The following is a 284,610-nucleotide window of genomic DNA, read 5'->3' as shown; positions in this document are numbered from 1 at the left end:
GTGGGAGAATAGGCTTTGTAATGAGGGGATAGGCAACCTCAATTAAATAGGAAGAACACCATGGCCAGCATCCAAACCCATCTCATCTATAAACGGAAAATTTACCCATCCCAGACCTACATTCCTGTCCAGTTCTGTTGGTAGGCATGGTTATCACAGGAATGGGATTTTCCTTTCTCCTATATGCAGACTGTAGGTTTTCCAAAGCTCATCACTTTAGAGAACAGTTGACTACTTCTCTTGCCAAGTAGAGGCTCTTGTTCTCATGGAAAAATATTTTCATGCTTTCTTTCAAGTTTCAGCAGTGAGCCATGTCTGGTTTTGACAAGGAAAAGGATGCTTTGAATGTCCTAAGAGTGGAGGAAGAGACATGTTTTCCATTTGAAAAAACACAAAAGTTTTGAAAAGTGTTGGAAATATTTTCCTCATGTTTGAAAAACAAAACGAAGCACGCAGTAAAACCAATGAGTTCATCTTGATTAGGAACAACATGAAAAAATACCAGTGTGGGATCTGTACAGTTAGAGCTGAATAGAAATTGCTTTATAACCTGAACTCATACACAACAGGGGAGCCAGATGGTTTTAGCTGACTGAGTTACTCAGGTTTTGTAAATACGAGAGCAGAACCTCATGTGGTGTTTCTCCCGTCACATGGCAGGACCCGTGGGCAATCTGAACATTTAGTGGGGATGTGAAAGGTCCAGTGATTGCCACAGAAGTTGGGCTCATTGTCCTTCACTAATCCATGGCTGTGCAGTTACTGCACTCTGTGCTCCAGGTCTGCTCTAGGGTTGGTCAGATGGGCTCCTGCACTCTCAGCATCTGTCATTTCCAGAAGGAATTCAGGATGCGCAGAGAGGTTGTATTTGGGTTGCGCCCAGACGTAGGAAGGAATGATGAATCTGACTCCATGTTCTCAGAAGGCTAATTTATTGTTTTATGGTACTATGTTATATTAAAGAATACTAAACTATACTAAAGGATACAGAAAGGATATTTAGAGAAGGTTAAAAAGATAATAATGAAAACTTGTCACTCTCTCCAGAGTCCTGACACAGCTTGGCACTGATTGGCCATTGAGTCAAAACAACTCACACCAGAATCCAATGAAACAATCACCTGTGGTTAAACAATCTCCAAACACATTCCACGTGTGAGCACAATACAGGAGAAGCAAATGAGATTAGGAATTTGTTTTCCTTTTTCTCCAAGGCTTCTCAGCTTCCCAGGAGGAAAATCTTGGGCCAAGGGATTTTTCAGAAAATGTGAATGTGACAGGGAGGAGGCCATGGCTGAACATTGTTCTAGCATGAGGCTTCCAGCAATGGTCTTGGCTGGGGATTCTGCTTGTCCTGCAAGCAGGACTTGTGTGGAGCCCCAGGGGCTGGGAAGGGATGGTGGCCATGTGTGGGCTGCTGCAGAAGCCAGGAAAATCAGGAGAATTGGTTTGGCCTGTGTGTACTCCCAGCTGTCCCCCCCAAATTACGTGCAACCATAAGAGCAGATAAAGTGGCTTATTCATCTCTACAGTTTCTGTATTTTGAGAAGGGCAAGAAGTCTTGGTCCAACAGCATGGGCCTCATTTGTGGTGTCTTTTAGAGACATTGTACCCTTCCCCAAAAAGAACACAGGTTGTTGCCAGATGTATTCTACTTCTGCAAATTCCTTCTTAAGAAGGGCAGGACCGTAGTGCCCATTTTGTCCCTCACACATCCCTCGTATTGACCTTGGCTCAGTCCCTTGTTTGACACATTACAGGTGCAGACTTGTACAGAGAAGAATAAGGACAGCAAAACTGAATGTTTAAACAAGTATACTTGACCCATCCAAAATATTGAATGTTGGATAGTGCTGAAGCAGAAAAGTCTCTTTCTTTGTAAGATAAAAAGGAGATACTGAATTACAGGCAAAATATTTTTTTCCTGGCCCTTCCATGGATAGCTGATGACAATATAGAGGAATAGACTAATTCTGATGACAAAATAGAGGAATAGACTAATTCTGTTAGAAAAAGAGTGGAAGTCAGGCACAAAATTGTTTGGGTGAATGGTTCTCCATGTAAGTAAAACAGATGAAAATTAGAATTGAAAAACTCTGGGAAGTTGGATATTCTGACTCCCCATCATGCATGATTTATTAGTCCTGTCTGACTTTCCACTCATGCTCCTTTTTTGTTAAAGAAATGAGGTGGGGTGGGGGGGGGGGGAGGAAGCATGAATTAACTTGTGATACACAGCTATTTATTTAGCAACATAACTCCTAAAGTTTCCTGGGAAACAATCCCGTAAAAGAGAGGCCTGATTTTGTTGCTTTTTATGGTCAGGAGCAGCCCCAGTGAATTCTGAGGAGTTACAGTAAAAGTAGAAGAACAATGTGACTCAATCCTTCTCTTGATATTGTCTAACCATGACACATAGGACAGACTTATGTAGGAAGCTCATTTTTGTGCTCCATTCAAAACCAAACTGAGCTTCAGCCAGTCTTGTTTTGTAAACTGCTGTGATGCAAGACAGCCACATACCATGAACAGAAACATAACAAGCACCAGAAAGGTCTTAATGGTTTGTAGAGAGTTTGTGAGAAAAGAAACATCATAAATACAGACAGAGATAACTCTACAGACACATCAGAAGCTGAGGTTCATTGTAACATGGAAGTAAAAGACTTTAGAACAATTTTTTTGAGGTGAACCATTCATTTTTCACAGCAAGACATTAATACACATGAACTTGAGTATGTGTGGTGTGTGTTTGTTGTTCTCACCATTCTCTGCAATGACACTGAAGTTCCCATTTTACCCTTTTTGGTTGTATTTGCCCAGATTGTTATGTGCTGTCATCATGCTCTAGTATCAGCACTATCCAGTCTGTTTTCAAAATAACTTATCACGACTAGACACCACCCTGCTGCTTTCTTTTTTTCAAAGCCCTTTAAAATTATCTCTTCCCAGACAGTTCCTTACTGACGTCTGGTGTCTGGAGCACTTTGTTTATCATGGGGGGAAAAAAAAGCAGATTAATCACAGGATTTTCTTTGCTTTTGATGCTGCTACAAGAAGTTAATTTGTACAATACTGTGACTAAAAACTAGTGAAATGCTCCAACCCAAAATCTGAAATGTAAACTCTCCCAACCCACAAAGTTTAAAAGTGAACCTTGTAAACCTTCAAATTGTGTCTCTGGCTCTAGAAATAGGAAAACTTTTGATTGTGAGAAAAATTTTTGTTTTCCCAGCCATTGATACCTTGTAAAACTTTTTTTAGAGGCATTTTTTGAAGACTAGAACTATATTCATGAGGATTTCTTCAGAACACTGTGTTCCACACACTTTATTGTATGTTTTAGGCACCTGCTGTGCTGAGGTGTTTATTTGAAGATGACAATATAATGGTTTTAAGGGCATAGAGAATATAAGCTTTTTTCCCATGCATATGTTCTCAGCTTGGGATATGCAGAAATAAAATAATTTTTTTTGCGTTAGTATTTCAGAAGAACAGACAGAATTCACCTTTTTTACTTCAGAATAACATTACCAGTACCTAGCCATTGGGATTACATAAAAAATTCAGTTCCCACTTCAGGTTTAGAATATGATGCCTCCCAAAGCAGTTTCCCTCCATCTGTTTTGCATATAATGAGGGCTTTTATGTATTTTCTTCCTCCTTCTCAGTAATTCTTTTGGTATTAATGATTCAGAAAAACTTCTGCACTTACTTAAAGACTAAAGCTCTGATTCTGGTGACAAATGCAGAGTGCTTACACTCATCTTTTTTTTTTTTTAAGATTTTCCCTCCAAGTAATGCAGTTAGAGAGAGAGAGAGAGAGAGAAAAGGGAAAAAAGGTAGAATACTTCATTTTCTCTTCACATGGACTTTACACTTCTGGTTTTGACATAAAGAGAATCTACTGAAGTTGTGTATTGCCTCCATACCCAAACAGGATGAAAGCCCCACTGTGTTAAAACACTAAAGCAGCATTGTATTAATATTAAGCAGGTGTCAAACACTGCCTAAACTAGTAAAACAAAAGGTGCAAAAGGGCCTTTGCTAAGGAGCTTAAATTGCAATTAGGGGCTACCTGGTGTGCAAGGTGTGCCTCTGGGCTCTGGTAGGTGCACCCCCAAGTTTGAGGTAATCCTAGGCTGGGTTTAAGATGTGGTGGTGTGATGTGTTGACAAATAGGGGGAGGTGTGTGATGAAAAATTCCCCACGCACAGGTGAGCTCGAGCCAAGGAAATGCTGAGAAAGAACCACGTGTGTGGGTACTGCAAGAGGGGTGAGTGGCTCCAGCAGAGAGAGGGGAGCCTGGCACGTCCTTGCCAGGAAAAGGGTTCATTTTCCTTGTGTTACAGGCTGAGGTCTGGTGTGTGGAGAGATGGATTTAGGCAGGGTCATTTTACAGTGTTGTAATTCTGAATGCTCAGGAGGCAGTAAGGATGATTTTGTCTTTGTAGTGTGTTAGACTCCCAGAACTTCCTCCATACCAATTTGTCTGTGGGTGGAAGTGGGCCATCCTCAATTGTGGTGTTGTGAGGTGCCCAGGATGAGGTGAGAGATGAGAATTTGACTCCATGTTCTCAGAAAGCATATGATATGATATTCTAAAACTATACTAAAGAAAGATAAAGAATAAATTAGAAGGCTTTACAAGAATGATAATGAAAGCTCGTGACTGACTCAGAGTCTGATACAGCTGATGGTGATTGGTCATTAATTAAAAACAATTCACATGGAACCAATCAAAGGTTTACCTGTTGGTTTACCTGTTGGTAAACCATGGTTTACCATCTGGTTGGTACCAGATGGTTTACCTGTTGGTAAACCATCACCAGACCACATTCCCAAGAAATCAGATAATTATTGTTTTCATTCTTTTCTGAGGCCTCTCAGATTCCCAAGAGAAAATCCTGGGCAAAGAGGATTTTTCAGAAATTATCATGGTGACAATCAATAGAATAGGAATGTGAGACAATAGCATGGATAGCAGACAGTATCTAGGTCTTCTGTAGGGGAAAAAATGTCAAGTGTTGGAAATGAATGGGCCTGCACCCCAGAAAAAGGTGAGGGAGGATTCCCTGGGCACACATATGGGTGGCAGAGAGAATGGGAATAGGGAGGGTCTAGAAAAGGAGACAAATTCGTGCGGTAGGAAAACACACAGGAGAGCTTTCAGGGAGAGGGTTTCAGGGTTACTACAGAGTGCAAGGACTTGATTATAGAACTTTATTTTGAGCATGAAATTATTAATGAAGACAGATCGTGCATCAAATAGTTGTAAACAAAGAGCTCAGGGTTTTCTGGAAATTAAAATGGGTATGTCTGCAATGCTCTGTGGCAAACCCTGGATCTGGCTTTGAACAAAGTAACTATTCTGTGAGAGACTACCAAGGGCATAATCAGTGAAGAACGCTCCTGTTTGTCACTGTTTTAATCAATCATTAATCAGCCTTTCTTCTTCCCAGTTCTGTTTTCTTCTGCTTCTGCCTTGCTCAGCTCCAAGCCTTTATTGAGAGCGGCGCAGTTGCACTGGTGCCCTGGCAGAAGTTTGTGCATTGAGGAAAGGAGTTTCCTGGACTCATTCTGCCACAAACATTCCAGCTAAATGCAACAGCCTGGAAGGGCTCCAGAGCAGAGACCCTGAAAAACACAACCCAGCTGGTGTGAGAGATAATAGCTGCCAAGTGAGGGTAGCTGTCTGCAAGAAGTCACGCACAGGGATGTGGCTTGGACTCTACTGTCCTTGGATTTTTTGAAATGTGAATCAAAGTCATTAGGCTGCTTTTGCCATGCTAATGAAATGGTCTTGCCTAAGACTGAAGGAGACAAAAATCTGTATTTAATGGCCATAGAGGTCCTGGATTGTGGCATGGGTTACTGTCTACTCACTCACAACTGCATATTGGCATGGAATGTTTCTTTCTGTTAATTGTATTCTTACAGTGCTGATATTCAAGAAAAGACATTTTTCCCTTCTATCTCTAGGAACTTTGCCTCTTTCCTTACAAAGTCAATAGACCAGTTTGCCTGAAGGCATGGTGACTGCAGGTGTGTGGTTGGGCGCACCTGGATGTGGATATGGAACCATTTCTCTTCACCAGCTTGAGCTGATGTGTGGCAAATCAAACTCTTCCACACTGTGAACTTGAGCATTGCTTCAATTACATAGGCTGGACTGGGTTAATGCTCTAAGTTCTGGCTTAGACAAACCTGACAGAAATGAAAGGTAGCTGTTAATATTCAAGTTGGTGGATGAGGTGAAAAGGATTTTATGTGTAACTGTTAAGAAAAATGCACATCCAGTAGAAATATTCTGCAGAAGCAGCAGGTTTTGTTGTGGTTCTGTGGTGAAGTCAGGAACAGCTCTATCAGGAAAGGCATTGAAAGTATTTTCCCTGAGATGCAGAATGCTTTCTGGAGCTTCCCAAATAAATGAGGAACAAAGTGCAGCAGCCACCAAAGAGATGCAGATGCTGCTCACCAGCAGCCTGGCCACTCTTAGCTCAGTGCTGTGAGCCCAGCAAAGCAGGTTTCATCTGGATTAGCCTTCTTTCCCACTGACATCTTAGCATCTAGATAGCCCTATAAATCTAAAATTAGACAGCATTTCTCCTCACAGCACACTAGAGACATTATTTTAACACCTCTGCCCCAAATTTTCTTAAATTTACTCCTGTCACTTTTTCCTATCAGAATCTGAACCCCTCATCTTTTATTTTCATGCACTATCTTTTTAACTTATTAAAAAGGGAAGATCACCTCTGTTGCCTGTAGGGAAGGATGACAGAGCACATTTGGTGTACACCCAGTTTGTGGCCCTCTGAGCTTTACCTTACGTCTGTTCAGGGGTAAGCATTTAGAGAAGAAAATGTGACTGATGTGGTATGAAAGATGTGCCCTGTTTATTTTTAGAAATAAAATCAGACCTATGGCAATAGAAGGACACTGCCTTCCTACACTACTTCCCTCTTGTTTTGAACCAGAGCTACTCCATCTACTTGTTTTTATTTACTTCAGATTAGGATTACAGTCTACGGGAATGAGGGAGCTGCATGATCCTTACGAAAACATGTCTGGTTTTTTTTTTTTTTTTTGGGTTTTTTTTTTTTTTTTTTTTTGCTACTGATTTCATTATGAGTAATTAGAATTTGGCCCCTTGCTTTTCTCCAAAACATGAAGGTCCTAGAGTGGTTTCGGGAGGTTTGGACACCTCCCGTCGTGCTCTGCGTGCCCGGACGGGCGGGGGTACCCAGCATCTCTGCGGGAATCCTTGGCACAAGGACCCGCTCCGGGGGCCGGGCTCGGCGGGGCGCGATGGCCGCGGCGTCCCGGAGCCCCGCCGGGCACGGCAGCACTGGCCTCGGCCCGCCCCGGGGCACGCGTCACTGCCCCGCGCCGCGCCCATTGGCTGAGCCGGCTGCCCGTCCGCCCGACCGGCCAATCAGCGCGCGCCGCTCTCGCGGGCGCGGAGGCGCCGCGGCCGCAATAAGACGCGCGGCCCGCCCCTGGCCCTGCCCGGCCGCGGCTCCGGCGCTCCCCGTGAGGCGGCGCGGCGTCAGCCCGGTAATTCCCGGGGGCTCGGGGTCGGGCAGGGGAGCGGCCCTGGGTTCAGGGGGGGTTTCCTCGGCGGGGCTGTTCCGGCCCTCCAGGGAGGGATGGTGGTGCTGTCCCCCGGGCGAGGGGACGGTGGCCGTGGGGTACCGTGGCCGCGTGTGTCCGTGGCCGCGTCCCTGGGAGCCCGTGGTCGGGTCTGTGTTTGTGTGCCCGTGGCCGTGTCTGTGTTTGTTTGCGCGGGTCCCGGAGGTGCTGTCCTGCTTGTGGCCGAGCCCCCGTGCTCGGGGAGGGCTGGGCCACGCAGGTGCTCCGCTCAGGGACGCCTTAGGAAAGGGATGAGCTCGTCCCGGCTGGAGCAGGAGCCCTGGAAGTGGCCGCCTCTGGTGTTAGACCTTAAAGCTGTGCTTGGCCCAGAGATTCGCCGGTGTGAGATGTTATCCTGGGCACTGTGCGCTGCTCTGCTGAGCTGAGCTGGGGCTCTGGGTTTCTGTTCTCTCGTAGAGTAAGCCATAGAAGGGTTTGGGTTGGAAGGGTCCTTAAAGGCCATCTAGTTCCACCCCCGTGCCATGGGCAGGGACACCTTCCACTAGACCATGTTGCTCAAGACTCCAACCAGCCTGGCCTTGAACACCTTTAGCGATGGGGCACCCACAGCTTCTCTGGACAACCTGTTCAGTGCCTCTGTGCTGCCTCCAGGTCTGCTGTCGGTATCCTCCGTGGTCCCCCAGAGCTTTTGGTAGATTTCTGCACACTAAACCTATGGTAATTGCAGTCTAAACAAATCTTAGGGAGCAAATGATGTCCCCGGGCATGTGGGAGAGCAGAAATTTTCCCTTGATGGAAATACAGGAGTTGTGCGTTGGCATCTTTTTGGGAGAAGGCATTTGGTAGCTTTCCCAGCCCATACAAGCGGTGTGTGCTCTATTTTTTTAACAGCTTTGAGAGCAAACGGTGGCTGGCATGGCCATTTGCACTTGTGGGCTCTTTCTGTGAGCACTGGTGTTTATTCTTTCCCTGCAGGTAACCAGCCAGGAGTGTGTGCTGGCCTCTGTATAAAGCAGCTCTTGAGCCTGTGCTGGGATTTGTGTAGGTTGTTGCTTTGCTGTAGGAAAGGTGAGTAGGATTATTTCCATGTGTTGCTCTAAGGCTTTCTAGTTTAAATGCTTCCAGAAGTGGACCGATATTCAAACAACACTGTGACTTGCTAGTTCTTTCTAAATTTGAGAATTGTGCTTCTGCCTAATGTTTTATATAAGTGAACTGGAATTTATGACACCCAGGTACTATTTGGTCACTGTGTAAGTGTATCTCTTATAGTAACTAAATTTTCTATTGCTTTTGGTTAAAATGCCAACTAAACTTTGGCAAAGAGGTGCATCACCCCTATTGTTGGGTCTTAATTTGGTTTTGTAGATTATGTAATCTATTCCTGTGGACAACAGAATCAATTAATCTGAATAAAGAAGTATTTGCAGAGATAGAGCTTTCTTTGCAGCTATTTTATGTGTAGTAGCTCATGCTGTGAACACGCTGCAATTTTTTAATTGTATCTGTGGTATATTGAGTAAGGATCAGTTGCTTTAGGTGGAAATGCTGTCAAATAGTTGTTTTTGTTATAAGCCTAGGATCTTACAGGGTGCAGCTTAGTGTGGGATCTGATGTGACACCTGAATCCTAATAATAACTGATTTCTTTGCTTAAAGTGCAGCTGATTATGGGGAGTGGAAAAAATGGACCATGCAGGGGATTTTGTCTGAGACGTTTCTTGTCCTACACAAATCTCAGCCTGCCTTTGCATGAAATGAGACTTTCTTTTGTATTTTTCAGCTGTCTGTTGGGTTTCAAACAATACCTCCTGATATTCTGTAAGAATCTCAGTCCTCAAGGGCTTTTTAATCCTGAGCTGTGCCATTAGGCAGAAATCAGCACTGGGGGGGGGGTTTGCAGAGTGCCCTTGTGTGATGTAGACTCTGTCTTAATGTAAGATTAGAGGAGAACTAAGCTGCTGTTATAAGCAAGATCAGATTCCTGAGTCTGTTAATGAATTCAACTTTTCTAGATACTTTTTTTTGAAAGCTTGTTAAAATGAATGCTGGTATTGTGCTGGGTGTTTCCCAAAACCCAGAATGCATGGGCCTACCCCATCCTGCTGACCTAATTCAGGGTCACATTCAGAGCGCCTGAATTTGAGATTCTTGGAGTGTGACTGAAGCAGCTCCAACTGATTTGAGATGAGGGGAGCTCCTTCAGTGTGTCATGGAAATCCAGCCCCAGGTTGGGAGTGCAGAAATCAAAGCTCAGTCTCCCACTGCCCATGGTTTTGAGAGCACTTAATATTCATCTGAGGTACAGCAGTCCCCCAGTGCAGAGAATTGTATTTTTATATTTTTTCCCCTGCTCTGTCCGTTGCTATCCAGCCTTGTCTCAGGTCAGAGGGATCAGGGGGGATTTTCAGAGTTGCAGTCCTGTGTTAGATGGGCCTTTCAGGCATCCCATTGTCTGCTAGCAGATCTTGGCCCACCTTGGCAGACCCTTGGGTGTGTGGTCAAAAGGTATCTACCATTGAAGACAATCCAGAGGTGGTGTTGCTTGAAAGAAAAAAGAGAAAGGTGCTGTTTGACCTTATGAATGTGTGGCTGTCTGACTTAATGAGGACAGCAAACAGGCTTTTTGTGCTCACTCCAAAAGTAAAAACATTAATCCTGCTGCCTAAGAATCTGGCATTGTAATTCACAGACAGCAGAGGAGAAATAGACTTGAAAGTCAGGAAGAGGATGGGATAATCTGTGAGGTCACTTGGGGATTCAGTGAAATGAGGACTCACTGGCTGTACATTGCATCCCAGAGTATCTGTGTTGTCACACTTGAGCGTGGAGGAATGATGGAGGAGGTGGCCTGGGGAAAAAATTCAAGCATAGACTGGCATAATTAACAGGACAGGATGGGGGATATGAGGAAATTATGCAGAGTGTGACTGTGTTGACACCTCCTTTGAGAAAAGCTGATAAGGTTTTGTGTGTTGCCAGTTGCAGTGCTCTGGTCCCACTCTGCAGTTCCTCTGGCTGAGGGCCACAGCTGCTCTCCGTGCCTGCATTCCCTTGGAGCAGAGAGGATCTGGACAGGCCTGGTGGGCTCCAGCTGCATGGGGCACCTCAGAGTTCCCCAGTGAGGGAGATCTGCTGCTCTGTGAGCCTGGGATACTGAGTGAGGCTCTGTTTAAGCACTTGAGGGAAACTGTAGGCTGGAACAGCTTGTACAAATCTGCTCCTAATCAATGGTTTTAGTGGGCTAGTTGCAACAAGCTGGGTGAAGGGTGGCACTTTCCTTCCCACATGAGGTCTCCTGGTTTGGAATTCCTCCCACTCTCAATTGTAAAATCACACTCAGCAGACACTTGTTGCTTTGCTTGTTTTGATTCTGATAGTTGTTTACTTTTCACTGCCTTATTGCTACTTGTACTGCATTATGTGTGGGATGTTTGATGTGTCTGTCTCGTGTCTCTGTCCAGATGTGTCGCTGTTAGATGCCAGACCAGCTGCCCTCTGTGCCAAGCTGCAGCCAAAATGGCAAAGTACAGGCTTGTTCTCCTGAGACATGGGGAAGGAGCCTGGACCAAGGAGAATCGCTTCTGCAGCTGGGTGGACCAGAAGCTGAGCACTGATGGCATAAAGGAGGCTCAGAACTGTGGCAAGCACCTCAAAGCCCTGGGCTTCGAGTTCGACCTCGTCTTCACCTCTGTGCTGAGCCGCTCCATCCAGACTGCCTGGCTGATCCTGCAGGAGATGGGCCAGGAGTGGGTCCCCATCCAGAGCTCCTGGAGGCTGAACGAGCGTCACTATGGAGCCCTGATTGGGCTCAACAGGGCAGAGATGGCTCTGAACCACGGCGAGGAGCAAGTGAAGATCTGGAGGAGGAGCTACGATGTCACCCCACCCCCCATCTCTGAATCTCACCCCTACTACGCCGAGATCTACAATGACCGTCGCTACAAATGCAGTGATGTCTCTCAGGAGAACCTCCCAAAGGCTGAAAGTCTCAAAGATGTGCTTGATAGACTCCTTCCCTACTGGAACGAAAAGATAGTGCCAGAACTGAAAAGTGGCAAAATGATTCTTATCTCTGCTCATGGCAACAGCAGCAGGGCGTTGCTGAAGCATGTGGAAGGTAAGGGCCTTTGTTTTAGTCTTCCCCTCTCCTCCTTGCTCAATGCCTTGGAGCTTTGTGTGTTGTTCTGTAGTGTATATTACTTACCTGGGCAAGGTAAGAGTGTCTGTGGTCTCCAAGGAGGAGGTAGAAAGTTGGTCAAGGAAGCAAACTGGGAGATGTGGAAAGGGGAGAGTATAGTGATCCCCCAGTCAGGGAATAATGTGCTCTGACTCCATAATTCAGGAGGCTGAACAATTGCTTCATTAAGCTATACTATATCACACTAATACTATACCAAAGAGACACTGTACTAAAGAAAAACCCATGACTGTCTGAGACAGGACACAGCTCTGACCCAACTGAAGCAAAACAACCTTCACCAGTGTCCAGTACCCAAATCACTTTGGGTAAACAATCTCCGTAACACATTCCACACGTGCAAAACAACAGGAGCAGCAAGTAGAGATAAGAATGGTTTTCTCTTCTTCTCTGAGCTTCTCACTGCCTTCCCCAGGAAAAGTCCTGGGAGAGAGTTGTGCCTGCTGCTCTCTGTGGAGAGAATTCCTTAGGTTAATGTAGTTAAGGAAAGGGCCAGATGCTTTCATTTTATTTCTCATTGTTCATTTAAAACTACTGTATTCAAACAAAATTTTTGATTGGTTTAGATAGACAAAAACTCTGCAGGCTCACATTATTCTTGGGTTTTTTTCAGCTGCTTTGTCAGGTTTGTGATAATCATCTCTTAATTAAAAAAGCATTGCTGTAACACAGCAGAATAAAAGTGCCTGGCTTGGGTTGTAGTCCTGGCTGGACTGGAATGTTTCCAGGAGTGGGATATCTGCTGCCTCTTTGGGCAGCACGTTCCAGTGTTTTACCAGCTTCATCATAGAAACTTTCTTCCGTATATCTAGTCTGAAAGGATCTTCTTTTGGTTTAAAACCATCATCCCTTGTCCTATTGCAACAGGCCCTGCTAAAAAGTCTGTTTCCATCTTTCTTAGAGGTGTTTCTGGAACCTTCTCTTCTCCAAGCTGAACAGTCCCAGCTCAGTCTTTCCTCAGAGGAGACGTGCTCCATCCCTCTGCTCATTTTTGTGGCCCTCTTCTGGTCCTACTCCAACAAGTCTTACCTGGGCTTAAAATCCCAGAACTGGTCTTGAAAATGATTCATTTTTGGCTTTATGATAAAAACCATCCTTTTCATTGTTAGAGTCTTACCTCCCTTCCTCTTTCATCTCCTGACTTCTAGACTCTCCTAAACTATATTAATTAATTATTAATCATCCTTGAACTATATTAATTTCTTTGTGGGTAGAGCAGAATTCAGTGGTTACATATGTGTGAATGCAGCCTGGTACAGTTGTAGTTACAAATATGCACACACTGACTGTGTCCACTCAGGTGTTTTTTTTTTTTTTAGTTTTAAAATCCTGTGTTTTGTGGCTCTGCCTGCTGATTACTTTTTGCATTTGGCCATGCTGGAACAGTCAGGACATCAGGAGTCTGAAGGCTGTGAAATGAGCAGGTGCAAATGGCTTCTGAGACTGGAGAGGCTGAGAATCCTGGGGTGCACATCATGGATGAAGGAGGAAGGGCTGGTTCAGTCAGTTCCATGATGTGGTCAGAGTGGTTGTCCACACTGTGTGAAATGATAAAGGAAGAAGGGGAAAGGGGATCTGGGGACTTCCCTGGCTCCCAAGAACTGAACCAGCTCCATGAAACCACGCTGGCCAAGCCCTCTGGGGGTGAAATGGTGACAGCTGAGTGTAGGTTCCAGCAGAGATCCTGGGCCACCTTCTGTGCCCAGAAGGTGAGGCTGCAACAGGGGCTGGCAGCCCCAGGGAGTGGGGAGGGTTGCTTTGGAGTTAGCATGGCTCACTTGGATTTCTTGCTGCGCTGAGATCAGGGAGGAGCAGTGCTGCAGAACCTTGGGACAATTGCCTACTCTGTGTAACTCTTTCAGGACTGCCCATACTCAAGGTGTAATAGAGTTGTCCTTTGTCTTGCAGTATACTTTCACCCTCCCAGCACGTGCTTACAAAGGGAAATGTGAACTTACAAAGGGAAATGTGAACTTACAAAGGGAAATGTGAGCAGTCCTTGGCAGAGGATCTGGTGAGCTACCCCAGCTCCCACACAGGAACTACTGGCAGGTACCTGCTTGGCTCTCCTGCCCTTTAGGTAGTGGAGAATGGATTTCTGAAGAGCTGGCCTGAAGGGTAGCATGGACAGAGCTTTGAGACCCCCGGTATTACAATCTACCTTTGTTGTTTTATTTTCCCTTTTTTTTTTTTTTTTTTCCCTTGGCCTAAATCTAGTTTGATCTAAGAGATTCCTTGTCTGCATTGCTGACTGTCTCCATTTCTCTGCTGGAAGGTTGTGAGTTGCTCTGGAACCCTGCTAGAGTGGGACCTCATTCAGCAGTGCTTAAACTTTGCCAGTCTACTGTATTTATAGCACCCACTGTGAGATGGGCTGTGTTTTTGTGGATTTTTCTTTTTTATAAGATTAGTGTGTCCTGCACTTCAGTGGAGTTTTCTAAGCCTCTCCAGCTTAGCTGGAACTATTTTTCTTCCTTTTTTTTTTTTTTTTTCTTCTTTTTTTTGGCATTTTGATAACTAGGTTCCAAATGCCTCAAGCAGCAATCTTGTATGGCTGCTTGGATGTCTTACTCATGGTGTTAACTTGATCTTGGAAGATGTAGATCAAACTTTAAATGGCAGAAAATAGGAATGTTTTCATTCAGTTGGATCTGATGAAACAATTATAATTGTTTTAGTGTCAATTTGATTTTTTTTTTTCCGAAAAGACTACAGAGTATCCCTTGAAGTTACTATTTCAAGGAGGTATTTTCTTGAAGCAGGATTGCAATTCTCTGAATCTGTGTTTTCCTTGTTCTGAGTAATTGGTAAAGAGCTGGAACTGTAGTTCTGCTTTCTACTTGCATGGAGCAACAGTATCATGCTCAAAAGGCTTTGATTGTGGGTTTGGATTTTGTTCTTGTTTTCTCATTGCACAGAGTGGGCCTCATTAAGATGTATGAAATGTCTGTAGAATATGTCATGCTAAATGAGCGTTCTGGATGCACAGGATCTATTTGCAGGTGTTTTTTCTCAATTCTTTGGGGGAGGATAGTTTTCTCTTTATCTAATAACCAGTGCTTCATATTAAACCCTTTTGACAGTGTTTCTTTATGAAGATATTAATGTAATACTTGTGACCACCTTGCCCAAGTGCTGACTGGAGACCAAGTCCAATGGACTGATTTACCAGGAAGGATTGGTGGGCTGTCTCAACATTTCTTTCTTCCCAGCCATTTAACCCTGGGCACTGGTATCAGGTACCTCAAAACAAGGTTTGTGGAATGCCTGATTCTAGAATTTCCAGTAGTATTCCAATAATTTACATGCTGGAGCTGGTGTGGATTGTGTTGAGGGCTTCTTAATAAGATTATTTCACTGATTTTGCTGCTTATCCTTCTTCAGGAAATACTGCTTATGTGAGTGTGGTGTTGTGAGTGCAGGTGCAGGGAACAGCTTGAGATCTAAAACTCAGTGGTCTTGAAATGAGATGGTCTGGCTCTCCCTGTCATTTCCCCCAGTCTTTGATCAGTGCTTCTGCTGCTTATTTCTTGTGAGCTTGCTGGGCCTCTTTACAAATGACCTTGGCCTGTGTTTTGGCCACTGCTGCTCCCACAGCATCAGGAATGTCTCTCCAACATTATCCCCAACAGGGCTGGGGTTGGGCAAGCTCTTGGGAGGGGACATAGCCAGGAGAGCTGACCCAAACTGACCAGAGGGATATTCCTTAGCCTTTATGATGTCTGCTCAGCAGGGAAAGCTAAGAGAAAGTGAGGGAAGGGCATTTGTGATGGCATTGAAGCAATAGCTCTGCACACTGAAGCTCTGATTAGTGGCAAGTGATTGGATTGCCTGCTGATGGGAAGCAGAGAATAAATCCTTTGTTTTCCTTTGCTTCAGTGCTTGGCCTCTACTTGTGTTTTAGTGAACTGTCTTTATCTTGACCCACAAGTTATTTTTGCATCTTTTCTCCCCTCCCATTGAGCTGAGGATGGGAGTGATAGAGCAGCTTGGTGAGCACCTGGTGTCCAGCCACACCACCAACCCACCACAGTTCTTTTTTGGTGCCCCACTGTGGTCCCCTGCCACTAAAGCTTGGCTGTGGAAACCTAATACAGACAGAAAGTCTTGGCAGACATGAGTGGAACAAATGTAAATTATATACCACAGCCATGGTTGTAGCCCACCCTTCTTTCTTTCCTTAAAATTTGCACAGCAAGGTAACAATCTGTCAAGATCAAAAGCCAGATTCTAACACTGTGCTTGTTTCCCTCCTCTGCCCTGTTGAAGTTAGATCTTCTGTCAGCCTGCAGGGAGGGCAGAAAGTGGCTCTGAATATTTACATTACTAGGCTAAAAGTTTGGTGTTTTCATTAAGCATATGGGATGCTATGACCTGATTTAGAACTCAATTAAAAAGCACTAGTATTAAACAAACTTTTGTGGCTCAATTGATGCATTTGATCTTGTGTATGATCTTTTATTGGATGAATCATCTGGGCATGCAGAGAGGAGGGTGTTGTTATTCTCAACAGCTCTTGTGGGTTTTGGGTTCCTCTGACCATAAGAATAGGAGGGAGGAACTTGGTAAGAACAGGTGAGAGGGAAGGGGAAGCTGAACCAGCCCCTCTGAAAGTGCTGTAGTGCTCAAAATCAGTGGGGTTTGTCTCTGTAGGACTTTGCAAGGTCCAAATATTTGAAAACACCCCATGGGCTACCACATGAAGGTGATTTCTTAGGCTTGCCTGGAGATATTTCCAATTTGTGTGTTTGGTTACCCAGTTTGGTTAAATGGAGGATAAGTGAGCTGGGCAGGAATTCTGAATGTGATTTTGGAAGGTCTCTTTTATAAAAGGTGCTGTACCAAGTTACTGTAGTGCTCCTGTGCCTGACTGCTCCCTGCTGTACAGGTGAGGAGCAGTGTAGGTGTCAGGTCACTCAGGTGTCCCAGGAACAGAGCAGGGCAGATGGCCACTTGAGGAGTGCAGCTGCCTAGGCAGCATTTCATCTGGACTCCTCAGGAAGTCATCCCGAGTACTTCAGTAATGTCTGTGGGTTCTCACAACTATAAATATGTAGGACCTGGTTTTTAAACCTCCTTGGGTAAAAACTGCTTCCAGCAGCTCAGTATTTCAGCAGTGCTGAGACCCAGGCTTTGGCTTTAAACTGAAGGGAAGCATGTTGCTTCTTCCATGGTCTTATTTACCATTGCACCTTGGAGTCAGCAGTTGAGGTCTTGCCCTGATTTCACCCTTCTTCCCTGTGCCATGGGCTGGGTTGTGACTCAGGCCGGCTCAGATGGAGCTCAGGAAAAGGTCAGCTGGTTCTGGTTACAGCACATGGAGTAACTGGATAGCAGTCAGCTCACACTGCAGCCATTGCTGCTGCAAGGTGTGATCCCTTTGCTGTCCAAGGTGTGTCCTTTGCTGGCCTGCTGGCTGGGGAATGTTCTGGTGAGCTCTCCTGCAACCAAAGAGCTTGTGTGACCAGCCTGCTCAGCTTCTTGCTTCCTGAAAAACAGAAATGCTACACACAGCAACAGGCACTGTTGTTTCTTTAGGGTTTTCATCTGACTTCAGCTTGTGTTTCCAGACTTCTGCTGTGGGGCTGCACTTGTCTATGAGGAAGAGTCCTGAGGAGAAAACCATCATGTTTGCTGCTCTGTGTTTATCCTAGGCTGCACTGTTTTGCTTTGTAAATCAATACTAGTTGACATTGTGGTCACTCCATGTTCTGTAAAAACAGTAAAATCCATTTCTGAATCCATGTAGCTACAGCTAGTTTTGTTTAATCCATCTCCAGAGGAAACTTTTAAATATCATGTCTCCTGACCACATTATGTGGTTAGCCTAAACTCTCCTGCATGACTTCATCTACTGTGTATGTATTTGAATGGTTTAGTCTGGGAGACTGAACTTAGGAGGTGGTCAGAACACTTCCTAGGCATGGATTCTCTGGGAATACACATGGAGATGTGGGTGTTGTTAAAATCTAATGCTTCAGAATCCTTGGAATAAGAGCTCAGGCAGCTTGGCTGCTTCTTTTGCAAACCAAGTCCTTGAGAACAGTGCTTGTGCCTGGTGAATGGATGCAGTATTTTTCCCATCTATTCCTGCACCATTTTTAAATTCTAGGTATTCTTTGAGTTTTTTTCCCTGTAGGTCTGATTCTGTGGCCTACACCAGGTGAATTACTTGTCCCTTGTATGCAAGAAGTGCTTGAGCTGTCTGAGTGTGACTTGTTTCAATGGACTGATGCTCAATATGTAGCAAGGTGTAAGTTCTTTGCCAAGGTTTCTTTCTGGTGCTCCATGCCCTTCTGGAAGTTGGGGCTCACCCAAGTGCTGAGCATAAAGCAAGAATAGGGCACTGCAAAAGTTGGGTGCTGGTGCAGTCTCTGGGCAGGGGCACCTGATCCTCACCTCATGAACAATTCTGGTTTTTCTGGCCTGTTGTCACCCCACTGCTGCTGAGTTGTTTGACTCGTGTGTTTTCCTGTTAATGTGATGGCTCTGCTTTTCTACTTAATGTGCAAATCTCTGGTAAATTTACACCCCTGTGTTCTGAGGACCATCTGTTTTGTCAGCTGCTCCAGGAGGATGTTTGCTTGGTGCACCTTGGTCTGGTTCATATGGTGTCATCACTTCAGAAGCTCGTGGTGTGCATTTTCTGAGTGAATTACTCAAATCTGCCCTGCTTCACAACAGCAGGCTGCTGCTGGGACCTCAGTGCTTCCAAAAAGGGGGGGGAAAAGGAAATCTTGACATTCCCAATGACACCAGCTTTCTTTTGCCTGATTTTTTTTTGAGGGATAGTATCTTTGCAGTCGCTGCTTTTAATGCAATTATTTAGACTTCGTGTGGAAACTTTACTAGGATGTTTGGTCTTGAAACTCACTTGGAGGCTTTGGATGTGTGTTTGATATAAAAATAACCAGCAATTTCATTGAGATGAGAGCCCAGAGTATTTTAATTACATGTCTGCATAACATAAATATTATTTTCCAGGTACACATTCCTTTAGTGAAGTGGGGAAAAAAGAGGAATGCTCCAAGTACAAGTTGACTTTCTGCTTCCTTTTTCTTCCCCTCATTTGAAAATGGAAATGAATATCTTGTATGTAAGAATTCTGAGAACAGTACTGTGGACTTGGTTGTGAGAAATCGGATGTGGGCAAAGAGTGATTCTCACACGAGTAGAATTAAATACTGATTTTTGTGACAGTTTGTGTGATAGGAGTTGCCCAGAAAATTTAAGAGAAAAGCTAAACTTGTTACCCTGCCTCTTTAAGAGTCTATATAGGCTGTGCAACAGAGGTTGTTTCATGTTGGAATAGCACATGTGGGATCCCATCTTTTGTGATTTGTGAGTTGGGAAATGATGGAGGGGAACCTATTGTACTCCATGTCCTGAATTAAAGGAACAGGGTAGTCTCCTGGGCAATCTCTTCCTGTTTATTTCACATGTGTAGGCTTAACAAGTGAAGAAATTTCTTCACCTTGATGGGAATTCTCTCCTTCAGCTGTTCCTAAAAGACTAGCTGGGAATTGACCCTTGAATGGCTGGTGGTGTCCATGGAGGCTGGAAGGTGTCCTTGGCTGTTTTGAGACTGGGTAACCTCAGAAATAAGGCAGGAGGCAGTGAGGAAGCTGGAGGTGTAACTCTTGTTTTGTTTTTCTTTGGCAGGCATCTCCGACGAGGACATCATCAACGTCACCCTCCCCACTGGTGTGCCCATACTTCTTGAACTTGATGAGAATTTGCACCCTCTGGGCCCTCACCAGTTTCTGGGTGATCAAGAAGCTATCCAAGCTGCCATCAAAAAAGTGGAAGATCAAGGGAAAGTGAAATCTGCTGAGAAGTTAAATCCCACTGTCTAACACAGCTGTGTTCAGTGTGGTAGTGAGTGATGATGTACGTATGACTGCTAGGTTGCACTGTGTGAATGTCTCAATTTCAAGCACTAAATAATTGGAAGGGACAATTGTTGAGTCTCAGGTTGGTAGTTTACCCCTCTGCCTTTTCAAAAACTGGAATTTAGATTGCAGTGTGGTTTTTGATACTGGAAAAGGAGGAGATGATTCAGGTAAAGGAAACTGGCAGGGCAGCCTGCCCCAGATCCACCACTGAGGATGGCCCAGTGGAGAAATAAAGGGATGTGATATTGGTGTCAACAACAATCAGTCCTGATCTGTTAAGGAGAAAAGCACCAGCTTACTGGACTAATTTAGTCCAGGATGTTATAGGCATTAAAACTGTCACTGATAAAAATGTCACTGTTACCAACTAGGATTTTTCTGTGTCACAGTAGCTGTGTCAATTTGTTCTCAGTGGATTTCCACCTTCAGCTGGACAACTCTCTGCCTTTGTTATTTTGAGTCTTCTGTGGCCAATTCATGGTCCAGAGAATTTTGTAGAGATGTTGTGACTACTAGAGTTATCATAGTTATCTTTTTTTACACTCTATTTGGTTTTTAAGGAATGCAGATGGAATCCCTTTGCCTCCACCATCTTTGCAAAGCCTAGCATCACTGCATTTTGCTGGCTTGCAGTAATAGGATTTAAGTCAGACTTTAGTCCACAAAAGAAGCACAAAGGTTTTCTTCTGCTCAATTTTTAAATTATGTAGCTCCTAGTGAGGGACCTGAATACTTTTGAAACACTTTGGTAAGGTGTACCAGAGGTTTCATCACCCCTTAGTCAGTTGATAAATAATTCCTGCTCACCTCAGCAAAAGTGACATAGGAAAAACCCCTCTAAGCTTTCCTGAGTTGCAAAGGTATCTTGATAAATGTGTTCCACAGTAACATTAATGTGGCATTATCTGTATCCAGTTCTCTGAAGGGCTGGGAGAGATGCACGCAGCATGTCACAAGTGCTGCTGCATGCAGCTCCTTCAGCCATCCTGCTGGTAAGGAAAGCTATTCTGCCATGCCTGAAAGAGTTCTCCTGTGAGCCTCTCCTCACAATCTCAGCTTCATTCCTGTTGGGTGTTTGGCACTGGATCTGACCAGTTCACCCTGTGGCTGGATGCAGTGTAGCAGCTGTGGCAGCCTGGTGTCCTCTTCATGTACACAAGCACCAGGGTAATTCCACTTCTGAAGACTTGCTCTTAATCTTACCTGCAGATATGACACTGATAAAAAGTTTACATCTGACCCAATGTGCCAACACCTGAGCATCTCAGTCTGACCTTGGATATCAACATGGGGGACACCTGTGTGTGTGCTGCTTGAGCTGAATATGTTCTCAGCATGGCCCAGCTACAAATCTCAATATTGATGGGAATTTCCTTGGTATGAGGATAAAGTTGTGAAATCCTGGAGGAGCTGCAAGCTCTGTAGCTTGCTTTGTAAGTGTGAGAGGATGATTTTTTCCTTTTGAAGAGAGCAGTGTGACAGTGTGGTGTGCCTCTGACAGTCTTGCTGACGTGTGGAGCTTTGCAGGTCTGATGCCAGCTCACATTAGAGTAGCACATACTCCGTAAAAGACTTCTTGCTAGAAGGTAGTTTCTCATGCATGAGTGGTGCTTGGGCTTCTCTTTGGTTTTATTTTTGTAGCCCTTGCAGTAGAAACAAAGTTACATATTTCTCTTTTTAAACATAAAGCTGGTAGGTTTCATCTTTCTTTGTACAAGAGACATATTTCAGTGTTTTTTGGTTGTTTTGGTTTTTTCCCTCTGAAATGCTACTAGCAGCTTCTCTGCTACTTGATTCGATACTGGCGTAGTTTCTGGGGTTTTAGTTTCTGTGCTTAGAGTAACTCTGACTCTTAGTTGATAGTTTCCAAGTGAGTGTTACAGTGTTAGCATGCTGATCAGCAAAAGTTCATCTGTGAAAGAAACCCTGGGAAGGGTCACTGGCACTCAAGTGAGTAAATTCTTCCCCAAACATTAAATAATGTGTGAAGCTTAATATCAAGTAAATGTTACTGTAGGCTTGTAAACAGGGCCACCTGTTGCCAGTGGGAGCTGGGTGCATCCAGGTGTGTGAGCACACAGGCCACGTCCACATCCCTTTGGCACTGTGGAATTGGAATGTAGAATGCTTCAGGATGTGACATGCAGCTCCAATATCCTTGGAAATGAACCCAGCTGGGTTGGGAGACAGGCTCTCTCCTCCCCTTAGAATCCATCATCTCTTCTGTGGTTGGAGAGGGGAATGGAAAGGTGGATGAGGGAGTTTAGGGAGCATTAATTGCAGCTGAAATCACCCTTTGAGTCGTGGCCAGGAAGAAGAGAACAGCAGTGTGATGTTTGCAGGAGGTGCTGTTTCTGCAGTGCTGCTTGAGATGTGAACAGTGACAGTGCTCTGGGAAGCTTGACTTGGTTTGCTTGGATTGTGGCTCCACAGTGATGACAGGATTTTATGTGCACATCTGGCAGCAATAACACCTTGCAAAAGTATCAAATGGAACCAACTGGGGATTTCATTCTGCTCTTTAGGATTATTTTAATGCCTTGCAATTCCAAGTAACCTTTTATTTAAAATCCTGATTCATAAGCCATGTCTACTGAACAGACACCAAGTTCCAAGGTGTCAGACACCAAGATCTTCAGGCATAGCTACATCAGAGGGAGAAATGAGAATCTTGCTGTAGAGATCAGTGGTTGGGAAGCAGTTTTTCCCCTATGTTTGAGTGTGCCTCAAAGTCCTATAAGGTAAATGATGTTTTTAACATAATGGATGTGGTTGATTTGGTTTGTTTATGCATTTTTAATGTGTGGTTCAGTAGCAGTAATAGCTCTAGATCCTCTTGAAAACCTTTGTAAATATGGTGGAGCTGTCAGTTTCTTTTTAACTCAATAAATTCACCTCAAATAGAATTTAATTTGGCTTCAGTCTTTTTTTTTCCTTCTACTCCTATCCCCTTTGTTTCCTTTTCAGGGCTGATAAGTAAATAAAACTGACCTTCAGGATTCCAAAACTTCTCAAACAGTTGTTTATCACAGATCATGCAGTAAATTGGGTTAAAATAGTGCTGGAGCCAACACTTCCTTGTGTTTACATGTCAAGAAGCTCTGCTGGAGGGAATACATACCCCTCCAAAACCGTGGGGGCATTTCCTTAGGGACTGTACTTCCAGAACAGTGCATCTAAACAAATGCTTACTGATTCCCATGCTTGCTTTTCCTTTTAGTGAGAAGCGTTACTGTTCGATGTGTGTTTAAAGCTGTGGCTTCTGGAGACAAAGCCAACCCCTTCACTCTTCAAAGCACTCTGGTGCCAAGCAGAGTTGGAACTCCAAGGACAAGCACATGGAGCTGCAGGCCTGCTTCTTACTGCTGACCTTCACACAGAAAGCCTTGGATGCTGGGATAATGGGAGGCTGTATAAAAGTCCTAACAAAAGTTAGACATGCAGATAGAAGTGGGGAACACCCAGCTGTGGGGCTTTAAAAGCATACTGAAGAAACAGACTTTTTAAAACTTGGTCTTGTGGTTGTGTTGAGTGGGGAATGGAACAGATCTGTCTGAGCCATTTGTGTACTGATGCTTATAATTTTGCTTATAATAATGTGGCACTGCTGCCAACCAATTGAAAATTTTATTGGTATTTTATAGTGTATTCTCTCCCTTTCCCTGTCACTTTTTGTACTTTGCTCTGATAGCACCTCACATTGTTCCAGAGCCATCTCCACTGTTTCTTGTGTTGGGAAGAGACCATCTGAAGAGCAGCTTGGTTTCAGTCTGCCATTCTTTTGTGCCAGGGACTTTGCTATGAGCCTGCTCTGCACAGCCTGAGGAGAGACTGACTCTACTTAGTCACATTTTCAAAATTTCAACTTTGCTTTTATTATTTTTCTTACTTTTTTTTTTTTTTTTTTTTTTTTTTTAGTTTTGGTTAGTGGAGAGTGCTCATTCTCAAAGTTCACAATAAATGACATTTGCCTTATCTGTTTTCTCTGCAGCTCCTCAGCCTTGCATTCCCATGGGCAGGAGAGGAAGTTGACATGACAACCCTGCTGTTCAAGGAAGCTCAGAGCTGTGGTGGGAACTCTCTAATGATTCAAATAGAGGGTGCAGAAGGGTTTGGACTCTCCCTTTGACAGCTGTGCTGAGCAGGTGTTGCTGCCTCTTCTTGTGTTAGGTGGCCAGAGGCTCTGGGTGTGGGTGATAGAAGAGGCAAGTGCAGTTTAGCCCAGAGAGCAGGATGGCTGTGCCATGGCACTCCTCAGCCCTTGTTACCCAGCAGCTGTTCCAGCCTTGGGGCTGTTCCAGCAGAATTGAGCAGCCAGGTTTTGTCCCCACAATGCAGAAAAAAAGGGAGCAGGGGAGGAGGCTCCCTGTCCTTGCTGTTCCCATTCTGCTGGCAGAGCAGGGGAGGGCAGCAGACACCAGACTAAGGCTGTGCTGTGCTGTCCCTCCCAGGGCAATGAAGTGGCCTGGAGATGTCTTCTGCTGGCTCTTCTGAAAGGAGGGGCATTGACCCACAGCTCAGTTGGAGGTGGCAATGTAGATGATCCTTGTAGGTGCCTCCCAGCTCAGATTATTCTGTGCTTGTTGCTGTGGTGCTGCAATTACTCCTGTCAGGCTCCAGAAAGCAGTTGTGGCCCTAGTGGGACCCCAGCACTACAAATGCTGTCTGCAAGCATTATTGCCTCGTTAACAGAGCCATGTTCCTCCTCAGGTCTGTCCCAGCTCCCCCTCAGCACAGCACCTGAGTATTTCCTCATCTTTGCTCTGGAACTTTCAAGAAATTTTGGAAAAGGAATTCTCACTCCCAGGAAAGCAGTGTGAATCCAGAGGCAGCAAATACTGTCAAATTGGGCTGCTCTTGGCCTCAGAGGAGCCAGGCACTAGTTTGCTGCCATCTTCCAGCTTGGTCATACCTGCCCATGAGGAGCAAATGGCACAACTGAACACACTCTTCAGTGGAACTGTTTCTTGCAGTAAAAGCCTTTTTTTTTCTCCTTGTTCCCGGTGATAATCTAGCAGAGGAGCTGGAAAGTAGGAATATGCATGTGCTATTAATCCCTCAACCTAGGCTGGGGATGCCTTGCTGTTAATTAACTCCCAGTGCATCCTGCTTTCCTGACAGGCACGTGCCAGGCTCTCAGTAACTCCTGTGATTAAAGCTGAGCTAGACCTCTAAGAGCTGTGGTTCTTCAGCTGTTCCTGAACTGTTTTTTTCCAGAATCTCTATGGAAGGCAGTGATCCTGTCTGTGCTAGGGGTGAGAAAGCAGGCATAAAGATCCCTGAGCATCCCTGAAGGCAAAGCAACTGCAGAAATTGCAGCTGCCGATGGACTTGTAGAAAAGCAAGTGGACAACAGGTGGAGCAAGTGCATTGTGGTGAAGGATGCACAGGAAAAGGGGTGGGTTTTACACTCCTGTGCCCACATGGGGACAGCGAGGTGTCATCAACCTCTCCTGAGAGGCAGCACATTTTATCTCACAGCCAGAAATGCCCTGTGGTGGGACAAGTGGTATGAGGGTGAGTTTGTTCTGCTGGGGATTAAATTGCAGTCATCATCTGGGCTCGCTTGTGCAGATTAGTCCTACTTTAGTCCAACATCAGCAGCTCCACCAGACCAGTCAGTGCTGCGTGAAAAAAGGTGCTCAGCAATGAGCAAATGCCAAATCAAAAAGAACAGGAATTGGAAGGTGCCTTGGATTTCAGGGGTCTGATTTCAGATACTCTTGTACTAATTTTCTCCAAGGGCTCTTGTATTCTTCTCTCTCCCTGTCAGAATTTGTGGAAATTTTATAAGCGTTTTGCATTCATGCTGTCAAATTGAGCTTTGAGAAAGACAGCTCAGACCTCCCTCACACCTTGCCATATCTTGAAATGTGTGGACTGATGTGAATTGCCCAAGTAGAGAGAGTCTGATGTAGCTGATAGGAAAAGACTCCTGCAAAGTAAATTCTCATTCTTGTTCTGCAACCTTCCCTAACACATTAGTGTGAAAAGTGCTCGTTAGTGATGCAGAACTCATGAGCTTTGTGTTTGCACTTGGTGTATATTTCAACCCATATCTCTAAAGGAATTTTCTCAGTTACGTACACATTTCAGTTTCATGAGATGGTGTGGGAATAGATACGTAATTTTTGTTGGACAACAGCAAAACAGAATAAACTTTCCCAGACCTCATTTTCTCAGGTGAAAGCTTTAGGAGGCCCTACAGAAATTAAAAGTACTTTGTTTCAGTCCTGGAAATCTTATATTCTGTGCTTTCCCTTCTGTGTGGTTGGCTTGAGTGTTTTCCAGGGCCAGAATTACCTCCTTTTAACTAGCACTAGTACTTTGTATCCTATTGTCCTCTAGTTCCTTATTTAACTTCTCTGCCCTTCCCTTCTGATACCTTAGAACTCAAGTTCCACAGGAGCTTGGATTTTGGTCCTTTTTACTTAGCTTGGAAAGCATGAGTCAGATTTGGTCAGAATCCACCAGAAATACTGACATCTTTGTTCAGAACAATGAAAAAAAAAAGAACACTGGCAAGTGCCAGAATGTTTTCCATAGAAAGCTGTTGTCTGCACAATGAGGAAACAAATTCCAGTTGGCTGAAAACTCACGTGGTCCTTCACGTTTGTTTGGGGGCAAGAGTTATCACTTGGCTCTAGGTGATGCTTTTGGCTACTGTGTTTCTCACATTTTGTGTTTTTTCCCTGTCCCCTGCTGTGGCCCTGCCCTGAACTTCTCCATCCAACCACAAAATACCCTCCAGGTGCTCCCACACACCTTCTTCCATGACACCTTCCTGCACGGGGTGTCCTGCCAGCTTCAGGCTGCTTATCTGAGGTGCTGAGATGGGGGGAGACAGGGTCAACTGTGGAAAAGGTTCGAGAGGGAGATACATCTGAAAAAGCCTGAGAACTGCTGTGCTGAGGTATGGATTTCCAGCTGGATCACATTTTGTATTTTACAGTCCTGTCTGCATTCCAACGATGCACAGGGGAAAACGAGGATTTTTATATTTGAGCTGGAAAAAGCCACCCACGTGAGAGAAGCACTGAGTGACCTGTTTTCCTCTGAACAGTTTTTATCTGCTTGTTCTGTTCTCTCTGTTCCTCCAGTGGAGCTCTCTCCCACCATGATGCCCAGGGGCTCTTGCAGTGTGTCTCTGTTGTGCCTGGGCTCAGTGGTGCTGCATGACAAATGACTTTTTATGGACTTTTTACACACTGCCAAGGACCAGTGTGTGCCTCCACCACTGCTGCTGAGATCTGTGGTTGTTCATCACCTCATGGATCAGGTCTTTTGTTAATGATACCCCTCCAAAAAAGCATTGTACTCAACAGGCACTGCTTGATGTTAATTCCTTCAGTGTCCAAGGGTGGCGTGCCAGGAATGAGGAATTGGTTGAGTTAATGAATGGAAAAATCAATTACAGAAATATTAGGGGTGCTGTATTAGATATGCCTGTACTCCCCAAAGGATCATCTAAAGGCTGTCAAAACACTGGGCAATCTATTTTCCAGTTTTATGTGGCTTTGACTTGGTTTTCATGGAGATGAGAAAAAAGGCTCCACAAACCCTGGTTATTTGGTCTTGGTTCAGAAGGTGCTTAATAGCTTTGCCTCTCACGTCCCTGTTTTTGAGTGTTAATGCACAATAATTTCCACTGAACTCAGCATTTCTGTAACAGCAGGTCACTTGAAGAGCTGTCTCAACTGGATGCAGAGAGTGTGAATGTGTGATGGTGTCCAGCTCTGACACAGCCCAGGGAAAGGAGAAGGAGCCTTTGGCATGCAGGACCAGCTGCTGGACAAGTGTTCAGCCCTCCTGTGTTCGACATGTCCACTGGTGACCACAGAACTCCTGACTGGAAACACAATACTGAATTCAGCTCTTTACACTCTCCTTTTGTATGTATGGTCTTCCAGGAAATACCTTTTATCTCCACCTATTCATATTTTGCCTTATTTTATGTGGAAAATGGGGTTGTTGGTTGTGCAGTTTGCCCCTGTCCCTGATATATTTTGAAGCCCCCTATGTTCCTGCATGTGTCCATTCCAAGTTGCTCCTAATTATCCTAATTAACCTCTGACTTTGAACAAAGCAGCTCCCAAGCATAAATCATAGAATCACAGAATGGTTGGGCTTGGAAGTTTAGGGAAAACAAAGCCTCTTGTCCTGGGCTCCCAGCCAGAGCTCAGCCTACAGCAGCTGCAGCCCCTGCCCTGAACGTGGTCCTCAGCAGGAGGAACCTTCCAGAACATCCAGTTCCAGCCCCTGCCATGGTCAGAGCCACCTTCCTCTACACCAGGGTGCTCAAAGCCCCATCCAGCCTGCCCAGGGCATCCACAGCTTCCCTGGGCAACCTCTCCCAGGGCCTCACCACCCTCACAGCAAAGAATTCCTTCCAGATATCCAACCTGAAGCTGCTCTCTTTCAGCTTGCAGCCATTCCCCCTTGTCCTGTCGCTACCTGCCCTTGGAGTCCCTCTCCATTTTTCTTTTAGGCTCCCAGCAGATATTGCAAAGCTATATCTGTGAAAAGCTGTATGCTGTGTTCACCTTGATTCTTATAACCTGGGATCCTGATCCTTGTTTCCCTTGCAGTAAATTCTGGAGGTCCAGCTCTGCAGAGGGAGAGGGCCAGACTCCCCATGAGCTCTTTTTTCCCCCTGGATGCAGAAATAAAGAGCAGGCTTTGAAATGCAAACTTTGTATCTTGTCAGAGTATTTCTTGTAGGATTCCTGGGAGGGCCCTTAATGACAGCAGCCTCCATGGACAGGCAGGAAGAGGGCTAGACATTGCAAAGCATGAATAATCCTGAATTCTAGCCTGGTCATCAACCTAACGGAGCTCTGAGTAATAAAATGAGGTTTCTGGGAAAGCTTGAGATTTCTACCTGACCTTCTATTTACAACAGCTTTGTGCATTTTATCTTTGCAGTGTGCTTAAAAGATCCATTTGATTTTAAAATGGAGCTTCCCTGCCTCTTCACTCATGCTACAAGAACTGTAATAAGCATTTATTCTGTAAAAATTGTAGAGAGACTAGAGCTCAGAAGTCTTCAGTGGCAATTTTCATTCCTTTGGTAGAAGCATGGCATGGGTGTCTCTGCAAGAGTTCATTCATGCATGTAAATCAATGTCCAAAAACAGCCTGGCCCCTGCCAGCTCTGCAAAAAGGCATGAAGATCCTTCTCACAAGTCCTTGTAATGCTGCTGCAAATGGCCAGGAAGTTTTCCAAGTTCAATTTAAACATCCATGATGCCAAGTTGGAAGTAGAGGAAGAGTTCCTGCCTCTGTTGATGAAGCACTTTCAAGGCTTGTCCCTGAGAACAGTGTTTTCTTTACCAAGGGGGACTGATGGGACAGGCTTTAGCTCACCTCCTTGGACATGTCTGCAGTATGAATATCCCCACTTGAGCAAGGCTCTCCCTTGGCTCCTTCCATTGATAAGAAGGACCAGCAGTCCTTTTTAGGATGTGAATCATCAGACCTGTTTTAGACATTTCATTTAGGTGAGATTAATAGTGGCCTCCCACTATTTTCTTCTCTCCAGTGACTCAGGGAGCTCCAGTGTGCCTAGATCTGATTCAGGATGTGTTTTACAGAAGCTTCTATCTGCACAGAGGCACCACCATGCCTGATTAGATTGGTTTCTGAGCTGCAGAGTTGATTTTGGTAGGTGATACACATAGCATGCAAACAAAACCATGGATTTATACATTTATACCCTTTTAAATAATTTGTCCCAAAGCTGGATTTTGCTGTCCATAAAGGTGACTCAGCAAACCTGGTGTTCTGCATGACTTCAGCTCCTTTTCCACCCCATTTAGGGCCAGCATTGGCTTTTCCAGCATGCCTTGCAGTGTCCTGTGCTGCCCAAAACCACCCTGAGAGGATGTCTGCAGACTGATGTCTTTGCTCCTCAGCTGCAGCACAGGCAAATCCAGTGTCCAAAGCCATCCTGGGGAGGTGACCCTGCTCCTGGTTCTGGGCTGTGATTGCACAAGCCAGGAGGATTTCATCAGATTCAGGAGAGAAACACATCCCCATCTTTTCTTAGAAAGCCAAATGCTTCACAGATCTTTGCTTTTCATTTTCTCTAGGCTCCAGCAGGTCCTGCTGGGGAGACGGGTCAAGGTGGAGGGAGCTCTTTTCTCTCATTATTGGAGTGTTAAATCTTTTCTGGTGTTGAAAGCTGCAATCTGAACAGTTGAGAGAAAGTTCAGACCTGCGTACTTAGCTTCCAGAAAATGCCCACGTGGATTTCTCTGATTGAAGTGCAGCAACCACAAGGGAAATTCTCAGGACAGACAATTTCAAATTCTAAATAGAAATGTAACAGGAAATTAAAATAAAAAAGAAAGACCTATGACCAATATCCATAAAGAACCATTTGACCAGTGTCTAGATTTCAGCTTTGTAACAAATCTAGGCAAACCACCAAGAAATATGCATTTGTTATGCTTTCCCAGTTATGTTTCTCCAGCTCAAACCACTTGAAGTAAATAAAACAGCCTCAGGAAATTAGTGTATTACAGTTCTCATTGATGCAATTGCAACTGTAAAACACATTTTACAGTATTAATGTCAGCATCCAGTCATTACTTTGCAGTCAGTTTAATTGGAAGCATCTGATAATTGAGAGCTCAACCCTGACCCCAGTGATCCTTTGAGGACTTCTTCCTTTGCACAGCTGAGTCTGTGTTTGCTGTGTATAACCAACAGGTAGGAGAGATTTCAAATAATGGAGCTCCAGTCTCCCTGACAGCAATTCTCAGTTGGCTCTCTGTTTTTGGGAGACAGTGGAGACAGCTCAGGAAGGACCTGAACCTGTTGGAGCAAGCCCAGAGGAGGCCACCAAGATGATCAGAGGGATGGAGCACCTCTCCTATGGGGAAAGGCTGAGACAAAATTGGGATTGTGCAGCTTGGAGAAGAGAAGGATCCAGGGTTACCTCACTGTAGCTTTTCAACATCTGCTGGGAGCCTAAAAGAAAAATGGAGAGGGACTCCAAGGGCAGGTAGCGACAGGACAAGGGGGAATGGCTGCAAGCTGAAAGAGAGCAGCTTCAGGTTGGATATCTGGAAGGAATTCTTTGCTGTGAGGGTGGTGAGGCCCTGGGAGAGTTGCCCAGGGAAGCAGTGGATGCCCTGGGCAGGCTGGATGGGGCTTTGAGCATGCTGGTGTAGAAGAAGGTGGCTCTGACCATGGCAGGGGTTGGAACTGGATGTTCTGGAAGGTTCCTCCTGCTGAGGACCACGTTCAGGGCAGGGGCTGCAGCTGCTGTAGGCTGAGCTCTGGCTGGGAGCCCAGGACAAGAGGCTTTGTTTTCCCTAAACTTCCAAGCCCAACCATTCTGTGATTCTATGATTTATGCTTGGGAGCTGCTTTGTTCAAAGTCAGAGGTTAATTAGGGTAATTATGAGCAACTTGGAATGGACACATGCAGGAATGGAGGGGACTTCAAAATATATCAGGGACAGGGGCAAACTGCACAACCAACAACCCCATTTTCCACATAAAATAAGGCAAAATATGAATAGGTGGAGATAAAAGATATCCTGGAAGACCATACATAAGATAATGGATATATGTACCTCCTCCTCATGTAGGACCATAAAGGCAGCACAAAATTTGACGGTGAGAACCCAAGCAAACCTGAGTCAGAGACCTCAGTCTGACTGTGTGCACAGGCATTTATTGGCATGAAAGAGATCATGCAGCAGTTTGAGGTGTGCAAGCTGCCCTCTGCTGCAGAAATCCTCCTGTGTGACCTGGGAGTCTTCATCTAATCCTGCAGCAAGGTGTGCCTATCTCTATATGATAGAATGCAGAAACAAGCATGTGCTGCTATTGTGATGAGCTGGTTATGGTTTTGTTTTCCTCCTTAGAGTATTTCAGAAGACAAAAGAGGTTTTTTCCTTTTTTTTTCCATGGATTTAAAAAAATGAAATGAGAAACCACAACTTTTGGGTATAAATATTTTGTTTATAAAAACTGGAAATTATTTTGGGAAGGTTTTCTTTTTCAGAATTCTTTTTTAATAGAAAATCATCTATGAAAACAAGAAAAAACTCCGTTTTAAGTCTGTACTTCTTTGTCCAACAGGAAAATATTTTGTGAGGACACAAAGAAGGAGGGGAAAAAAAGCCATTGTCATCTGCTACAAAAATACTTGGCATTTTAAGGGCATTTTTATGCCTTTGTTTGCATCTTGCTCTGCCTCTTATTTGTTGTAATTTAGCCTTCTCAAGATGCAATATTATTTACCCAGGCATTCTGTGAAATACGTCACGCTCTGAAAGGAAGGTGGCAAAGAGGACAGTTCCTTACCAAGACAGCATTCCTGGGGGAAAATCACTGTGCTGCAGCTCTCTGGAAGGCAGAGAAATATGTCACAGAGGAATTTCATCCCACTAAGAATGTTTGCTGTGAGCTGTTGTTTCCTCAGAAGTACAGCACGTACGTCATCTCGCCAAATGATTGTTCTCACATCAATAATGAAATTATTATTATAATTCCCATGCTGGGAAACTGCAAATCTCTGTGTAAAACTGCAGCTCCCTAAAGGCTGAAAGTTCAGGGTGGGACTGGGTTATGGGGTGGATTAAGCTGGGGAGAAAGGGGATTTTTTTCTCCTCATATTGCACCAAAGTCTTGTTCTAATCCTCAGTTATCAAACACTGGGGAGAAATGATCCTTCTTGTGGGATTTGTTGTTAACATGAGACAGTTTCTCTAGCACTTTGTAACTTTCTGTGCCTGGATTTCTTTTGTCCTGTCATTTCCTCTGGTGGCAACAGGGCTGATAATTAATGTTGCCAAACATTAAAAAAAAAATCCTTAGACTTGTCTACATCCTATTTTATTTTGTTAATATTTTTGTTGAACTTCAGCCCTAGAGAATGGTGGTGTTATTGTCCACACCAGAAGCTTTTCTCAGAGTAGAATATCAAATGCCACGTCACAAAGGGCTTGCTGACTCTCCAGTCAGGAAATAATCAGGTTTTCCACTGTAAGGTATCAGGAAGGAGGAGGAGAGGATGCAGTTTGCCTCAAAAGTGCAGGGGCTGGCAGGGAGCTGGGGGTTAAACTGTGACACTTTGCCACAGATCTAAGGATGTGGGAGAACAGGAATAACTCCAGGGGTGGATTTAACAAGAGCTGCCAGACAACCTGCAGAAAATATCACTCCATCAATCAGCACAGCCAGCAGCTCCCACCCCAAGGGCCCCTGCAGCCCTCCAGGTATTTCTGAACTGGTGGGACTCTGTGCTAGACCCTCTGTGCTGGTAATACCCAGGAGGAGTTTTACCAGGGACTGAAAATTGCATTTATTTCAGCAAGGGAGAACCAACAGTGGCTACAAGAATCAAATCAGCTTCCTGCCATGGGTTTGCAGTAGCTGAGGTGTCCCTGCACTGTTGTATTTGTGGGGTGCTCTTGTGGCAGGAAGGAATGATGAATCTGACTCCATGTTCTCAGAAGGCTAATTTATTACTTTATTATACTGTATTATATTAAAGAATGCTATACTAAACTATACTAAAGAATACAGAAAGGATACAGACAGAAGGCTAAAAAGATAATAATGAAAACTCATGACTCTTTCCAGAGCCCTGACACAGCTTGGCCCCAATTGGCCAAAGAGTGAAAACAACTCACACCAAAAACCAATGCAACAATCACCTGTGGGTAAACAATCTCCAAACACATTCCACACAAACACAACACAGGAGAAGCAATGAGATAATTATTGTTTTCTATTTTCTCTGAGGTTTCTCAGCTTCCCAGGAGAAAAATCCCAGGTGAAGGGATTTTTCCAGAAAATGTGAATGCCACACTCGCACCAGTGGTAACTCAAACCTTCCCATGGGGGCTGAGATGGACAAGAGAAACCAGCACTGAAAATTCCTGTTCCTCCAGGAACAAAGCCAGCAGGAGCATGGTTTGTGTAGGTCTGTCAGCCACAGCATTGCTGAGGCTGGGAACCAGGGTGGCAAGAACCCTTCTCTGAAGACATTTACCATATCAGGGAATTCCCCCTGATTTTGGAGTATTGCTCAGCCACTGAAGCAGAGCACTGACATTGCTGGAATAAAAGACAGGAGCTCTGTGGTTTTCCGAGGCCTCTAAATGAAATTGGGCTGTCCCAGTTCTGAGAGTCCCATTACAGAACTTTGGCATACCTTCTACTATCTAGATGCTCTTGCTCCATCTAGTGAGGAAATTTATTGCTCATCCTGGCTTAGTGTTGGCTGTGGAGGAGGCCTGGGGGAAAGTAACATAATGTATGCATTTGACCTATGCAAAGATGGGAATTACCCAGGAAGATTCTAATTTTGATTTTGTTAGAAGAGTGAGAATGACAATGATTTTAGCTTACAGCTGCTCATTGACATATCTATTAAATTATTTAGAAAAAGACTTGAGGGTTTTTTTTAATGAACTTTCCCACGAAAATCTATTTATGTTTATGTTCAGTGGGTGGATTTGCTTGTTATGTGAATTGAATGGGGGGCAGGGCAAAGAGATAAAATGAAAAAAGTTGGTTTATGGGGTTTAACTGTATCTGTTACAACCCATCTTTACTGCTCTTGTTCAGCAGCCAAAACACATTCCTCTTTCATAAAAGAAGGAGCACAAGGGCACCAGCTCACAGATTTTTGGTGCAACAAAGTTGTCTCTGAAGCCTGTGTGAGGGGCTGTATCCTGCTGGGCATGAAGAGGGATGAGCAGGGGCAGGGTGAAGAGCACAGAGGCGCTCAGGACCCTCTCTGGTGCCTGCCAAACCCTGGGTGAGCTCAGAGGGGTCAGGATTTGCCCATTCCTTCTTCTACCCTGCCTTGCCAGACACATTTCATGTCCTATTCCCCCTTTCCTTTGCCATTTCTCTTCCCAAAAGACATTCATTCAAAGCACGAGTGGAAAGCAGAAAGAACAAGTGAAAAAAGCAGACAAAGAAATGACAATTCTTGCTGGGACTTGCACTTTTGGGTACACAGTAAGTGCCATTTTCTTTGGGTAGGAATTTCCTAATTTTATTTGAAAACTCCTGTTATTACTTCTGAGTTTGTTTAGGCTCATGCAATAGATGCCATATATCTATTGTGTGTGTGTGTATATATATATATACACACACCATATATACCATATATACACCATATATCAAAAAGTATGTGTATATTCTGCAAACATCCAAGCTGAAGACACAGGGCTGCCATGTCGAAAAGGGATTTTTGGCTTTTTAAGTGAAAATAGTTTTTAGTTTTAAAAAAAGATTTAATAGAGAATGTTCCCTTCCTCCACCAAAAAAAAACCAAACAACCAACCTGAAACCCAACCAAAAGAACCCCACCAAACCAAAAAACCAACAAAACTAAACATGAAAAGATATTATCTTCAGAGATAAGATATTAACTACAGAGGGCCTGATGCACTGGCTCCCTCTGTACAGTGCTCTGTTGTTAAATGGCTCTGCTATAATTCTTTTTGCATGGTATGATTTTCATGTCTTCTGGCTGTCATCTTCAATGCTATCATCAAAAATTCACATCTGACCCAATGAGCAGAATAACGTTTGCAGGTAAAGTAACAACAAAAGTCAAAAACTGGCCTAGGGGAAATCAGAATCTGCTTTCCTGAGTTAAGGAACACATACAGAAAGGCAGAGGGAAAGGATGTAGAAGCGGAAAAGTTCTGGATTGGTTAGAAATTGTAAAAATCTGACAAACCAGTATTATTTTCCTCTAGGGCAATGCTAAATGCATTTGAAGGGCAAAAAGACAGCATAAAACAAAGCTGATTTTTTGATACCATGGAAGAGGAATGGATGCACTGTGGTGAAAAAGCAGCAAAGAGAAGATTTGAAGCCAAATCTTGACCTTGGAGCCTTCTGATGAAGTTCAGGAGGTGTTGGGTGCCCTGTGGAAGATCTGTGCTGGTCTCAACCACTGCTGCCCCTGGTAGGGTCCTGAAATATTGCCATGGGGTTTAGACAAAGGTAAATTCACTCTGTATTAGGGAAATGGGACAGCAGGACTGAGAGCTGCTTTTTAAAGACCAAAAACTGCCCTGGAAGTTTTGTATTTAATGAATCAGTTTACCTAACAGATAACCAGGCATTTCCTGCCATGAACACAAGCAAAGGCTTTTAGCTGTGCCTGGGAAAATGGGGCTGAATTCAAGAAGCTCAAGTGATTCCTTGACAGAAGTAAGGAGGAAGATGGATGACAGGGAAAGGACAGTGAATTTAGGGAGTTCCTGTGGAGTAGAAAGCAAGATGTTACAGTGGGGTGGCAGCTGCTGAGCAGACCTTTGGGGTGGCTAATGTATGTAATTTATCAAAGGCAAAAGAGACTGTCGAGCTTTTTAAAACATGCCACAGTTTCCTGAGTACAAATGAAGCAGCCCTCTGATGAGTTTTTCAGATCTCTGGTCCTTTGGAAGTTTCATGTTGGAGGACATTCACTTCCCTAGAGCTGGTTTGTGTGTGCTGCCATGGGGGAATGGGAATAGGGACAGGGACAAAGGCTCCTCTGGTGACAAAATGCCTGAGGGCAGCTTTTCATGGAGCACAGTTCCACCTTCAATCTCTTGTGAGAGACCCAGTCTCTTAGCTATGGGAAGCTCTTGATCTGCTTTGTCTGGGGGATCACTGCCATGGAGTCTGCCAAGACTTGTGTTTCTTCTGGGAGACTCCCAGCAGGGCTGTGGAAAGGAAATTTCAAGGAAAGGAAAGGAAAGGGAAGGGAAAAGGGAAAGCTGTGCTGCTTTCCTTGAAAGGAAAGGAAAAGGCTGGTCTTTTCCCAAGGTTTTCCAGCCCAACCTCACAATTCCTGCAGGATGTGGAAAGCTCCAAGGTGGGATTTGCCCTTTTTAGGGTCTTTCCCCAAGGTTTTCCAGCCTGCCCTCTGGATGAAGGAAAGCTCTGAGGTGGGATTTGCCCTTTTCAGGATCTTTTCCCAAGGTTTTCCATGACTGATTTGATGGAATCACAGTCCAGATTGCCCAGAGCAAATTGATTGTTGGCAGAACCCAGCTTAGTTCAGACTCTGCTTTAAACAAAAAAAACCAATCCGAACCCCCAGATACTTTGCTTTTCTTTCTCAGCACCCTTGACATCTATCCTAGAAAAAGAAAATAAAAAATAAATGTATATTAAAAAGACATTTCCACAAAAATTCAAAGGCACTTTATGGAGTTTAATACACTCTGTAGTTGAAAGGCCAAAAAGTGCTTTAAATTAAAATGGTGTATTTTATGTGGGGTATGAGTTGGCACCTGAGATCATCCCCTTGCACCCTTTGCTTGTGGGCTCAGCCTGAGCACCAGGTCTTGTCTGAGCCTGATCCATGCAGGTCTTCATCCCTGTCTCAAGTCACAGCTGGGGCTTGGCTTTCAGAGCACACAAGGGATGGGCTGATGTCTCTGTGCTGTTCCTAAAGTCCTAAACTTGGTTATGCATTTTTATTCAAATGTTCCTCTTTCAAAGAGTGAAGAGTGCAATTCCACACAGTGTCTTTGGATGCACTACAGAAGTACAAATGATATTGGCAGCTCACTGCTGTTATTTTTGCAGTTTATTTTAATTAGTAATCAAATATAATTTTTCAACTCCGTGTTTTTTTATTCCATGTCTTTAATGTCTTCCAGATCCACTCCAGGTTCACTAGACTGGGTGGTAACAAAATTTCAATTTTGATCCAGAGGAAACCGCCATGCCCATTTTGAGCATTCCTTATTTGCTTACTTTTGCTCTTTTATTTTTAGCTGTATTTTCTACTGCCTTTCTTTCTCTCTCTCTGTATTTAAAAATTATTTTAGACTTTTCATTATTATGTGGCATCGATTCTTGGCACTGAGGTGCGAGTCTGGAACTGAGCAAACCATGAAATTACTGCCTCAGCACAACCACTTGAAAGTCTCTGTCATGTACTTGGCACTGTGTTTGTCAAAGCTCTGCTCACCCTTTGTGTAGCATCCTACAAAATGTATTCCTCATCCTACAAAATGTATTCCTCAGCCTGGGAAGAGGGAGGAAAAGAGAGGGTTGAGAACACCAGTCACTCATCATTTACCTGCTCCAGGATTTGCCTGCTGAGACCTGAGATGAAAAGCGTTCAAAGCTTGTCCTTGGAAGTGAAACACTGCAAGCAAAACCCTCTTCTTTTTTGTATGTTTTGTATGCATCAACCAGTGCCCCAGCAAGAAATTTGCTTTACCAGGAGGAAATGCAGCAGTAATGGCTGCTGATGTTTTTTTCAGCAATGCCCAGGATGGACAAAGTTCTGGGCTGGTGACTGATATTCCATGCATGGAAACACCGTGACTTTGTAATCCCATTCTCTGCATTTTTGAGAAGCTGGAAAAAAGGAGAGAAAGTCCCTTTGCATAGGAGAGAGAGTTCTTCAGTTTCCTGGTCACATTCTGTGCTTCAGGAGAACAGTCAAACAAAGCTGTGATATTCCTGCTCGGCAGAGGTGTGACAGAGAACTTGGAAAAGGCTCTTAAAATCATCAAATCCAACTGTAAATCCAGCACTGCCAAGCCCACCACTAAACCACATCCATGAGTGCCACATCTACACACCCACTAAATCCCTCCAGGGATGGGCGTTGAACCACTTCCCTGCTCAGGCTGTTCCAGAGCTTGCCAAGCCTTTCAGTGGGGGAATTTCCCCCAAAATGCCACAAGCAGAGGTGTTTCAGCACAGCATTTTTGCCATTCCCACTTTGCCATTCCTTCACAGCCCTGGCAGTGCCTGTGGAGCAGCCAAGGGGCTCTGGGTGCCAGGGTGGAAAACTCAAGGGGTAACACCATGTGCTGAGGCAACAGGGACCATTTCTAACCCTGAAAATCTCCATGAGTGTCATGGAACTGTGGCTTCATTCCTCCCCTGGCAGCCCGGTGGTGTCCCCAGTGAAGCACTTTGGTTTCTTTCACTGTCATATTTTCTGAAAAATCCTCTTTACCCAGGATTCTTCTCCTGGGAAGCTGAGAAGTCTCAGAGGAAAAAAAGGAAAACAACAATTATTTCATTTGCTTCTCCTGTGTTTTGCTGCTTTGGAATGCGGTTTGGACATTGTTTATCCAACAGGTGGTTGTTTGATTGGTTTCATGTGAATTGTTTTAACTTAGTGACCAGTCATGGTCAGGCTGTGTCAGACTCTGGAAGTAGTCACGAGTTTTCATTATTATTCTTTGTAGCCTTCGGTCTGTATCCTTTCTATAGAATAGAATAGAATATAATAAATATAATATATATAATATAATATAATATAATATAATATAATATAATATAATATAATATAAGCCTTCTAAGAACTGGATTCAGATTTAATCATCTCTCCCCTCATTGGGGTTGCCTGCAAATTCAAGTTTCTCCCTTCTCAAGGGCTGGTGGCCCAGCAGACCCCAGCCCCAGCCCCTCCTCTGGAAGTGCTCTTGGCCAGGGGCAGAGCCAGGAGGGGGAGAAGCCAGGCTGGCACAGCAGGCAGCTGGCAGCAAGGAGGCCTCATGTTCCCAGAGAATTGCATTTTTCTTGATGTTAAATTAATATACAATGGGGTGTTATGGATGTTCCTTCTACATCTTAGCCACAGTTAGTTGTTAATGCCAAGTGTAATAAAAATGTTTTCTAATCTTGATGGAGTTCTCCCTGACATCTTATGTTTCACTGTCTTTTTTGACTTCCAGCACTTCTCTTTCTATCAAGATTCTTGTGTGTCTTGGCTTTCATAGTCTCTATTCCTTTTTAGGGCTTTCTTTAGTTGGTTTCAAAGTGCATTTTGACTTTTTGCTCTTACTTTGCTAACATGTTTGTTTGTCTACAGATAAACAGTGAGGGAGTGCTTGGGGAGGATCTCTGCTTCTTCCGTTTGCTTTAATTTTCTGTCCATCATTTTGTATCACTTCCCCCCTTCTGTGTTGTGGAAACCTGTCAGAATCTCTGGACTGATGACAGCACTGCCTCACTCATGCCAGGTTCCCCTGTCCTGTGTCCTTTCCCTCTGATTCTTTACAAAACAGAATATCTTGAGCCTTGCAGGTTACTGGATGTGCAAGGTCCTAAAAAGCAGCAGGTGAATCCATGCAAAGTAGAGATATTTCCCTAAAATCCAAGCCACAGCTGGGTAGATGCTTCTGCCAAAAGCACCAAAGCAGCAAAGTCAGAGAATCATAAAGGGGACAGCAGTAAAATGTGGGTTCTCCACATCTTTGTGGAGAGTAATGAGAGAGGGAAGTTTGAAAAAATATTGTGATTAAAAATAGCTTATAAAAATTCCTTGTCCTGTTATAGACCCAAATTGGTCCAAATCCTTGTGTTTTCTCACTATTTTCTCCTCTAGTGCACAAGCTGAGGGAGGTTTCAAATAGTTCAAATACTTCCAAAAGACTGGAAAGCCAGGAAATGTTTTTCCCGAACTTTTCATGTGAAAAGTTTCTGGTGTTTTTTCCTTTTCACTGCTGCTGACTAGAGAAGCTTTACCATGGAATAATGACATGTGCCTTGCCTTGTGCAAGCTCCTGAGTCACTTCTGAGCCCATATATAGGGATCATTCCCTTTCCTCTGGACAGGAGGCAGTGCCACTTGGACTTCTCTGCAGAGGGGAAGTGAAGAGGCATTTTTGCTCTGGAGTGACAGTGGAAAGTCTGACGTGGGCAGCAACGTGATTACCTCAGCCATCATTTACAGGAGCACCCAGGGCTCCCTCTCAGAAAACAAATGTGTTTAATGAGCAGAGATGTTCAGAATGTCTGTGAAACACGTGGGCTGTAGGATAAGTCTCCTCTTTCCCTGAGAAGTTGATTTAAAGTGGCAATAAGCATATTGAGAGGCAATAGGAAGATTAAAGGATGCTAAATATTGCAGCTGTTTTCCAAAGTATTTTGCTCAAAATGTCTGATATAATACCTGATATCTGATCCTCTGCTTGATGGAGCTGATGGCCACATAAAATGCTGCTCCATGGGTCACTGGGGCCAGGATGCTGGAGGTACCTTTGGTATTAGTCTTTCTTCCTAAGCATCTGGCTGCCATCATCAATAACCCTCCCAATCTTTTACCATCCAGGTTCTTGCTTGATCTCTGACCAAAATTGATTGTTTGAAATGGTAAAGTCATTCATCAGCCTTCCTAAAGCCAGATTTGGGGGAGAGGAAAGGAAATTTCAAGGAAATTTCAAGGAAAGGAAAGTTCAAGGAAATTGAAAGGAAAAGGAAAGGAAAGGAAAGGAAAGGAAAGGAAAGGAAAGGAAAGGAAAGGAAAGGAAAGGAAAGGAAAGGAAAGGAAAGGAAAGGAAAGGAAAGGAAAGGAAAGGAAAGGAAAGGAAAGGAAAGGAAAGGAAAGGAAAGGAAAGGGTTTAATGGTTTTCTTTGTAAGAAAGAGGCTGCTGAGACAGCAGAGGCTGCCTGAGAGTGTCCAGGGCCAGCTAACACTGCTTTAGTATGTGTCTGAATATAAAAATGGGCTCTGGCAAGAACAAAGAACAAGGAAGAAGGAGCATATCTAAAGCTGGTTCACCTCAACCTCTGCCTGTTTCTTTAGTCACCTTTCTTTCCTCAGACCAGGAGCACTGCTCACTCCTTCCCTCTCCAGCTGTGATTCTGGTCCTTACCATGGGGATATCACCTGTCCCCAGCCCAGCTAACACTGCTGTGGCAAAACATCTTCAGGGCAGAGAGGGACCACCTCAATGTCTGCTTTATGTGAAGGGTTTTTATGAGCAGTGCTTCCCCTTTGGACAAGAGGATGGCATTTTTGGCTGCAATCCAGAAGCACTCAGATACTCAAAGGTGAGACAAGCTCCCCGTCAATAGGAGCATCACACAAGTCTGAGTGAGAAGGGGACAAGAAAGGAGACTGGGAGGTGGGGATTTGTGCCATTCACATTCTCTCTCTCAGGGTTTTTCCCTAGGGAAGCACAAAGAGAAGAAAGAGAGAACAATTCTTATCTCTACTTGCTACTCCTGTTGTTTTTACACATGTAGAAAGTGTTAAGAAGATGGTTTATCTGAAGTGATTTGTCAATTAAATCCTGCTAAATATTGTTTTGTTTCCTTAGCAAAACACTCAAAGCTGTGTCCTGGCTGTCTGGAGACAGCCACCAGTTTTCTTTAGTATTCTTTGTAGTATTTAATTTAGTATAGTATAGTATCTTTTTAATATAGTACAGTATAATGTAACATAATATAGTTTAATAAAGCAATTGTTCAGCATTCTGATGCCAGTCATTCCCTGCATCAGGGGTACCCTGTTTTTGACAGGGTTTGTGGGGTAAGAGGCTTGTGAAAAACGCTAATCACTTGTTCTTAAAATTTTAAAAGTTTAATAGTAATAAAATGGTTATAAAAATAGTAATACAATTAGAGTAATAATAAATTGGACAATTTTAATTAGGACAATATGAGACAACAAATACAAAGAGTTACGGACATCCGGGTACCTTTTTCTGGGCAGCACCAGCCTGAAAAAGGACCCACGTTAACAGAGGATTAACCCTTAAAAGCAATAGCCTGTTGCATATTCATACACCTCATACATGATGCATAAATTCCATTCAAACACAGGATTCTGTCTGGTCAGTGTCAGCTTCTTCCTCCAAATCCTAACAGCGCCTTCAAGGCGGGAAGAAGTTAGTTTCTTCTGATAAGAGAGCAATCCATTCTTTTTCTCTGAAAGATTTAGGTGTCCTGTGGCTGCTATCTCTCTGTGAGTCCTTTCTTTAAAAAAGTATCCTACATAGCACAGCTTCTATTTTAACAATTTTTATAACCTAAGACTATATTTAACACAGTACTTAAGAGAATTAATACAGCATTACTTTCTAACATAACACATACAATATTCATTTAATATTTACGAAAAGCCAATCATAAAATACCTGCATTTTTCACAGGCTGTAAGCAGTGAAATGAGGACAGGACATGGAGAAGCGGCACGCTTCTGGTTTGGTTTCTGTTGTCTGCTTTGGTCAGGAAAAGAGTTCTGTGTTTGGAAGATAAAGCAAGCCCCGAGGAGAAGGAGCTGATCCAGGCTCCATGGGTGGTGTCAGCCCTTGCCTGGCTGCAGAGCTGGGCCAGCCCTGTACAATGGAGAGCATTTCTGTGTGTGTTTGGGCTGTAAACCTTGCCATGCGCTTTGCCCCAAGGGATTAATGCTGGTTGCACTGCAGTGCTCAGCTCTCAGAGCAGCAAGCCAGCCACCAGTGAGCCCCTGTGTGAAATGCACTGCTCAGCTCTGGCCTTGCCATGCCCAGCAGGGTGAGAGAGTTCAGCTCCTTGCTGTAAATGCAGGACTCCTGGGAGGGGAACACTTGGGCTGTTCAGATGCAGCTCATGAGTTTGCCAGCCCTGGTGGAATGCATCCCTGGATAATTTTTTTTGTTTTTTGTTTATGTGTTTGTTTTTTAGCTTCAGCTGGCAGGGTGGTAACTAGCTACTTCAAGTCAGTAGACTCAGGGGGTACACACAGCCTGGATTTCTCCAAGTTTCTTTTGCATAGTTGTATGAAACTGTACTTTCAAAATACCTACTGCTCTGCACTCCTCTCTGGCAGCAACTTCTGCTATTCCAGGCTTTGTAGTGTGCGTGCTGTAGCCACATTTAACTAATAACTTAATTTAAAAGCTGATGAGCAATTTATTTCACCCTCTGTAGCCAGGAAATAATGATGATCAGCAGTTTTATTGAAAGGATGGCTTGGACTCTGACTCCTTTTGCTGCAGGTTGTAGACTTGCCAGCCCAGTTACTTTCTGCAAATAGCTGATTGTTTTTCTTGGCAGTTCAGTGGCCCAGTCAGTTCTAGACATCTGGCTGCTGCATAATTCCAGATCAATTGGTGCACCTGTAATAGCTCAGCTTTGAAAAGTGGCTGCTGCACATTCCTGGGGATGCCAGGGTGGGTGTTTTGGTTTGCTGTGTGTGATCAGGCTGGTCCTGCCTGCTGGTAGCTGACCTGGATGCTCTCAGGCCTGAACTGGGTGAATGCTGTGTGGCAAAACTGCTCAGGATTCCAGCTGATGGAGCAGGAATCCAAAATATTCCATCAGGACAGGCTCAATCAGGAATACACAGACAATTCTGCTATTGCAGTTCAGCTCTGGCTTTGTGGGTAGGTGAAAAGTGATCCAGAACTTGCTAATCCTCCATGAGCACTGAGTGAAAGTTGTCCTTCATTAGAATGTCAGATGTGTGTCCTAATGAGATCTTGCAAAATGAACACTCATTTTGCATGTAAGTGACACAGCCAAGAGATATGAATCTTTTCATGCCTGTACAGCTCAAGCTCAAAAGCAAATTCCAGTCCCCAGAATGTGATGTGCTGCAATCTCAAAGCTGTGATTTCACATTTCCATTCACTGTGTTGAAAACCTGTTGCACTGTGGGACAAAAAACACAGCTCAGAAGGAAGAACAATGCTTGAACAAAGACTTTTTTCCCCTGCTGTCCTTAAGTAAGCCAAACCCCCATCCAGGACACATTTAAGAGCTCCAGCTGAACAGAGAGCAGTAACTGGTGTTATTGTTGTGTTCTGTCTCTCTGAAATGCCTGATAGCCCTGGCACTCTTATTTAAGGTCGTGGCACTGGGGAGAAGCTGACATGCAAGTAGGGAGGACCCAGTGTGAGGTGGTGCAGGATGGAAAAAGCAAAAAATAAAAATCACCATTTCCCCTGTAGCAGTCCTGTTTATGGAGCTGGCAGAGGAACAGGCTCTCCAGGAGCAGCAGCTAAAGAGAGCAGTGCTGCTGTGGGAATTTCTCTCTTCTTTTATATTCCCCAAATCCACTTTTGGCACCTCTGGAGTTGAAGGCACAAAGGCAGCTCATTTGGGGCCTTATCCAAACCCTGTGGATGTCACTGGGAGCTTGTGCCAGCAATGGGACTTGGTTGAGTTTAGTTATGAACCTTTATCTTCTCTCCATGGATAACTTGTTTCTAGCATATAGCAGTTTTGGTTTTTTTTACTCCTTAATGCATGACTTTGTATTCTGTCCTTTTATCTTCTACTTAGGTCCCAGAAGACTTTCAGTTCTTCTTTTGTGATATTCCAGCTTTTCTCTGTATTGACATTTTCTCCCAACCAGTGCTGTCAGGGAATTTCATTAGCACATTTCTCATGTCAAAATAATGAATGATTTTTTCTTAAATGCTGCTAGGGCTTATACCTGTCCCTTCTCTTCAGCATGATCACTTATTATTTCTTCATTAGCCAGTTCTAATTATTGGGGAACCAAATTCTTTAGCCTATATGGTTTGACTATACCAGTGTGGTCCAATAAGTACAGGTCTCTCATATGGTGCATTTTAAAAGCAAATGCATTTATATTTACACAAAGCAATTGTATTAGGTAAGACAACAATAAAACAATGAGACAAACTAGTGGACTTTATAGGCAGTGGAGGAGGAGTGCTTGGAGCTGGCATTGGGTGAGGAGTGAAGGGCTGCTGGTCCCTTGGGAGTGTCTAAGGCTAAAATTATTAAACAAGATTGCAAATCAGTCAATCTCCGTATGTGTGGAGGTCTGGGATGAAACTGCAGGTGAGTCCAGGTGAGTCTCACCACCTGCTCCTTCTCTATGGGGTGGCTGCCGGGCTCAAAATTGTGAATTGAACCTCCCCCTCTCTCATAAAGGCTCATCCTTTTTTTCCCTCTGCATCCATTAGCCAAAAAGACATTATCTCAAGTGAAAACACATTCCATTATTGTAGTTCTGCTCCTTGGAATGTTATGACACATCCCTCAAATATCAGCTTTCTTAACTGTCAACAAATTAGTGTCCTCTCACTCCCAGCATGTGCACTCATGGGTCCTCTTGGCTCCTGCCCTTACAGAGAGCAGGACCAAGGCTGCAGTCCAGGGAACGCTCCCTCTCCTGACCTTCTGCCCCAAAATTCACCTTCTTGCCAGCTGAACTGTGGGACAGCATCCCATCAGCTAGGGAAGCTTCCTCTCCTTCTCCAGCATCAGGAGAAAATGGCTGGCACTCAATTTATTCACTGTTGAACTTGAGGCTAAAGCTGCTGGGCCCAGTCCTGAACCAGCCTGGTTGTCCCTCCCATCCAGATTTGTTTCATATCCTCATTAAAGCAAATAAGGGCCTTGAACAAAACCACTTGGATGGTTCTTGCAGCAAAAAGCTTCTCTGGGTGCCTGACCCAGCAGAGAAACTGGTGCTGATGGGGGAAACCACAGACTTAAAGGCAGGGCAAGGCAAACAAACCCCCAGCTTATCTCTAATCCCATGTTCATCTCTGTTTAATCTCTTATCTCATGTTCATTTTATCTCCAACCTCACTTGGACAACAGGAGCAGAGAGTTTTCCACAGCAACCCTGGTGAGTTTTCTGCACCATCCTGCTGAGTTGTGGCTGGACAAAGGGCTGAGCCTGTTTTGCCTCAGCAGATGAGCCACAGGACCACCTTTTCCCCCTCTCAGTGGCCCAGAGGCTCCCCTTGGAATCCTGGTGCCATCCAGGCAGAGCAGCTGAGCTGGGAAAGGGCTGAGGGTGGCTCTGCTCCCTGCACTGCAGCTCCCAGCCAGAGCTGGGGCTGATCTCAGGCTTTAAATCAGAGTCAGAGATCCCAGGATGTGGGGCTGGCAATTCTAAACCAGGCATTTCAAGCACATGCTTAGAATTTAGGTAAACACTCAGGGAGTAACCAAGGCACAGGTCCCAGCTGCAGTGTCAGAGACACCATTTAAGGGAAATGAGAGGGAAACAGCTTTGCTCCAGCCCAAGGCTTGTCCTAAAGGTGTCCCAGCCCTCAGCTCCAGGCACTGGCAGGAGGAAGCTCAGCCTTGCAGGCTGCTTCACTCCATTCTGCCTGCAAAATGAAGGTGCAGCTTCACTGCTGCCCCAGGCTGTCTCAGGCAGCTGAAGGAGCTCCTGTGTAGGCCCAAGGTCAATAAATTAACTGAATTCATGTTAATGAATAAATAATAAGTTAACTAAATTCATATTACCTGTGCAATGGTTCTGTACTTTCTGCTTGCTCCTGAAGATGGTAAGCAGCTGAACCAGACTTAAAAAAAAAAACCAAAAAAACCCCCAAAACCCCCAAAAAACAAAAGTAAAAAAACCCCAAACAAACAAACAAAAAAAACTCAACCAAAAAAAAAAAGAACCAAACCAAAACAAACCCAAAAAACCAAAGCAAAACACCACCACCAACAAAAAAACACACTCCCCACCAAAAAAAAAAAAAAAACAACAAAACAACCCAGGAAAAAAACCCCTCTGAATGTTCTTGCTTAGAGATCTGAATTTTAGAAGCAGATGTACCATTTCTGAATTTCTGGGGGGCCTCCAAGCATTCAGACTGACCATAACAGTTCATCAGACCAAATGAAGGGGAATTGGGCATGCTTATTAGTCAGCTCTGCTTTTTCACCCTCACTCTGATTGTCCATCCTGCCTTTTCTCCTCTTTTGAAAGACAAAAGGTAAATTTAGGGTGAATTAAAACACAGAGGAGAAGTTTTTGGATTGTGGGTTTTTTTTTTTAATTTTAATTTTTTTAATTTTAATGTCAGTCTTGCTTTTAAAGTATAGAAAATGCTGCATGGTCTCCTGTGAAGTCAGTTTACACTAAAGTCAAAGCCTTGCAAATATTCAATTAGGAGACCAGTCAAGTATGTGGGATTAAGTTGTTTATATAAATGTTTGCAGAAGCAGAGTGTGAGTTCACAGGCAGGCATGGGAGCTTTGCTTTCCCAGCTGATCCATAAAAAGGGTCAAACACAGTATACTGATAAATGTAGCACACGTACAAAAAAAGCCAGCCAGCCCCAATCCAGTCCTGACTGGAGCTCCCAGTACCAATTCCCAGCTGTTTATCAAAGTTAAGTTGGAGGCTGATGAGTTTGCAGGATGTGTAATTTAAAAACAATTTCAGAGCCTTCCCTGGGCAGCACTGCACATCTCCACGCTGCCATTTGCAGTTGGGAGCTAAAAGCAGATTCTGCTTTAAGTAAACAAAGAGCTCCCACTGATTGCCCAGAAGCAGCTCTGGTGTGAGCAGGAGTGGAAGAGGCCCCATGGAATGAGGTCTGAAGATCCAGGGTAGCATCATTCCTTGGAATTTTCCGCATTTCCTCCTCTTTGTTTCTGCTTCTGGCACCAAATTCCTGAGAGAAGCTAGAGAAGAGTCCTGGTGTTCAAACCCGTGGCTAGAATGGGGAGGTGAAAAAAATACTTATTATGAGGCTCTCAGAACAAAAAACATGGCTAAAATGTGGAAGATAGAGGAGAAAATTAACTCCTCTTATGAGGAGAAGCAAAAGATTTCTCAGCTCCAGACAGAATTTTGGTGAGCCCTGGTGGGACTGGTGGAGTGTACAGTGGGAGAGAAAACTGGGCAAAAGAGTAAAAGGTGAAAAGAGGAGAATTTAATACAATTATATTTCTAAACTTTAATTTGGGAGTGGTGTCTTTTTTGCAATAAATTTCTCCAGTCTCTCAGGAAATAGAGAGAAAGCAAGGAGTGCAATGCTCTGAAGGTGCTTGGTGCCTGCTTCCCTGATCTGCTTTCTGTGCTGGTCAGGACAGGGACACAAGAAGCCATCAGCAGTCAGGAATTTACCCAATCCCAGTGGGCCAGAAGGAGGAGTGCCTGCATTATGACTATTTTTTCCCCTCTGATTACCTGGCATGAAGTCAGGAAGTCCCCTACACCCTTGTATTTTTTTGGGGTGGTTTCTTGAGCCAGGTCATGCTGTTGAGAGTGTGCACCTGGTCTCTTTTGGGATGAAAGGTGCTGTGTCAGTGCAATATGTTGCTTTTTTCCTTGAATTTAAGCACTGATATCTGTACTGGAGTTATTAATAGACTGAATTGTCCAAACAGGGATTCTTCACCACTCCTGCTGCAGAATACAGACTGTATTCCTGTTGCTGCAGCATATACTGCTAAGTTACAGCTAGTACAGTCTGTTTTTCACTAAGTGCATCAGTGAACAGTTTAAACAAAGTTAAAAAAAAAAAAAGTACTGGCAACAAAGAGATGACTTATCATTTGCAACTTTAAAAAGGAGCCTGCAGCTATAAGAATCTGGAAATAATATAAACTTAACCCACAGGACTGTTGCATTGGTTTTAGAAGAGCTTACTTTAAAGCTGGTATGTGGGCTCACTAAGAGACTGAGTGGTTGGCAAGGATGCTAACAATTTATGGAATGTGTCTTTGGAAAGGATTAAAGCAAAAAACATGTTGCTTCTTACCAGCTCTGAGCTGGGAGTATAGCTCTAAGGGGCGAGTGTTACATTTTAAGCATCCAGTATGTAAAGCTTTTAGAGAATAAACTTTTTTCTTTCCTTGCCCTGCTGCTTGGGATCAAATTGAGTCCAGACTGGATAGACCAAAAATCATTCCCATCTGACGTCCAGGAAAAGGTCAGGAGTTGCAGCAGAGCTGGCAGTGCTGGAGCAGTTCCCAGCTTGCGTAAGGGCTGTTTGTGAGCTGCCCAAGATAACAGTCAGCATTTTAGCTCTGAGTGTTCCAAGCCTCATAGAGCTCTGCCTGTTCAGTTTGTGCCTCTAAGCTGCTTTTTGTACCCAAGTAAAAGCACAATTAAAACTGGAGCCTGAGAGCCCAGTCAAAATGCAAAATCCCTATGACTAGGTTGGGAAATCTTTCATTTTCTAGTTTCATTGGACTGTTATGACTCTTTCTCTGCCTTAAATACTCATGGTCCAGCCCCTCACTGTGTTGTCTTCCTGTGGCACTCCCTGTCCCAGGCTGTGCTGGAAAAGCCAGTGAGGAATGTCTCTGAGTGGCACCATTTCCTTCTGACAGAAATTCCCTGCTCCTGATGAACCCACTCCACTTTTCCCCCCTGTTTGTGGGTGGATGTGGTGCTGCATCTGCAAAAAACACTGCGAGAGGACTTGCTGCCAAACCCAGTTTTGTCCCCAGCGTGGAGGAGAAGAGAAGCATGGTGCTGTTCCCAGCTCTGACATCTATCAGCAAGAGCAAAGATCTCCTCTCAAGAGTCTGTCTGTCCAGCTGCTGCCTCTGGCAATGCAGTGGCCATGGTTACTGGGCACCTCAGAGTCCAAAATGTTTGCAAGGTTACAGCCACTCCCACAAGGTGAGGGCAGCTGCAGTTGGGAACAGGACATAGATGCCTTAAAGGTGTTGGAGATAACTTCCAAGGGGGACAGTGTCTCTTTTGCAAGCATGTCTGTCACCCCCTCCATCTGCTCTTTCTCCACGTGCTCACATGGCTGTGCAGGGACAGCCCTGCTGTGGTGGAGTTTGAGGGTCCCCAGGACGAGGGAAGAGATGAGAATCTTGACTCCATGTCTCAGAAGACTGATTTATTATTTTATGATATAAATTATGTTAAAAGAAAATAATATATTAAACTATGTTAAAGAAAGAGAAAGGAGACATCAGAAGACCGGCAAAGAAAGGAATGGATGAATAATAAAATCTTGTGACTGCTCAGAGTCCTGACACAGCTGGACCTGTGATTGGTCATTAATTAAAAACAACTCACATGGATCAATCAAAGATGTACCTGCCACATTCCATAGCAGCAGATAATTATTGTTTCCATTTAATTTCTGAAGTCTCTCAGCTTCTCAGGAGAAAAATCCTAAGGAAAGGACTTTTCAGAAAATGTGTCTGTGACAGCCCTGGTTGATGGGGCAGTGCAGGGTGATGCCAGGGTGTGTGGCATCTGTGTTATCTGCTACTGGTCAACACCCTGGGGGTGAAACCATGGGTGAGTCTGACCCTCAGCTGCAGAGCTGGGGGCTCTGGATGTGGAAGATCACATCAGGGGGTCACAGACATTTTGGAGAGCTTCCACTGACTGTGGGAATTTCTTAACAGGATTCTTCCCCTAAGAGATTTTTGGTTTTCTTTTTCTCCAACCATTCATGAAACCCAGAATCCAGCCCTGTACCATGAGGATGTGAGACAGGATGGGCTCAGTTTAGGAACGATCCATGTCACTCCTAAATGTCATTTTAGTTCAGGAGTGATCCATGTCACTTTGGTGCCTTCCTCTAGATTTGCACCAAATGGCTGGAATGTCTGTAGTCTCACTGTGAAATCTTTGATGTCTTACTACAGAAAGTGACTGTGACGGGGTTTGTGGATGACTCAGTTTTATCTGTTCAGTCTGGCATGTTTTATTTGACAATGAAAGTGTACATCAGTGCCATAAAAGCATGCTATCACCTACTTATTATGAGGCTCTCAGAAAAAAAAAACAAACATGGCTAAAATGGGGAAGTGGGCACCTCTTTCTTCTTTAAAGCAAAAACTCTAAAATTCTCCTGTTGAGAATAAGAGAATTTCCTTCCAAATGAATTGCATTCTATTGAATGCTCACCTTTTTTCCCCCCCATATTGCTTATGCTGATGAAGTGGCAGAAAAGGTCACATCAGCTGTTCATTGTGAGGCCCTAATTGGCTCTGATGGCCCTGATCAGCTTCACCTGAGCCCTGCCTCCACTCCCCTGGGCACAGGAGCCCTATTTAAGCTCAGCTCCAGCAAGGAACTGTTGGTTGCCAGCCTTGTGCTTGATTTTTTTCTCCTGAGCTGCTGTTGGCTGTGTGGTTTTAGTGGCTGTTTTCTGCATAGAGTTCTCCAGAGTGAACTGTACATTTCCAGCTCTCTGACTCTGTCCTCTGCTGCTCTTGAGAGGCTTCCTGGATGGGCCTTGGGCTTGCTGGCTCTGGGCAGCATCCCTGGAGCTGCCTGGTCTGTGTCCTGCCTCCGCTGTTTTGTCTTCAGCATTTGGGAAATTTTGTGTTCAACTGTTTCACAAAGGTAAGAGGAAAATGAATAGCTTGGAATTAATCTGGTGGTGATAGAATTTGCAAAGCCTGGTTGTATTTTTGTCCTCCTCCCCTATAATTCAATGATTGTGCTGTTTTGAAGCTGTTTCCCATTTCCTTCTCCCACACAGAAGATCTGTACCCTTGCCTTTGTGTGCCCCTCAGTTACTGAAAGGCATTAATAATAATAATATGTAAGGCAATAATAATAATATGAAAGGCAACAATAATAACAATATGTCTAGTTTTAAATTGCATGTGTACTCTAGCTACCTGAAAAAGGTCAAGCAGCACCAGATAACCTGTGCTACAGTCTTGCTCTTGGGATGGGTGCAGGTAACTTGCAGAAATCATCATAATTGTGGTTGCAAGGGTGTTAGGATAAAAAAATGAAGGTTTGGATGAAGTTCTTCCAAGAAGGCTTGCTCCAGAAGGGCTTTAAGAGCTCAGTGAGATGAGTAGCTGCAATCTCATCTCTATGGCCCTGGGCAGACCCTTTGGAGAAGGGCAGTGCAGGAAGGCTGAGCTGGTTCATGTGGTGTTCTGGGTTCAAGGACCAAGCTGTTCCTCCAATTTTTCTTCTTCTGTGGCTTTACTGCTCTTATGACCCCTAGTAAACTTTCTGGAAAAGAACCTGAAGCTAATTAAGAGGGTCATTTTTGTGGCATTGGCTAAATGGGATATGGAATTTCTCCGCATTTACATAAACAGAGATCTGGCAGCAGTTGGAGCCCACTGCTGGAAAATCAAGGGGGAGAGGTCTGAAATGGGTTTCAGAAGGAACAGATTTGTTTAAAATGAGGGTTTACAGATCTGTGTGCCTAGATAAGAAATATGTGCCTTCATGTATCCTGTTCTGGCCCTTAGTTGTGAGGTAGGTCTTTAGGCATCTGACCCTGTGGGGGATTTTCAAAGCTGTGTAAAGACACTTAGTATTTAATGCCCCAATACTCTGCCTCTCCTATTGCTGCACAACTAATAACGTGAACCCAAATTGATTGGATGCCATCATTGCCTCAGGAAGGGGATTCTTAGGTTGCCTTTTGTGTTATGATGTAACCATAGGCCTTCTGGTTTATTTTGGCAATGGTTTGGACTTGAAGCAAGCCTGGTTAATTTGAAATTAAAACAATTGGGTCCTTTATGCTATTTATAATTGGTTTTGCAGTAGTTGCTTACTTATAAAGGTGATTTCATTGTCCATTGGGGGTGGTTCATAACTGCCTGGTTGATATGATTAAATTTGATCATTGATGGATTTCTGGGTTCTAAATCCAGATCTGTACTTAATTCTGTTGTCCAGACTGAGATATGGAAAGGTGTGACAATGGGTTTATTCAATATTGACAACACTGAACATTCCAGTATCATGAGTCAGACTCCTCCCAAATTCTGTGCTTTAAGTTAATGAGACTTAGAAAAATATTGAGTTATCCATTTTTTCCCCTCTGCAATAGTATGGCCATCATTTCCAATGAAACTTGTAATTCTCCCATGAGCTTTTGTCTCCAGGTGCTCTAAAATATTGCCAATTATTGAAAAACTTGAAGTAAAATGTTATTAGTCCTTCTGTTTTTAAGCTAGAACAATGGACCTGTTAAAATATTTATGGTTAATGTTAGGGCAGCCTGTGGGAACTGGGTTTTAGAGTTTCATTCAGACTTGTTCATTTCATACATATATTTATGTTCTTACTGAGTAAGCAGTGGTTGCTGCAGAGCTGGGAGATGAGTTTGGTCTGATACCTCTGCATTTTCTTGTCTTAATTGTGAGCTGTGGCTTTGGACAGAAAAGAATATTTCAATTTTTTGTTTAGCACAGTGTACATCTGATGGTCTGGGAAATGTTTCTCTGCTGGTTTCTCCAGGCAGTGTTTATGCCATGGTACTTTCTGCACTCCTGCTGCCCCTGTCCTGAAAGCATCACCAGTTCCCCATTTTTTAGTGCTGAGATGCTGATTTCTTTTCATTTAAAGAGAACCTAGAAGCCTCAGATGGGCCAGGATGCTTGCCCAGATCAGGCAGTAAGGTGATTTTTTTTTTTTTAATGGAAGTGTAAATTGTGGGAATCCTGACTTGCAAGGTTCATTTACACTGGGAGCATTTTCCCACCTTGTTGAAATACCACAGAAATTGGTGAAGGCTTCCCTCAGCTGTTTGTATCTTAGAAGATGAATTTTTTCCTAAGCACACACTGGACTCACTCAAGAATTAGCAAAAATTAGGCAGGAGCTAACCAGATAATAAGTAATTCTACCTGAACCAACTGTAACTTCTGTGAAACCATGCTAAAAAAACCCCAGTTTTCTGTTTCTCCTTCTCTACAGCAGAATGTGTCCTCGCAGGAAGAGGACACTGCTGTTTTCAGTGAGTGTGTTCAGCTGCTGGTATTTTTTTTTTTTACATGTGAATTTTATTTCAGAGGACTCTGCTAATTCTTTAGTCTCTTTCTTTTCAGACCAGACAAACGCATGTAATCAATCTCAGATTCAGTGTTCTGCTTACCTGCTGTTGCCCAAACCCATAGACTCTGTTTGCCCTCAAGCTTTTTTGTCTTTTGGCAGCTGCTCTCATTCCAATTACAAAACATCCTTGGAAATTCAATACCTCATTTTTCTATTATTTAAATTATGGCTCACATTGTAGTTCCATGAATTCAATTAAAGCATTTCCTTACACACGTGGTGTCCATGTGGATAGGGAATAAGAACTTTTAATCCTTTTAATCCTAAAACTGGGCATGTGTAATAGTTACAGCACAAGAGATCATTCCTCCTTACTGCATCCTTCAGGCAAGGTGAATGTTGATGTTGCCTGGAGGAAGACATAATATGTAGGAGCTGGCTTTAAATCCTTAGGTACCAGAGGGAATGACCTCTTTTAAATGGCCATGTTGGAAGAGGTGACCCAGATCTTCGTGGGATACTGGTGGGGTGGGCCAGGACCTGCAGATCTGGGGGCTCCCCAGTGGAGTTTTGGCTGTTGCTGCCTCAGCCCTGGCGAGGGGGCTGAGTTATTGGCTGCTGGAGGGGGGTTGTGAGCAAAAAGTCTCACTTCTCATCACAGTGAAGGTTTGCAGATCTGAGTGTTAATTTTGTGGGAGTTTGTCTTCAGAATATCCAAAGCTGGCTTGTAAAGTTTCTTTTTGAAATTATTTTTGCTAAATTCAATTTCTGATGCACTGAGGAGGATGCTCAGCTGATATCAATCCTTCTCCACCATCCTGCAAGCCTGTTGGGTTAAATTTGATTAAACTTCTGACCTTTGGCCAGCTTTAGTATCCCTTTATTTATTTTTTTTAAGGTGCAATTCCAAGAGAAACCCAGCATTTGTGTGTGAGACAAATGCAGGCAATGCATGCAGCATGGACCTGATATGAGTTTGGTTTGTCCCAGCAGCTGAATGGTCCCTGTGGTTCCCCCATTGGATTCTGTGCCTTGGCTGCTTGGTGGCCCCTTCTCAGGAGGTGAAAGGGCTGAAATGTTTGTTCCCAGTGTGAGGAGAAATGAATTTGCTAGGAGTGAAGAAGCTGTCAGTATTTTGTGCTGCTGGGAAGTGAAGCTGAAGGATGTGGGCTGTAAACCATAAATAGTGGCCTTCAGTAGTGCTTTTGCTTTTGTTATGACTTGTTCTGCTTCTACTGGAGTGGAGGAATTGTCATTATGGGCCAAGCCAGTAGTCTGCTAGTCTGTTAACATCACTGAATGGGCAGTATCAGAAGCATCCAGGGAAAACTGTAGCTGGCAGCTGTTGAAAAACTCCTTTGGACCAAGCATCTGCTGCAAACCCATCTTCCTTTCCCATCCTTGGGCACCACTTTGTTTATTGCTGCTTCCTTCAGGAGCAGCAGGCACTGCTGTCAGGGCTGTGTGAGCACTGATGCTGATATTGTGACTCTACAGTGGGGTCTCTTTGCTCTCTTGTCGAGTCTGGGGTGATGAACTCTTCTTCCTTTGCTCACCATTCCATGTGTTTTCCTAGAAAAATGACAAAGTAAATGCAAACCCAGCTACTGCATGTTTAAGATAACACAAGTAAACACATGCAACAAATTAATTGGTAGTTGTATTTGGTATACAGTCAAGTCTCGTAAGGGCAGAAAACTTGAAAATTGTGAAATATGCAATTTCACCAATTTCCAAACCATGTATTTACTGGCTTTTGATGCTTTTGCAAAGAGGTTTTCTCAATCCCTATCTGAATGTCAGTAATTCTATTTCACCATGGTCATGCTGCTATATGGAGTTGACCTAACAATTTAGCATTCTAGTGAGATGATTAATTCCAAATGTAACCAAGTGCTTGTGTAAAAAACCCCTTTAATTTACCAGGCTCTTCCCTTGGTCATAGCTCCCAGTGTGGGTATGGAGACTGCTTACCTCTTCTACTTTAAAAACAGGCAGCTGGTTTGCACAACTTGGAGAGTAGGTCAGCAGCTTCTTTTTGGGCAGGTGTTGAAATAAGAAAATATTTTCCCTCATTTAGCAAGTTCTCAGTAATAGTGGCAATTCTGGTATGCTGCTGGTCACTCTCTTGGGTGCAGAGTAGGAAGAGGCATCTTCAGGATGCAAATTGTGTCAAGCATGTTCTTAAACAAGAGAAGTGCTGTGCAGTAAATAAGATTATAACACCTTCAAGGCAGGGTAGTCTGACTCCATGGTGCCATCTGCACTTGACAGCTTGTGATAACACTGAGTTAAACCACTGCTGTGGCTGTACAAACCAAGGAAAAGTAGTTTTTAATGATAAACTAATTATGTACAAAACTACAGGACCTCTGAACCTTATAACCTCTGACTTATAAGAGTCAATTATAACATTTTTCTTTGCTGAAATATCCTAACAAGGAAGCTAATTTAAGCTAAAAGTAATCCATGGGTAGCTTATAGCTGACTGCTTGTTTTCACAAAGCATCAGTTTTTGTAGTTCTTCCTTCCAAAATGATTTTAAAACATGTCTCAATATAGTAACTGTGTTTTCAGCTACCAAGGTGCTGTCATTGCTGAATGAAGTGTGGTGCCAGTGTGACTTTGCCATGTTTTAATTTCTCCTTTGCCTTTCCATGATATCAGTGAGAACAAATGTGTTACCAGCTGCACTGAGCACAAATAGATTCTGCTTGCATCTGGCAAGAATTTGGGGGAAATCTACTTGGAAGAACTTGTTCTGCTTTAATAGCAAGGAACTTCCAAAACAGGGGTTTCCTGAACCCTTTGGATGTGAAAAACCATCACAAATGAGTGATTTTCAGTCAGCCTGCCTTTCTTTGGAGAAGATCCTAAGCAATGAGAGCATGTGCAGGGAGCTCTATTTATAACTCAGCAGACACAGCTAGGACCAGTGTCTTTGGCCACTTTTATTGTGTTTGCAGAGCAGTTACTAAGATTCTCTGTTTTGGAAGGGCACAAGAAGCTGTGCAATCTCCTCCCAAGCTCCTGAATTTCAGCGGCTAAATGCTGAGAGGATGTTTTGCCTGTCTCTGCAAGTCTGGGATAAGCACAGTGCAGGGTTTAGTGTTTCTCTGCTGAGCTGACTGTGCTGCTGATGGATCAGTAGGATTAATTACTTGGGTTTTAGTCTGTAGATGAATGAGCTCTGTCACCTCCCTGCTGAGGGGTGAGACCATTTCTCAGCTTGCTGCAGCACTTGTGGCACGTTACACCTGCAGAGCAATTAGTTGTGCCACGCTGTTAATGGCTGGTGGGGATTAGCAGAGGGCACCACGCTCCTGTTGTGTCCTCTGCCAGTGCTGCCTGCTGTGCTTGGGCTCTCATGGACCACCTGGCTTGGAGGAAACTGTGTGGAAAATATCACTGCTGCTCAGCTGGCTCATTGCAAGGAGAAAGCAGATCCCAGGAAGAGTTTCCTTCCACTCCCCTTACATGGAAGGAATGGCTTGGGAAGCTTGGGATGGTCTCTTGATTGTCAAGGAATGCATGGCAAGCAGCCAGAGGAAACCCCAAATCCTTTAAGTTGCTTGTTAGTATACGGAATGCCAAAATTGGCTTTTTTTTCTTTGTCTGCTCAGGGCTGGTAAACTCCATAATTGCCTTTGCCAGTCTCATGTGTGTATGGCAAGAGAGGATGAATTTTGCCTTAAAATTCAATTTCTGATGCACTGAGGAGGATGCTCAGCTGATATCAATCCTTCTCCACCATCCTGCAAGACACTTAAAATTAAGTGTCTCACATGTGGGAACACTTGTTCTGTGCAGTTTGAGATTCTCAGTGACAAGGAAGGTTAGGAAAGATGCATGAATGAAACTTCAATGTAAATACAAATCACAGAGGGACACCATGTATGGTTTAAATCCACTGTGTTTTAAAATCAGTCCAGTATCTCATATTTCTGATTTTAGTCAGAGTGAAAGGCTTTTTTAAAACCCCCAATTAAATCACTCAGTATAGAGGGATTACCTCATGCTACTTTTACCATGCCTAAATACCCAGATTGAGGCATGACACAGACACAACAAAAAAAAGATAATAACTTCTCATTTTTCTGTGGTTTTGCCACAGTTAGTTCCTTGTACTTTTGTTGGGGAATTGGAAATCAGAAAACTGCTCACCGTAGTCCAGAAGAGAATGTGGGCATGTGAATTAATGCTGGCAAATGTTTTGTTGAGTTTAAGGGCAAGTATCTGAGTTAACTCCTTTGATTTCATGGAGCCTTGCATGGGCTTTGGACATGTGCAAGTTGGCACACAAGATAAAGAGCCACAGAAATGGAGACCCTTTGGCAAGGATTGGATTAGTCTTGGGGAGATCCTCTGAAGGCATTTATGGTCACACCCATGTTGCTGTGGCAGTCTGAAATCCTTGCAGCGTTGTACAGCAGGACTGCCCCTAAATCAAGCAAGGGGGCAGATCCTCCGTGTGCAAACTTCCTTCCTCTTTTTGGTCACCCCTTTGAAGCTGTTTGCTCTTGACACAGAGGAGTCATCAGGTTCCAATTTGAGTGCTTGAGTCTTTTAAATGGCAATTCTTTTCATCAGTGGCTCTAACAGTACAAATAAGCTGCTTTACTGAGCTTAGGCACCAAACATTTAATTTGGAAACCAAATGATGCCTTTTTTTTGTTTGTTTGTTTTGTGGATCTGCAGCAATAAACATTTGGCAGCACATTTTAATTAAAACTATCTTTTCTTATGATGCCATATGTTTCTTTCCTCCCTGTGTCCCTGATTGGTTCCAGCAAGAAATGTGGGCATTGCCCATAGTTGTCTGTAAGGGGATACAGTATGGGTAAGTGAAGGTGGTGTAGAAGGCAATCTTATCCCCTAAAGAGTTGCAGCTGAGCCAATTACTAAAGATTAGGAGCAGGCCTGATGTTAACAGGCCACACCTGCAGCCAATAAGAAGAGTGTTATAAAAGTGTGGAATGGTGGGAACTGGAGTCAGTTGGCTGCTGTGAGGACAAGGAAGAGTCCGTGCCCAGAGGAGCTGCCTACAAGAAACATCAAGGAGGTATGAAACTCTAGCAGTATGGAACCCTTGCAATGTAATGACAATTGAACTCTTGCACTACAGTGGCAACAGTTGTCTGTTTTGGAATTCAGGCTATTAGTGATGTACTACCTTTTTGTAGGTATGAGATTTAATTTTTTTAGGTTCTATATCCATCACCTTTGAATAACAATTCCTGCTGTTCCAGGTTATTTGTTCCCAGCTTTGTAATGACAAGGTTTTATGGAGAGTTATTCAAACATCTTGAAGAAAAGCAGTACAATCAAATTCTGGGCTGATCCCCATATTCTGGATTTTAGCATAATTATAAAGCATTCAATCTGCATTTGATATTCATTTTGGGTATGATTTTAGCTTGGGAACTATATTCAAGTTGCTATAAAGTAATGGCTTATATTGGAGAGCAGAGCTCTACTGAGATTTCTCATCTAAAGTTCTTTGCCCCTCTTAGAGTCCAAATGAGTTTATTAGAGACAATGCTCACAGTTATTTAGTGTTTATTTCCATAAACTTGTTCAGAGCTGTGGCTGCATGAGGCATGGGTTTGGTGGATGAGCTGCTCAGTGAGTGAGGAATTGCCTGGGTGCTCACACTCAGGGTTGTGGTTGATCATTTGGTGAGCAAGTGGAGAGCAGAGATGAGTGTTGTTCCACAGGGTTCAGGATTTACAACTAAAGAGGGCCTGCAACAAAGCTGGAGAGGGACTTTTGCAAGGACATGCAGTGCTAAGACAAGATGGAATGGTCCTAAACTGAAAGAGGGAAGGTTTAGATTTGATATCAAGAGGAAATTCCTCAGTTGAGTTGTGGAAATGCGTTGTCCAGAGAAGCTGTGGGTGCCCCATCTCTGGAAGTGCTCAAGGCCAGGCTGGATGGGGCATTGAGCAACCTGGTCTGGTGGAAGGTGTCCCTGCCCATGGCAGGGGGTGGAATGTATGGTTTAGGTTGAAAAGAACATTAAAAATCCTATCTATGATTCGATGTACATGGGTAGTTTTTGTTAGCATTGCCTGGTAACTCTGAGAATTATTAACCTGTCAAGACATCTTTAAGGTTGCTGATCCTGTGGAATTTGCTGGATGGTTTGTGACTGCTGTATCCTTAGGAGACCAAACATAGTTGGAGGCATCTGGTACTTGAGATAGTATGAACCAAATGTTCCCCCCTTATCCTGAAGCTGCTGCATTGCACAAGCTGCCAGGTCCCAAAAGGAGAATTTGACCTGTGCTTTGTGTGTGTGTGCTGAGCCACAGTTACTGAGCAAACTGGGGAGACCCAACTCTGCTGGCTATCACCCTGGTGTCTTTAGGGGGGTTATGCAATATCCTGAGCTCAAAGGGACCCACAGACATTGTAGAAGTTCAGCTGGTCCTGTACAGGACAACCCCAAGGATGTCATGTGTGCTGCTTGAGAGCATGGCCCAAATGCTTTTTGCTCTGCCAGCCTTGATGCCAGGACCATTCCCCTGGGGAGCCTTTTCTGGTGCCTGACTGCACCTTGGGGGAAGAACCTTTCCCCAATATCCAACCTAAACTTGCTCTGCCATAGCTTTGTGGGGTTTCCTTGAGTCCTGCCTCTGCTTTATGAGATCAGGGCCTGCCCATCCTGAGCCAGTTGTAACTGCAGTGAGGTCTCCCCTCAATTTCCTCCTCTCTGGACTGAACAGACCAAGTGACCTCAGCTGTTCCTTCCCACCCAGACACTTCACCACCTTTGTTTCCCTCCTTTGGACACTCTCTAATGACCCAATGTCTTTCTTACTTAGTGGCACTCCAAACTGCACACAATATTCAAGGTGAGGCTGCCCCAGCCCTGGGCAGAGTGGAACAATGCCTCCCCTGCCTGGCTGATGCTGTTCCTGATGTCCCCAGCACAGGGCTGGCCCTCCTGGCTGCAGGGCACTGCTCCCTCGTGTCCAGCTTGTCATGAAAGGGCACCAGACCTGAAATGGAGCCCTGCAGATCCCCACTGGGGACTGCTTGCTGGGATGTGATGGTGATTCCCAGGGGGACTGGCATGGCTGAGCTCTCATGGTCTTTCTCATGATTTGCTCTAAGGAATCATTTCCCACTTTTGTAAGGGTGTTTTGTCTCTAAAAATTGATGATTTGTGAATACTTGCCATTAGAATGAAAATTTTTTTAAGCTTTCAAGGAGAAGATATTAGGTTCATTGCTCACCAAGCATAGGGATGAGATGGGCTTTAGGCAGTCATAGGTAGGGACCTTGGGTGGCAAGTAAAACTGGTTCAGCTGGCCCAAGGTTAATGAAAGATGAAATAATATTTGCAGATTCCTGAAGTCAGTATTGAAAATTGTCCTGGTGTTCTGAGGTGTGGACCCCAAGTTCAGTGCTCCCTATCTTTCAGATTCAGGTCTCACAGGTGCATACAACTTTTTCTAAGTTAGTGGAAGCTGTATTTCTATTTTGTTGGATCCTTCCCAGAGTGAGTAGATTACTGGGGATGTACATGATCACCCTAAAGGACCAGAGCTGCATGAAATGCTCCTATATATCTTATGTAACCCATTCAGGATTTCAATTACCTTAAAGCTATTTAATAATTTTTTTTTTCAACTTGGCACCTCAGAAATGAATGTGATTTATTTGTGGACGGAGGAAAGCATGAAATCTGCTATCAGAAGCCTGGCTCTTTCAGTAGTGGTGAGAAATGGCACGAAATAAACATGGCCACTTTGTCATTAATGCAATTACCATAGCCCATCAAATATGTGCTGATAAATTTGGGAGGCTTGTACTATTCATTAGGCAAATACATTCATTAGAGTAGCCATCATAAAATAATGAGGGGAGTGTCCAGCTTGGGGAAAAATTCAGAGGACAAGAGCTCACATTATACAGAGCTATGATGATAAATGTCTCCTGTGGCACAGTTTTAACTCTTACCATCTGTTATTCCCTGTTGCCATAGAAACTTAAAATAAATATCAAAAATAGTCTGAAACCAGGAAAAGCACAGCAGGGAATGTCTGTCCTGAAAGAAAACAAACCCTCAATGTTACCAGGAAATAGCAGGGAAAAGGACTGATGAGAACTTCAGGAGATTTAGCTGGGAGAGTTTTCAATATGCAGGGGTGGATGAGAGAAGGATCCCAACCCAGTGTTTATAAGCAGCTGTAGCTGGGCTACCAAAGCACCCTCAGATGCTCAGTGCTGTATTTGCCATCTGTTTGCAGCTTTGAGCTTGAGAAATAATTTTACTTTAACTGTTAGAAGATTTGTGCACATATGCATAAATATGGTTTTACATTTTTGAGAGTTTTTAAAAAAGCTGTGAGCATTGTACTGGTGTTGATCAAATAATGCCATTCAAATATTATTAGAACTGAGTGTTTAGGCCAAAGGCAAGGCTTAAAAGGAGAGCTTCACTTTCATGCCAGGCCAGCACAGGAGCTGTTTCCAGAGGCTTCTTTCTGGAAAATACAAGAGCAGGAAAAGCTGAGCTGGGAAAGAGAGGCTGAGAGAGTGCGTTTGGTATCAGGGCCATGAAGAGTTGTTTAAATGATTGCAAGTGCTGTGAAACAACAGCAGGTCAAGAACCTAGGAACTTTACTCTTTTTGGGAGCAGTAAATTATTTGGGGATGCCCTATCTAAAGGAATCCTTGGTTGAGAGATACTCTGCATGGGAAGAGCAGCCCTGCCTGGGGGAATTGCTAACTGTTCTGGGTGGGTCCTTGCTTTAGTCTAATTATAATGAGGATTTGTTTAGCTTCCTTGGGGAGTGCTCCTGTATGTTTTTTAGCATTCTCTTTCATTTGTTTGGCAGTCACTTCAAGAGCGACTTATGATAAGAGAGGAGAAAACAAACTGAGATTTGATGTTAGGCAGTAGCCTAACAGGGAACTCGGAAGGAATCAGTGCTGCATAACATCCTGTGCAGTGCTGTGAGCAGTGTGTGCACCACAGTGCACTCCAGGCACAGGATCTCATCGGAGCTCACCAACCAGGACAGGCTGGATGTACAAAACAGCCTGGGCATGCAGGTTGCATATACAGAAGAGCCTGGGCATGTGCAAATTAAGGGTCTGTGCATGGGACCCGAGGAACACAAATCAGGAATTTTATTTGGTCCTGATGCCCTGACAGGCAGCTTTTTATCTGCAGCCCTGTGGTTTGCTCTGTGACAATAACAAATGCACATTCTAAAAGGCAGCCAAATGTAGAGGCTTTGATTTGCAGGGAAGCTCTGACCCACCAGAACTGTGACTTGGAGTGATAAAAGTCACTTGAGCTCCAGTTACAGCCACTGTATGTCTGAATTTTCCTAGACATGCCTTTTCCTCCCCTCTTCTGCGCTCTGCCACCTCAGAACCCTCGGTGTAATCTGAGAGTTTTCTATATTTGGCCAGAGCAGCAGATGAGGGCTGCCGTCAGCCTGCTCTGTGTCTGGGAGCTGTGGACACTTCCATGGCACAGCAGCAGGATGCTCAGCTTCTGTGCACTGAGCCAGGAGCTCTGGGAGCTGTGTTCACAACAGCTGCTGGAGGCATTTCAGAAGCCTGATGCACCTCAAAAGCCTTAGGTTCACCTCCAAACCAACTTAAGGGAGGCCCAAGGTTTCTCACAAGGCTTCATATTGCTCCTGATCAGTTAATAATGCCAGAAATGAGGCATTGCCTGTGGGGATATGATCTGGTACAGTCTTTCCTGGTCTTGCTGTGATTTGGGAGAGACCTGGAGCACTTTGCTCTCACTGACACAGCTTTTCCCAGGCTTGCTGTCCTAGTCTGAGGTGAGGTGTGGAGAGTTCCAGAAGGCTTTCTCTGAGACCTGTTTTAAGTGGTGATAAGGGAGCCAATGCTGTTGGGATATGACATAAGGTAGTGTCAGTCTTTGTTGGCGCTCCTCTTTGTCCATGGTGGACTCTCCTGCCCATGACCAACTGAAAATTCCCCAAATCCCATCTGAATCTCCTTCACCTGATCAAATAGTTCAATAGATAAAGCTCTACTCGCTTCATCTGTGCTTCAAGTATTAATTCCGCAAAAGGGTTTCTGTGGAGCCTTTGGAAAAATAGTATGCAGTCTTCTGAACTTTAGTCTTAATTTTTTTTCATTCTTGTACTCTGTTGTGTTTGCTTATTTTTGTGGGGAATCCATGCTCATGCTGAAGTGCTTTCTGGCATGCTGCAGGAGGGGAAGGGTTTCCCAGGAATTCTGGGAAAAATCTAATGGCTTGGAAGTCCTGCTGGAAACACTGCTTGCAAGATGCATAGAAAATAATAAACCTTTCCTGCTTGCTGCTCAAAATAGGCTATTATTTAATAGCATATCTAGTTAGATATGGTGGAGGGGGGGGTGTGTGTGTGCTCTGACTGTGCTCAGTGTGTATGTTACTTAACACAGGTCTTGTGCTTGGCAGTCTCTTCTTACTACTGAAGATAAAATATTTCCTGCTTTGAGGAATTTACAGCTTGGATGAACACTCCAGGAAGACTGGAAATCCAACAGCAGCTCAAGATGGAATAGTTCATTTTTGGAAGTTTATCTCTATTTCATGATGGTGATGACATAATTTTTACTTGGAGGAGTAGGATTTATGCTGATGGACTTTCAGCTTCTATGCCAATCTCCTTATGTATTGCATTAGACAGACCCTGCTGCAAAGGTTTGAAATATCAGTTAGATTAAGGTATCTGATCTCTGCTTCCCAAAAATTCCACTGTGTTGTCAAGTGGAAGCAGAAAGCTGATGGAAGACATAAAGTGTGCAGAAGGCCTGCCATATTTCACTGGGATTTACTCTGACATCTGTGTGTAGCTCGTTGATTTTTTCCTTTGACCCGAATAGTGGTGTGAGTTCAGCAGTGTGCATTCTTTAATGCATCCAGAGAATTCAAATTATTGTTTTATGGGCCAAGTGATAGCCATGCAATTAGGATTTCCCTCTACTTTGGAATTAGGATTTCCCTCTACTTTGCTACAAACATGTAGCATGAAATCAGCTTATTACAGCTGTGGGAGGAGAGCTAAGGTTGAACTTCCCTGTTTACAGTTTTGCTGTAGAATTTCACTTTTTAAGGAAACTTTGCAGATGTTTTCATATAGCTGCTTCCAGAAGTTATGCCTTGCCTTTAATCAGAACTGAATGCTTAGATGGCCCAGAAGTTCCCTGACTCCCTATTTGCACAGAAGCCTTGCTGCAGTTAGCTCTGGACTTGTGCTGTCCCCTTAATGAAAAACCTTTCCTGTGTCCTCTTGTATCCCCCTCTTTTACAGCATAGATTATCTACATTTCCAAGCAATCCTGGCCTTGTTTTCCAAGAACTGCAGTTTAGTTTGGACCCAGTTAAAACCTCTATGCTGTTTTGCATTTATAAGGGATATGTGGGCTTGTATTTGTTAGAGAAACTTGTTCAAAGTTTAGGGCTGGATTTTTTTGACTGAATGCTATTTTGCAATTATTAGCCATGTTATGCTGTCTGTTTTCTGAGCTGGAGATGGATCATCAATTGTAAATAGCTTCCAAGTTGCAAAAGGCATTTCCTTCCTTATTCCATCCCCTTAGCTTTCTTTTTTTGTGCGGGCAGCAATAGTTTCCACACTCACTGTTCAAGATCCCATGGATCTGGAGAACTCATGGTGACTATCATTTTATTCTGCTGAGTACTTTAAAAGCTGTAATGAGACTGTGTGGTAAAGTTAATAGAGCCTCCTGGTTATTCTCACAGTGCTTGTAAAAAATTACTTGGTGTCATGACTTCATATCCAGATGACTGTATAAAATTAAGAGTACTCTTAACGCTTGTTCTCCGAGATATATATGTAACTTTAATTTATTGGTGCCATGAAAATGCAATCATTTTATCAGGGAGATAACTTGGAACTTTCCAAATGCTGATGGATAGCATGCCAAATCTTTTCAGTGTTCAACAATAAAGTTCAAGGCATAACACATTGGACACATGGGAAAGTTCCCTTTTGCAGGTGATTGATCTGCCAACCTTTCCTTCTGCTTCCAGTGTGCTTGTGCTTTGAGAGGTAGATTTTTTTTTTTAGGTTACAGGTATTTCAGATTTTTTTTCTTATTTATACTGTTTAGGAACTTAATGTTTTAACCATTAAGTTGAATGAAAATTGTTCCATGTTGCCCCTTGCAGGATAGTGTTTAGGGCTTTGTGGAGTAAATGATTGTGCTCAGAAAGTGTCATCCACTCAGCTCATTACCTTGTGATCTGTAATAATTAGATTTGTGTGTAGGTAGCTTTCCTGTGGCATTGTATTTTTTATTAATCAAGTGAGAGGTGGAAATAAAATGCTAGCATGGTTTTCATCAAGAATGGTCTTTATTCTTACAGGTATTTATTGCTTTCAGAACTTTATACCATTATACAGCTTTGTCAGCCCATTTCAGGAAACTTGTTATGGCTAAAAAAATGATGGGCAAGGCACTCATTTAGATTTATTGAAGTGTGCACCCATAAAAAATGGTCCCTTCCTTGTTTGTAATCTTTCCTGTTCTTTTCCTTGTTTGTAGCTTTTCCTTTGTCATTAGCCTTCTTTTTTCTTTTTTCCCCTGAGAAACTAAAATGGAAAAAACTGCGTTGAGTGTTAATTCTGTGCTGAAATGACCATGCTGCAAAAATCAACCTTTGCCTGCAGCTGGCTTTAATAGTCCCACACTGAGGATAACACAGTCTGTCCTTACAGAGCAACAGTCACTGGGATATTCTTGTATGCCAGCAGGGGAAGAGATGGTTCTGGTACCCGATGTCCAGGAGGTTTGGATGTAGCCCTTCAGACACAGATTTTATGGAGTCTGACAATGATTTGTTGGGTAATGCTGGAAAAACAGTTTTTCTTTTGCCATGGCACATATGAACTCCTGTGACAAATGAGAGGACTGATTCTTTCAAATGCTGGGGTGCTGCTGGTGAAATGTGTGGCACAAAAACCAGGTACCAAGTGTGTCTTAGGATGCTGAATGCAGGGCTTTGTGGAGATGTTGAATGTCTGGGGTTGAGCAGTTTGGGTGATAAGTTCCAGAAAATGTGGGTGCTTTAACAAATAGACAAACAGACTTACTGGACTGGGTGTTCTGTGATTTCAAAGTCTATTGCTGGAATCAAAACAAGTATAATGCACAAAATTATGGATGTTGTTCTGAGGTTAGCTCAGCTGATTAGAGCATGGTGATGATAATGAATTCCAAGGTCAAGGATTTGATTCCCCACATGGGCCATTCACTTGAGAGTTGAACTTGATAATCCTTGTGGGTGCCTTCCAGCCTGGAATACTCTGTAATGCCTCATTAGCTAAAGCACAGGGAACACATGCATGATATGAGATCATCAGCAAGTGTAATATATGCTTTGAATAATGTCATAAGAGGCTACTGAAGCTGATGGGAATTTTTTGCAAATTTGGGGCTCTTCCCAGGGTAGCTCTTTGGCCCTGTGGCATTATTGGAGGCCTCCTGGCAAGTGTTTATGTTTAGGAGTAACATCCTGGTGTTCATTCCTCATGAAGGATACATGGCTTCAAGGGAAGGGTCTGTACCTGTGCAGGGTGGGCTCCTTCCAGAATGGAGGATCCCCAGTAGGTGCCTGCTGGGAATGTGGTTGCCAGCATCAGGAGCAGACATAAAGGGACTGAGTGTCCATCCACATACCTACAAGGGGTGGCATTTTGTCACACATGCCACCAAGCACAGTAAATCAGTATAAGAACAAGAGCTCATCCCTCCCAAAGTAGAGATACCAGTCACTGACAATTCTGACTTGGTTTTGCTGTGAACATCAGGAAGTGGTGGGGTTTTTGGATGGGAATTCCCTGTCCCTTAAGGATATTTTTTTACCTGTTGGTGTCTCTCCATGGCTGGGTTGCCATAATGGCCCAAAGGAAGCTGGTACAGTGTTGGCAATGTCTGCATGAGCTCTTTCAGGGGGAGGTGGTGCATGCTCTGGCCATAATAACAACTGTGAGTTACTTGGTACCCTGACTACCTAGAAAAGCCAGGGTGCTTGTTTTTTCCCCCAACAGGAATAATTTTGCAGTAAATGGGATAGGCTCAGCATTTCTACAATTTATTAATTGCCATATTAATAAGCTCTAAAAGAACAAGTCTACATTTTTAGATGTTAGCCACATGCGATTGTGTAACTGAGGCCAAGTAGTTTTGTAAAAGGTCACAAGAATGATCCCCTAGAACCTAGTAGTCACATTTCACTATAATCTTTGCCTGATATTGATGATGCCAAAGAATTACTGAAGATAAATAAATGCCTGGGGAAAAATCCTTAAGGCAAAGGGTACAAATGGCACCTACAAATGTCTGATATTTCTTTATCTGAGAATCTAGACTGTGTACTCAATCAAATGTTCTCTTTTAAAGATGCAAAACCATGTAGCTTCTGGCTCATCTGCCTAAAATACAGGGTTGAGAGCTATTTTGCAAGGGCCGTGTTTCTGCTAATTGTTAATTTGGCAAGCTGGAGATGATTATCAGCAGCATGAGAAGGGTCATCTTTGGCCCACACAGCTGCCTAGACTCAAGAATTCTGCAAGTACTCTGAAGCTGCTCCCTCAAAACACCTCCCTCTATTAATTTGTGTTTTAATTCAACCCTCAAAGGTATGTGAGAGCTGCGGAGTATTGTACTCCTGATATGATGTGCCTGCCAGTTGTATTCTGTGCCAAATTAAGCAGCAATACCTCTGTATGGCATATCTGTAATTAAACATGGAGCCCAAGCCTAGTGTCTGACCTTGGGGAATTTAGTGCAGTTGATTGTAATGTTGGTGGGATAATGAATTCCATACTTGAGGCTGAGATCTGATGTCCCCCGTGGTATTTGAGTATTCAAATACAAAGTTTTGGGGGAAGTCCATTTCTAATATTCATGCTAATTTATCATTTTAACTGGCATATTTGGATTCCAGAACAATTGCAGGTTAAACAAAAGGAAAACAGGATATTAAAGGATCTGATGGGTCCCACCCAAGTTTTGTGTGAGTCTCTCTCTACTGGCTTTAATGGAATGTGGCCCATTTCTATAGAAATAGTTCTTGAATTCCTTTCACTGGAAACACTGATAAAAATTAATATGGCCCTAAAGTGAAAGAGACCTGGGAAACACAGTAAAACTTAGCTCTTGGAATTGTCCAAACCAGAGGAAGTGCAGAAGTGAAACAAATACCATGAGAATGCAAGAGAAAATTTATTCTTTCAGTTTTAATATTTAAAGCATGAATAACAGAGATAAGGTAATGGTGGTCTATCTGCTAATTAGAATAGTGCTGTAGATATGGTGAAAATGGAAATTTTAAATGTTCAGAGCCTTCCTGGAATAGAGACAGTGGGTACTTCAAAGACATTTTTAGGATGGTGCTGAAATGATGTGTATCTTATTGACATAAGTCTTAAATAAGCAAAAGTGTACAAATTTGAATATGAAGCAGTTTTTTGAAATCTCAATACACCACCTTTCATTGGGAAGAAAGGGTTCCTTAGTGAGTGGCATTTTCCTTTGTTATTTCAATTAGCATGTAATTGTTTCCACTGTGCCTGTAGTGTGATGGGACTATTTTTGTAGTGATGGTTTTGTCTTGGCCGTGTCATGCAAATGGTAATTGTCAGGATATAAAAACTGGAAGTCATACCAAAAAGAATAATGAAAAATATTTTGTCTTTTTTCTATGCATTGACTGCAACGAATCAGATTATGCAGGATCCCTTTGTGGTTGGTGGTTTTTTACCTTTTTCATTTTTTTGAGTTGAAATTATTCTGTGTAGAGTGCCACTGTGGGAAGTCCCTATTCTCCAAGCTGAGAGTAGTTTTACTGTGACTTAAATGGTGCCAGTCAATTTATCTTTAAATGCAGTGGGTTTTAATCCTGCAGGAAGGCATTTCTTTGCATGAGAGGACATGAAAGTTCAGTTGTTCTGTGGGGAAAAAATACTAGGAGGCTGTAAAAGCATTGAAATAAGTATCAGAAGAATACATTTATCTATTTGGGGAGCAAATAGGTTCTAGAAACCTCCTTTTCAGAATGCAGTAAGGGACATGTACAGATTTTTATAAATCTAATCCTTGCAATGGGTTGTTTCAAGTTTATTGTTTCAAGTTGGTTGGGATTTTTTTACTTGAATTTTGGCCTCTGGTTTCCAACTATGAGCAAAGCGTGTTTGCTCTGAATTCTCTTCAGCCGTGGTTTGCAGCATGAGGTACAAAGCCCAGAACTCTGCCCAGGTGGAAGCTTGTGTGCCTGCTCAGCACTGGTGACTGATGAGCACCCAGACCTCGCAGCCCTTGGTGCCACTGGAGTTGTGCTCTAAATAATGTCTGGACAAACACCAAAAATCCTGAGGGCTTAAGTCAAGGAAAATCCCTCTAACCTTGCAAACAACTTGCAGGGGTAAGTGCAGAGTGCAATCTGCATGAGATCACTCATTGCAGCACACCCTGGTTAGAAGAGCAGCATGTGATCTGCTCCTGCACTGTAAACCCTAGAGGAAAATCTATTTGTTGAGTTTATTTATAGGCACTTGTGTGGTGCTCACCACTGCAACATCATTTAATTACTCTTAGGGTGTTCATGCCTTTAATGGAAAAGGACAAATATTTTTTCTCTTCAGAGTTTTGCGAGTGAGGGCTCATCAGTGAGCTTAATCTCAGGCCTAAATTGTTAATATAACTAAAATAATGGGGTTTTCTTCTGAAGAAGGCTACTGTTTTGCAGCAGTTCTTGGCAGGTTTCTTAGCAGAAAAGAAATAATGAATGTACTCTTCATGTTTCCTTAAATGCCTTGTGTAGTAAATGGGAAATTAAATTTTAAAAATTCTACTATGCATAATTTTTCTGACTTGCAGCCATGTTTATCTAGAAATTTGCTTTTTCTGGTAGAGGGAGTACAGCTGCTTGGAAAATATTAATCCCTTTAGTGGCCTCCTTCTGTCTCAATCCCCCAAATTCTGATGAAAATGAAAAGAATTTCACTCTTAACAAGAAAATTCTATTGAAAGTTTTATTTGGGGGAAATGAAAGAAACTTAACCATAATTTTTCTAAGTGAAATAAAAACATTGTGTTGAGTGATGGTCTCAAAATTTTGCTGCTGCCCTCTGCAGTCCTTCACAACCCAGGGCATAATTCAGATTTTTTTTATGAGTTGGGCCACCTTGAACAACATCAGGAGAAGCCAGAGTCAGCTGAGACTAGGTCTCAAAAAAATGATGCTTAGAGGCATTGGTTCTAGAAGTCTTGCTTAAGAGGCTGTGTCCCAGCATTTCTCAAGTTAAGGACTATTTTTAGATGAAACAAAAGTCTATTTTATATTTGAGATTGGTTTGATCCAAAAATTTAGCAGTTCTCAAAGGAAAATATTATTTTTATGGGGAGGAAAAATGTCTGGCAAAATACTTGGTATTTTATATCAATTTTTTGGACTGGGATTTTTTTATCCTAAAAAGAAAATAAAGCAGCTTGAAATCTTAATCCTACTTCTGCTGCCGATGTAAATCCTCAAAATCAATTTATTTCTTCTGATTTTTGAATACTAATATGAAGCCACTGACTGGAGGAAAAAGTGCTATAAAGATTTAACTTTGATGGACCTTTGCACACCTGAAACAGAGTAAATAAGTTTTAATATTCTCTGCTATTATTTTGGGCCAAAATTCCCTTTGCAGTGTGATCCAAAAATGAGAACAGAAAGATAATTTAGGAAAAAATGCTGTAACTGTCAATCCTTTAATCTACATTATTAGTACACCATGTGTGGTTTCCCTGAAAACCAAAAGCAAGCTGAAGGTTTTGACTCTCACAACTCTTATGCACAATGAGTTTGTTTTCTGGTGTATGTTTTGTAAAGTTTTTGCCAGTTCTGAAAATGTTGAAACTTGTACAGGAGCCTGAGGCTAGAAAAAGAGTTTTCTAAGTAAAGAATAAATGGAAATTCAGAAGAAGAGAAGTAACCCTGGAGAGCTTTCTGGTAATGCAGAAAGTCTGAGGAGGAAGAGGTGTATGCCTCTTCAAAGCCATAGTTGTTGGAAATGAACTATTCAAAGTGAAATTACAATGAGCAAAAAGAACAGGAGAACTGATGTAAGGGAAGAAAAGGATTTTTTCTTTTTTTGGTCAGTGTCTGGAGGGACAAGAACTTGTGCTGGTCCTGCAGATCCTATTGTGGAGATACTTCCTGTGATCAAGGAGGTGAAAAAGTTGCAGGGATAGGTGGTTCTCCAAGAGCAAGGAATGGGAGGTCCTCATCAGTGTAATGTGCACACCAGGAACAAACTTTTTGTCCCTGTTGAAAATACTGTTTTTAAGGCTGGGTGACTAAATGCCAGCAGCTGCCACTTATCCTGGGCTTTGGGATTTTGATGTATTGAAATACAAAATGGGGCTCACAGATGTAGTGGAAGATTATCTTCCCTTCCACATGATATGGGGGACAAACTCATTTTAAAGGCAGCAGGGTTTCTGTCCAGAAGTTATGAGGAGTTGTTTTAGGAGTTTTAGTTACAGAGAAAAAAATGGCTCATTGATAATATAAGCCAAATCTGTGTCAGCAGTGTTGCAAGCACAGCAGACAACTATGTTAGAATTACAAAGCTCTTTGTAAAAATCATAATATTGGTTGTAAAGCTCAGATTTCAGAGCAACATGTCCCTGGAGTTCAGTCACTCCAGTTGGGTGGGTGACTCTAAATCTCGACTCTGAACTCAAGGAACTTCAGTGGAGCAAAAGTTCCTTACTGTTTAAAATGAGAGACTTCCTTGGCAACCTAAGAACGGCTTCATTTCTGTCCTGTGGGATGCTCCACACACAGAAAAACCTACTGCCTGACCCTGTTCTTTCTGTATGGAAACAGCAGAGTAGGAGTGTGCTCATGGCTGCAAGGACGGGCCCTGATTACAGCAGATTTCCATGTGCTCACCTGCTGACCTGTGAGATGATGTCACAATTCTCAGGTCTTCAGAAAGTCACCAGGAGTTCCCTCTCTGAAGCTGCATGGGTGTGAGACACCACAGAGACTGGAAGTGCTCTGGGCCAGCAGGTGCTGCACTGGTTTCCAATACAGAACACAATGTGGTGTTGGGGGACAGACCAAATCAGACCTGGTACTGTAGGAGAACATCTGTGGGTTGAGTTTTAACGCTGAGCTTATACACATTTTTATCTGGCATGCTGGTGGAATGACTTGATGAAGAGAGAGAACTTTAATTCACTGACTTATGTTCTATCTAGCCAAAAATTGCTCCTGCATTTTCCTCCTCCCTCTGCTTGTTGGACCCTATTTTTTGGTGCTTTCTTGCTGAACAATTCCTTTCTTTTGCTCTGAGTTTTGTTTCATTGGTTACTGATCCAATTCTTCTGTTTCTCTCAAAAACCTTGAATCTCCCTACAGTGAGAGCTAATATATGATACAAGATATGTTTAGGTGTGTTTGTGTATTCCCAGCTCAACAGGTAACTTCTCCACTGCAAAAATGCCATCAATTCAGGCTCCTACACTGTTCAGATTTGGACAGCTGGTTTTGTTCCTTGCCACCCCAAAAACCCTTTTATGTACCTTACACTTACATGTCAGTGATTATTTCCTTTTGGATTATTTTCAGTGGCCTCAAACAAGAAAAATCAACTGTACTGCAGACATGTGCCTAGCAGGAGTTTTTCTGAGACCACCAGCTCATTTCACATAGGTCATCAAATGGTTTTCCAAGCATGTGCTGGCTTGGACTGGTTTTGAACCATTGACTGAGAGTGGAAATATTTCATATTCCTTGCTAATCTCCTGAGCCTGCTGGCCTCCCACCCCTGTGGCCATTATTTTTAAGGAGAATCAATTAAGTGCAGAAGTTCAGCTTTGTGTTCTTTCACTTAGGTCTCCAGCATTCTGTGCTATGTCAGGGAACTTTTATGAAGTCTGGGGAAAAAAAAAAAGTAAAATCAGGTGATTGCAAAGGAGTGAAGCTTGCTTTTCTTTCTAAATAGTAACAAAAAATATACTTAACTATAAAAAGATGTCAAATAACTTTGCGTGCTAATTACAGATTTCTCAGCACAGTTTGAATCCTGGTGCTCCTCTTTGGTCAAGCTGGGTTACTTGATTTCAAGAGGTTTTATGATTTTGGTTTTTCATTCTTTGCAGAGACGAGATGATCTGATAATGTATACATGTGTATCTTGAGTCTAAGTGCTTTTTCTGCATTTTATTCCCTATAAAGATTGTGAAACTGGCATTTCTAGTCACGACAGTATTTCAGGGAGCTACATCCTTGAATATGAAAGTAGAGGAGGAGCTGCAAAAGTGTGTAGAACAAAATTATGGGAACTTGACATACTGTCTGGAAAATACGTCTGGAAAGCTGTGGGTTTCCTTTTTACTCCTATGCCTCTAAGTGGATTTGCTTTATTGCAATGCCAATAAATAATTTAAGCCATTTATTTGACAGCTTGTGATCCTGTCCATTAGGCTAGTGTGTTTTTGCTATGAGGGTAGAAATTTCCTTGTTTTTTTTTTTTCTGCTGGTTCTGTCATGGATAGCATGGATAGGTCTAGTGCTTTTTTTAAGCCTTAATTGCATGGGTGTCTCTTGCCTTACCAATGCTATTGTAACCTCTGCTGAGCAGAGCACTGAGAAATGTCTGTTCCCATCTGAAAAGAAATGATGAATAAGAAAAAGAGCTGAATTAGCTCAGTGTTGTGCTACACAAGTTGGGAAAGTGACAGCTGCTTTCCAGTTCAGGAGTCATCTTTAAGCTCTTTAAGGATCTGAAGCTCTTGAACTGCAAAAGGGATGTGGGATCTTGGCTTTCTAGAAAGTTTAGGAAACCTTTCCAGAGAGAGGTTAGGAAACTCTTCAAGAATGCTTGCTCTGGGAGTTCCTCATTGTGAAATAAGATTTTTTAAATTGTTATTGCTAGATATTGACCTGCCCACATTGGTGTGTTTGGATGCATTTTTTACCTTTTTTCTCCACTTGGTAAGTTCGCTGGGATCAAGTGTTAACAGTATCATCCATGGTGTCTAATTTTTTTGGTAGTTCTGTTTGATGCCAGTTCCAAACCAGTATTTTCCCTGCCACCATCCTTCTTCAGCAGTGGCTGGTGGCTCTACCTATTTCTAAATGTAGCATAAAAACCTAAGCAAGACTTGTGGTGAGCTAATTAAAGGAAGTATGGCAGAAAGTGCTAAAAACATGCCAGTCCTAAGGGAGGAAAGTTTTCAGTACTTGCAGGACTCCTTGCTGCTCCTTTTTGCCTGGCAATTCTTAATGACTGTAGTTAGGGAATTGTTTGAATTCTGAAGATTTGCCTTGGGGCCTGACATCTCAGTGAGCTTGGTGTTAGGGGATAGGTCCTGCTACTTCATGGAACTCCTCTGAAGTCCAAAGGCTCAGCCACATCCCAAAATAACCAATTTGCTGCCAGTTCAACATTTCTCTTAGTTCAGAAGTTCTGAAGGGCCATTTCTCTGCTATCCTGATGTGAAAGCGGTGTGGTGATTGTTGCTGTCTTACAGAATCTTGCTTTGTCTGTTTTACCTTCCAGATGAGATCCAAATGTGATTTTCCTTCCAGTAAACTCCTGTTGGGAGTGCTTTCTTTCTTTCTTTGTGTTTTAGTTGTCTTTGACTTTCAGCTGAGCAGGAGAGCAGCAAAAGTGTGATCAGATCTCTGACTTGGTGAGTTCGGTGTGCTGCTGTGCATTTGAGTTTGAAGGGAGGGATATGAACACTGCTGTGGTCCCACAGACTTTGTTCCAAAGCTCAGTGAAGATAAAGATTCTGGATATTTAGTCAGCTTCTGCCAAGATCAACGAGAAAAAAAATTAAATCTACTTTCTCCTGTAAGAGCAAGACCTTTTTTGTAAAGACTGTATTTCTAAGTTTTTTCCTGATTTTTGTGGCTAAATGCACTAAGAGACCCTGAAGGTGGATATATCAATATATCCAGTCTCTATTTGGCAACATGCAACTCAAAGAATAAGTGCTAGGAAGGAAAGGTTCTTCATCTGTATACAGCAGCTTTGTGTCTCATTTCCATGGAAAAATCCTCCTTTGTGGAGTTTCAAGTTTTTCTCACATGCACTCAGAGTAAGATCAAATCCCTTCCAGCTATCTCTGCTGCAAGTAGGCAGTGGGAAAAGCTCCAGCTAGCCCCAAGAAAGCATTTTGTAGATGTGTCAGTTGTCAGCAGCTTCCTTGCCTCTGACGCTACCCCTCACTCCTAGAAAGCCCTTTCCTGGGGAAGTGGCAGTGTCTGCTCTCAAAGCAACTCCACCTCAGAAGCCCTGGAAGGGAGATGATCCTGCCTGTTTTCCTGATGGGCTGTTGGGACAAGTGGAAGGAGCTCCTTTGGAGTCACTGTGGCTTTGCTGATTTACATGCAAATGATTTGTTGACATATTTTTATAAACTATTTCCATCTTGTCTGGAAATGAGAAGGATTAGTGTGTGTCATACTTGCTGACTTGACCTCTTCTGTCCCACTTAAGCTCATCTTCTCCCTGCAAAACTAACTTATGATAAGAATTTCTCTTCCCTTGTCTGAGTTTAAATGATCCTTTACAGTAAGGGCACTAACTTTCTATTAGTCCTAACAAATATTTTACCCTGTGTATTTTATCTTCCTTCCAGAAGCTGCTGATTTGTATTCTTACCCTGTTGTCTCTTCCCCTCTTGGTTTTATGCCTGCTCAGTCCCACTTTACACTGCTGTCATGGAACATTGGAACTTCTCCCTGTTCTCAAAATCATCACTGTTGTCCTCTTTCATGGCATCCTCCAGAACACTGTAACAAAAAGTGAAAATTTGTCAGCTGATGTTTCACCTCCCTCAGTAGCCATTCTGATGTTCTTCTTGCTGAACTTTTGGAGCCCAAATAAATTCCTAGGCTGACTTTCCTACTCCAGCCCTCCTCTGCAGAGGGAGTTATCACAAAGTAGGATTAATAATCAACAGGAGGTGTCTATCTTAAACTAAAATCTAGGACTAAGATCTTGGGAGAGAGGTGAGGTAAGTGCCATATCTGGGATTTCACTGCGCAGGAAAATCTGGTGGCAGCTGTTGCCATAAGAAGTGGGTGGAAGGCCATAGTGTGGATGAGGGTTCGCAGATAATTTCAGCCACTTTTCCAGCATTGAGACACTTGGGAAAGGTGCTTTCCTTGAGTATGAGAGGTTTATACTGCTCTGCATGAAGCCTTGCCCATAATAAATATAAAAATGCAGGGAGGAATCACTGGTTGTGTACTCGGGAGTTGTAAGTGCTGAGCTCTTGGGTCTCTTTGCTCCCTGTGGCATGGAAGCACTGGTGGCCACAGGGTGTTACTGGGTTTGAGCAGTGTGAATAATGGTGGGAAATGAGGAACAAAGAGCATTTGAACTTCTGATCAGCAGTTCAGCTATGCACCAAAATGTAAACATTTGGCAAAACTGTCTGGCACACATGTTTTGTATTTCAAAAGATGAGTTAAAAATTTCTGGAAGCTTTAAGGGCTTTGATGTTCTCCAGTTCTTTCAAAATGAATTCCTCCTAAATGAATCTGTGAGGAATAGATTCTCTTGTCTAAGAATTTATGAAATGTCTTGGAGTTTTTACTTTTGCCTTTACTAAAGGGAAGCATGGGGATGCATGAAATGAAAAAATGGAAATACAGAGACAGTACCTAGGTTAAGGCTTACCAAAAGTTCCAGAGTTCTTGGCTGAGGACAAATTCTGCACAACAAAAAGACATTAAAATTTAAAGTAAGAATATTAACTCTCCAGGATCACTGTCCTTGTTCAAGTAAAACCACGTGTACAACAATTCTGCTGAATGAGCTATGCATGCATCAAGCCCTACAGAGAAAGGCCTACCCAATGCTCATGAGGAAAAATAATCCCAAAAATATTTCATATTGGTATTTTTGCCATTTTGGGGAAGAACTTTGACTAAAACCAATGTCTAACTAATGTTGACCAGTTGGGAAAGGCCTTGTGTCCAGGAGAAGCATGGCATGTCCAAGTGCCAGCAGCACAAGAGATCTGTCCCTTTGCATGGGACACTCACACTCAGTGACCTCAGCCTGGGCCCCTTCCTCTGCCTTCCCATTTGAACCTCAAGATGACAAAACACTGGGAAGGAAATTTTCAGTTCAATCTTGTAGTGCTGATTCTTCCCTCCAATGAACTTCCAAATGATTAGGGAAATCAGGATGTTGGGCCTGGGATACCAATGTTTTTCCCCAAGTCCCCAAAGCTGAATAAATGCAGAGTAAAATCTACATGTGGAAAATCTTCTGCCACTTTTTTTTTTTTTTGGTGCAGGTTGTGCTATGAAATTAAGAGTAAATCTATCATTGATGTATTCCAGAAACAGGCAGTAAAGACATGTGGCACCCTTATATTTTACCACCAATCTGCAGATGTCACAGTATCAGACAAAAGCTCAGGGGGCTGCAGCCTGAATTTTGAGTGCAGGCAAGCTGGGTGACAGAGGTGGAAAAGACCAAGCATGCTTGAAATTTGCAGCTCAACTAAGATGTGTCTCTTCCTTTGGCAGAAACTTTGGATTCTCTTGTGCCTAAAGATCAGATCCTCTGCTGCAGACTTTACCTGTTCTAGTGCTAATAATCACTACTTATAATAATAATGATCTAATAATAAATTTTAATCACTACTAAATAACTAACTGACAAGAAAAGGTGCTCAGCCTACTTCTGTAGTTTGGAAATGATGCTGGTTCTGTGTGCAGGGGCAGGATTGCCATGGAGAGGAGTCACAAAGGAATGAGTGTTCAGGGAGTATTGCCCAGGACAGAGTAGCAGATGTCCTCTCCCTTTTCTCTTGAAAATGTCAGAGGTCATTTAAACATCACAAGAACCCCAAACCAGCAGATTCCATTCTGTTTGTTGAGAACTGTGGTTTGGGATCAAAATGGATTTTTAACTTTTTCACTGGTGCTGAAGTCTATGAAGGATCTGCCCAGAGTAAAGGAGATGTGGAACAGGATATCCACAAGTAAGTCCAGAAGTTAAAAATGCTGGAGTTTTTTTCCCCTAATAGGCATGGGGTTTTAATTTTTGCTCTAGATTTGGTTTTATAGGTAGGGGAAATGTAGAAGAAAAGTATACAGCTGCTCTTGTACAGGTCCTTATGTCCAAAAAATTACCTCCTCTAATTTAGATAGCTCTTTTGCTTGGGCAGTAAGTATTTGTGAGCACAACACCCAATATTTAGTCAGTCTCAACTCATCAGCTCAGCACCAGCATCCTCTGACTGCAGCCTGGGCTCACTCTGCAGGCCTGGCTGCAGAAGCAGATTCCAGAAAATTAGTTTAGCATGTCAGTCCAGCCCAGAGCCCCAGGCTTTGGGAGGGAGGGATGAATGGAGGCACAGTTCTTGTGCAGACCACATGGGCTGGAGGCTGCCCTCTGATTTACACACATGCTGGGCTGGGGGGAGTGCACAGGTGTATGTGGAGGCAGAAAAAGGCACATTTGTGTTTGTTTTTTTATTAAAAAAAAGCTGTGCAGTCAGATCTGTCCCAGTCTGGCACATGCTTTGTGCCCATCCAGTAGCTAACTTCATACCTGAGGCTAGATTACAGAATCTCCTGTTGGTTCAGAGTGACTTTGTACTGCTGCCAAACAAGGAACAGGCTCATTGCTTCTTCTCCCAATCAGAAATACATGGTAAAAAGCAGCAGAACCCAGAATTAGGCTTGCATGGTTTAAACATTAAACAGCCAGCAGAACCAAAGGGAAAGATTTGTGTCTGCATCAGCCCCAAGCCAGGCTATTGCTGTTGCTGTTTTGCCAGCTAGACGTGCAGCTTGTGTGAGCAGTGCTCGCTCTTGATGAAAGCAGTGACATTTTTGTGGTGTGGGAGGCAAATGGAGCCTCTAAATGGGCTGGTGTGAAGAGGTGCCAACTGTGCTGTAAACCTCCCCAGTGCATCTGGGCTGCTTTTCAGCCTGAACTGACCTTAAACCTTTTCACAGGATGAGGGATGTCTTGGGATGGTGTTTGTATGGCTGGACACAGAGGCCATGGCCTGGCTTCCTCAGGTAGATAATTGTAATATCTGGTGAATTGGGCCCAAAGGATGTGAGCAGGTGTGTGCTGCAAGCTGCAGAAACATTTTCCCCTGCTTAAACAATTTGGAGATATTGAAACACACTAAGTATTTTGAGTGCTTTATCTTCCTCCCACCCCTACTCCTGTGTTGTAGCAAAGCTGGGTCTGGCAAGAAGGTTGAGTCTATCAAAACCAAGCTGGTAGCAGGAGTTAAAAATGGACTGATCTGCTTGGTCACCCAAGGAAGATCAAAACTGCGCTCCAGGGCCTTTAGTGAACTGAGTTGTTCTTCCATGTGTTAACACAGCTTGGGACCCTGACAGTTCTGGAGTATTTCAGGTTTTTATCGGGGAGTAGCCAGCCTTGCCCATGAGCTGTTTACCATGCTTCTGAGACATGTGGGCTGTAAATTGGTTTAAGAAGCTTGAGGCACAGATTGTTGATATCTCTCTCCCCAGCCACGGTAAATGCTTGTGGAAGTATGCAATGTATGGATTTGCAGCTGGAACAGTTGTGAAGGCTGGGCACAAGAAAAGCACAAGCCTCTGTTTGGCAAACAGAGCCTAAGGTTCCACTCCACTGTTATTTGCACATCTTATTCCAGGTTCAGGCTCAATGGGTTTGACAAACTCATAGTTTAAGATTCCTGATTAATGGCCCAAGAAATAAAGCTTGTGTGTTTGGTTTTTTTTTCTGTGTTCTGTTCCATACTCCAAATTTTCATTTGCAGCAGATATTTTTCTCTTGGGAGGGGTAGGGAGGGCAGAGAAGTCCCTGTTCAAGTGATGGCTGCTGAAGTTTGAGTGCTTGTTCATGGATATAGGGTTTGATACTGCAGAACTCCAGTGTGGAGAATGTAAATCCCTCCAGGAAGCCAGCAGACAGTGTTGGGTTGATGCAGAGGCTGTCTTTCTATCAAATCTGAACTTCTGTGCTCCAAAACCTGGAAGTTATCTGTGAAACAGCTATAAGAACGTTTTTCACATGGTCCAAAATTTTACTTTCACTTCTGTAAACACCCAGAAAAAATCCCCAACCCTTAACAGGCCCCCCCAGACTGTCATCAGGTAACACGGCACAAATGCAGAGCGTGGAAACTTCTATTCAAACATTTAATACTGAGCAAAGTTATAAGCTACTGCAAAGGGGGTGTCCTGTAATGGAAAATCTTATGCAAGATGAGCTAGAGGAGAAGCTGCCACTGGTATGTGAGGCTGCAAGAGCCATGGGTGGCTTGTTTTCCTTCTGCCTCTACACCTAAGTTGTATAAGCAGCATCTGCCACCAAGGTTATTTTTCCATTAAATAACAAACTTGAGGTAGAATTTACGAGCTAGTTTATGGTTGTGTTAGAACTTTTTTTTTAAGTTATAAATATACATGCTTTCAAGTAGGATCTTTCAAATTTAATGCTGGCGGAATCATTCATACTCAGATTCTGAAAAAAATAAGTTTTTTTTTTTTCCTCTGAACCAGTATGTAAAATGTCAGCTGCTTTTCTCTGCTGCTTTTCTCCCTCTCTCCACCCCAAAAGATGACATAATTTCTCTCCAAAATGCCACAGTGGCCATTTTTCCAGCCCAGCTCCTTCTGGGAATTTTTAAGTCCTCGTTTGAAGACTCATAAAGGTTCCATTACTCTTCTAATTAGGAAATAAAGGAGGCTCATTATTTTGTGAGGGGCAAAGGACTTAAACCTTTAAAGCAATTATTTCCATGGTGAAATCCTACCCATAATTGTGAAATCAAAATGGAAGCCAAAGAGATTAAGATCCCAACAACTCATTTGGCATGGGAAGGAAGGGGGAAAAGCCCCCAAGATTTGATTGCCCCTTTTTGTAGTAATCCTTCTTGCCAGAATGCAAAAAAAGCTCCAAAACATCTGGCAGAGTTGGGTTAGCAAGAGTGAATGAAAGAATGGAGACACACACGAAGGGTTACAGCAGCAAGCTAGAAGATGATTTGTAGAAACTGGATGTGCAAAATCCCCTGTGCCTACAAACTGGGAAGGAGAGGAGGAAGAAAACAATGACCCAGTTTTGCCAAAATCTTCACATTTTAGGAGTCGAGGAGTACAGATCTTGCTTAATATCCAAGGTTTCCCAGTTGATTTCTACCACTGCAGTAGGTAAGGCTGGCTGTCTCTTGCTGAAGCTGAGCCCATTGAGTTACTTGTGCAGAATTATAGTGATCCTTCCTTATTTGAAGGGCACAGGAGAAAATAGGAAGGGGTACAAAATCTGAAGGATGTCTCCAAGCCTAGCTGTCAGCTTGCTTCTTGATTTTATTATTTTCTTCTAGGTAAAAAATGAACAAATTTAAAATTAGGGCAGTAAGCTGGTATGTCACTGACAGTCTGTTTCAAGAAGTCTTCTCAGTTTCCTATCTAAGAAATATGAATTTGGGGGTGAAAATGTTTGGTTTTTTTTTGGCCAGCCACTTCACAGTGCAAGCTACACAAAAAGCCTGTGCAGAAACTGCTGCACACCAAAATCTGTAGCTCTTTAGTCAAGGAAAGGCTTGCACTTGTCTCTGGACAAGAAAATCCTGTGAAATCCTAGCTCTGTGTAGCTCCAGCCCCCTCCCTGCACTCTGGGGTCTGCACTGAAGGCAAACAGGTCAGGGTGTGACAGAGGAGCAGCCAGCAGAGTGAGGATGAGGATGGTGGATGTGACACAATAAAAACTGGAGATTTTAGGGGGCTGATCTATGCCTGGCAGGATGCACCTTTTTGATAAGAGCTGAATGAGGTTTCAGTGTTGTTGTCTTGATTGAAGGCACCTGAAAAGCTCTATAAATCACAGCTGCTCATCAAGGTGAGTTTTAAAGTACATCACCTTCAGGAGCTGGATTTGCTGTTGATTTAATAGAAGGAGGATACTGTACATAGAGAATTTGAATTAGGTTATGTTTGTGTGAGTGTTTTATAAGGAGGGAGGTATAGCTGAAAATATTCTCAGAAGACTCCATGCACAGGGGTGGGAGAGGATAAAAATCTAGCTTTCCATTTTCTTTGGAATATTCTGCATATTCAGAAGAGGGAATGTGTCTTAAAACAACAGGGAGAGTTCACTTCCTCAGAGTTTTAAAATCCTTCATCACTCACTACTGTCCCACTTGATTTATGCTGCCTAAGGTGGGCCAGCCACACTTTGAGCACTACAATAGCCAAATACATAATAAAAAGCTAAAAAAGTCATAAAAGTTTTACACAGAGGATGTGACCAGCATAAACAGCTCACAACATATGTCTAATGCACAGAATAGGTGTCTGTGGAGCAAGAAAACAGTCATTGTTTAAAACAAAAAAAGAAACCTTGTGTTACACTAGACAGTCTAAATTCATAATAGCTCTGACCCTGGTGCCTCCCTCTGCTCATGTGCTGAGATCTAGCAGAACAAAACAATTTTGCACCAAAATCTTGGAATGTTTCCATTTTGGCAAAAAGTGCTGTTTGGGGCAGACAAGCAGTGCTGCTAAGGTACAGGGATGTGGGAGAGACTGATCCAAGTCTTTGCTTCCTTCCTTCCTTCAGGTCCCAGTTTTCCATCCCAGATTTCTCCTGGCTAATCAGGGCAGGGGCTGGAGTAAACTTCAGGCCAGGGTCAGTGGTTTACTTCTGCTGCAGAACAGAGAAAACCCAACAATATTAAATGGAAATCAAAATGCAAGCTTCAGTGAATGAAGTGATAATTCATCTGAGAATTGCCCTTTTGTGCTCATTCCCACTGAAAATTTATTTTACCATCATGCCTTCACCCCTTCCTTTCAACACCTCTTGTTGAAGATGAACTTGCTGTTTGTGTGTCTGGGCAGCACAGAAGCCTTTATAGGGGAATGCCCCCCACTCTCCTGTGTTATCTCTTTACTCATCTGAGCAAAGCCTGCTGGCTTGTGGGATCTGCTGTTGCTCTCTAGGAAATATTGATTGGCTGGGCTTGGTTTTTGAGCAAGTTGGCTTTGGTGAGGTGAGCAATCCTGAGCCTGTGCCTCTTCATTTCAAGCAGAGAGTGGGAAAATTGCATTGAAAAGAAATGTTATCTCTAAATCCAGAATATGTGCAAACTGAGGCTTTACCCAACCTACAGAAATATTGCTTGTGTGGACAACTCCTGAGGAGTTTGCACAAAGCCAAAGTCCTGCCACAGACTGAATTCTAAATCCTCCCTTTCAGCTGAATTTCAGTGTTCTGTTCAACACTGTCCTTGTGTTTGCCAGACTTTGCTGGAAGAGACACAGATGTTCACTCAGGTTTGAGAACTCAGAGCACAGATTGGAGTGCTTGACACCTCATTCAGGCTGCAGTGATGTGAGGCACGGGGCTTTCTGTGTGTCTGTGCTGACAGTGCTGTACACAGAATATCCTCAGAATATCCCCAGCCTGCTCTGGGCTGCAGGGCTCCCTGTGGAAAAGGAGATGCAGGGGCTGAGCACTGATGACAGCAGGAATAAAGTACTGGGGTTTTTCCTACACTTTATAAAGTAAAGCTTGGCTATAAAAAAGGGAAGGGTTTGGAAATTGCCTGGCTTGACTGATTTATTCTTGTTGTGTATGAGGCCTTAAGGCTGTGGCTGTAAACACTGTCTTGTATCCATCAGGGATGCTGCCACCACCACCCCATGTACCTAATTAGTTCCCAGTAATGGACCTGCAGCCTTACGCATCCAGCTGCCACCTTGAACTTCACCACTGACCTTTAAGCTACTCATTTCTGGGTGATCTTCAGATTTCTTGGGTCATGTGCTGCCTTTCAGCAAATTTCTGGGGTTCAGGGTGTGTCTCCAGTTCCTTTTGGGGGAGCTATGGCTCTGATGTGGAGTTTCCCCCCATTTTGTACAGACTTGTCTCTCTTTGCGCTATTTCCAGATCTCTACTCTTGTTCTCTGGGCTGCTGTTTTGTCCTGTTGGGGCTCTATGATGAATGGTGAAAGCAACAAACATGGATATTTTAAAGGCACTTTCAAACCTCCTGCACGCTGCACTCACAGGCACAGCATGTGATGGATGCACAACTACAGAAAAAAGCAAACACTGCTTTGAAAGCCTGGGCTCATTTTCCTCCTGCCACTTGTAAGGCTCCTCCAGGGAGTGTATCCACCTCCTTTCTCTTCCCTCTTTATCCTGGTTTCTGGTGGAGGTTTCTCTTTTAACAGCTCTGAGGCCTTTTCTCCTCATCTCTTTTGAGGGTTGATCAATGCTCCTGCTCCATTTCCCCAGAGTTTTGCCAGTGCTGAGTGGAGGGCTGCAGGCCAGGAGATTCCTTTGGGGCAGAGACAGGAGGGCAGAAGCTTTTGGCAGCTGCTGTTGCTGTCTGAAGGCCCAATGCCTGGGCCATCTGCACCTGCTGTGCACCTTTCCCCAAATCCTGGGGCCTGGATGAATTCCTGTGCTGCTCACTCCATGGCAGCAGAGTAATAGACAGGAGGACATTTAATATCAACAGTCCAGGAGATGCCTTCTGCAGATTTAGTAGCTGTTAAGGTTTTGTAAATGTCTTTTTCTACCCATGCTCTCCTGATTGTGTTGTTACATATGAATTTAGTACCCTTAATTGCCAAATAAGCTAAAAAAAATTAGGAGTTGTCCATGTTGGTGGGAACCCTAAAGATCCTGTCTGGATTTGAGTGTGGTGGGAAAAGATACCCAGCTTTAAACAGGTGTGATCCATGGGAGCCCATAAAATACAGCTAAAATGAGCAGCCCTGTAATAACAAAAACTTCAATGTACCGGGATAGTAAAACAAAGGATGCAGGAAAATTTTAAGATGGCTTGATGACTGAACTATTTAATACTTGGACTAGTGGAGCAAACTATTTACTTCTTGTGTTTGTGCACTCCCTCAAGTGATATTTATATCTCAAAGAAAAACAGGCAGTGTCTGGAGAGAGATCTTGCAAGGTTGGGTTTGTTTGGGGCTGGGTTTTGAGAATTCCACAACATTAACATAAGTCTGCTTACAGGAAATGGAAGGAAAGCATGATTTTTGGGACAGGAATTAAAAAATACCTGACCTTTTCAAAATGGAAATGCTTCTGTGTGAGTCAAGCCCTCTCTGATGGCATTGCCTTGCAGCTGAGGGAAGCACAACCATCTGGGTTGTTTTTGTTTTGTTTGTCAAACCAGTCTCTCATGTGATACTTTCTGAAAGCTGCCAAATCCTCCTAAATCTTGGGTGGCCTGGGCCTGAAACAATAAGTGGTCCAATTTCCCATACTTTTGCAGTATGTAACCACCAATATATTTTTATTCCTGATTAAATTTGGACAGGGTTTATAGAAAATGCCCTTCCCCTTGGAGACAATGAATCAAAATGCCTTTTACTAATCCCTTTGAGCATATGAAGTTGAAGTTCATAAGGCAGAGCTTGTACTGTAGGAATCTCCTAATCAATCACAACTAATCTGGAAGATAAGATGAAAAAGCAAATAGGGAAATTGGTCACTGTGTCAAAAAGCTTAAGCTACATTTTTCTGGATGTTTCTCTGTGCTTCTTCACACATCCCTAACAGCTGCCAAGAAATCATAATAGAAAACAATGAATGAACAATATCATTTCAGGAGCTGAAATTAGTTCTGTTGGAGTCTTTATTTATAGATTTGCTGAATATCACTGGACTGTATTTCAGAAGAGTTATGTTTTTGTTGCTTTCTTTGTTAAATGTTATTGAAGGGGTTCTGAGAGCAGTTGTTGCACATTATTGGAGCGTTCATTCCTATTTCTGGGAATACTTAATGACCAAGTATTTATTATAAAAATCATTTATTATAAAGTTCAGTGGAGAATTAGAAAGGATGTCATTTGACATTATGAAGAGGAGATATACATCAAACTTAACTGGAATTTTTTTCCTTTTAATTAAATAACAAGCTCTAGGAGAGTTCTGAAATGTTGGAATCCCCCACGAGACATCTGGGACTCTGACCACCCCAGTGAAGGGCTTGAGTAGAACTTTGCCTGTTCATAGCATTGTGAAAATTCTGTTTAGTGCTCAGTGTGCCTCTGGCACAGGTGGGGATGGAGCTGTGGGAGGGAGAGGGAGACTTCCCTTGCATTTTCCTTGCATTTCCCAACAGCTCCTGGTGGCTCCAGGCAGATGCTGGGGGCTGGTGGGATTCCTCTGCTGAGCACAGTGCAAACTGAGGAGTAATTCCTGCTCATGTGGGCTGAGGGGAACCAGCAAATCCTCTCTCTGTGGTTTTATGAGCTCCTGACATGCACTGGGGGCGGGATGACAATGGTTTGAAATATGGAGCTGTACATTGCAGCTGCCCCACTGCCTGCTCCTGCAGCCAGCAGCTCAGTGGTTTTATGGTGTGGCTCAGGGGCTGTCAGAAATGGGGCTGGTGTCTCCCTGAAGGATGGGGAATTTATCCATGATCCAATCAGAAGTGGGGAGTGTTGCCAGGAGGGCCATGCAGGGACTTCAGCTGTTTCTGTGGTATTTGATTTGCATGCCTCTGTGTAAGAAAACTCTGTGATTTTGAGGGAGCATTCAGTTGTGTTTAACTGCTCAGAAGCCAAATTCAATAGCCTGAGTGGCATTTTAAAAAAACAAATATGGAATAGTTAAGGCTTTTTTTTGGCACTAAAAGTTGGCAACTAAACACCAGGGAGGTGGGGGTGTTTGGCCTGGAGAAAAGGAGATTCAGAGGTGACCTTATCACTCTCTACAGCTCCCTGAAAGGTGCCTGTGCTCAGGTGGGGTTGGGCTCTTTCTCCAGGAACCGACAGAACCAGAGGATGCAGTCTTAAGCTGCACCAAGGGAAGTACAGGTTGAATATTAGGGAAATATTTTTTACGGAGAGGGTGATAAAGTTCTGGAATGGTCTTCCTGCCTAGTCACCATCCCTGGGTGTGTTTAACAAAGCCTGGATGTGGCACTGGGTGCCAGGGTTTAGTTTGGGGTGTTGGGGCTGGGTTGGACTCGATCCTTTGAGGTCTCTTCCAACATAGGAAAAAAAAAAAGGTAGGAGTGTTTCTGAACCCATTATCATTTTAAAGCCTCTTTGAAAGCTAAGGACACTTCTTAGAAAACATATCAAATGTTACTTTGTTTTTCTTCTTTGCTATGTGGTGTCATAGTGTGCTAAATTCTAGAAAAAGTTAAAATTGTGATATTTCTTCTAATGAATCCAAACAATGGCTGCTAGCTAGGAGTTCAACACAGATTCTAACACTCAGAAGCAGCTCTGACTTGAGGCATGTGCATGTTTACCCTGATGGTTATAATATCATATGTGGTAGATGCTGGCAAGGACATCCCTCCCCTTTACCCAGAAGCATTTAGCAGTGGTGAAAAGACTTTTGTCAAGGCAGGCATAATTCTTTCCATATTTGTGCTTTAGAAAAAAGGTTCACTGATTATTTTTTATTTATGAATGTTGTCTCTGTGGCTGAAAATAATAAAGATGTTAACCATGAGCCACTGGTGACTGGTTTATATCATCAGTATCTAAACTTGCAGCCCTGGGAATTGCTCCTGATGACTTGTGAGGCTGAGTGCTGGAAGTGAGATGAGTGTGGTAGTGGGGCTACCTTAGTAAAGGGTAGCATATGATAATCTAGAGAGTTTCATGAAAGAAGAGTTTATTTTCTTTATAGGAAAAAATTAATGAATCTTCAACCAAATGGTCTTAAAGATGTCTTTTCAATGTTTCATGGGGAAAAGGCTGCTGCTGCTGTTTTTGAGCTTTGTATCCTGAGATTCTTATCAAGCCAGCTCTGAGGTCTGTTTTGTGAGGGATACTATGAACATCTGTTGCAGACACATAGCCATGTTCATTTTTGTGCTAACTCATGAATCAGGAACCCAAAGCCAATGAACACCCATAGAAAACTGTGAGCTGTTTGCATTGCTGAGTTCCCCCTGATATTGCCAAAGCAGATAAGCAGTGATTCCTTACAGACATTATTTAAGGTATCTGGAAGCATTTCTTGTATCCATCGTTAGCAATGCAAAAAGATTCAGGAGCCTTTCCTGATGATAAATGGCTTCTCTGAGGGAGTGGCATCTGAGGAGATACCTTTGTCTTACAAAAGGAGAATTCCAGACAGCCAGTTGAGAGTTGAGTATTGCCTTTCCATTCCTCTAGAAACAGAATTGCAGCAAGGGCACAAAAATGCCTTAAAAAAGCATTTCAAATATAAATTCCAAGGACTGAGTGCCAAAGGCATGGAATTATTTCCCCAGCATTGTGTGTTGTTAATTGATGTCAGTGTGCTTTGTGCAGCTGGCACTTGGTGCTCAATTGCTGTGAAATATTCTTGGAGGGACAAGAGAAAGTTTGATTTTGTGACGTTCATCTGTGTCAAAGAACAGGAAAAAGAGAGGCTATTTGCACTCTGTCTGTAAATATCAGTACACTGAAGGTCACACTGAACTCCAGGGCTGAAGAGCTTGGCACAGAAGGGGAACTTGTGTCATTTTGGTAAAGAAAGGGACACATAGAGGTTGGAGCCATTCAGATGAGATATTTAATGAGTATTTGATGAGCACTGATCATGGGAGAGCCAAAAGATCATAAACTGTTTCTTTGAGTAAGTGCGATCCCTGCGTAGAGAATTTAATTCTAATACTTTCAATTTCACTGTCTGACCAAAGGGCAGGCCAAAGTAAGTTTGATATAAAGTGCAAAAACTCTGTTCTACATAAACCTCAAATTAGCCATAAACTGTGGCTTCAACATAGTTAACATCCCTTGCACAGCAAAGCACAGGGATGGAATCTCTTGGAAGCAAAGTAATTTAGAAGTGTAGAGGATCTGTAGGCTGGAACAGTGAGAAACAGATGAGCTGTTACTCCTGTTTTCTGTGTACTTCTGTTACCTCAGCACATATTATGCCAGGGATGTAGTTTATGTAGAGAAATAACAGAGCTGTCTGCACTTCACACCCCCAGCTGCCCCCTGAGAAATTCTGCCATGCTGCTTCATCAATGCTAAGGATTGAGATGGTCTGGGGATATCAGTGGGTAGCACAGGATGAAATGTAATGTAGAACTGTACAGCATGGAGGCTTCTGTCCTGGTTCTTTTTTTTTTTAAATTAATACTTATTTTTTTGTATTTAATAAAGCTGTTGCAGGAAATTGCCAGTGAGGGGACATAACCCAGAGCACTTGACAGAAAGCTGGGTGTATCTAGATTTGAAGAGGATGAACTGAGCAGCTGGCAAAACCCCACAATTTCCATGTGAGAGGGGACAAGGAAAGACATTCCACCATGTCCACAATTGCACCAAATGCTGCATCTTTAGAGCAACTCCCCTGGGGGTTCATACTTTCCTAGGGTTGCTGGCATGGAGTCCTGCCTGTGCACAAAGGATTTGGCACATGGAGATCCCACCAGTGCAAGTGCCTTCCACATCCTGCTGCTGGCATCTAAGCAGAGGGACCACCTCATGGGAGCTTGAATCCCAGCTGACAGGATTTGGTGATGTTGCAATAGGGATAATTGTGTTTCAGTGGGGGCCCTCAGCTCTGGAACAAGATGCCTTGGCAGGAAGTGCTGCTAGATGGATGTTGGGGACTTGGTGCACTCCCATACCCAGTTCCCAAATTTGGTCTGTGGGATTACAGAAGCCATATTGCTAATATTTCTTCATTTGTTTCCTCCTCTGATTCTAATGATTTCTTTTGAGGCAGATATTGCAGTTCCTCTTCTCTCCATTGGGTAAACCCAAGGGCAGACAGAGGTTTGGGCTTAGCAAAATCCTGGGACTGCTGTCGTGGTTCTGTCTGCCGTGCCTGCTCCTCTTCCCTATAAATTTGTTATCTTTGGCAAAACCAGAAATTTGCCTCTTCCAAGGACGTGACAAAGGCTTGCCCTGTGCAGAGGGGACTGCAAGGCTGGCAGATTGAGGGAGGGGTGTGCTCTGATGTGTAGCTTTCCCCCAAAATTCCCTGTGTGACTTTGGCACAGGCTGCTCTAGCTGGCTTCCAGGTGTGGCTCTGCCCTTGCATCCCTCAAGCGGAGAGGGTGAGATGCAGGGCACTGCAGAGCCTCTTCTGGAAATGTTCTTTCCCGGGGCAGGTAGCACTTGCCCAGCGCTCAGACGTGAGTGCTCAGAGTGGCACAGAGCTGCAGTTTGCTCTGAGCTGGGCAAACACAGCTCTGCCCTCTGTGTGTGGGAGCAGAGACTGGGTGCTTTCAGCTCTTCCCCTCTTCACTGTCTTGTTCTCCCCAGTGCTGTCTCTGCTGGGATGGATCTTACTGATACCCAGGGTGAGCTGAATGTCTGAACAGTGTGGATCTAAGCTGGATCTGCATGGATCCAGCTTTTCAGTCCCTTGTTTTCAGCCTTTAAAAAGGGAGCAGCATTACCCTTGGCTTCCTGTTCTGTATTTTACCTGTAGGGCATGGAAATGCAGCACTGTACAGAAAGAATTTAAGTTCTCTATAGGTATGTAGTGTGACTTTGGCTGGTTAAAGTTTCTTGAATCTGGGAGAGATGCAAGGAAATATATGACAATAAAATAAAGTGTGAGCTGGCTGTAAAATGGTGACTGTATTCACACTGCTCCCTTTAGGCAGTTGGTAAAGTGTGGACAGTAATAAATCCACTGTTTGAGGCAAATACTGGCAGAATCAGGTATTTCTGCCAGCAGCTACCTCTGCTTCATTTTTGTTGAATAAATTTGGTTGCTTGAGGTGCCTTTCTCTCTCCATGGCTTGCCACCCTTAGGGATGTGGCCACTGAGAAGCAGCTGCAGGTGTTGAATTCTCTTACAGCAGGCAGAGCTGCACAGGAGACCTAAATGAAGATCACAAGTGTTGTTTGCAAACATGGGCATGTGTGGGACTTAAATGGGCCTTGCCCATGGAAGCTGTGCTTTTCATTTGAGTCCAAGTTAATGACCCTGCCCCAACCTCTGCTCCCTGCCTGAGCCAAGCTGCTGAAGCTGAATGGTTCATTAGCATCAGAGCACAAAGGGGGCTGGTTCTCACATTGCTGCAGCAATAGGAGATGTCAGAGAATATTGATTTGATTAGGCTGGTACTTGGTGTAGGCTGCTCTAAGGGAGGGGACAATCAAGGCCAAGGGAACATGCCTCACCCTCCAAATGCCTGTACCAGCAGCTGTGTAATTTGTAAGCTGGTTGCAAAAGCAGATGATGGCACCATCTCTTCTGCCTGGAAAACAATACTCTAATTAAAGCCAAATTTGCAAGAAGGAGTGTGTACTGTGCAATTGTTTGGGGCAAAGGCACTGATTTTTATCAAAATAAGGCACATAGAGACAGTGTGTAAATTGTTGAGCACTGCTGCTTGCACTGTGTGTCACTTTTCCATGACTGGCAGTGGAAAATTGAGGTGTTTGGAAAATGATACACATCTGCTGTCCACAGTTTGTACTGTGTGTAAGAAGTGGGCATGTTCTTTAAAACAGGCATTCCTGAGAGCAGGAATCCCTTAGCCTGTGTCCACCTGCAGAAAAAGTGTGTAAAATCCCCACTTTTGGGAGCATTGCAGAAGAGCTCTTTTTTTTTTTTTTACTTTTCTGCAAGTGAGGGAAGGTGCTGTGAAGTCTCTGTTCTTTGGGGGGCACTGTGTACTAATAGCTAGGCTTAGTTTTGTAGTGGAAAAGTGCAGGTATTCTGTTTTCTTTGGAATATGGGCCACTATGTTGTTTATTTTGCTTTTAGTAAGGTAAAGTCACTGTGACCATGATTAATTCTTTCTTGTTGTGGGCAAAATATATTTTTCCAGTAGGTCTTTTTGGATGTGTTTTTAGTTTTGATCTTTTTTAGTGTATAAATGTGCTTTGCACGTATTTAGTTGCCTTAACTCAGAGAAATAAAATACTTCACTTACAATATCTGTATATTACTGGATATACACATACCACACCAAACTGAATGGCAAAGGGCTATAATTATAAGCCAAACTTTTAATTACTTTAATCCAAGGTGAGGAAGTGCTGCTCATGGAAACACGTGACTAAATCCGACTCTAGGGTGCTTAGTCCATTCCCTGTAGCCTGGGGGCTTTTCTTTCCCAATACCCTTAGGAAAGCTGAAAACTGGTACCATCTATTCCTTGCTTGGTTTTCATGACCTGCTTTTTGATTCCTGCACCTTCAACACCATCCAGTGTTTATTCACTGACTGCTTTCCTTAGCACTCTGAAGAATTGTGCTGCTCTCAGGTAGAAGCAGAGCGCAGTCCTTGCCATTCATGGGGGGTTTGGGGCACTTAGAGTGAGAGGCTTTGTGCCCTGGGTATGGGCTAAAAATCCATGATGGGAATAGCCCCTTGCAGGGCTCTGGCTCTTCCACTGGATATGAATGAGTCCTAGGCAGACTGAGGCTGGAATTTGGGTTAGGAAGTGCCCCCTTCTCAGTCCTTACATTCTAGTCCTGTGTCTAAGCAGCATTATTTATTTTTGTAACTTTTAGCTGACTGACACTGTACTGCACACAGCCCTGTGTTTGAAGAGATGCTCGAATTCCCCTGCTCTCTTTTGTGGTAGTTTTTACCTCCTCTTTGAGCATGCTGGTGGCTTTGAAGTCCTATGGATTGTGCTGTTTCAGGCCAAAAGATATTGCCTGAAGCAGCATGTGTAAAACTTTCCTAAAAAGTTACCTCTTGCCTGTCTAACATAGAAGCAGCTTGTCTGTGCCCAGGAGGTAATTATGGGGATGATCAAACCTGCTCATGGTGTGTGGGCTTCTCCCTTCTGCCCTCAGCAGCAATCCCCCAGCCAGAGCTGCCAGCTGGGTGGCTTGCTCACAAATCTCAGCTCCCTCACCTTCATGTCAGAGGGCCACAGCTGTGAGCTCCAGCACCTGGGAGATGTGTGAGATGAGCTGTGGAAATGGCACAGCCATAGCATCATTCAGAAACGTCTGCTGGGGTGGGGGAAACCCACACTGGGCTCTCTTGATGCTGTCAGGAGGTTTGGGAAAATATGCAGAGCCAAACCACTCTCTCTGGGTTGGCCTGGAGGGAGAGAGGAGCTGTGAGCAGGGCTGGGGTGCACAGCACATCTCCTGCCTGCTGCTCCTCGAAGGAGGGAAAAGCCAAGTGTGAGCTGGTGAACATCTCCTGGAGTGCTCCTGCTGCTGACTTTGCTCTGGGTGTGCTGCTCACCAACCCAGTTCCTGAGCTGATTGTGTCCCCTGAGGGCCAGGGGAGCTTTGGTCCTCCTTCCTTCCCTCCAAGCAAGAGACACAGGTACCACCTACCCTGGTACAGGCAACAAGGCCTCCTGCAAGATGTGGTTAGGCCTGGGCATCTTGTGTAAGCTCAAAAAAGGCCCCTCATCTTTGATGGTGGAGTTCCACTAAGCACTTGTATTCCAGAGGGGCTGAATGTGAAGGATGGTGCAGTTGTGCCTGCTTTTTAAGGGGCTGAGTACTCCAACAGGTAGTGAGGAGCAAGAGGACTTTGTTTCATGTTGCCAGGGAAGGCAATCCTATCTCTCCTCTCAAGACCTCTTTTAGCTCCCTAGGGAGTTCACAGGGTAGGACCAAGCTCTGCCCCTGCCACGTGACCCTCCAGGCATGAATTTTCTCATTGGGAATGTTAAGACTCCTTTCCATCCCTGTTGTGCTCAGAGACAAAGGATGGCAGAGTTTCACAGTGAAATCTTGCACTGCAGAGGTGTGAAGGGAACCCAAACCTGTCAAGTGATGGCACTTTCTATAGATTTGTGTGTTTTTGCTGTAAGCATTAGGACAGTTTGACCTACTGTTGTGAAGACAACAAAAAATGACAATTTGGGTGTGAGAGGCAAGAAGTTTGGTACAGATGGGAAGAATGGGCTTCCCTGTGGTCTATTTGATGCTCTATGTGCATCTTGCTATATTGTGGGGATGTGCAGGTCTGGAGGGGTTCAGGATGTGTCTCTGGAATGGCAGCTGAAGAATTGCAGTGACAGTGGCGGGACAGTGCTGCTCAGTAGGGAATCACCTGCCCCAAGTCAAATAAAAAGAGAAATAATTTTGGGCAGCTCAATAATAGCAGTGACTTCATTTTGAAAAGCAAAATATTATCCCTCCATTACCTCTGAAGTTTTTCCAGGCAGGGATCACAGCTGCTTTGGGAAAAAGCCACTCTGGGGCTGGACCAGCAATGATCCAGATGGACCCTCTGGCCACCACTGTCTGCTGAGCCTCAAGGGCTTTGTGGTGCCAGAATGCAAAGGGCTCAGAGTGTCTGTACAACCAGAGCTGCCCCCCAGGGGGATGATATTCACTGGATTTCTAGACCACAGATTTACCTCAGCTTTAAACTGTAAATTTAGCAGGAAAATTTGATAAACCTGTGAGAGCCCCAGTCTTGACAGAGATTTCCAGGTACTTCTAACATGGTTCTTCTGGGGGAGAGACTGTATAACAACCCAAAATGTAGAAGCGCTTTGACTCTTATCACAAGCAGTCCCACCCTTGCCCTGTGTTATCAAACTTTGGAGCTTAGCAATAAGCACTTGCAGGGTCCTTCTTGACTGTGATAAGGCGTTGATATCAAAATTGTACTTGATTTAGGGGTTTAATTTCTGCATAAACTATTTTTCCCCTATGTCTTATATCTGCAGCTTAAAAACCAGGATTTGGGTTATTCCAGAATAATCCCAGAAATATTTTTAGGTCTGGGCTGTGGCACTGTTAAAGCAAAGGGGAGGGTGTGGCTAGACTGGCAGTCCTGGTGGTTGAGGGCAAGGACTACCATGGGACTTCCCTAAATTGTTACAGCTGTTGATTTAGGCAGGTTATAGCTGTATTTACAGGTGGCTCCTGTCATAGATGCAGAGGGGCACCCACCAGAATTGAACTCTGCATTCTTCAAAGCTCAGCTTTCCAGTAGTATCTCCAGGAAAACTCTGGGATCTGGGACATTTTGTTGGCTTCAAAGCTTCAAGTCATGGAATTCAAAAGTTCCTCTCAGTGAAATTCAACTGAGCAAGAAGGATGCAAACTTTACTTTTTGTGATGTAATTGCCCCAAAGCAAAACTGTTTTTTTTGGTGGAATTTTGATGGGAAGGTGACTTGGAACACAGAGTTTGGAATTAGCAAACTTGTTAATATATTCTTTTCTTACCATGACTTAGCAGGGGAATATCAAAGTCATAGTAAGGGGGAAAAAAAGCTAAAATACCACAAAAACCCTCCGTTGCTTTCAGCTTTAGGTAGTGCATCCCTTCTGGCTCCCTGTCGCAATGGACACTGAGGTTGTAGGGGTTTATGGCTGTGCTGTAATGAGAACCTGTGGGTACTCCTAACCTTCAGTTTTCTCTTTTGAGAGCCCACATCCCTTAACCCTGCTTTTTTCTTAGCCTGGATTCTTCCATGTTTTCCACCCTAAAAATGTGGGGGATGCTACAATCCAGTAGAGATTTGTAATTCCTTCCTGAATAATGTCATTACCTCTTTTTATTTGGTTATGGATACATAGGCTAGTAATTTCTGTAGTTAATGGAATGGCTGAGAACAAGGATTTTGTTCTCTCTTGTCTAGTAAATCCCACCAAACGAAGTCATATATATGCTGTAGCTATTACTTGTAATATTTAAAACTGTTGTAGCCACATCATGGGAGCTGTGTGGCATTAGAAGAATTTTCCAAAGGGTTGTTAAAATGAAGGAAAAAAGTGCCTTCAAAAAACGAACACCACTTTTTGCTTCATATAATAAGGCAGTGAAATTTAAAATGGCACTAGAATAATTATGATTTCTTGCTGTAAATCTGCATAGATTTGGCTCTCTTTTTTTTATGCTATAAGGAATAGTTTACTGTCTGTGGACTGGATCCTTCTTGCATTACACATGTGACTAAATCTGTGGGGCCCAATGGCCAGAAAGAAGGATCCAGAAAGGCATTAAAATAGTTTTGCCCATTCAGCTGCAAAGTCATCTTACACATAGTTTCCCTCTAACTGATTTTGTGTATGTTATTGTCAAATATGAATCTGCAGAACATCTCCTGGTCTGGAATCTCATTCCTTAGAGCAGTCAGCTGCCCTGCAGCCTTCCTTAGTGGCTGGTACATGTTGGGATCTCTGTACTGTGCTGTTTTCTAGGCAATCATTTTCATCTTTATTCTCACTCTTAGTTGATGTATTTTGTATGTTTCCATGACCAGTCTTGATCTGTTTGTCCATTTTTAAGATAGCTGCATAATTTGCCAAGTTAGCAGCAGTGTGCGATCACCAAAGCAAAACAAAGATAAAAATTAATCCAAGTTTGCTTTATTGATGATATTCAAAGACTGTGCAAGTATTGATCATATTAAGGAGATGTAGGGCTATTCTCGTAGTAAATGAGCCAGGCTTAATTCTACAGGAATAGTTGTGGAGCTACAAACTAAATCTGCACACCCAAATAGTCCAGCTTGCCAAGGATCACCATCAAAGTTTTGAATCTCTTTAAAAGTTATTTTTCAGAACATGGCTATTCTATCTGTAACTTCTATTGTACTGTTTGAAATGGAATCAGGCTGTGAAGGCTGCCAACTCATCTTTCATGTGCCTTTCCCACTGGTGTCTCTCTCTGCAAAATCAAGCCTGCACAGCAGAGTGTTTCTGTTGCCTTTTACATGTGGTCCTCGTTAAAAAAAAATACAATGTAGTTTAGCTGTGGTGAAATTATTCGATTAAAAAAAACCCAACAACTACAAGAAAAAAAAATGGTGCAAAAAGTAAATATGTTTACTGTATCCCTATCCATTCAGAGCATTTCCTTTTTTTAAGCTCTGTTTGTGTCCAACAAGACAGCCTCTTTCTCCAAGATTAACATTTCTTATGATTGTTCCTGACAGAGGATTTACTTTCAGAGGCCCTGCTAAGGATAACCAAAAAAGGGCATGTAGCAAGACACTTTTGGCAGCTCGCACGAATTTTCGGAGCTTTTTAGGTCTTGGTTTTCTGATGAGTGGCTTCCTGAGCATGCCTGGGGAATGACAGGCATCTCTGCAGGCAGGCTGAGCCCACCTTGGCTTGCTCACAGCCATTGGCTGCCCATCGGAATAAATTGAGGACAATGCATTCCGCCGCCTGCCAATTGTAAACATAAGGGATATGTATTCACTTAGCGCTGACTTTTGGGAGGGGCCAAGGAAAAGCTGCACTTTTATTGAATAGGGCTGTGTGTGTGTGTGTGTGTGTGAGGCTGCTGCTGTGCCTCTCTCGCTGTGCTCCTGCCCAAGCAGCCAGTTATTCGTTTCCTTCCTACTAGAGTTGAGAACTTTGCAGCCAGAGGTAAGGAAGGGCTTGCGGGACTGGTTTGCCTGGGCTTTGCCTTGCAGACGGAGCAGCTCTGGCTCTGAACGGGCTGTGGGAGGCTGGTTCTGCTCTGCTGCTCTTTCTCTGTGTGTCCCCCCCTTTCCAGATGTTCGTGGTGAACTGAGGGAGATCTGGGGTGGAGGGGGGATGCATGTCTGCTCATCCTGCTGGACCTCAGTAAGGAGGTGCAGGGCAGGATCTGTGCTGGTCCCACCACTCCATTCTTCATCCTTTGCTGGGCTCGTTAGTAGCAATAACCCATTCTAATAACCCTTCTTTTCTTTATTTTCTAATTCTCCCCCTCCTATTTTTAATTTTTTTTTAATGGAGGCATTACAATGAGAAACCTCTTAGTGTGTTAAGGTCTGCTGAATTGCTTTTAATTTTGCAACTTAATACGTGGGCTTCCACACTGCAAGGACAGTCTTGGGGTGTAACTGATACAGACACAGAGAAACTCTGCTTAATGTAAGTGATCTGATACTCGCTGAAGCAGATGTCCCTCATGGCAGCCTTTCACAGGAGGATTGTTGACAATAGATGGCATCAGTTTTTGTTTTCAGCCTCCAACATGCTCAGCAGCGCGTTGCCAGAATGTTTCTTGTGAAGTTGTCTTTCCTGTTAAAAGGGGGGGATTAAAGAATGTGCTTGGGTGGGACTGGAGCTCTCTTGGAAGTCTGGCTCTGTGTTTGTCAGAGTGCTGCTGGGGAGAGCTGGCTAGCAGGCTCCCCTTCCCAGCTCCTTTGACGTGTTGGGACAGTTGGAAAGCATTGTGCAAGGCTGGCTGCTGATAGCATGATATTCTTGCATAGCAGGGAATTTCTCAGGGAAAAGGCTGGGAAAATGAAGGGAGGGAGGAAGTTAGCTGCAGATGAATGCTTGGTAGCTGCAGACACTGACCAAGCTGCTAATCTCTGGCCAGACCTGCAGGGATGGAACAGATTGGTCTCATATGTCAAGTGTTGTTTGGAAGAATGAAAACATAACTGTTTTAAAATGGCTTTTTTATGGAGTACTTGTTTACAGAGGAGAATTTCTTTTCAGAGTATACGGTTTTTGTACAACTCTGCCTGAGAAGGCTTCCCCTGCTAAAAGGCGGACAGGAGAATAATTTGGGAAAATAACACATTCCCTCCTTGGCAGCAGCTCAAAGAAAATAAGGAGGCAGAGTGGGATTTTTTGTAAGAACCATGTATTTATTATAATTTGTCTATTTTAGATACCATGCTGTGAATGATTGTGTTTGTATGATTTGCCATTGGAGAACCCTCAGACTCTGCCCCTCTTCTCTTTCTGTCTCATTAAATGTAGCAGTAAGTCCTCATCTGCAGCAAGTCTCATCTTTCTCTCCTGCCATTTATACAGGATGGGACCCTAAAACTGCACACACCAAAATCAACAGAACAGACAACATAGATTACAAATGGAGCAAAGATTTTAGCTATTTGCTTTATTAAATTGGTAATGAAGTAAAGGTAATTGATAAGTTCTGCCCTGCTTTACCTTATTTTCTCAATATTTTTGAAGAAATGATAGGTCTGCCTTTCCTGGAGAAATGGCTTTGATAGGCAATCTTAAAAAAACCTGCATATATTAACATAGACTCTTAAGTCATGATGGGAGGGAAGAAATACCAGATGACATGACTGTGAACAAGAGACTCAATTGAAATAATTTGTTTTTCCTGAAAACTCCTCTTTGTTGCCACTTGCAATGACAAGAGGATCAATTCCACAGCCTTCATTCACAGGATTAGTCCTGGTGAAATCAATACCATCATTAATGGACTTAGAGGTCCTGTGTACTTTGAATACACTTTGACAGTGAGTGATGTAAGCACTTTTTAGGAGAATGAGGGATTTTCTACAACTGCTTCTTCCTATACTCACAGCATTATTCTGGCATGGAGCAGAGAAAGGAGTCACTTCCCTTGTGCTTTTATTTCTTGTCCAACACTGATATGCACAATGCAATAATGACACTGAAAGATTTGAAAGGAAAGTGGGGAAGGGTGTAAGTTCCTCTGGCTGGCATTAGAGGGAAAATTCAAGTGCATTTAGATGGGAAGGTTTTTTATTGATCTCATTCATGGGGGCCACATGTAGCACAGAGCATCTGCTCAGTCCCATCCAGGATTAGGGAGCAGTGCTGATTATTCCAGGTGGGGAGACCACAAAGGTGTAGGGCAAGGCTTTTCTCATGGCTGCCTGCTAGGCCATGGCTTCTGTGTGATGAAGATGCCAGGGAGGCTCCACCAGGAGCATGACTGGAAGTCCTCCTTGTTTAACACTTTGCACAGCTGGAGCAGCCCTGCCTGTGGGGGTGATCTTTTCACTGCAGAAAAGTGAGAGCCTGCAGGACAAATAGGGCTTGAATGTCCTGGGACTGTGGAGAATACTCTGATTTCTCAGTAGCTGCTTACATGAGACCTATTTGTGTGGGCTGACTGGGTTTTACTTTGTATTAAAGATCAGTGGAGTTCTTAACCCTTATCTGCCAAGGGTGCACCTTGGAACATTTGATCCCAGTGTGTGAGCACAGAGGGACAGGAAACCATATATGCCTAGGAAAGAGAGGGCCAAGAGAGCATAACTGTCCATCTGCAGGGCTTGTCTGGACTCTCCTGGGTGTGGGAGAAAGCACCAAAAAAGGCAACAGGGCAGAAGGGGAAGTGCAGTCCTGAGAGCATTTCATTGCCTTTGAGAGGAGCTTTATGGGGAGTGTGCAGGATTGGGCTCCAGGTGCACAAAGCCTGAGGCACACAGGCCTGTGAGTGCAGGGAGTGGGAGCCTGCATTCAAAGCAAGCTTTCATTCTTTAAGAATTGTCTCCTTTTAGCAACTCCCCCCGGCAGCTTGCAGGGAGAAAGCTGCTGCCTTACTGCTTTGGGAAAGGTGTGTGTGCAGGGGATGGTTTGCTGGCTTTGTGCAGAGCTGCTGAGGGGTTAAAAGGGTGGGAATGGATTTGGGGGCAATGCACTGGAAGGAAATCACCTACCCTCCGTGCAGGCACCTCCTCTTAGGGTGCTGCTGCTGCTTGGAAGGTGTAGCTGCTGCTTGTCCAGGGTTTGGCTGAGGCTGAAATTTGACTCAGAGGTATTTGAAGGTCATATTAGATCTGACCTCTCTGGATGAAACACCAAGGTCACAGGACTGTTGAACTATAGAACATTTTTTTTTCCCTCTTTCCTGATGCTTTTGTGCATTCAACTGGCCCAGCAGGGAAGGAGGCTCAGCACTCTCTAATTTGGGATCCCTCCCACCCCCGGGGGAACTTGCTCCTATGTTTCATGAAACAAATTGGATCAACCAAAAAGGTTAGGGAATGTAACACTGTTACTCAGCTGGTGTTGTTAGCTGTGTGCTTTACATCCTGCTTTAAGGAAGTGCTCCTTTCCATGCATTTTTCATTTGGAACCTCCACCACAAACTGATGTCTCTTTCCTTGTTCCTGCCCCTCAAGAGGGGAAAACTCTGTCCATGAAGCATAGGGGCACCTCCTGATCAGAAAATCTTCAGTGTTGAAACCAGAAGAATTGCTTGTGGGGACTGTCCTGCTGGCTTGCAGCGAGGGCAGGACCAAATAGCTGAGGAAGCAGGTGAAAGAAAGGGGAAAAAAGCAGCAACCTCTTAAGCCACTGGAGTAATTTCTCCTCTGAATTTTTTCCTGTGGTCATAAATACCTGGTGAGTCACTTAATGGCTGTGTGTCTGTGTCTCTATCTCCAAGTCAAGGATAAGCTGTACCTTTCTGTATTTAGCCCATGGCTCTGCTGGGGCTTAATTCATTAGTGTTTATAAAGAATTAGCAATACCAAAATGACAAGTTTAGGCACTGCCTAAAACCTTATTTTTGACTGGTTTCCCAGATCATCTTAGACTTTTTTTCCTTGGTGTGTTCACACAGATATGTATTAGATTTCTAGATTAAGGGTATGAAACCACTGAAGCCCAGGGAATGAGGTGAAGGCAGACCAGGCTCAGTGGTGACTGTGCTGTCATGTCTAGAGGGCATTTCCTGTGTGCTTGAAGATGGAATTGTTTGTGCTGCATCTGGACCAGTCTGCCTGTGAAGCTGTCATGTGTGCTCCAAAAATGCACAAAGGCAGCTTTTGCTTACAGATCCACCATAGTGTCATAAGCTTGGAAGCAAAACTACTCAGCAAGCTGCTGGACCTTATCTGCTTGTTCAGTCTCATGTTGATGAGAGCAGTTGAAATTGTAACCCCTGGGGCCAGGCCAAGCTGCAATGGGGAAAATATTAGGGAAGGATTTCAGGCAATGGGAACATTACATGTTTCCACACCCTCTTGTGTACAGAATACAAATAAAGAGCATTTTCCCTCAAGAGTTGCTGTGGAGGGTGTGAAGCAAAGTGGAACCCACCCGTTTGCACATTTTCTGGTTTATGTCCTTAAATGGCAAAGAAAAAAAAAATCTGTGGAATTTAGCTCATAGGAGGGTTATAAATAGATTTGTGGAGATAAAGTTTTGCTGTAAATGCCCTGGTTTGGGATCTATTCAGAAGAGTAGGACAACAGATATGAAGAGGAAAGGTATTGCTAAATGCAGAAGGACAGTGTCACTGCACACACATGTATGTGTGACCTTCCCAATCTTGCCCCAAAATTGTGGGGACCTCAGGGGCATGGAAATCACTGTGCCCCTTCTAAAAGTGAAATGCCTTGGTGTGAGGAAGAACTAGTGTTGATGATGTTCAATGGCTAGGGCAGCCTGAACCTGTGACAGCAATGCAAACCAGGGCCCTGAGATGGGCTGGCAGCTCGTTTTGTGTCCTTGTGCAAAGGAGCTGGCTCTGCCTAGGGAGGAGCAGAGCAGGGCTGGACAAACCCTCACCCAGCAGCAGCTCCTGGGCTCCTTCAGAAGTCAAGGTTGGATTCTGCAGGCTGGTGCCCCTTGGATTCCAGTCATCTTCAAAGGCAGCTCTGCCCAAATGAAGCAGTCTGTGATCAGGCCATTGTTTGTTTCTTATTTGCAAGGCTTTGATGTTCTCTCTTGCCTTTCTCACTGCCACAGGGCATGTTACTACCCTTTTCCCACTTCATTCTTTTCTTTGACACTGAACTCTCTAATGGTGAAATGGCTCTCACTTAGTTTCTTTTTTTCCCCCCCCTTGAGCCACAGCGTTCATCCTGGTAAAATCTTTCATCCCAGAAGCACAAAGGCATGACCTTTTATGATTCCTCTCAATTTCAGAGGACCTAGCAGTGCTAGTGTGATGGCCCAGACCATTGCTTTCTAATATCAGCTGTACTGAGGACAATTTCTTCTCAGTCTGAGTAGGTTCAGCTGCAGAGGGAGGAGGCAAGGGATTTTATCTGCACCTTCCTAATGACCTCATGATAACCTCATTGCTCTCAGCAATTTCAACAGTCATTGAGCTGGGGAGAATTTGGCTTTGCTCTGGTCTAGTTAAAACTCGTAGGTTTGGAAAAGAAATTCCAGGAGCTTGGCTAAAATGTGTGGAAATAGGAGTGGGTTGGAGAAGTGTTTGGTCAGCTCTCATTTACCTGCACAGCTTAACCTGCTCTGGTGCTGCAGGATGCCTCCAGTCAGCGCCACTTTGGAGGGCTGCAGCCCTGGCTCTGCAGAGAGGAGAGAGGTTTTGCTGCTTTGTTTGGCTTTGGGAACAGCACATCCCCATGTGCAGAGCCACACCCCTCCTATGAAAATGAGGAGTTTCATTCAGATGTCTGATAAGCCACAGCTGTTGCTTTGCCACTTCAAACAGAGCTTGGATTATAAAGACTGAACTGCAGCATTTTAATTGCTGTAAATATGAACGAGAGGGTTTAGGCAATCCAGATGATCCAGAGCCAAGCATTTCTGTGGCCAATGTATATTATACTGACAAAAGCAGGCCAGCTGAGAATTTCCCTACTGCTGTCCCAGTAATTTAAAACACCACTAATCTCTTTTTCTGCTGCATTGGGGAAAATGAGAGAGAACCTGGGCATTAGCTGGCCTGAATCTGAACTTCATTTCAGTGGCTGTACTGGGATATGTTAGTGATGTAAATGATACTGAGGGTTTTTTAAAAATATACATTGCATCTAGTTTGATTTCCTTGAGTTAGAGGAATTCAGAATTCCCTGTGAGCTGCTTGCTATCAAGAAGCTGGCCCTTTTTGTTTGATTTTCTACACATCCCCTGAAGGACAATGACAGCAGGAAATTGGGTCAAAATCCCAGTAACAAGCACTCACTGGGAAATGATATTTTGTACAAGAGAGGGCACTGCAAACCCAGAAAACCAGGAAAATTCCATTGCTCCTCACTCCCTGGTGATTAAAAGGCCCTGCCATATATGGGAAAGGTCTGAACTTCATTCACTCCAACCACAATAGTAAATGGCTTATTCAGTGGACACAGTATGCAATCAAGGAGCAGATTGACAATAAAGAGGAAAACCAGAAACTTTTCTATGTAGTCTGCTTTCTCTGCTGTGTTATTAGAAGCTTTGTGAGCAGTTTTTTTCCTTGTTCCTTTATTTAGATCCCTGTAAACTTCAGTCAGTTTTGTTTGCCACTTAACCCTCCTTCTAAAACCAGACACGCCAGCCTATTTCCTCTCCTCCCCCCCTATATAACCCAAACAAGAAAAGAACATTTCCTTTACCAGTGCATATAAAAACATGGTTCCTTGCTCTTCAGTGCACCTAGTGTGCATTTATATGACTAAAAACTGGGATTAGTGGATTCTCATTCTCACCAGGTATAAAGCCCTAACTTTAAGGGAAGCAATGATGAAATGCCAGTGTTCCAGGGTCAGGGATGGGACCACAGCAGTGAAGCAAATACCTGTGTGTGTGTAAATAGGGATGAGTTTTAGGGGGAGGAAGGGAGCAATGTGTTTTGGATGGGAGCTGCAGAAGGGCTCCCCAGTGCTCCACAGAGCTCTCAGGGGTTTCCTTTCCACCACATCAGTTTCCAGGTAGTGAAACCCTACACAGACAGCACTGAGATGCAAAGTCACTGGAGCCACAGTTGTGTTTACATTCTTGCTTTTCAGCTCATTTTGTTTGGTACTGTCTGCCATCAAAATCATGGGGATAAAGTAGTTGGTGTAGCTGGATTTCATTTCACATGGAGAAAGGCAGATTAAGTGCAATAATGTGCTTTAAGGCAAGATGAGATGTGCTTTGCTTGATGGAGATTTTCTGGAGTTTTCATTGTTTGTTTTGCATTGACCATCTTAGAAATACGTTGTTTGTGTCATATTGGTTTAGAGAGATTCTCTGACATCTCCTATATAATTTTGCTGAAAACCCACATCTTTGTGGCCAGGAGGGCTGATGGATCAATTGGATTTCCCAGACTACACCTCAGTCCACGCTCATATTTCATGGCCGTGTTGGACATGGGTGTTACAGTCAGCCACAGGACAGGGTGCCTGCATTTGAGAACAGCAAATACTTTTCATCTCTGACCAGCAGTGTTCTGAGGAGGTGGCATTTGGCCATTATCTCAAAGTCATGCTAAGACCTGCCCACTGAGGAGCTCTCCTGTGGCCAAAAGAAGCACGGTCAAGTTGTGGCTCTTGGGCAGTGCAATAGTAGCACATGAACAATTCTGTTTTCCAGCTCTTAGAAGGATCAGGGGTAGCCAATTTGGAGACCAAAATAACTACTTATCTAATCTCATTCATGTTTTTTCATTCAGGATTTGGATTGGGAGAAACTCTGCATTATATCAGCTTTTTAAATGGCATCTGCAGCCTTTGGAAAAGGTCCTTGAGCAATAATCACATTGAATGCAATAAGTATTATTGCATGGTCAAAAATGCTTTTCATTTCTTTTATTTTTACTATCTTCATGATTCCAAAGGGAGAGGGGAGACTGCTTTGTTTTTCTTTTACCTCTTAAAAGAGGGAAGAGTAAACAAAGCATGTTTTGGAGTAATTTTTCCTTTGGTTTTTCTCTCCCCTAACTGATTTGTGACCCAGCTCAGTGTTTGTGCAATCTCCTTCTGGCTACTTGTAGAGAAGCTTTGCAGCAGTCTTTAACTCTGCTGCTCTGCACTGTACCCATGGTCAGTGAAGATGTTTGTTTCACCTGTCAAACCAAAAACTACTTTGTCATTCTTGTGACATAACTGCTTTTCTGAGCAGGTTTGGTTTGGTTTTTTCCCCCCTTCTGCTCACTATCATCTGTAAATAGATGAGAGGTCCTTTCTTGGAGTCAATATATAGCAAACTTACTATTAACAAGTGGAGAGGGAGTAATGGTGTGCTTGCCTTCTGTGTCAGAGTATCTGATAAAGATCAGTTCATCTTAGTGAAAAATGAAAGGAATTTACTGTATGTGTAGGAAATATGTTTTGTTATAAATGAACAGATTGAAGTGGTGACAGGCTATGAGTCTGACTTACATGATAAAATACAGTTATACACTTCTGAAAGCCTGGAGTCTGGTGTGATGAACTGGAAAAAACATTATAATCTGAGCAGGTTATTTCTGTCTCTCCTGTGACCCTTCAAGGCAATGGAAAGTCGCTGATGGAAAGGCTGTTGGCATTAGCAGGCACAGAGCTGGTTTCATTGGTCCTGGTTCCATGCTTGCAGATCTGAGGCTGAATTTAAATAGGCACACTCAGTGTTTCCCAATTTAGAATTAAATACCAGAAGCTATGGGTGTAAAAAACCCCCATAACCAACACCAATCTCCCTCCACAAAACCAAAAAGCTGGGAAAGCCATATATAGGTCATCTTGTCCCTATTCTGTAGGCAGTGTAGGATAATTCCCAAAAGTACATTCACACATGTTTTGTCCATAAACACCTCTGTTTATTAACAAAATACAATCAATCTTTTTTTTTTTTTTCCAGTGAGGACTGGTATAGTTTGCTGCACTTTCTAGATTTTAGCAAGGGGAAATAGCTATCATTCTAAAATGTATTTCTTGGCCCATGGATATTGCTCATGTGAATTCAAGCAAAAAAACCCCAAAACCCTAATGAATGGAAACTTGCAGAAGAGTTACCAGCAGCTGCTTTTATTATGGACCATGGCTCTGACATGATCTCACACACGTTTAAGACAAGTGTTACCTCACTGGCTTCAATGGAAATGCTTTTCATTTGCAAGGGAGTAAATGAAGCCAGAATCAGACAGAGACCTAGGGAAACTCTCTGGGAGAGGGTTTTAGTCTGGGAAATGTGCTTTACATGCATATAAAATATATGGGCATATCTGCATGCTGCAGTAAATGTGTCAGGCCACCTGAGAGAAAGAGGCCAAGTTCTGCTTTGAGTAGCACCTGTGTAAATTCAAAATGGTATATTCAATTCAAATGCAGGGAAAATGTGCCAGGGAGGACCAAAGGAGTATCTAATTTTCTTTGAGTGCTAGAGTGCATTTTTCTTACTGGATTTCTCAGGTTTCCTTGATTAGATGGCTAGAAAATACAGCAAAATTAGGCTGTTCTCAGGGAGCTTCATGTTTTTAGCTCCTTATTTTCAACCATATCAAAAAAGTTGTGTTGATTGTGAAACCAGTTGAGACAAAAGTAGCACATTATTCTGCCTTGAAGATACAGGAGGAATCAGTGGAATAAGAACTGTATATTTCTTGAGTCAACTCTTCAAAATTGGGCAATACTGCATCTTCTTTCAAGCTCAGCTAAATCTTGCAAGATTGGAGGAAGGAGGCTGTGCTCTACTGAAAATGTAGCTATGGTCTCAAAAAGGCAGAAGAACCTTAAAACTTGTTCAGCTCCAGCAGAGGTGTTAGTTAGGAGGAATATTTTGGTGCTGCAGTGCCAGCCTGCAGCTGTGGCACTGGCTTTGCTGTTTTTCTGGGTGTGAGGAAATGCAGTTGAAGATGTGACAGGCATTGGTTAAGAGTGAGTAAAGGACACAAGAGAGGGATTTTCTGTCCTGGTTTGTTGCTCCCCTTATGTTTTGGTATCCCTGCTTGCTGCTCTCCTGTACAGCAGCACCTGAGGTCAGGCACACCTGGAACCAGGGCCTGCAGCCTCTCTCTTGGGTGAGAGCTTTGAGATGTTGTGCTTTAGGTGCAGAGTTGATTTTAGCAGGATTTCCCACCCCTGTAAACACTGGTTTCAGATGCTTTTTGCTTTGCTCACTGTTTGAGGCAGTGATATTTTCAGGTGTGTGGTGTAGAGTTTCACTGTAATGTGGTTTGCAACTGATGCTGTGCACTCCCTGTGATGGAGGGAAAATGTTTTAAGACCATGGAATTCAGTAGTGTAAACGTTCATTTTTACTTTCCTTGAGGACTTGAAGGAAAGCAGAATGATGGTAATTAAGCTTGATCTGTAGCCCAAAATTGAGGGGGGGGGAAGGCAATAAAGTGTAGGGAATGTTTTAAATGGCCCTATCTACTTATTTAAAGGGAGCTCTTAGGGAGTGGGGTTACAAGCCTCTTCTCAGCCTATTACAGGTTTCTAAGTGTTCAGTGTCTGAGCCAAAGCTAATTATATTGTCCACAGAAAAAGCACAGCAGAAGCTGGTGGTCCCTGTGGTTCATACAACTGCTAATTATTTCCAGTGGTGATGCTGAAATGCGTTCTTACATAATTGGTGTGAGATCACCAACTTGTTTCACGTAGATGCAGTTCTGCACCAGACAGGAATGAGTCCTGCCAGCTTCACAGTGGTAGCACAAAGTAGAGAGCCTCTTGCTGGAAGCATTTGAGATGAGATTTTTTAGCTCTCCCTAGATCTTTCCCCTGAGGAAATTCAATGCTGCTGGGAGAGAAACTCCAGTGGGAGAGCTCATGTTTGAATACAGCACAGAAATCCTTTTCTTCTGCTTGCTTCCAGCATTCTTCTGTCTTATAAACCACCCCATATTTCTATTTTAATATTGTCTTTAGTTGAACAGCACTTAGCAAATTGAAGTTCTGCCTTGTACGTGCTAAACAACACTGTGCATGTTGTAGGTCCTTTAACTGAGACAAAAACAGCCAAGGTTGTGTGGAAAGTTAGTGAGAGAAGAGAGGGGCAGAGGTTGGGACTTGTGTCTCCTACAGCAAGGTCTAAAATATGCTGTCACAACAGGGAATAATACCCATAGGTGTCCAAGTTTTGGCCAAGATAGGATTAATTTTCTGCAGTAATTTGGGAGTGGGTGCTGGTGGAGGAGAGGCTGGACATGACCTGGCAGTGTGAACTTGCAGCCCTGAAAGCCAGAGATGTCCTGGGCAGCAGGGGAGGGATTCAGTTCTGCCACTGAGCTCTTGGGAGACCCCGCCTGTGAGTGCTGCATCCTGCTCTGGGGTCCCCAACACTAAAAGGACGTGGGGCTGTTGGAGGGAATCCAGAGGAAGTCACCATGTGGATTAGAGGGCTGGAGCAGCTCTCCTATGGCAAAAGGCTGAGAGAGAGAGTTGGGTTTGTTCAGCCTGGAGAAGAGATGGCCAGAGATTAAGCTGGGCTTCAGTGCTGGAATGCAGTGTAGGATCAGACTGCACCCATTTCTGCCATGCCCAAAAGCGATGCGAGAGTGGAAACAAGTGTGTCAGAAATGAGCAACCAGAATTGTGGAAACCCAGGGCACTGGGAATATTTCTCTGTCTGCTCTGGGGTGCCCTGACCCCCAGGGCAGCACTGACTCTGACCCTCATTCATGGAGAAAGTTTCCCAGACTTCAAGATAGACTGGAATCCACAAAAGTGTGAAATAGATTATAGAGAGCAGTGTAGGTGTGTCACTGGGTGAGAAATTTAGGTTTTGGGATTTTTAGTGGGTTGTGGATGGAAGCAAGATGGAGGGCACAGGGTGTTGTCCTGGGTTTCTTCTTCATGCTTCTTCCTTCTCCATGGGTTTGGGTGGCATTTTGTAATTGGGCAAACAAGTCCCCATTGTGGGCTCTTTGGGATGAGTTATTGGGTTAAAAGGGAAAATAATCCAGGTGCCTGTTCTTAATTGGATAGTTTAGTCTTAAAATACCTTGGAACAAGAGACTGTTGGCCATTTTGTGCCTTGCTGCAGAACTCACAGCAGTGAGAGTGAAAAGAAATAATGAACACCTGAGTCCAAACATGAATTAGTATCCCAAGTGCCTTTAACCCAGACCCAGAGAAACCAATGACTGGGACCCCCACACAGAATTTTCTGCTGGAACACCTCTATGGCAGAAAGACAGGAGGGTACCTAGGAGCAGCTGTTTCTCATCCAGCTTTGGTGCTGCCTGATGCACAGAGGAGCACACAAGTATCTCTGAAGTACCAGAAAGAAAAGTCTTTATGTACTGCATGTGACTTTGCATTTATACAGGTGCAATTGGCTTCAACTGAAGGGCCATTTTGATGAGACAGAATGTCTCATTTATATCTTAGATATAAATTACATTTTTGACGTTTCTATGAGTAGTAGAAAACAAACACACTCTACTTATGTTGGTGCTCCTGTGTGCATGAAAGATGACCTGTCCTCTTTCCCCACATGCATTTTCTGTATGGACATAATGCCCCTATTCAGCATTCATAAAAACACCAGTGGCTACCCAACTTGGCTGCTTGATGAGGAGAGGCATTTGGAGAATTCCACCCAGCTGAAATCACTGATTCTGCAAGTGGAATTTGTTTATACATTTTTTTTTCTTAAAAAAAATGCAATTAGTGGTTTACAATGTTTATATGGATAGCACCAGCTGAATCTTGTTCCAGTCCATTTTAATGTGACCTACAATAAGCATTGTACAAAAAAATTCTGACTGGGATGGCCAATTTTAAGTTCAAATTCCCAGTGTCAGTAAGAAGCATTGTCAAGTTTAATTAATCTCCTTAGGTGATATTGGGAACTTTTTTTTTTTGGTTTTGGTTTTGTTTTTTTTTTTTTTTTTTGGTTTCAGGGATAGAAACAAAGGACACCAAATAGAAGTAGGCTGTGATCCTGCAAATTTAAGGGATTGGATCTTGAACTGAAGATCCTGAAGTGTGAAGTCAATTCACCACCCAATATTCACCTTTTCCATTCAGCAATCCCTAAAATTTCTTTTGGGGAGCCAGCTGGCTCTCTATTTCCTATCAGGGCAAGGGTGCCAGTTCAAAACTTTGGGAGGCGCCAGCCATGCTGGCATAAGAGGCAATATACTGCTTATTTCATTGAAACCCAAGCCATCTATGTCCAGGTTTACCTCTGGTGAAGTTAATTTCTAACCACTTGTCATTCTATGGAATAGATCTGAAAGTGGTGCAAAAAAAGCAATGGTTTCCTCTCTCCCTTAAGACTGAAAAAAGCTTCTGTGTTCACTAGATTACTAAATAAAGAGTTTTAGAGAAAAATGTCTGATTTGGAAACCCTCAGCCCAATATTCAGAGGTGACCCTTACAGGCAGTGCAATAGCTTTAGAGGAGCTCCACATCAGAAGTTTCAGGCACTTTCCTGTTTGTACTCTGTGGAATGGTATTTCCAGCAGCTTTGAATGAAATATAAATGTCAATTTCCAGAATGAAAGTTATCATTACTCTTCTGGGTTGTCCCATGGCACATGCACAATATAATCTGGATTTCCCCAAAACAGTGCTCTTAATTGTCATCATTTGGACTGGGAGTTACTCTCCTAAAGAGCAGCCCTGGCTGTTGTGGGGATTTTTGTCCATTTTTCCTGTTCAATATTATTTTAGCATTTTTTCTCCTGCTAACAGCTGATGCAGACTGCCCAAAGAAATGTGTGCTTGCTCTTGACTTTGACCCATCTGAATCCATTCAGTGGCTTCACGTTTCCTAGATTCTAGTTGTGCTCACTGGGGGGACCTGAAATGTTATTTTTGAATGCTGTTCTGTCTTCAAACATCTCAGTCACTGCTCCATGGCCAGAAGTACCTGATTTTGTTAGGAACTTCAGCTGTTGACATCAGCCTCAGAATAACATCATTTCTTGTGCATATGTTTATGTAGATTGAGAAAGGCTTCAATTGGCAGAGACCAAAGATTTAAACATTTAGGTAATTGCTGTCTAATTATCATAGCCTTGGTAATGTGACAAGGAAAAAGAGAAAAGGATATAAGTTACTTTCAGCCATCAGATAAGAAATATAGATCCTGTAGTACATGCTAGCTGCAGTATTCCAGTTCCTAAAATGTGCGTATGGTTAGCAGCTTTAGGCACTTGGTGCTGTCTTTGATTAGAACAGTGCTGAACTTTAGCTGCAGAATTGCAAGTTCTGATTTTCTAGTACATCAGTGAGTGAAACCTAAACCCATGTAATCTGTAAAAATAAATGTAATTACTTTAGCAAATGTGTTACAGCTGGCCAGGTTTGACATTAAGGTACCTGTTTCTTATAGCTGCCCAGTGTCAGAAGACAGAGGTGATGGCTTGAGCTCTGCTTTGCAGGCAGAACGGAGCAGAAAAATTATTGCTTTGCATTCTTCTGTGTGTACATTAAAGTGAACTAAACAGACTTGCAGATCTGACCTCTGGCACTTCTTCCCACTATTTTCTTCTGTTTAAAGCATCTTGCTGAGAGTATTTTTTTTTTCAAATTTCAAAATCTCTGGTAAAACTGTAGTTAAGTGGGCAGCTTCAAAATTGAACACTTGATAAAATCTAGAAGAACACCTGAGCATCTGAAGCTGTGACTGATCTCTTTCAAGGTGGCAGTTTGCTAGAGCAGGAGGTGGGACTCATCACTGCTGCTGCTTTGGTTTTGCTTTAGCAGAATTTTTGCCCTTTTTTCCTTATTTACTTATCTAGCAAACATATTTGAGATTTCTGCAGTAGCAGAGAGATGAAGGGCTGACTGCAGCAAAGCTTTTCAGCTTTGGCCAGAGATTTCTATGGTAAGAATAAGATCATGAAAGGCTGTGCAAGATCTCTCTCTGGTCAGGGCACTGGCACAAAGCACTGCTTGCACTGGTGTGAGTTTCTTCATTATTCTCCAGACTTTGGTTTCACTTCCTCTTGTGGACAGAACCTTATTAATCTGCCACAAGAGCACTCTTGTTTCCTGACCTTTCAACAACTATTTTTCACAGGAATGCTGTGGCTTGAGGCTTAATTAGGGCCCAGGAAGTATTTAGAGGTCTTTAATGAAAGGTGCCCTGGAAGTGACAAGTGCACTGTGATGTTATTAACTCAAGTGGTGCCTACCAAGAACTAGAGGTAGATAAGGCTATCATCAACTGCTAAGCTTTTCTCTTCCTGCTCTTTGATCTTGCAGGTTTCTAGCTCTTCCACTTCAGCAGTTTTAAATTCCTCCTCACAAAGAACACCTATTGAAGTAATGTGGAACAACTGATTTTTGGATCACTAATTCAAACAACTGGAGCAAATTATTAGGTTTACGGTTTCAGGCTCAATTTAGAGCATTGGGGCTTTTAGGATTGCTTTCTGGGAGGCTTAACATTTAGGAACAACTGTCTTGAGTAGCCAGGGTATGTTACTGGACAAGAGTACCTGTGAGATCTTCCTGAGAGGTGGCCTCATTCTTGTTCTCACATATTCTGGTCTTTCCAAGAGTCATTTTTCTCCTGTGAGATGTTACTGGGAGTGTTTTTTGTGGCATCATTAACAACTCCGTTAAGATCTTGATCTTAACCATCCTGGACTTCATGCAGCATCTGGAAATAAAAGCTGCAGTGAAAGCCTAAACTTTGTGGGGTTTTTTGTTTTGCTTTGGGTTGCCCTTTTTTTTTAAAGAAGCCAAGCTGTAGTTTCTGAATGACCTGCAGCTATTATGTGGGCAAAATTCCTGCTCTGAATGGTTCCCAGGATAACTCTGCATTGTGTATGTCCCAAGCAACTTGTAGCTGGGATTTGGTTTGTTTGCTTGAAAAAGAAAATTAATATATCATGATGGGCAATGCACGGCACATAAGTCAAATTACACAAACAACTGAGGATTTTTGTGTTCTTATATCTGTCCATGGGTAATATTTAGAAAACAAAGTCATTTAAAAACCTTAAAGAATTTTGGCTGCCTTTCAGAAATGGTGGAGTTAAGTCAATAAAATGCTCAGTAGAGATTGTATGTCCCCAAACATATTTTATCTTGACAGGTTATATACCATTGAGAGCTGCAGCCATGACTTGAAGCCAAGTTGGGAAAAGAACAGTTGTGTTACAGGGCTGCATTTGATGGGAATCTGAGGAGGGGAAGGGAGAGAATTGTGTGTGCTCTGAGAGTGCCAAATGCAGAAAGCCTCGCTAAGCTGAGCTCCTGGGCTCTATAAATCACTGTAACATCAGTAGGTCTTTACTGATTTACATCTCTTGGGCATCTGTTTTGGTTTTTATTTTACACAAACCTAATTTCTCTGGATGCATGAAAGCATGGGGTTTGAATAGGAGTTATATTGATGGGCAGTAGCTTGGAGTCTCTGTATGAGAGTTTGTAGTTGGTATCATTGACTTAAAAAAATAAAATGAACAAGTGTGGCAATATCTAGCCTCCATGACCTGGATCAAATCAATGCATGATTTCTCTGCATTGATGTGGGTCCATTGAAGTTTGCTTATCACACATCTTGCTTCTATGCCAGTGTGTGACTGGAGAGAATAGATTTTCTGGGTAGGAGACTGGAAATGAGTTAAGTGACATTAGAACAGATGCTTTATTGCCCTTTGCGTTCTCCCATCTGAAAAGAATGTGAAAAATGCATTCGAACAGCAAGGAGGATAAACTCTGTGCTATCTGTTGAAGGAAGCTCAGTAGATCTAGTCCCACTATTGCAGGATTAAAAGTGGTGCTGTGGAGCAGTAAAGTGCCTTCTCTCTGTTTTAGTTAGCCTGCATGTGAGCCATGTGCAGCCCTGCTCTTGTGGAAACCCAGGGCAGTGGGAATATTTCTATGTCTGCTGAGACTGTTTTACTGATAAGAAATAATCAACACCTGAGTCTGAACATGAATTAGTGTCTCAAGTGTCTTCAATCCAGACTCAGAGAAACCCACAACTGGTATCCCCACATGCTCTATTATCCCAGTGAGAGGCTCCATGTAAAGGTCGTGGTCTGACACAGGTGTTTGTTCATCCCCTTTTTTGGGATACCTTTTGCAGGTACTAAAGGAAACGTATGTGCAGGCAGTGCAGAATGGACATGGGCTGCAAGGGCTTCACTGGAGGCAGGGAAGAGTAAACTTTGAAGTGAATTTGAAAGGTATTTTGGCCTACTTAATTAGCAGAAGTTGGAATGGTTTGGGGTTCAAGTTGTGAAAGAATTATAGAGGATTTAAGTTTACTTCTCAGCAAGTTTAAGTTTACTTGTCTCCTATACGAGCATTGGCAAGGCTTTGAAGAAGGGAGATGAGAAAGTCTCATTTTGAGAGGCTGTTCTCCTGAAACCTTGGATTTGGGCAATCTTTAGTATCATGTAGATCCTGTAAGAGGACATTATTGTTGGTTGGTGAACTCCCCTTTTGCCTGTCCCCTCGGAAAACTGACTCCTAAAAGACCCCAAACACTCTTAAAGTAAGGAGGAGCTACAATAAGAATGTTTGTCAGGCTGAGTGTCTTAAAAATAAGTATGACCATAAGTCACACAGCAGTATGCACTGCCTAATAGGGTGATGTGGTGTATTAAAAAGTTAAACAGATGATATTTAGACTTGTAGGTTTTTAATTGTTTTTCCTTCATAGAAATATCTTGAAGATATTTTGCTTTGTTGTTACTATTAAAATAGATATTTTGGACTGTTATGGTTCAATTGATTTTAAAAAACCCCAACAACTTGGAGGAACATTTTTCCTCCTTAGATGTTCTGTCCTTGAGTCAATGAACAGTGGCTCGAAGCTGATAAGGGATGCAGTTCAAAATGCTTCACTGCAGTGTGGAGGCAGCTGTTGGCAATTAAAAGCCTCAGAGGACCACCCTTCCCCACCATGGCTGTGTGTGTTGGCCTGAGAGGCTTCATCTGCCCCTGGAAGTCTTTCTTGATCCACTTAGGTGTTGTCAGATAATTATGTTGGGGAGGCTGGGGTGGTGCTGGTTGCACACAGAGTGAGATTGACCACTGTGGAATAATTTCTCTTATGAGAGAAGAGAAATAGAAATATTTCCCATATTTTCCTATGGAAAATAGATTTGAATTAAACACCACGTATTTACCCTTTCGTTACCTCAGGGGTGGGAGGCATGGAAAGCCAGCGGTGAAATGAATTTAACAGGGAATTAACAGGGTCTCAGGGGTGGCTTTCTCCAGGCTCCCTGAGCTCAACCAGTGCTGCTTGGCATGGTGTGCCCATCTCTGCCATGAGACAAGTACCAAACAACATTTCCTTTCTCCTTTTGCACGGTGAGGGTGAAACTGGACTGCTCTGGGGCCATTTCACAAGGACATGGGCAATTGTTTGCACTGTATTGTGTTGACTTCAACTAAAGCAGGAGCAAATCCTTAAGGTGCAGGAGTAGCAATAGGGAAGTGTAGCACATCCAATAATGTGGAAGCTGTGTCTTTTTTTTTTTTTTTTCTTCATGGAGAGGTCCTACATTTGAATTGAGAGCTCTCACTAGCCAAAGAATCTCTTGAATTTTTTTGTCTTCTGATGACTCTTGATCTTCAAAAAGGTCAAGACTTGGGTTAAATAAAAATTATTAAAACATACCAGGAGCTTAGATACTTAATTAGATACTCAGTTTGACTTGGGTTTCTACCTTTACTTTGACTCATTTTCAGAGAGATACCTGCTAAATGAGACTACATGACTTGAAGTTCTGGGCACTGAAAGGCACAGTGTGATGCAGAATTGTAAGGTCAGATCCAGCTGAAGTCAGAAATTACTGAGAGTTGTTGCTGTCTGACAGCTTCACAGTGATTTAAGGCACACAAAGCAATGTATTCCAGAAGTGTCCAGGAAATGCTCTTCAGCTCAGAGCTGAAGACATATTTTTCCACTACACCTGTGTACAGTCATTCTAATTTTTAGTGGATTGCTCCTCAGGACTTAGTGGTGTCTTTAGGGAAGCATAATGAAATCTATGTTGCTTAGTGTCTGCTGTAACTTTTTCGAAATAGAGGATTTCATAGCCAGCATCTTTCACCAGCCCTGGATTCCCTCAGTTTAAGCTGCAGTCACCTCTCACAGTCACCTTCACTGGGGGTGTTTGCAACGTTCTGCTGAAAGAGTGAAGCCTTTAGTGCTGTGAAACAGTGACATAAACTCAAGAGGTCCCCCAGAGAGAAAAGAGTTTATTATAATACATATACTTAGACATGGCTGTGGTTGTATGGGACATCTGGCTTCTTTACTTTTGAAGCAACTTACTGCTTCTTGTTTTCATGGAATAATTGGAATAATTCCTCTAAATGCTGAATCTGCCATTGTTGGACAAATTTTGCATTTGGCTAAACATATTCAAATATTATCGGAGACTTTCATTCCTTCACTTATTTCTTCTGCCTAGGTGTTGAGAAATTGCACAATGGTGGCTAGCAGGGCAAAGAAAATCTAAAGCAAAAAGGCTGCAGTGAATGATTGACAGGTGATTGGTACAGATTTTTAAATGTGAAAGTGTCAATGTGAGCCAGCTGAAGGTAATACTGTTATTCCTGGAAGCACCACTAAAAGCATGAACCAGTTAAAGTGAAGTGGCATTTTGGAAGTGAAGTCAGGGTATTTCAGAGATCACACTTCAGACAAGCAGACATTCTTTTTTTAGCTTTCACTGGTAGAAATCCAGATGCATGCTTTAAAACAGTTTACTCTGGCTGCAGTGAAATAAGTAGAGACAGAATATTGGTCCAGATGGGGATGCTTAAATCACTAACCCATGTCTTAATTTCTCTTCTTTTCCTTCAGTTTATCCTCCCTTTGAAATCTGGTCACCTAAGAATTTTCCTGAATGCTGTGATCTGTGTATTTATATGCATATTTATATGCTTAAAATAGCATCCTCTGAATTATTTTAGATTGCTGATTTACTGCTGTCCTTCCTACGTCTTTTTAGTTTTTTAATTCTTTCTGCAATGATTCTCCTTTACTGTCAAGTCTAGGGCAGTAATAAAAATAAGTCTCTACTTGTACTAAAGAAGCTTTTATTTTATTCAGTTCCTGATTGTCCCATGTCCTCTGATTTCTATCATGACAAAACATGCTAATGGTGAGCTACCCCAGTACCTGGCATGATCTTTCATGTTCTGTTTCTTGAAAAATATAATTTATTGGAAGCTGGCTTGTTAGAAGTACTGGATGAGCGGTGTTGAAATGAATTTGCTTTCTAGAAGAAATAGCCCAAACAGAAGCTTTTATCAGACTTGTCTCCTGCCCTGAGAGAGCCCAGCTGTTAGGAAGTGGGAAGGGATGTGTGCAGGGTTCATACTCACACAATGGTTGGCCTTTTTTTATGCAGGCTGTTGGAAGGGCTGCTCATTTATAACAACTGTTTGTGTGATCAAGTGAAAAACTGTCAGGGTCCTGTCTAAGGAAATTGTGTTCCATTGGTGCAAAGCCTCATCAGGTGTCATGAGGTAGATTAGTAAAAATAAATTTGCAAATTTTTCCAGCCATACAGCCCTGGACTGTTATTGTAAAATGAGTAAAGATACTCAAAATACACATTCATTTGGGTTTTCTTTCCAAATCTGTAAAAACAAATAGTCTATCTAAAGCCTCTTTAATGGAAAATGATTCCCAAGGGGCTAGAGAGCTTCTGGTTTTTTTTTCCAGTAATGAAAAAGTTAGCACTGGAACAGGAAGTGCATATAAACATCTACTCAGCAAGCCCATGACACATTTATATAGTGGAGAGCTTAGAGGTTAAGAGTGTCCAGTTGGTACTGGGAATGCTCCAAGTTCTCCAGGCTTCCAGTTTCATTGTTGTGTTTGAAACCTTAGGGAAAAATACAAGTACTTATCAAATATTTGCATTTATCCACATTCTTGAAAATGACATGCAGGAATGATATTTTAAAGATTCCTTGAACTTACTCAGTGGCTGTGGAAATTCTGTGGTCTGCCCTGTCCCATTCCTAAAAATGTTGCTGTTTGGCTAGCTGTCAGTTTTCAAATTTCCAAAACAATTAATCAGAAAAATAAGAAAAATTAACACACTGTAACAAGGAGAGAAAAAAAATTTCCTTACCCATGTAAGGGATAGGTTTCTCCAGTGTGGGGGTGGTGGGAGAAGCAGGGCCTGCAAGCTTTGTCCATAAAATCAATGGTGGGATAATTTCCAAGGTCAACAGAGTATACTGTGGCTGTACTCCTGTAATGTGTAACTCCCATAAACACTCCTTTGCAACATGAAAATACCCCAGCTCCTCTGGGATTATCCCTGAGGCATGGGTCAGCAGGGGAGGCCTGGCCCTCTCTGTCAGTGTTTCTGTCTGGTGATCCTTGGGCAGATGGTCCCTGTGGAATTCCAACGTGATCTTGGGAAATGTGTGTCAGGCACGCTGGTCTCTTTGAACAGTTGTTATTACAGAGCTCCAAAACTGGAAAACTCGGGGAAAAAATATGAAGTGAGGAGCAGAAGTGAAGGAGAGTCACTGGGTGATATTACAGCTGCTACTACTTAGAATTCAGATAAAAAGCACAGAGGATACCAGGATCAGGAGGGTGGGGGGATAGTGAGCAGTGATGAAGATAAGACAGCTGTAGAGTGCAATCTGTAGCATTCTATAAAGTGACTCTGTTCAGATAAATTGTTGTAATGCAGCCAAAACCAAAATCAATATATTAAGGAACAAGAAAAATGGAAGGAGGGCCTGGGTCTTCTGTGTATGAACAATATAGAAGACTCTAATAAAAATCAAATCTTGGTACCTCCTTGGGGACAAATATTGGCTACTAACTGGCTCTGTGATTCTAGCAGAGAAAATCCTGTGCAATAGCTGGAATCTGAAACCAGACAAGTAAATTAGACACACATTTTTGTGCTCAGGGTGATGAACCACTGGAAGAACAATGTTTGGTCGATTCTTCTCTTGGTGGTGGTAAGAAAATGTGACATCTGCCTTATGTCACAGAGCCCACAGTTGGGGTTGTTTTTTTTAAACATTTTGTTGTTGTTCAGAAGTCCTGCTGAGTTCTATCTATAAACTGATTTGGGGACTATTTGTGCACAGAGTCATAGGTTCCAACTTTGTCTAGCAGCACTTTTCTGACCACCCCTGATGTGCAAATCTATTGTAGCAGCATTATTGAGCTTGGTTAATGAAAACTCCAACAGGAATAACTTAGTTACAATGGTCAATAAACTGTGCTATGGAGCCTGTCTGGAGTTGTCACAGAAAAGTGATCAGAGATGTCTGCAAAGACAAGAAACACAAAATAAAATGTGTGGAAAATGAGCTCCTACACACCAAACATGAAGGCTGTTGTTGGACTATTGCAAAATGGCTTTTGAGGTCCCCTTAAGGAAGCAGAAACTGGGGGTAACCAGCAAGGCACACACTCTAGTGGCTTCTCTGGATGGGCTCTTTCATGGGTTCTTTCCTTTAATGCGTTCTTTCTTTTCTGAATTCCAGTTCTTTCAGGCTGGAATTTATTGTAGATTTAATGTCACATCCACTGGATGCCTCACATCCACTGGAGAAAAATGAGATAAGTGAGATGCACTGCTCTGCTGCATCTCCAGGAGGAGAGCAAACTGTTTTGATAACTAATCATGCTATAGGTATTAAATGTGTTCTTGGGTCACTCAATGTGTCAGTAGACAGTAGGCACCTCAGTGACATAACAAGAAAATGTTATTTAATGCTTGCTTTATGTATAACTAATGCAGGGTGGAATTAATTTACTTTGAGCTATCTGTGTCTTCCATGTTAGGTTTGTTTTTAGAGTTTTAGAAGAAAGAAATGCTATCTTCCACTAGGCATTTATCAAGAGATCAAATTAGTGACAGCTGACCAACAGTTTTATAAGACACTGGGGACCTGAGTTAGAAACCAAGCCCCATTCCTTTTAGAATGTTTACATGCTTACTTTTGTGCAGAAGCCAAGGTGGATGAGTTTTTTGGAATTTTTTTTTCAAGTGTGATATGATGAGAAAATGGGTGTAGGTGAAAGACTTTTTCTTCTGTGGCTTTTATACACCCAAGTAACTGGGAAGGTTGCAAAGTAAAGCAGGTATTAGGAAGAATCAGAAAATTTTATGAGTTCTGTGGTTTAGGGTCTTTTTATTGTTGTTGTGGTGGTGTTTTTTTTTCCTCCCGTGTTTGCATTAATATTCCTGAGGAGGGCTAAGAGAAAAGAGTTATGAGAAATGACAGAATTTAGCAAGAGACTTGAAATTGGGAGGAAATGTGAAGGAAAGAAATGAAGATGGCATTGGATCTGAAAGTTTGAGATGAGAGAGAGGAAGGAGGGCAGAGCTGTCAGAAGGGATAGAGGGGACAGACAGAAACAAGGAAGATGGGTGCAGGCTTTTGAAGAACCAGTCTGAAATAATGCTGTGAAAAAGGGTAAGAAGGGATGAACAGAAGACTTAGAAGTGATTGGAATGATGCAGTCATGGAACTGGAATCAGAAATACCAGCTCTGGGCACTGCTGGAGGTGACAAACTGTTTAACACAGGTTTTGAAGGCTGTTTTATTTCCATTTAGGGGTGATGTTATTCAGTATATTTTAGACTAGTAGCAGCAATTTTGTTAATTGTGGCACTGCTCCATCTGGTGGAAAATAATTTTTTCCTGTTTTGCATGGACACTTCACATATCTGATGGTAAAAAGTGATTGAAAAATCCACCCCCACCCCCTTCCCCATGTATTTCAATACTCCAAAAGCAAATAACTACACTTTAAAGTCCTGAGGGGAAAAAAATAGTGCAAGTGCAAAATATACATACAACATGTGATGTTACATGTATATTTATGTATAATTCTCTGCTCTCCAGAAGTTTTTGATGGCTATCCACACTATCTTCCTGCTCACCATCAGTGTTTTGGTAACAAAGGTTTGTCTTGTATTTCTCTGTAAGCTGTATGTAGGCAGTATTGACTTGCAGTCTTCTGTGACAGGTCTGGTTGCAGTTCCACCTTTTTTAAAAATTTTTTTGGTAGGCACAAACAATAAAAAATGTTGATAACATTGTTTTTGTGCCCTTTAGGAGCATGGTGCCTTTTTTTTTTTTTTTAGTTGAAAAGCATTAAAATGTGTAGAGGGTAAAATGTTGAATGTAATGCTATGACTCTGGCCCCGGGTCAGTGTTCCAGAGTTGATGTCCTGGGTAGGACACAGCATGGCAGAGTGTCAGACTTCTGCTCTGACTGTGATCCACTGGCTCACTGTGAACCTCGTGGAAGATGACAGAAGGTGCATCTGCCATCACATGAGCCTTTAGAAGGAAATTTTCACCTGAATAACTGGGTTGGTTTGAGACAGACCTGGGTTTAATGTAGAATTCTTCATGTTTTTTGGGTATTCAGTGCTTTTGCTTCCATTTCCTCTGCTCATGAGTTTGAGTCTTGACTTCTCAGTAGGATTCCAGGACACATTTCTAACTTGCTCTTTTGTGACTCGAAGTTACACTTCCAAATGAGTGCTTGCATAGGCTTCTCTGCTGCATCTTTCATCACCATTTTCAGATGTCTCCCTGTAAATGTCAGGCACTTCAGCACCTCCATGACTTCATGTACCTTCATGCAGGGCTGGTGGCCTGGGATATCCTACAAGTGTGTTTGTCTTGTCATCACCACTTGTGCTTTGGACTGGACCTGCTCCAGGGAGTAGGTCCAGTGCAGGGAGATGGCTGAGTGATTGCAGCCCTTGCTCTGTGCTATCCCACTGCCTAAACTTGCCCTCTTTGCCTGCTTTTGGATCTGGCTGAATCCCAGGATCAAGGACAAGGGGAATATTATCTCCCCATGGCTGTGAGCTGGAGAATGTGTTGCCAAAAAAGTTCCTGGCTGCGTGCAGTGTGATAGCATCTCAGCATTTTAGCAGGATCTGTCACACAGCTGGAACTGCAGCATGCTCTTGTGTCTGTTTGGTCAGCATGCTGTAAACTGTTTATGAGGATTTTTATCAGGATGATCCATCTTGAATCCAGTGTGTGTCATCCTCTTTGTGGTTTCAGTAGGGCATTGCACAATGATTGGCAGGGCTGCCTGATTGCCAAGTCTGATAAGATCCATCTGATCAGCATGACTCAGGTTTGTGTGGTCACTCTCAGCTTTGATGTCTGTGTGCTCTGTTTGAGTCTCAGGTAGCTGCATGGCTTTAACCACTTATTACCCAGTTGTACTCTTAAATTCTCCTTCTTCTCCTTGCCAAGCAATACATGCAATTTTATTGCCACCTTCCATTTTATGTAATATGTCTGGGTCTTTGTATTATATTGCATTGTAGTATATATTATTACACGTATATATACACGCACACATCTTTCCAGGCTTTGTAGTCTGGCCAAAACAATATTGCAACATGGATTGGTTGTTGGCTTTGTTGGGTTGGAAGCAGTGAATTGAAATGGACCACGTGAAGCAGGGTTCTTCCCTGTACATTCAGTGCTGTCTCAAGTTGAACTAGCAGGCAGGTATTTACTGGACTTGGAGTCACTTACTCCAAGTGACTGACACAGTGCTATCTGTCATTTTTAATGAGCATTTCACTGACAGGTGTGAAATGGAGAAAGTAGTGAGTGTAAAAGATATGATTTCCCTCTGCTGCAGTGGTTTGCAGTCCATGTACCAGTAGTTGTACCAGTCCATGTACCAGTACCCCATGCATGAAAAAAATAATAGACAAATTCCTTCATGATAGCTGATTTTTTTCAGAAATGCCTTTTGGTTGAAGTACTGTATGCATTTTACAAAGTTCATGTACCTCTGCAGTTTATTTTAAGAGATCTGAATTTATTTGGTGTAGATTTATTTCAATTATCTAATCAGAAGCAGACACATAACTTCTTAGGCTGTCAAAGGTATTCAGGAATGTATGACAAACTTCAAAGGAATGTATAAGATCTTGCTACACATCTTACTATGCATTTTTATAGACAAGAGTTAATTAAATTTTCCCTTTCTGCCCAGAAATTACTTTTAGGCTAAATTAAGTACGTGAGGTTGTAAGGCTTTTCAATTTTCTCTCTTTCTGCTTTAGCTTTGTGACTGATTAAACAACCAAATGCTTATCTGGATCAAAGAAATAATAAGCAGAGGGGGCATCCTTAGGCCAGTTATCAGTTGAAAACAATTTAGCTGTCAGGTATCCAAGTTCAAGGCACAGAGCCCACCAGAGGGATTAAGCAACAGGGACTGTGTACAACAATGTTTACTTGCAAAGAGGAAACTTTGCAGGGGGAAAGAGGGGGAAAGCAGCTCAGTTTCCCAGCTCGTGTTTCTGCAGGCAGGGGTTTGCTGGGGAATAAAAGGACTGTGCCACCCTTGGGAGTCCTGCCTGGTGTGGGATGTGGTCCATGAGTTACCTGGGTACAGGACAGCATCCTTGCCTGCCTCCAAATTGGGAAAGCAGCTTGGGTTAACTCCTGTGGAGATTTAATTTATGCTCACTTGCTGGGAGGGAAGGGGAGAAGGAAAAAAAAGCTCTGGTTATCTGAATATACACCATTCAAGTATGTTTGCAGGGACAATATTTCAAGTTATTAGTCTCAGCAATTTAGATAAGAGCATGTACGTTCCTACAAAAGACAAGGCACAATGTCTTAATATTAATACCTGACAGAGAGTAACCCTGTGTGATAAAGTACATAGATAGCACAACAAGGGGTGAATTAGAAATGCCTGGGAAGATATATGATGCCATTAGTAAAACATGGAGATTTATGTGTGACATTGACATCTCTAAGATAGCAGAGGCAGAATTGTACCACTAAAGCTGCCGAAAAGTTTTTTTTCTTTCCCCCAGATGCAATAACAAAGAGATCTGAGAGAAAGGGTTATCTAATGAGTAAAGTACTGCCTACAATTTGGCAGACTCGCCATTCCCTGCAAATTTTCCTCTGTATCTTCTGGCAAATGACTAGGACTCAAATGTTTGAAATCTGTGGCTGGTGGCTGTAATGATGATGTTTTGGGTGTGACTGAACACAAGAGTTGGGTTGCCCTTCCTTGGCATTGAGGTACCTTGCTACCTGCTGGGAATGGCCCTGGAGGAGCAGGACTGGCCAGCAGCAGGCACCAAGCAGAGAGGTCTCTTGGGGCCCACTGTTTGAGCTCTGACACCAGGAAACAGGTGAATTTTAAGTCTGCTGGCCAGTTTGTGTGCCATATTTCATCTGCCAGGGCTGCAGGGTCAGGGGAGTGAGAGAGTGGCTTCATCCTCTCTGAGTGTGCCCTTTGCTGTTTTACCCTGTGAATTCCTGGTGCTGTTTCTGTCATGCCCAGTTAGGTGCTGTTTTCCGTGCATGTAGAGCAGTGATGAATCCTCCTTCAGCCATGGGGCAGTCCTGTCCTTCCTGCCAAGGGGGTGATTTTATTGTCTTGGGTTCATTATAACACACAGAGATGGAGCCACAATTACAACCCTGGAATGGTTATAATGGTTATAACCATTTTGTGGCCCTGGAATTTGAAAATGCTCTATTGCCTGTTGGGAGTTTCTTGCTGTACAAAGTAAATTCAGTTAAGCAAGAACTCATTTTTTCAAGAGAGACCTTTTCTTACAGTGCAGGAAGTTCTCACTTGTGGAGAGCCAGAATGAATTGTCTTAAAAACAGAGAAGAAAGAAAAACTGTCATAGTACCCGGAGGATGGAATTTTTAAGGGATAGCTCAGTGTACAAGTAGAGAATGAAAGTTTCTCTTGAGCAGACCATCACTGTAGTAAACTGAGGTATAGTTTTCTGTTGAAATTGTGCTTTCCTTCCCTTTGAACTGTTAGCATTTATACATAAATAGAAATTCTGCTGGTTTGGAGGTAAGGCAGTTCAATATTGACAAGTGTTTTTGGTAATTTAGGGAAAGTTGTCTGGTGCCATGGTGGGTGTGCAACGTAATGGAGAGTTTTGTTGGGCCACTTGGTAAATATCCTCAGAAATTTGGGAATCAGAAGTTAAAGATGATCCCACCCTCTCAAGTACATGGTTAGTTTGCTGATTGGAAAAACAAGTCACTTATAAGTAAAAATAATTGCATGTTCAAATGAGATTTTACATTTGGTGACGTGTCCTTAATAATTAATCATGTGTGAAAGCACTTCATCTGAAAGGTCTCCAAGATCTTTCCAAAGTGAATTTTGTGCTAAGGCTCATTGAAAGTATCACTTGGGTTACCAAGACTGAAGCACAGCGAGCATGAAGATTTAGTTTTAATTTACTCTTGAAATAGGAGAGGGCAAATTAGAAACCTGATTCATGACTAGTGGGCTAGTTACCTGACAAGATTTTGGGGTCTTTTGGAAAGAAAACACTGGGAAACAACACTGACATATCCAACTGCTGCTTCAGAAAGGGTACAGAGACATTTACAAATATCAGAGATGCTGACTTTGTACTTTTTGATGCCTTTTTCATTTTTATGAGAGAAGTTGACCAGAAACAGCTCAATAGTGCACAACCCTTTCTTGTTTAGGGGTTTGTAAATTCCATTTTATTTTTCATGGTGTAATTTTTTTTAATCTCATAGTCTAAAATGAAACAAACCCTCACTTTTATGATGTGCAAGCATATATATTTTACACTTATTTTCATAACTTCCAATGGAAAGCAGTCCTCCAAGGAGCTGTTGTCAGGTTAAGAAAGCTGGAGTCTGAGGCTCCACAGAGCAGGGAAGTCCTTGAGCTTCATTCCATGACATGGATGGTTCTGGATGCTTTACAGAAACAAAGATGACAGGGTGTCATTGAGCAGCACTTGTTTTCAGTAGCCACACAATGAGGAGCCTGATGGCAAGTCTTCAGTGAGTTTTGGATCAGATCATGAAACAGTTTGCCTATGAAACACCACAGAAGTTAGATTTAATAATAGATTTTATTGGAGACCAGGCTCTTTATATATGTATAAAAAGACTTTAAAAATATGGTTGGAATAAGTGTTTGTGATTCCTTTAAATCAATAAATGAAGCCATTCTGGTGATTTCTAAGAAAAGTGAAAGTTAGCATGTAAGAAACAGATGCTGATTTTTTGGCCTTGCTGAAACTGATGATGAAGCTTCTCTCCTATCCAGTTGTAGCCCTCAGATCTGGCAGGTTCTCTGGTTTTCTGTCTGTTGACGGTTTTTAGCAATAACTTCTGGCCATAATACACCAGCTTGCTGGATGTCCAGTACCTTGGCTAGTTCATGTCTGTGAATCCTGTGTGAATGTTTAGGACACAAATGCAGAGCATTTTCATTCCACATGTTGGTATGCCTGATGCTTTGGATTGATTCCAGTTGAATGCTGTGTCAATCAGTGCAGCAAAAAGTAATTCTAATAGAGAAATATTTCAGACCTACTTATTTTGACTTGTCACTGTTGGCAGGGGGGAGAACTCTGCACAGAAACTGGTGAGTTTTCATGTAACGCCTGCATTCTTCTAGAGTAAAATGGACCAGCTGAACAAAAAAAAAACTCGTAAAAATGTTTATATGCACCAGAATGAGTGTGCATGCATAACAGAGAGCTCCCAGCCAGTCTTGTTAAGTCCATGTTTTACACTGTCACACAGTCATGGAATGCATAACAATAGTCTGGCTATAGGTCAAGGGCCTGTTTGTTCTTTCATATTTCTCCTTAAGTTGGCAAGTGGACACACTCTCTGTCAAAGAGAAGATGCCAAAGAAAGGGCAGGGTTTTTTCCAAGTTATTTTTGAAAGGCCTTGATTCTTGGATGTCTGATTAGGATATTTTAGACCTGGCTGTCATTACCCTGGAAATCAAATGTTGCAGCAGCTCAATACAGGCAGCCAAAGTCATTAAAAGCGTTCCAAAAAAATTCATCAAAAGATACAGTTTTGTTCAGCTGCACAAAACAGCACGGCACTAATTGTAAGCTTAGCAGGGGATTCATATCTTCTGTCTTAGATCAGTTTTTAACACTGAGTGTCTCCTTTGAAGAGCAAAAGATGGCGTCTGCTGTGTTCTCCTTTCTGTTCTCGTGCACATCCACACACGTTTCTGTAGCAGAAGTTTGTTTCTGTGCTTGGGGTTCCTTCTCTTTTATGTATACATGAAATTGAGTTCTGAGCTGGGTTCTGTGGGAGCCTGAGCTGCAGCATCCAGGTTGGGTGTGTGCCTTCCCTGTCTCCCAGAGGTGAGGAGCAGCTCCACTGGGTGGAAGCACCTTCTTGGGTGTGAATTTCATTTCCCATCTCCTGAAGGGAGAGGCTGCTGTGAGCCCAGGTCTGTCTGATACCTGGGGCATGGATCATTGGGTGACCCACAGGTGACATCCTTGTGTTCAAAGCAGGAGAATTTCAACTGCTCATCTGTTTCTTTTGTTTTATTCTCTTCCTCAAATAGCCTGGGATTATTCATGGCTTGTTCCAATCTGATACAGTTCTGTCCTGCGTTTTCGAAGGTGATTCTTCAAATGCATTGTTCCAAAGTTTTCTTTTAAACTTGTTTTTTCTGCAGTGTTTTGCTTTCTTTATCTGCTTCTGGCATAAAAAAATGAAACTGAACAGCTCTAATCAGAATTATTTCTTGGGCAGCTATGAAAGCAGCAGTTGGAGATATTATATCAAACTCTCTTTTAGTCCCAAAGCAAGTGTTGTTGCAGTGAATACCTTGGAGTTTGTAAGATTTCCTGTACAAAGACTGCCTGTTTATGTGGTATTGGACTCCAACTTGATCTGGGATCTCCAAATTGTTCTGGGAGATCATCTCTCCCAGCCTCAGGTTATCTACCTGCAGAAAATAGGTGATGATTCTGAATTACTTTCAACCCTGTGTTAGCTGCAAGGTGTCAGGTGGCTTTCTTGATATTTATTTTTAAAGAAATCTTTAAAAGATACTTTCTTTCTGTAGTGTAAAATGGTTTTATGATCAAGCTGCCAGGCCCTGCTTTTTCTGTGTCTATCTCAAAGTTCTTTACAGAGGAGTTTGGCAGAATTTTCCCTTTTGTCTCTCTGACAAAATGAAGCACAAAAAAAGAAAAATTATTCCTGTGACAGCACCAAACTGGATGTGATGCCAGCCAAGTGCTTTGTTCACTGAGTCATGCTGTGCTTTGAAGGGCACTAATCTCCCAGTCCAAATAACATGCAACATCTTACTAAAACCATCAGAATATTATTCCTCAAGGAGATAGATGGGATATGAAAACAGGGAATATACTTTTTAAAACAGCTGACAGTATCATAGAGCTGGAGCAAATGACAAATCTTTTGAGAAATCCAGCAAAGGCTAGAATTAGATTAACTTCTTAAGAGAGATTCAAGAAATGGCATAACTTGTGCTCTGCACCTGACATTTTAGCATGCACAGATGAGCCAGACAACTCTGTTGTTTTAACCCATACTCAATATTCCTATCAATAAATCTGCTCAAAGAAAGCAGCATATCCATATTTTGGGCGGTACTATCATTAAATCTTTTTTTGCTACTCCCTGGAATTTCATTATGAACAATCACTGATGTAACACCAAACCTATGGAATCTTAAACACGTCTCAAAATCTGTGGAATGAAGTGGACTCCTAACAAATAAAAAAGATGCAGTATTTTTTGTTGGTACTGTGGTTTTTTCAAGTGGCTCATTCCAAAATTTTCCCAAACATATTTCAACTAAAAATATCTCAAAAGAAACTTGTTACAGTTTTTGGATTTGGGGTTAGGGTTTTGTTAATTAACGTTGTTTCTGTTTTCCTCTCTCCCATGTTTCTGGCACACAGTTTTTGGTTGTGTGCTGCCTTATCTTGGATTTTATGTCTAAATGTGTGGCTTTGACAGCTCTGTGATTGTGTTGTGCCTTCATATTGCCACACAACCTTCAGTCCTGTCCAACTTTCAGCGTGTCACAAAACTGTGCTGGGTGCGTGCTGTCAACACAGCATTTGTCAAAATTCAGTATTTGATGCTCAGTACATTTTCCACTTAGAGAACTCTAATTGTCCTCCTGATGCTGGTCGGAAAACCTTCATTTCAAAACTTTTTTTTTTTTAAAGGGTCAATTTCAGCCTTGTAGCCAAGTCTCAGTCCAGGCAGTGTTGTTTGGCTTGTGTTTTATTCCTTGTATCCACACACACTGAAACTGAAGAGAACTCAGTTAAGGAAATGGGTGGTGGGGTAAAAATTATATTGCTTATAATTTAGGCTACCAATAGTTTCAAGGGAGCACTCAGTAGGTCTGGTGGTGTGTCCCAAAGCTGGAGTTTATCACCTCAGGGACTGGGGTGTAGGTGAGTGCTCAGCATGGTACCGGAGACTCTTCAGAGCAAATGAGGCTTTAAATTCTACTTTTCTTTATGACAAACTTGTCTAAAGAGTTTTGCAGGTCTAAGGAAAACAAACAAACAAAACCTCTGTCCCACAAACCTCTGTCTCTTCAGAGTTCTCTCTGAGCTATAAATTCACTGCTGATATTGGCTGAGGAAATGGCTGTCTGCCCAATGTAGTTGTCCCACAAAAATGTACAGAATCTCTATCTTTTGGTCTCCTGTAAAGAAAAACACGAAGCAAAAATGTTGGGGGAAAAAATAAGTAAAACAGGACATGACCTTCTTTGGACTATATATATGGAGGAATTAAATGGTCCTCGAAAATGGTATTCTTTTTTCTAAAATGCCATGGTTTATGATTGTTTGATTCCAGAATTGATTAGAGGCAGAAGGATAGACAGATGGGTGGTGGAAATATTAACCAAAAATGTCTCAACCAAGTTTTTAAAAGAGGGTTCTGTCTGCACATGCAGCATTCACATGTATGCTGTGGTTTTGGATGCTGACAAAGAAACAACATAACCTGCCTTTTTATCTTGTTACCTAATGGAATATCACACATTGGGCTGTCATCAAATTGTTGTTAAACACAAATTGTCAAATTCAGCTTCATATTTGAGTCATCAAGGGGACTAAAGCTGTACTTTGAGCAAGGCTTGTGCCTGTGTTTTTTCTCAGCTGTGGTGAAAAGTATTGTGAAAAAACAACTGCTGCCCTAGTTCAAGTAATAGACAAAACTGCTTGAGGTCTTTTTTTAAGTGCTGTTAGAGGAGAAACTCAGGGACTTATTTTTATAGGTAAAATGAAAGTGTAAAAGAACTTAGCTTGCTAAAACACCAGAATTTCCTTTCTATGTCCTATGAAAACAGACATCCTAAGGGAGATTTTCAAGAGCACATAAGAAGTCTGTGGCTCCTTTCTGTCACATGTCAGTCCTCAGCCTGGTCAGCTGGGAGAGCTGGGAATTTGAATCAGAGGATGATCCTACAGAGCATTTCAAATGTACTTTTGTAAATGTATGGGTTGCTTGCTGTAAGACACCAAGGAGCTGCTGCTGTCTAGGATTGGTGGTTTTTATGTTGTCTCTACAGGTGATTGTAAATGGAAGATGCTGTTTCTGGTTGCACAGAAAGATATATTTTTTTTTTCTATTCGCCTCCTTTAAAATGCCTGCAGCCCAGATCTGCTTGGGTTGTAATGTCTTGATCCTAAGGGCTGGATAAAACCAGACCAAGTAATCCCTGGGAAATTTTGCTACCAGAATTGCTAGGAAGCAGGGAAATTCAGCACATCTGATGCTTTCCTCTGAATCAGTGCCATACTTGAGATGGTTTCAATGGGTGTTTTGGCTGCTTTTCCTGCCTCCTGCTTTAATAGCCCTGAGCCAGGGCTCCAAACATGTTCAGAAATCCAGGTTTGGTTTCTGTGGGTTTTTAAATGTTTGTGCCATAATGGGGAGAGTTGTCCTCAGCACTTTGGTCAAACAAAACTTCACAGGCTTTGCCATTTCCAGGGTGTTGCAATGAAAGAAGGCACTTTGTTTCTTTGTTTAGGTTATGGAAAGGAGGATCTAGCTTTCTCCAGTAGATTGGAAATAGGTAGCCCTCAGTGCTGTTGGTTTTGCTTGTTAATGCAGGCTTTACCATCTAAGTGTTCCCATACTTAATCCCATGGGCCCTGAGGATTGCCCTCTGTGAGAAACATTTCTGGAAATGATCATTTCCCCTTGCTACAGAGAGTAGAGTTTCCCATTGTAAAAGAACAATGGAAAAACATAATTTATTTTGATTATAAAATGCTTAATGGTCTATTGCTCTGTTTAGAAGTAGCTATCTCTAGTTATAATGAAAGCAAGACAGTACTGACTCCTTGAAGAGAAAGTGTTTATTTCCACAACTGTTTGTGTTTGTTACTCAAATCTCAATTTCTCCCACCTGGTAATTAGTTGATCAGTATGTAAATAAATAGAGGGATGAGATGATTTATAGGAGGTTGAAGAAATAATGAGGTAAATAAAGTAAATTGTGTTGCACTTAGTACTCCTTTTAAGAAGAAAGTGCAAGATAATTGTCTCAGCTTTCCTTTGTGTGTGTCAGCCGGAGATTTCTTGAGTATGAACCAAATAAATTATTTTTATAGAAGCTTTTTAGTTATTGGTGCCCCTTGACTTTGATATTTTGCAGGCTCTGTGGTATGAAATGTTATAAAATTATATCAGCAAGTAGATTAAAAAATTCCTCTGGCTCAATGTTGTCAGCATTTGCTCATTCATGGTATTTCACTTGATAGATCACAGAATCATAGAATGGTGTGAGCTGGAAAAGGTCTGAAGTATATTTGTGAGTTTTGTTTCAATAAGGAATTCCTAAAGATATTTGGCAAAATGCATTTCTTTTTTTTTTTTTAATTTTTTTTTTTTTTTTAGTACTGTGCTTAGGACTACAGAGTAAAAACAGCCCAAGAAAGAAAAACATGTCCTTGGTCAGGATTATGTCAGGAATGTGTGTGTGTGTTTTGGCTCTGCCTTGGCAAACCTGAGCCTAACTTAAAGAAGGTGAGTGATCTTGTTTGGTTGGTGAGGAGAACACTTAAGTACCTTGTGAATGAGAGCACTCAGGGAAGGACTTGGTGTTAAGGTATCACAGGAAACAAGGCTCAGTGAAAGCCTTAGGAAGAAAACAAGATGTTCTTCTGATTAACACTGATGTCCACCTTCAGGGCTTTGTCTGCAAAACATCTCAGCAGTCAGGAGGTTACACAACTTCAAGGTGTTTCTCTGTACTGTGTTGTACCTTTGAATTTGTATTTTCTTCTTTGGATGTAAATGATGAGGCATTTTTTCTCACAGCTACAGTAAATTAAGCAGAGTTTCTGCTTAAAAGACCTGGATGACTTCATGTAGCTCCATGAATCCTGAAGGACATTGGATTTTATTAGTGATTGGAGTAGTTTGGCATTTTATTGATGGAAGGATAGATCTGGGTTTTCTCTGGGTTAGAACATACAACTGCAACTGACTTTAATGGGGGTTTTATTAAGGCTGAGATAGTCCTGTAACCTGGATTTATGCATTGCACAAAGAGGACCTGCATTCCTTTCACCAGGTCTGCTGGATCTGGGAAAACGTGCATTTTTCAGTTTTTAGTGTGATACAGCCCTGGGAAGTTCAGAATGGGGTTTCCTGGAGGAGCTGCCATCTTATCTGGTCACAGCTGTGATTTTCTGCCTTGGCAGCTCCGGGGGCCAGCCAAGGTGTTTGTTGTTTTTGTAAAACAACAGGGTACCCCTTGTGTTTAGCCATGGTGGAGCACAGTGCTGCATGTGTGGAGGAGATTTTGACTCCCTCCCCATTTCATCACACACTACCTTCAAAAACCCCCTTTGGCAGGCAGTATGACATTGAAACATACACCTCAAAATTCTCTAAGATAAGCAAATCCTGCCCCTGACACTACTGCTTTATGGATTTAGGAGAAATCCTGTAAGATTGCACTGCCACTTGCTAAAGAAAGATGTATTTTTTCAGGGCTTATTCACATCTCTTGCTTAACACAGTGAGTCTAATGAGTGCTCTTTAAACCCACCTGCTGATTGTCTTGATTAGGTGGGAAGGTAAACTCATTTGCCTAATCAAATGCTGATTGTGAAGCAAGCTTGTTTTTGGTATCTTTCTTCACCTGGTTTAACAGATAAAAGAAAATTTCTCTGCACCTTGTAATTCCAGCCTTTTGTCTTCTGAGTATACGAACATTTGAAAGTTTTGTGTTTTACTGCCTCTGTACATGGAAGGGGATGCGAGTCACCAGGGCCCCTGAGCAGCTTTCCCAGCTGGCTGAGGTTATCCAAATTGGAGATCTGAGTCTGTTCTCCCAAGAGCTGCCCCCAGCTCTCCCCCTGAGGCATGGCTCAGAGGCCATTTTTTCTCACCACATGCTAAGTTATCATTTGTCCCAGCCATTGCTTGAAGGTGGCTGTTCTACCACTGTTGCAGTCAAATTACATGCACAGCAGACAAACAACCTGTCACTGAAACCTATGGAAATGCAATCCAGCAGCTATGCACAAACAGCCAGAAGTTTTTTGCATCTTGGACTGGAGGCAGCCAGCAATCAAGAAACTGTGCTGGTCTACAGCCAAAAGAAATAGGGAATTCCCTCAGTTATTTTTTTTTCTTCTCTGAAGTGATTAATGAGGGCATAATCAGGTTTGGCTCCATATTAATCGGCGCAGTTTGGATATTAAAGTTGTCAGTTCTGTGGCTGGTGCTTCCCAGGGTGTTTTGAGGATTGCATGGGTCTGTGGTTGGGTTGCAGTCATGGCAGCAGGAGCAGGTGACTGAATGGAGCAGTTTTCCTTGCAAGTGGAAGCCACTCTTTTCCCCTAATGGGGGCTCAGGTGCACAAAGTAGTTTGTCTTTGCTTGCTGGTGAGTTTCTTCCCACAGAGGAGTCCCTGGAAAAAGAAAAGGAGCAGCAAATCAGTTTAGTCGGTGGTAAAATTGTGTCTAGCAACTGCTGCAAGGATCAAGATCTGTTTTGCTTTCTAGATCATTGTAATTGTCAAGTTTTTTCTGCCTTTGGTGCCTTCTTCAGCCCCCCATGTAAACACTTCTGTCTTTGCAGTGCCTGTGGTAACCATTGGCTTACTCAAAGAATCCCTTGGGAGCTGAAGTGGCAGCATCTTCCAGGCTCAGGGACATCATATCTGGTGAGACAGATGCTTTTTATGCCTTTGTTTATTGTTTTGTTTAGGGTTTTTTTTTCATGGAGCTATTGTTCAGTTGAGACAATTTCTATCATGAGCTGCACTTCAGTGTTAGCTTAGTTTCCTTTGAAACCTAAAGTCTGGTATGGAAAAAGGTTGTTTGGGGTTAGTGATCAGCCTGATTTGGAAGACAACTTGTGATAGCCCTTGATCAAACTGACTGCCAGAAATTACTTGTATTTTTGGGAATTTTCCACCCCAATTCTTCCCTTTTTTTTTTTTTGTACTGTTTTGCATGCTAAGGATTATAGCTAAATATGTGCATGGTAATTTAGCTCTCTAAAACAGTGAGAAATTTTTCCATGTTGTGGCTCCATATTAATCTCCTGCTTCCTGGAAATTACCTGAATGGGAAGGAGGTGTTTTTCCCCTGGGAAGGTTGAACTCTTGTCTTTCTCATTAACCCTACATGTGGCCATCTTTGCACACACAGGCTGCACACTGAGGTAATGAAGTCAGGCCCAACAGCCACTCTGGGCTTGCCCTTGGTGAAAGGTTATGAATATGGAGACCATTATGTGTCATTAAGATAATAATGTTGCTGAATATGTCATCCAAGTCAATGGCTCTCTGTTCCCCAGGTGTTCTGGTTTTGGTTTGATAGGGACATGTAACAAAAATTAGAAAAAATTCTGCTTGCCAGGTGGGAGAAAATTTGCCTTTCAAAAGATTCAGCACTTGATAGGAGTCCTGCTAAGTAATGATGGTAATAATAATAAATGTTCCTAGCCTGCACTTGGTTTATAATTGCTGTTTAGCCCAAATTGCTCTGAGTGAGGACACTCCATCATTCACAGGTGGAGGTTATGATGTCATGTGTAGCAAATTCACTGATGCAAAAGGATGGAACTTTTACATAAAATAGTAATGTGATGTAGTAGTGGAAACTAAGGAAAGTTAGTTCAGTTTCAGTAGTGGAAACTAAGGAAAACAAGGAGGATTCAAAATTTAAGTGAAGCAGCCAACCTTGATGAGGAGGTGAGGAAAGGGCTTGCCTTGAAGGGTTTCTCTGCTTGTTGAGCACCAGTCTGGAGGGGCTGTGTTTGCATGGTCTGATCCTGACTTGTCCTGTAAGGGCAAGGTTTGTAAGGAATTATCCTTACAGAGGATAATCCCAAGGAATTATGGCCACGCCTGTGGTAGAGCTGACAGTTTTTGTCTGCATACACTTTTAGGGAGTTTCTACCTCTTGAGTTATCTTTCCCCAGTATCTTTTTTCTCATTTCTGATGTTCACAGGCAGGTTCAAGTGGCCAAGCAGAGCAAAGTCTTGAGCACAGAGTTCCTGAGGTCACCCTGCCTGCTCTTCTGGTCCCTGGTTATCACAGATTGTGTCAGCAGATGAGGGAAAGAAGAGGCAGGGTGAGCTGGGCTGAAGCCAGGAGGATAGAAACCTAAAAGTGAATTTGTTGGGCAATAGTGGCTCCCAAACACGTTTTTTTTATTTGCATGTGGATCTATAAAGGCTCCAGTTTCAGTCCTTGGGGATAATTAAACCTTAAGCAGTGATAAACAGTGCAATATTCAATTAGTGAGCTGCCCTGACAAAGGCATGTCAAAGTAAATTGGGGTTTTTTTGAGGCTGTTAACTGTGCTGACAGAGAGTTGGTTAATTCTTGAAGGATAATGTTTTGGGCAAATTCCCAGCCTCCAAATGCCTGCAGGCAGACTTGTCCATATTTGTGGTATATTTGAGGTCTACTGTTCCTCCTTTGGGCCATATATTTTAAGAGGGAATTTTAATGGAAGGAAACATTGCTGCAGAGCAACAGCCTTCTCTGAAACACTTTCCAAAAGTATGTTAAGGCCAAAGGTCTTGTTTTTTCTGGGCAAAAGAAGTGAATCCTCTAATATTTACTCAGTTATAAATAGTGATGGGCAAGGCTCTAAGGATGGATTCCTGGAAGATTGTATCAGGGATAGTTATTCCCCAAACTAAGCAAAGGCAGTGGTTATCGTTTAATTGTTTCATCTTCTTTGGCACAGAGAACACCATTACTAAACAGCAAATAATTGCAATAAATTTGAGGTTTTCACTCCTCTCTTATTTCTCTCCAGTCCCAATAGAAATCAAAATGTTTCTTATTTCCAGTAAGAGATGGAAGTTTAGTGCTGGGGGGAATGTTCATGGTGAATGTTTTGGCTCTCCAGCCATGGCATCAGAGAGGTGGCAGGAGAAGGTGCAAACCTATGGGGCAGGAACTTGCCTGGGGTGCAGGAGGTGCTGCTCTTGACCAGCTGGGCTTGGACAGGGAGCTACATTTCATTTATGCACTCCTCTCTTCCCCTGTCTGTAAATAGGATGGGAGATTATACCTTGCTTAGGGAGAAGCTGTTTGAAAATGTTGTTGCTTTCCACTGAAAGCTAAATCTGCTTGGTGTCACTGCTAATAAATAGGTGAGTGTTACCTAATTCTATTAGCAGGTTAGTTTGCCTCCCACAGTGAAACTCAGTCTCTCACAGTGTAGGTCTTGTAAAGTTCAGCATGCAATTTCTGCATCACCAAAGAGTTAACATGAAACCCAAATGAGACACAAGCCTTGCTGAGGAGCCTGGAGGCCTGAGCCTCCAGAAGTGCTGTGACACTTCCAAACAGGAGCACAGCATCTGAGGTGTCTTTGCAGGCTCATGAGTCTGCTGGACCCATAAATTCTGAAAAATAGGAACATGTACACCACTATTTCTTGGAAAAGGAATGCAGTTTCTCATTTGCTTTCTAATTTTCTGTATCAAGATTAAATGTACAGTAACTGAACTGACGGGAAAATCTATTTTAGTAAATACTAAATAACAAATGTTTGGTAGTAGCTGAGACCTCAAACAGCAAGAAAAAATATTTTTCAGACACTGATGTGCTTTTGTGCAGATGTGGCTTTTTTGCTAGCACTTACTAGAAGAGAAAAAATAAAACTGATTACTGATAGCTATTAGGTATCATTCCAAAATCTTGCAGTTGAACATTTATTTCTACTGATGTAAGACAGGTATTTAACTCTGTAAAAAGTTGTATCTGTGCTCTGTAGGATACTTGAAACTTTTGAGAACTGAAGACATTTCCCACTGTAACCTGTTGTAAGCTAGCGCTACCCCAAAAAATCAAAATTAATTCCAGGTACTCAAAAAAAAAAAAGAAAAGGAAAAAGACACAGGGATTAAATGACAGAATTGCTGCTTTTTTTGGTGGCTGTTGGTACTATCATATATGCTGAAGCATTCCAACCACGGGCATGTGGCTACAATGGAATTTGATGTACAGTCAGTTTTAGGGAACATCCTGTGCCTTGTTAATATCATCCATAAAAGGCTTTCAAACTTCCTGAAACCAGTCCCTTCTGTTTCCAAGTCTGCATATGATCTCATAGGAAATGATCTGGGAGAGGCCAGCTAACCCTTTTGCATAATCAAGGTAGCATTGTTCTTTTAATGCCTAAAGTGAGTTGTTTCACTGATATAAACTCAATAATCCCCTCTTCTTCTGTCAACAAATCTATACTATCAGGCTCTGCAATGATTTTGGTGGCATTACAAAGGAGAATAAGTGGCAAGACTGAAGTGTGATTTGAAGTCTGACCTCAGTAATGTCATTCATTTACTTTGTCACTCTCTGTCTCAGCTATTTCAAAAATCCTAAACCCAGTGAAACTGGAAGACTGAAATGCAAACACACAACACAAGTGAGCAAGGTTTATTTTGCAGAGGGCTCAGAGGCAGGTGAGCAGCCTGCACCCTGCCATGTTTCATAAAGGGCAGTAGTAGCAAAACTGCAAGGAAGAACCTACCCTTTATATAGGCTTGATATTGTAAAACCTCTCATGTGTACATTAGCAGTAGAAAAAGTGAAGAAAGTGAAAGAAAAAGAAGTCTTCTTGTATTGGAGCCCTTGAAAACCTTGCTCTGTACACAAACCCAGAGTGCCTCTTGCAGTCCATGTTCTTTTATATCCTTGGGATACCCAGGATTTCCTCAATATATTTAGCCCAAGAAGGGAAACACTCCAATGAGCTGCTGTCCCTGAAAGCCTTGTAGGGCAGCGAGCCTGAACCTTCCCTGCCAGGGCAGGGAGAACAAAGGCTCTGGGCTCTGTGACTGTGCACAAGTACAATTATGGTCTAGTCCATGTCAGTAGGCTGAACCAGCTGCCCAACTAACTGGCTGGAGTTGGAGTGAGCCTAAGCAGAGGGCTCTGTGGCACCCTGCTCGCTGCAGAGCTGTTAAATTTGGCACTCTGCTCTGGGCTCCACTCAAACATTTTCTTAACCATATTAGGCTATGTGGAAATTGGCCAGCCTTGGATGGACTTGCTGCTTGTGCTCATATTTTATAAAGTAGGCAGCCACTGCTTTGCTTAAGAACTAGCAGGTTTGATAGAATAACGCAACACAAATGGACAACTAGCAGGTTTGATAGAATAACACAAATGGAAGAAGAAGTAAGCCTATCTTTTATTTAGGCATGTTGATATCAGCACAAAATGAATACAATATCATAAAATTGTAGCAGAGCTAGGAGTAATTTGTAATTGTTGTAGTAATTGTGTTTGTAATTGTAATAGTAATTGTAGCAGGGCATGGAGAGAATAAAAGATTATTTTTACATATACTCTGAACTCATGTAAATTAAGGCACATCAAAAAATTATTCTTCTGAATCTAGGTTGGTAAATCCCCTCTCTGGCACAGCATATGGACTTACCAGGTTTAAAACCACTGAACCTGCATTCAGTTGATGTTAATTTGTGAGGACCAGGGCTTTTTTAGTGATACATACATGATGAGGGGGTCTGAGTATTGTAACACATCTGAAATCCAGGCTCACTCATGGGCAGTCCTCTTAACCAGGTCCAGTACTACCTCTGTGAGCTGAGAAATTTGCAGTGATGGTCCCTGAGGTTTACAAAGCCATGCCCCATTGACAGTTTTAATAAGCTAAATTTATATTTGGAAGTGAATACTCAGAGGTGGCTGAGGATAAGCTGTAGAAAAAAAAGAATCTTTCTTAGTGGTAGTTCAATTTTCCACTGCATTGTAGAATTTGGTTTTTGGAAGGTTACAGAACCACTTGTGTGAAAGTTACTGCCCAGGTGAAGGCTTCTCTGGAGCCTTGGATGAGGACTGAAAGGTTCATGAAATATTTAATAATTGTAAGGAGGGTATGCAAAGGTGCATGAGCTCTTGGAGTAGGAGGGAAGGGATTTTGCATTGCTTTTTCATGCCCAAACCACACAAACAAAATAAATAAAAATGCAGCCTCAATACTGAATCCACTTAAGGGAAATGAAGAAGGAAACGTTTCTGTTGCTTTCCATTTTAGATCCATTACAAAAAGGACTGCTGTAGGGCTGTAATTCAATGTAGGAAGCCTTTCTATGGAATTTTGGCATTAGGTGGACTTCCCAAGAACAGCTACTGTCCAAAAGATATTCCAGCTAAAAATCTTCTGAGAGCAGTTTGAAATGTTGGCACTGTTTCATCTGAGGTCTGATCCAGCTTGAGCTAGGAGAGGAACAGAGGAGGCTCTGATTTGGATCTAAATGGCTCCTCTCTGCACTGTCCAACTTGCACATAAAATCTTCAAACAGAAGAACACCCCAACCAAGCAACCCCCCAAATGACCCCTTATAAAGAACATGAAAGAGAAAAGGTTGTACAGAACTTGTGTTTGACTAGACTAAGATATATTTTGAACCACAGGCAGGAGCAGAGGGCAGTGAGAGGGGTGATTGTGGCAGGGGAACGTGGCACAGAAGCAAATGTGACCCACACTGCTCCTGTGGGAAGTACAGCCTGGTTTGAATGGCTTTGAGCAGCCTCAGCAGAAATCCTTTCTGCCACAGCTAATTCACTTATTACTGAATTACTTAGCATCTGCATGTGGACCTTTCCCAGATTTAATCCTAAACCACCAGGACTGGGTTGAGGTCTGTGGGCAGATACAGGAATATTCAGCAAGATGCTTTGGTTTTTTTTGTACCTCAGTTTTCCCATCTGGAACAAGCTGACCTGAGAGAACCTGATTAGGTTCTGTTATGCATTTGGTTATTTGAGGTGCATTTGGATGTCAGAAAGACGTCCAAGTGATCAATATTTAATTAAATGCAATTCCTGCCCAAGGGAGTGTTTCCAACTGACCCAAAAATAGGCCTGTGCAGTGAGGGAGCAGAAACGTGGACTGCCTTGTCTAGAGGTCTTAAATTCTCTTTAAGGGAGATGGTTAGGGTTAAGGAGCCTGGTCTCCAGAAAATACTTCCAGTGGCTGACTCTCTAAATCCTGCTGTGGTCTAAGTATTAATGGCATTCCTGCAGGCATTAGAGTTTTGATTTGAGCTGAGGATCTCAGACCCTTGTTAGGTGGTGGCTTTGAAGGCCAGGTGACTTTGCTGAAGGATTCACCTGTATGAGTATGAATGTGGTTGTGACAGCAGGAAGGATGGTGTGGCTGGGCTCACAGGGAGCCCAAACTCAGGGAATCCAAGCACAAGTGTGGGTGAGATTGCCACAGCTTGAACCCAAACTTCAAAGCCTTCAGTGAAATTCTGAATGACCCAATAGGAGATTTTTGGGTTTGATTTGTTTTCTTAGACGTGAAGAACACATCTGGGTGTGCTCTAGATCTTGCCTCCTATTTTATGTGCATAAATGGCAGTTATTTTGAAGCACTGCTAAATTATTGTCCACCTTTGCTGCCCTTGGGACAGAATAATGGTGTTGCTTTGGATGTCTTTTTTTTTCCTATGCGCCTCCTGCCATATGCCTGTGGCATGTAGCAGAGGGAGTTCAAGAGTTACTGCTACATTTACTTGTGTTTTGAGGAAAAAAGTCCTCCTTATTGCTATTTTTCCTCCCCTATTCCCCACTCCCTATCCTTTCTATTTCAAAACTTTAATCACCTTGCCAAGAATTTGATTGAGTAGCTTGGATATAAAAAAAGCTTGTTTTATGACTCTTAATAATATGTGTAGATGTGCATGTGAAGTTAAAAGTGCATCTCATGCTCCAGACTGTAAGCTGAATGCTAAGGGATGCAGCAAAAGAATTTATCCTGTTTTATCCTGTTTTTAATTGCATGATTTGATAGGTAAATTGTGGATTTGTTTCATCTCTTTACAAATACCTATAGTCATTTTTGGAGACGGAATGCTGATAGAGCAGCAGCTGTAGCTGATACCAACTCATGTTATGTTTGTGATCCAAACAAGTGTAACAGATCAGAGCTCTGTAATAATAGGAAAAGGAATTTCATAAACAAGTTAAACAGGTGGGGAAATTCAAGTGAAAGCAGTAGTGGTTAAGGGGAGAATTTCAAGGACAGGGAATAGGTACTCAGTGAAAGTCAAAGCTGGTATCTGTCCATTGTATTTCTTTAAATGTTCAGGTTATTTTACTTTAAGGAAAAGGAATTGAATTAATGGACTTTGAAACCATATGCTTGGCAAAAAAATAATCTGCATCTTGAGTTCATCACACTTAGGCATCCCAATCTGGCTTTAGATTGGAGTTTTGTATGGTGGGTCGATTGTTATCTGTGGTTAACAATGTCCACAGTCCAAGTGTCTTGGTTTTGTTACATCTGTCCTCGATTTTTGATACCTTCTGGCTCTTGAGGATTTGCTGTCTTGCCAGTTGAATCCTTAGGAACCTTTGCAGGTGTCTCTGTGGAGAAGGTGATGACCATGCACTTCCTCTGTGCTGTGCTCTTGTGAGGAGCTGCAGCTTCCTGCTGTTCCTGTGAACACACATAGGCAGCACTTGGGCTGAAAATGGCAGGTAGTATTAAAAGATATATTAAATAATATAGAAATATTAATAATATAGAGTGGAAAAAAAAGTTGGTGTCTAATCCAGTTCATTATATTGGCCCAGAGCAGAGTTGACTATTTTAAGTGATTTTTGAGTGGTGTATTTTGTTCTGGAAGTGTCCCGTGCAGAGCTTTGCAGTTTGCCTCCCTTGACCTGTTACAGTGCTTAATTATCCTTTCCTTTACACAGTTTTCCCAAGGTTCTTAATGGGTAGGGAAATGGTTAAGGGACAAAATCTCTGTTGCTCCATTTTAAGCACATTGCATCTACTCCTGCTTTCAGGGAATGTGAAAGGTTTATCATTCTCTAATGTATGTGTGAAAATCACTGGTTTTTAGGCTTGGCAAGCCTGACCCTTCCAAATTCTCCACAGACACCATGTTTCCTGGAGCTCTGGAAACTTTGCTTGTTCTCTTCCAATAGTTCCCCTATTTCCTGAAGCAATGTGTACCTGTGGATATATTCAGGTTTCCAGCCAGGAACTGAGCAGTACCCAGGAGGGAAGGAGTGCTGTTTGTAGCTGCCGTGTTTCCAAACATATGACATGAGTGTGATTTGCCACCAGCCCTGGGTTAGAGTTTTTTGACTTCTTTTTCTTATTTTATCTGTCAATTACTGCCTCAGTAAAACATTACCTAGTGTTTGTGAAAGCAATTACCAAGCCACTATTATATTTTTTGGAGACATTTTACCCACAAATTGAGAATGCTCCAAGCTGAAAATGGCCTAATTTTGCATGTTCTGGCTACTTGTCTCTTCACTTGTAATTCTTAACTTTAATGAGGTTTTTTTAAGCTATTAATAGCAAAATTTGTGTCAAGGAATATTTTCAGTGATCTCTCTGGCCAATGGCTTGGGCTGCCTGATATAATCAGCCACATTCAGACTTCACAGAATAGGTCAGGCTGAAACACAAAATAGACTGGAATAGGGAGGCAAGCCCAAGAGAAAGGAGGGGAATGAAAACGCATGCATGAAATGCTTCAGTGAGGTTTCTAGTGCTTAGAAAAGCAATTAGAGAAACACTTTGGGAGAGCAGGATGTGTCTGGAGCCAAGTTTCTTCAACACCTATGGGTGTGCTTCACATTAATTTTTAGTATCTGCTTTTAGAAATCTTGAGAAAGAAGAGGTAATGCCATGACAGAAGAACAAACATATTTTGCTGAAAGTGGAGTGAGTCCTGGGGAAGATACCAGGTTATTAAAATGGAAGCCACATCTTTCCATGTAAGAGGGACAGCTTAAAGCAAGGTGCTTGCTCCTCTAATCCCTCTTGCAACACCATGACTTAAAGACTTTGTAGTCTTTGAAGTAAATTTCCCAAAGCAGTGGGGGAATCATCCTGATCTCCTCCAGCCTGGTGTCCTAAATGCTCAGATGGTTGTTAATGAAGAGAACAGGTCTTATAAATTCCCTGAGGAAGTAAATTGAGAAAACCTACATTGGTGTACCATGAGATTGTCAGTTCCTAGCACCTGATTGCCAGGGTTTGAGCCTGCTGAATTCACAGCAGCACATTTGGAGGGAAGGGTTCATCACTGTCCTGTAATGCCAAGCTGTTCTTTCAGTCCAAGCCAGCTTTTTCCACTGAGAGGGGGAATGAAAAAGAGTGCCTGTCAGTGGAAATATGCAGTACAGAAAACAGCTTTGGAAATACAAGGCCTAGGAAATATAAAATTGGACTCATTACTGTCATGAAGCATAATGGTGATAATTCACAATGGATCTGTCACTATAATGGAGAGGAAAAGCTCTAATCCCCTGAGGAATACAAGGGGTGTTTTATATTATTTGTCCAGGTATGGGTGTGATGAATGGGGCCAGATATCAGTGGTGTAAATCTATGGGTTCAATGTGGGCAAAGCTGAATCTGGCCAAGATTCTCAGAAGAGACTTGCTAAAGGGATGAGCTTTATTGTGTTGGTGACTTCCCAGCCACAGCACTCACCTTCAGAAATATCCAAGCTAATCTCTGAGGGTGATAACTGATACACTGTGCATTTTCACAGGGCTAGGAAAAGGAAATACCTGCTGTTTCAAACTTTCCCATGCACTCTGTGGATAAGGACATATGTTTTTAAACTCACCACCTTGTCTTCCTTTTGAAACTGCTGGAAATTTTCTATCTGAACCTTAGGAATATTTTGTGCATGGCACTGTGGTGAATATGTAGACCTTAGGTGGCTGCTAGTTATTGTTTATAAAATTCTGTTTGTGCATTTACAAAATGGTAATTGAAGTCCATGGAAACATGAAATAGACTTTCAAGTATGTTTTGAGGCAGGATCTGCATTACAATAAACACATTGATAAGTCACTTGTGCAAAGGTAGATATTTGTTTTCCTCGTCACAGTGAAACAGAAATATAAACTGAGCATTTACTTAGTAATGTAATACCTTATTTTTGTAGTTTTGTGGAAAAAAAAAATCAAGTGCTTTCCTTTTCCCTCCCCACCCTTTCCTCTGGGGCATTGTTAGAGTCTGTCTGATCCATAGAGACCTGATCCTAGGGAGCTGAATTTTTTTCTGGTTAAAAAAAAAAAAAAAAAAAAAAACAACAAAAAAACCCAACAAAACCTGGGTTTGGTAATTTCCCCAAGGCTCAGGAATGCTAGTGAGTGATGTCACTTTTCTTTCCTCAGAGCTGCCCTTAGGAGTTCATCCCTGTTACAAAGGCCATAATGGATATTCAAGAAACATTTCACTAAAACTGTGGCAGCTGAAGTCTCCATCTCATCAGTAGGTGATGGTTCAGCGACAAATTGTCCATGAAGGCTCATAGTTGGTTATCCTTAAAATTACAAGTGAAGTAGTGCTCTTGCAAGAAAGAGGGTGCGAATGAAGAAAATTAAGTGCTTGCAGTTCCCATGTGGCATGGAAGCCATTCCATCTCTGCCCTGAAATCTCTGTAAACACCCATTGAAGTCTTGTATGGCATCAATTGTGTATTTCTTGTGTTTTGATTCCATAACATATACCTACTCTTGAAAGCTGATTTAGATGACTAAAACACCAATGCAAAAATGGAAAAAGGGAGAATATTTTTGCATACCTTATGAGTGATAACAATGAGACCTCAGATATTGTTGTCCCTGTTTTGTAGCTTTTACTACCTTGAAGTTTCTAGGTGGATCTGTTAGATCAGTGTTAACGGAAGGGATTCCTTTCATCCTGCTGGAGAGGTGTCAGCGTTGTGCTGCAATGATGCTGCTAGGGAAAACAAGTTGAGTTGTTTAATGAGATTTAGGTAAGGCTGGCATTAGGCTTGAATGTCATGGCTCCTGTGGATGTGCCAGAGGATTTTCCTGCCCCTAAATACAACCAAAGTAAAGGCTAAGACACGTGGCCACTTGAAAAACCTCCACAATGGTGAACACTTGGCAAATAGCTGGATTTGATCTTTGAGGATTGAAGTTATCTTCTCACTATTCTATAGCTTTTCCACCTCTCATATGGGAGCTAGAAAATATGTGAATTCCCTGGGATTTGATGTGTCTCAGAGGGAGGAAGCATGAAGTAGATTTTTCAGCATGTCGCTGACTCTCTCAGTTTCAGGTGGGTTGTGCAGTGCTGGCATGATTGACCCTGGAGTTTCTCAGGCAACCTTTTGGTTCCTCTCTTGGATCCTGCATATTTCATGGTTGATTTAGCTGGGTTCACAGAGCTTTCTGTAAACCATGGAGTTCTAGGGAGAAATTTATGGGTTTGAAAGAATAACCAGCTTCGTAGGGCAAATGGCACTGTCTCTGATTACTGTATGGAAGGAAGTTTTGGGTTTACCACTAATTGCAGATAAAAATTAATATTTGTGAAGGAGACACATATGATTTATTTATAAGTGTTTTCTGTTTCCATAATGAAATTTCCTTTGGGTTTAAGTACAGTCATTTGGAGGAAAAAGCAGAGGTCTGTGGCTCATTAGTTTCTGGTGGTTGTCAGAAGCCATTAATCAATTGCCCCTTTTACCAACATAGGTCTTAATTCAGCAAAGCATTTAGGCACAGGCTTAACTATAAGCATATGTTTCAGAGCACTTTGCTAAATCAGGGCTTTAATGTGATTCAAGCTTGCTGCATTTTTTTCCCAAGTCTAAGCTTACCCCAAAATGACAGGAGTCACTAATACATCAGCTGAAGTGTCATGTACCTTCCTCACCTGTCTTTCTTAAATAGCCATATGCAAGGGGGGGAAAATGGGTCAATTTTCCCCTCATCTTTTTCAAATCCTTCCTCAAATTGAGGCTACTGTCCTGAATAGTAGGGCATGTGAAATAGCAGCAGGCCAGGAGCAAGAGGACTGAAATGTGGGGAAAGCAGATTGTTTTTTTTCTCTCCAATCTGTTTTTGCTAAAGGCTGCTTGGTTGTGAGGAGGAAAGAGGAAGGCAGCAGATCCATGTTTTGATACAGCCAGATGAATCCTGCTCTGCAGGATCTAATAAATCTAGGTAGAGTATGCATGTATCTTAATCTACAGAGGGGACAAATGCAAGTTCCCCTCACTCTATAATTCTCCCAAGTGCTTCTACTACTCTTGTGAAAATTACAGTGTGACTTTCAGCAGTGACTAAAGGTCAAGAGTGAGGGTTATGTGCTCAGTCCAAGTCTTGTCCTCTTTGGCACCTGGAAAAAAGATGCAGTCCAACCACAGGTATCCTGCAGAGAAATGCCCTGGAAGGAGCAGCACCTCAAGTGCTGCTATAATAATGGCAGCATGACTGCCCCCTCCCACCATGTCCACCCTTCTCATTTTTTATTCCAGTAAGAGGATCAAAGGGACCTGGGCTTTTTCTTTATTCATGTATGATTCATAATTCAGTAGAGATGATTGAGAGCTCTCAGAAATTACAGCAGTTACTAGACCAATACAATTTTTTATGGTTCAGCAGAAAGTTGCATATCTTGAGAGTAAAGGTAACCAGCCTTATAATCCATTCAGGAGTTGTTTGGCATAGAAGAGAGTATAGCTTTTGGGCAATTTTCCCCCAATCTGTGAAAGCCAAAGTGACATCCACGTGTAACACACAGTCTTGATTAGTTTCAGACTTTGCAGTAAGGATGCTGCCTGTTGAATCAGCAGAAGCACTTTTTGAAAAATATAGGTTTCCTTTGGATTTTCTCCTCTCAAATGTTGCTGTCATTCCAACTGGCTTGGCTTGTGAAGCCTGACATCATCTCAGCCTGAGGTTGTATATGGGAAGGAAAATGGCTTCATTGCTTCATGTTTCCATTTTCTTCCCTTTCTGCATTTGACAGCAACAGGAGCACATGATGGAACGGTGCACAGAAACCTGTGCTGTGCACATTGCACAGATGGAAATGACGACTGAGCTTTGGCTCTCAGGCTGAAGCAAGACCCACATTGCTCCTAATGGACCTTGACTCTGCAGCATGCAGTCAATAGAATAGTGTGGAAAATTTTGCGTGCTTCCTTTGACTTTCTATTGGTATTCTTTCTATCCCTGGGAGAAGAAACCAAAACACTTTCTATTTTCTGTATTAATAGTTTTATACCACACTTAGGGGGAGCTTAAGCACTGTTTATGTTGAAAAGCATTCCAAGGCCTCAAAGACTTAAAATCTGATCAGATGGGAATCAAAGGGCAGCAGGGGAAGAAGCAGCATTGAGCTAACCCCTGTCCCCAGTCTCACCCCAGAATCATGTGACAGAGTTAGGCAGAGAAGTCTCATCTTGAGTCCTCGGTCACAACTTTTTCTTGCTGGTAAAAGGATGTTTTTAAATAGGCTTTGACTGATATTTGTGGCATGCTTTATCTCTGGAACACTGACAAAATTTGTCACCCTCACCAGTTGTGGAATCTTTTTGATAAAGAGTGTCTTGCCACTCTAGAATGAGTTACCAAGACAGGTAAAAGCATAGGCTTTCCATGGTATGGTTTTTTTTATTATTTTTTCAGTTTGGAGCATGCCCATCTCTGAGTGATTTTGGTTTCAGAAAGGTAAAGCGGCACTTATGGAAGTTTTAAGATAGCTCTCTTTTTTTCTTCATGCTTTGATCATGCCGTTACTTAGAATCCCTCATTGTCTTGTGCTTTTTTAATGTGCAAGAAGTTTAGGGGGCTTCACATCTCTTATCTCTATGACTTGCTAAGCACTGTGTGTTTGAGAATTGCAGCTTCATCAGGAGCAAAAACTGTGGGCTCTGTGCAAAACTCTCCTTACAGATGCTGAGCAAGTATAGGTGGTCTTTTGAATCCTTAGCCATCCATAGAGGGCACTTGACAACAGCAGAGATTAGATCTTGAACAATTAAATAAAATATCTGTGTTTTTTCCCCAGTCTATGAAGTTTAACAAAGGGAAAGGATGGTCAGGCAAGAAAGGGAGAAATGGTGGGATATGTGTGATTAATTCAGTTTTAACTTTGCTGTCTGTGATGACACTATGCAGTGATGAAGTGGATGCATTCTGTGATTTATTTTCTTCTACTTTAAAGTAGTGGAGATCTAAAAATGACTAATGAACCTCCTTTCAAGGTTCATATCTATGACCTAATTCATGTGTGCAGGAATCTTGTCTTCCTCTTAACTGCTGCATAAAGTTGAGGGTTGCTCATCTACAGAGCATTAGAGGCCAAAGCAGAGACCCTGGACAAGTTCCAGCACTAATAGCTGCATTCCAGTGGAAACAGGAATCAGATGTACAGTGCACATCATAGGCTAATTGGCAGATGCTATTTACCATATGTTAATTGCAAGTTGTATTAGAAGCTATGATGTTGATTAAGGCAGCAATTAGAGCAGTTCTTGGTAAGATGCTGAGTTTTTAAAGATAATTGTTCCAGTAGATGCATTTTTATCAGTGTGCCATTGAAGCTTATTCTTTTGAGCAAAGCCTTATTAATGTGTGTTTTCCCTAACCTCCCTAACCTTACAGCAAAACCTTATTAATGTCTATTTTTCCTAACCTCAGTCTTGCTTTAGAGCAAAACCTTATTAATGTGTATTTTTCTAGTTTCTACAGAAAAGTTTCTACTGTTCTGCTGTATTTTATTTAGACTATGGAAGATAGTATGGGGTCTATGTTTGCATACTATTTTTGTGCTACATCTGTTCCAAGATATTGTTCCATCATATGTGTATATAAAAGTCTATTTGATCTGTAGGCCCAAACAGGGATTTTTCTCTCGAGTTATTAGAGGTGAATATGATAATTCATGGAGAACCAATACCCCCAGTGGGGATGCTGCTATATAAATTAAATTCAGCTTATGTCTTGTGGACAAATTATAGTCTGGAGGCTGGGAATCAGTCTTTGGATTGTGCAAAGCTTGTGAAAAGCCTCATGTTGCATTGTCTGTGTGGTGTTTGGTATTTCAGTAGAAGAAAGAGCAAGGGAAAACTGTTGCAAGAACAAGATCCAGGAGGTGTTCTCACCCTTCAGACCAGCTGGACAGGCATAATCCTGTAGTTCCTCTCTGGTACAGAGTGACCCCAGGATTTTTGCTGCACAGCCATGGTAGTTTGTATTGTTAAGCCTGAGCAGCTCTCCAGCTGAATCTCACTGCTCACTTTCTTGAAAAGACTTCTGTTCTGGTAACTGAGCTGGCTACCTTCACATGGGACATCTAAAGACATCCCAAAGGAATCAGAGCTAATGATCTGATTGCCCTAATGCTCCTGGTGTGGAGGTGGGAGAAGTGGCAGAACCAGAAATTCACCATGGATCCTATAGCCTGTAGTGCTCAAAAATGTACAGAAACCCCCCTTGGCACAAGCTTTTGACTACAAGAGGACTTGTCCTGTGTCACCACACCTCCCTCATGCCATGGTACTGAGATTTCCCTCTGCATTTAAGTTGGAGAAAAGCTGATTTTCTGTCATTGTTCTACAGCCAAAATAGTCACCAGCACCATGTCATTGTCACAAGATTTTAAGCTGTACAAGCAAACATGAGGAAGAAAGCTCATTTTTCTCTTCTTGAAAAAAGAACTTCACATAATCCATAGTGAACAGTGTGTATGGCTTTGAGAGAACAGTTTATATCCATTCTCTCAAAATGGAAGGGACTCCAAGCAGGGAAAATCACCATGTTGAAGGAGAGGCTACTTTGATTTATGTCATCTTCAAAGTGTTTGGACTTCCAGTCACACTCCAAGCTCACAAACTGAAATAACTTTATCTGCCCAGGGATTTGTCAGGGCTCAGCTGCATCTGTTCAGCATTGTACTTCTCATTGAAGTAGTGCAACTTTTTCTTCCTAGGAGAAGCTGTTTGTCTATTAGCCAAAAGACTGCAGTTGTAAAGGCAGGATTGAACTGGTGAAATGATATGTGTGAGGTTTGTGGTTTAGGGTTTTTTGTTTATTTTGTTTATTTTCTTTTTTCCCCCTTTTTCTGCCCCAAAGTTTACGTTGATGGTGTGATCCATTATTGTTTCACTGTGGACATGTCACCAAGGTGTGCAGGCTACCAAAGAGAGCAAACCAGCCCACCACTGTTATGTCTGCCTTTGTATTGAGGCAGGTATTTACAAATGGAGACAAATCTGTCACATAACTAGAAGTTTATGATAGACAGCTCTCTCACGAATGTCTGTCTGAAATTGTGTTAGATCTGGCTTGAAGGTGGAAGAATGCCAAACTCTTTGGGGGCTGAGAAATCCCTGTGTCTGCACTAACTCCATGGAGATGTTCATGTGTTACCTTCAGAGATGTTTGGTCAAGCACAGGAGATCTTGTTGCAGTTCTAGAGGGACACCAAAGACATTCCTGCTGTTTTGTAGGCTTAGAACATGACAATACTTGGGACTTGTCTGAAGCTTCCTCTGTTTTCTATATCCTCCTCTTTCCTCCATTATTTTAAATGATTTAGTTGTCATTTATGTCTGTATAAAGAGGCCCTTCAGCCTGTGTAAAATGTGTGCTTTGGTTCTGGCTCAAGCAAGGAAGCTGACACCCATGGATTTGCTGTTTCTGGAGAAGGCAGCAGTTCATCATCTTCTGCCACATTTGTCACTGCCCTCTCTCCCTTTTCAGAGCATACCATTGAAAGAATTTGACAGAAACCAGTTTTGTGTTTCTAGGAAATGAATAATTTGTTTCTTTCAGAGAAAGTGGCCTTTTTTTTTTCCTGTAAAGAAAACCAAATAATACTACTAAAAAAGCTGTTTCACTGTTTGACACACTGGGAGGCCCCCATGTAAGCTTTTCATTCACAGAACATATCTGTGGCTGTAGAAGTTATTTTCTTTCTTTTTATAATGAGCCCTTTGTAAAATGAGAACAGAAATCATTCCTTGTTTCACAGGTTTATTGTGAGAGTGAAAACTTTGAATCACTCATGATTGCAGTGGGAATCCTATGCATACCACAGACAGAAACAAAAACTGCAATGTGGTTGAATGTTTTCTAGAAGCGAGGAGAAATATATTTGTGATTGTGTAATGCAAGGAACCATGGAAATTGAGCCAGGTGAAGAGCTAATAAAGTATTACCTGAAGCCTTCTCTGTGTGGAGTTTCAGCTGTGTTTTCTTCATGCTGGAATGCAGCTCTTTTCATTTCCCACAAATACGCACAGAGCAAAGCCATGAGTGGGACTGGGGATTTGCTACTAGAAGGATCACTAGAACTACTGTCCAGTTCTGGCACCCTGGATGGAAAATTCAGAATATTCAGACATGAACTGGAGGTCACCCTGTGCCTAAGTGGGCTGCCAGAGCTGCCACTGCTCTGAGCAGTGCTCTGCCCAATTCCTGCAGCACAGAGCTGCCATTCCAGGCATTGCTCTGCAGCACTGAGCTTGATGGGAAAGAGTCAAGGAGCACTGTCTGGAGGAATGGTGGAGGCCAGTCCAAATTCCACTGGAGGAATCCCTAGATGATAATTTTTTTTAGAAGGTTTCTGATCTGTGGTGGGTAGTAGTCAAAATTAGAAAAATATCTGAGATGATGAATGGCCCAGAGGAGAACAATCTAATTGTTCTGGTGAAATCTGTTTGGTAGACTAAACTCAGAGCTACAGCACCAGCCATTTAACTTCTCAAACCCTCATGCTTCTTCTTCCCCCCCCTCTTTGATTACCTGTTTTTAATCTCCTATTTTTGGACACACAGGTAGAATGAACCCTGTTGCAAGAAGTATTTGTTACCATAAGGCTTTTTGTGCACTCCTCCTATCTGACAGTTCATCAACAGAGATCCTTCTCTGCTGGTGTGTGGGCCTCTTTAGAAGCCACAAAATCATGCAGTGCAGATGATCTGCCTTTTTGGTGCCTGAAGAGGGGATGAGCACCACTGAGGATCCTGTATGTACTAAATATATATTCTAAATATAAAAGAATAATGTCATAATGCCTTGAAGTGACACCATGAAGTTGGAGGTGCTGTAAGAGCTGCTCTGGGACTTGGTGCAATGGACTTATCCAAGTGTATTGCTAAATCTGTCTCATTCCCTTTGTGCCAATCATTCTGCCCATCTTTTTCACCTTCTTTGATGCCTGGGTATCACTGCTTCTCTTTTGGTTTTAACATCTTTCCATTGCTTTAATTTTCCAGGTTCTCTTTCATCCTTGTGTTGTGTGTTCTGGGTGTGTTTTTATCTGAAGCACAGTGCAGATTTTATTCCTCCTGTCAGCTTTTTTTCACTGATCTACAGGTGGAAATGTTATTTTAAGTATTCATAAAGGAGATTTAAGCTGTGATAGGTGGTGAGACCTAATAAATTTAAAAGCATTGGGGTCTGCAGAGACCAGAGATCCTTTCTGTGACTTACACCAAAAGAAATGAACCTAAACTGGTGGTACCTTCATGTCCTTGTCACAATGGGGCAGTTCTGATGGAGCAGGGCTCTGCCATTCCAGATAAAGTTGTCCTGCTCTCAGATGGGAGAAGTGTTAACTTGGCTCCCACAGTGTGGATGAATACAGGCAGCATTTCTTCTTCATTCACAGATTTTCAACAGGGCTGGGAAAGGAAGATGGAGAATATTCAAATAGAAATGTGCTTTGAACTGTGGTTTTGTGTATTGCAGAATAGGAGAAATTAGTGGAGTGGGTGGCTGCTCAGTTTTGTGTATTTCAACAGTTTAAAGATCAAGGAAATCCTGATTTGTCTGACCAAGAGGGTTCTGTTTTTAAATAAGAAATACATAAAATTTACGTATCAGTCTTCTTGAATACCACTTGGTGAATGAGTTCTGGTGTCCATATGATACTTTTGCTGTTTATCAATCTAATGTGACCCTTATTGAAGGGTTGCTTTATAGACAAATGGCATCAAGACACAAAATTAATAACCTCTATGGGAGTGTTGCTAACAATGAGAGCTGGCAGTAGACAATATCAACTAGTTTCCCATGAGAAACAAAGAAATATCAAAGGGCTGTAAATAGCATTTTCTGTTTGCCAGATGAAGAGGGGACATGTGGATGCTTCTGAATGTTTTGCCCATTTTGGCACATGCTTGCATTTTCAGTGGCTTTAGCTGCTTGGTCTGAGATGTAAAAGACAAAGTAGTGCTGTTACATGGTGAGAGAAGCCTCCCAGTCTTTTAAAACAGCAACATCACTGTTATTCTTGCTGCTGTGGCTGTTCTTCTGAATAAAAAGATGGCATTTCTTAGTTTATTACAACTCTTTCCCTCTAGACAGGATATTCTGCCTTCCCCTTGCACTTTTGAGGCTTATTTTGGTTCCCCTGTCCTGCTCAGAGTTCATCATTGTACCCTCCCTCCTGTTTGAGAGGGGATGGAAGGAACCTCCCAAAGCTTTTGCTTGAGTTTGGTTTTGTAGACTGAGCTGTTGGAAGCCTTGAAGAAAAACAAAAACACTGTGAGAGTGATAATAGAATCCTCCTCAGTAGGAAGAATTAGGAAGTTTCTAATTTGGCAAAGAGTCACCCTACCTAGAAAAGAAAGTTTAACTGAGAAGCCTCTCTGACTTCTCCATGTTTCATGTAACCCTTAGACTTTGGCAGCAAGTGACCATCTGAGAGATAAAACCATCCCTCCAATCATGTGTAATTCAACTAAAAATCTATTCTTGAAGGAAATTGGTGTAAAACTCAAGGAGGCTGAAGCTTAGCATGGGTAGGGTCTGCCAGTGCCAACTCATTTATCTCACTGAGTTTCTCTTATTTTCTAATCCCATTTTTTGTTGCCACATAGGAGTTCATGTTCATAGAATGTTTCAGAGTCATGCTTTGATGCTTGGATAACTAGAATTCATTCTGTTGTGTACTGGTGTACTGCTGGTCACTAAACTGTTGAGTTATTTATGTTTTGTTGGGATATGAGGAATAACATTTCATTTCCAAAGGCCTTGTCTTTTTCTTTTTTTCTTTTCTTTTATAGTTTGGGCACCAATGACTTGAACTCTGACTAGTTGCAGTAATGTTTATTTGTGAGCCAATGTCCTTGAGACAAAACAAACACATTGCTTTGCCTAATGTGGTTATCTTTCCTATTCCAAAAAATATGCAAAGCATAAAGAAAAAGGTTTTGCAAGCTCGTATCCTCTTTCTCCTGTGTTTAGTGTTGCATGGCAAATAATATGCATTATGGTATTTAGTTAGCTAAGCTTTTGCTCTGTGGTCAACCACAAATTTTCTTTGGAGTCAATGGAAGATTCAAATACTGGAGGAATCTGGATGTGAGTCAGCACATACTGACCAGAGCTGGGTGAAAAATTATTTCTGTCTTTATATTTTCATTAGTTCAAAATCTTTCTGAAAATTCATTGGGATGCATAGAAGGGGAGTGTTAAATAGAAAAGCAGAAAGAGACACACATCCAGTCTAATATATTTTCAGATCTCCTTGCAAGATTGAAGGTTGAAATGCCCCTCTGTGCAGCTGGGAGTGAATATTGAGCCTTTCTCTTGTGAATATGTGAGTGCATTTGCTATCCTGTACTCTGCTGCTGCTGGTCATGACTCTTTTTATAGTTGTTCTGCACCTAATGAATAATTAAATAATAATTTTCCCTTTTTCTTGTAATGGAAGCTGGAGTGATTCTAGACAGTCCAGGCAGGAAACAATCCCACTCCTGAGCACCCTTTATGTTGATGATGTGATGGTATTTACCTGAGATTCAGGATGTACATGCACTTATTTTTACTTCCACCTTAATTCTCTTTTCTCACCCTTTAGCTTAGTGCCTAATTATTAGATAGCTCTTTCTTTGATTCAACTAGAACTGATATATTTGCTCAGCTGAAGATGGATATTTCTACAGAAAACATGCATTGCATTGATCTGGTTTGGGGAGGTTTGCCCCCTCAACTCCTATGTGTTTTATCAGAACAATTGCAACTGCCTCTGGATATGTATTTCACATGAGTAATGGCCTAAAACATCTTAAATAAAATGTGTAACTAGCAAAGCAGATGGTGAATGAGAAAATAGGAGTTGGTTGTGCCTGATAAGATTCTGAAATGTGATGTGGAAGCTGTGTAGAGAAGAGCTTGGTAGCAGAAACCTTCTCTGAGGTCAGGCATAATAAAAGCACACAAGAAATGTGAAAGATGAATGAATGAAAAGTTGTGGGTAAAGAGGCTAATGAGGTAGCCAGCCTTTAAAAATAGTTAACCTTTGAGTCCTTGGAATGTGTGAAAATCCTCAACTGAGTCTTTGGATGCTTTGGTTTTTCTCCACTAAGTGACTCCACACTTCTGTTGTGAAGTGAGGGCTGCAAAGAAAAAATGTAAGATCTTCGTTGGTCTTGGACACAAATTTCATAAAAAGTAGCACAAACCCTTAACCAGATGTGAGCAAAAGCTGCTTTAGTGTTAAAGAGAAGCAAGGCTGAACTTGAAAGGATGAACATGGCTGTGCTGAAACCTCCATTAGAAGCGCTGTCCAGACAGGGTTTTTACCCTTCACACTTTAGTGCACTTTAGTCATGCATATTTGTACAGCTAACATGGACCTCAGCAGCAGAGGACAAAATAATTAACAAAATTAAATTGTAGTCTGACTGTTTTTAATCCAAGGGGCATTGCTGTGAGAGAAAGAGAATGCCTTACAAATAGGTGGTTCTGTGTGGTGCTGCAGATTCAGCTAAACTTTATGACCGTGTTCTTTTTTGCAAAATCTATAAATACTTTTTTGGAGGGAGGAGGAGGGGACAGGGAGGGGAGGAAGGTTATGAGGGGAATGAGAATGAAGTAAAATAAAATTCCTTTTTTTTTAATGGAATGCTAACCAATCCCTTGGCAACAAAGGCTATGTTTATTTTTAATTAAAAAATAACATAGCTGGGTTGACTTCAGTTTTCCCAGCTGCTATTCTTCCATCACAACAGCTCTCTGGCCTCTTTTCCCTTGCTGATTTCTTTCATCATTTGCACTTAGCTTGTATGTGTTACATGGATTTTATGTAATATTTCCTACCACTGAAAGCAAGACTAACAGTCTAAACAAGTAGCTGGGGCTCAGTCATCTTGATTTTCATCTGCAGTACCTGAGCTTGCCCTTCCTTTTGGAAAAGTTATAGGTGTGACCAGTATAACTTTTTTTCCATGAGCACATTCCTTGCTGTTTATATGAGGAGAGATTCAAAACTGCATTTTGAAGTTATGACTTGTAGTTCATTAAAATAAATGGAGTGGGTTTGGCAAAGCTCAGGTATCACTGAGCACACAGGTAGTGTTTGAAGGCTGACAGGCAGCCTTGGTGGTTTTCCTCTAGATGATGGATTGCAAACTGCCAGGTTTTGTTTGCACAAGGAGTGAAAAGTTAGAAAATGGACAGTGCTTGCCATGCCTTCTCCTGCAGCTTCATTTCCCCCATTCACGGGGCAGAACAGGAAGAAGTCAGGGTGATGATCCATTTTTCAGCACATGGTGACAAAGCTGGTTCCTTATGGTGCCCATCTGTAACAATCAGTCTGCTCTCCTGAGCAGACTAAAATTTCAGTATTTGTGTAGACATCTAGAGGCTCTTGAGTGTTCAGGGCTATCTGCTCCTTTCTGCAGGCATTTTCAAGGTAATTGAAGTTGAGATAGTAATGCTGCAGCCTTAAAGGGTTGGTATAGCAAGAATGTGAACAGGAGTGAACAAATAAGCTGGAGAACAATAGAGTTGAGGGAAAGCAGGAGAAGAGCAGAGGAGAAAATGGGGCAAAACCATCCAGATGTGATGCAAACAAGATGCACAAAAACTTCTGAGATGGAGTAAGTGGATCTGAACTACTTTATCCTGTGACGAAGGTGCTAGGGAAGGGATGTAGGAAGTGAAGAGGATAATTTTTTCCCCTTCTTCTCTTCTTCCATTTCAAAGTTTCTGGAGGATGGTACAGCAAACTGGTGTGTGCTTCCTGTGGGAACTGGAATGCTGTGTCCTTCCCTTGTTTTTGCAATGGAGCAGCATTGGCTCATTTCCAATTTCTTCCTTTGGAATGCAATGCGTTACCCTTTGTAAAGATGGTTTATTTGAGATAGTACTTAAAGATTTGACAATTATCAAATAAAACACAATGCTTGTGGTCAACTTAATCATTTGTCCAATGTCTTTACAGGTGATGAGAGAATTGAAATCTTTTGAGCTGAGTGATGCTGGGAAAACACTAGATTGTCTTAGCAGGAAGGAGGTGGGAATTTAGAAAGTAAAAGTTAGTCTGAACTAAAAGCTGAAATAAATCCAAAAGAAAAGAAAGTGGAACCAAATGTTTCTCTCCACAAAATTTGGGAGCACTCATTCTTAGGGTTTAATTTTGACTCCTTTTAGAAACCTTCCCTGAGGACCAACCTAGAAAATGGAAGCAAACCTTTTGCCTCATGGGGAGGGTGTTCTCCAGGGACTTTCTGCTACCCTATCTCCAGAGAAAAACCCATGTGAAGGGAAGCCACAGAAGAGGTTCACATGAACCTTCCCTGCTGAGGGAATGCCTTCATTTGAACAAAGCTCTTTTCTGAACTCTTTATTTTTTATGGGAGCTGTGAGCTCCAGGATCCACAAATAGAAACTTTTAGTGCTGGCACTAATCCTGTCAATCAAAATTCTTCTCAGAAATGCCATTAATTAAACTTCCCTGAAAAAGATACAGCTCACAGACTTTTCCCTGCAGCCCCTCTCTCCTATTCCACTAGTGTGTTTCCATGCAATAGCTGAAGATGACACAGAAGAGGAGAAAATCACAGCTTTCATGAGAGACCTTTTTGTTTTTTCAAATTTTTTAGCTTACTCTGTTTCTTTTGAGCAGATTCTTTTATTTGAAATGTTGAATGATGCTAGCAGCTGTCAAAATATACTTTAAAGCAGGCAGTTTCCATTTACTGTCTGTTGGAAGAGACTATTTTTGAATTATTATGCCGTATTTTTTATGGATTATTAACAACTTGGATTAGAGCTCTGAGCTTTCTGGAACCCTCTTCTGAAAGGGACAGCGAATTTGCAAGGAATTTGGGACTTTTTATGAGCAGTAAAGAGTTCCCCTCAGAAGCACGTTCCGTAGCAGACATGCCTGTATCCACTGCCAGTGATGTAGGGGAGCTCATGTTCAATTTCCAGATTAAAAACAGGGATATCACCAGCTTTGGCTTTTAAATTTTAAAATGTTTTCTCTTGCAAACACAGAGTTTGAGAGGGGAATGCTCCCCTTCAGCTGGCTTTTCCTTGCTGTGCGTGTCGCTGCTCTGTTGGCAGCGAGGTTTAGTGAGGACAAAGGGCTGCTCTGGAAGAGGCCTGGCCTGCTCCTGCTGTCACTGATGTCCCTGTGAGAACAGCAGATCCTGCATGGAGCAGCTGAGGAGCACAGCCCTCTGTTTATTCCTGTGGTCAGTAAGTGCTGAGCAAAGCAGGAAGAGATGAGGAGTCTGGTTTTCTGCTAATGTGAATGCCACTGCTGTGTGGTTAGCAAATGGTTTCTGCTTAGTAGCACAAATGTGGCCAAAGAAGGAAGCAAGTGCTATATTTGCATAGCCAAGGATGTTGTTCCAGCCCACATCTGCTCAGATGCACACATACTTTGCTTATTTGTTAGCCTCTGCTTTCAGGAATTGCCATGCACAGATCTCACAATCTGTTTTCCCTCAGTATCAGCTGTACTTAGTCCTCCTTTTGGGTGTGCTTAACCTCAGGAAGCACTTGGCTTTCTTTCCTGCTCCATGCCAGGATGTGCAGAATGAAACCCTGCATGTAGGGCAGTCATTGTATCTGAAAGATGCTCATTTTTGTTGAGAGAGTACCATTGTGAATGTAAGAGCAGTGACTTTCCTGCAAAATATCAGTGTGTCCTGCTACTGTCAATGTACTACTCAAGTCAGTGTAAGGATATTTGGCATTTTAAGATGGTGGAGGGGAAATTTGTCATTTTCTGAAGCTTTGATGAGTTTCTCATTAGAAGGATCTTAGATCTTCCCCTTCCCTTCTGCCATACTGCTTTCTCCTTCACAAAACTTTTCCCCCAGGAGGTGGCTGCACCCCTCTGGGAGGTGGAGCTCAGGTACAGCAAACTGTGTTCAGCAGAGCATGTAAATGTGTGTTTAGCCTGAAGCAAGTGGGATTTGACTGTGGTTTTTTAATTTAATTCAAGCATGTTGCTTGAGGAGTTTTTATTCACTTTGAACTGTTGTTTTGTGTTGATAAGCTGTGTGCAAGTGTCTGGGTGAGCAGCTCACAGGTGTGAGCACACCTCTCCTTTCTAGGTCATGCTAGAAGACAAATTCCTTGGGCAGCTTTTTTGGGTATCCTAGTGATGGATGAGTTTGAGTCTTCTTGTCCCCTCTCTGCTGGCAACACTCAGTTGCCAAATTTTGTATTGAAAGCCTTCTTCTTGCACATAGCATGTCCAAGGAAAAGCTTTACGTGCTCCCTCTGTCTTCCAACATAAATAAATTACATGACAACAGTGACAACATAAAAATCAAAAGGAGAAAAGTAGTTCTGGAAGAAGTGGGTATTCAAAGAAATATTTCACCTAGCTTATTTTTTAAAAAAGGTGGTTTCTTGCTGTCATTTTCATGACTCAAGGGAAAAGAAATAATTTGCACAGCAGCCAATATTGAAATCTATGGATAAAAATTCCTAGCTGTAACTGGGGTGAGACTCAAGCTTAACAGCCACTTATGGCTGTCACACACTGTGACTCTGTCACCATGGGAGTGGGGACAGATGACAATAAAAACAACCAAACCAGAGTTGTCTTAAAGGTGCCAGTGAAAGGACAGAACTTGAAAGTAAAGAAAATCCATTTAGATGTAGGGAAGAACTTTATTACTCTGACAGATGAACACTGGAACAGATTTCCAAGAGAGGCTGTGGTGTCTCCATCCTTGGAAATACTCAAACCCCAACTGGACGTGGTGCTGGGGCAGCCTGCTTGGAGCAGGGAATTGGACTAGGTGATCTCCAGAGGTGTCATCTAACCTGAACTATTCTGTGATTGTGTGAAATATTTGCTGTTTTACTCACTAGAGGATGACTCCTTTTATCTAACAAGTTGCAAACTCAGAGTGCAGTAGGTAGACTGGGTTACCTCCTTTATCGCAAAGAATACTCAAATGCACTTCTCAACTACTCTCTATGTTCCCACTCTTTCCTACTGATTTAATTTCATTTTCCTAAGTGGTTACTCATGTAAGTGGCACTGAAACCCAGGTGTGCTATTTCCCAGACAGCTTTTTAACTACCTTGCCATCAGCGTTGGGATTGCTCCATTGTATGGGATGAAATGCTGAATGCTTTGTGTGCATACCAGAGCTAGCTGGGCACTAGGTGAGTGAGGACTGTGTCACAGGATTTTTTTTCAGTGTTGGCAGCTGCTGAACCTAATGGAAAAAGGCTGCCATGGAGATCAGTAAATATATGGATTCCACCTTTGACTCAGGCATTCTGGAAGTCACAAGCTGCTGTAGAGTATGTGTGGGAAGCACCATTATATACTTTCCCTGTCCCTGTGTTCTACTCTAAACATCTGATATTGATCACTGCTGGGATCTCTTGGATAAAATGGAATACCTGCAACACGGAGTTTGATAACTGGGCCCCATAACTTTATTTCCATCCAAAACTGCCAGGTGTAATGGAACCAGATTCATTAACAGAGCAGGGGGGAGTGAAATCATGCTTGAGTCTCACCCCAGTGTGTGTATGCATAAATTTTTAATAGCCCTCCCCAACCCACATTTGAATGTCACAGGTCAACTGTTGAATGACCTTGGACGGGATTTGTTTTCTCCAGTTTTTATAATCAAGGGAGCAGCAATTACTGAACTTCTTAAGCCACAAAGTACTTCTGATGATGCATTTTTAAGAACTTCTGATAAAAGCATTTCAGTTACTAAAATTGTGTTTAATGACTACTGTCCTGTGTTATCTGGGAATCTATGATTCCCAGAATTCCCACTGGGATAACAGTGCCCATGTTAGCTGGAAATTGAGTGTTGAATGTGCAGTGCTGCGTGTGTGCCAAGGTTTGGGGTGCTTTTAATGCCATTGCACAAATGAGAGCAGAACATGAACCCAAAGTTTATGGTCAGGGGAATTTGAAGGACTGAAGAATCAGGAAAAATGGTGCTAATTTTACCACTGAAGATTACAGCCCAAAGTGTGTCCAAACCTGAGGGATGTTTGTTGGATTGGAGGGCTTGGATTTATGGAGTCTGTTTTTTGACCTGGGCCTGAACTTCCTTCACGCTGAAGTTGTATGGAAATTACCTTTTTGTTAAATTGTTCATAACCCTTCATATTCAGCTTACAATGGAATTGTGGTGGGAGGGGAAGCTCTTTTGGAAGGCAAACATTGTGAGAGAATATTTCAGTCATTTTATTGATATCACCAATTATGTTGAACTTGATTCAGAAAAGTGTTGGTTTAGAACAGAGCAAATACAAGGAGAGCAGCAGAAAAAGTCTTCATGACTGTTGGAAAAAAAATGGAAATATTTTTGGGGGTTGTGTCCATTTTAGAAATCTTGAAGAGATTGAAAGAGAACAAATGGTCTGAGGCAGAAAAGGGCTTTTGGACCCAGGACCCTCCAAAAGCATGATCTGAATGTCTTGAAGTTATTCCTGCTGAGAGTCAAATGGGGCACATTAAACCATAGAAATGAGCAAAGTAAGATTTTCAATTTAGTGGAAAAGTTAGAATTGATTCAGTGACCTGGAAGGGCCTTGTTATTCATGAGTTGAAGCTCTGGACTGACAGAGCCTGGTCTGCTCTTGCTGTTAGCAGGTGTAACCAGGGAGAGGAAGAAGAAGATTTAAAGTGCTTGTTGTTATTTTCAACCCTGAAAATCAGGGTTGTTTTCTTACATTGTTCTTTTTTCTTAGGTGAGATGCGCACAGTAATGCTCAGCATAAAATTGGGGTTGAGATCTCTTGAGTCTAGTACTGAAACTCCTAATACATTGGATCAAATTCCTGCCTTTGGCCACCCAGTCTTTGCAATAATGTGAATTAGTGATAGGTGTCTTAAAACCTAGAGACCAGACTGTAAAATTGTTGTTGAAATTACAGAACAGCCATTTATAGTGAGTCCTCAAAAGTCTGAGTTTCCAGTGAATAACCAGAGATGAATGCAAGTACCAACCCCATGCTATTATCTTAAAATGACTGAAAATAGGTTGATTTTTAAATAATCCATTTCCTCTGTTGGCAGCAGATGTTCAACATGAAGGTGTTGGGCACTAAAGAGAGCAGACCACTAGAGGCTCTCTGAAGAAAGCTTGCAGTTTTTATTTTTACTCTGGTGTGTCTGTACTCTACCAAAGAAGTAGCTGAATGCAGAGGGAAAAATACCCCAGTTCACTGAATCTTGTTCTTTCTGCATTTTCTGGTGTCCATTGTGGGTTTCTACCAGGTCACCCAGAGATTGTTCAGGGTGGGAAGCTTATTCCAATGCATGCAACCCTTTTAGGGAGCCACCTAATATTCTCAGGGAGCTCTTCCTCACATACCAAGAAGTTTTGAGTGTCATTGGCTCATTTCAAGTTGATTGCTGTTTGTATAATCATCTCAGGGTTTCTTTTTTCCCTCCTGTACCTTTACTTCTGCTAGATGAATTCAGTTTGCCTGTAGAAATTAATTGCGATGAACTCTTTCCCCAGTTTGACTTTTAAGCTTGGTTAAACTGAATAGTTTTGTATCATCTACAGACTGTCATCTTACTGTTTATCTGCTTTTGCAGAGTACTTTTTTGAATGTGTCTTATACTGCAGGGAATATCCTATATCCTTAGGGAGGTGGGCTGGAAACCTGTCTGTGCTGTGAAAATTCACTGCTGGTCAGACAAGATGTTTCATCTTGTTCTAACAACAACAATCTGTATCAACTTCACTTCTTAAAGATATTTTAGTGACTGATTTGGTTAAGAGGTATTGGGAAATCAAAATCTCCTTTGTCAAATTGTAATTTCTAGAGCTCTTAACAGTGGGTTTTCTTGGTGTCTTAAAGCTTTTAAAGTTTTATTTCATTCCTAAAAAGCCCCTGACTTTCTAGGAGTGTCATTAAAGAAGACTTTACCAAAGAAAAATGAAGAATGCAGAGTAATTATGCCTTTGCTAAATAAGGGTCTTTTTTTTTTTTCTATTTTTGTGTAGAGTTCACCTCGTTTTTCTGGAGTCGTCATTTTGATTCATCAAGCAGCTGGTTTATTACTGAAAAGCTCAGAATATTTCCTCTGATTGCCTTCCTGTGAGTATGATCAAAGAAGTTACCTCAGACTTCCTTTCCTGTGGTATTCAGAAGCTGGGAGGTTTATTTGAGGCTTTTTTTTCCTTGTGTGTTTTCTTATTTCTTTGGAGGCTGATCCAAACTCCTGTGAAAATCAGTGGAGAACCCTGCAGCAGACCCCTGGCTTCTGTCCCTCTGGTGTCACTGACACCAGTGATTACTTTGTTCAGAGTTTATAGTAGATTTAAAGCATTTCAGGTGGAATTTTACCTTCAACTCAAAAATCATTGTGTTTTTCAGTAATCATTTTGTCTGTGTATGGCCATTCTTTTAAAAGTTCTGTTTCTCCACTTGATTTTAGCAGTTTTTTCTTGCAGTGGGAGTCTTAAATCATATTTATTTGTGTTATGATCATATGCTGGAGTGCTGCTATCCTGTTGTGTCTTCTTTTTAGAGCAAGCAGTCTCTGAGAAGTATGTGAGAGACCAAGTAACTGTGTTTACTGACCATTTACAACATGGAACACTTGGACATTTTTTTTTACAAACATTGTTCTTTCACTGCCAGAACAAGTGAGGGCTCACAAACCATTTAAAGGAAGTGTTTATAATGTGTGTAAACTTTAGCCCCTCAATATACGAAAATTCCAGGCTGGAGACAAACTCTGAACTGGCTCTAAAGTTTAAGGCAGTGCCTGTGACAGCAGAATGATGGGTCAGAAATATTGCCCCAGCATTGAGTCAGCCCCCTTAAATACCATCATCTTCAGTCAGTTCAGGGTATTAGGAGCTGCTGGTCACTGGTGGGGGACCACTTTCTGTGCCTGGGCCTCCTCTGCCCCTCTTTTTTTTGGCAAGAGCAGTGTGGAGGAGGAGATGCACACAGCAGAAGGCTGGACACTGCTTGCCTTGCCTTTCATCTCCAGCAGCCTTCCCTCCCCATCAGGATTGCTGGGTCTGGGCCCATTTCAGCTGGTTTTGTCATCATCCTTGGGGAAGCAAATTTAACTTTGTCTGCACTTCTGGGAAGGTTTGTGCAAGTGCTGAATGGGCTGATAATCGTTGCAGGCTGTTCTCTGCCCTGGTTGTTGTTTTGCAGTTCTGTGTTACTTTCGAGCCTTCGGTGGGGGGAGTGTTTAAAACTGAAGCCAGATGCAATCTGGTATTTCCAGTTGTAGGAAATGCTGATGTTTCAAAATTAGTATTTCTTTTCAATTCAGAACCAGCCAAACTGTTGTGGAATTTCCCATGGAACACTTCTTCCCATGAGATGTCTAGCTTAAAGTTCCCATATGCTTCCACAAGTAGTGCGTTTATGAGGTATTTAAATTCCTTAAAACTATGAAGCAAGGCAAAGGAGGCTATACTGTTCAAAAGCAAGTGGGGTCATAAATGTAAGTCCTTTTTCCCTGTGCTAAGGATGGGATGTTCAAAGAGAGCAGTGACTGCCCTCCAGAGTGTTTCTGATACCTCAGCAGTTGGATTTGTATCTGTAGACAGGTGTTGAAAGAAGGCACTTCAATCCCTCAAAACTGAGGCTGAGCTGGGGCTGGTTCCTTATTTTGGTTCATAAATTGCATCTGAAAATCTGTCCTCTAGGGACTCAGTCATCTTCTCCAAGTGTAGGATGCAGGGTGAATGTCACCTCTCTCATGCTGAAATCCCTCTGGTGTTTGCCCAGCACTTGTCAAGGTGACAAAAGAATTCTGTCACAAGAAAGTAAAGTGAAATCTGATAATATTTTCCATACTTAACCTCCACTTTTACATGGCAAAGCTGGCTGAACAGGGGGATGGGTTTTAGGGGATGTGAATGAAAATACCATGGAATAGGCTATTAGTTGCCTTTAAAAAATCATTAAATCAAGTGTTGTGGACCAATACACTCATTTGGAAAGGAAAAAACCAGCATTATCTCTGTGCTAAAAATGAGATACATCTCTATCTGAATATAAACGGCAGTAACAGTATAGTATTATCATGACAGTTCTGTCAAGTCTTCTGTTAGTTTTTGAGTACAGTCAAACCTGAATTTGGAAGGCAATGTGACATGCTTATATGAATTACTTTCAAGAATAAGTGCTACCCTCAAAGGTCAAGGTTCAGAGTCACTGGGTAGGGATGATTGGTTTTTATTTTCCCTTGGAAATGTTTGTTTGGTTGAAAGATGTTTGCCATTAGGAAACATTGTGTAAGAATGGGTTTGGTCAGCTTTTCTCCTAAATAACCATTTAGGAGAAAAGCATTTTTGTAGTGTCTCTGAATATGTTTTCTATGGCTTTGTGTGGTAAAGTTAGATGGACATAGGGTCTTCCTTCTCTCATCCATCCTCTCTGCTACTTGGAAAAGGAGGGGCAGAACTCAATCTTGCCCAAGTTTTCCTGTAACTTCTGGGACCTCAAGTGACCTCTGAGTACAGCTGGGGCATTTTTTGGGCAAAGCTCTTTTGTGAGAGATGAGAGCCTGGTGGGTTTTGTGTGGTTGAGGAGGTGTTACAACTGTTTGGAGTGGCTGTAAACAAAGCCCAGAGCATCATTTAGATATAGAAAGTTATTCTTCATTTAAAGGTAAACCCAAACAAGTCATCCTGTTGTGACTCATCCCAAGTTCTGGATGAAGAACAGGTTTTGTTTTCCAGAAATTACACCACCTAGGAAGTGTAAAATGGACACACTGGGTAGCTGAAGAGAAATCTGCTTCTGACAAGACCATGCCTTGTCAGAGGTTTAAGAACATTTGAAAAAAAATATTAAAAAGATTCTGAACAAGCAGAAGGATCATATGTAAGGGCAGAATCACTGCTGTGCTTGGGGTGAAGAGAGTGGAGTTGATGATTTGCATCTTCTCAGTAGGTAGGGAGCAGATCCAGCTCACTGGAGAGGAGGTGGCAGCAATGTGCTGCACTTTGGCTCTGCTCACTGGCAGGGAGTCCATCAGGGAGCAGTGACAAGCAGAAGCTGTGTCTTTGTCCTCTGTGCAGTATTGCCCTTCTAAGTCAGGCAGTGCAAGCACTGAGGGAAAGACAGGCTGGGAGCTGGGGTTCTTCAGTCTTCATTGAGAACTGCTCTCTCTCAGCTCCATCACAATGAGCTCTCCTGTCACTTAAAACCTGCATTTCTGTTGCTGCTGCTTTGGACTTCCCAGGGCCATTGTTGGCTTGGTGTGTGTAACTTCACAGAGCACACCAATCTCTCTCTGATAAATGGGGCCAATTGTTCAGAACCCTGATAATGATTATATTGTGCAGCATTGCACAGACTTTCGTTGCCCACAGTTTGGTGATGCTTTCAGATCATGATATGCCTTGGCCCAGTATTTCTATATAATACAGAAGTGAGAAATAGCTGAAATTTTGAAGAGTATCTTGTCTCCAGCTCATGTTGTGTACTCAGGCATTGTGCTGGGATAGCCTCAGCAGCACACCGTCATTGTTAGATGTTGGTATGAACTGAGCTTGAACTCCCAGTCTCTGGAAGTTCCCCATGCCTGTTTTCCAACAAGAGACTGATTTTTTTTTTATTATTTTTATTTTTTTTTTTGCAACTTTTTCTCCCGTGAGCTCTGTGGGTTTGGAACTGTTGAGTCTTTGACCTGACTCTCACTTGCACTAGAGTCCCTTTACACAGTTAAGGCATTCTGCTACAGGGGTCTTAAAATGAAAGTAGATGACATTTAATAGCTTAAATGAGAAACAGGTCCCCTAAAAAAATAAGTGAAATTGGTCTTCCCTAAATTGTTGAGTGCTGACCTTGAAAAAACTCTTACAGTCTCTGCAGGCAGACTGGAATCTGGAGAACAGATACCCCAAACTTCAAGAGATTACCTGAGGCAAGTTTTTTTCTGCTCTTCTTTTTAGGATAAAATTCTTTTCCATTACACTTAGTGCCCACATGTCTGTCTTAAAGCCCTGTTTATTTGTCACTGAACTTCAGAACTGCTGGTATAGTATTTGCACCCTTCTTTAAGATTTTTTAATTTGCTAGTTTTAATGATTTATATTTAACATGCATTTCAGTTATGTGAGCATATTAGAGACTGCTTGTATTTTGAATATTGGGAGGGCTTTTTTTTTAATGTGGGAGGTGATATTTAAATATGTTTTGAGAAGGGGGGAGGCAAGAAAAGCTGTCATCCATCAACTGGCATTAAGTCCAACTTTGAAAGTTTGATACAAACTAAATCTGACTGTTAGTGCAGATATGATACAAATTAGCTGTGACTTTATGATACCAGCTGTTCCTCTGACAGGGTAAAAGGGCACATAACTAGAATAGCATCTTTTGTTGGAAGCAGGGTTTCCCTTTGTTAAATGTGGGAGCCTCAGGCAAAAAAATCGTAGTCCGTAGTTATGTGACATGTGCAGTCTGCAACATGTTCATGGAGCTCAGGGGGCTTTTTACTGATGTTTTTCAAAGTCTGGGTTATCTTAAGTGTTCTATTTTTGCTGGTTTTATCACTGAGACACAAATCTCTGTCATGTTTTTCCCTCCTGTTAAAGGTGAGGATAATCTAAGTGCTGTTTTCCTTACATGCACAAAGAAAATCCTGAATGACAAAACATGAGCAAAGTCTACGAAACTCAACATAAAATTTAATTGATTTAGTAATTTTTGTTAATTGTTCTCTTTTTTTTTTTCTTACCAGAATTTTCAGGGCATTTTATTCCATAAAAATCTATGTAGTCTCTAAAAAAAGTAACAATGAGCACTAACTGAGATGTCACTGCACATTTGTGTCCCTGGCCTTAACACCACACTGATCCTGGCTAACTCAGGCCACAAAAAGTTGGCTGTAGCATGTAAATAAGCTGAAACAATGGGATTTATGAAGAAATCAACGTAATCTTACTTCTGCTGCTGGACTAAGGGCCAGCAATCTTTCAAAATTTATTACTACAGGTACCAGCCATACTCCATTTGAATCAGTCAGGGAATGGCAATATTAACAGTGGAGTTATGTTATTAGTACACAAATACTTACCAAGAGAACTACAAGGAGTAACACTGAGGCTAGAACTGCCCAGAGAAGCAAAATGTAGGCTGAGTATCTTTTACACTTTCTTAGCCTCTGTGAGAGATGGTAGAGCAAACAAACCCACCTCCTACTGAAGATGCAGAAAATAAAAAATACATGCATGTGGAACTGTAGCAGGCATGTGAGTGAAAGGGCAGAGTTAAGTGTATTGAAAAATATTCACTTCTACTTGTAAACTTCTTGGAGTAAATTTTAAAGATAAATGCACTTCAAAAGAAAAGTTGAGGATGTAATAGCTGTTGAGTTTTCATGCATTGCTGGTGATAATATGAAGCATAAAACAGAAAATTCCAAGCACTACTAAATAGGACTCAGCCATTTCTATTGCAAACATCCAATTTTACTGTCTAACATCTGTTTCTGAAATTATGTGAAGTATTTATTTAAAATGTCTTACCATGATAGTCTAAGTGACAGGAGAACATCTTGTTTTCATGAATGTGTAGAGGGGTATGTCAACAAACAAAGGTCCATACATGACATTTGAAGAACAAAACCCAACCGCAAGAAGTTCCACATTCTGTCTTGATTTTTTTGTTGATGTAAGAGTCCCCTTAGCCAGCTTTCTCCTTATGGTTATATCCTTGCAAACCTGGAGTATCTCCAAGGAGAGCTTAATGTATCCCTTCCATCCATGCAAGGAGGCAGAGTATGGGAGCACAGGGCTGGCTAAAGAAGCAGCCAAAGTGGAAATGTGTGTGAGATGCTGGAGAAATGTGTTAATCACAAATGGGAAGAAACAACCAAGAGGAAAAATGACATGGAGAACTGAAACAGGCAGCATTTTAGCAAGAAAATTGTGTTCTAACAAATGTCTGATACCTGCAGAAGCCATCATCCCAGTTTTATGAGTTTTATGGCCATGATATGAGATATGAGAAGGGATGCTAGCTCCCAAATCCTAGAATTTAATTTAATCTTTTTGTTATCTGAAAATGCATTCCTTTTAATGAAAACAACTTTCCCCCCTCATTTTGAGTTCCAAGCTATTGAGTTGTATTGTTCTGAGCCTCAAGTTGCCATATTCCTCTCCAAGATGCTGACAGTGGTGAAATAATAAATAATGGCTCTTTTGGGTGTTTGGGAGAGGGAAGACAACATTTTGTACTCAGGTGTGCCAGCTGTCCCTCCATGGGATGAGGAATTTGTGCAGTGATTGAGTTGCAGGGAAGTATTTGGGTGCCATTTCCACGGCACAAGGAGGCCTGGGCTTCTGGAGAAGCCTCTTTATCCACATGGCAGATAGGTTATTCCTAAAGTTGAGTTACTCTGGGATTTATGGTTGATGATAAGGAAAATTCCTTTATTTAAAGTTCCCACTGTCTTGAAGATGCTGATTATTCAAAAATGACTAAAGTGTGGGTGTTTCATTTTGTTACCCCTCTGGCTGCTACTCTCATGTTCTTTTGTGTCTCAATTTGATTAATTTGTGAGGGTCAGCAAATCTTTCTTTGTTATGGTTATTTAGAATCTGATTTTTCCCTTTGGAGGGAGCAAAACCTCTCTTCTGTAGGAGTAAAATTGGTCAAATTTGACCTTGAAAGTGAGTAAACATTTAAGGATTTGCTCCTGCCAGTCAGTGACATGCTGAACATTAGGTTCATTCTTATATATTTGTATTGATCTTACAGGTTCTTTTCTTTCCCCCCCTTTTTCCCTTTCATTCCATCTCTTGCTTTCAATTTACTTTCATCTTTTAATTTCTTTCACCCAGCCCAAAGCAAAAATCTATAAGCAATGGTCTTCTTCAAAGCATGGAAGCTGGCTCCAAAACCAACCTTGCTTCAGTTTTAAAACCTTGCTTGAGGGAGCCAGAATCCCTTTACTTAAATGATTTAATTTTCAAGCAGTATGAATCATGCAGCAACTGCACAAACTCTGGCTAGAATATATTGTACATATGTTTGTTCTTTAGGCAGTAAGGAGAGAATACAGAACTGGAGGTCATTTGAGTTACAACTGCTTTGGGGGATTTTTTTTTTCCTCTAAAACATTCCGTCTAACAAATGCAGTTTAAATGGGTTTGTTTATACGGCGTGGAATTGGAAAGGCCCAAACTAACCAGGCTTTACACAATGTGGCCTTCTTCCAAATTAATCTAAAATATTTTAATCCCCCTGGAGTTTCTTTATCCTCTGCATCTGTGCTGTAGTGGAGACACATTTTTAACATTTCTTTGAGGAAAATTACCTTTTTTCCCCTCCAACTGTACTCAGCAAGGTCAATGGAGCACTGTTATATTTAAACATCTGAGATTCATCATATATCTGCACAATAGAAAGAATCATCATAAAAGGTCTAATGAATCCCGACTGCTAGCCAAGTGAGGGAGTCCCCTTACGGATACTGGGGATTAGAAACAAAGAATACATGCAAGACACAGGTTTTTACACTTCAGCTCTTGCAATTAATACCTAAACTACCCCTCAAGAAGGGAGAGGGGGATGTGTGTGACCCCCAGAACAATTCTGGCAAATTGCACCCCGCTGGAGCCAGATGCTGAAGTCATTGCAGGGGCCAGCTGGGTCTGGCTGGGAGCAAAGGGGTTCACTCCCCTTGTGGGACCAGCCTGGAGGGGCTGCTTGCCCTGGGAAAGGAGATGCGCCAAGCCATGGGCAGGTTCCAGTGCTGGCTGTCTCAGCCTCTCCTTGTGTATCTATACTTGGTTTTAAGCCCTTCTTGGTTTTCTTGTTCAGTAGCAGGCTTATGGGGCTGAGCTCCTTTTTACTGCCTGGAAACTGAAATACTGAGAGAGGCCTGAAAATTTCAATTTTTGTAAAATTATTTATCAGGCATTTCAGAAGGCACTGCTGCTCCTTCAGTTGAAGCTGGGATCTTTTGGGATGTTTTATCTGGAAAACTTAAATATGGGCATTTTAATCTGAAATAATGCTATCTAGCTTTTTTTCTTTTTTTTTTTCTTTGTAGATGACACCAGGGCTGGTTTAATATCTATGTTTGTTCTAGGCTCATTGATGCTCTGGATGCTGCTGGATCATGATGTTCAGGTTGTTGTAGTTGAGACGGTCACAATACAAAGCAAACTCCATTTTCAGAATTTTTCAAACCTGTTTTTATTATAGGATGCATGCTTTTTATACATTCTTACAAAACTCAGGAGTTTACACTTTACTCATTGGTCAGGAAAGACAAACAAAATGCTTGTTGGATTAGACAGTTGCAGGTTTCTCTTATTTATCCTTCTTTCTTTCTTGGTTTCTATGTCAACAACCTTGGTAGGAAATTCTTTCAGGGGTAAACATGGATCCTCTTATCAAACTTCCCCCTGGCTCACAGAGGTCTCTGTAAAACCTCCTCTGCATCAGATAAGTTTAAGATTGAACCTCTGAGGGAAAATGAAATGCTGAAGACCTCTGTCCTATGAAGGGTCTGACCACAGCTGTTTTTTTAATTCTCATCACTGAAGTCCTGCAGGAACTGCAGAGAAATGAGCTTCTCTGCCAACCTAAGGAGAAGCTGGTGGCCTTGTCCTTAGTCCTGGTGGATTTTTGCCTTTCTCAGCTATAATGTGTAGGGAGCAACAGTGTTCTCCTGCACAGGGCGCTGCAGGCTGTGGGATGGCACACTGGGAGAGCGATGGGCTGAGTGAAATCACCCCAGACTGCCCGTGCTTTCAAATGAAGAACCATACCTATCCCAAACACATTTTCCCCATCTTTTCACATAGTCAGAGATATTTTGGGACCATTGCAAGCCATACAGTAATGGAATAAATTCCAAGTGCAGCAGGAGACCACATTGGAGGGAAAACTCATTATGTGCCAAGGGCATTTCTTTGACTTTTTCTACTGGTACTGGAAAATAGCCCCTAAATAATACATCTGGATGTGGAGGAGAAGAGAGGGAAAAGATGAAAACCAATCCTTTAAATTCAGTAGGAGCCTATTTAATGGCTTGTTTAATCTGCCAGCTGGCACAGCATTGACTTCTTGCTGCACATACTTTAAGAAGACCTATGCAGTTCTTGGAAGTGAGTTTATATTAAGTTGTAGAAACTTAAATATGGATAAATTGGCAAGGCTGCTTTTTGGTACTTAATAGAAATCAAGAAACTGCTTAGTCATCTCCAAAGATATTTGTCTCCTTTTTAATATAAATACCAAAACAGTATGGACTTAAAGCAGTAGCAAAGATAGTAAAAATACAGATTTGTTCCCTGGGTGTGCCCTCTTTGAGGTATGTGCACATTCTTCAGACTTTGAAATAACATGTATTCCCTATACAACACCTTGTTTGGGCAGTGTTTTTATAATTTTGTGACACCATTTTCTTTGAAGTAACATTGTGAGTTTGCACATTATGAATTTGTGTCTTGTGCAGCACTCCCTGGATAAGAAAACTGGTGCTATCTTTATGTGGATTTTATTAGGGGTGTCTTGCAAATGGTATCACCTAATAGGTTCATTTATTTTATGTGACTCTAAGTGTTGATGCATTTGGATTTTATTGGCTTTGTGTGAAGGTAGATGGGTGCAACTGAGAGCAAACTTGATGTGCAAGTTTGTGTAAATAATTACATTTATACTTCCTGAAAAGTTAGGCTGCACCAAGATGCATGTCTTCTGTTTTCAATTACTTTCAGTTGTGGAAAAGCAAGGAAGAAAGGATTTAACTAGAGAGCAACCTGTATTTTATATTTAAGGGATTCCTTTAACAGTATCTGAAGTGACACTTGTCAGTATTTACAAGTTGTAAAGGTTTTATTTGGTTCAGGTAAGCATTGAAAAATCTGGCTGTTTATTTATGATTTTTAGATATGGATTTTATTTTCTTTGTTCTCCTTAAGGGTGCAAGCTATTTTCAGGTTAGTGTGTTTTGGTTTTTTATTTTTTTGTAAATCTGGATTGTAAGAATCCTTCAAGATTGATTGTAAGAATCCTTCAAGTTTGCAAGCATTATCATCTGTGACTTTGGTTTGATTCTTCTCTGTACACATCCATCTACCCCCTGTGGCTGTGAAAAAGGGGCTTCATGTGCTTTTGGTGCCCAGAACTTACACTGTGAGCAGTCATGTGTGCTCATGTCTGAGCTGGGTGGAATTACATGGCAACAGGAGAGGCTGGAGGAGAGCCCATAGGGGTTTTGGAAACTTGTGGAAAAGGATTTTGGGAATGGTAGTAGGTAACATTTAGTACAAAAATGATTTTTTTCCCTCACCTATTTCTTTGATGGATGTTTTCTTTTTTTTTTTTTTCCTCTGGACCACACAGATATTTGAGGCACTGTTCCTAAGTGATGGAAACAATTTGAAAATTTATTTGCTTTATGCAGTGCTCAAGTGTAACTTTCTTTTTTCACATTAATAGAAAGCATTTATGTGTGACTTTGTGGGCACAGGACACTGCCAGGTCTCATCTGTCTTGTTTATTTGACTCTGAGCCAGGCCAAAGCCTCACTGCTGTTGGGTCTTCTGGTTTGGTGACATTGCTGTGTGTTTCCTTGTTTTCAGCTAAGCTCAGCCTGTAGTGGAGGTGTATGATGTAGACTTTGAGGGATACACATCTATTTTGTGATACCCTGTTTGCATGGTCATGTTGAAAGGCTTTGTGCTTGTGGTGCCCTGCTTTACCTCTTTCAAGCCAGGACTGACCTCCTGCTTCAGCTTTCAACCAAAATGATGTGGAACTGCTGCTCATTAGAGATAAATGAATAGACCTACTTGTCAGGAAACAATCTGGGTTTCATTTTTAAAGATGACCAGAAGTGTGAGCTGGAAAGGCCCAGCAGAAATTTCTGCAGCTGGATCCATGCCAGGTGGAATTCCAGAGGTTTCCATGATGTTCTGCCATGGACTAGCTGGCCTTTCAGCTGCCACGTGCCTGTCATGGTGATGTGTGTTGTGCATGGAATTCCAGAGGTTTCCATGATGTTCTGCCATGGACTAGCTGGCCTTTCAGCTGCAATGTGTCCATCGTGGTGACGTGTGTTGTTTTGGTGTAAGTATAAAGATATTGGGAGGGAAGATGAGTTGAAGTTTAAAAGCAACTGGCAACACCTTGAAAATTTATGATTCATTTCTTCCGAGGAACTGGTTGGATTCAAAATACTCAGTGTCTCTTAGGGGAAAACTAGTTAAGCATCAGCAAACCAAAGAACTTTAGTTGTGTTGTGGTTTTTTTGGTTGTATTTCTTTTTTCTTTAGAAATGCGGGGATGATGTGTAAAACCTAGTATTGTTGCTTGGTGTTGGCTCAATAGAGCAAGCAACAGAGACTCCCTCAACTCTCATTAGAGTTGTTCTTAGAGCTGGATCCTGGAGCTGCATGTTTTAGCACAAAAAGGGGTTGAAAACACAAAACTGAAGCCACTGTAAGCTGGCTGCATTGTACCTTCATATTATTTTCTATTACTACTTTATGACTGACTATGTAGCTTAATGTATCATGATTTTCTGTTTTGAAACACGTTCCAGAAATCATGTGGAGTCTGAAGCCTGGCTGAGTGAATATTGCTGTTGGAACCTCACCTTAAGATTTGCTCAAACATTTCATTATTTTTAATGGCATTGCCTTAGCCTTTTAATTCAAGACGTGAAAGATACAGAGAAAGTGTGTAAATAGAATGCTAAAACATTGGTAAAACCTGCTTGGAAACAAATACATTCAGGGAATTTATTGGTGAAGTTTCTCCACAGTTGTGCAGCTGCTTCTGTGTGATACTCTTTTCTATTCTCTTTTTTTTTTTCCTAATACAAATTAGTGGGAAATTGGCATTGTCATTTAACAGGGCAAGAAGTGCACTAATCTTGTAATTAATTAGCAAAATGAAGATGTTTGCTGGTAGAAGCAGATAAAAGGCAAGGGTAACTAGTGGATCATATCCCATGAGCTTGTTTCCAAGTGTTTGATTGCAGGAAAAAGTGAACACAAGTCAGAGCTCATTTGGGGATGAAGCACTTTGACAAATGGTTTTGTGGACAACAAAATCCCTTCTGTTTCTTTCTGTTTTGCCTCATTGACATTACCTGGGTTATTTTCACTTATGGTTGAACATTGGTAAAGGGCAATGAAGCTTTCACTGCACTGTGTATCTATAGCAAAGGCTGAGTGTTTCCTCAGTGGTAATGGTACATGTGAAAATAACTCATTTCCCACAAGAAGGAATTGTAAGAGTAAAAGCAATTCTGTCCTTGCATGCGTGTGCAGAAAGGTACAAGAGCATGAAGCAACCTATATTGGCAAAATCTGAGATGACACCAGCTTCTGGCATGCAGAGTATGCCCATGGAACTTCCATTGTGCTTATTAGATGATTCTGGCCTGTGAGGGTGGAATTCAGTCCTGATTGAAGTCTCTGGGAATTGTGCCAAGGATTCCAACAGGACCAAGATTTCATCTCTAGCTTGTATATGAATAATATTTCAGTACCTTCTGATCTTTGGGGACAACATATTTGAAATAATTCAGAGGACACTTGGAGGGGAGAGTCAAGGGTTGATCCTCCTACCATGAGAACCAGTAGCTGTGCCAGCAGCTTCCAGCTGTGCCTTGTTTCTTCCTTCTTCTGCTAATGGGAAATGATAGACAAATGTCACAGAGATCGCGGTGGGACCAGCACATGCAAATCCAAATGTCAAGAGAAAGCTTTGCCTGGCCTTTAAGTCAGTGTGCAGTAGAGGAAAGGAGAGGAAGGAAGGAGGAGGAGTGGAAATGGCCATCAGCCTGCTTAAGGGAGTAAAGATAAATGGGGACTTTGCATTCCACTGCAACTGGCTGGCTCTGAGATGAGAGCTCCTGCTGCTGCAGCAGCACCAATGTTTGCTCTCACCTCTGGGGCAGTGCAGCTCCTGCCCCAGGGCTGAATTAATCACGGATACAAGAAATGGACCAGCCATGGATCTTTCAGTTGCAGACCCTGATGCCTTAGGATTTTAGCTTTTGTAGTTTTCATATATTTGTAATCCTGCAATTCTTAACTCTAAACTCCATGTAGAATGTTGGCTATGGTCTTCCCATTTTGGTCATACAAAACAATTCCTCTCCAGGCCTGGGAATCAAGGGCACCTCACTGTGTCAGGCCCCAAGAAATGTAGAGAAAAGTAAGGTGGGAGTGGGGAGCAAACTTGGGGGAAACAGCTTCATTCCTTCACTGAAGCTGTAATTAGAAGTTTAACCCCCAATATGCAAATGGACCAAATTTATAAAAGTATGAAGACTGTGACCCATCATCCATTTTTGGGTATAGCCCCTGTGGGGCTTTGTCTGCCCTAAAAGTACCTGAAGGTCCTTCAATAAATAGAACTGCTTTTTATTCTCTTAATTTTGTCTGGCCTCTGTTTGTAGGTAGTCCTGAAAAGGCATCAACCCAAGGAGTGAACTCTGGCAGGAACCAAGTTCTATAAAAAGCTCCCTGTCAACATTTTCATGGGGTTCTGTAGCAGCAGGAGCTGTCACAGGGCCTGGCACCTTCAAGAACATTTGTGGTGTACACTTTGGTAGCCTGTGCTGGAGGCAGGGTTGGTGAAACTTGTTCAGCACCTACTTCAGTTGAGGGTCTGGACCATGGCCTGGTCCTTTGGGCCACCAGCAGTTTGCACAGGACCAGCTGGGAATCTCTTTTCTGTGTAATCACTGCAGCTTTTTGCTCAGGGTGCCACAGAGTTGTTCACTAATCTATTCATCAGGTTTTCAAATGCCCCACCAATGTACATGAGCTTCTTTCACTCCCATGGAACATGAGATGGAAAATGTAATTCATATCAAAAGCAGGGATTTTACTAGATGAGGGATTTGATTTCCTTGTTGAAATTCTTTGCAATTGACTGCTTTCTTCTCATAAAGTCAGTTTGGAAATACTCATGTAGCTGGAAGTAAAATGTTCGAAGAACTGAAACAGGCACCTTGAGAAAACATGAAAGTTTTATTTTCTTATGCTAAGGTTGGTTTTCCATTGATGAATTGCCCTTGCAAGTCCTAAGAAGCGTGGTCAGATGAAATAAGGAACAGCTACATTGGAATAAAACTGTAGTATATTTATTTTGCCTCAAATCCCAAATGAGCTATTCTGCTTGGGAAGGAATAAAGGTGCTTGACACTGGTTTGTGGGTATGTGTGCATATATGTATATGTACAAGAGTTTATTTTCTGCAGTCAACATGAATGCTTGGCCAAATTTACAGAAACAATTGCAGATGTGGTTTTGCATGAAAGGAACATTGAAAATGAATTTATGGAGCATTACTGGTGGCTAATATATGATTCCAATGATATCTAACATCTTGGATTAAAGAGGGAGCATGCATGAGGTGTGACAAAGGAGAAATCAATCCTTTGAACTCCACCTTTTGATTTCAATGAAGTCATACCTGTTTCTAAAAGACCTGAGTGGCACTGAATGCTTCTAAAGCAGACTTAATAGGGGAGCAATGAAAATAATTTCCAAATGTTTTCTGACAGATTTTAATAAAAAACACATTTATTTGTTTTGACTGAAGATAGATTAAGGAACTCTAATTCTCCCAGTTATTGCAGTAGAATGCTTGTCATACCTGTATTTCACGGGTGCCAGATTAAACAAGTCACATTTAGACAATGAGTGTTGCTTGCTGAGTTGCTTTTAGGTTCAAAAGGGGCAATGGAGAGGTTATGTTTTCACTTCTGAGGTGGAGGAAGTAGAAAGAAAGGGCAGTGGTGGACTTAGGGATACAGTACATGTCATGGCATTTAGCCAGCTAATGTGAAATATCTCTTGTGCTTCCCACTACCAGTCCTCTGCTGACATTTGGAAGGTTTGATGCTGGGGCTTTGAGCCACCTGAGGTGGACACAAATGGGAAAATGGGACACTTGGATTAATGGAGTGCAAGTCACAAAGCTGCATGCAGTCTTGGTTCAAGTCAAAATTTAATAGGAAATGTGATGGTTTTGGTGGTAGTATTAGGAAAAATAAAGAGGGCAATGACAGCAACAACTTAGGTCTTCTGTCACCACCTGATCCTGCAGTGAGGACAGGTCAGAGGACAATCAAATGTTTAATTGCAAGCACATGGGTGTCATGGTTTGGCATGAGAGACATTTAGAGAAGTGATGCAAAGCTTTGCATGCAAACCATGACAATGGGAAACCTTTGTTTAGCTGGACTTGGAAGGGCCCTGAAATTTCTACCAGCTCTTGCAGAACTGGGATTATTGTGCAGGATGGGCCTGTGCTGGTAGCCCACCTTTAATCACCATCCTGAGAGGTTTGTTGAGCTCAGAAAGGGAGGGGGCACACCTGAGGCACAGCATGCAGAGGTCTTGAGATATGATGGGTAAATTCAGCAGATTTCTCTTGTTACAAGGAAACTTAGGCCAAATCCTCTTGCTTCCCTTCAGGTGAATGAGGAAATTGGGAAATTTGCTGTTGTACTAAGAGGGAAATAAGATGGAATGTGCTTGTGTGATGCAGTCTCCAGGCATGGCCAGCACAGAGCCTTGTGTTAATGCCTTGTGAAGGCTGAGCTAGAACAGAGTTAAAGAATAAAGCAGGGATTTATTAAAAGGATCTCCTCAAGGGATCAGCCTTGGGCAGCACCAGAGCCCAGCCAGGGCTTGCACCCAAGATGAACCAAAATGGCCCCAAAATGCACAACTGCTCCTGGGTCTCTCCCTTTGATCAGTTCTGCTCCATTTGCATCTTGGAGTTAATTGTCCAAATAGAGCTTTAGGTTATGAAGTCCCATCCTGCTTGTTTTTCTCTCTTCAGCCCACATTGTTTGTGCTCTTGGGCCTGAAATTTGGATTGGTCCCCAGCTAGAGAAGGAATTGTTTTGTCTCCCTGCTCTGTGCCGAGAGCTCACCATCCCCTAATATGAAGCTCAGAATTACACACTAAAGCAACACAGAATCTGAAAAATATAAAAAATAAACCTGAGGCATCAGTGCAGTACATGGCCGTGTCATTTCATGGAATTTGCTTTTGTTTGAAGTTTCTTGGCCCAGCCAGGTTGAAACTGGTGTAGAAGTTCAGCCTAAACATCAGAGTCTGGGAGCTTGTGCAGTGTGATGGAAAGAATGACTGGGAGTTCTTGAAAGACATTTCTTGTTAAAGACCTTAGTAGTAGTTTGCATTTTGCTTGCTGCCAGACTGGCTTGTCTGTTTTTAAGACCCCCTGGATGCTGAGTTGTCACTGAAAGCAGTGCTGGGAACAGCCAGAGCAGGAGGCTATTTTGCTCTCCATACTGGATTATGCAATTATATGGTTGTATTGTGTGTGTGTATTTCTACTCAGCCAATTTATTGTTTGCTTTCAAAAGGCATATTCCCACCAAGCACTAGTAAAATATTTTGTCACATACTTGCAATTACCATGTGCTTTCTTTTTGCTTTCTACCTGGATGAAAGCTTGAAGAAAGAAGACAAAATTTTCAAACTCTCTCATGGGATGAGGCCTAAAAGGAAGTGGGATTTGCATGTGTGTGCTTTGTTCTGGGAGGGATTAAATGTGACTGTCATTGAAGAAAATACTTTTTAGCAAGACAATGAAAAACTCAACAAATTTTAGCAATAAACCATAGTCAGCTGAAGATCAAAGGCATTATGTGAGGTGTGGAGAGGGAGGGAGGGACTGGTATTGCTTTTGAAGGATTTTTTTGGGAGAGATGACATTTTCAGGGCACATACTTTGCTGTGATTCTGATTCAAGCAATGTGGCAGTGTAGGTAAATTTTTCCACAGGTCTCTCTTTTGAACCTGGTGTGGAAAACCCCCACAAGTTTAATTCAGATTATTTCAGTGGTGTAAAAGCTGAAAAGATGCTGAGGGTCTTGTTTTGAAGTAGAAACAACAAAATAGTAAGTGGTGGATCTTTTCACAGTGCAAGAGTAGCCCATCTTCCAGTAATTTGCATGTAGGTTTGGATGCCAGGGAATAGAACTGGTCAAATAATTTCAGACATGCACATTTATTTGATAAATACATATATATATATTTATGCTGCTTTAAAATTTATTGGTGTCTAGGTGAATTTGATGAAAAACATACTTGAAAATAATTTGGAAAAAAATAAATTGACATATAAAAATATTTTGAAGCCCCAAAATTTTATATTTAAAATAAAACTAAGGAATTTTCCATTTTGAGGTTGAATGGAAACATTGCTTTTGAAACAGTTTTCTTGGGATAGTTTTCCTCTTTTCAGGAAGTGAAACTTTTTTGGTTTGACACCAACTTATTAAAAATAAGTGTTACAGGAAAATAAATATGCAATCGAAAAATAGAAAACTGAAATGTCTTTGCACACTTTGGAAGGTCATGCAGAGAGACATTTTCCCAAGTGGCTTTGAAGGCAGGCCATGGAGGGGAGCTGGGTGGAGTGTTACATTTTGTCCCAGGATGATTTTACTCATGAATAATTTTAATCTTAAAAAAGAAGCATTAAAATGTGCATACTCCAAAATATGGCTTATAGCAAACACTTCCAATAATTGCTACCTACATCAATAAGTAAAGCAATTTTTTAGTCTTCTGAGAATCTTAGATTTTATACCATGTATAAAAAAAGAGTATTATATATTACATATTTTTTTGGAAATGGGAAGAATTTTTAGGTGTTATTGTGAAGTGGCTCTCAGAGGTGAAAGACATCTTGTCATTTCTGGGGAGACAGTGAACTGCACTGAATGGCTGACTTCTTCAAGTGAAACTTCTGGCTGATGCCTCCTTTTCTTGCACTAATATGGCTTTGCTAGCTAAAGGTCAAAATGTTAACCTGAACTCCATTTCCCAAGTGGCTTCCTGAGTTATGAAAGAGAGATTTGGATTGAAAGCTTTCTGAATGTCATGCAGTGGCTGTGCCTCAGTCCTTTGAGAGGAGAAATTACACTGGGATAAACCCTTGACATCCTCCCAAGACATCCATCCATCTGATCTTCATTGCACCACAGAAAAAGTATCCTGAGGATGGGGAAAATTTGCTGCATCAGGGAGCTCCTTATCACTTCTGGGCAATCTCCCCAGTGCTCCTGGGGAGGAAAAGAGGGGAGGAAGAACAGAAATAATTCTGGGTTGTTGTTATTATCCTCCAGAGACTTCCTCAGTGAGGAAGAGCTTGAGCTTTTGGAGATGAGAGGTGGTACTGAGGACCATGTGGAGGATGGGCTGGGATATGTGGAGAGGGCATGGGGATAATGTTGGTGCACAGAGCCTCGAGCAGCCCAGAAGGAAAATCAGTGCCTTGAGAGGTGCAGAGAGGGGTGTGCCTGGCTGGCTAGGAGCTGATGAAGGTGCACATAAATCAAAGATATCAAAGCATGTCTGCTTTGGGGAGGCAAAGCAGAAAAAAGCTTTGGGGTTCTTGTTTCTAGCATGTGAGCTGTCATCCTAACAGCCAAATCTTTGTTTAAATCCCTGATGGTGACTTTGCTCCACAGATGAAATGCTGCTGTCTGGTACAGTCTTAATTCCTGAGGACACTGCCATTGCACAGAAACCCAGCGTGCTGCTTTGAACTTGTTCTGTAGTGTGCCATTCCTCCTTTGATCCTTGTCTCCCAGCCAGGGGGAACCACATCAGCCCTGCAACTCACAGTCCTCCAGTAAAGAAACTGGGGCCAGGTTTGGCTGCATATGTGGGCTGAGATGGAAGCACTTCTTGGGAGAAAATGGAAGATTTGCTGTTCTGGGCTCTTCAAGGGGTACCTGGCACTAACAGTAAACACAAGATTGGCAAAAAAATCTGTTTACAGCTTGTTTTTTAGATGCATGGTCTAACTGAATTTATAAAAAGGCAACAATTGTAATGTCTCTATCAGATTTGCAAAATTAATCTTTCCCTTGAATCTCCACAAAACAACCCCAGACAAATGCGAGGAAAATCACATCAACAACATCAAAAATTTAAATCCTCCAATCTGGGAACAAATCAAAAAGAAAATACCCCCAGGGAAAGTAAACTAATAAAATAACCTTCACAAAACCCCTGCCCTCAGCAGTGTTTTAATCCAAAACAGGGGGCAGAAAAAGCCACGAATTCCCTGAAGCCAAGCAAGGCTTTGCTGGTGCCAGTGATTTTATGGGGAGGGCACTTGGCTGTTGCCCCGGTGGGCAGGAACATAAATAAAGCCACGAGACAGATCTCCATCTGCAAACAGAGCCCTTCAAATATTGCCCAAATGCACCTTGGCTTGGTTTGCCCCCAGCTGCAAGCAGCTCTTGAGCCACCTTTGGAAGTTCTGGGCTTTCCCTGCAGAGTGAGGGGCTGGGAAAAGTGGATTTTGGGGGGTGGGAGTGCTCAGAGTGCAGCGCCGGGGCTGGGATTGCAGAGGAAGCTGAGGCCTCCAGCCCTGCACAGGAAGCAATCTTAGAGCAGGCCTTAAATGCCAGATTCCAGGCAGAGTTTAACTAACCACTGACAGCTCTGTAAACAAAGCAGGGACAAAAAGAGAACAGCTTTCCCTTTTCTGGTAGTCATTTTTGGTTTGGGGGCTGCAGGGGAATTCTGTAATAGTCGGCTTGATGGGATATAAACCGAGGCTGGGAAGGCTTTGTATATGAAGAACTGTAAAGGGGAAAATACTTCATGGACTAAATCATAAAGAAGAAGGTAGGGCACGGGCAAAACGCGCGGATTCAGCCACAAAAAAAATATTGCTGCTCTTCCTTCTTTGAGCAGGGTTTGTACATAGTTTGACTTCCCCTGGCTGGTATTTAAAAGCAGTGGCTTATTTTTCTTGTTTCTCTTTTTGTTCTCTTTTTTATTTTTTTCTCCCCTCTTTTTCTTTCTTCTCTCATTTTCTCTTTGCTTTCTTTTTTCTGCGTTTCTGAAGGTGGGGGTGGGAACAGCCGGCCGGGGACTAACTTCTGCAGAACTTTTAATTATCTGTGCAGCTAAAGAAAATAAGAACTCTCTTGTGCAGTGCTTTTATTGCTTGCGGTGAAAAATTGGAAGCTGGAAGTTAAAAATCCTGCTGAATTGTTGCTTTTGTTAGTGGAAAAGACCTGTGACGTTACAAATAGCTAGTCTGTGGCTAGCAGATGTATACAGTCCTTGCTTGAAGCATGTTGATTTAATTTTAACTAGGAAACTAAATGCAGGCACGGGCTATGTTTATCCTACAAGACGTTTCATTAATCTTGTTTATCTCAACAATACCAAGGAAGTTGAGTTTTTTGATGGAAAACCAAAATAGTTACAGCGAAGCTAAGGCAGCAAAACAAAACTAAATGGACTCAGTTGGTTAGATGCATCCCTTGTGTTTTCACTCTCATCTAAGTGCTCATCTCCCTTTTAGATTTGGATCTTTCCAGAGCTTGGAACTCTTAAACACCCACCATGGATGACTTTGAACGCCGCAGAGAGCTCAGGAGGCAAAAGCGTGAGGAAATGCGCCTGGAAGCAGAGAGGTGAGTTACTGCAGCTGGAAAATGCTGCTGGTGCCTGGCCTTTGATTAGCAGTGGCTCTGAGAATTTCTGCCTTAACTTCCAAAGGGTCCTTGAGCTAAAGATATGTGCCAAAAAATCAGCTTTAGCTAGCATTGTGGGTTTTGTGTTGTCTGATTTCCTTAGACTGCTGTAAATGTCTGGCTCCTAGTTATTTTGCTACACGGATAAATATAAACAGCAAAGGTGGCAATATTTCTATGATTTCTATGGAAATCAGAGAAGGGAAAGCTCAATCCTCAGATTGTGTGAGTGCTGTGCAGAAGGGATTGTGTTTGCCAGGTATTTATATATCAGATATTATATATACTAAAGGTAAGGTTATAAGTTGAAAGCTGGGATACACTTGGTATATGTGGTATATGTGTGAATTGTCTTCCATCCCTGTGCAGTTGTTGTTGTGTTTGTACTGCCTGTTGCTTTTTATTCATTTACAGTCACTTTATGTGGGCAGCAAGAGCAGCATTTGCTGTCAGTTATCACAGATTTACTTTGGTGAAATGAGACCAGAATTTGATGTGGGTATGATGATGTCAATTTATCAAAGAAATACCATGAAAATACTAGCAATGACATTTCATTAACTAAACCCATTTTACACCTGTACAGTGCTGTTTGCTTTAATGAAATTTCATGATTTACACCAGTATAAGCAGGGAGAAAGGCTCCATTTATTTTTGAAATGTCTTCAGTGATAAAAAGATTTGATTTCACTTATTAACACTGCATTGATTAAAAAAAAAAGCTAGGTTTAAGCACATTTTGTTCTCATTTTTGCACTTAATTCGGAATAGGGACTTAATTTTTTTTTTATTCTTTGAGCAAAGCTGTTAAAGGCAAGACCAAGACCTTGGGGTTTGCTGGGAATAGAGGCCTTGGGTGGTCTGTGGAGGATGTTAGGGGCTGTGATTTGGGCGTTTCTGTAGAAAAATGCCACTTGACTTCTCTTTGAAGACCTCCAGGCTCTCATGGAGCATTCAGAGGCTGCAGGGTGACCTGGGCATCAGCCATGTGGTGTGGCTGGTTTGGGCAGGCAGGGACAGCCCCAGGGTTGGGGATAGTGGGCTCTGCCCTTGCCATCCCTGGGACTGAAACCCAGGGTGTCACTTGTGTCCCATCCTGCTAATGGGGACGTGCTTTTTCCATGTCTGGGGTGCTTTGTTGGGGTTTAGTGTGGTGCTTTCATGGAGGAGGGTAGCTTGGTGGCAGCCTGGCTGGAGGAGAAGGGCTTGGGCCTGTGTCCCTTTTTCCCTTAATCACTGCAGATGTGCTCCATGCCCTTTCCCACACAGTTGAAGGCTTTCAACAATAAATTACTGTACGCTAAATCTTGCTGTCCTCCCTTTGCTGCTGCCAGCTTCAAGCATTCAAGCACAATGACTCAGACCCCTTAAAAGTCACAAGACTGCTTTAAAAATCTCAGGATCTTAAAAATAATTTTGTCTGGCCTTTTTATTTTTGGTTTGCCTTAACAATAACAGAGCCTGATTCTCAATTTGGAATGGGACTCCGGGAGCTGGGACCTCCCAAATCCTGCTGCAGAGAGGGCAAATGGGGCAGGAGCTGAGCTGAGCATCTGCCCCCATTGCAGGGCTCACACAGAGGGAAGGGCAGCAGCACTGGGGCTGTTATTAACAAATGAATATGTGATGCTGCATTGGTTTTGGCGAATTCAGATTTTTAGGGATTTGGGGATAATCTTTGCCTTTAATAATACGACCACAACATGTTCACATGTCATAAGCTGCAGAAATCTGCTTGCCAGACTTGCCTCTGAATGCTTTCAGGTGTTTTATGAAGTGGGTTGTGCAGTCCTAAAGCACAACTTGGAGCTTGGAAATGTTCCTTGATAAGTTCTGAGCAGAGGCCACTTCCCCAGCCCTCCCATCAGTGGGCTCCAGACTTGCTGTGGGGAATCCAGCACTGGTTGAAGGCATTTCTGCTGGGAGATGGAGAGATGGACATCTCTGTAGGCTGTAACATGCTTGCCAGGTCTCCAATATACTGTTTAGGCTTTGAGCAGAACAGCAAAGCCAGAAATGCCAGCAGCCATTCCCATCAGCAGTGTTGTAACTCAGCATTTTGCCTTTTCCTGGGATAAATGTCCATTGGAAGCCCTTCTTTCTAGCTGGGTGCTGTGCCCAAGAAGGACTGAGGGGTGAAAATTTAGCAGTGTGGACTCCTGCACCACATGCCCAAGTGGCTTGGTGTTATCATGGCTTCATCAGAGCCAGAGGCTGTGTTGGGAGTGGTGAGGATACGTGAGCTGTCAGATTCCCAAGTGTCTGTGATGCTGGAGCCACTCATGTCCAGCTATTTAATATTAGGAGAAGCTTAGTGTAAGCTTAGTCCTTGAGGTCTGGTGTTAGGCATTGTGTTCTGGGCTTTTTTTCCATTTCCCATGTTGGAAATGATACTCTTTTTGTGCGGTGTAGCCCTGGCATTCTGGGTTCATATGCTTAAGACTGATCCTGAGGACTCATTTTGTCTTTTAAAGACCAACATTGCATTTCACCCCTGGTATGTGCTGTGGCTAGTAGTTCATGCCGAGGCAACTCAGATAAAAATTGACACCAACTCAAAAACAAAGTGGTGGGTTTATTTTTGCATTTTAAGTTTTTATAATTTCAAGGTACTCCAGACTTTCTGGACTCCACACACAGGCTCACTGTGCCCACCCAGAAATGTTGTCCAGCCAGAGTTATTTTTTTAAACTATTTATATTTGTCTGGATCTCTGGAGGCCTATCAATGTGTTTGGAGCAGCACTGCAGACCTGTCTAGGGGGCACATTTCCAACAGCAGACATATGGGACTTTGTCCAGCTCTCTCCCAGGCTGTCAGATTTATTGCATGTGCTCAGCCTGGCAGGGACCCAGCAGCTCAGGTACCTCAGGGGGGAAGGAGACTTTTCAGGCACAGCCTGGGAAAGCCAGGACAAAGTATGGCAGTGTTAACTTGTGCCCATCTGGCAGCATTCTGTATCTGGTGTGAGGTCAGGGAAAAAAGGAAAACCTCCAGCTGTTGGGATGATGGGATGTGCTACGTCTTTAATTGCTCTGTGGCAAAGCTGAGGCTTTGTCCTGCTCCCCAAGGGCAGAGGGACTCCTGTGCCTGGGTTTTATAAAGCCCTGAGGTACCAGCCTGGAGCCAGAGGGAAGCTTTGCACTGATTTCAGTGGCCTTTGGATTAAGCCCCACCTGAGTTATTCCAGCCAGCTGATTTATGAGGCAGTGGCAGCCCTGGAAGGAGCTGGGTGAAGACACAGGGTACATTCTGTGCTGGAGTGTCAGGGCTGTCACACAACTGAGCTGCACGTAGCTGACAGGAAGAAAATCCCATGTGGAATTGGAGCATAGGGGACTGACTTCTTTCAGCAAGGGGAAAAAACAAATACCACCTGCTGCTTTGTGCCTCTTCCTAGGCAGTAAAAGATGTTCTCTTGAACAAAACCATCGGGTTTTGTCATTTTGATGTTGTAACTGATGCTGGAGGAATTTAGCCTGGAGCTAGGCAGGGTTTGTGTGTGTCTGCAGGGGTGGTGCTTTCTGAGTGTCTTGCTGGTCCACTTCAGTCTGCTGCAGCTGCTCTGAAAAACTGAGGTGAAATACTTCTTGAAATGACAATGGACGTAATTCCTTGACTTCAGCATAACTGAGAGCAAAAATATGCCCCTTGAACTTTCTAAAGAATATTTCTCAGGTTAATCTATTTAGCACAAAAGCCTCAAATTTACAAGTGTCTGACTTGCCATTGTACCAGCAATGAATTTTCACTTCTACTTTGTGGTTGTTGTTTTGTTTATATTTGTTTTTTGTTTGTTTGTTTTTTAAAAATTATGCTAGGAAGTTGATCCAATTTGCGCCATCATCACTGCTGCAGACTTCAGGAAGGTCTTAGGGTCATTGTCAGACTGGCCTCCATTGAGCTGAAGCCTAAATTTGAATCTGAATCAGAGTTTTGCCCTTTGTCATGCTCTTCCTTAAGGGATTGCAGATCATATCATGGGGAAGGAGAGATGTTGGTCACCCTGTTGTGAAAATATGGCAAAGAAATATTTAACTAGATTAATTACTATTACTAGTTTTTTATTTACTAGTAATTACTATTACTAAATTCACCCTAAAAAAGGTTATGTGAGTAGGACATAGAGAAAAACACTGCCACAAAGCTGTATGGTTCCTGATGGCATTAATTTCTAAAGGCAGTGGTTAAAGATTTCTTTATTTTTTTAAGAAAAGATCCTGCAGGTTGGGGATGGCAGCAGCCTTGCAGGAGGCTAAAAATCTCCTGGGTTCGTAAATTGCTTAATAAAACAACTGCTAAAACAACACATGTGGTTAATCCCAACATGGTATAACTGAAAAAGAAGTTAAATGAATTTCAGTTTGGATCTGTGAAGGTGTGTAGAGAACCAGAAAGATTTTTCAGGTGCTTTTTGCTGTTCCTGTTGAGCCTGCTGTAGCTCAGGTAGCACACAAAGGACTGATTCACCAAGTTAAGAAGGTCAAACCAGCAGGGTACATCTTTGCAGGACAATGAGAAGCACGTTTTTTATCTTCTGGAGAGGTTAACACTGGGCACATTTTTGTCTCTAGCATCTTAATGCTTCTGGAGAGCAAGGAAGTGTCATCTTTGCCAGCCACAGGAAGTAAAAAAATGCCCTTTTCCTGTCCAGGACAGTGAGGGTAAGCGTGTGTCCATGTCAGGTCAATGTTGAATGACCACAAATAACTTTTGAAGTTGTTTTTCATTCCTGCAGTGGAGTTAGCCCTGGTATGGGGTGTACATTAGTGAGAAATGTTAGTCCAGAGTTTAGGAATTACACAAAAATGGTTCCTTTCTGGTTTCCCTTTTCTTGAAATGCTAGGACTTGTCCATTTCTTGTTCTCAAGCATCTGATTATGTTTTTTATGAAGAGTTTTCAGAGATTATGCTTCAATTCAGGTTGATGTTGAGGAAAGGAGAATATGATCTTAATACAAGTTTTCAGTGAGTGCATGTTTGACCATAAGAGAATCTGGCTGCATATGTCTTCCATGTAATTTCTCAATGTTCATGTTTTATTTCATTATCGAATTTCCCCAAAACTTAAGCCTCTGCCCTCCTAAGGGCTGTGCTCCTGCCTATTCCAAACCCCTTTTTCCACTAGAAAAAAACCTACAGTGGTTTTATCTCTCCATGAACTTTGTATATCCTGAAGTTGCAAATATTTTGGGGATTTCTGTTTGTCTTTCTGTAAAATACTCACCTTTTTGCTAGAGCCAAGACATGACATCTTCTGCCCAGGAGTTAAATATCGAGGCACTGAATAAATAAGATTAGAGATGCGTGAGAGTTGAGAACAAATTGAAGCAGAGTGCTCCAGCTGTTAACCTGTCTTCACAGCTGCCTGGAATTCCAGGACTGACAGGACATATTTGGATGGTTGAGGTGGGTTTGGCCTTTCACACTAATCTCTGTTGTGCAATTTTTGGAGTTCATTCTTAACCCAGGCAGAAAAGCATGACCCAGTGGCTCATTAAAACCTTCTCTAGTGTAGCCACTCTCAGGTGAGAGTGGATACTAAACAAATCTTTGCTATTGCAGCATTTCAAATGCCCTGGAGGAAACAATCAGATGTGTGGAAAGCTTGGTAGGATTTAGTGGTTAAATTTTTGTGTTTTTCAGATTGCATTTTCTTTAAAATGCAAGGGAAATGTTTCACAAAAGCATCTTTGTTCTTCCAGAGAGCTAGTTATATAGAGCACAGACTTCACTGAGCTGAACCCACTGCAATTCCTAAACAGACAACAAAATCAGGTCCTTAGTACTTCAAATGATAATCCAGATTTTGAATTATAGTGAGTTAAAATCAATCTGAAATCTGGGTACTAAGTGTGCAGTACCAGCCAAGCTTTTAGGAGGACAGCTCCAATCTAGCACTGACAGTTGGCAAAATGCCCCATCTTTCATCTCTTGCAAACATCAAGAAATTCTGGAAATGATTGGGTGAAAAGAGTCCCCTCCAATCCTGTAATCAGGTAACCCACCTACTGCCAATGGAAAACCTGCCCTTTGTTTCCTACTGTAAATTTATTAGCTTTAACTGGACTGATGTCCCTCATGAGCTGGATCTTATTTAAATATGTAATAAATACAGGCATGGAGACACAGATTTTTGTGTTTATTGTTGATAATTCTGACAAGCATGCCTGCTTAAAAGAGGACCATGTGAGGAGCAATATAACATGGAATTTTATCATTATTTTCAGGATTAGACCAAAACATAGGTACTGCACAAAGAAAATCATGAGTCTGAAGAAATGTAGCTGATATAGTACAATTAAGTGTCAATGGCTTTCCTGCCATGTTTATGTTGAAAAATTACATCTGTTTAGTATTTTAGATGCAAGTTGGCAGTATGCAGTCTATTAAGCCAGAGCAGACTGCAGCACTCTTGCATCTCTGCCCCTTCAAACAGTGTATGTCAAATCTGCCACCAAAATTTTCCCATACAAAACATTTCAGATACTTGAAATGCAAAAAGGCTGTGTCAATGAACATTGACCTCAAGTTGTGAAGGCACAGAGGCTTCAAACTTCCTGTGCCATCCACCTTGGGGCACACAGCTTAACTTCTGTTAACTCCACATGGCAGAGAACAAAGGCATTGCCCTGAACTGACTCAGAGTTAAAAAAGGTTCTCTTCTTGGTCCCTGTTCTACTTCTGTCAGACTCTTAGGCAGGAAAATCCCTCTATTTCTGTATTTCTTCCTAGACAATAAGGATGTAATTCAGCTCTCAACTGCTTAGTCATTTTCCATGTGACTGATATCCACAACTAGTTCAAGTGGCAGAGTTAATTTAATTCATTTTATAAAGCATTCTCACGCCATAGGATTACATTTACCTCATCACACAAATGCATGTGCTTACAAATGAGCTGGCTGAAAAATCTACATTAGCCCTTCTTTGACTAAATAAGGTCTTATATTTAATAGTGATGTTGTCATACAGAAGAAGCTGATGGAATATCCCTGTGTCTTAGGAAAAGTTAAAAAAACACTCTTCAGGCAAATATGTTTGATATATTTACCTGCAGTAATGTACTCTGTAGGCTGCATATGTGTGTTGCAAGGGTCTGGACAGAAGAAGAACTAATATCAACCTTTAAAACTGCAAATTTGCAGACTTGGAATGGTATCTCTTAGTTATTACGTTTAAATGCCTTCTTCTAAAGAGAACAAGAACATTGTTGAATTTATTGCATAATTATGTTACTTTTTTCAGGGTATTCTGGGTTCATAATGATAGAGATTATCAGACATGAGAGAAATTGCAGTTATTGCCCAGCTTGTAAGACTCTTTAAGGATTAACATGAAAATAAATTTAGCCAGAGTATTTCTAGGAGCATCTGCTTCTCAGTGTGAGTTTGTATTTTATTAACGTCTTTATGATCTAATATCTGAAATTAAAACAGATGGTCAGGAGATGAGATTTCCCCTTAAAAAGCTGAGGCCAACTGGTTTACAGGAATAATAGATGAAATGAAGTCAAATGCTAACAAGTTTTACACACGAATAAGCTGAGCTATGTAAACACTATCAGACTGCTGGCAGCCTGGGCAAAACCATCCCTTCACAGCTCAGTTCAAAGAACCACAGAGGAAAAACGTGATTTACAAATGAAACCCCAAACTGATTTCAACTTGCAGAAGCATCTCATTTGGTCAATTAGCTTCTGCATTTTTGGCTTTGTGCCTTTAAACAAGTTTTTAATTGCCGAAGATAAATGTTTATAAGCGGCTTTATTTCTCTCATTGTAGCCCACTTATTAGCTCGTGCTAAACGAGGAAAATCCCTCTTGCCAGCAGGTTGTCCTTGCCTGATCAAGGTCTTTCATGGCATGAAGGAACTCATCAGGTGGCTGTGCTTCTTGGGCTAATTAATTCATCAGCACAGAGCTCAGGACAAGTTCCTGGCCAGAAATAAGGTCAGTGGGCAACCAGACCTTGGGAAAGAAGTCTGGTGACAGCAGAGTCCCCAGGAGCATGAGCAGAGGGTCAGGTCAACACAGGGATACAGCCACAGATTAGGAGCAGTAGCTGTTGTGTTGGTGCTGCAGCTGAGCCCTCCTCTTCCTGGGGAGCAGCGAGGGTGATGGGAAGTGGAAAAGTAAGCAGGATGCATTTCGTTTTGTTTATTGGAAAGTATAAACCAGTGGGTAGTGTATGTGACAGTGAAAGGTTAGCTTCACGTTGGTTGACATTAAGGAAATATAAATAGATGCTGTTTTGCTCCTTTTTTGTCAAAACTTGTTGGTTGGTCCTAATAAACTTGTTTATTAATAGTCTTTGCTAGATAGTCTTGAGTAAAAGGCCAGCAAGTTTGTCATGCTGACAGAAAATCAAGGGAAGGCTGCAACTCAACAGCAAGTTGTGACTATCTTTTTTGGGTTTTTTTCTCTGACATTTTTCTATAAACATGCCTGTTTTCTTTAAGGTGGGTTGTGACCCATTTTCAATGCAGACATAATTGAAGCAGACAGCAAGGACTGCTCTAGCAAAGGTTATCTTTTTAGGTGGACTGGGTTCTTGTGCTGGGACCAGAAGAGGTGCTCTAAATTGGTACCCAAAAGCAGAGCTTCTTCAAAGGTTTGGTGAAGTTACTTCTCCATACTCCTACTTCCCTCTTCCACCAGCTTGAGGCAACATTTTGGTGTATAGATTGATTGATTGATTGAATTGAGCAAGTACTCCCTTCTTAGTGAGACCTCTTTGACCTGATGCATGTATATCATGGCAAATTTTAGAGTCAATTAAGTGCACAGAGTGGGAAGAAGCCAAATCACCATGGCTGGATTTACTGCTGGTCAGCTGAGCCTCTCTCAAGACAGGTTTTATTGTGAAACAGCTTGGGAGGGTGAGCACAGTCACATTTGCACTGGAAGGTTTGCACAGATTTAATGCACTTGGTTTCAAACCAGGTTTGAGGTAATTTTCTCTATTTCTGTGCACAAGCAAAGACTCTCTAGCTGTGATGCTCTTCTAAAATCACTGAGAACACAGGCAGTAATGTGTTCACAAGGCACATCTTCCCACCACCAGACAGGTTCCTATGTGTAATAGATTAATTTGGAGAAATATATCTTTGGAGGTTGGGAGGTTGCTTTTGAGCAGAATTCCAATGAGCAGACAGTGTTAACAGGAGCAAGCTGGTTTCATTTATAACACTGTCAGCCCTCTAGTGATAGGGAGAAAATCAGATACTCGGTGTATCAATCCTGGGAATTTCTGAAAGGCAGAGTTATAATTACAATGGTGAGAAAGATATAGGGCTGAAGTTGGCTCCAGAGCAGAATGCTTACTTAATGAAAAGAATAAAACTATTTCCATCTGTGGTTTTTAGCAGAGAAAAGAAATATGATGGTATAAATGTCTTTAAATGAAATGGACCTTTTGGGAGCAGGGGAAAAACAACAAGCAGGAAACCTCACAAATTTGTTTTTTGATCTTCACCTGAATTCCAGAATTGTTACTCAAAACGTAGCCATCAGATTTTCAAAGAAATGCTTACAGCTGGGATGTGAACCACCACAAAAGGCTGCCTCTATACCTCCCACTTTTCAGTGCTATCATCTCCTCAGAGGACCAGAGCACAGCAGAGACTAGAGAGGAAAGCCCTTTCCATAATCCATAAACAGAAGGGTTTTTTGTCCTTGTGCCCCCTCTCATGAGATGATTATATCATTGTATTGGCATGTCACATCATGCCATCCCAAAGTCTTCAACCTGCAGTGAGTTTTGTCCCTTTTTCCCACATAGAAAATGTTTGGTTAGAAATTAAAAAAAAAAAGAAAATTAAGAAAATTGTATGTATTTCCACAGGAATAGGATGATGTAGTTTCTTCAGAATAGGTTTCTTTGACTAGCTTATGGTCACCGAGCTGAACAGGTACAGCTTTTTCAAGTTCATTTTCAGCCTGCACAAGCTGACAAGCTTGTTCTGGGCACTGTTGCTCGGATCATTCCCGAGATTCTCCAGCAGCCACTACTTCAGTGTCTTAATAAGGCAGTACCAGAGCTGGGAAGGACAAGAAGATGGATTTTCTAAACACTGGCTACACATGGATTCCTTTTATGGTCCAGCTTGCACAGTGGGGTATTCCTCTGAAGGTCAGGACAGGGATAATAAAGTGCTTCCCAACTGCTGCTTATTTTTTGAGTGCAGGCATCATGTGTCTGGGCCACACATCCACGCTGTTCTGAGAAGGAGGAAGAAATAGTTGGGTAGGGAAGTGTGGAAAGAAGGGGAAAAAGCAGGGCCTGAAGTTCTGTGTATTTTGCATTGATGCTATTGCTGCTCTCCCTGGGGCTGCAGGATGGATGGATTTGTGACTATCATGATTCTGCTGTTATTTCACAAAAAAACATCCCTCAGAATGTCCTCTGCAGGATTTCAGGGATCAGGTCATCCCACAGCAATACCAAGGGCAAATTTTCATGTCATGGCCATGAATTTGGCTCTTCCTTCTCCCAGCAAAATGAGATAGAGTGCTAATGAACTTTTCAAACCAGTGAGTTATGGTAGCTGGAGGGTTTGTCTGTGCTGGAATGCCACAAGAGGAATTTGTTTAAGGAAAAGATTTAATTCCACCCCCCCTTCCCCTTCTCTCTTGTACAAGCTAGAGAGTCTTTTCTCTCATTAGCATGTAATCATCTTAGACTGGAGGACTGAGTAAGTTCCTTCAGGGCTATATTCTCACTTCTCACCCAAATTTCTGATGGCATGGATGATTCACTTCAATATTCTAATGAGAAGGAATATATTGGTGATTAAATTAATATGAGAAAACCTCCTACTAAGTAATGAAAATATCATTGTGTTTTTTCAGGCCTGAATATAAGTGGAGAATATACATAAATTGAATGAGGAAAATATGTCTTCGAGGCAAACCTGAAATGTTCAGGCAAATCCAATGGACTTGTAATCTAATTTTTAGTTTACTGATTATTATCAGATGGCCTAATACAGTACCTAATAAACTATGAAGATAATGAAAGACTTCAGCTGTGTCACCAGCTCTGACACTGAGTGAAGAGAAGTGCTTGAAGGTGTTTTGGTGACTCATATCTTGCAAGTCTTTCTTCATCTGTTTCTCTGTTTCTCTTTGCTGGCTCCATCCTGATTTCACCTACGGTGCTCACATCATCCTCACAATGAGATCCTGATGGTACTGCCTTTGATATCACCATAGGTCTTACATGCTTGTGGTTATGCTGACTTTGGAGGAAATGTGACTTCTCAATCTGTTGGCTGTGTGGTTTTGCTGGATAGAATATCTTGCTTTGAGGAGATAAAGGCATAAATGCACAGAAGTGGAGCAAAGACCACAAAACATACAGTTTAGCTGATGAAAGCTTTTAAACTCCTCTCTTTGCTTGGAGATAACAGAAGAATTCTGAAATTCAAGCAAATAGAAATGAAAATGTTTTAAAGCAGGGTAGATCTATGAGGAAAGGCTTGGCTGCCAGTTAAAGTCAGAGGACCCATTTAACAGGCCATGTCATACATTCAAAGTTATCCCATGTTAAATTGCATTCTTTTTCAAGGCTTGCCCTCCTTTCATTTCATTCTGGATCCTGCTTTTGGTGGTTGTGCATGTTTAACAGTTACTCTGGATTTGAGGGATTGGTGTAACTGAGAGCAGGGTTCATCTGCCCTATCCTCATTCTACTGCTGGCAGAAATTCTGGTAAGATGTCTTGGTGACTAGCAATGACTTTTCCATCACCAGCCCATCTTCATTTATTTATTGGTTGTTCTTCCCTCTGCTTGGGCTGTACCCTGTCATCAGTTTCTAAGCCAAATTCTTTATGGAAGTCAACAGGGAGTCCCTGCGCAAATGGAAATGACATAATGTTGCCCTTTAGTCCTACCTACAGAGAAGCAGGCTTGGGAAACGTACAGATTTTCCTAATTAGCCAGCACTGAATTTACAGCATGTGTTCATTTTCTATTGACATCCGGCAGCAACCCAACACGTTGTAAATTCGGCTGTTTGTATTCCAGACAATTGTTTTTAATCAAAATATTCTGGATGTTGTCTTTATTTGCCTTTGCATATGGTAAATGTTGGGGTCTTCAGTGCTCTGAGGTGAAGAATGTGCCATTTTAATGGGCAACATGGAGTGTTCTCAGCTAAAAATGTTTCCTTGTCCCATTGGAGTACATGATTTTGTAGGCTGCCCCCTTTTACACCACCAGTAACTGCATTTTGCTGGAGATGTGTGTCTCTATAGTTTGTAAAACACTTTTGATGTGAGAGATGCTTCTGTAAATGTAAGCTGTTATCATGTGAACTCTCACCTTCCACAAGGAAAGGGTTTTTGTGTTCGTGGCCTGCTTCTGTAGCGCCTTCAAGTTGTTCTGCAGCACAGGATAAACAGAGTTGCAGAATGGGTTTAAAATTGAGACTTTCCTAATAGGACAACCTCTTTGCTAGTTAGAATTCAGACTCTTTAAAGCTTAAATGCTTAATTAGATGAAGTAAGGATGTAAGAATAAACATAAAGAGATCTGGCCAGAGCAGACTGCTTAAAAGGTAGCTGAAAGTGATTCCTTCTATTGGGAATAGTAATGCTATTTTTTACTGCTTTTAGCACTGTGGTGCTTCTCATGATGAAAGCTGCTTTGTACACCTCTATAACCAGAGCTTCTGGCATTTTCTCAATTATTTACTAAATGTAGATATATATATATGTATCATTCTTTCAGCAGGGTAGTTCAGTTCCTTTAGCTTTCCAAATGGGGAGTGAGGAGGGACTCAGCCACAAACCTATCAGAAGGGATGTAGTAGTGCTTTTTTCTTGCCTCTGTGCTTACCAGATCTTCTCCAGGCTGCAGAATTTGGAGAATGATGTGCAAATCATCCAGGCCCACAGCTTTTAGCACCTGTCCTTTGGTACAGGCCACCTTTAGAAGGAGAAGCCATGAAAAGCAGCCTTGGTCACAGACTTCAGGAATCATTCTCTGGAAGTTTTAAGGTCTTTGAAGGTTGGCCCACCTCTGTTACATCTAATAAGCACTCTGTGTATGTTTTATGGCAGGGAAAATGGCATGCGGAGCCATTGCTTATCTCTGCCACTGGCTGTTGGCTCCTGGATGTTGATAGGGAGATCTTGCAGTGTGTCTGCTGATGATTTCTCTTGGCAAGGGAGGCTGATAAGGTGGATAGCCTGATAATGCTGGGACTACTGGCTGTTGGGTAGCTGGCACTGAGACGGCATGAGGTGATTTGCATGGGCTGCAGGGCTTTTATGGAGCAGCTGTGCTCTTAATTTTCCTTTTCAGAAGCTGGAGAGGAGTAACGCCTCCTTGTAACCCCTTTCCACCTGGATTTTGTGGGATTTCACCTCTACAGATTTTGTTTGAGGAGACTGAAGGGTCTTTCAAATGCCTGTGTGAGCTTAAGAGTCACATCTTGAATGGTCAGTGCACAGGGCACTTTAATGTTGCTGAGCATGTGTGTGAGAGGAGGACGTGGGAGACATCTGGAAACTTATTCTGTCCAAAACTAACAAACATGATGCTGCATTTTTGGGCAAGCAATCAGAAATTAGGGCAGGAGCAATACCAGACCTTTTGACTGGAGGTGCTCTTCTGCCATTTGTGAACTGGATTGATCATCTGGGACAGCAGCTATGGCCATATCAGATAGTATTTTTTCCCTGTTTTTGTATTTTTTCTTCGTTCTTTCCCGTTCCCTTCTTTTCTTTCCCGTTCCCTTCTTTTCTTTCCCGTTCCCTTCTTTTCTTTCCCGTTCCCTTCTTAAACCAGAGCCACGACACTGTTTCCTGTAAATGTGGCTTTGTCATCATGGCTTTAGGCTGCCATAGCACCTTTTACCTCAAGCTCCATCTTTAATCGCTGAGTGGCACACCCGGGAATAGAAGGCATGGCTCAGCCACAGGACCACATTGCCTCTCCAGGGCAGGGAACAGCTGGGGGCTTTCTTACAGAGCACCCCGCTCTGCAGTTTGCTTGCAAGCTGCAGTTGGGTCTCACAAAGTGGGGCACTTCACCTTGTGACAAAGAGCAGTCTCAGAGGGCACAAAACTGCCAGCAGCCTTGTTCAGGCAGAAGAGGGGAATGTGGCAGCTGAGCCTGTGCATTTAGTGAAATGTTTGGAACAGATAATAAATTAAGATGTGTGAAAAAAGAGGTTGCTTATGTAACCCAATTGTATTTGTTAGACTTCCTCCTCCCTAGCCTGGTTCCCCATTATTTATCAATTAAATATGCTGGGAGTAGTGAGCTGTTGACCACAAAATCAGGGAAGGGGGCTGTGGGGTAATAGTTGTTATCCTGTTCCAAAAGCTATAATATGGATTCCAGAAAGAATGAGAGGCAGATGTAGAGGATGCTGTCGAGTTGCCATTGGTAGAACAGAATGTTCTGCACTATCCAGCCATGGCTGTTGCTGTGTCTAAAACCATACAGTATGAGTGAAATGTGGATGTCAGTCTGGAGCTCTTGTGGGGTTCATAGGCTCCTCATTACGTTGCTACACTGTGTGTGAAAGATTACACTGCCATTTAAATTCCTCAAACCATCTTATTTTGCTGCAAAGACTTTGCTTCCACTGAAAGTTGCATGCAAGTGAAGAGAGTCTTATCACTCAGGCACTCCAAGGTGCCTGTTTGCTGCTCCTGCTGTCAGCAAAATTCTGGTTGACTTCATTACAAAAACTGGATGAAATGCTTGTAGGCTTGTTTTCCATGAAACCCTGCATGGCTGGTGGGGAGCTAGGAAAGAGTGCTAAAAACTGGGAATGCTTACCCCAAACCCTTTGTCATGTATGAAATAAAAGGGGAGGGGGAAAAATTCTACATTTCCTGCAAGGTGACAATGAGCAGCTCTGGTTTTCTCCAGATGGAGAACATTCTCTGATGTTTGCTCCATTGAGAAATAAGGATAGAGGCCTTGCCTTCACTGAGCTGTGATCCTGGTGTCCCTAAATTGTGCTTAGTAACTCCTCTTTTGCTGTACTTCAAATCAGTGTTTTTCAGTATTATTTGGAGTCACAAATTGGAAACCAACATCAAAAATTAAACTAAATATGACCTTGAAACTTGTTTAAGCTGTTACTCTTTTCCTGAACAGCAACTCAGTCCAAATAATGACTTTTAAAAGTCTTTTTAAAACTCAAATGTTAACTTGAATTGAAGGAGCCAAACTGAAACCAAACCAAAGCTGAGCTGAAAAGTGCACATCAGTTGAACTTTATGAGCAGAATTGTACTGCAAAGTTGCTTACACATGTTCAAGGGAAAGAGTGAAGGGAAGAGCCTCTGCTCTGAAATTCTTGCTGTCTTAATTAACGCAGGGTGTTCACAGCTGATTGACAGTGAAATGGCAGAACATAGAGTCAGGCAATTACAGATAACACAAACTGTGGTCAGGACTCATCAGATTGACTGTGGAGTTGCTGGCAAATGTGACCCAGACACAGGGATTGCACTGAAAGATGAGTTTTATAGGAAGAGCTAGAAAGGAACAAAGCAAAATCTCTCACCTACTTCTACACTCCAAGATGTTGCTGCTTGCCTGAGACAAAAAGGAAGGACACAGTTCCTTGGGGGAGTTAAGGTGGGGCATTTGTGACCCTGTTAGACTCATCTAATGGGGCACAGGTCCTTTATTATGTGCAGGTGTGGGGATCCCTTACCCCACTTGGATCACAGGTGTACCTTGTCCTAAAAAACCATACCAGCAGTGGCTACAATCCATTATCATGAATTATCTAAACAAAGTCTCCCATGGATTTTAAAAGTATATTTATAAGCAATTTTATTTTTCCTTGTTCAAGGCTGAAGGCAACCAAAACAATAAGAAGTTGGCAAGTGCTGGGAGCAATCAGACCAAGGCTAGTTAAAAGATTTAAAAGAGGAAGAACTCATTAGGAAGAGGAAATTTTTAAAGCACCTCCCATGAGCTGAGTTGATGACTCTGCCCTAGGTGGTTGCCCAGTGTGGTGCAGGATCATGCCCACGGTGTGGAGGTTCTCCTGAACTGTCCCAGGCCATCCTGGCTCCAGACTCTTGCTGTGAGAGAGCTCCTGGGCAGTCAAGGCAGGCCTGAGACATTTGCACACTCTTTATTTCAGCTCAGCACCTTGTCCTGCAGTGCTCAGGTGTCAGCCTTTATGGCAGTGGGTATTTGGCCTGTGATAAATGGACCAAGGGGTTTTTCTTTCCCTCCCTTGAGTACTTAAAGCTCCATTGTCAGCATTCAGGAAAGCTGTGTTTAGACTGAGTTGGAAAAGGGTACCAGTATGGCTAGCTGACGCAAGAGTGGTTTATTTTCCATTTTAATAACTCTTTAAACAGGTCCTGCATTTGTATGTAGCTCCTTTGTTGGAATAAAAATCTTTGTTGGAGGCTACCAGACAGCTATAAATAGCTGTCGTGAGTATTTATGCTGAGGATAATCTCAGGAGAAGATATTTTTAACTTTGCACATTGTTTAGAGTAGGAAATTCTTTTAATGCCCACATTTTCCATTCCCAGTGCCATTAGCTTTTCCCCACCCCCTCTTTTGGTGTGTGCCTCGCTCGCTCTTTCTCCCTCTTATTTCCTTTAAGGTTCAAGGTTACAGCCAATCTGCTCCAGAGGCAGACTTGAGTTTATTATTTTTTTTTAAAGGAAAATGCTAACTTTGGCCTTTTGTGACTGTGTGGGAATTGAGTTCATTTCATGGGGCTATCAGAATGTAAACGGGATATCTCACCAGGCTGTCCCCGTAAATTGGGTAATGAATGAGCACTTTATTTCTATTTCTCTCCTGCATGGAACTCATGTGCTTGTTAGAATAACAGGGGCCAATCTATTTTATACTCCCACAGAAAGTATTCCACTTTATTTTGGCAAGTTTGTGAGAGCTGCTACTTGTACCAATACTTAATGCTGGACCAGAAGAAAAAAATAAAAATAAAAGCATTATGCTGAACTAGACTTGCAACTTAAAAATATTGTCCATAACAAAGCTTGTTCTTACACAAGCCAATACGTAATTTCAATCTACAAAACCATCAAATATGTGTTAAATTGAAAATGAGGCGCAGGCTGTGGGCCAGATTTAAAGCAGATGTAACTTGAGACAATTTGATGTGCAGCCTCTGAGAGAAGTTCACTGTTTACCTGTGATGCAATCTAGTCAGACCTTTTTTATTTTTCACAATTCTCCTTAGTCTTCAAAGAGACTGACAGCAAAGCCTAACAATTAATGGGAATTGGGTACCTTCTAGACAGGGGAAACCTAGATTGTCAGTATGAAGGATTATTTGTCCGCAAAAAATATGTGAGGTCTGTCCTGTGCATAGAGTCCGATTTTAAAAGGTATTTCAACACCTCTTGAGATTTGCCTTTGCAATCTCTTTTCATCTCATGGGGCTGCACAAAAGACAATCTGTGTGCTCTTGAAAACCTCACCCAAACTCCCTGCTATTCCCAGCAGCCCTGGAGCATCTTTTAGCCTGCATGAGGGGATGGTGGTTTTTTAGAAGATAAATGATATTTTAAGCCTCTCTTTCTCTGCACAGTTGATAAGGATTTGTGGCCTGTAACCTACCTGCCCATGTTTGTAAAACAGTGCTGTTGACTTCATGGGAACTGTATTTCTGTTTTTGACAGCTTGTGTTACTGTTAATTTGACTATTTAATTTGCGTTTGCCACATAAATGTGTAGGTAGATGTGCGCACATACCCTGCAGCTTTGAAATGCTGCTGTGCTGGAGGCAAGGGCTGGTGGCCCCACAGCTCATTTGCTGCACTAATGGTTAAAGAAAATTAATTGTAAGGGCAGGAAAATTGAAAAAAAAAACCCCTTCACTGCAGACTGTACTCTGTTTGGCCTGCTGAGTGAGCAATGTCATGATCACAAAGATCAGGGCTTAATTTTCCATCTGTAATGTTGTTTGCCTGAAGATTAGGTGTTATTAAACATGACTACTGAACAGAAAATCTGACTTTCCAGGCTATGCAAATGTTAGAGAAAGGAGCTTGGTGGGTGGAGAGAGGCTGAGTGCTCAGATAGACCTCGCCAGGGAAAATGTGGTCTGTACCCAGGAGATCAGCAAAAGGGTTAGGACCTGCTGCCCAAAGGCAGCTGATGACCTCCCCCAGGCAGTTTTTTGTAGTCTTGGAAGGTTTCTGCTGAAAACCATCAAGAACCCACTGGGATAAGTGTAAGCTTTGAAGCCCCCTGTGCTCCCTTTGCTTGGGCTTGGCTGGGAAGAGCTGGCTAATAAAGAGGGACGGGAACAATGGAGCTAGCCAGAAAATAGAAACTTTAATAATGGAAAGGAACAAATGTGGTGTAGGTACAGAGACTAAATTCCTAAAGACCCTGGGGGTGGGGCAAACCCAGTCAGGTACAGGGACACAGATCCAGTCAGAAAGGTGAACTTAGATCATGACCTTATTAAAAAAATCTCTTGACCAACAGTGAAGGAAAACTGGAAACTTGACCAAATGTAGGAAGGTTTTATTAGCACACTGGTTCCCAAGAACCCACAGTTCCCACTGTGGCCTGGTCAGGTGTCCCCTCCCCTCAGTGCCCTGCCTGCCAGGGTTTATGGCCAAATCCCTCTGGAAAAGCATCTGAGTTAAAAAATCTCAGCAGGGTGAGATCCCACAGATTAGAACAATATGAAATAAGCAGTAGGCTCAGCTACTCTGGGGGATCTCTGGCCCTGGGCAGGCAAAACCCAGGAGAAAAAGCAACGACCAGATGGAAGCAGGACTTGGTGCTGTGCCCTACTGCAGAGTCAGTACTGGCTGTGTTATTCCAGCAGGGAGGCCAGAAACCACTGGAGATCAGCAAGAAGAAAGGTGATGGATTGTAGCCACAGTGATGTCTTGACTCCCAAGCCAAAGGTGGCAGGCTGTGCTCCAAATGGAAGTTTTCTGCATGTGCCACAGCCTTGACTCAGAGGTGGCTTTGCTGAGTGAGCTTGCAAGGGTGCCAGGTGTAATGAGTCCAGGAAAACCTGGCTGCCGACCTCCAAGTTTCTTACATTCCCAGTTTATGGGATGCAGTCAAATGATTTCTTTCACTGCTACCTTGCCTTTCTTATCTGATGAAACCGTGGCTTTATTCAATCTCAGTATTTTCCTCCTTTCTCGGTTGTCTAGAATGTGACCAGATCAAATTTCTCCCTTCTGTCATTACCATTAGTAGCTTAGGTTTTTTTTTTTTTTACATGAAGCTTTATTCAACAGTAAAATCTCTCCCAGACTGTAGTTATATAATATTCAAGGTCACAGTAATCACAACAGAATCTACCTCACTTATTAGGACTGTGGTCATGGAAATAAAAATGCCCTGGGAAGATTTTTTTTTGCAGGATTTTGCTACTGCACACATAATTCATGAGACTTGATCCATGAAAGATGACGCCATTTTTAGGCCCATTGCATTGAGCTGTTTAGTATCCTAAATTTTTTAGTTGTGAGGTAAAAGTAAAAAGCCTTTGGGCTTCTTCTCCCAGAGCCTAAGGAAAGAAAAACTTTAACTACAGAATTTTTAGATATTGGTGTTGTATGTATACCAAGTGGCTTTAAATCCAAAGTGTCATATGATTAAAAATCAGCATTTTTATAGATGTACAGGGTTTTCCCAGGATCCTTTTGTGTTATTATTTCTTGTGTTGCCTCTGTGTCCTCCCTGTTCAGCTCTAGCTCACAATCATCCTCACAGGAACTATTCATGTCAGAGGAAAAGCTTTAATGTGCCTTTGGTGGTTTCACTGTGCGTGGAGGAATGGTGACCCAGGGGGAAGATGGCCAGCTGTAAAACTCTTGTCATTTTCTTCATTCATATTTGTCTATTTCTGATAGTCTTTTTCCTCTGTTCTGGATGTCTGGGGATATATTTGTTCTTTGAAAACTGTGAGGCCATATGTGATAATTTTCAGAGTGCCAGGACAAGAAATTTGGTGCAAATTTCACTGAAAGAACAACTCGTTGCCAAAGGGATCTCCTCTTCAAGTGTCTTCTGACATGAAAATACAACTGAGCCCTCAGTATTGAAAAGTTTATTGTAAACAAAGAGATGTGTCCACTCATTTGGTGCTTATGGTGGGCTCCCCTCCATGAAGTAAACACAGGATGTGATTTTTGGGGGCTCTGTCATCAGTGAAACTGCACTGGGATGGAGTTTGGCTTGATCTTTGTCAGGAGCTGTCTAGCACAGCTCCTTGCCAGGGGTGACTTCAGCAGACACATCTGATGCCTTGAGAGGGCTGCCCTAGAACAGAGGCTGGGCAGAGGTCCAGAATAAAGCAGGGATTTATTCAAAGGATCTCCTCAATGGATCCACCTTGGGCAGCACAAGAGCCCAGCCAGGGCTTGCACCCAAGATGAACCAAAATGGTCCCAAAATGCACGACCAGGCATGGGGTCTCTCACTGTGATCAGTTCTGCTCCATTTGCATCTTGCATTGTCCCATTCCAGCTTTAGCCCCTGCAGTCCCACCCTGCTTGTTTTTCTCTCTCCAGCCCATGTTGTTTGTGCTCTTGGGCTGAGATTTCGATCATTTGTCCTTGGTCCCCAGCTAGAGCAGGAATTGTTTTGTCTCCCTGCTTGCTGCAGAGAGTTTACTATTCCCTAATATGAAGCCCAGACCCATACACTAAAGCAGCACAGAATCTGAAAAATATGAAAGCTAAAACCTGAGGCATCACGTAGGCACTGCTGGATCAAACCTTTTGTTAAAGTGTTGCAAAGCAGTTAGACCTTGGTAATGGCTGATACAACACTTATGTGGGAAGAGTTTGTGCTGCAGACATTCTTCTGTGCCCAGTCTCAACGGGGAGGAGCAAGGAGCACTCCTTTCCTTGGTTGGTGTTATCTCTTTAGGATGAGCTAAAGGGGTAATAGCTTGAGGGGTTATCTCTGCAATCCTTTGTGCTCCCATTGCCAGCATGGCAGGTGCTCCCTTCAGCACAGTCTGCTGAAAATTTGTCATTGCTGTTGTTAATCCAGATTGAGCCTCTGACTGCTGCAAAAATGCAGCATTTTAATAGCAGAAGCGGACTGCCGTGTGTTGCAGAATATCAATATCATTGCCACATTTTCCTTGGGTAAGAATGTCTCCAAAATTTATGTGGTGGCTTCTAATCCATCTGTGTGGGCTACAAGACTTGGACTTGTACACACTCCTTGCTGTTAGCAGGATTTAAGGAAGTTTTGAAGAGCTTTGCTGTGTTGCAGCCTGGATGGTTTAGAAGTGCCCCCTTGCATTTCTGCAGGAAATCTGCACAGGATTAGACTCAAGTTTGATTCAGCTCAGCATGTTTCCGTCAAGGCAGGCCCTGTGCAATTCCACCAGTGAAAGTACGGAGGGCATGTGATTTCTGGTAGTGCACAGGTGGGCTGGAGGTCACCTGAGGTGTGGGGAGCCTTCCCAATAATGCAGCAAGGTGAGAGCACGCAAGGCAGAGGATGGAAATTGCTACAGAGGAAAAACACTGCCAGAACAACAAGATTTTGCTAACTGGTCTGTGTTGAAGGGATGCCTGACTGTGTCATCCTAGGGCCTTGGTGGGACAATGCAAATTCCTTGAAATTCTGCCTGTAATTCTGAAAGTATGATAGTTTGTTTATAGTGTTCCTGTAATTTGGTGCTAATTTAAAAATAACTTGGAAAAGTGTTTGACATCAGTAAAAATGTTCAGATCTTAACTTCAAAATAAACACAGGCTCTTGTAAATATGGACAAAGGTAAGGGCACTATGGAGTATCACAGTAAGAGACCCAAGACTGTGCCAATAGTTGTTAATTTTGAAGGAAGCATTAATTTCCTTTTCCTGTTTTTCAAGAATTTTTATGTGTAGGAGAAATGCCCCTGCTGCATAAACATTTTTTTAAAATAATGGCTTTAAAGGGCATGAACGAGAGCCTGAATCCAAATGTTTTGCTAGTATTTAAAGACTCTTTGTTTAACTCTTCTTTTTTTTTCCTTCTTTTTAACATAGCTATAATATGGCTGGAGCCAAGATCAGTATAGGGCAAATGTGGCCAAAAACCAATAATAGAATAATATCTGCCTGTCCATCATAACCTGCTCTGTTTGCCTGCCTAATACTTTAGCTAAAAAGAAAAAAAAAGAGCCAAAGCAGGAAGAGGAAAGGATAATTTTCTTTCCTCTGGAGCTACAAGAGGGCAATTTGATCCCAGGTTAGGGTTCACTTCTCACCATACTTCCTTTGGGGACATTTGTCATCCTTCTTCTGGGGAAAAAAGAAACACCAGGTGATGTTTGTTTCTGAGAACATCATTTGGGGGCACTCGCATCTGCTGGGTGTGTGGACTGCACCTGGCTCCCTGGATAAATAGAGGAGGACATTTGGTGTAAAGAGGCTAAAATGGACCCACAGACAAGGGCTGAAGCACCTCTTAACTGCAAGGTGATCTGACATCAATTAATTAAATTATTTGTGTGTGTTTTCGGGGATGCACAAAGCTCTTGGGGGAGATGTTGGAACCCTGGATGCTGAGAATTTTAAACTTTCCATGCCAAGAGGCACAGACCCTCAAGAGAACACTGCATTTGACCTGAGGCCATGGAAAAGGCTTCCAAAATATAATGATAGTACTGGGATTATGGTTTGAATAGAAATGTGTAATATCACAGGGTAGAAAACTTAGAGTTTAAGGTTTTATAATACAGTAATATATGTGGAGCTTAGATGGAGGTTTTAGGGCAGTGGCTGGTCCTTCTTCACCTTCTTCTCTATGGGTTTGGATGGTGTTTTGTAATTGGACAGAAAAGTCCATGTTGCAGGGCACGAGGGATTAGTTACTGGGTTAAAAGTAAAAATAATTTAGGTGTCATTTCTTAATTGGGTAATTTAGCCTTAAAAGACCTAGTAGAGAAAGATAGGCATTTTGTAGCTTGCTAGTAGAATGCTGTAGAACTCAGAACTTGTAGGACTGTGATATAGATAAGAAGTAGTAAACATTTGAGCCCAAACATGAAATACCATCTCTAGTGCTTCAATCCTGACCTTGACAGTGGCATAAAAGTTAAAGAATCAACACTCGGGAAGTGGGAACATCTATCACCCAAACCAGAAGAATTTAATCGACCTGGGACTGCTCTCAGCCACCCCATTGCTGGTAGAGTTTGAGCTGATGCACAGGTTTGTGGGTGATGAGCCCATCCCTCTGCTGCCTTTTGCAGCAGCTGCTATCATTGCTCTTCCTGCCACAAATGCCAAGAGCCAGAGAACCCTGGCTCCTATTCTTAGACCTCAGTCTGAGTCTGCAGAATGAGCAGTAGCTCTACACATGAGCTCTGGGACTCATTGGGACAAAATGTGTCCCAATCTTTTATTGTCATAGATTGATTCAGCTGGCAAGTGGTGCAAACAAATAATCTGTGTGAAATTGTGAAATGTATTATTCATTTGCTAATTGCTGTTTTCTTGAAGGGGGGCTCTCATCAGATATAGTAGTAGTAAACATGTAGAAACAAGGCATAGCATCTGATATTATTGTGGTATGGTGGAGAGTTGGATTGGAAATGCCATTATCCTTTTGGGGAAGAATCACAGCACATGGAAGTGTGTGGCTGGTCATTTATGTTGATACAGTCAAGCAGTCTCTCTTCCCATCTGGTCACAAATTGTGGTGGTGTTCTCAGGGGTCCCAGGAAGAGGGAAGAGATGAGGTTCTGACTCCATGTATCCAGAAGACTGATTTATTATTTTATGATATATGTATTACATTAAAACTATACTAAAAGAACAGAAGAATGGATTTCATCAGAAGGCTAGCAGGCAAAGCAAAAGAAAGGAATGGAATGTATAACAAAATCTTGTGACTGACTGGGCAGTCCGAGACAGCTGGACTGTGATTGGCCATTAATTAGAAACAACGACATGAGACCAATCACAGATGCACTTGATGCATTCAACAGCAGCAGATAATCATTGTTTACCTTTTGTTCCTGAGGCCTCTCAGCTTCTCAGGACAAAAATCCTAGCAAAAGGATTTTTCAGAAAATATAATGGCTACACCAAATAAAGAAAGAAAAAGGAGGATATCAAGAAATGTTTAAAACCACTTTAAGTAATGGATGTTTTTTTAATTTACATGACCTCTCTAAGCCTCTTGTGAGAAAGCAAGTGGCGTGATGCAGCAAAAGGTAGCAGAGATTATGCTTAGTGTTTAGACCTTGGTTCTGTCTCCTGATTCAGTGGCACAATTCCTACAACTGAAGACACTCAGGTAATGATTGACCATTTCAGGAAGTTCCCTTAGAATCCTCTCCTTGGCTGAAAAAGCATGTAGACAAAATCTTGGTGCTTAGATGCAGTCAAAAGATGGGAACAAATTCATTTTCTTTAATGTAGAGTTCCTAGTTTCCTTAGCTGAAGTTTAATTGTGCTAAAGAATTTGGTAGGCATTCCCCATTTGCTTTCTAGATCTTTCTGCCACAGTTTAAAATGTATTATTTTCTGATCCCAGCTATCTGAAAGTCAATAGGAAAAAAGCTATTGCTTTGAGGTAAGTGTAAAAGAAGTGCCCTAAATGACACTGGCACAGAAGACAATGGATATAGGAACCATGTCTGAAAGTGTGATTTTCCCTTATAAGAGGAGAGAAAGCCAAAAGGAACTTTTTGGAAGTAGTGTAGGTAGAGCAAGCTGTAGGTTGAGGTAAACCACAGTCCTCACTTTAGTCTTCAGCTGCTGTTTCCCTCTGTTTAACAATGTTTGCTCTTCCTTTCTTTGTGGTATTTCGGAACATCACATGGATGGGGACCACATTAATTACTACTTAAATTTAGCAGATTCAAATGGTAAACTGTAACTTAGGAGGTGGTGGGGTAGAAAAGCTTTTCGTTGTCCCAAGATCCCACTAGGACAGGGAGCTGAGGATCAGGGAAGGAACCATGGCCTGTTTGATGCTGGGATGCTGCCTGGCCTTTCCATACTCCATGCAAGACTGGGCAAGGCTCTGCACTCCCACTCCTTTAGCTGTGCTTTTAAGGAAGGATTGTGAAGCATCTGGCCCTCAGCTAGAGAGTCAGAAGGCAGGAAATGCCTTTGTGCAGCATTTGCCAACTGTGGTTTCTGGTATGTTGGTGGGTGGGTTCTCAACATGTCCATCTTGATAAGAAAATGCCTAAAGCCAGACCCCGCTCATCCTTCATCAAAGGATCATTTTCTTTATCTCCAGTTTCAATTAAATGTGGTGTTTCTAAAAACAAAAAGGCACCCTGCTCCTCTCACAGCCACATTTAACTTAAGCCTTGTTTTGTGCACCAGAAGTAACTAAGTTACAGCTGAGGATCGGGGTTTATCTTCCCAGTTCAATCCATTCCTCTTGCCTTTCTCCAAATAATCTTGTATCCCCTGAAATTCTGCATGTCATATCTTATCATAGGTGAGAAGTCTTTTTCAGGGAATATTTTAGAGGACAAAAACATAGCAGAAGGTTATAATGGTTGAAAAATTGTCCCTGATTTGTTTTTGTAAATTATAAAAATGTAAACATAAAAATAGTCTCCTGTCTAGTGAATATTATTATTCATATTTTTCCTACTAAGAAAGAATGGAGAAAGAAAACATCCCACAATTTGATTGGGTTATTTGAGACATATATAGTCTGGGTTTTGTGTTTTTAAGAAGTACACTTTTAAAAAAATGTGTTTGGGAATTCAAATGGAAGGGTGTGGACAAAGTCGGGTTTTGAAAAAAGACTGTATTTGAGAAGAAGGCATTTTAAATAATGCTGATAAGAATAAAATACCAGCAAAGGATCTACACTTGTTTCTTTTCTGTACAGTTTCTTATACCCTCAAAAGATCTACTATCTATTAATGTTTGGGTTCAGAATTGGTCCAGGTCAGCTGTTTTTGTACAAGTTCCTAAGTGATGTGGATGTGAACTTAAATTGCATCAAGTGATGCAGGAGCCTTTGTCCATGGGGGTGTTCAGAGAGGCAGGACCTGCTGCTGGTCCCTTCCCACTGCCAAAGGGGGGACATCTCCTCTGGGAATTGCTCCAGTTTCTCCCAGCTGTGCATTTACAACAATAAAAAACAGCTAAGTTAAATCACTGAACATCACATCAATAGTTGTTAGCTTACTCTTTGCCAGACCAAAATGAATTTGAATTAAACAAGTGGTTTAATGCTTCCATCCTGCTTTTAGGTTCTACCTTGGCATTTGGAGCTGAAGGGATTTTTCTATTTCCTTTGTATTCTGAAATCCTTTCTTAGTCTTAAGGTCAGAATTTCACAGCAGCTTTTGGTGTAAATAAATGAACGCTGAGGAAAAAGCTGCAAACCTTTCCCAAAATAAAAAAAATTGCTCTCAAGTATTGGAAGTGCTTGAAATCCTGCCAAGTTTTTGAAAATGCTTCTGATTTCTTTCTTTCAGAATTTTCTGAAATGTTTCTTTTAAACATGTTTTTAATATTTTTGAAGAGCTCTAGTGAACTAAAATGTCTGGTGGCCATTTTAATGAGATATTTCTAATTATTCCTGTGGAAGCCTTGAAATGCCAGAAGCTCTCTAGGTGTGAAGATAATGCCTTAAGAACAGGTTTATCTTCAGTTGCCTGTGCTTTGGAATGATAGGAAATTCACTTTCTGGATGTCAGTTTTTTAGATTGGAAGGGTAAGTTCCTGTTATAATGTCTAATTTTAGGAGGAAGTTTGTAATACTGCATGTGCTTTAATCTCTCCTGAACCTCCAAATCCTGTAAGAGCTCCTGCAGGAGGAGTTCCTGGAATCCTTCCCATCCCATGAGGTTTATTCATAAAATGTGACACTCTGAAGCCATGTCTCAGGGCACAAAACATCATCAGGGCATGAAAGTATAGCCACAGTTCTAAAATTCAGGCTGCAGCTTTTGGCAGATCTTGAAGGGGACGTTTGCCATTGGAAAAAGGATTTTTTTTTCTTTGTAGCCAGTGGTTGATATTTCTCTTTGCATACTAGATTGCTACTGACTCTTTTGATAGCTATTTTATTTAAACCTCCTTGAAGACAAGTCTGTCTGTTCTTGGGAAGCCTACATTTCTCTTAAGCCTCTTATTGCCAGGTTTTCCAATTTTTTCAGCTTCTATGAGGAGCTGAGTTTAAAGGGAGGATATTGGTTAGTGGAGAGTTGCAGAGAATGCAAACCCATCCCAGCCAGTGAGAGCTGACAAGGATTTCTTTTATATTTAGTGGGGGGAAAGGGGATTTTCCTGTTCTTTGAGGAGTAAAATAACAGCTGGGGTTCAGACCCTTTCTTGCAGCACACCAGGAACCCCTACAGGGTGGTGCAAATTTGGCAAAGTGCAGTGATGTGGCAGGCCCAGGAGATGCACAGGGATGCTGATCCTTGTGAGAGTGGTCAAGCCACTGGGTTACAAAGATGCTGAGAAGGAAGTAATTCAGCGTTTTCCAGTTCCCTTAAACACTCACAGCTGCTTTTCCTGCTGTCATCTGTCACTGCAGATGGGAAGAAACCAGGGGCTCGAGAGTTGGCTCAGACATGTCCTGTCCTGGTGGTGTCAGGTATGGCCAGAGAGCCATTTTCCAGGAGAAGCCAGGAAGCAGATATGGAGTGCCTAAAATCAGAGTTGTTCACATGGTGTTTTTATAAATTATAACAGCTTCCAGGTACTTCAGTGCAGAAATAAGTATTAGCACTTGAGTATGCAAAGAAAAAATATAGTTGGGTCTTTGATTGCACTAAATTTAAGCAATTTAAGCTCTCAGATCATTATGCCCTTGATGCACATGCTGTGATGCAATCGCTGAACATTTATCACAGAAAAAATTATATTTGGAAAAGACTTTTGAGATCGAATCCAACCTATGACTACAGTGAACTAGACTGTAGTACTGAGAGCCACATCCAGCCTTTTCTTACACACCTCCAGGGATGGTGACTCCACCAGCTCCCTGCATGCTGACCACCTTTCTAATGGTCTAATCACAGAAAGGGTCTCATCAGTGAAGAAATTTCTCCCAATTTTCTGTGAAGAAATTCCTCCCAATCTCCAACCTAAACCCCCCTGGTGCAGCTTGAGAAAATGTCCTGTGCTATGGTGATTCAATTTTAATTTCTTGGTGCCCTTTTATGTCTATTACCATGAAATAAATAATTTTTTTCTTCTTTTGAAAGCCTGTAAGGGCTGGATGTGGCAGAGCCCCAGCAGAGCAGGCAGAGAGGAAATCTGCTTTGCAGGGAGAACTCTGCTCCATGGGCCGGGTGCAGTGGGGTTTGCATTTTTTCCTTTTCCCACTGCTTTCCTCTAAAATGTTAGGTGTGAGCCATGGCTGGAGGCAAGAATCCAGCCTTGATGGAGCAGAGTCCTGATGTGATACGACAGGACTTGTGGAAGTGTTCAGCCCCTACCCTTTGTTGTTTTCAAGAGGGAAATTCTGTTAGATTGTACAGATGAGACTGGAAGATTTTGTGTATAGGTTTCCCTAAAATGAGAAGAAAGGAAAGAAATCTTTTTTGTGCGTCTGGTTTTGTTTTGGTCTCCTTCAAGAAAGGACAGCTGTTGGAAAAGTAGGTGTTAGATGTATCCTGTTTCTTGAGTAGTCCATGGAGTGTTGCACTTCCAACACCATTTAATGCCCTGTTTGGTTCCTCCCTGGCAGAAGCTGGCAAGGCTTGCTGCACAGGGAGAGTAAGTTTGATGTGTTGTTGCTCATCTTTATAAACTGAAAATGGGTTGGGATGGGAGTGCTGGGGAGGTTTATCAGACAGCAGGAGCTGTGAGTCTCGGAGTCAGTGTGGAGATGAACGTGCTGAAGGAACCTCTGCTGTGAACCATGGAACTGAAGGAGTAACAGAGACAGTTCAGATCCACCCTCTGCCAGTTTGCTAAAGAGGATTTGAATGAAATTGAATGTACAACTAGCTCCTAATTTCCAAAGCATTTTTATGCGGGTTTAGCAATCTGATTCCTGTCAAACCCAATGACTGTCATATTGACGCAAATACCAGGCAATATTTAGAAAATTTAGGAAAGGTATTTTGCCAAGCAAGAGAATAAAACTCAACCCCTCTCTTTTAACATGCATTCCTGTAGGAATCAGAAATACAGAAGAAAGGGCAAAAGCATACTGAAGTGTTGACCATTCTAACAAAAATCATACTGTACTGGTCTTTTTTTGGATTTTTTTTTTTAAGTTTTCCACTGGCTGGAGGCTTTTGAAGGAAAGAAAAGACTCATCTTCTGTCTTGAATTAAGTTAGTTAATGATTAACAGAGCAGTGCAGTATGTGTGGTGCCTTTTAATTAAATCAGAAGAGACATGATTTGGACAAGATTTTAGTTTCACTTTGAAAGTTATTAAATAAACTGACACTGTTTGCTCTCCAAAAGTTCCTGGGAGCATCCAGTTAGCTGGTAATCCCTGTGCAGCCAGTGAAACAAAGCTGCTTCTAAAACACCTAAGGGCCAGCACCAGATAGTAAAAATGACTGGTCCAGTCAGACAGGGGCATAACTGAGCCTTAACCTGCATAGAGCAGGGGCCTGGTCTGAGGATCCACTTTCAGTTCAGGGATAACAAAGGTCCAAACTGAGTGTTTCTGGTCAAGTTTGCATTTTGAATACCTCTGAGCTGTTCAAGTGGCATAAGCTGTTGAACAGTTGGTGCCTTTGGTGGAGTTTGAATGGCTTTTGCTGGCTGAGTTTATGGGGTTGCTTGTTAAGTGAGATCCTGACTAGGGATTGGATGTTGCTCACCAGTAAAATTCAGAGTATCATAAGACAGGAGTTTTGGGGACAGGAAGGTCTCCATAAATTGGCCCAGCAGGAAAAGCTCTTCTCCTCGCAGAGCTGTGTGCACACATTCATATAAACTCTCCCGGCAGTGAAGGATCAAGCCCAAAGCCTGGGCTCAGACCCTGGCTTCAGACTGGAGCAAGACACTGGATGCTCTTGCTGGCATGTGGTGGCACACAGGGTTGAACAGATCCAACATTTCACACCCTGAGCTTGCTGTTGTTTACTGATCTGTCTGTTAAGGAGCTGTAGCTGAGGCCTTCACCCATGCCCTCTCAGCAGTAAAATCAAGGCAGAGCCTGTTTTGCCTGGAGATGCATCTATCATCTGTGTTTGTATCACACCCACCACATTGTGGCTCCTTCTGGCTTTTGTGGCCAAGCTTGAAGTGAATAGTTATCTATGCAGCACGCCTCAAATATTTAAGAAACAACAATAATCTCATATAAAACCTGTTGTTGAAATTACCTATTGCCAGGAACAGTTGGGGCAAAGAGAGCTTACATCTGCATTATTGGCAGCTTTATGCAGCTTTCTGTTTTGTGGGCTCTGCAAGTATTATCCTACATGGCTGTGAGCAGAAGTCCTACAAGTCTGGGCTTTGAGTGTTATCCTTCACACTGATAAAGCTGAAATTTATTAATAGCCATTATGATTCAGGTATAAATGAGAGACAGCAAATTTTCAAGTTAGAAAGCCAAAATAACAGATTGCTTTTTATTGCTGTGAGAACTGCCATGTGTCTCTGAGATGCATAAAACACAAAAGAATGGGCATGGGTTTGAGTGGGGAGAGAAATGGGCTCCTGCTCAGAGCAGGAGGGCACCAGAGTCTGTCCCTCACCTGTGGCAGTGCCAGGGCACAGGGAGAAGTGATAAAGCCTTTGTGATTGCTTCCTTCTCACACTTTCCTCCATTCCAGTTTTCTGGTGACCAGAAATTATCTGTATCCTGGTGGTTATATGGAGATTGTTGTTTGGATCTCCATGTTTGTTTGAAAGCAGTGAAAACATGACATAAAACAAAAACTGTGCTTTGGTGGAAATGGTCTCTCACACCCAGGAAATATGATGTTGCTTTATTTCTGGATTTCCCCATAAGTGACTGATAGAGAATGGAAACACCAGCAAATATGTTTTTCTATTCAAGTTTCAATTTACAGTGATAGCTCTTCTTGGAATATGATTTTAACACTTGTCTTGGAGTTTTTGTTTACTGTTACAGCCATACATGCAGTCAGTAACTTTTCTATGTGAAAAGCAGGATAATATTACCTCAAAAACTGAGGAGAGTTAGAGAAAATCAAAACTTCTTCCCTGTTGGGGACCTGACTCCTGCCTGCACTGTCAAAGTCCATCCTGTCTCAGCAAAGCAGGCATCAGATAGGATTGAATGCTGCATGGACTCTCTATGGGTCTCATCTGGAGCTACATATTTTGGAAGTGTTTATAATTGTGGGCTGCAGGCTCTTGCATTCTAATGTACAAGGCTTGTGCTCCCAATCCTGCAGAACCTGTCTATGCAAATAGTTCTATTGTCTGATCAGGCATTTGCTACTTGATAATGTGTCAGTGTGAACATGCAAATTCTGCTTGTGTGTGGCTCCATGATTTGCACATGCAGATGCCCAAACCTCCATATTTCAATTTGAGTATGTATTTTAATACATAAATCCACATAAATAGCTGGGTACTCACAGGTTTCATTGAACACGTTAAATTTTTTGACACTGCTGCTCTTTATGGGCACCCAAGTAATTATAAATATGGGATAGAGTTAAAGAATGAAGGGAAGAAGAGATATCATAGCTGTAGGATGGATTTAGTCTAGAATCTTGAAAGAGCTTGGCTTTTGTGGCCAAGCTTGAAGTGAATAGTTATCTTTGCAGCATGCCTCCAATATTTTAAAAATAACAATAATCTCATATAAAACCTGTTGTTGAAATTACTGTTACCAGGAACAGCTGGGGCAAAGAGAACTTACATCTGCATTATTGGCAGCTGGGTACTCACAGGTTTCATTGAACACGTTAAATTTTTTGACACTGCTGCTCTTTATGGGCACCCAAGTAGTTATAAATATGGGATAGAGTTAAAGAATGAAGGGAAGAAGAGATATCATAGCTGTAGGATGGATTCTTAGTCTTGAATCCTGAAAGAGCTCGAAAACTTACGACTGGGAAATGGCACAATCTCCTTTACTTGGGATATTTACAGCTTGACTTGGGAAAAAATATACACAGTAAGAGACAGCTCAGCATTATTTGATGACAAAGTACAAAATCTTGTTTTTATAAGTGCTCAAGAGATACACTCCAAGAGCTCATGTATGAGCTGCCAGACTTTACCTTCAGCATGTGATTTAATACACAAAGTGTTGTTCATCTGTGAAATAAATTCCCTGCTCACATGCCAGTATCCTAGAAGGAAATCTCCAAGGATGGTGAATGCAGATGCTTTTTGCCCTGTGAGATGCATCCACTGAGTTCCCTGCAGTGAACTCTATTGGGACATTTCAGAACAGACCTTAAAAAAACCAGCAGTTTGTCTGCTCCGTGAGAACATGAAAGAAACTGTGGCATCTTTCATTTTCCCAGGGAGGGAACAGTTAAAAATATTCTTCAAATAAGGAGCAGATGTTAATGTCATTAGAATGGATTTTCATAAAAAACATTTGTTCTCTTGCAAAATGCCAGTAGCTCTGCAAACTTCTCTACAAGTCTGCCTGCTTCTTTCAGACTTGTGGCACAGAGAAGGGGCAGTGCAGGGAGAGCTATTTACTGTCTCTGAAACCAATCAGGTGTGCTTCTGTAAGTTGCCTGTTTTAAAATTGCCTCAACATGGACCAAACAGCTAAAGAAACATGAAGGTATTCATATAACAGGACAAGAACAGTGAGCGTCACAGAGAATTCCCTGTTGGCAAATAGGTACAGAAAAGAATAAGGTACATATGGAAAGTAATGGTCTGGACATGTGCCTCTGTCAGGTTCTAAATTCACTGTCATTTCAAAAGAAACAAAGATTCACAGGCTTTTTTGATCAGCTTACTGAAAACTCTGCCTTGCCTGCAGGAATGGTTAAAGTAAAAATAACAAACAAAATATTAAGTGGCTCTCTGGATGACCTCTGGACATTCTTATTGTTAGTATGAGTAGACATTGGAACCTCCCAGTAATAATTTCCTTTTTGGAAAGCTCTCATGTCTCCTTCCTCCTCCTCATTTTACTGCTTTTAATGTTCAGAAAGTAGGAAAGGCCCTGTAGTTCCTTTCCTTGCTGCAATAGATGACCTTACTCTCTGCTAGAGCCATTTGCCTTGAGTTCATTGGCATGAACAACACCTCACAAGTGCTCTAGTGTGGTTAGCATTTGTTTGCTCTAGGTTTTTTTCCCTTTCTAGTGTCTTCCTTAGGGGTTTTGGTGTCCTAGATCTCTGAAGCATCAGGACATACAAGGAATGCAGGTTGAGACACGTCTCCTGCCCCATCATTTTTTTGTGCTTTAGATACCCATGTGAATTTTTGAGATTATCTGGGAGGTGATTTGCTTCTTCCTGCTCCATATGCAAGATCTTCACCTCAGGGCCACAGTGTACTGAAAGTATCCCTCTTGGTCAAGGTGCTGAAGTAAACAACAAACATTTGGCTTCCAAATAGTAAAAGGATTATGATTATGAAATGCAAGGATCTATAGCTGCTTCAGATCCTGCTTTTCCAAGGGGTTGCAAGCATGGCATAACGTGTTTCAGCTTCTTTCAGGGGAGCCAGTTCTGCACTGCTGTAAGCTTAGGGAGCTGCTGGATCCACAGAATTCTCAGAATCACTGGGTTGGAAGAGACCTTAAAGATCATTGAGTCCAACCCAGCCCCAACACCTCAACTAGACCATGGCACCCAGTGCCACATCCAGGCTTGGTTAAAGTGATTCCACCACCTCCCCAGGCAGATGATTCCAGAACTTTATCACTCTTTCTGTAAAAAACTTTTTCCTAATATCCAACCTGTATTTCCCTTGGTGCTGCTTGAGGCTGTGTGCTCTGGTGCTGCCTGGAGAAAGAGCCCAGCCCCAGCTGAGCACAGGCACCTTTCAGGAGCTGTGCAGAGTGATGAGGGCACCCCTGAGTCTCCTTTTCTCCAGGCTGAGCACCCCCAGCTCCCTCAGTGGTTCCTCACAGGGTTTGTGTTCCCAGCCCCTCTCCAGCCTCGTTGCCCTCAACAATGGGAATGTTTGGCATTGCCTTGGCTGAGCCCTCCTTGGGTGCTGCAAATAGGATGGTCAGATGGCCCTGGAGCTCTTGTTGAAACAGGGATCTTCCTCAGCTGGGTGGACTTTATGGTTTACGGGATGGGTACAGCTCTGAGGGCAGCTGGGGTGAGGCTCCTGGGCACTCCCCAAGACACCCACCCAGCTCTCCTGTGGGATATCCCAGCTCCACATGGCCCTTGCTCCTCACCTCATGCAGTGGGTTGGCAGACCAGAATTCCAGTGTATTTTATACACCAAAAGAATGGGGGGTTTGGTGTACTTTAGAACAAAGGGCTGGGTCTACAGAAGGTGTGCATGAATAAACAGCAACTTCATGGGGTACTGCAGGCCTGTTTCTGTGTGTGTGTAAAAAAGCCCTTGTACAGGGGAGTCATTCAGTTATCTAAAAAGCACAGGATTGTTACCTTTTCACAAAAAATCTATCTCATAAAAAACTGAGTGAGAATTTTTGGGAGGAAAAAAGATCCAGTTATTGCCTATGGAACTACAGCAGAGCATAAATTAATATCAGTGTCCCGAGCAAAGTGCAGCTGTTGGATTCTTGAAAGCTCTGAGGAAAAAGGAGTCAGGGTTGCTGCTCCCCTGGCCCTGCAGCACTGTCCGTGGCTTTGTGCAGAGGGTGGCCTGGGTGTCACTCCAAGGTGAGAGTGCCACCTGCTGAACCCACACATTCCTCCCCACAGACAGGAGAGCTCACAGCAGAGATTTCCCTTTGGGGTACCGATCCTTCCACACCCACGGCAGTAATTTATGAGGGGTAATAAGGTAACAGCCTGGGGTGGAGGAGCTGCAGGACTGCACAGTGAGTTGTTTCAGTTTGCTCACATTTTTGGGCTTTGAGGGGAAGGGATATGAGAGCCAAGCATGTGAAACTGGTAACTGATGGAGCCTCCATTTAAATCTGTTTGCATTTCAATTTCCTGCCCTGCTCACTGGATTACATGGAAGAACACTGAGGACAGTCGGTTAGGCTGCGTTCAGCTCCAGCCCCGGTTTTAATCCTGTTGTCAAACAAAAGATGATTTTACCTCGACTGCAAGTTGAGCTTGCAGCAACTCCCCACCTCCTTGGGTTGTTTGTGTTTAGAAATCACCCTCAGTCCTGAGCTGTCTGATCCAGCCTGACCTTTCACAAGTTAGACTGGATGCAAGTGCCTGCAAAATGCTTAGGCAGTGATTTGCTATCAAAAGGGAGCACTGTTCCCTGGACCATTATTTTGTATCTGAGTGCTCTCATCTCTCAGCAGGCTGGAATGTGACTTTCCTGTGAGCAAGTGCTTGCAAAGGCACCTCTGTGCAGTGCTGAGGCTGCTCAGATGAGCTGCCTGAGCAGAATCCCTTCTTAGGAAAGCTGAATGGGAAGCAAGAGTTTGTCAGGCAGCTTGAGCAGCTGAGGAATCTGCAGGAATTTCTGTAACTGGGGTCCCAGAAATGATGAGGAGGCTCTATTAGAGAGAATACAGTAAAAAACATAATCATAGGATCACAGAGCAGAGGGGAGGGGGATACAAGAGAGATAATGAGCTTGACAACAGGCAAATACAGAGTGTCATTCCAGGAGCTGCAGGACCAACCAAATGGTTAACCTGTGGGCTGGAAAGAGCATCCAATGAGTCTCACATGCCTGAAAGGATAATGGCATTTTTATTATCTCATTCCACGCCCTGATCATCCGTCCATTTGCTCCCTGGAGCTGCCAGCAGCTTGCACTGATTCATTCTCTGCAGACATGATCAGCAGATCACACTGCAGGCAGAACTTGTCCAGCCTTTCCAAGTGAGTGGCCAGTTTGTTATATCTGTATGGATTCAGCCTTTTGGTGCTGGGGTGGTGGAAAGGGCAAGGGGAGCAGAGCAGCTGGGAAGCTGCTTGAACTGGGAAATAAGCAATAGATTGGGGTTTTTTTGCTTCTTTTTTTTTTTGCTATAGTTTGCTCTGTTGTCTAAAATCTTTGTATTCATGCAGTTCTCTTACCTGAACTGCAGAATTCAAATTGTTCAGTGGTAGAAGGATATGTTGGGGGAACTGGCTGCTAACTGGAGTTCTGTTGGTGGGAAGTTTGCAGAAGTTTCATAGTTAGTGTGAAAGCTTTCGCATAACTCAGATTGCTTAATTCACTGAGTAAATAAAGTCCTCATGGCACATTCATGCCTGAATGTGGAAGGGAAAGCAAGAGGAGAAAATCAATTAGCCTGTGTAATATTGCCAGTAATATAATCTGCTTTATTCTGTCTTGTATTATTTTGTTGGTCTGCTTTACAAGTTGATGAGTAGGAAACAGGACACTGCTATATTTCTAAATTGCTGTGACTTATATAAATAAGGGTTTGGTTTAAAGATTGGGAGAGGTTTTGAAGAGCAACTGGGATTTCTCTGCCTGTTTTTAGAGTTTCCAGCATGAAATCCTGTGCTCTTGGAGGGAGAGGGAGCTCAGGGATTTCTGAAACTCAGCCCCTCCAAGAAGTCCCTTCCAGGAAACTGAAATCCTTCATTGTGATTTCAGAGACTGGGTAAAAAATAATAATTTAACTAAGGGCATGTCAGATGACAATTTTTTGTGTGTTGTTCTGTGGTGAAATACAGCCACAAGCCACAGTAGCCAGCCCTCCCATAGTTCTGTATGGGAACAGGGAACAGGCATGGGGGAGCACCAATTTCTCTGCACTCAGTGCAAGGGGAAAGCAAGGGAGGGGAAAGGGCAAAGCAGGTGAGATTTGGACACTTTAGTGTTTATATAATAATAATATATTTATATATATATATCTAATCATATATAATTATATAATTGACTTGTGATACCTGATGTGGGGAGCTGGCCCTGAGTCCAGGCTGGACTTCTGAGGTGACCTTGGGATCCTTTTTAGTCTGTGCTGGACCTGGTTTAGTGAGGTGTCAGGGTCTGGCTGTTTTGTTTAAAATACTGAGGGCCACTGGATATCCTTGCTGGGAGATATTCTCCTCCAGTCCTTTCTGGGCAGGAGAGGGAACCAGCTGTGTGCTTGGCATATCTGATGTGTTGGGGGAGTAAAAGCTGGGAGCAAAGCCTTAGCTTGAGTGTGAAGTGAGTTCACTAAAATCAGTGAAATTATGCCTTAGTGAAAACAATCCTTTTCTCTTGGAGTATGGGTAGCTACTGTAGTGTTGTTTTCCTGTATTTTGAGAGTCCTGGGTCCTGTAACAGCTTCTAACAAAAGCAGACACACCTTGAAAACCAGACATGGGTTTCTTTTGTCAAGACTCACAGTAACATGCTTGGGGAAGAAAAGCGAAGTTCTCTTTGGCAAGGACTCTGAAGAGAAATCAAATGAGCGGCAAGAACTTGGAAGCTGATTTATTCCCTTGTAACAAACATCTCCATGACCTCAGGCCAAAAGAGGGAAGACACCTTTAGCATTATCCACAAAGGTTTCTTCAAAGCATTGCTCAGAGAAATACATGATGAAATACTGCCCTTCCCAGGCTGAGGCATAACGTAATCATTCCAAGGGCTCATGGCTTCTCAGGACATTGCAGGGGAAAAGGAGCATTAAAATCCTTATAAGTCCACTCTCTGGAGACTCTCCAGGGAAAAGGAGGAGGCTGTTACTGCATTATTTTGAATGAGGTACAAGGTGATTGTTAACTTCTTGCAAATGTCCTCTAATGGCCCCTTTATATGATCATTTCATCTGCGTCGTTTAAAGATATTTTCTGTGCTTTCAGTGGACTTGTGGTATTTGTAGAAAATTCTGTAATTGCTAGATAGCTGAACATAATCCTGTTAGCATTTGATACGCTAGAAATTAAAAGCAGAAGCTCTCACTGGAGCCAAGAAATTCTGGTTGGCCTGAAAACATGAAGTCTGTTTAATGAATGTATAGGGATTGGCTTGGCTTGCTGTGCTGGACACTAAAGTGTTTACTGTGCAAGTTCCTAGAGAAAACAGAAGTTCTCTTTGCCAACAGGTAGAATATTTTCTTCCAGCATATGATAGCTTCTGTTCAAACTCCAGTTTGGTTGTTGGAAGCTCAGTTTTTTGCAGCATTTTCTTTGTATTGTAGATTATATTTTCTGTATCTTGGCTGGGTGTTCAAGACTGATTTCAGCTAATTTTTTAGGAGATGAGAAGGGTTTAAGAGGACTCTTCCATAGATAGCAGTGGTGTTGGTGGCACTATGTTATCTGGTTAATTCTGCTCCAAAAATTGATGCTGATAATTTTCATTTGAGGCATTCAATCTTCTTCTGGTCTTCTCTTTTGACCATGTTCTTCATCCCTGTTCCCCAGTGGGCAAAGGCCTGAATCCTTAATTTGCAAAAGCCTTTTCACATTGCTGAGGTAATACAAGGACATAATGTAATTACAGAAATGACACACAAAGATGTTTGCCTGTAGTGAGGATATTTTTCTGGTTTGGAAGCAAAGAATCCCAGTCTCAATTTCTGAAAGTGGCTCTTCCCCAGCAGAGACAAGTCTACACGAAGAACTGAAACATTTTCGATTGGGAGTTTGTGTGGCAGAGAAAGGACAGGTCTATAGGGAAACATCTGAGATTTTGGAGCCTACTTGCCTCAGTGAAAAATCTTTTCAGCTTAAGAAAAGCTCTCAGGAGCACAAAGCTGGAGTGGAGTTTGGAGCATCCACCTCAGTCTTAGTTCGAGACTGTGTGAACATCAAGCATCTAAAGTTTTGTCAGAGAACAAGTGACTTGGAAGAGTTTAATGAAAATTCTGAGCTAAATTCTCTACCCTGTGCAAGCCTTGGTTCAGGCCAGGAACTTGCTGGGAATCCAAATGCCTGAAATGAGCTGTGAGAACTGCTTCTGATGAAAGGTAAATTTAGTAAAACCTAGAAAATATGGGAGAGTTTTGGCCAGAGCTCTTTCAGAGCGGTTCAGAGCAGAGCTGGTTATGAGTTCATGTCAGGTTTCTGAAATTGGCTTTGTCTAAATTAAAAGAATAGGAAATACTTTATTTTTAATGAATTTTTCTACACCTTCTACATAATAAATTAGTGAGTTTTTCTAAATAAAAAAAATCTGCTTTTAAAAAATCTTTTGATTCCAATTGACCTACCTTCAAAGAGAAAAGTAAAAAGAAAAAAAACGTATATGAAAGATTTGCTTTCCTGTTCCAGTCTGAATTAAAAAAAAAAAAAAAACAAACAAAAACCCAGCCCTGAACATTTTCCATATCACTTCACCCTGACAAGGGTATTTGCTTCTGCTTCAGCAAAACTAGAAAATTCATTGTTAGTGCAGATCTTAAATCCAGATAGTTCCTCCACAGCCACACTGTTGGCATAGGTGTTCAACCAGTGGAGGATGGGGTGGTAGAGCTTTATCCTGCTTCTTCATACCCCTGCCTTCCCCTTTCCTGCCAAACCTGCACTGCCCATCCACCCTCTTCCCAACTCAGAGTAAAACAGGAAAAACTCAGGGAAATTCTCTGGTGATTAATTTAGGCCCTCTTTGCTTCTCAGTTCATATATATGTACATATTTCCATATAAAGCAGATGAAGTCAATTATGTCCAGTAAATTAAACCCAATGCTTAAAAATGTAACCAAGAAAAACACTTCTATCAGTCATTGAAATAATTGAAACATAGAGGCTCAACTTACTGTAACTTTTCACTCTACCCACATTTTACTTTGTAAAAAACATTTGAAAAACCCTTTCTTGCACTATTTTCATGTACTGACTATTTGATTTATATTTTGGGATGTGTAAGCTCTTAAATGTGGTGAAAAAGTCTCCTTGAGTTCAGTAAGGCAGCTTGCATGTATAAGTGGCTGCAGAGCCAAGTTTATAATTATATATCTGTATAATGTTAGCCTTCATACATTTATCCATTCCAATTTTAATTCTCCATTCCATAAAATCTATGATCAAATTTTGGAGCCCAAGCTAAGCTGAGTTGTCCTTTTTAGTTTAGGACTGAGCCCTTTTATTCTCCTTCTGTCCTTTCCTTTTATTAGCTGCTTTCTTTTTGTGCTGATGTGCAGCACATATTGTTAAAGGCACTTATTAGAGCCGGAATTTTACAGCATGGAGACTGTCCTAATAAGGGAAAAAACCAGCCCTCAGCCCTTTATTGGTGAGGTAAGAGAAATCAGGCAGTGGATAATTTTTTTTTGCTGATTGAGAGGGATAAGGTGCGGTTTGGCAGGTACCGCATTGGTTTGGCATATGCTGACACGGTTCCTCTCTTCTGCAGCTCAAATCCTTTGCAGAGCAGGCAGGGAGGGCTTCCCCCACTCCCCCTTTTGCCTTGCTCTCCCCTCTTCCTTCTCCTTTTCACAAGTGCTCAGCTGCTGCTGTGCAGTCTCACCCTGACACTCAAGCTGGATGTGGTAACGAGACATTTTTGTGAGTCCAGCAGTGCAATGCTGTAATCACCTTTTTGGGGAACAGCAAGCACTTTGGAAAACTGTTTTCCATGTGGGCTTTTTTTTTACCTCTAAAGCATTTGAGCCATTTTTGAAGCTGTCAGAAAAAATCACGCTGTACTCCAAAGTATTTCAATATAATGTCTCTCTTCTCCAAAACCCACTATTGAAGAAAAGTACTAGCTGCAAGGTTTAGTTGATGGCTCATCTGTTTTTTCCCTCCAATTGCTTTGGATGTGCATTTTGAATGCCAGAGATGAGCTGCACATCCCAGGCTTAAGTACAGGCTTCACATCTGAACTCAATGTAGTTCCTTGACTTTTAAGCTGAATTATGGTGAACAAAGTTTCAAATGAGGGCAGAAGCTGGTGTTTTGGGTTTTTTTGTTCCTCAGTCTCTGTTTATCTCTTGGTAAAAGAATACTAAGCCAAGTATTGGCTCTGCCTAAATTCACTTTGTGCTGCATCAGGAGACTGACATGGATGTAAAGCGGCTGCCCCCTTTCCACCTGGTGCTCTGGTGTGTTTCTTTGATTGTAGGAGGAATAATGGTCAGCTTAGTAACTAATACCCAGTTTTCTCTGTCACTCTCTTGCTTATTTTCTTCTGAATGCTGTACATTTGCTGGCATCACTTGTGAAGCAATTTTTTTCCTCTGCTCCCCACCGTGGTAATCCTGGAGTACATATCCTGTCATAATTGAGGTTAGCTTACTGTATGGAAAGGATGTGAAATACAAATGGATAATAATAAAACAGAAAAGGAAAATAAACAGCTTTAGTAGCAGGGGTTGGAGGTACCAGTTCACATTAAGCAAAATATACAGATACACCATTAGGTATGGACTACTCCCAAAAGCTTAACAAACAATCTTTTTTGGGGGATTGGTAGGGTTTGGTTTTTGGGTTTTTTTTGGTTTTTTTTTTTTTTTTTGCAAGATGCCTGTTTGTGTTCAGACCCTCCCTCAGCCAGCATTTCTCTTGAAGATCAGGGACTTGGCTTTGTCTTCTTTTTTAATTTCCATCCATCACTTTTCCACATACCTTGACTAAGCAACAGTGAGAAATATTCAGTTTCTCATGAGCAAGACTGGCTCCAGCAGAACCTGGCCTACCAAGTGGAGAGGATTAACTCCCTGCAAGAAGTTTCACTGAATCTTTTTCAGATCACTTTCAATTTGCCTTATACCTCTCTTTAGCAGGATCTGGTCCTCCAGCAGGTCCTTGAGGCAGATGTTGCTGTAGTACAGAACAAAAAAATAAAAGATGATTCTGGTTCCAGACTGAACATGATTGAGAAATATCTCCTAATTGTGTGCTATGTATTTTAAAAAATTAAGAAAAAGGCTCCTGGAGAAGCCATCCATGTACATTTGTTTTTCTTCCCACGATTCTTCTGGAAATGTGGAGGCCTGTCCTAGAGGTGTGTCCTTGAGACCAATGCACTTGACAGTACAGGATGTAAAATTCTGGCTTCTGTTTGGTTTGCTGAAGCCAAATTGCCCACAGGCCTTTTCAAGCATAAAAATGTATTACATGTTTCTGAACAGGAGGTTTTTGGCTTGCCAGATTCCATCTGCAATTCGTTCAGCACTGGAGTTGCTGTGGTGTGATTACAGAAATACCTTTTAACATCACAACTGTTGCTGTCCTGACTCCTGCCTTACCATGGGTTTTTGGTTTTTTGGGGAGTTTTTTTGGTTGTTTTGAGTTTGTTTTTGCTTGTTTATTTGTACTTCTTTTGTTGTACCTGATTTAGTGGAGTTTGTGACTCAGAAAGAGGATTGTGGGATGGGTGAACCTCACAAGCTCAATGCACTGTGGGTTTCAGCATCCATAAATGATGTATGCCACCATCATCACAAACTGATGGCCATGGTGGAACCTGTGCAGTCTCTTGGGTCATTTTCAGGTTGTTCCTGGCTTTCCACCTCCCATGTGCTGCAGTGACATCCTCCATTGTTAATTGTTTCCTTCCCCCCTTTTTTATTTTTCCCTTTCAGTCATCTGTGTTTTATTTGATTATTTTGCAAAGCCCAAATGAAATGTGTTCTAACCTTACTGTATTCTCTTGCACACTGATGTCTATAAAAGAATCCCATTTTTAAATCAGGGTGTGTATTCTGTGTTACACTCATCTTTCCTCTGTGAAGCCTGAAGTTTTTTTTTTAGGATTCTTTGTCCTGTAAGAGGAAAATCACTGGCATGTGCTCTGGGTGTGTAAGATGGTGTTGTGCATCTTGGCCTTAGTCATCTCCCTCCTCCTGGAACAGGAGTGGTCAGGCACATCGTATCAGCAGTTTTCGTTCTCAGGATTGCAAAAAGCCCAAAAACCTTATTACCAGAGGCCACATCTGTTTCCAAAACCAGCTAAATTTTTACTTTAGTTAGAAAGATGAAGTTTGAGGAATAATTTTCTCCTTGCTCCTGCATCAAATTTGCCATAAAGGCTGTAGCAAAGCAGTGTTGTTGTTCTCTGAAAACATAGCTTTTACTCAAGGCTTACCAAACTTAAGTAATGGTAAAAATCTCTCTTAATGCTGTAGCAGAGCTATCTTGGTGTTCCCATGGCCCTTATCTCTATGGCTGTGAAATCTTCTCACTGACTGCATGTGCATTAGTGATAATTTGCAGCCCATTCAGCTGGGAACAAATATTACTTTCTTGCATCTCTAAGAGCTGCATTTGGTCCTTTGGCATTTTGGGAAAGCCATGGGGTTAATTACCTACCTGGATTCTTCTCTGTTTTTCAAACTCACCCAACACCCTCTGAAGGGCTGAGGTAGGAGGCAGTGTCTCCCACCCAGCCCTATGTTTATTGCCCCTGAACAATTTTGGGTGGTCGTATTTTGAGCAAACTTTGGTCAAGTGTCCTGGAAACCTGTTTGTGTGTGATTATAGCTGTGCACCAGCACTGGCAATCTGTCTCTTGCTCATCTTGAGCTGGCAGATACACCCCTAAGTACATCCAAGAACACCTCATGGTAGAATTAAGATAGCTTGAATTAAGAATTAAATTAAATTAGGAATTAAAATAGCTTGAATTTAGAGCAGTCTTAACTTACTTTTCCAATTGAGTGTTGCTGATCCCTAGACCTTTTTGTTACCTTGTAGCTGTTAGTTATCTTCTTCAGAGAGATAATGACCATATTCTTGTTTACTCAGTAATCTCAGTTGAAATGTGGTAACATTTCAACTTGAAATGTTGAATTCCTACTCCATTCTGTGTGAATAGGAATTCAAATTCTGTTACACTTCTCTTAATTCTTTGTTGTGCCAAGTATTTGTCATTTTATGCTGCCAAATCCTCGCTTTACAAATGTTGTACTTTCACAAAAGTATATTAAATGTAAATTTACTATCCAGTACTTGTGATTTGGCCCCTCCCAGTGCCTTTCAGGCTGCATGACTTAAATTCAGTGAGAACTTTGATGAAAGGATAGATGGAATTGCATTTCCCTTGCAATGGCCTTGGTGTGTGTCTGTGAATGGCTCCAGTGGATGGTTGGGAAGAGGATACTTGGATGAGCAGTGCCTGGCTGGATCGAATGTAAGGTCTGCTCTCTGGTGTTATTTCTGGGATCCATCTGATGTGAAAATGTTGTAGAAGTCTCAGTGACACCCCAAAACACTCTGTCTTGCAGTCCAGGTGAGAGAGGGGAGAAGTTTTGACTTTGAATCGAGACCAATCCTGCAAGAGTTGGTGTTGGAAGGGTTGGCTGGAATTCAGGTCAGTCCCATCCCCCCTGTGGGACCAAAGAAGGAGCACTGAGAGCTGTGGAAATGAACAGAAGCATTTCCATCTGACTTCCTGCAGTTTCTCTAGGACCAAAACCTGTCTGGTGCAGAGCAGGGATTTTCTCACTCCACCAGCTTTTGGGAGTCCTGCCTCACGAAGTCCTACTGAGCTTTCTGTACCTGTAGAAGCTTGAGAAGCAGAAGGGTGTGGCAGCAGGTCATACCTTGTTTCCACTCCTTGTTTCCCAATGATGATCCCATTTCTTTCATACTTTCAGGGATTGAAGTGTATCTCAGTTCAAAACCAAGTGCTCCAAAAGGTTCCAGACTGTGTTGAGCCCTGCTGACCCCTGTGAAATTCTGAGGTGCTTTTGCAGTGACAAGGCCACAGGATCCCCTGGGTTAAACTTGCTTTTGGCCCTTCCTTTCCTATTTCCCAGCAGGCAAACCTCTTTCTTAAAAAATGTAGGCTACTGACTTGGAAATACCTAGCAACAGAAGGCTTTATTTAAAATGTAGAGGAGAGCCAGGCCATCACTTGATCAGACAGAGCTCAGGGGAGCATGTCCCTTTGTTCAGTATGCCAGAAAAAGACATCTCAGGATAATTCTGTCTGTGGCTTTCACTGACATGATCAGGACATGGGTATCCTGATAATATCTATCTCAGGGTAATTTCTGTCAGAGCAGCAGCAGAAGTCAGCACAGTGCAGCTGTTGGAGATGGGGCTGGGAGGAAGGAGTTCCCATACCCACAACCACTCCCTTCAGAAATTGCTGGAAGAGCTCCTTGGAGCTTCAACAAGTTTTTGGAGCAGGTGTGAAGTAGTGCAGCCAAAAGAGAGCCAGATCCGCTCTGTTTAGGCTAAAAGTAGTACATTCATCCACATATCTGTTTTTTCATTCCATAAACTGGCACTATAGTAGCCATGGTACTCACCACACGGAAGTCAGAATGGTTGCAAGGATTGCTTAACATTTGTAAAACATGTTGAGATCTTTTCATGGAAAGAATTTAACCAGTGCCAAGAACTAGTATGATAACAAGGGGGAAATAGCCATCAGTCTGCTTTCACTTTTGGAATCTAATGGATTATACCAGAAGCCTTGGCTTAAACATCTGTGGGTTGTGTACATTTAATGATGAATTTCTTGATTACCCTCTCTGTAAAAATGTCAGTGAATCTGTTGGACAGCTTTGCTTCTTGGTGATGGAAACTGGTGATGATCACGGCTTGTCTCCTCTCATCTTTGGGATCAGGTCCTCTTTTGGCAGCCCTTGCAGTCTGTTTCCAGTGGTTGTATTGCTTTCTTATCACAGCTGCTCTTTGCTGTCCTTCCTGTCTTGTTGCCCACCTGTGTAAAGCATTTTGCAACTGACTGGCTATTGAAACTATTACAATTACTGACTGGCTTCCTTTGTGGAGCTGCTGTTCCAGAATGAAACTGAAATTAGCAGCAGCACCAACAAAAAGGGTGCCACAATAACTGCTGTGGTTTGAAATCACACTGAATATTGCACCCTGTCCCCATATCTCCACAGGGCAGTTTCTCTGTGTTAGGTGCCTCTTTATAGCTGCCTAGGTCCCTCTGGAAGTCTCCAAGCTGAGGGTACTTTTAGGGCAAGCAAATTGTTGTTTTCTTGTGATTTCTAGTTTTTATCTGGATACTTCTGTGAACAGCTTATAAATTGTGGATAATTTGTTAGTGAGTCTTTGAAATGGAATAGGTTTTTGTTGGATGCTAGAGTTCTGTGAAAAGGTTTGTTCTTTCCCCCTGCACCCCCACTTTTCAAAGAACAGTGGCTTTTGGATTTGTATTTGCAGTGTGATTAATCAGCTCTTGTGAGCTCAGTCAGTTTCCCAGACAGTGTCTCCAATACTGAGTTTGGTAATTTCTTACGAGTAACATCTCTGGAATAAGGATTCCAGTGAAGCAATATGAGAAGAACAAGCACATCTAAGGGAAAACTAATTGAAAGGATAAAGCCAGGATATTTTATTGTGTTTGTGTGGGTGTAGTTACAATGGCTACGTTTCAAACCTCCAGCTGTTTAATTTGCACAGTGCTGTTATACGATGTCTGCAAATTGTTGTACCATTAGTGTGATGTTCCAAGTGCTGTACATGACCCTGCAGATCTGTACAGGCCTGTTTTATGGAAGGGTTCTTTACCTTTCATGAAGGTGAAAGACACATCAGGATTAGCTTTCACAGGGATTCATGGAATGCATCTGCGCCTAATCCTGTTAGCAAATGACGGGATCTGCACTAATAACTCCTCTGCTGCCTCACTGAAAGTGTCTCCTAATCACCTTGGCTGTTGACAGTAGGCTTCTTAAACACCTCAGAAAGAGAGAGATGCTTGCCCATGCTAAAAGCAAACAGCCATGAATTTCCCTTGAAACAAAATCCACACCTGCGCAGCATCCGTGAGTTGTGTGCGTGGGGAATCAGTACCAGAAAATGTTGAGACATCTGATTTTCATTAATTTTTTTTTCCATTCACCACATGTTGCAGCACTGGATGTATTTGTAATGCCATATATCCCCTCAAGTGGTTTATTTGAGTTAGCATAAGGGTTCACAGTCTGCTCTGTTTTGGTGCATGTTCTGGCCTTGCATTTTGTCTGCTATCCTGTTTGTGGCATTTAATTCAATAGTCTGCTGTGCTATGTTAAGGCTGTGTCCTCCTAGTGCATATTTTATGCTGGGAAGAGTGGATAAAAAAAGATTATTCTATTATTATCTGAAGAATTATCTGGTAAAATTATTTTTCCAGACTCCCTGTACATGCCTTGTACTTTGTTGGTCAGCACAGTGTTTGGTGTATTTCTGAAAGCTGCAGCAGACATCCCCAGGGACCTGTCTGGCTCTGAGCAATAGTCATTTAATGACAATCTCTAGTCCCCTGGGAAAGACAGAGCAGTTTTGATGCTTCACAGAGACCAGACTAATGCTAACACCCATACCTTCAATGGAGCAAGCAACAGAAATGCTGGGTTCTGGCTGTTTTTAGGTGTTTCAGACCACAGAACACTTCAGTCCCGGCTGAGGTTACTGAGTGATGTGTAACCTGGGTAGTCACAACCTGCTGTGTTAGTTTCCCTTCCACCAGTCATGGAAGGTTTTGGTTTTCCAGGCCCTGGACAGCCCTCTGCAGCTGGCTGGATGTTGGTGACAGCCACTTGCCCTATCCTTGCTATTCCTGGAAGGATCTATGGATCTATTTCCCTTTTCCCTGTTCTCCCAGGATTTCTCTATCAATGTTCTCCACCCCCTACTGCAGGGATCCATTTCCTGTGGTCTGTCTCCTTTCTCCCTGCCCACAGTCCAAGGACATTTCTTGTTCCTATGCTACAGACCTAGCCTGCTATTCCTGCTTCCACATTCCTCCTTCCTGCCCCACTTAGAATCTCTGTCCCAAATCCAGAATGAATTTCAGGGTTAGTCCTAAATCAGAGACAGCTGGTTTGGGCATGAAGCCATCCACAATCTGATCCACCCCAGGCATGGTAGCATTTCACTGATAGAGGAAAAAACTCCTTCAGGGTGGTTTCAGCACTACTGGTGGGCATTGTCCTTGATATCAATCCAGGGGATGCTGGGAATTTTCTTCCTTTCAGGACTTGCCCTCTGTAGAGTCCTGGCTTGTGGTCCTTCATTATACCCTGCAAAGAGAAGAAACTGCACTAGTGCAAAAGGCAGTTCTGCTCAGAAATTTGTCATCTTTGAAAACCACAGCCTTGTTCCATCTCCAGTTTCACAAATCTCTTGTTTTGTCAGGGTGGATGGTGAATAAATATGTGCTGGAAGTTGATTGTGAGTAGATTGGGCATGGTGATGGAGGATTAGGGTGTGTCACTGAGGTTGGTTTGGATATTAATGTTTCATTCCTCAAATAAGTGATTCTCTGAGTTAACTTTGTTAGTCTTTGTCCTTACATGATATTCAGTGGAGCAAGAGCAGGTTGAAAATAAAGAAGCTTCGTGTGTATGAGACCTCATCCTCATGGTCCTGCATTTCCTTTTAAAATGCAGCAATCGTATTAATCTTTGTGGAGGAAATGAAGTGGAATTGTTGGTTTGTTAAGAGTTTCTCTATTTCCTAGAGTGCTGCATTAAAGAAGCCTTCAAAACTGGTAAACAGGGTGAAAGTAGATCAGCAGATGAAATTGAAGGCTGGTTTCCAGGTCAGGAATTCATACATGATTTATTGTAATTCAGTTTGTGCTTGCCTGAAATCATCAATTTGTTTTTCTTTGCTAATTTCTTAGGATGCAACTTTGAAATAAAAATAAAAAAGTAACACCAGAAATTATTTTTTTTTAAGTTGAAACAACATCTTTTCAAAAAATATTGCCTGCTGCAGCTACTGGGCTAAAAGGCACATTGAGTTAGGTCTTGATTTTGGATGCAATCAGTAAGCTAGCAATTTGACATATACAATTGCCTTGAAAGCCATATTAAATATAGCAGCCCAAAACCAGAAGAAAGAAAACTTCTTATTTGTCTTTGTAGAAATTGTGGATTGTGCATTCTAGGGCAAATCCTGTAAAGCCTGACTTATGCCTCAGCTAGGCAAGATGCCCATTGTTCTCAAGTCATGTGCCTGAAATATTACTTACTGGGTAAGGCTCTGGCATAAATTATTTTGGATTTTATATGCAATAAAGCACTGGAAGCTGGAGGTGGTGGCAGCAAGCAATTTGCTCCAGAGTCAACAAATACCACGTTAACCACAGTGGTATGCACACTGATTGGGATTTGCTCCCACTTTTTCACGTTTGGAAAAGCAAGCTTGTTTTGTACACTTTTTTTGCATGTTTGCCGTCTCTGCCAGGGAAACAGAGATCTGGGTGAACTCCACCAAGCTTCAAGGAAAACAGTAAAAAATTATCAGGTAGAAGGCACTTGGCTAATTATTGTTTTCTGCTCTTTTTTTTTCCTGTTTTCTTTTTTTTTCCATGTGAAAATTCTAAATTAGAACGGATTGGATAAGCTGCTCTGTCACTGGCAGGTCAATGCCATGTCTATTGTTATGCAGTAAAACTGCAGAGCATTAGGCTTCACATATTGAGAGAATTATGTGCTTTCCCCCTGGTACATTTCCAGCAAGCACTTTTATCTAAATATAATATACGTTGGAGGCAAATTTGACATTGTTTCGGTAGCGGAAGGGTTTTACCCTTCATGTTTGCAGCCCTGTGTTGGATTTATGCTGAGGTGCTCAGAGGCAATTTACCAGAGCTATGTGGCTGTGGTTGCAGAATCTGCTTGCATTTCATATTATGAAACAGATCATCAGTTTTAAGCCATGAGGAAAGGGAGAAAAAGAAAAAAAGAAAAATAGGCTGGTGCATGAGTCATTCTGCCTTTGTGCAGAGCGATGCTGTGATGGTACAGATGGATCTAACTGCGAGGCCCAGGTTTAGGGCTTGGGTCTAAAACCAAAGGGACTCAGCTGTTACGAGCAGGAAAAAGGAAAAGAGACAGGGCATTGGACATCTTGGACATCTACAAAACTGAAATTTGGAAACCAGTAATTTGGGAAGCCAGGGACTTTCCTAGAGGCTTCAGCAGCATCCCCAGCAAAGAAATCAAATCTCTGGATGGTTTTGGCATTAATTACTTGATAGTCACCAAGGATTTTTGTTGGCACTATGGAGTCCTTTCTCCTTGTGGTTTCTACTTTGCATGTCACTTTTTAGCTTTCATTCTTCGGTGTGGATGGCTTGCACCTTAGATTTCAGAATCACACTGTTAGAGGGATGAATGCACCTACTCTTTCCTTACCTGTATAAAACCCCAAATGTCAAAACCATCAAAAAAAGAAACCATAAAAAAAATTTCACAAACTGAACCTCTCAGAAGGCCTTTTCTTTCCCATGCTTAACTGTTTTGTCATGTAAACAAAATAACAATCTCCTAGCCAAGTCCTTAACCCAAGTAAATAATCCAAAGATTTTGCTCAGCTGAAACAAAAAAAGTGCTCTTAAAATGGCAAAAAGTTTTAACCTTTAGCTATTTTAGCTTCCTATACATAAGTGTTGGTGGAATTTCACCAAGCTATCTACAATGAACCCAAAAATCAGTATTATTTTGCAGTATAACTTCCAAAAACTTCCATCTTAATGCAGAGATGCAAGAGATGGATGTTCCATCATTTCTTGTGTGTGTAATTATCCTCACTGTTCAAAACATGTGCTTAGTTTCCAGTTTTAATTTGTCTGGGTTTCATTCCCAGCCATTGGTTAATTTTATCCACTTGTCTCTCCTACATTCAATGTGAAAAGAAAGAGGGGCATGTCAAATTGAGAAATATGTGAAAAATATGGGTGTTAATAGCAGCATTCATGTACAATATTGGACTGAGAACTGTGGTGGCATGGCTGCATGTTTCCACAATAATCCCCTGTTTTCACTCACATCTTTTTGAAGCATGAACATTTTGGACTGAAATTCTGCTCATTCCCTCATAAAAAAATGAATCTTCTTGAGCAGGTCTGAGCAGAATGCTGGCAGCTCTCACTGAATGATGGAGGAATGATTAGAAAAAACAGTTTTCCCCACAACTGCCCCCCAACATTCAGCACATTTTTAGGTATGATTTGAATGAAATACAGCTGAGATTGACACGCAAAGATTGGAAGAGAGAGGCAGAGCCTTCTGTGGAAGCATGTACCCTTGTTATGGTTTTATTTTTTATTTGAGGTGAAGATTGATCAGTTGTTTATATTCAGGTTTTGAAGTGTGCCTATCATAACACAAATTAAGCAAACAATAAAAAGACTAAAAACATATTTCATCATAAATAAAATGGGACTGAATGTCAACAGTGACACAAAGAGCACTCCCCAGTGGGTATTTTAACAAAGTCCATCCTCACCCCACCCATCCTTTCAGGAAGAGCCTGGGTAAATAGAAAGACTTTCTAAGAGCACAGAAGGCCAACAAATTCAGCTTTTATGGGCTGAGTCTGGCAGTGAAATCTGTCATTGAGGACATTTTACTGACATCCTCCATCTGACATAAATCTGGAGACACAAATCAGCAGATATCACCTCAGCTGCTGTGGTCTTACGTAATAAAGGGCAGAGGTCTTAGAAGTAGGTTAGGTTGCAAGCTGGAGGTGCAGCAGTTTGGTACAGGATGGATGATCTCATTTCTTGGGATGGACCACAGGCGAATTCAATCTGTAATACATGTAAGAGCTCCAGGATAACAAAGCAGTGTGGGAAAGAGCTTGCTGAATAGGTGCAATTGTGTCTAATTGAGTCCCTGTTGTGAGGGCACTGCTGAGGATGCAGGGTGTTTCTGCAGGCATAAAAACCAGACTGACATTTGAGTGAACCATGGAGGAAAGAAAAGGCACATATGAACTGCTTAAAAATCTTAAAGGCTTTTGTTCCATTTGGAATTTTTTCATGTATTTCTGACTCTTGAAATGGAGTCAGAGTTCAGACCCACAGCAGTTCTGTCTCCCTGCCTCCTCTAGAATGGAGTAGTGGGATCCAGCTCAAATTAGGCAGGTTTTTTTCTACTCCTGTGAAAAATGAAAAAAAGAATTTAGGTTCATCAGGTTTATTTTTGACTCACTGAGGGCAGATTGTGCTACAAATTATAAGATTTCTCTTTAATCAGAATACACACTCTTTAGAATGGAGACCAGATTTTGCCCAATCTTCATAAATTGCCTAGTGTAGAAGCCCATGAGCTTGATCAGGAAATTTCAGTGCTGTCATAATTCAGAAAATAATAATAATGTACTAGTACTGGGCAAGGAACTCCAAACCCAAAGTGCCTTAGATAATGCTTGGGCTGATTTGAGGTTTCAAGTGGAAACCAGTTAAAGCTGGCTTGTATGAAATCATTTCAGCCCCATGATCCTCCCAGCTATTACCAAGTTTCTTGCTGGGTTATAACTTTACATAAGTTCAGTGTTTGGTGTAAAATACAGAGGGCTGTATTTCTCTGAAAAAGGTCTGAAGCAGATGGCCACATCTCCTCTATTCCCAATGCAGCAGATTTATTTTTCACTCAAAATCCCCGCCATTCAATCTGAGGGCCACATTTTTACACTTACTCAGATGTTAATGAGATTTGTTGTTCAGTTCTTCAGGTCTGAGATTTCAGTCCTTGAGAGCTGCACTTGATGTTCCTTGTGGGTCCCTTCCAACTCAGAATATTCTGTGATCTGAATATTCCCCAGGGAGTGTTATCAGCAGGCTTGGCATACCTCTTGGAGATCATGCTGTGTTGTGGTCTCACTGCCTGAGACAGCTGGAACAGCTGCTTGTGGAGAGATACTTGCCTGCAACGCCACGTGGAGGGTGAAAAATGGATAGAAGTTCAGTTTAATTGAGTTGCTGGGCGTGTGCTGGGCAGCAAGGCTGCTCTCCAAGGATGGAGAAACAGCACAGGCCAGCATGCATCATCAGATTTCCATCTGTCCGATAAACAGAGTGGAAATCTTGGAGATATACTTTTTATTATTTATTTACTCTTAGTCTGAAGGATGTCAGAAGATATTGGCAATTAGAAGATATGCTTTGGAGAGCTCCAAAATTGATTTTGCTTGTGATGGTTGCTACAGAGATCTGTTGCAATGGGAGAATAAGGGTCACCTCTTACACTGAAAGCAATGTTAACACAATTGTAAGGAAAACAAGGAACACATCTCCTAAAAAACTGCAACTAGTTGTTCCTTATGACTGTTTCCTGATTACTGGGCAGATTGCAGGAGTTTTGGTGAACAGAAATGAATACTTAAGGTGATTCTTAAGGTGAAAGTACCTGGTGTACTTGCTCACTGTAGGAAACTGCTGTGATATGTAGCAAGGCCATGGATGTGTTTAGAATCATAATAAGAGACATTTTCAGCTTTCTTAACAGATGATCTATGTGATAAGTGTCCAAGGACAGGAAGTACATATCTGTTTAATAGATAAGATTTTGTGGGAATTTTTGCTTAGGGTATTCTTTTTATTTCCTCTTTTAGTTTGCTGAGCAACTGGTGGTTTAAAAAAGGCATTTTAAAGAGGCTTTTAGAAGCAGTTGTTCTCCTTGCTGTGTAGGGGTACTCTGTGTGGGTAGAGAGAGTGGAATAATCATCTTCATCTTTGTGTGGTCTCACTGCAAAGACAAATCCTGAGCTATAGCCATTGGGCATTGACTCAGTTGTGGCCATTGTCCAGCTGCCCCAGGCTGGGAGCAGTGTGTCCTCTCCTGTGCCCTTACAGCTGGACTTCAGAGTTGAAAAGATCACAGGCTTGGCTTCTTGGAGCCAGAACATCTTACTAATGAGGGGGGTGTCTGGTCAGTTTGCTAATGCAGTTTTATTCCAGAGTCTCTTTCCTGTGGAAATTAAAGACCCCACTGGTTTATTATTGTATTCATATCCTTTCTGTTTTAGACCTACATGAAATGCTGATACCCATTGAAGTTGCTTGCAAATGGCAGGAAGTGTTTTTCCTTACCTTCCCTGCATCACACCTTTAGTGCTTTTAATTCAGCTCCTTTCTTCCACATTCCCCACTGTGTTCCCTCATGGCCGTGCTGCTCATGGGTTGCTCTCTCTTTGAGAAGAGTTGTTTCTACAAAGAAAAACCTCTTAAAGCAAAGCATGAAAGTAGCAAATTAAAACCTTTGGTGCACTGAGGATGAAAATGCTGTTCTAGGTCTGGCAAGTGGCTCAGCCATGTTTTCCACTTTAAATTTTTAAAGCAAAATTGGGTACTGAATCCCTGCTGAACCTATACTTTCACCCTTTCAGCAAAGGAGAAAAGTAGCATCAAAACATGGTGATGGGAGAGTTTTGCCCCCAAAGAGTCTGATTAATGGCTAAACCAAATTTAGTTGCTTTTAATGTTTAAATATTTGCAAAACTAACATTATCTGTACTTGGTTTTAGTCAGTGCAGAACTCTGTTTTTTTTTTTTGTATGTTCATGGCTGCCCTGCTAACTTAAATATGTGACTGTGTAAAAAAGGGAGACTTCTTAACCATGATGTGTCAGACCACTGCCAGAAGCAAAGTAAATGAATGTCCTGACTGGGTCTGGCACATGTTAGCTTCCTAATTCACTTTCCCTGCTCAAAAAGATAAGAGGAATGCAGGCGTCTCCCTTTATCTCCCAGAGTAATAACCTCAGCAAAGATTTGAATGGGACACAGGATTATTAGGATTTTAAGGTCTTGCTTTCCTTTTCAAGCAGGATGAAACTAAATGTAATCATCTGTTGGGGCAGATGAATACAATGGGTTCTCAGCTGTAGGCTTTCATCACAGCAGAGATCTTGTGTGATTTGGCCTGGCAGGGCTCCGGGCTCACAAAAATTTTGTGAGTGTCAGATGTTTGGCACTCAGAGCCAACCACTGAGAGCTGCTGTCATACTTGTGTCTCCCTGTTTTCTAGTCTTTAAAATGTAGATTTTTGTCACCGTTTTCAGCATGTGGTGTTTAGAGGAGACTGATGGAAAGCTGCTTTGCTGATTCCAGTTTCAGTTGTATGGGCTTGATCAACTCTGCTCAAATGCTGCTGTGAGTGCTCCAACAGGATTGTGGTGCAGGCTAGGAGAATGTTTGCTCAGCTACAGAGCTGGGCTTTTATGGATTTGGTGTTTTCTAGGAGCCAGCAGCCAGTATGGTGTGGCTGCTATCTTCACGGGGACTATTTTCTCAATTTCTCTTCTAAGAAACAAAAGAAAACCAGGGTTTGAAATTATGCGTCTCAATTTCACAGCCTATTTTCACAATAGGACATGGAGCAGCTGCTGTAGCCATGTTTACTTTGCTCTTGAAAACTGCTTTTTGGGATTTTTTTAGTGTCCATAGCATGCCATAGCACCAATGTTTCCCTGTCCCTGTTGCAGGCTGTCCTACCAGAGGAACGATGACGATGATGAAGAAGCTGCCAGGGAACGGCGCCGGCGGGCTCGGCAGGAGAGGCTGAGGCAAAAGGAGGAAGGAGATCTCTCAGGAGAAGCAACAGAGAAATCTGAGGTCAATGCCCAGAACAGGTAAATGTCTGATGTTGTTTACTGACAAACCAATGGTAGTTTTTGTTCAGAGAAGTGCCTGGAAGAGGTTTGCTGTGGTGCTTGAGTTTGAAGTGCTGGGTTTGGCCATCCTTAAAGTGAAGAAGGACCTCACACAGTGAGGATCATCCTGTCTGTGTCTATGTAGTAGGGTGGGAACATCACACATCTGGCTCATGGCACATATCCAGGTGTCCTCAAGGCTGTCTGTGGGGTAATTCAGCCGAGGCTCATGGAGGCTCTTAGATCCTCTCAGGTATGAGTGCATCTGGCCTCACAAAACACCACAGCTCTGGTTCTGCTCACAGGGGTCATGGCACCGTGGGGCCAAAGCACTGGGGGCACCCAGTCCTCAAGCTGTGGCTGCAACACACTTGCAAGGTGCTGGGTGTGAGCTCCAGAGCACAGCACTCACCTGGCATTGTCAGGGTCAGGCAGGTATAAAGAGGAGAAAAGCTCATGGAAGGAGGTGACACTTGAAATCATGGAATCATCCAAGCTGGAAGAGATCTTTACGATCATCAAGTCCAACCATCATCCCAGCAGTGCCCCTGCAGCCCCTAAAGCATTACACCATATCACTGCTATCACCACCCACTTGTCACAAGCTGAGTGGCCTCCCTGTCTGTCCAGAGATGGCCTTGCTGTCCATCCATCATTTGTTTAGTTTCACATAAATAATAATACTATAAATAATAATAAAAACAGTATACCCAGATTTCCACTGGCCATAACACAACTGATAGAAATAAACCAAAATTGTGGTGGCAAGTGATATCAAGCACAAGAAGCAATTTAAGGCAAGGAGAATGGACAGAGAGATCAAAGCAGCAGCTAAATTTTGAAGCGTGTAACCTGTTGAGTTTTCCAACCATGGAACGATGATGCAAGCTTTTTTCCTAAAAAGAGTGAAGTGCATATGTTGTTAGAAAGATTTTTTTGGGTTTTTTTTTTTTTTTAATGCAAGCCTGTCCCTTTCGCACAGTGTGGCAGGAGAGGAAAGCAAGCGCTCCACAGATGATGAAGCTGCATTGCTGGAGAGGCTGGCGAGGCGGGAGGAGAGGCGCCAGAAACGCCTGCAGGAGGCCCTGGAACGCCAGAAGGAATTGGACCCCACGATCACAGATGGGAGCTTGTCAGTGCCCAGCAGGAGAGAAGTAAACAACGTGGAAGAAAATGAGACCACGGGCAAAGAGGAAAAGGCTGAAACACGCCGAGGACGCTGTGAGATTGAGGAGACAGAAACAGTTACCAAGTCGTACCAAAGGAACAACTGGAGGCAAGATGGGGAAGAAGAGGGGAAAAAAGAAGAAAAAGACAAGGAGGAGGAGAAACCAAAGGAGGAAACCATAGAGGAAAATCAGGTAGATGTGACAGCAGAAAAATCCACTGATAAAGAAGAGGGAGTAACTGTAAATGCAGAGGAACACAAAGCAGAGAATGATACAAATGCTGTGCCAGAAGGGACACAAAGTGTAACTGATGCTGTAGATAAAGAGAAGCTCAGGGATGAGGAAAAGGCTGAGGAAGAAAGGAAGGAAGCAGAAGAAAGGGAGAGGTTAAAAGCAGAGGAAGAAAAGAGGGCAGCTGAGGAAAAACAGAGAGCAGAGGAAGAAAAGAGGGCGGCTGAGGAGAGGGCTAAGGCAGAAGAGGAGAAGAGGGCAGCTGAGGAAAGAGAGAGGGCTAAAGCTGAAGAGGAGAGGAGGGCAGCTGAGGAAAGAGAGAGGGCTAAAGCTGAAGAGGAGAGGAGGGCAGCTGAGGAAAAACAGAAAGCAGAGGAGGAAAGGAGGGCAGCTGAGGAGAGGGCAAAGGCAGAAGAGGAAAAGAGGGCAGCTGAGGAAAAGGCTAGGCTAGAAGCAGAGAAATTAAAGGAAAAACAAAAGATGGAAGAACAGAAAATAGAAGATGAAAAACGTCAAGCAGCTGTCTCAAAAAAACAGGTACAGTAAACATTTTGCACCAAAATAAGACACCTGTGGTTTGTGTGAAATGTAATGCAAGAACAGATTGAATTGGAATTTCCTCACAGATCTAGTCCTGTACTGAAGTTACTAACACTTGTGCTGTGGCTCTCTATTTTTAAAAATAAATCCCCTCCTGCTTACCAATAATTCAGTGCACAACAGGCCTGACCTCACCCCATCATTCAAAGAAAACCTTGCATGTTCAGACCTCTGCATGTGCTTTTGCTGCCTTTTTCCCCCATCAGCTGCTATAAAAACTGGCCTAATGCAGTAACCCATGAGGTGGAGGCACACACATCTTGGCAGAAAACATTATGAGCACCTGTTGAAGTGTGTGAGGAATGCTGTGTGCCAAATGTAATCACAGGAAAGGGCTCTGTACTGGGACACTTGAGCATGATGCCACTCCAGGGAGAAAGGCCCAAAGGGAGGGAGTGGGAATGGGAGGATTTGGAGAAGGGTGCAGGGGGCACAGCTGCACACAGAGGTGTGGGCACAACAGCACATGATGGAGTGGTGGCTGCACACTGGATTGGCACGTGAACACCGCGTGGAGAAACAAAAAAGCAAACAGGTGCAATGTTTTTATCTTTAAAAATAAATTACTGAAAACCCAAAAACCAAGGAGGAAGAAAAAGTGGAAGCTAAAAAGGAAAAGTTGCCAGAAGAGAAGCTCCAAGCTACCTCCATACAAGATCAGGTAACTCATAAAGCACTGATTTAGATGTGATAGGGAAACTTGAGATATGAAAACAAATAAGGCACCTATAAGTGAATGTTGATTCTTCAGCAAAGTACTTAAGCTTGTGCTCCACTTCAAGAACATGGGTAATCCTGCTGAAATAAATAGGGATGAAGCTCCTTAAGTGCTTAAAATTAAGTAAATTCTTAAGTAGTTTGTTCTTTTGGGGCTTTAGGACCAATTCCTGTTTGTCTTAAAACAAATATTTCAGGAAACTCAGTTCAGTCAACAACACAAGTATGGTTTTCCCTCTGGGGATGAATTTTTCAGGACAGTATCAACTAATCATCCTTCTCTGGTTTCCTCTCACCTTACTGTGAACTTTTTTCCCTATGAACAAAACCTACTCTAATAATCATCATCATCATGATAATTGATAATAATCATCATAATGATAGTAATAATCTAGGCCCTTTGGCCAGCAGACTGCCTCAACTAATAATTCCCCTGCAAGCTGCAACACCCCATGATGTAAACTGTGCATACCCAAGATTCTTCTTTTGTTTTAAAGAGAAAAATCCACCAAAATTACTGCATTGCATTTCCACTGTAAACACAGGAGCTGGTGCCATGGTGTTTTACTGTATGGTAAGTAAATAAGATTTGGGGACCATTTACTCTTCAGGGTGCAGATGGACACAGGGAGCCATGCTCAGTGCTGTGCAGTGGTTTTGGGTCAGTGCAGCAGCTTTCAAACCAGCCTCTGATTCTGGTTAGGGGAGACTGCTCAGAGACTGGTCAGAGCCTTGGAAATTTGGAGACATTTGGGTTCAGGCAGGACTGTGTGGCTTAAAGGGGGAGACAGCACAGATTTCTGTCTGTCTGGTGGATTGGGACCAATGAGGGTTGGGGAGGGTCCACTCCAGGGTCCTTAGTTAGCAGATGAGTTTGGAACATGCTTAGCTTACCCTCAGAGAGCAGTGAGGAAATAGCTGCACAAAAAAAAAAAAGGGATGGATTATATTAAGAAGACAGAAAATTAATTCCCACTATTCACTTTTGCATGCAGTCTTTGAATATCACAAGTAAATGTAAAGAGGAGTCTGTAGCTGACCACAAACTTTGATTTGTGGGAACTTGAGACACAGTTGTCCTGCTTGTTCTTATGTAGAGCTCGGCCAGCTCTCCCTGGAGATCTCATCATGCTTTTAAGCCCTACCCACTGGGCTAGATTATTCCAGGAAATTGGCAAGACTTATAAAAGTTACTTGTGATTTTTGGTGTTTCCATCTTTGGATGCTGAAGCTGAGAGAACTTAATAGAATCCCACTTCTAGTGCAATGCTGAATACCCATCCTGAGCATTGAAAATCTCAGTTGTTGCTTCTTTACTTGTGAACAAAAATGATGATCAGGGAAGATCAGGCTCCACTTCTCCCCCCCCCTTTCCAGGACACAAAAATTCAGTGAGGTCTCTTTCTGAATGTGCGTGCAGCTAAGAGGATGCCAGTGTTCCATGAACAGGACCCAGAGGGAACAGAATGTATCTGCATAATCAGGTTTTGCTTTTGCTTTGGACCTCAGAGTTCAGGTTTTGATTAATTTGGCAAGAAAAAATTTGTCTCTTTTTCTGAACTTCTGCACAGTTTTTCGTTCTTGAAAGTGACCTGAGAAGTTCACAAGACCAAGCTTTCTCATGATGTGAGACTCCTGGTATTTCCTGCTTCCAGTTTGGCCAGACATGCTGCAGCAGTTGCTTTTCTCATGGTGTTTGGGGGTGGCAGCTGACTCTACAGGGGAGCCCCAGACCCAGATGCCCACAGCTTTTAACTCCCCAAATAACTGAGCCCAAGTAAGGACTTGGCCGCAGATGGGCCCCAACCTCAGTAACTGATTTGCTTCAGTCTGAAGGTGTTCAAGCTCAAGATTCAGAAATCGCAGCTCTCAAATAATAGCATAAAAATCAAACAGAAAAGAGGCAGTATAGAAAAAGATAAAAATATAAATATAAAGCTGGAAATTTGTTAACCATGCCTTTGGTGATGTTGTAGCTTGATATTAAGATTTGTGAGATTTGCCACATGTGAGCACAGGCGAGCTATTTCAATTCAGGTAATATCACCTGTCTGCTCCAAGTTGAGTCCTTTTTGAATTCAGCAGAAGCTGAATTAGTCTGTCATTTAGGGAAGCAGCTTATTTTTTAAAGAACTTATTTTTTTGCCTGCCTTTGGAATGAAATACAAAGGATGCTGCTTCTTTGCCAGTCAATCTCTGCTTTGGTATTTAAATTACTAGGAGAAGGATTGAGCCCAAAAGATGTGAAATTTATTTGTAATATCTTGTTTTACCATCTTTTTGAATGAAGAGGCCAAGCTGTGTTAATGGCTTTCTCAAATGCAGACACATTGTCATAAATCATACTGGCTTCTGAAATGCTATTTCCTAACCTATTAATTTTTAAACTATATTGTTTTAATATTAGTTTTCTCAGTGATTTCAATTAAGATGTAAGAGATACAACCCTCCCCAGTGGACCTGAATCCATAAGGCAGCTGGAAGTGTTGGCTTTTTAAAGAAGACTTAGGAAGGTCTTGATGAAAATCTCAGCAAAGGAAATCTTATGCTCTCAAAACCCCAGGACAGATATCCTGGCACAAGGAATCTTGCACCAGTCAGCACAGCCTGTTTCAGCATCACCCTGAGTGGGGCTGAAGGGTTGGGAGATTGCTGCTGTGAACATGATCACCCATTTGAGTTGGCAAGGCCCAGAAGATGGTCCTGCTGTCTGGTGGCATTCAGCAGGATAAATGAATAGCCCTGCTTGTCTCAGCCCAGCAGGACCATTCCTTGAGGCCCTCTCTTGCAGCATCATGGCCACAGAATGCACAGCCATGGAAGTTAAGCTCCCCTCTTGTCCCTCAGGGAGCTGCTGCCAGGCCTGGTTGGAAGGAGGGGGTGGGAAAATCTGCTCTCAGAGCAGAGCAAATGCCTCTGTTGGTTGTGCCCAACATCCCCCACCAGCAGCAAATTTGTTGAAGTGGTTTAAGCATCCTGTGCTCACTTCTAATGTGTGCTGCCATGGTGGCATCCATTGCTCAGGGGCAGCAAACTGGCCTCAGGTAGAGTCAGGCTCTGACTCTGGGGCTTCACTCTGCACCAGCCTTAGGAGGATCTTGGCGTTGAAGGCTCTGAACTCATCCTTTGTAGGTAAAGATTTTGCTTCTCCAGGAGTTGAGATGGGTGGATGTTCTTCCTCTTTGATGAGGAAGAACAGAAATTTCTTTTGATTTGAGGTGTGAAGCTGTGTGCTACTTTTTCATTTCAAGGTGCATCTTAAGACACCTTTAAGAGCAGCTGTGTTGCACACAGGACTGTTACAGAAGTTCTTTACCTTTCTAGTTAGCAAATGGGATTGCAACAGGCTTCCAAAGTATTTATTCTTGAAAGGTCTCCATTTGAATTTTATACAGAAGGTATTTCTTGCTTGCCAGCTAGAACCTTCCTTCAGCGCAGAGCTGGGGAAAGCAAATAAATACTTTGGAGGTAAATTTTTCATCCGCTGTTGAAAGTTGGTTTTGGCTGGTGGTCTTAACTAACGGAGAATATTTCTACCTGAGGATGCATAACTTAAATCAGTTCACTTTCTCCCTTACCAGCATCTAGCCATGACTCAGCATGCTGGGGTCATGCCATTTGTGATATTGATAAATACTTCAAGCTCATAACTCCAAAGAGATACTGAAGAATTAAATTTATGCACAAAATATTCTTTATTACTACTAAGAATCATAAGACAAAACTTTTTAAGGATAAAGGGAATTTTTACTTGTGTTTTCCAGAGCATTTCCTTCTTCACAGGTTTAAATATTTATGTCTGATAATGCTACCCATGACCAACCCCAGGCAGGACTGTGCTTTTTGTCAGAGTAAGTTCTGCTCTGATATCAAGATGATTTTGTGTTTTGGCCATTATTCTTGCAGTAATGAAGTTTCCCTCTGCTGTCACACTGAAAAGAGCATAAATTTTGTCACACAAACTTGACGTTGGTTGGAGGTTTTGTGTTATTTTTATTACACCAATGCCCTAAACCTGGTACCAAAAATGTGTTGGCAAGTCCCAGAGAGTTTGCAACCCGCAGTCTTGAGAAGCAAGAGGTGAATGATGCTGCAGTGGGAGGAAGAGTTGGGGGTGCATTTGCAGAGTGAAGCAGTGTGGTGTCACAGCCACCTTTCACAGAAGACTGATAATCTTATTTTCAAGATGCTTTGACCTGGAATTCAGGTCAGGACAGCAAAGTGACAGTTGATCACAGTTTAGAGCTTTGTAGACCACTCCTGTCCTACAGCACACGAACAGTTTGAAGGCAGTTCCCAATCTTCCCAAGAAATTTGTATTTCTCAGCTGTTATTTAGAATGCCTCGTTCTGACCTTTTTTTTTTCTTTTTTGGTGTGTCTTGTCTTTTGTTCTGTGATCTGTGCTGTGTTCTGAACAGGATGACAAAGGTAAAGCCCCCAAAGAGGAAATGAAAAGTGTCTGGGATCGCAAGAAGGGCGTTCCTGAACAGAAGGCGCAGAACGGGGAGCGTGAGCCCCCTGCCTCCAAACTGAAACGTACTGAGAATGCTTTTGGGTGAGTGCCAAGGGAGAACTGGGCTTGCTCGTGCTACAGGGGCCACCTCTGGGGCTCTGAGTGGAGGAGCTGGGCTGGCACCATCAGCAGTGGCTCAGGTGTTCACTGGGCTGCAGGTCTGCAGTTGCTGAGCTGTCCCCACTCTGCTGCAGGAAAAGCATCAAGTTCTGAAAGCAGCTGGAAATGGCCTGGCTCCCCCAGCAGAGACAAGAGGCTTGGTTTGACTCTGCTGTAGCTTTACTTCCTTACTTATTTCTAATATCTACACAGAGACCAATAGTGAGAAAACCCTATATTTTGTGTTCTCTAATTTTTTTAGTCCAGTCTCAACTTTTACTGTAGTAACCTATTTCCAATTACCCACCTATCTTTAATTAACAGAATAAAGCACAATCCAGTTGTGCTTTATGTGCTTTCTCAAATGTCCAAGAGAGAAGCTCTAGAAAGAACTTCCCTCTTCATTTCAAGGCAAACATTGAAATTAATGGCTTTTGTAGAAAAGTGTTTTTCCAGTTAGGTAAAAAACTCTCCTAACCAAAATAATTTTTTTTCTTTTTTTTCCCCCCCTTCCTTTTGATAATCTGTGTCAGGGTTTGATTTTTTTTAAAGGAAATATTTGGCTTGTGGTTATATTGGGAAATTCAAAGAAGGTAACAATTTTCTAGTGAAAATTTTATTTAAAAGGATCCTGCCTGCTAAAAGCATGGGATACATGAAATAGAAATTAAGTTCTTCCTTTTAGCAGGAAATCAGGAATGAGTAGGTTAGAAATGAAATTTTTTCTCCTTCTGCATCTCTCTTCCTCTTTTACATTGACACAGGCAAAGGAAAGGTTAAGCTCTCCAGGCACTTTGAGAAATCTGAGCATGGCAGATGGGATTTGCTATTGTATCTCAGCATTCCCCTCATGATTCTGCCGGGAAGAACAAACTTTCTCAAAATAAAATGCAGTTCAAAAGACCCTGGAGACACCCTGACCTAAGGCCAAAAGACAGACAGTGATGGAGATGGAACAGCAGGAAATTTGCCTTGCTCAAAACTTGGGTCACATCATCAATAACAAGAATGATTTTCTAAAAATATTTTTGATGTGTTTTCATTTGCTTTATTTCCTGTGGGAGACAGGCATTAGTGGCAAAATGTAGATTTGAGTTTCCACTCCTTTTTTTTTTTTTCTTTTTCTGTTTTTCTTCTGTTTCATGAAATTGTGAAGAAGCCTGTTCAATGACCTTTTACCAGCTGAGTAGAAGATTTGGGTTGGCAGCATCAGCAGAGGTGCCAATGTTTGTTGGGTTGTTAGGTATGAATTAGGGCTATTTTCTAATGAACTGCCCCCACAGAGTTGGGCTTTGTCTGGAACTGTCCTTTGTTCCTTTTTTTTTTTTATGCACACATCAGATTCTATTTAGAAAGAATATAACTTGGCTAACTTTCAGTGGTGAGAACTGAGAACAAAGTAGGGTAGTGGAGGCTAAAGAAAAGTGTTATCTCTCTTTTGGTCTACGTCAGTCAGTAAGAGAAATACAGAATAAAATCCCATTTTATGGCTTCCCCTTCCCATCTCCCCTCCCACCTGCCTTCCTCCCTATTCTCATACAGGACTGCAAAAGTCCTAAATGCAATGTAACATGTTTTTTCACATTGTTCTGATGTTTTTGGCTCCCACAGGCCACGTCTTTCCTTTTCCTCCTTGTCTGAAATCTGGCAACCAGCTTCATTTCTTAATACCAAAGAGGTTCTTACAAAACTCTTTCTCCACCCAGCACCTCAATACTAATTTCCCAATGTTGACAGCAGAGAACACAGATTTTCCCACAATCTGTTGAAAACAGAGGAGTTGGATGTGGAGGAAAATAAGGATAAATACTGCCAGTGTATTGTCTGCTATTTTGGATTATGCAGAACTAGTCAGGGAAGAGCTGTGAGCAGCATAAGAATAAAGTAAGATCAAAACTTAAAATATCCTTCATTTTAAGGAGGCCAAAGCAATCACCCAAGGTCTGCAAGCAAGAATCAGGGTAAATTCTGCCACTGGCTCAATCAGCTGAGTAGCTGCTGATTTCATTGAGTCTCACTGCACTGAGGGCTAACCTTCCTTCTGTGCTGATGAAGTGGCTCTTCCTCAGCAAAATCTTGGCAAACATTCTTCATTCGCTTCATTCTGAAAGCCAAATGTTTGCCCTTGCCAGGGGGACCATTTTGTCGATCTGAAGTGACTTCTTGCACCTTCTCTGGGCCCAAAGCTTGCAGGTCTTGGTGAGGTGGCAACACAGATTTAGAGACCAAGAGGCAAAGGAAAAAAAAAATTGAGGTTCCTGAGTTTGTTTGCTGGAGGGGCTAGGACCTTGCAATGAAACAGGAAAGCCCTAAGATACCCAGGGATATCTTTTGTCCTTTGCATTGGATCTTTGGAAATTACATAGTGCCTTGTAGAGGCTTGTGGAATATTTTGGGTTCTCAGTACTTCTGCAAACTGAACTGGGGGTATTCCAGGCTGGACACCCACTCAAAATCACACCTCAGGTGTTGCTCTTCCCTTTGTTTTTGAAAGGCTTAATGAAATTTCAAATTGAATTTCCAATGTATTCTCACACTACTTCATCGATTGTATATGTATTTTTCATTTAAAAAAGCAGGAGCTCCTTACTGTTATTTGGCATCACTACCTGATGCAAGCCCTTATTTGTGGCCACTTAAATTAACTTGTCATATATTTTTTTAGTGATACAATTCCTAAATCACGCGTGCTGTGCTAGAACCAAATTTCATTCAATTTGGTAAGATCATGTGGGGGCAGAGAACTCTGTGTTAGTAGATTTTATTATGATAGAGAAACTACAAATAATTTAGCTCTGGTCTTACAGCCTCTTTTATGTGGCTGACTCCATCTGCAGGAGACATCTGTCTGAATGAAGAGCATCTTTGCTGGATTGGGTGTGATTGACTGGATTGCAAATTTATATGGAATTTGTTTTTTATGTTGTCATCTCTCTAACAGTTACTGTTGGAATCTTTGATTTATACTGTCTTGTGGTATTATACTCTGCAGCACTCTGGTTGCATTAATGAAGTCATTTATATCTTTTTTTTTTAAGATGCCAACAATGCAGAAAGTTGTTTTTTTTAATTTTTAATTCCATAAATGCATTCATCTTCTGTCTTTTTGTCAATAGCACACTTAGAAAGCTTCAGTACCTATCTCCTTGTCAGCAGGAACATTAAACACACTTAAGGAGCAGACATTTGTCTAAACACTGATGTGGTAATTATTTAACAAGGTGATGCTATCTGACTCTGTTGGAAGCATGCACTTCACCTGTGCAAATTCTTTAGGTTTGGGGGATTTTTTTTTGGCATTCTTTCTTTCTGTCTCATGTATTACAGCTGCTTGGAAAACTCCTGTTTTTCTCCTGTGGAAAGTTACCATTAATAATTTCCAGTTCCTTACTAAAATGTCATATTTTCCCTAGAAAATGTAAGGAAAAGACCTGATGAACCTTTCTGTTCATACATGCTGGTGGAGTTAGAGTGATGGGTGTTATAGATGAGATGGGAATATTTTTAGTTTTTTTTTTCTTTTTTAAAATACTGTTGAAACTGGAAAACTCCCTCCTCTCTATTTCCTCCTGTTTTCCCCGAGTCAAGTGAATTGTTCTGTCCCCAAAGATACTTGTCTTTTTCTAGAGGGTTTATTAAAAATATTTGCCCTTGAAAGGAAAGGATTAGTGCATCCTTTATGACACAGAACACAAAAGAGGGGTGGCACAAGTTCTCAGGCACAGTGGTGTGTGTGGGAGAGATTCCTTCCTTACTGGCAGGGATGGGAGAGGTGCTCCTTGTAATATCCCAGCCTAACAGCAGCTTTAATTCACAGAAGGCTCAGAATGGAGGAAATTGTACTTGAAAACACCAAGTGAAAAGGATATAGATCCTAGTTTTGGGGAAAGCGTGAAAAAACACTGGACGTGGCAGGAGGCTCAAAGCTTTCAGTACAAAAGTACCTTTTGTACAGGTACACTATTCCAAGTGTATTTTCAGAGGAAAGCTGGCATTTTAAAAATGTTGTTAAGCATCCAAAGTAAATTTTGTTTTTATTTTTATGCTGGGTTTTTTATCTTGTTAGGTAGAAGTTGTTTGCTACAAAACCTGACATATTCAGCTCTACACAGTCTTTCCTCTTTCTTCGTTTTCTCTTTTCCCGATGGAAACGTTTTGGGCCAGCCACAGCTTGCAAGGAGCAAGAAGTCTTAGAAGGCAGCACCTTGCTCTCGTGTGTGTCTCCCTAGACCAGGGAATGGCCCCCCAGGATGGAGTTTCCAGCAGACACACCACTCTGTACCTAGTACAGACCCAGTTACAGCCAACAACACTGCCTCAGGTGGCAGAGAACCAGTCCCTGCTGAAGGAACCTTCTCCTGACTCGGTTTCCTGACAAACCATGCTAAGAAAACCCCGCATCCCTCCTGCCAGCTCTAAGAAAATCTGTTTAGACACTGGGGACTCAGAATTGTTTGCATTTTGAAAATTGTCTTATGTGTCTTATGTGCGCTTTTGATTGTTTTGTCATTTTGTGTTGATTCAGTTGATCCTTCAGAGAAGCTTTCTTAATAATATAAAAAATGGGTAATTGTGGAGACCCTAGGGTGGGGAGGGGGGGTGGCATTCCCTGGTCTAGGGAGACACAAGAAGCTTCCCTCAAAAAGCTGTTAGACCCTATTGGCTCCTTGCCCTGTTCCTATGTATAGGAATAATTACCAATATAGCTAGATGGGACGTGCCTGAGCTTGTCTGGCCCTTGGTGCTGAACCAAACAGTGGCACTGTGGTGTTTCACCCCAGAGACACTTTTGGCCGGTTGGGTGTGTGGTGTTTCACCTCACAGACACTTTTGGCTGGCTGGGTGCTGCAGCTGGACACTTGGAGACAAGTCCAGGCATGCAGGAGCTCTGGTGGCTCTGGGATGGACCTTTCCCCCCATAACAGGGTCTGCTCCTCAGGTTTCCCTCTGTCAGAGAAGCTTTAAGGCGATGGTGAGGGAAAGGAGTCGGTTCTGATGGATGTTTTTAATCCAGAGTTTTATTTCTGGCCCAGAGGCCTCTGAATGCAGCAACAGCTCCAACAGAACTGCCTGAACCTCGTGGTTGCTGTTCCTTTTATAACCCCAGGGAGAGGAAAGGGTAGGGAGCCGCCAACCAGGTACAGGAGAGGAGGTGTTAAGGGACAAAGGACACTTGGATGGCCCAATGCCCCCCCAGGGGTAGAGGGCATCCTTTGAATCTGCCAATCACTCCACACCCTTCTGGAATTCCAGGACTGACAGACAGTGCTCAGCAGGGGTCAGGGAGGGGAAAGGAGAGGTGACTGATACACCGGGGAGGGACCTGAGGTTCTGGGGTAAACCCTGAAATCACAACACGGCACCATTTTCCCTTTCCTTGCCTTCCCAGGCGCTCCGGTGCGAAGGGCGCGGCAGAGGAGGAGGCGAAGCCGGGCGTGGAGGCGCTGAAGAGGTTGGAGGATCAGCGGCGCCGCCGGGGCGAGAGCGAGAGTGAGGAGCTGGAGAAGCTGAAGGAGAAGCAGCAGGAGGCAGCGGCAGAGCTGGACGAGCTGAAGAAAAGGAGGGAGGAGCGCCGGAAAATCCTGGAGGAAGAGGAGCAGAAGAAGAAGCAGGAGGAGGCTGAGAGAAAAATCAGAGAGGAGGTGAGTGTGAAGTATGGAGTGTTGCACTTGGGTTTATTCCATTTATTACTTGTGGTGTTTTTAGGGTGCCCTGTGGCAGGAAGGAAATGATGAATCTGAGTCTATGTTCTTAGAAGGCTAATTTATGATGTTATTATATTATATTAAAGAATGTTATACTAAATTATACTAAAGAATAGAGAAAGGATACTTACAGAAGGATTAACAAGATACTAATGGAAAACTTGTGACTCGCTAGAGCCTCGACTCAGCTGGCTGTGATTGGTCATTAAGTTAAAGGAAGTTAAATTAAAGTTAAACAATTCACATGAAACTAATCAAACAATGACCAGTTGGTAAACAGTATTTAAACCACATTCCAAAGCAACAAAACACAAAAAAAAGCAAATCAAATAATTATTGTTTTCATTTTCTCTAAGGCTTTTCATCTTCCCAGGAGAAAAAATCCTAGCAAAGGGATTTTTCAGAAAATATGATAGTAACAATTACTATTTTACTTTCACTCTCCTTGCGTTAGTCAACAGCTCTTTGCAGCATTGTCTAGTGAAGACCTGAGGTAAAACATGCAGCATCCAGGTGATGCAGTGCTGGGTTTTTCCCCAGCCAGCTCACAGCTCCATGCCAAAGGTGGGCTGTTCCCAGAAAGCAGCACAGTCTGGGATACAGCTGTGGGGCTTTATCTCTACAGCACAAGCTGATAATCCTCAAGAGCAGGAGCAAGGACAAGGGAGAGGTCTTTAGGTTGGTTTCCAAAAGGATTTATTCTATGGAAAGGTCAGGGACCAAAGACACAGAACACAGGCGTGGAGGGGTTTTTAAAAGGGGGACGTTCAAGGGGAGGGGATAAATCAGCAGCTAATCTGAAATAATCCTGGATAGGGGTAAAGGACAGGGTTCACAAAAGCATCTTCCAATGAGGGAAGGGCCACAAGGACCCCACATGGACGTGGAGGGGAGGTTGGGTCACATGGACTAATGGGAGGTCTTACTTTAGGGGATTTCTGAAGGGGAATTCCAAGCAGGGTATTGGCACCAGGTAGGATTGACAGGGAACTCCGGGTAGATTGATAATTTGGACCAAACCATAAACTTAGGCAATAACAGAACATGCCATTAAGAGTAAAAACACACCACAACATCCAGGGTATGAAAAAATGTTCTAATTCTAGCCTTAGGACAGACAGGGCTCTAAAATCTGTTTTTTAGAGTCAGGATTTCCTCTGAGATAGCTGCAAATTTCTTATCTTCTTGGGGATTCGGAATCTTGGGGCAATGCTATAGCCACAGATTTTTTTTTGATACATTATGCAGATTGAATTACAAAGTGCATGTCAAAATTTATCTGCTGCAGATGGGCTGGAATGCTAATGTTATATATAGTTACAATGGGCTAGATCTCATTAGGGAGATATTCTTGTCTGTTTAAATATTGAGTATCCAACACATCTGTTTTCTTGTACTTCCTCTGCCAAGGGACTCTACAAATAGGATTTCCAAGTCTCTGGTGCATCATTTAGGAATCCTAGTTGTTTGGAAAACAAATGGTAAATGAATAATACTGATGGTATCTGGCAGCTGAATGCCAATTCCTTTAATGTTCTGAGCTCTTTACAGCAGAACTCAGCAGATGCCAAGACTGCACAATGCCTTGCTGGTCAGACCCCACTGACCAGTGCTCACAGTGGTGTTGCTTTAAGGGCTCCTGGTTTAACTTGCAGCTTGTGAAGCAAAACTCATCTCTGGAGGGAGATCTGCAAGCATTTAATCTTGGGTTTCTTGGCCACCTATTGATTTTTTCATGTTAAATATTAACCTTGGCACAATAAATGTCAGAGTAGAAGGACCGAAGAACAATACCAATATGATACATGAGAATACGGAGAAACTGAGCTTGAGCCTTTTTCTCTGTTTAAGTGGAGCTCCATGACAGTAAATTTGGTGACTTTACTGTGAGGAGCCACTAGAACAGCCCATACTAATTGACTTTCTGGCATCTTTAACACTGATGGATTGGCATTAACACCTTTATAAATTTCAGGCAGATCACTGAACTTTTTCAACGGGCATAAAAACCTGTTTTTAGAAAATCTGGTAAATATTTGCAGGGCTGCACAGCCCTGTGATGGTGATATAGATTCTGGAAGAATGAGTAAACATTCATATTTTTCAAGGAGGAAAAGAGGAGGATGAAGGAAGAAATCGAAAGAAGAAGGGCTGAAGCTGCTGAGAAACGCCAAAAGATGCCGGAAGAGGGTGTGTCGGAAGACAAGAAACCATTTAAATGTCTCAGTCCTAAAGGTTCATCTCTCAAGGTAACCTCCCCACTAGCATCTATACAGGACATAAGAAGCAGTGGAGCTTGTAGTCCAAACCAACAGTCCAACATCAAAAGCAATGTTTAAATCCTTGTAATCAAACACAGGAAAATGCTTTGATAGACTTAGCCTGAAACCTCTAGCTGAAAGACTTAATTCATTGGGATGATTGAAAATTAGAATCCCTGCTTAGAAATAGAGAATAGACTGGCAACTGTCTCTTCTTGATGAAGAATCTCGAAAAAGGATCTTCACCTCCATGAGAAAATGATTTTTGAAACTTAGAGCAGTAATACTGTGTTGTTTTAAATTTATTATAGGAGTGCTTTGTGAACTGGAGTAAAATCACAGAATCATTTAGGTTGGAAAAGATCTCTTAAGAACATTAAGTCACAAATGTTCTCACTCCTTCCACATCTACAGTTATTGTCTTGCTTGCCAGATTACTTTGTCCTTATGCATATTCAGCCTAATCATCATTAATTGTAATTGACCTGCATGGGAATTCTAGCTTATGTCTAATCCCCCTAAAAATAACATCTAGAAGTACTGGGCTGGATTTCATTTTCTTACATAACAAAAATTACAAACCTCACCCTTCTGTTGCTGCAGGATTTCTAAATGGTCTTTTGTGGCCTATATTATATTAGAAGTGTGATAAATCAATTAAATGGTCTTTCAGCATGGAAGAGGAATCCTGGCCCCACTGAAATTATTGGGAGTATTGTTTTGGAATTCAGTCTAGTTGCTTTCTCAGCTCAAATCTATGAATTTCTCAGCTCTGCAGATCTATTAATGTTTTCAAAGTTCTTTTCCTTTTTGCATTTTGTGTCATTAGTCGTTTAAGAATCCAAAACATTTGTCAAAAGGGCCACTTAGTGGGAAATAGGAGAGAAAAGAATCAGATAGGAGCCCATTGAACCATAAATTGGATCTCCATGAGATTAAAACTGTAACTATTGAGTGAAAAATTGCATTTGGACAAAATTAGCTTTAGCTACACTTTGATTCAATCTGGGGATTTGGGTCTGTTTTGTGTCCAGTTCTAGCAAATACTGAGTCCAAATGATTTGAACCATTTGAACCTGAAATACTGGGAGAGAATGCACGCAGTTGTAAACAAAAGATTGCAAAGCTTCATGGCTTAGTCTGATTAGTTAAACCTGGTCTTGCCATTTTGGTTGCTAAAGATGATGTCTATAACAGACACTACAAATGTACAGCTTCTTCCCAGCCCTCCTGGGCGGGCTTCCTTTTCTTCTGTTTATTGAGATGCCTTTTATGACATACATATGGAGCTTTGATTCACATAAGGCTCAGAATGGAGGAAATTGTACTTGAACACACAAAGTAAAAAGGATATAGGTCCTAGTTTTGGGGAAAGTGTGAAAAAACACTGGACTTGGCAGGAGGCTGAAAGCTTTCAGATACCTTTTGTACAGATGTAACACTATTCTAAGTCTATTTTCAGAGGAAAGCTGACATTTTTAAAATGTTGTTAGGCTGCAAGGTATGTTTTTTAATGCTGGGTTTTGTGTCTTTTTAGGTAGAAGTTGTTTGCTACAAAACCTGATATATGGAGCTCTGCACATTTTTCCTCTTTCTCTGTTTCTGTCTCTGAGAAATTGGTGATACTCTGCAGATTCCAGCCCAGTGTCTGTGGGTGGCCAGTGTAGACGTGTAATGTTGTAGAAGTTCACACCCCAAACTGTTTCTTGGAATCCTGTGGTCAAGAGCTGAGGGGAGAGTAATCTGAGTTTATTAACCTGATGTGAAACTTGATGTCAAAATCCAGTTATGAGAAGGCAGTCTATTTTGTTACCTTTAATTTGGACTGACTTCCCAGGCTGGTCTCAGCTGGTTGGCATGCAGCTCTCTCACTGTCTGCCCTGCACTGCCCAAGTTATCTCTTGATTTGTAAAGCATCTGGCACAGCTTTTCTCCTGTGATGGATGTATCAGCTCAGATCTGCCATGAGTCATGTGAGAATCCCAAATGCACAGGGGTGGGTGGGTGGTTGGAATTAAGACTGAAAAAAGGGAGGCTCTGTGTAAAATTAATGCATGATACATGTGCACGTTCTGACTTCTCCTGGGTAACAATCCGGCAAAGCACTTTTTTTTTTGCTCCTTCCCTGTCCTTCCTGATGTGATAAGCTTTGGGAAGAAGAAGAAGCTCATAGGAGTGGCTAGTATGAGGGAAGGAGGGTGGTGCTGATTGCCAAGGGAACTTCAAGAACAAAGGGAAGAAGGGAGCTTAACTGGGCAGCAGGGTGGCATATTGCCATCCCATGGGTGCTGCATCTGTCCACCAGGCAGGCCATGGGCTGGCTTGGCTTGCAGACTCAGAACTTAGAGACCAAGATGTGCAGCTCCTCCCCATGGATGCCCAAATGTAAATGTGCATACATGAACATGGACAAAATATACATATATGCTTATATTGAGGAAAACCTGCTGTGATTGTCTAGTCTGGCCTCTAAAAATCAGTGTTGACAGCTCCTGTTGTTTTAACTGGTAAATACAGAGTTTCTCTCAAACCTGAGGCAACACTTCAGCAGAGATACCACAGTGTGGAGTCCTTCAGTGACAGCTCGAGGGTTGGTTCCTTCTGAGGGGACAGTGAAAAGAAAACAAGCCTAATAAATACAGGCCAAGTTCATCCCTAGCTCAGGGACAGAAGCAGCTTGCATTTCTCAGGGCTGGGTGGACACCCTGTGGTCTGCAGTGGTACCAAACTTCTGTTCAACCTCTGTCCTGTATCTTGTTGGTTTTTTTTACATAAGGACAAAGCCTGGAACAAGCTCTGCTGCTCTCCCATCTGCCTCTAGCTTGTCCTTTGCCTAATTTAGTTAATGCAAAACATGATGCATTCAAAGAATGTCGTTTCCTGAAAAATCTTTGATCATTTTGCTCTTCAGACAAGTTCATTCCTCATATTTTTTTTGAGAAGGAAGGTTATTGAGTCTTTTTATTCTATTCTCTGTGTAAACCAGGAGAGTACAGGATATTTCAATAATAAGTCTCCTCTTGGGGATGAGCACCACCACTAGAGAAGTGCAAAAGCAGTTAGGTGTCGAGGGGAGGGAGCAATGGCAGGAGGCTGGGATATCCCTGTCTTTGGAGAAAATGTCTCCTGGGAAGCAGGGACTGATGTGGCAGCCAGCACTCTCTGCAAGGCATTGCTGACAGCTAACCCAGCAGACAAGACTTTAAAACAATTTTTTCTTTAAAGACCTGTCTTGTTTTATCTCATTATTTCTCTCAGTACCTGACAGCTGGGGTATTGGAAAGAATTAGACTCCACACAATCAGTTCTCCCTAGATGAGCTATTCTCGAGGCAGAGGGAAAACAGAATGGTAAGAACAGGATATGTGACATTTGCTGTTCCCAATCTTTGATGCTGATGGCAGCACTGGAGTCTTTAGGTAAACTGAGCTGAATTGGCAGACTCTGCTCAGGTGCTGCTGACAGCAGGGAAAAGCATAATTGTGGTTAGTGAAGCAAGAGGCTGAGTGAGCCACTCAGGGGGGATAAGGAGAAGCCTCTCCCAGGGACTGCTGCTCCAGAGGATTTCTGCTAGGTCCTTCCACATGTTGGATAGGAGGCAAAATTAAAATACGGGGTTTTCTGTGTTTGTTTTTTGTTCCACTTCCTCTGTGACCTTTTTTTTGAAGATAGGCCAATTTACAACTTTCTGTTGTATAATATCCAATCCACAGTTTAAAACTCCTATGAATCAATGTAATACTTTTTTCTGTAACAAGTTTTAGTGGGAATATCCAATGATTTTTGTTTCCCAAGTCATGATCTCATATTGTGTGTTAACTCATTCTTTCTGGTCATAATTTAATTAGAGTTGACTTTTTTGAGTACGTGTGTGTTCTGAAAGTATTCCATGGTCACAGAATATAGTCCAAGCTATTTAACAAGATTCTGATAAGATAAATGCAGTAAAAAGATTATTCTTATTTCCCAAAAACTGAGAAAACATCTTGAATTTTATGTTAACCACCTTGCTTTGCCTGTTTCTTTTACAGATCTATTTTGTCATACTGTTTACTGTATGTGCCAAACGGTTTAAATTCTTTGCATGGAGTTTGTGTGATGTGCAGTGGGTAAATGACCTTTAGATGTTGCTGTGCAGTCTAAATGTGTTTGACTTCTATGTTGAATACACATGTGTAGAGGTTTGTTTGCTCTAGGTGTATTCAATGTCTGCTTCTGCTATCTTTTGAGGGGGATATTCTAGAATAAATCCTCACATAAATGTGCAAAAGGTATTTTATCCCTCCATGCTTCCCCAGCCAGAGGGCCTTGCTCAGCTCTGAGGGTTTCTTCCTAACTCTTTTCTGTTTATTTTCTGGTTTTGCTTTTCCATTTTCCTCTTCTGAACAACCCCTGACTTTTTCCTGATCCCACAGCCGATAACTGAGTAATAACTGAGTAATACACAGTGATAACTGGTAACTGAGAACTGCTGTTACCAGTGGGTAAAGAACAACCCCACTTTTGTCTTTTTACCACAACCACAAGAAAAATATTCCTGTTCCTTCCCACCTCTTCCCCCAGTGCCCACTCAAGCTGGTTAGCTGGCTTTCCTGTTGTGCAGCAGCATCTCCCCTGCCTGCACATAAAAAGAGTGAGAAGATCCAATAAATGAATTATTAGGCAGTTGCCATAAGTCCTGGTTCTTTGAGAGAGTCCATATTATTTGTCCTTGCTGCCCACCAGGGTTTCACTGATGTTTATCTGGAGATAAGCTGGAGGCTCTTGCTGGAATAACTCATCATTTTCCTGCATTGCTGGTTATGACCCAGAAGTCAGCATTGGGGAAACTCCTACTGTACCATAGCAGAAGTGAGGCCATGTGTTTCAAGTGACCATCCTCGATCTGTTTGGTCACTTTTGAGCCATTTCCCTGCTGGTTTTGTGGCATTGCCAGCTGTACCTCCTCTGGGTGAGAGAGCTGTGACCTTTTCCTGCGGGTGTGCAGGGCTCCTGCTCCTGCCGGTCTTTTGCTGCCACCTTGTGACATCCTTCCACTGAAACAGGGGATTTGTCCTGGCAAAGCCCATCTTTGCACTCAGGACTGCTTTTAGCTCGTGTTTTGGCAGCTAAAGCTGGTGATGGAAATGACTCTGTAAATTGTATGTATGTTTTAGAGTTTCAAGGTGCCTTTGAGCTGGGTGGGTGGTAGCTGGAGCTCCTCCAGTGAGCTCCTCTGGCAAATTCTGCACTCAAGTGAACTGCCTGCTTGCAAGGGCTTGAGAAATAAACTGTGCATGCCCTTTGATGGGATTGCTGTAGGATTTGGTATTCTGGCATAGCCTTGGATGCTAAAGGCACTGAAGAGAACCATTTAAAGGAATGGCTGTCATTGCCTTGTCTTAAAGGCACGAATGCCAGAGCAGTCACGGTTAAAGTAAATTGGAAATGGAGAGCTCCTGCTGAGAGTGGGGAATCCCCAGGAATCCAGCCAGGCTGATTATTAATCATTTCAATCCCCTAGAGCTGCTTGCATGTATTTTACTTTTAAGTGGAACTGTAGAGCCTGGCATGAGAAATGGAACAATGCAATGTTGATAAGACTTGAGGAAGTTTGATGAAAATATTTCTTGACTCTGAATACAAATAGATGCACACATTCCCCATCTCCCCACCACCCAAAGGGAAATGTTTTAAAGCTTTATTCAGGGATCGAGTTTTTTGTTTTCAAAGTATTGAGAGATTTGACAGAAGCCATATGAGACTTTCATGAGTCTTTCTCCTTGGGGATGTCACAATATTTTCGTATTTACAGAGTAGAAAATAATGATGAAATGTCAGATACCAGTTTGTATAATAACAGCTGGTAGATACAGATTCAGCAGTGATGCTGCCTGAACATGAGCAGGGTTTACACTGATGGGTTTTTGGAGCCCAAATTTAAATTGATCGTGTCCTCCAAACACACATGAGTAAGGGAGGTTTTGTGGCTGAGCTCCAAACCTGGCCTAGTCTGATCCCTCAGCTCAGAAAAACTTTACTAAATTTATACCAACTTTATTATCTGTCTGTCTCAAGAGATACATACTTGCTCTTGTGTGGGAGATATGAGGATGACATAGGCTTTTGTGCATATCAGTCCCTTCCATGAGATAGACTTCTTCCCTTCTTTCTGTGTTGTTCGTTTATTCTTGTTACATATGAGGCACTGAGGAAACGTGTAGGATGCAAACATTCATGCAGAAAATACATCTACTCTTACGAATCTGTAGCATAACAGGCTCCCGTCTATAAAACCTTTGTGTGTGTCTGTGAAATTTCTGTTGGAATGCATCTCTTTCAGATTGACTTTTTTGACATTTAAAATGACATTTCAGGCTAGCCTTGCACAGGCTGACCCTTTATGAACTCTAAACTTAAAGCTTTTGTTCCTCTCTTTTCTAGATAGAGGAGCGAACAGAATTTTTGAACAAATCTGCTCAAAAGAGGTAAATCAAAGAAAACAGTAAGTTGTGTTCAAACAGCAGTGTTTAAGTGGAGGGAATAATAATTCTTGTTTTTTTTTTTCTTCCCTACTTCCTACAGTGGAATGAAGCCCACCCAGACAACAGCAGTTGTCTCAAAGATTGACAGTAGACTTGAGCAATACACTAGTGCAATTGGGGTAAGTAAATTCCAGCAAATGGATCTGGTTACTAATGGCTTTGGGGCCTTTAATCAGCCTTTGTTTTGCTGTTCAAGAATTGCAGGGTTTTCTGATCACAAACTCTTCTTTAATGTGACTTCAAGAACAAAGTGCTTGAGGCCCATGTGTAACCAACATCTAGAGATGCATCTAAACAAAACCTCAGATTTGGGTCTTCGCTTTCATGCTGTAATTTACTGTTTTGTAACTGGCAGTAGCTTTGGAGGGTTCAGCCAGCATCTCGAGTGACAGTCACATCCTCTGCTTGGCTGGTGAGAGACCTGTCAGCACAGAGCTGATGGTTATCCTGAGCAGAGCTGACCTAGCAGCTGATTTAGGAGAACAAGGAACTGGCTCTGTGCTGCTGGCTGCCACCCGACAGTGAAATTCCTTGGCAAAGACAGAGAACCAGTTAAGCAGTGACAAAAGGGAAATCAAAATCACATTAAAATGCAGAACTTGACCCCAGGTGATTTTGAGAACTGTCCCTAAGAGCCAGAACTGAGGGCTTTTTCTGTCCATAGTCCAAGGTAAAATAGGAGATTGACACCACAGTATCCAGCTGCCATCTGACTTATTTCCTTTGCTGAGTTTCTGATTTGTCCACAACTTGCCAAATCTGTCTTGCTTTGCAATGAGAGAGGCAAAGCATCACTCATACAGGTTCTTATTCTCATCCAATCTATGATATGTAAAATGTACAAGGATTTTGAAAAGAAGAAAGAGGACAAATTTGGCTCCGTGTTTTTAGTAACCATGCAAAAGACAAATTTGCCCCAGGAAACAGCTAAAAACTCCCACCCAATTCTCCACTTTTCAAAAGAACACCTTTTTCCAAACATATTGTGATTGCTGAGATTACAACTGAACCTAGAATGCTGAGGTTCTGTTGTCTGGGGTAGATGGAGAAGTCTGATGCTGAATGACAGAACAGCCTTTCCCCCTGCCCTTGCAAAGGGATTCCCTAGCTCAGGCTTCCAGGAGCCAGGTGTAAGCTAAGATTTTAAACCCTTGGAGAAGTTGTGTGCAGAGCTAAGGTTTGCCATGGGTTTTAGAAAGGTAATAACACAAAAATAAGGGAGTGCCACTTTCACAGCTGGTTGTATCAAGAGTGAAACTGCAAATCAAAAAGCTGAGAGAGTCTCAGTGGCACTTCTTGAGCTGGGTACTCCTGCTCATCTTTGCATGATCAGTGCTAGAGCCCCATGGAAATGCTGCATTCCCCAGAGTCAAACCACCCTGCAAATCCAGCTCTCAATGCCAAACACCAACTGGCCCCAATTTTTCCCCAGGGCACAAAGGCTTCAAGACCTAAAGCTTCCGACCTGCACGTTCCAGCCGAGGGTGTCCGTAATATCAAGAGCATGTGGGAGAAAGGGAATGTTTTCTCATCACCTTCTGGGACAGGAACACCAAATAAGGTATGTGTTTAATTATCCTAGTGATTGTAAAGAATTGTGCTCTTATTGTTAAGGACCTGGCCTTGCGTTCATATTCCTGTGAGTAAGCCTGTCTGCTCCTGTTGGCATCACTGGTGAAGGATATCCCAAAGGATCCTGAAGGCCTCAGAAAGCCACAAGATGGTGTGGCTGCAATATTGAGTATAATGGAAGAATTTAGTGACCTACTGAGCTCAGTTATGAGACATTCCAGAGCCACATCAGATATCTTAGAAAAATACATCTGGGCCATTCAAGCAGAGTACAAAGAAATTCTTTGAGTAGGGCAAAATTCTTCTGGGGAACAGAAGAGCTTTGAATAGACAGGATAGTGATGATATTTTCTAGATAATTTATAGAAGTATTTGTGAGACCTTTATCTTTTCTGTGTAAATCCTTAAAGCAATATTTTCTTTCTATAAATTGATGTGAGTTGCTGGGCATTTATCATAGGCAAAACGAGGAGCCGTGGATTGAAGTGGGTTATTACAGATAATAATTAAATTTTACTAATTTGTTCTAGCCTTTTAATTATTTAATGTTTTAAATTTTAGGCTACTTCTCTATTGTGTACCTCTTTTGAAAAAAAAATAGTTTAACAAGAGGAAAGAAGTAGATTTGAACTGATGTCTCTTCTATTAAGCTAAAGACTTTTGGAGTTTGGGCTTGTGGTAAAACCAGCATGTTTATGTCTGACATTTATTACTTGGGTAGCAGTAAAGTGGAGATGTTTTTGTCAGTCCATGTATATTATTTTTGTAAACTAGGGGGCAGCAGCACTGTGTAATTCACAGGGACAAACCCTTCAGAGCACACAGGCTGTCTCTGAGCAAGCCACAGGCTCAGTGAGGACCTCTCTATTAAACCCAGGCTTGGCTTTGCTTTTAAATCTAAACCATGGTAAACAGGGCAAAAAGCCATTCTGAAGGTCTCCTCACTGAATTTTATCATTTTGCAGGAAACTGCTGGGCTGAAGGTTGGTGTCTCCAGTCGTATCAACGAGTGGTTGACCAAGACCCCAGAGGGCAACAAATCCCCTGCTCCAAAACCTTCTGTAAGTAAACTTGGAACAGCCATCTCTTCAGTAGGTGGGCTCTCTCTTGGGGCAGGGGGTGCTTCCTCCACCAGCTGATGGCCTTTGGAGGAACTCTGCTTTGTGTCCTCTTGGCAGCTCCCAGCCCTCTGGCTGCTGGCTCCTTGTAGTCAGAAAATGGGGAGAGGAAACAGGGCAGTTTTCACTTTAAAGCTCAGAGAAGCACTTCTCTGGTAGAGGGTGACTTTATTTACTGGTAAGCCTTTATTGTGAAAGGCTTACCATTAATTTAGAAATTACCAGCCACAGACCCCAGGCTGCACACTTACACACACTTGGAGTTTGGCCCTTGCCCTGTAAAAATCTTCCAAGTATGTTTTAAAGCACAACTGAAATAATTTAGTCCTTTATGAGCCTAAATGTAACTTCTAATGAAGGCCCTTTAGCCTGCCCATTAGTTCAGCAAGAATTAGAGCAGAAAATGCTGTCGAGGTAACAAACTGGGAATGTGGGAACCAGCAGGAAGAGGTAACTGTGGGGTGGAGAAGGGTAAGGATGAGGAACCTAAATATCCATATTGGAGAATTGTTTGTGATGTTAATGATTCAACTTCAGGATTTTGTTAAAGACCTGATTTCTTCCTGTATCCTTCTGCAGTGTTTTTCTGCCAGTTCAGCTGCCCTTTATGAAAAGTGCAGCCTGAAAAACACTTTCTCAATTCACACTCCTGTTTGTCTTAAAGAGGAGTTTGAAATTTGCAGCATTGTCCGCTACGGAATCTGCCTCCAAATTTTTCTCTCTTTTCTTTTAAGTTGCATCTTTTAGACAATGTAAAACTAATCTCTTGTTTTTCCCTCAGCAAACTGTTTCTATCTATGTCTTGATTTCCCTCTTTCTCAATAGATTGTTCTTTCTTCTTTCAATGTCTCTGCTTGAAGGAACGTGCCCTCCTCCTATTCTTCTTCTTTGGGGGTCTGTTTGCTAAGTTGGTCAGGTAAACCTGTTTATAATTGACTATGAAGGTTTATATACATCTATAATGTGTGATTTTTACTATTTTTTTAATCAGGATAAATCGAAGGGAAGCCTAGAATTTCTTATTTAAGCAAATAAATCCTCACCCCCATCACATTCCACCAAAGTAATGAAATGTTCAAAGTTTTTGTGACCATCAAGATTCTTGTGGATTTTAGAAAAATATTGAATTCAAGGCAGAGCAAAGGTTTCAGTTTTACAGTGAACCAAAGTCACAGATCCCAAATTATTTCAGGACTATGGAAATGGATTTGTGATGATGTCCCCTGCAAATGGCTTTGTGATAAGGTCAAAATTGCTTTCTTCTTTCCTCTGTTACTACTGAACTGCCATTTTAAAGAGCAGAATTGGCTTCAAATTTTAAACATCAGCAACCCTGTGTGGCTGCAAATTATAATCAGTTCTAGAGGGTCTCTGCTGGGTGCAAATACCCCTTGCAGGAATTTCATTTCCATTTATCACTGAGCATTTCACAGGTAGAAATTCTCATGTGCAGAAAACTTATCTCCCTATGGATGGGCAGTACAAAATCCTCGAAGCCATGCAGGACTTGAATACTTGCTGAAAAGGAGAGTACTTCTGTCCAAAAGTGTTTGAGTCTCCTATTTTCCATACACAGAGGTAGAATCAATCCAGCTGCCCAGCACTTTTCATTTTCATTTGCAGCCCTCCTTTTCCCCAAGAAGCTAATTGACTTTTTTATGGAATTTTGATTAAAGTCTCAATAATACACTCATTTTCAGAGATTACTACTATTCTATTCTTTAATCACTTCACCTTATCTGGGTTTTTTTTTGTTTGTTTGGGGTTTTTTTTGAGTTTTTTTTGTTTGTTTTTTTGTTTTCCTATCAGGCTAGTGATTGGCACATCCTAAGGTTGCAAAGGGTGCAATTGAAATTGAAATGGATATGAAGGATTACAGTGCTAAGTGCTGAAATCTGTATTTAAGGATGTAGAGCATGATCTGCTCTTCAGTTGCATAAAAACTTTAACTCTTTTCTTATAAAAATTTTTAAAATAAAATCTTTTTATTTTGATCTAAAATAACCAAGAAAAGCTACTTTTGATTTCCTCCCTAGCTGAAATGCTTTCCTTAAAAATGTGGGGTTTTTTCTCCAAAAAATTGGATTTGGTTTTTTTGTAACAATCTGAGGGTGCAGTAATTCTTTTCTGCACTCCCTAAGTTGAACATCCTGAGTTAAGACCAGTCTGTGCCATATGAAATAGATGCAACAGGATTGTTTTTTGTCTTAAAACACGGATATGTGTGGAGTTATTTTATGAAATAGAATTCTTTATAACTGATAGACAATGTAATGTTTACCTCTGGTGGATGTTCCTCAGTTTCTCTTGTGAGGAAGTTGCATTTTAACTTTTTCTTTAATAAGTGAAAATAAACCTGAACTAATGTTGGTTTCTGTTCTCTGACATTAAAAATACAGGATTTAAGACCAGGAGATGTGTCTGGCAAACGTAATCTCTGGGAGAAGCAGTCAGTGGAGAAGCCAGGTGCTGCTTCTAAGGTAATAATACTTCTGAGCAGCAGTTAGAGGATAATATTCTGTTGCTAGCCCACCTTGTTATCTATAAAAGAAAGTACAATGAGGTTCAGAAAGCAGTGTATCACTTTTATGTTCCTGTTTGGCAGAGCTGTGTTATGTGTGGACATCTGTTGATTTTTTTTTCCTGTTATAAATAACAATTTTCTCCTATATGGGATTTTAAAAATGTGTTTTTGCTTTTCAAACAGGTATCAGCTACAGGGAAAAAATCAGAGACTAATGGTAAGTAGTGCCATAATCATATATTGCACCTGTTTCTATAGTTTAATACATATTATTACATATATATAATATAATAATGTTATACATATAATATTAAGACACTATTTAATACATTATATTTAATAAAATAATATATATTTAATAAAACATTACTATTTAAAGTATATTTAACATATTTAAATATCAATAGTAATATAGTAATATATTAATATTTAAATATGTAATAATTTAATTAATAGATTTAATATTAAATGATTGCTATTGATATATTATAGGTATATTTAATAAAATGATACAATATTTGCTGATGTACATATAACAATACAATGCAAACATTGTAATACCTATTATTATACAGAACCATTGCCACATTTTTGCATAGGTGTACCTCTGTTTTAAAATTCTGCAGCTGTTCACATTGATGCAGAAACCCCTTTTTGCCTTTGCCTTTCAAAAACTCCATTAAAATATCGTTGAAACACGAATGGTTGAGAAACTGCTTTTGCTGGAGCTGTGCATTGGAGTCTTTTCAGAGCAAAAATAGTTATGCTATTGTCATTTTGAAACCGCTGGTTGGTGAAACTTGACCTAGTTTTACTGAAAGAAATCAGCAAAATAGCTCTCTTAGCTTTTTATTTTTATTTTAAATTTTATTTAATATGTATTTATTTTTTAAAATATTTTTTTATTTTAAAGCACTCCAAATAAAGCAAATTAAACTAATTGTATGGCTAAGAACCAGTGGGGAAGAATGGAAGTTCACTGACCAATTTAATAGCTTTAAGGATGCTTTGCAGCATCTCTCAATTCTTTGCTAAGAGTGAAATGATCAAATAGAGAAAAACTCTTGGTTTTCTACACCTTAATGTGTGCCCACACATTTTTAGTGTTTTTATGTAAAGCCAGATGTATGGTGCACCTGTGAACTTGGCTTTTTGGCTGAGAGCTGTGCAAAGCAGAATTGTTTTGCTCCTCTTGTCCTTTTTCAAACCAAAGTGTCAGGAGAGGGGGTTTTGGTCTGGCTCAGGGTTAGTGCAGCCCTGCTCCTATGGAAGGTGCTCTCCACCCACAGGAGCGGTCCTGGCAGAGGGGTTTGGACACTGCTGAGCCTCTCCCCAGAGACTGAAATCCTGAATTTTGTCCTCCTGGGGACAAAGCCAGTACAGGAGCAGAGCAGCACCCAGCTCTGTCCTGCCTTCTTACATGCTCAACTAGAGAGATGTGCCTTTTCTGTTCTAGAGATGTGTCTGGGTGGTTTCAAGCCATATTTAATCTGTCTCTTTCTCAGCAGGTTTGAGACAATTTGAGAAAGAACCCTAGAAGGCCACTAAAGACGCTGGACCAATCAGTTTGGGGAAAAAAAAAAGGAAAAAGTGCTAAATTGTTCTTTTTATATTTATGTTTATTTACCAAAATGTCTTTTTTTTGCATTATCCCAGTTAAAACCATGTATATTAGCACTGTATTTAATAATCAGTCTAGACATTCATCAGAATAGTACTGCCTTTGCACAAGAGCCTTTATTCCTAAAGAAACCCATGCTGTGAAATATATAGACTCTCCTACTGAAAGTCATAAATATGTATCTGAACAGTGATTTCAGCTGGCATTAGAGGTCAACCCAAAACACATGTAAAGTGAAGTTGCTTGGGAAAGGTGTGCAGTAAACCTATAAAACCAGTGGTTACTTTTGTAATACAGAAGTCTTTTTCTTTCTGCACTTTAGACTAAGGCATGGAAGAAATATCTTTAGTTGACAATGTAATATTTTCTGTAAGTTGCCCATGTCATGAGAAATACTGCATCAATAACGTGTTTTAATTTTTTTTTTTGTTTTATACTTTTTTTTAAGTATCAATTTTTTCCATTCTAGTTTAAGTTAATACCTAAATTTGGATGATTATGTTAGCTGACAGCGGTACTGATATTTCTTTTTGTTGTTAGTGACTAGTAATTGAATGCAATCTAGAATATATATACACACATAGCTTTACAAAGTTTAGCCTAAAGGCACTACTAATGGTAGAATGCTTTAATATGTGCTAGAGTATTATATTTAGCAATAAACATACATAATTAGCCAATATCACAGCTTAAAAAAAATAAAGACAAAATCACACACTTTTCTATAGTAAGATTTCATAATTGCCATTAGAGGTATGGTGAGATAAGTATTAAAAAATTTAAATGTCAGTTGCCCAGTAATGGGTAATTAAAAAGAAAGTATAGTTTTTAAAAGAGGAAAAGGTAAGGGTATAGAGGGTCAAAAATAGGTCACTTGTATAAAACATTGTAGTTTAATTTATATAAAACTACCATAATTAAAAAGAAAAATGTAAACAGAGTTGGAGCTTGTTTCAAATGACTGTACACTAAATTGGGCCATCCATCAGTGCCCTACACCAGGTCCAGAGAAAATGAAGTAAACCTCTATCTTTGTGACGCTTCTTTTTACCTCTCTCCCCTGAATATCTTATTTACAGATGTTTTCATTTGTATATAGTAAGCACATGGCTTTAGGACGTCAGCTTGGTTTGGATTTACATGCCCTACAGTTTAGCATTTACATCCTACAGTGTACGGGTGGCATAAACTGAGCAACTCAAGCAGCCCCTGAGCATGTTGTTAAGAGCTTTGTTGTGCACCAGAACCCCCAGGACCTCCCTTATCACCACTTCCATGTCTTACAGCATCTGGCTTCTTCCTCAAGAAGTGTAAATTTCTATTTCAACCCAAAGCTGGGCTCCCCTGCTTGGCTGAAACATCTTGTTTACATCTAGGGATGCACAAAGTTATCTGTAGGGGGTGAAACTGTGCCTGACATTGTCTGTGGGTTGTCGTGGTTTTTGTTTGGGGGTTTTGTAAACACTCCTCTGAGTCTTTCAAATACATCTGATAGCTGCAATAAAAACCATTTGTTCAAACAATGTATTCTGAAACTGCATCTGCGATAAATGTAATATTTCCATCAGCAGCCCCATTTGTTAATGAGCAGGAATGGAGCAGTTGTTGTTGTAAGTGGGGTAGGAATTGTGCTGAGTCCCTGTGAGATAAGGTGAAGAACCCCTAAGGATGTCCCTCCTGATGCCACAAACCAGCTTGGCTTTGGCCTAGCAAAATCTGAAAAAAAAAATTTGAATATGACAGTACTTGAATTTGAATATGAAAATATTTTAGAGCAATTAACTGTGAAGCTGTCTCAGGCTTTGCTTTGGTGATTTTTAATAAGAGTTTTTTCTGTGCTTTCCTTAGATAAAGCCAGCCTGTGTCTGAGTGTAATGTCCTGGGTGCTGCCAGCAGAGCTGCAAAAATCTAAGTTCATGTTTGAGACTCCCAGTCTGATGTTGGAGGCAGCCCTTGTGTTCAGCTGGCTGGGTTTTACTGTGAGTTATCCCTGCCCACGATGCTGCCTTCAGCTTTCCCCAGGAATCACACAGGAGTTCAGTTTCTAGGTGTTCAGAGGAAAGGTTGTGTGAGGCAACTTTTGTTCTTTAGGTCCTACCTAGAGCACAATCCCGATTTGAAGAATAAGCCACAAAGTGATCTGTATGTCCTAGTACAGAAATTATAGAAACTTATTTCTATCTGATTTCAAATTTGTAAAACCCCAGACTTTAGAAAAAACTATATAAAACAATTTAAGGACTACACTGATCAACTTTTGTGGTTGATAAACTTTATTCATATAAAATTTTAAAGCATTAGAAATTCACTATGAAAATCACAAATATATAAAAAGCAATGCAATTAGAGCATTCTTTGACAGTGACTCACAAGCCAGTATGACTGACCCCTCTGGAAATAACATATAAAAAACTCCATTTAAGTTCCTGGTTTTTTATTAAGCATGTCTCTAATTAAGGAAGACCAGATAAAAAGGAAAGGAAAAGACATTGTCTTTTTACTACTAACCAAAACCAGATTTCTGCTAAGCATCTTTACAAAAACCCCACCCTTATTGCTGCATTCTTATATCAGTTAGTGGTCTCCTCCTTAAAAAAAAGGAGGAAAAAGTAACTGGTCATAACAATTATCAAGTACAGAAGAAGAAATGAAGATCAAGCTGCAGAGCACATCTAATCTGGAAGGAGGTAAATGGACGTCCTGCAGGAACGACCTGCATTTAATACTCTGCTTTGAATGGGTAGTCCTTGTGGTTGACAGCTCTGAAAAGAGAAAGAGTTTGTTATTCAAGCAGTGAGAAAGTATCCTGGGCAGCATTTCCCTGTTGCAGCCTCCCTCCCCAAATGCCAATGTACTCTGCAGCTGTAATTAAACTGAACACAGGCCTGGAGAAAGCCCCTGGAACACCAACATGCTGGAGGGAACACTCCAAATGAATCTCCCTCCTGAAGATCCAGGACATGCCTCATTCAAGTTTAAAGTTCTGGTTTTGGTCATGTGTGTTTTCAAGATGGGATGTGTAAAAATACAGAAAGAAATAGGAGAAATGGATAGTAAGCATAATAAGGAACATACTGGATCACTGGAACTGCCCTCCAGTTCCTGTTAAAGCTGAGGATGACATCCATATCCTTTTTGGACAGTTCAAAGTCAAACACCTATCAGGGAAAGAGAAAAAAAATAAAAAAGAAGCTCTTTTTAGTTAGGTTTGTGAGTAGTTAGCTCCTAAGTGTGCTTCATGCACTTAGGACTTGGGGTAGGAATGCATTAAGCACAGTTAAGCTCTTATTTCTCAGGCAAATAAGAACCTTGAAGTCATCAAGATAGTCCTTTTGTTTCTGAGGTGCTGCTCATACCAAGGTCTTACAATTCTGGGTGGCTGAATTCCAACATGGCTGCATTTTGTGTTGTAATGCACACAGAGACTTTAGGTGCTCAGGATGTGTCACAAATACTGGAACTGGAGGTAAATTTTCTGCAACCAGAGAGGTCTACTGGATATCAACTGCAAATAGTTGCCTCACAGGTCATCATCTGAAGAGTTATTGATAGGGGTTCATGGGAAAAATAACTCCAAACCCTCTCACCTTGGATTGAAAGCAATACAGAGGTATTGTGTAAGATGCCGCACCTTATGAGCAAACATCCAGCTAAACTTCACTGCCAAGGGGAGCCACAGCCTCACAGTGAGACAAACTCTAACAGGTCTGGTGTTTGTTCTCAGCGTGTTCCTTTACACCCTAAGGACTTGTTAACCTTTTCCCCAAGGGCAAGTCCAGACCTGGGGCTCCCTTTCTGCAGCAGCAGAGCTCAGACAGCCCTGGTGTAACCCATTTCTCTCCTAGCAGGTACAAAGCACTTTTCCCCAGATTTTCAAATCTCTGTGCCCCCCCTTCCAGTGCCCCAGGTGCTGCTTGGAAACACAGAGGGGCTGTGGGCGTGGGTGCCCATCCTGCACAAAACCAGGCAGCAGCATTTCCCAAGGGAATTTCACCTTCATGTTCTCCTCAACACGGTGAGGTTTGTCAGACTTGGGAATGACAATGATGTCTCTTTGCACCAGAAATCGAATCAGGACCTAGGAAAAGAACAAGGAGGAGATGAACACTGAGGTCCCAAGAAATCTATTCAAACGCATTTTGTGGATTTTTTTTTCTTTTAGTCTACAATTTATTTTTCACTCTTTGGAAGACTACCACTTTGCACACAGGAGTTTGATATGCCAGGATTTGCTCATGTATTTGACAGAAGACTGGCAAGCCCATAATTTTTTCTAGCCTATGTTGTTTCTACATTGTGCCTTTTGCAGGATTTGGTTTGGTTTTGTTTAGGGTAGTAGCAAGGGGAGAAAAATGATGATGCTCTGGCTTGTATTACATGAGTGCTCAGACTCAATGAGCATAATGACACTACAGATTATTTTGGGCTCACAGGTAAGTACTCACAAAGGTTCCACTTTTGGAAGTCCATAAAAGGAAAAACATATTTACAGAATTGAAAAGTTTTCCCCTACCAAAAAACCCCAACTGTTCCATCCAATATTTTCATCCTGCTCTACCTGTCTTAAAATACGATTGTCTTTGATTGCACGTGAACACGTGGCTTTGTTTGAAGTGCAGTCTCTGCACACCCCAGGCAACAACTAATTTGTGTGACTAGCAAACTAATATAGAGAAAAAAAAATTTTAAATAATCAAGCAGCTTTCAATAATTCTTTGTGAACAGAAGCAGATTGGAGGCAATCAAATATGTCTCCAAATTACAGGACTCTTCTGAAGAATAACTTAGCTGGAGAAAGGAATAAAAATTTAGGAAGGTGAACACCTGAGGTAAGCATGTACTATTGCTGATCAGTCCAACCCAAAATTTGGCACTCAAGACCTCCTTGAAAATAGCTGATAATTTTTATGAATGCTGTTAAGAACTTGGGCAGAATGAAGAGTCATTAATTTGACTCTTCACATATGAAGAGACTCTTCAAATACAAAGAGTCATACATTATAATGTAGCTCTAGAGATAGTAGCATCTGCTAGGACTGGCTTGTAAAACATCCAAGGAGGAGGAACTTACCTGGGCAGGGCTTTTATGATGTCTGGCTGCAATGTCTTTAATCTTGGGGTCATCCATAAGTGTGGGTTCCCCTGGCTTAGCCCTGTTAAAAAATAGAGATGGTGGTAGTAGAAAGGTGATGGCTTCCCTGTAGGATTGTCACATCATGTGACAATCTGCATCAAGACAACAGAACTTCTCATTTTAACTCTATCATTTACCAGTAACAATAACAATAATCTTCCTAGTTCAACCGCAGTGTTTTGTGTTCAGAAAGGCTGCAGTGCTCTCTTACCACGGGCGGTTAGGAGAGCCCAGGGGGCTGTAGGCTGTCACAGCAATCCCTTTGGATTTACAGTACTTGACCAGCTTCTCCTGGGTCAGGTATGGATGACACTCCACCTGCAAGCACAGAAAGATGGTTGATAAAAGAGGCAGACCTTGCTGAGCTGCAGAGCATTAAATTTTAAATCCTCTTGTGTCAAAGAAAATGTGAAGACTTGACTTCCAGTATCATGATTCAAATCTATCTTATAAAAAAGTTATTAAAGTCACAGCAGTATCTAGAAGGTTACCAGAGAATAGCGCTTTCTCATGCTCTGTATTACCCACAGAAAGCAAAAAATAGATGAGAAGAGTGTTATCTGTGTGGAATCTGGGAAATGAGCCTTCCTGGACTACTGCAGGGCAGGATTGCATCGTCAGAGGGGCAGCTCAGAATACCTCAAGTTTATTTTCTGCTCTGATGCACCTAACATCTCCTTGCTTCAAGGAGCCTCTCTCATTCCTGAAGAAGCTTGGGGAGATGATCTGAACCTACCCTAAGGAAGCAAGCTCATGTTGCAAACAGATATTTGTCTAAGATATCCTGAAAGCAACAGGAGCTCCATGGGGATGCTGCTCAGCTGCCCAAGCCATGGCATGGCCACAGGGCTGTGTCTGTGCTCCTCACGTGGCCCTGTGCACACACCCAGCTGTCTGTAACACTGGAGCTTCACTAGCAGGCACGGTGACATGAAAAACACGTACAGTAGTTAACTTACATCTAGCTGGTGTGGGGATTTCCCTGGGTACTCTCCATCTGGAAGAGATGGGCATTTAGCACCCTCAGCTGTGTGCAAAGAGTTTTGGAAATGGAAGAAAATCAGAAGGTCTCTAAGCTGCTGCTGTCCTGTGATTACATTCATGAGGTATGTGGTGAGAATTTGTTATGTAATTGTACTCTTCAACCTTCTTTCTATAATGAAGCTGAGTGGTTTATTTTATGTTGAAAAATGAGTAAGTCCTGTGCATCCCTGTATAGTCCCATGCTGATGCAGAAACTTCCAGTGGGGATTTTGCTGAATATATTTAAGATTACTCTAAATATTTATTATATATTATTTATATATCTAAATATATATTTCTATATCATATATTATTATATATTATTTTAAATATCTATTATATATTATTTATAGAACATGTATATTATATATTATATGAATTTAGGTATACTCGGATTGTATACACACACATATATTCTAAATATATTTAGGAATACTTCTAAGTGGAAGGTTTCAGCCTCATGGAAGGGGGATCTAGACAATCCTTAAAGTATGGATTCCAATCCTAATCCATTCTATGATTGCAATCCTAATCAATTCTATGATTCCAAGGTTAGCTGAGGAAAGGAAAAAATTCTCACCTGGTTCATTACAGGCTTGTGCTTCAGTCCTGGCTTGTTCAAGATTCTTTCAATCTGCTCATGGTTAAAGTTGGAGACTCCAATGGCTTTTACCAGGCCAGCATCCACCAGCTCCTCCATGGCCTAATGAGTAAGGACAACCAAGGTGGGTGTGAGTTGGTGATATTGCTGTCAAACTACATTATTTTTTTTTTTCAAGCTTGTGGCAAATGAACAAACAAGTCACTCTAGATTAGATTACATAAAAGTATCTCAGCTCATAAAGGAAAATAGAATCCTAATGTATGAACACCCAGTAAATTAACAGCCACACCTAGATTAATCTGAAGGGTTGGTTTTACCATTGTGTGTATCCAAATGTTTTAGGAACAGTAACTACAGAGCTGATAGCTTCCTTCTCTTTAGCCTTACTAAAAACATCCCCTTGCTCCCCAAAACAAGAGATACAAGCAGGTTGAAATACAATTTTGTGTGGCTGTCCTTCACATCCAAACATATCCCTCAATTTCATTTTGCACACAGATCTCTGCTCCATCTTTAGAGCTGATACTTTCTCTGAAGGGCAAATAGTGACTTACCTCCCATGTGTCCAGGAAATCTGTGTCACTGGGAATACTGTGCCCCTTGTCATCCAGGGGATGCAGCTCTTCACCAGCCTGTAAAACCAAGGCAGGTAATACACAGACTTTTTAAAGTGTGTAATTGCCTACAGTGTGCCAGCACTTTGGACTGCATCTACTGGCAGCAAGTTAGCAGGTTGTTTAAACATCTTGCATAACTAAAAATTATTCTTGTCCATTAGTATTCTTTTTTTGGATGAGGGCCATATTTTGCAAAATCAGTCCCTGCATGCAAAGAGTGTGGGGATTAGTAATAATTATGTAACTTTGGCAGGCCTGGATAGGAAGGAACTGACATTCCACAGCCCCTTTATTCTAGTTTCTTATTTATTTTACACAGATGTAGACTGGGGGAAGAAACACACTCCTTCTGTGCTATGCTTCATTTTTCACTGCTGGTTACTTCAGGCCAAGCCAACATCCCCAAAAACCTAGATGTTCATGCTATAACCTGTGCTGGTTACCAGAGGGCCCAGGGTGCTCACACCTACATCTCATTCCAAAAGGCATGCAAAGCCAGACCCCTGTGATAAAACACACCTAATTCTTGCTACCACAGGGATCAGGGAAGAGCCAAATGAACCCCAAATCCCAGCTGTGTGACGAAGATGGCCACAGCGAAGATGAGAGAACTCAGTGTGTTCCTGGGCAGGGAAGGAGGAAAGGTGTGGAGAGCAGGAATACCTTGAATCCCATGGGGAAGTGCATCAGGTAGAGGTCGAGGTAGTCCAGCTGGAGGGCAGCAAGGCTCTTCTGGAACCCTACCTTAACCAGGGACTTCTCATGGAAGGTGTTCCAGAGCTGTGGGAAGAGGACAAGCCTGACTGTCCTCAAAGCCAACGGTCATGAAGGTGGAGTCAGGATTCCCATTTATGAGAAGATATTCTCAGGTATGAATGTAACAATCTGGCATCTGACACAGCAAAGCTGCTAGTGTTAAATTTTTTTTTTTTTTTTCAGCCTAAATTTTGACTATTGAGCAGCTCTTTCTGTCCCTTTTAACTGTCCACATTGAGGACAGTTATCAATTTTGCTTCATTTTTGAAATCAAAATTCAAGTTTAAATTGAAGAGCAAGTATTATTAAAAAAACCATTTCTTTAACAAAAACGAAGTTTAACGTGGGAAATCTTAGTTATACTCAAATTTTTCTGGTTTTGCTGGTGAAAACCCCCTAATTTATTAGCTGAACTGTTCTTTTTGTGAAGGAGCACGTCTGGGACGAGTGGATGACAGAAGGAATGAAGAAAACACCTATAAAATACTTTGATTTCTGCTCCCTTTCAGGATTAACATTTGTACATGACAGTTTTCAAATGTCTTGCTTAGCACTGATGAATCCAGACAACTATCTTGCCTTTTTCTTTTTTTTTTTTTTTTTTTTTTTTACTTTTTCCCCCTTTATCTTGGGTGTGTCCAATTGAACATCTGGTACAATTGACTTAATCGATGTCAGGAAATTATTAGATCAGTAATAGCTGTGATATCTTTCCTAAGTTGACAGCAGTTCCTGATAAAGCCAAGTCCAAATTGCAAATACAGGATGAGATGCAAATAAATAACAAGAAAACCTTGAAGGAATGTCAGTGAAGGGAATAGGTCCCTATGTGACTTTACAGCTACAATAAGGGTTTCACTGCAAGACAAGCTAAATGCCCCAATAATCCTGCATCCTTGTACCTTAGTGACAATGAAGAGGTCTTCCCGTTTCACAGCTCCCTCCTTGATCTTCTGCTGGACTGCGTTCCCGATTTCATTTTCATTCTGGTAGAAGTAGGCACAGTCGAAGTGGCGGTAGCCAGCGTCGATGGCAAACTTCACCACCTCTTCCACCTTACCCGGAGGAGCCTGGAAGCAAACAGAAGGCAGCCATGAGCTCTGCCATGTCCCCCTGGCAGGTCCCAGTGCTGTGACACCTCACAGTCCCCTTTTCCATCTGCTCCTGGCGTTTGCTCATCACCTGCATGGAGTTTGCAGGCACAGCGGCGTTCCTGCAGGGAAGGAGTTCGTTTCTGCAAGACCTCCAGCTCTGCACTGCCAGCAGCGCAGCCTCCACTGTCATTTCCCCTTTTTGCTCCCTGTGTTGCCCAAGGAGTTTCGCCACTTCGCCTTCCCCAAATCCTCCCGGCCGGGGCGGGTCCGTGCCCAGACCCCTCCGACCGCGACCCCATCCCGGGGCTGCGAGCGCTGCCGCTCTCTCTTTTTGCTTGGTTTCTTTCTTTTATTCTGTACCTCTTTCCACCTTCTCCAGCCCCTAATTTATATTTTTTTTCTGCCTTTTCCCCTCGCCTGTTGCTCCCCCCGCCCCGCTCCTGGCATCCCGCCCGGTTACACAAGCGGCGGCCGCCATCGGCCGCATCCTGCGCACGCAGGGCACGGATCCCGCTGTTGGAGGGCTGGTTCCTTCTCTATTTTATTGTTTTTAACTTAATTTCGCATCTCGGCATCTCCCGCCGCATCCCCTCCCTCCCTCCCTGCCTTCCTCCTGCGCCGGTACCTGCCAGGTGCCCAGCCCCAGGGCGGGTATCTTCATCTTGTTGCTGAGCTCCACGCAGGGGATGGCCATGCTGCCGCTGTCCGTCTGTCTGTCCGTCGCTCGGAGCCGCTATAAGGACCAGAGCTGGCCCGGCCCCGCCTCGCCCCTCCCCGCCTCGTCACCGGCGACACACACGGGATGCCCGTCAGCCTCTGAGGCTGCAGGGATGAGCAAACCCAGAGCAAAATGTCTCAGCAGCCGAGCTGGCACGCTTTTGCATGCGTTCTCTTGCAAAGGATCAGCAGAATCAGCACCCCTGGAAGCTCTCAAAAGGGGCATGGATATGGCACTTGGGTGCCACTCCTGTGCTGAGAATGACACAGGAGCAGGCAGGAGGCAGTGTTGTAGAAACAGCAAAGAAGCTTTATTCTAGAGAACCGCATGGTTTTTATAGAGTGATATGATAGAGTCTGTTTGATTGGCTAACTAAAAAACCATCTTCCTCACTGTCCTTGAGAAGAACAGAAAGATGAAGTAGAAAACACCACCTGCAGGTTGTTTATACTTAACAGGTTATCACATCCTTACAACTCCCTAAAAATTCTCTCAAGCCTTTGTGAGAAACGCTTGCTGTTTCTCCGTCTCTGTCCCATGGCATCCACACTTGGGGACATGGGTTGGTGGCAGATGTGATGGGGACCAGTTGGACTCAATTACTTTGGAGTCTTTTCCAACCCTGATGGCACCACAGCTGCCAAAGCCTGTTGGCTGCCAGGAGAATTTCTTCCCGAGGCAATGGGTGCACTTTGGAGGATTTTCTCCAGTGGTGGCAAATGGACTGAATTTTTCATGTTTTTCCTCAAAAATATTAGGCTCGCCTTTTGTTCAGAGAGAAAATTCATTAAAAGGGAAAGTGGCCTTACCTTTGAGCTTATTTCTGTGTTCCCTGTCTCTGCAGAGGGCTGGGCTCCCTGCTGGACCATCAGTCTGTGTGAAGGAATCTCTTCCCTGACCCCCAGTTAAAATTTTACCCAGCCCTGGTAGAGTGTCAGATGCTGCACAAGGGATTTGTGATTACAGCTTGTCAACACAGGGTGCTTTAGTCCAAAAAACCCCCCTGATTTTTTGCATAGGGTGAAGAGTTGTCTTAGTTGAGACGGTCACAATACAAAGCCACACTCCATTTTCAGAAGTTTTCAAACCCGTTTTTATTATAACATGCATAGTTTTTATACACTCTTACAAAACTCAGAAGTTTGCACTTTACTCATTGATCGGGAAAGAAAAAGTGCTCATTGGAATAGACAGTTGCAGGTTTCTCTTATTTATCCTTCTTTCTTTCTTGATTTCTATGTCAACAACCTTGGTAGGAAATGCTTTCAGGGGTAAACATGGATCCTCTTATCAAACTTCCCTGCGGCTCACAGAAGTTGCTGTAAAACCTCTTCCACAAGAGGTGATAGTAGGTGATATTTAAAGGTGGCAGGAGACTCTGTATGAGTGCAGTGCCTCAGAAATGAAGAGGCAGAGCCTGGAGGGACTGGGCTGCTTGGCTGGCAGCTGTCTGGAAGAGAAGATGCTTCACACCGTGGAGCTGATGTAAGTTCAACACCCTACCTTAGGCATCTCACATGTCACAGAGACTTTGTGTTTAGTTGTCACAGCAGATGCTTTGCTGCTTGAGTCTGCTTTTTTTCTTTTCCTTTTATTGCTAAAAACTCCTACTTGCTCACTGCTGATCCCTGACCACCAACTTAAATGCTGTGGAAGTTCCACTGGTGTCATCTTGTGACTTCTATGGTGTAAGAGAGAATTAAATATTTTATACTTAGATTTTAATGTTTGCCTACCAAAATGTAGAAGTAACCATGAATTATTGAGCCACTAAACGTGATGTTTGATGTGATTTGTTAAAATTTATGTGCATTTTCATTATTTAAACTGCTATTATGGGACAGTATTTTCAGTTGGCTAGCAAATGCACGTTCTGGGTTTAAATATAAACAAAATCTCTTCCTGGTTTCTTTGGCCTGGTTTCTAAGCCATTGGCTTAACCAAACTTTATTGTCATCTTTCTGTTGTCTTGGATGTTATCACACATTCCAGAATGGGAAAAAACCCCCAAACTGATATGAAGTAGAGACAGAGAAGCAGGGAATCAGATTTTTCAAAGTGGCTGATAATTCCAGTATGGTCAAGCTGGAGCAGCGAGAGGAGGTGTCTTGTACTGAAAACAAATATGAAAAACACATAGATCATACAACCCCACCCAAAACAAGAAAAAGACAAAACTACTGTGAGAGATGAGATGAATTTGACAGAAAAGAAAGATGTATAAAAGAAAAATAGAAAAATCTGTTGAGATTTTATAAATTTAGTGATGGTACATTGTTTTTGAGGCTAGAAAGGACCACACTATTCTACTTACACTGATCTCCAATTATATTGAAAAGATTTTATACCAAGGCTATGTCATATCCATATTACCTAATTTTTTATCAAAGGCACTTGGGTGCAACAGCAATAGGAACTGATTAAAATTATGTACAGATTAAACTAGGAAATGCTGAGATGGAGCTATTAATTGCTGTTTATTGCTTTAATCGCAATAAATCTCGGTGTGGAAGGTATAAACCCCACATAATTGCCTTTTTTTTTTTCCCACTTGTTTAACAGAGCCATCAACAATTTTCCTTCCCTATAAATTTTTATTTGAAGACATTAATGACTCTGGAGTGAACTTCCTGCAGGCCAGGGAGGAGCAGGGAGAGATTTTGGCAACTCAGCCCCAGCATGGGCTGGCAGAGGAGAACTGCTAGAAGGACTCTGTTACGTGTACAGGCTTTTCTGCTCCAACATTTTTGTTCTGATTTCTTTATCTGCATGGAGAAAGGCAACTCATCATTCAAAGCCACATAAAGCATGACTTTATGAAGGCTTAAAAGGCTTTAATTGTTTTCTAACTGCTATTATTTGCTGGGTGCAGTATGGGCGGTGATTGGCGCCCATTCACCTCAACTTTTTAGCTGAGTCACGGTGATTTCACTCCTTGCAGAGCCTGGCAGCTCCCTCGGGCACCCTGCCATGATATTTAATGAATCAGAGCCTGCAGGTACAGGTGGTGACTTGTCCACAACCTTGTTAATCGTGCCCATGGGTCGCTACCACCTGACTGGAAATTTACCCGTGTCTGATTTGGAGCTGTCCCTCCTTTGGAGTGACTTTTCTAGAGAGTAATGGTGCTCCTTCATCAGCAGATTTTGATGAAAGGAAAAAAAGGCAAATTTCTTACGTGGGTAGTCCAATTGGAGTGTTCTGTCTAGACAGAATCATATGTGGTGTTGTGAGGTCCCCAGGATGAGGTGAGAGATAAGAATTTGACACCAAGTACTCAGAAGGCTGATTTATTATTTTATGATATATATTGTATTAAAAGAAATGCTATACCAAAACTATACTAAAGAAAGAGAGAGGATACATCAGAAGGCTGGACAAGAATGAATAATAAAAACCTGTGACAGACCAGAGTCCTGATACAGCTGGACTGGGATTGGTCATTAAGTTAAAACAATTCACATGCTGGGTAAACAATTCTCTAAATCACATTCCAGAGCAGCAAAACATGGACAAGCTGAGGCTTCTCATCTTCCCAGGAGAAGAAATCCTGGCTAAGGGATTTTTCAGAAAATATCATGGTGACAATCACAGAACCATTAAGGCTGGAAAATATCTCCGAGACCATCAGGTCCAGATGTTAGACACAAAAGTTTTTAGGTAGAAAGTCCCAACATGAGTCAGCCTGGCTGATAGGGTTCCTTGGGGAAACAATTTGCATTATTTTCCTGAACTAAGGAGCCTGTCACAAATGTCTATTCCTGCAGAGCTGACAAAACATTGCAATGTATTGATTGCAACGACAGTGAAACAACAAATGTGATTTTTTAACTGCTAAGAAGGTAAGTATCACTATTTATATTTTAGTAAACTTGGGTTTTTTTCCTGTGAATATAAAGGCATTCTGGGCCCCTTTTCAGGCTATGCAATGGGTGAAGATTGAGACATAGCACAGAATCACAGAATGTTGAGATGGGAAGGGACCTCTAGAATTCATCTTGAACCTCTTCCCTGCTCAAGCAGGGCCACTGGGATCAGGTTGCTGAGAGCTGTGTCCAGATGGAGACACCATAACATCTCTGGGCAAACTGTGCCAATGCTCAGTCGCCTTTGGAGTGGAAAAATATTTTGTAATGGTAGAGGGACCTTCCTCTGTGTCACTTAGTGCCCATTGACTCTCATCTTGACACTGGGCACCACTGAAAAGAGCCTGGCTCTGTCCTCTTTGCACCTTCCCTTCAGGTATTTATGTACATTGACAAGACCCCCTTGAACCTTCTGCTCTCCAGAGTAAGGATCCTCAGCTCTCCCAGTCTCTCCTAACTGGAGGAGGATTTAATCCCTTAATTAATTAATGAATTAATTAATTCTCTGTGTTTTGCCTGAGTCACCTTCCTGTCATGCCCTGGGCAGCCCTCCCAGGGCACCCAGCCCTGTGCACCCCCAAATTTCAGCCTTTGGGTGTGGGCAGGGTGAACGGGGCAGTGCTGTGCCAGGTGTAGCTGGCACTGTGCAGGAGATGACCATTTTTCAGGGACCCTTCTTGGAGATGCCTGTGGCACCCAAATTTTTCCCTTTCATGCTATACCCTGTCCTAGTATTAAGCATGTTTCTGAATTGGTGCATGCTCTCAGCCTGGCTCTAAAACCAAAAGTAAACCAACCCCAGTAACTTAGAGCAGGAGAGGTCTGCTCTTACTGAGACAGATCTACTGGCACTCTTACTTGCGCACCATCATGCTCATGGATCTGACCATGTCAGTAGGAAGTGGTACATCAGCAGTGAAAAAGGTTTTTGTGTGGGAGAAACATCTGTAGAATGCTTTGGTTGATTCCCTCCTCAGTGAGTGCAATGGACAGTACCCACATTTATCAGCAAGCTGTGGATTTTTTTACTGAAATAATTTCCCTGCAGCAGCTGCCTTTGGAGTGGTTGCAAGACACCAATTTCAGTAACACTGAAGTGAAATGTTTCACCAAAACTCTGAGAGCAGGGTTAGAAATTCCTTGGAAAGAATCACCAGAGCTGCGTCCACTGAATCCCGAGCTATGTCCTGTTTCTCCAGTGTGGTGGTGCATTTGCTCCCCTCTCCTTTGGGCTGCTCTACAACCTTTAGGATTCCTGTTAGGTCCTAAGTGAGGCCTTTTGAGCTCTCCTGGACCACAGTGGGCTGTGCCAGCACCTTGCTGTGAGTGGGAATCCTCTCAGAGCACATGAGCCCTTAAGTCCGATCCTTGGAAGGCTGTTGCTGCAAGTTGATGACAGGGCCTGGGCTGATAACTCCATTCCCCCACCCAGTGAAAGATGCAAAGGCATCAAATGTGAGTATTCCACTGCACTCAGGGGGAATTTTTAACAGGTACCTTTGTACAGATAGATATAGGTATCTCTGTGTATGCCTGCCTCTGAATTAATTAAAATACCCCCTTCAGTAGCAATGGTGCTATCTTGAGACTGTAACTAGGTCATTCTAGTAATTGTAATAAATCCTGTCTAATCACTTTATAAATATTAAATTAGTCAATGACTAAGTGCTGTTAAGCCCTTTTGCACTTTACCCTTTTGCACCATTACCCTTTGCACCTTTTCTTTTTTGCTCCCCGTGTAAATTATTCTGAACTGATTCTAATGCAATTTTCCTTTGTATGCTTCACCTGTGTGGAAAGTAATGGAGGCAGTTTTGCCAGTGAACTCTGTTAAATTTCATCTTTACAAATTTATGTTAAAACCTGCTTTCACTAATACCTTTAAGCAGCCTAACACATTCATTTGCCACATCCATAAGCACACACTTTAACTGTGTTCAGAAGAGCCTTGAGTTAAATCCTGTAAGGGCTTTCTCCAGTTGTACAGTCTGATTGCTGCTTATTCCTTGCTTTTTTAGGGCCTTTCCCCCTCTGAATCTTGGAT

General features: G+C 42.2%; 3 protein-coding genes across 10 annotated transcripts; 2 read left to right on the top strand and 1 right to left on the bottom strand.

Moving 5' to 3' along the window:
- Positions 1 to 7,500: 7,500 nt before the first annotated feature.
- Positions 7,501 to 22,602, top strand: BPGM (bisphosphoglycerate mutase). Its single transcript, XM_066550402.1, has 4 exons — positions 7,501 to 7,560; positions 8,572 to 8,664; positions 11,060 to 11,715; positions 19,459 to 22,602. Exons 3-4 carry the CDS (start codon positions 11,115 to 11,117, stop codon positions 19,650 to 19,652), a joined length of 795 nt encoding a protein of 264 aa, XP_066406499.1. The 5' UTR covers positions 7,501 to 7,560; positions 8,572 to 8,664; positions 11,060 to 11,114; the 3' UTR covers positions 19,653 to 22,602.
- A 75,460-nt stretch (positions 22,603 to 98,062) lies between these two features.
- Positions 98,063 to 270,277, top strand: CALD1 (caldesmon 1). 8 transcript variants are annotated; one of them, XM_066550471.1, is made up of 17 exons: positions 98,117 to 98,163; positions 134,996 to 135,080; positions 164,424 to 164,517; positions 184,754 to 184,865; positions 239,932 to 240,078; positions 241,082 to 242,036; positions 242,686 to 242,760; positions 247,236 to 247,372; positions 252,819 to 253,071; positions 255,243 to 255,383; positions 261,819 to 261,862; positions 261,960 to 262,038; positions 263,352 to 263,480; positions 264,457 to 264,552; positions 267,009 to 267,089; positions 267,317 to 267,350; positions 268,639 to 270,277. In XM_066550471.1, the coding sequence occupies exons 4-17, from the start codon at positions 184,795 to 184,797 to the stop codon at positions 268,668 to 268,670; spliced, it is 2,274 nt and encodes a 757-aa protein (XP_066406568.1). In that variant the 5' UTR covers positions 98,117 to 98,163; positions 134,996 to 135,080; positions 164,424 to 164,517; positions 184,754 to 184,794; the 3' UTR covers positions 268,671 to 270,277. The 8 variants fall into 8 exon arrangements, with proteins under 8 accessions (XP_066406569.1, XP_066406568.1, XP_066406574.1 ...); XM_066550474.1 differs by having other exon boundaries at positions 98,118 to 98,163; positions 268,642 to 270,277; XM_066550472.1 differs by lacking the exon at positions 134,996 to 135,080 and having other exon boundaries at positions 98,063 to 98,163.
- Positions 270,278 to 271,009: 732 nt separating this feature from the next.
- On the bottom strand, positions 271,010 to 278,745 carry LOC136556874 (aldo-keto reductase family 1 member B7-like). Its single transcript, XM_066550288.1, has 10 exons — positions 278,608 to 278,745; positions 277,791 to 277,958; positions 276,796 to 276,912; positions 276,070 to 276,147; positions 275,492 to 275,614; positions 274,100 to 274,206; positions 273,826 to 273,907; positions 272,749 to 272,832; positions 271,830 to 271,912; positions 271,010 to 271,516 (listed from the first exon to the last, which is right to left on the bottom strand). The coding sequence occupies exons 1-10, from the start codon at positions 278,674 to 278,676 to the stop codon at positions 271,474 to 271,476; spliced, it is 954 nt and encodes a 317-aa protein (XP_066406385.1). The 5' UTR covers positions 278,677 to 278,745; the 3' UTR covers positions 271,010 to 271,473.
- Between the last annotated feature and the right edge of the window lie 5,865 nt (positions 278,746 to 284,610).

The sequence above is a fragment of the Molothrus aeneus genome, chromosome 5, assembly GCF_037042795.1.
Source record: "Molothrus aeneus isolate 106 chromosome 5, BPBGC_Maene_1.0, whole genome shotgun sequence".
Taxonomy (NCBI): Eukaryota; Metazoa; Chordata; class Aves; order Passeriformes; family Icteridae; genus Molothrus; species Molothrus aeneus.
The sequence above is the reverse complement of the archived record's forward strand: the minus strand, read 5'-3'. Positions and strand labels throughout refer to the sequence as shown.

Coding starts and splice junctions, on each gene's coding strand:
- BPGM (XM_066550402.1), top strand. CDS start 11,115: ATGGCAAAGTACAGGCTTGTTCTCCTGAGACATGGGGAAGGAGCCTGG. Junction 11,716..19,458: donor GTTGCTGAAGCATGTGGAAG/GTAAGGGCCTTT, acceptor TTTCTTTGGCAG/GCATCTCCGACGAGGACATC.
- CALD1 (XM_066550472.1), top strand. CDS start 184,795: ATGGATGACTTTGAACGCCGCAGAGAGCTCAGGAGGCAAAAGCGTGAG. Junction 261,863..261,959: donor AACAAATCTGCTCAAAAGAG/GTAAATCAAAGA, acceptor TACTTCCTACAG/TGGAATGAAGCCCACCCAGA. Junction 267,090..267,316: donor AGCCAGGTGCTGCTTCTAAG/GTAATAATACTT, acceptor CTTTTCAAACAG/GTATCAGCTACAGGGAAAAA.
- LOC136556874 (XM_066550288.1), bottom strand. CDS start 278,676: ATGGCCATCCCCTGCGTGGAGCTCAGCAACAAGATGAAGATACCCGCC. Junction 273,908..274,099: donor GGCTCTCCTAACCGCCCGTG/GTAAGAGAGCAC, acceptor ATTTTTTAACAG/GGCTAAGCCAGGGGAACCCA. Junction 271,913..272,748: donor GTGTTGAGGAGAACATGAAG/GTGAAATTCCCT, acceptor TTTCCCTGATAG/GTGTTTGACTTTGAACTGTC.